General features: G+C 37.8%; 2 protein-coding genes across 3 annotated transcripts; one reads left to right on the plus strand and one right to left on the minus strand.

Moving 5' to 3' along the window:
* Nucleotides 1-26,228: 26,228 nt before the first annotated feature.
* On the minus strand, nucleotides 26,229-41,635 carry DCUN1D5 (defective in cullin neddylation 1 domain containing 5). 2 transcript variants are annotated; one of them, XM_082277545.1, is made up of 9 exons: nucleotides 41,260-41,635; nucleotides 40,762-40,803; nucleotides 38,568-38,650; nucleotides 35,966-36,036; nucleotides 35,447-35,538; nucleotides 30,491-30,599; nucleotides 30,292-30,396; nucleotides 29,346-29,448; nucleotides 26,229-28,598 (listed from the first exon to the last, which is right to left on the minus strand). In XM_082277545.1, exons 1-9 carry the CDS (start codon nucleotides 41,337-41,339, stop codon nucleotides 28,543-28,545), a joined length of 741 nt encoding a protein of 246 aa, XP_082133671.1. In that variant the 5' UTR covers nucleotides 41,340-41,635; the 3' UTR covers nucleotides 26,229-28,542. The 2 variants fall into 2 exon arrangements, with proteins under 2 accessions (XP_082133671.1, XP_082133672.1); XM_082277546.1 differs by lacking the exon at nucleotides 40,762-40,803.
* A 1,095-nt stretch (nucleotides 41,636-42,730) lies between these two features.
* On the plus strand, nucleotides 42,731-197,809 carry DYNC2H1 (dynein cytoplasmic 2 heavy chain 1; the record flags this gene model as incomplete). Its single annotated transcript, XM_082277385.1, has 89 exons — nucleotides 42,731-42,931; nucleotides 45,255-45,425; nucleotides 45,935-46,070; nucleotides 46,387-46,505; nucleotides 47,064-47,208; nucleotides 47,979-48,211; nucleotides 48,451-48,585; nucleotides 48,679-48,792; nucleotides 48,974-49,085; nucleotides 49,237-49,361; nucleotides 50,463-50,638; nucleotides 52,003-52,198; nucleotides 52,744-52,839; nucleotides 53,304-53,456; nucleotides 53,567-53,665; nucleotides 55,838-55,977; nucleotides 56,078-56,306; nucleotides 56,747-56,874; nucleotides 58,122-58,237; nucleotides 59,522-59,649; nucleotides 63,203-63,352; nucleotides 64,147-64,352; nucleotides 65,184-65,339; nucleotides 65,429-65,543; nucleotides 66,053-66,223; nucleotides 66,405-66,787; nucleotides 67,507-67,639; nucleotides 67,730-67,847; nucleotides 68,009-68,121; nucleotides 68,210-68,329; nucleotides 68,890-69,040; nucleotides 70,553-70,755; nucleotides 71,222-71,404; nucleotides 71,707-71,889; nucleotides 72,028-72,251; nucleotides 72,827-72,942; nucleotides 73,801-74,000; nucleotides 74,655-74,919; nucleotides 75,247-75,454; nucleotides 75,817-75,946; nucleotides 77,424-77,579; nucleotides 78,499-78,758; nucleotides 79,399-79,645; nucleotides 80,340-80,491; nucleotides 81,009-81,153; nucleotides 82,421-82,523; nucleotides 84,408-84,575; nucleotides 84,696-84,820; nucleotides 85,981-86,229; nucleotides 87,017-87,125; nucleotides 88,119-88,232; nucleotides 89,053-89,195; nucleotides 90,476-90,557; nucleotides 91,811-91,965; nucleotides 93,626-93,763; nucleotides 96,066-96,179; nucleotides 97,341-97,501; nucleotides 97,665-97,788; nucleotides 98,388-98,509; nucleotides 99,386-99,472; nucleotides 100,835-100,961; nucleotides 102,670-102,811; nucleotides 103,357-103,466; nucleotides 105,908-106,006; nucleotides 107,113-107,236; nucleotides 110,076-110,239; nucleotides 110,960-111,079; nucleotides 113,779-113,913; nucleotides 114,661-114,804; nucleotides 116,441-116,530; nucleotides 118,456-118,521; nucleotides 120,603-120,653; nucleotides 122,723-122,800; nucleotides 123,967-124,098; nucleotides 125,450-125,522; nucleotides 128,790-128,950; nucleotides 130,871-130,996; nucleotides 134,482-134,592; nucleotides 136,388-136,543; nucleotides 137,778-137,853; nucleotides 139,359-139,570; nucleotides 141,308-141,412; nucleotides 159,892-160,008; nucleotides 166,613-166,822; nucleotides 169,704-169,793; nucleotides 186,675-186,784; nucleotides 187,115-187,196; nucleotides 193,656-193,772; nucleotides 197,651-197,809. 89 exons carry the CDS (start codon nucleotides 42,731-42,733, stop codon nucleotides 197,807-197,809), a joined length of 12,921 nt encoding a protein of 4,306 aa, XP_082133511.1.
* Between the last annotated feature and the right edge of the window lie 90,549 nt (nucleotides 197,810-288,358).

Consider the following 288,358-nt stretch of genomic DNA (forward strand, 5'->3'; position numbering starts at 1 on the left):
CAGATATGTAGATACTCAGTTATTTAGATATTTATTCAGAACTATTTTCTGAAAAACTTAGATCTCTCTCCATATCATTGGACTTGTCTATGCAGACACTGAAAATGTGTCATGTGAAAAATCCTGTTCAGTTTGCCCCAAATGCCTTCTGTCAGGGAACATTCTGTTTAGACCAGTCATTTTCTGTTTCTCCAACAGATTCTGATGATTCAGCCAAGACATTATTGATAACAGGAGCTGCAAAATACTTTAATCCAGACATTCTTTGCTGATAGCAATGAAGCTACACAAACGTTTATTTCTTGAGGAGCTGCTAAGTACCAGGGGATTTTTGTTAGATGTTTGAGTATTGTCTGACTCAGACTGAAACCAAACCAAACCATCAAAGGGGTAACTTTACTGTCAGTCATCTTTATAGGGTAAGTGGTTAAATTCTGATGCAATGACCCCTGTCTTGATCAACAAGGGGCAGACTTCCAGTGCTAAATTGTTGAGCCTGTACAGCTCAAGGCTAAACCCCCAAACTTGAGATGGTAGAAGTGATACACATACTGTTAGAATGGGCATGGCACAGAGGAGAATGAATAACATTCACTGTAATTATTTACTCCTACTCAACCTCAGTTAATGAAATTTTTGACAGCAGTATTGGAAAGAGAGGTCAGTCATGCATTCCTCTGAATAAAAGCCAATAACACATCAGTTATGAATAAAACAGTGATTACAGTCTTTATACTGTAACATCTGATTAAATGGTTAGTTGAGGGGACTTTCCTAAAATGTATTCATCTGCCTACCACACTATATTTATAAACATATGAAATTCTCTAATGCAAAATGAAAGTTCTCAAGATTATCTAATTTTACAGAAACTTGTATCTTAAACAGGCCTGGGGGCTGAAAAATATACAGAGATGCAGTAAGAAAGACCATGTTTGCAAACTAGACACCCACCCTATGATTTAGGCATTAAGAACACAGCACATCCAGATGAAGCAGTGAAAAAATGGAGATAACTGTGTACACTGTTCAAAAAGGGGCATAGAGTCCAAAATTAATTAGTCTAATTAATGTGGGTGATTGATTTGGATGATTGTCATGGCACCAAGGGAGAAAGATTTGATGGGATTACTTCATCTTCCTCCTGTGAAATATTCTGCATGTTGTCCCAAGAACAGTCCCAGACTTAGGAAGAGTTAATCAAGCTGCAGTCTTTCTAGTCAATGAATTTCTTTTTACCCACAAAAAGAGGACACAGAAGAAAAGCTGATTTCTGAGTTTAAACACTTTCCTCACATATTCTTGTTTTGCCCATTTCTCTTGAAGGACTAGCTCTTTTGATATGAAATTATGTAAAGCCAGTTACAACTCACCACAGAGGAACCAGTTAAAAATCAGACTTTTTGAGAAATATGCCAATCAAGAAATTTTGCTTAGTTAGATATCTGGAGGTAACTTTATAATTAACCATTTCTTGGTAGATACCCCTTCTTAAATAAACATAAATATAACAATAATAGCAAAAGATAGTGTAATTGTGTTCCCTATTCCCTCTATCAAGAACAAATAATAAGCTTATTAGTGTGAAATTATTAAAATTAAAGTGGGAACAAAGTGACAGTGGAAGGAAACTATGGCCCAAACTTTGGCTTAATATCTGTAATCCTAGGTGTCCTGGAGCTGATGGTCTATATTATATCAGGAAATGAAATGACATGAAATAAAAGGTCCAGTAAACATAACACATGATTCACATCTTGGTACTGAACTCAAACCAGCTAGATATAAATAGAATAAGCACAAAATATTTAATGAAGCAGCAGATCCTGATTTCCGATGTATCTCAAACTTGCTTTGTTTTGTCCTCACTTGGAATGACTTTTTGCATTCCAGTGAAGAAATATTTATTGCCTACTACAAACCAAGATATTTAAAAACACTGGATATGAAACACTCTGTGTCTTACACACAACACTAGTCATCACAAATTAATGATAAAGAAAGGAAGTATAACAGTCACATTTATATCAGCACAGCAGCTGTTAAACACTACTTGGCAGTTCCTACATTGTAAAACCAGAGATGTACTTACTGGAGAAGGAATTATGAGGGGCTCTTAGTGTATGAGGTACTCTCTCTCTCTCTCCAGGTCTATAGCTCATGAAGAAGCTTGAAAGCTTCTGAAATGTGGATTCAAGTTTATCTTGTAGGGTCCATAGTTAAAATCCAAGTGCATGAAATCGGATGCCCATTGAAAAACACTACTTTACAGGGATCTGAGCAGTGTAAATACTGACATCAAGGATGAGTTTTCATGGCCAAAGGGAGTATAAAACTACTGAGGTGGTATGCTGTGCTCAGCCCGTGGTATCTGGGACACAAGTACAGGTTAATTATCCCATAGGTCTTTGGTTAATAGAATTTGACATTTTAGATAAGTCTGAAGTTCTTGTCAGTGGCTGCATATGTTCCAGGTCACATCCTCATGGACATTTTACCAAATCAAGAGAATCATGTCTCGAACATCTGCTTTGTAATACAGAAGCTGAAATGTGAGGGAGTTGAAAAAAATGCATTAAATATTAATAACACTGTCAATGCTTTAGAACTAGTGTTACTAGGAATAATAGAGATTTCAAATATTTTTATTTTATATTCAATTACCTGATGATTTAAAAAATATAGGTTATATTTGGAGTTTATGGGCTTTATTAATGATGAGTGTGGAGGACATGTAATTGTTGCAGATGAAACTTGCACATACAATTACCAATACTTATGTTGTTCTACATCAGTCATGAACAGAAGCCCACAAAGAGTTCAAGACGCCTGGCCTTAACACTGGTGCCCCTATTCATGTGAGTTACAGCACAAGGTCTTGAATGACTTCATTGGGTATCATACTAAACCTTGGAAGTGAAAAAAGGTAATAGTCTGAAGTAGGAGAGAGATTCTTCAGAGTGAAAAAATTCTACAGAGAATTAGTCTCAACAGCTGCACAAGAGAAAATTTATTGATTATTAAATAATTTCTCTTTAGATCAGTACTTTGCCTGTTGGACATCAGTAAAAACGTATTTTGTAAACATATGATCCTACGTTTCAGTAATATCACAGCTCTCTGCTTTAAGGAACCAATAAAGAATTATAAGATATATGTAATTTTTCCTGGCTAACATTGTCTTTTTTCTTTAGTCTCCCATTTATAATTATTGTGTTTGAAGTCAGATTGAGAACTAAGTTTTCATATCTGTACCTTGGAAAAAGATATTAGAAAAAGAACAGATGATTTACAAACTCTTTTTTGTCTGCTAAAATAAAAGACAATTATTCCATCAATTTTTTTTTTTTAATTCCAAAAAATTTATTTGTTGTAACTTCCTTGGAGTCTTATTAGGATAATATCTTCCCAATCACATACTGGGGACTTATTTTTCTGGAACAAAAGGAAAGACAGTGAGAGTACAGTCTGAAAAAAAGAGATTTTAAGATTTTTAGGGCAAGCTACCTCCCAGTGTCATTCAACAGCTGCTGGAGAACAGCACCACCGCTGGTTTCCTCCTGCCTGCAGATGATTTTGTTATGTGCAGTTGTGTGACAGGAGAGAGAAGCTATTTGTGGCTTTCCCATTAATTCAGTCCTCATTTTGGGAAGTAAGGAATCAGCAAACTTTTTCTTGTTTTTCATCGGGACCTAAGAAGCAAGGAAATGTGATTAGGCACTTTGGTAAATTCTTCCTTTATTCTAGCTCTGTTTTTTCCCCCTCAATTGTTACACTGATATTAGAAAAACTATGCAGGGTGAATTGAAATGATTGAGAAAGCATCATCACTGAGCATCCTTGCCATTCCCCTGTGCTGCCCTTGGGAAGTGGAAATTACAAAAATATTACCATGTCAGTTGCAAATAAAATATTTGCCTCAAAATAATTCAGCCAGTTAAATAAAATAATTCCTCTTGTGACAGTAGGGAAACAATTTGGCAGCTATATAATCTTAGCAGAAAATAAGGCTAAAGTTATGGCCAGTTGTAGTAAACTCAGCCCCAGAAGAAGAGGTTCAGAGCAGCTCAGCCCCCTTTGAGCCCAGCACAAGCTGGCAGAATCTTCCAGAAGGTGCTGCTTTTGCTGGGCATGTTGCAGGGAGCCTGCAGCCTGAGCCAAACCACAGCTATGGGAATGGCTCAAACGGCTTCCAGACAGCCTGTGTGGAAGTCTGTGACCTACTTTTTTGCAACACTGCAGTGCACAAACATACCTCCCTACCTGAGCTCTAGAGTAATTTCCAAGAATCATTTCTTGATAGTTTTATCTTGTTTTTCTCTTTTCTTTCCTCTCTCCGGCTGCCTGGCCTGAGGGTACCAGCCTATGGTGGCCTCTCCCCAGCCCTGTTTCTCAGTTTTCTCACAATTAAAGATGAGAGGAATATATTCCTATCACTCATTCAAAGGCACTAAGATACTCATACACTTCTCTCCAAGGTACTTTCCCCATGACAGCAAAAGCCTTTTTAAATTGCTTCCTGCAGCAGGGTCTGGAAGGCTTTCTTTGTGGAAAGCCTCAGTATTCTTCTTGTGATACCCAGAGGCGTGAGAGACAGTTCTTTTCCTGGAGAGCCTGAGACGAAGAGAGAGAAACCTGGAAAGAGGGGAACAGTGCCAGAGGGTACAGCAAGTACCTGTGTTTGACAGGCATCTCCATCATGGTCACAGGGCAGAATGCTCCTTAGGGATAGCTCGACAAGGGGAGCAGAAAAGAAGCTCACTCTCATTTCATTATTAAGATGTACTAGAAGGAAATCAGGAAATGCAGGTTTCTGTACACCAAGCTTGTGGGTTTGATCTCTGGCTGGGCCATTCACTTAAGAATTGGAGCTGAAGATCCTTATGGGTGCCTTCCAACTCAGAATATTCTATGATTCTGAGTGCAGGGAAAGACATGCATAATAAAAATGTAAACCCAAGAACATCAATTTTTCTTGTAAAGAACCATGGAACATGTACTAAAGAAGGAAAATTAATTTCCCATGGAGTCTTTGTATATTCTCTTTTATTTTATCTCTAGGGTGTTGTTTTTCTTAGTTATAATCTACTGTTGAACATAGGTTGCTTTCTCTAATCTCCTCTGAGGGTTCTCCAACCTCCTATGAGGGTTTCTTCAACTTCCTCAGAGAGTATCATATTTTTGCTGAGACGTCTACTTGTGTTTATGGCTTCAGAGCATGGTTTGTTTCTCATTAGGAGTAGCTGGACTTCCAACTGGACTTCTGATTATGAATCTTACCAGGAAATTAACTTGAATAAATTAGTCATAAAAATTGCCTTGAAGTGGCCTCACAGCCCCAAAATCATAACTACAGTTCAGCCCTGCAGAATGTGGAGTAACCCTTGGCAAAGGCTTAAACATCACTATGTAGAGATGAAGTGGGGCTGGTGAAGCAGTGTGGCTGTGTGGGCACATCTGTGCTGCGTGCTGCTCAGGGCAGAGCACCAGACATGCCATTCCCAGGTGATTAATGGAGCAGTGTGGCTCTCCTGCACTTTCTGTGCCCTTTGGGAACAGTCTGGTATCTGAGACTGCACAGCCAATGTGTAACAGGTATGGAATGGAGTCATGTTTTCTGGGCACACCTATGGGTATGATATATAGCAGAGCTGTGGATCCTGTTGTAACTTGGCAACTCTGAGGCTGTGTTGTACCTCTCCAACAAATAAACTACAAGAGTCCCTTCACGTGTTCTTCCCTGTCTCACCCCTACCTGACATCTCAGAATCTTGTCCCATTGTCTTGCTGCAAGATCAATGCCTGATCCGTATAGGGGAGCTAAAAATCAGTTTGCATGCTGAGCTGGCAGAGGGGTCTGGAGCAGACCTGACATTAGGTCCTGTAAATCTTATTCTTAAGCATTGTGTAACTCAGCAGATTTTATGGGTAACAGCATTGGTTTCTTGTCCATTTAGTATGGTTGTTGTAATACAGACTTCTGAGTGGCCCTCACTGCTTTTTCCTGTTTTCGAAGCAAAGGGGTTTTTATTACTAGAAGCATGACTTTTGCCAAGAATGGTAACCACAAAAATTGCTGTTTACGTCAGGAATTCAGAGGCACAGACAGCAAGTCTCCCTCTTGTCAGGATAGAGAAGAAAAGTTTGAGGCTCTGAGTTACCTTAGTGGGGAGGTTTGGGTTAGTGTGGGAAGAGTGCACCACAAGGAACACAACACTAACAGTGGTTTTGCTGCTGCCAGGAAGGACCAGAGAGTGCCACAGAACAGAGCATTTCTTGGCCTGCTTTTGTTGTTATACACTAAGGTTTAAATGAAAAATACACCTTCGTCCTCTATAATAAACTTTGCCCAGTTTGAGAATCATAGTGACTATAAACAGCAGAAGTGACAGTAGCTTCTGACAGTAACCTGAACTAATAACAAAGAAATTAACTTTGTGGGAAAGAGGAAAAACATGGCAACACACAAAGCATTAAAGGGCAGGAGGAAACAAAGCATGCTTCTAAATAGTTCATCTGATTTGTGTTAGCTGCTGTCCTGCTTAAGTTCCACAATACTGCTGTGGAAAAAGCAGGTTTGTACAAATACAAACAAATACATTGTGGGCTCAATCCTGCCAGGGTGCCCAGCAGCAGAGCTTGCAGGATGGCAGCAGACCTCCTGCAGATGCTGGGAGCAGGAACACAGTGTTCTTCACTTCAGAGCTGAGCCCTGTGCTAGGAACAACTCTCTGACTGTTCTAGAGAGCTAATTTCAAGTCAATCATAATTCTTTATCCATTGTATTAAAGCCAAAGGATCCAGCACCTTTCTATTCTATATATGCGACACCTTAATATCCCTTAATCCACAAAGCACATTCTAGCCCTTCAGCTTCTCATGACATGTAAGTTGCAACCTTTGCAGTTTCTTCTTTGTTTAGTTGAGATCTTCATAACTGAAACTGCCTCTGATCTTTAAAAGTCCTGTGAAAACCTTCATGAGAGCACAGTTTACTTCTGAATTTCTTACCTAAGGTATTTCCTTCCTTTCTTTTAATGTGCATCACTCAGATAATGAATCTGACTGCTAAATTCTAATAAGTTCTGCTTAGACTGCTAAGTTTCAGTAAATTCCAATAGTGTTTAGATTTCATTCCCTTCATACTCTTATTCTGCTAATTAATGCTATAGAAGCATTACCATTCTATTAATGGCAGTCAGTTATTTAATATAAATCGTAAGTTGTTTTTCAAATGAGGTAGAAATTATCCCTCTGTGGGGTTTTTTTATACAGATTTAAATAAATAATTAGTTATCTATATCTCAAATGTATTCTTTTTATAGAACTCCCATGGTTTCTTTCCTAATAAATTTTACAAGGTTCTTCAGTATACCTTTAAATATTTTAGAGATCTTTGGAAGTGAGAATAAATGATTATAACTGTCATGAGAAATTAATGGTGATATAATGTTTCATCCACTCATGCATATGTGAAAATGAATATGAAACAAATTCTTTAGATTAAAATAAAGCTAAAAAATTACCTTATCAACCATCTAGGTCATTACCTAGAAACTGCAGCTGCTCTATATTGTTTGTTACAGCTTTCTTTCCTGTGCTGTATAGATTATAAATTTGGTTTTGGAAAGAAAGAAGGAGGGAATAAGAATAATTGGTTTCAGGAAAGGAAACCACAACAAAATTGGGGAAGTGGTAGATGCAATCTTTCGAGAAAGTAGTGTAAGAAAATAATCTAAGAGTGTAGGACAGAGTAACCTTTAAAAGAAGCAAGTAAAAATTATATAAATTGTGCCAAGGCAAACTCTTCTGAACTAAGAGAAAAGTCAAAAGTGGTACCATTATACTTGAAGATACCTGAGAATAAGAACGAACGGAATAAAAGCAGAAACACTATTAAGTATGAATGTAGAACAGCAGTAGTAGCATGGGGGCATAAAATGGAAAAGATTAAAAGATTAGGGCATTAAATATTTTTGTGGGTCACATAAAGCAGCAAGTGCAGATCATACAGTTCAATTAAAGACAAAAGAAACTTGGTTCCGTTTCTTAGCAGGTGAATGAGCCATGTGGGGAAGTGAATCATCAATGCATGAACATCACCACGTGGGAGCACAAGGAGCTGCCAGTGACACCAGGAATTCCATGTATTTTTATCAACATTTGCACCAACAGATGGATGGCGGAATGGGGATTATGACAGAATGTGTTACCACATGTACTTACATGTCCTGGGTGGCTTTCTCTGTCAAGGAACTGAACCCTCTTTTTCTTTCTTTTTTTTTTTTTTCATTTTGTTTTGGGGTTTTGTTTGTTTGTGGCTTTTTATTTGTTTTGGTTTTGGTTTTTTATTTATTTGTTTTGATTTGTCTCTTTGCTGTTGAAGGTTCAGGGGCAATGTATAGTAAATACTTGAGGTGCTGCAGTATTAGGCAAAATCATGAGCACCTTTGTGTCTAAGCTTCCACATAACCATGCACAGATGAGCAGGCCATAGCAGCAGCAATGTTGTTCCAGCTACTCCTAGAAAATGCTTAGTTTTAATGTGACAGAACCTAAAACATTAACAAAGCAGCATATGATCTCTGGGAAATTATAGAATCATTGAGGTTGGAAAAGACCTCCAAAGCCATCAAGTCCAACCTTTCACTGAAAAACACCGTCAACTAAACCAGCTTCCTCAGCTGCTCCTCATAGGACTTAATCTCTAAACCCTTCTCCAGCTATATCAATAAATGACATTATATAACTAATGAAAAAAACAATCATCATACAAGTTCTAATTTTACCTGTGACTGTATGCTTCAAATACCAGTTATTCTCAGTCAGGTTCATAAAATATGTGCATTCAGATGTGACTGAATGATGTCGATTTAGACTATAGAGCTGTTGAACTGAAAGCAGGCCTGTTTTAGCTGACCCAAGCTAGTGGCAATACTGGAAGGGTGATTACAAGCTGCTGGACCACAGATCTGAAGGCAAAGTTGGAGTCAGAGGCAAAGGACTGTTTCTGCATCTTCTTACTAGGACTTTGGTTCAACTTATGAGCAAATGCTGCTTCCTGTCCTTCTGTCAATTAGAGATGCTGAAAATTCCCTTATTTTGCAATTTATGAATATTCCCAAAGGCATTTTGAAGGATGTCTTATGAAATAATGTACAGATGGACTTTGATTTATTTGATTTCTTAGATCTTTACCAGCCTAGATTGCTGTACACCATCTCTAAGATGATAAGCTGTCACTTCACTCAGGAACATTTGGTTACTTGTGCCAGAATAAACTACTGACTACATGAAATGATTCCTCTCAGAACCTCCCAGTCATAGTGAAACGAAGCCCTTTTGGATCCAGGACCTTTGTATTTATAAAAACAGTTGCTGGCTTCTGTTTTCTGGCATGCTGAGTAGGACTTGCAAGTCAGTTCTATTTAACGATGACTTCAGCAGTCTCTCAGTGTACTATGGAAGCTGCTGGTGCGTAGTTTTTTATTTATATAGATCCTACAGTATAGCTGATACACCATCAGGAAGTAGTAACACTTCATTTATGGATAAATATCTTAGCTGAGGTGGCAGAGAAAATCCAAATATTTATACGAATCAAAATAGTACCACTAACAATCTGATTTTGTCAGTGGTTTTGAGTAAAAAATATGCCAGTATTGAAAACAATAAATCTCTGGTCTTCCTACGATTTCAGATTTCAGGATTTTATTTGCCCATCACAATACATAGATGCTGGTTCAGAATTGTTAGATAATGAATCTGGCAGCCACGCCACTGAGAGGAAAGATTGCAAAGGCACACAGTTTTGGGTAATAGCTTTGTCTTTTATCCTTATGGTGGATTTTATGATGAATACTGCATATTGGATATAACACGGGTCCTATGGTCAATCCTTAATTAATCTTCCTTAATGCACTAGAATTCAAAGTAATTAATAAAAAGAGCAGAAGTACAAGAGAGAATGTTTTCTCCTCAGTTATAAATCTATAAAATTACTCAATAAATGAGAGTCATGCTGAACACTTAATTGCTCAGCAGTGGGTATTGGAAACAGATTTTACCTTAACTTTAGCTTACCTGGGCTAAAAACTTTGTTGTTCTGTTCTTTCCCTGGAACTCATTCTCATCACATACTTTTGAAGCAAGTTCAGGAGCTGTCTTAATAAACAACATTCACTAAATTTTGATCTAAGAATAACTGCAAAAAATTACTAGAATATGTGTATATTGAAGTCTTTAGAGCTTCCCCATGTTTGTGCTATTACTTAAATCTTTTCTGCTTTGGGAAACCATCAGTGGGAGCCCAGAAGGATCTAATGTGTTGTTCTATTTGCAGGATCCACTTCTTTGGCTGTAAGTACTTCTAGAAGGAGACAAAGTATACAATTTTGTTCTCAGCTGTTCCTGGAATTAGCTTGTTAGGGGTAAGGTTTGAAGGGCTTGACATATCTGAAAAAAAAAAATATTTTGAATGTGTTTCTAGGAGCAATTTGAGTGTCATCACAGCTTTATAGTCATGCAAGAGAGAAGGATCCCCCTCTCTGAGCTTCACAAATTCAGTCTAATCCTGTCCTTCACAGTATTTGGTGTACTGTGATATCATTGATATAATTTGTAGTCCCAGGTCTTAGAAGGACAAAGAAATGAAGGATGAGGAGACTGGGTATCATACAAACTATTAAAATGGCAACAGAAGTAGATAATTTATTTATTTCATTCAAGTAATAAGAAAAATGATGATACATCTCACCAAAAAAAAAAAAAAAAAAAAGGGAACGAGTAGTAAGTAAAATGAGCAGTAAATCTTGATTTCTGGCTGTTTATACCTGAACAGCTGTGACTTTGCAACTCTCTGAAATTCAGAAGAAAACAATTTTTCCAATCAGAGATGGACAACCAAACCAGTCATTACACACTGCTATGAACACTCTGCAATGGGCTGCCAAGCAGCGACTCACACTGAAACAGAGGGGCTGTAACAAGGCTTTGTATTGAGTTGGAAGCTATAAAGCAATCAAAGGAGCATTGATTACTGCCCATTACCTAACACATAAATTTAACAGTAAAATATAACTGTAGTCCTTTCACAATATAGAACTAATTTTGTCTGTTCATTGCTCTGGTTTGTGCTCCAGAATACTCCTGGCTCTAAATGCAAAAAGGAAAATGAACTGCGGTAGTTGCAGTTTAGGAGAGCTCATGGTTGAGTGACTGAGCAGTAAAAACAGGGCTAGACAGAAACTCCATGGCTGCAAGTCAGTGCCCAGCCCAGCTGCTCGCCAAGAGGGAGCAGGTGGCTTTACTTCACTTTGCTTTTGCCAATGTCTTCTGTTCATAAAGAGTACCTGCAGATACAGAAACCTGGAGCTGATATTCCACAGTTGAGGCAATGTGCTTCTCGGCCAACTCAAGGTAGCTCGAATCATAACGTAAATCATAAAAATAAGAGATGGGGATGAATTCTGTCATGAGTCATCTGATCATCCTCCTTGCCAACACAGGATTATTACCTCCTGTGCCCAGATTAGAGTTTTGTGCCAAGTAATTTTTAGGGAACCTGAGCTTTGTAGAATTTCCTCTGGAAAGAACACCATATTTATTTTCCTTTTGAGCTTAAATTTTCAACTGTGTTGTGTCACTGTCAATTACGACTATGCCAATCACTTAAAAAATGTCCATGGATCTTCATTCTTCTCAATGGAATAAGGATGATTATCCAGCTTTGACCAAAAGTTGTGCTTGTGGTTATATGTTCCATGTCCCAAGATAGAGAGATGACAAAAATAACTGGGCAGTGACCTATGAGCTAAGCACTTTGGGGGTTTTTTTGAATTATAAGACTTCATGGACACAGACCTATTTCCTACTGATACTCTTTTTTCTAGTACAGGATAATGAGCCACCTGGTAAAAGGTATCTAAAAATTCATGCTCACACCGAACCGGATTTTTTAGAATGTGGAGGCAGCAATGGGAGCTAGGTACTAAGGTTCTCTATGCATTTAACACCCAGCTGCAAGGAAAACACTGCCATGTGTTCAAGACCAGTCCTGCCCACCAATTACCAAGTCAAATACTGAATAGAAACGCCCAGGAAACATTGGTGTCTGTAGCTGGAATGCCTATATGGAATTACAATAGCTTTGAAAGTCTGTAGTAATATTTTTTACATCTTAGTAAAAAAGAATATCCTAATTGCTAATGACTTCAGTAGGAAACAGCTCTACATTATGCCCAACTCGCTGCCTCAGTGCCCTGTTAGTTTCAGAGAGTCCTTGTATACTAACTTTTAATTTCTCATAGTCTTTATAGTTGTCCATTTTTGGAAGAATAAGTCTCCCAGACAATATTGTTATGACAATAACAGAGAAAATATTACTAAAATGAACATGGATTCTTTTAGACATTTGTCCTTAATAAAATAAATGTTATAGTGGTAGGAGCACAAATCAGTAAGTAGGCATGACAGTTGTCTGACTTAGTAGCTAGCTACTTATGAACATAGAATATAGCAAGAACTGTAATCATAGAAATTAGACTTAAAACCACATTATTAAATTTCTGGTGCCTTTTATTATCAGGTCATTAAGATTTCTCAGTGTGATTTTTTTTTTAATTGTAATTTATTTAGTCTACTTTTAAATGTTGCAAATTTGCTTCTATGACTTCTTGGGAGACTGTTTCTCAGCAATGTTTTGGCTAATATGTCTTAATTCAATTCTAATTCATGGTTCTTAATAATAATCTAGAGTGCTTCATTATAGCTATTTTTGTACATCACGTTTATTTCTGCAATATTTATTCTTTATACTAAGGTTTCCAATCACCTTAACTCTTGTAAATGCGCTCTTTTTTTTTCTCAAGCCTGGAGTCTGCAAACACTTTATATCTGTATAGAAAAGCTATATGCATATAAAGGTATTCCCATGCTAAAATCTTTAGTGCACCAAATCTAGTTATTCTATTATACTCTCTATATGTATGATATCCAAACTCTTTATAAACATATGCGTACATACAAAGTGTTTATATTCAAAAGCAAGGGAAAGGGAATTATGGTCAAGAAAGACAACATCAGGGTTAATTATTAGGAGGGTCTGCTCCCATGCTCCTGGACCCTGCTCTGGGTAGCCAAGTGTGAGCTCACTGTCCATGCACAGAGACAGCAGACCTCTAGCTGTCACAGATGAGATTAAAATAAACATGCAGTGCATTTTCCCCAGGTCCAGTGTCCTGTGTGCCAGTATCATACATCTCCATTGGATACTGGGCTGTGAGACAGCCCAGGTGGCACCAGGTCGTTGTGTGAAACACCTCATAGCTCCCTGGAGCTGAGGCACCGCATTTACTTGTCTGCACCCTAGTTCTGAGCTCCACCTCACGCTGCCATCCAGATGTAAGTCAGTAGTTCTGCCTATTGTTTGGAAACTTCCCTGAATCACAAAAACTATGCAGTTTTCCTATCTGTTTCTCATTTCCATTAGGAATCGCTCTCATACTCATCACAAGATGCATAGCTCAGCACTTGAATCAGCAGGGGAAAGAACTGTATTCCATTTCCTTTGAAATTCTGTCTACTGCAGCATGGTTTGACCACTTAAATCAGTTCACAAGTCAGTATATTATGGAATGTTTTCTAAAACAATAAAATCCTTAGATGTCATCCCTACTCTGCTAGGGAGTTTGCAGAAGCATTAGAATTTTAAGGAAGCCAGATGATTGTTGACTATATTTTGATTATATTCTTGCAACAGCTATGCCATTTTAAAAAGTGCAAGATGAAAGTCAACAGGAAAATGTGGCTGTATGGGCAGGAACAGAATAGTGGTTTAACTGGCTGGGCAAACTGGTTTTATGGTTTATTTCAGTCCCTATAGTGGCAGTGGCACAGTTAACCTACGATATGTAAATATATAGTGAATATGAGAAGTGTTCAAATTTTCAGATTGTTTAAAATTCTTATTTTATTGTAACAGCTGGGACAGAGTTTCACTAGAATCCTAGGGACTTAACATTATATATTTGAGATCATTGAGTAAGAGAATTTTTTAAATAAAATCTAGTGCACATTGGTATTCCATATTAAAAAAAAAGAAAAAGTTGAAAAGTAAGGAAGTTGTTTCGTTTTTTTTTTTTTTAATTTTCAGCATTTCCAGGTTTTGGTATGAAGCAAACCCCAGTTCAGTGGGACAAGATGCTGCGCTTTGTGTTCAAATAAGAGAGTATAATTTTTGTTCCTTCTTACCATGGTCACCATTCAATTATAGGTTAAAAAGGGATATTGGCTTCCATTCTAAATTCTGTTTTCAACTTTTGGGGTTTCTATATTTGTGTGGGTTTGTTTCTTTGTTTTTTGAATGTTAGGGACGGATTTGTAAGTGGTTAAGGAGTTAGGTACCAAGGTGCTTCGAGAAACCCCCACTCCTGTGCCCTGCCGTACTAAATTTTTTGGGGCACGGGAGACTTTCTGCGGGCTTTCATGCAAGGCTTTACACTCGGAACAGCAAAAACGATCCAGAGATTCCCCTTGTCCATATCTTTGAGTAGCTCGAAGAAACCCCAGAGCTGGCTTACTGAGGAGCCTTATCAGCATGAGATGCTTTCACAAGCCGCTGAGTTCCGCGTGCCGAAACGAGACAAGGCAGTGTCCCCTCTGGGTGTGGCAGCGGCGCCTGCCCCGCACGGAGGATGCCGCCAAGGCCGGTTCCGCTCCCGCTGTCCCGTGTCCTGTGCTGGAGCCCCGACGGCAGCAGGCACCGCCATCGCTGGGGACACGGCCCCCCCTCGCGGCGCTCCGCTGTCATCGTGCGGCTTTTGCACCAAAACACGCTGTGCTGGGAACCTCCGCAGCACTTCGGGGCTGCTCCGACGCACAGCATCTGTTCAGCGACAGATCCTGCTCACGGGGAACCAGCTAAGAGAGCATCTTCCTCCAGAGCTGGAAGTAGGAGGCAAAGATCTGTCGCAGTGTTACCCAGAGGTTAAAACCAGGTAAGTTAACTGTGGTTGCTCCTGTCCTTAAAATGTATTTATCCCACTCACGGAAGCAAATGACATGCACAAATGAGGAAATCATGAAAAAAAAAAGAAAGGCATGAAGTTCATGTGTTTCCAGCAGCAAAGATTTAGCAAAGGCCCATACAGTTTCAGTGTTCCTCAGTAGCATAAATGAGGTATGGCGATATTTATGACTCAATAAAGTTCTGGAATTGTACAGGTTTACTAACTCATCACTGCCATCTGGATTCTCTGGGCTCAGTCAAAGAGTTCCAGTTTGGACAATGCTCTCAGGCACACAGTGTGATTCTTGGGGAGGCCTGCTCAAGGTCAGGTATTGGACTTAACAATCCTGAGGGTCCCTTCCAATTCAGCATATTCCACGACTCTATGATTCATACAAAGTTTTAACACAGAAAATGGGCACATACCATGGATAGATGAAGTTACCTGGCTCTCAGCTCTCTTGATTAAAAGAGATGGAATAGCAGAAAAAAGCTGGGACAGAAAAGAGGCACAGACACTTAGTGGAAAACAATAGGCGAGAGCAGAATTGCTAAGGCCAAAACTTAGGTGGTACAGAGTGTTATGAATCAACTTTGTACTTTGGATTAAACCAACAAACGGATATAAAATATTTCTATATTTGTTTAGACTTGCAACTATAGTAATTCTTAAAACAACAAGAACCCCCTGACTGATTTATAAACCAGGAGGGGTTAATACTGAATAACAAAGCACAGCGTGGTAGATAGCAAATCAATACGTGTAACTCAGCTTTCTTAAAGTAACACTATTGTAACCAAGTCATATACAGACAACGCCCACTTTTTCACTCAAGTGAAAAAAATCGGCAGCTACCCCAAGAATATTTAATAAAATTGTACAGCACCAAAGCAGGTCAAACCCACAGTACAACTGCATTCATACACACAGGGTTTTCTAAGGGTGGGACTAATGTGGTTCCAGTTTATTTCTAAATTGCTTGGGCCACATAATATTATTCAGTGACTTCTGAATCAGTGGTCATTTTACAGAACAGGTAATAGAAAAGTGTCATTCTTACAGAAGATGCGCATATGAAGTAATGAAGAATACAGATTAGAAAATCAGTAGAGCACACATACATATTACAGCACTTGTACAGATATACATTTTACAGCACTTGTTGCAGGAGTTTTCCTCCAAAATTTCCCAGTTTTGGAGAATCGCAGCCTTCTGAGTTTTTTGCACTTGCCTATCACAAGGCTGATACATTATAAACAACACTTCCCATTACGTAACACTTAGTTAAAACAAAGACTGATGAGGTACATCAGTGACATGTCAAGGCTGAGAAGAACATGAAACACTTAAGTTGTTAGCAAGCATCTCTGTATGAGATAAAAGTTTTAAAAGGGACTGCATTGCTTACTTAAAATCTAATAGACAACTGATAACTTTTATGATGTGTCATCAAGTCCACTTCAGATGAGGTTATGAATATGATTTCCACAGGAACAAAAAGATGTAGAAACAGAGGGAGAAAAATTCCTTGAGAACATGTCAGAGACCTCAAGAACTAACACTTTCATAGCCTCTCTTTATCCTATAGCTGGAACAAAAATGCTGGCCCAAACAGTCTCTGCAGGAATGCTGAGCAACGTGGTCTGTGTTCAGTGTGGTCCCTTCAACAATAACTCACCTCCTGAACAGAAAAGTAAGGAGCTTCCTGATAATGTTACTTTAGAAAGAGAAATCTGCATGAGATACAGGAACTACCATTATTTTTCAGGAGAAACTATTTGACATTTCTATTTATTTGGAAACTTCACAAGTGAACTGGTCCTTAGATTTTTCAAAACATATATGGAGAAGCAAAGCAAAGTTAGGATTTTCTTTGAAATCAGCTCTTTTTATAGATATCAGATCAAGCCATATGAGCATTTAACAATTTGTCCTACATAGGTAGCAAGTAAAATTCACACTTCAGCAACATTCATTGTGCAGCAGTGTTAAGAAACACAACAAACACAACCTAGCCAGAATAGGCTAATCTGAATAGCAGAAGTAGGCTGAGTAGATGTGACTCTTCACATGAAGTAATTGCACCTACTTTTGTTCTGTTCTAATTTTCTACAAACCATAGAGAAAAAAAAAAAAAAAAAGGTAGAAGTTCTTAAAAGTTTTTCTAGGTCTGTATGTCTCTTAAAATAGGGCAAAAATGCAAGAGACAATACAAAAACGATGAACAGAAATGTGTTTGAGCACACGCTTTTTATGGCTGTTAAAACCATCGTGTCTCTCTCCCTGGTGGCCTAGCCTCCCAGTTCATTCTTGTACCTGTGACAGTTCCTTTAATCTGTTAATTCCATTTTAATTACACCTTCTGAATTTCTGCAGGCCTTGGGCATTTGTTTAATGAAGATCATTAAACTGAGATGGACTGGATGAGATCTACAAGGAAATTCTAAGTACTGAACAAAGAAATTTTAGAAGCTCACTCTTCTGTACAGAGCTGATCCACATTCCCTGCTCTGTTTTAGTTGCAGGACAGCTAGTGATGCCATCTCCCACAGGACCTGGCTTGTGACCCATCTGCTCTAGCTTCCAATAGACTGATGAACTAACCTGTTCAATCAACTGACAGATTATGCTGAATATGTTCAGTTGTAAACCTTATTTCTTCCATTGAATAGGACTTACAAGTCAGAGCAAAAAGTGATATTAAGACAAGTTGGAGAGAAAACTTAGAGTGTGCCTAAACTCCCCTTGGCAGAGAGTGCACTCATCAGAAATCCAAGCCCTACTAAAATGAATATTAAAGTTTGTAACATTTACCTGAATTTTCCTGAAAGCCTTGAAAGCTTACTGGGCTACTGGACAAAAGGAAGACTGTTACCTCTGTGACTGTTGTTTCTGAGTGGCTCAAACAATTAGGTATATTCTGGGATGCCTCGCCTGTTCTGCCAGAAACAAAATAGCTGCCAACCCCCTGAACTACCACTGGGATTAGATGTGACCTAGGCATCTACTGACTCCAATATGTCAAATGCAGCAGTTCTGGGGATACCCATCAGCAGGTATTTGGACACCTGTGGAAGCAGTAGAAAGAAGCCTGGGGCCATTAGAGCTATAGTCACCTCTATGGTTAGATATTGCCTGTAGGTGCCCAAGGTCTGCCTGAAGCCTTAGCAGGATCTAGATGCCCTCTGTGAATCTCACCCCTGATGGAAGTGGCCACTGAGAGACTGGTGTTCTCACGACCTCCCCAACACACCTTGCAGACCAATGACTATTGGAAGAAACAAGAAGCTTCATTTACAGATGCACAGAGAGTTTCAGGGTCCAATTCAGGGATATGGAGAAACTATATTGCTTTTCCATTACCACAGCACTCTGCAAACCCACCTCCATCCACTACCTGAAGTTCTATAGGACATGATAATAACATCAATGAATATATTTAAAAAGCTAGAAACAGGTGTTAAAATCACAAACCAGAATTTCTTCCCTTTTTTTAAGGATTCTGTGTGTGTACAGGCTAACACTTATGTGCAAAGCTTCCTTTTCTCCACAGTAACCTCACTCCGCAGAGCCTCTCTCAGCCTCTCCATTTTCTCACATTAGTTGCACAGCTGGTTGCACTAATGTATTGCATTAACACATTTACAAGTGGACTTTAATAATATTGCCCCAAGCGTATTCCTTTATCTGTGCTCACTGGTGTATCTCTATGATAGCCTAATGATAGCCTTTCCAGGTCTCATTTGAAAACAGTATTTTAAAGTCTTTAGTCCTACTGGTAAGTCTCTGATAGTAGCTTCTTGGATTGTGTAGCAGGACTCTCATTATTCTTTGCTCATTTTCTAGCATATATTTTGCAAGGAGACAGCCCTGAAGACTGATAGGCTCTGGTACCATTAAAAGATTCTGAGGACCAAAATTTAGGTGTGGATTTAATTGTTAATGAAATCAATCTCAACTAAAAAAAAAAAAAAACAAACCAAAACAAAACAAAACGGCCTTTAAGAAAAGCAAATTGTGCTGTTGCACTGCAGCATATGCAAGATGTTTGTTAAATGCCCATGCTTGTATCAACAGATGAGCGTTCACTGATTCTTCCCTAATTATATTTACCTAAAAGTCAACTTGCTAAGCTGCACTGTTAAAAGCTCCAAATCCTCTCTCTGTGTTAAAACTGAAAACAACCCGTTTTATTTCAGTATTCCAAAAAATGGCCCATTTTCCTTGAAGCCAAAGATAGATGGTAAGGAGGTGTTTATTTCCATTTTGGTCACAACACTGGGCTGCACTGATGGCACCAATAATAAAGACCCATTGGATAAGGCAACATAGTTCTATTAAATCTAATTAATTTCATTAAAAAAAAAAAAAATTTGAGATGACTGTTCGAAGTCAGTGCCACAGCAGAAAGCCTGAAATATTGCAATACATTTATAACACAGAGTCTGAGTTCAAATTTTTTGGTGGGATTTTTTTTTAACTTGCTCTAGCCAGAAACCAACAGTTTCAATACTCTTTCAAGTACAGAATTATTCCTACTCCCTCTGGTCTCAATCTCTTGCATCTGAGAACTTTGCTTGACTGTATCAAGCAGATTTTCACAATTAGGTTTAGTCACGTTACCTAAGCGAGAAACCACTACTCCTTGCTTTGTACTACTTTTTTTCCCATTGGATTCTTTATGCAGAGAAAGACCAAAAAAAGTTAGATAGAAGGTGTAATTTTGATGAAACAGAAACATTTAACTTTGATAGTCGATAGTAACAGTCAAATTTAAATATTTCCTTGAATGACCATGGATCCTCTATTGTCTTTTACTGAAACTAGGAAGAAAACAACAATTATAACTATACAAGCATGACTTCTCCAAGATGTTCACAAAACTTATTGATTCTATACCCTGCAATATTGTATCCTTAATTCACTGCACTTCATGAAGCTTAGCTTCCAACTCCATTATTTTCCAATCAAATTATTCAGTAAAATGATAACTAAAATAAAACTCTTACCTCTAAGCCTAAGTTTCTTATCATTTAACTATTGTGAAATTTTTCTTCAGGATTTTTCCATTCATATACTGCAAAGATACACATTACAGAGAAAGGAAGCAGGTTAGGGAGGGACAGATTTCTTGGTTGTGGGTGTAATTTCTACTTTGTCTCCAAACTTGTGCTGTGTTTGTATAAAATCGTAAATTTACTTTTTTAGCATACTGCTAATTCACTAGAGTTTGGCCCTAAACATCAAACACCGGCAATGTTTGCATCAATAAACAATGCATAGTAACAGTAAGCACATACCATTCGGGGGCAAGATGTACTTGCCAGCATGTAAGATGGAAAGCTCTGCTTGTTGAAAAGGTAAGCCAATAAATATAAATTCCTAGCCAAAATTACCCCTCCATGCTTAGATAAAATAAAGTTGAATGGTGAGGAGGGCCACAGAACAGTAGATACACGTGCAGCACCAATTCCAGCCATACAACTGAATCAGAGTCCTTTAATTTCATGCTGAAGGCATGAAACTCATGGAAGTTTCAACAGGAGTTCACTGGTCTTGTCTCCTGCGGACTCTGTTAATGGAAACATCCAGGTATTAAATGGATTCCTCTTCCTAGCAGCTACTAGAACAATATAAGGAGTTACACTGTTGCAAAAGAAAAGTGACATTTTTGGATATTCAAATCTTAAAAGCAGGCCCTCTGTGTAGCATGTTAAGCATCTGAGTAACAAACATCCAAAACCTGAAAATTCAGACCAGATAACTTTGTTTGCATAAAGCAGTATCCCTGCCTAAAGCTATCTCAGAAACTGCCGGAAACTTCCCTTGATTTCCCTGTGCCCTACTGTGCCCTATTTCTAACTCTGTGCAGATGTGGCACAATGTAGTGTGGCAATCTTTATTTCTTACTCCCACAGAACAAAAAGAAATACCACCAACCTCACACATGTTTCAAACTGCAGCCCAAGTGATGGACACAGACCTGACCTGCAATCCAACCTAAAAGTCAGCTCTTCCTGTCTTCCAACTGGTGCTGCTCAGCAGCAAAAGCTTAGCAATTAGTGTGCACTAATGACTGCACTATTTCAGAGACAGCAGAAAATTCATCTTAAAATACATATGAAAATCTAAGAGAGAAGGGCAGAAAATAAATGTCTTCTCAATCAACAGGAATCTAACTTCTGTAAAGATGAAATCTTAAAATGTTTGGAGAACTGCGTCTCTTTTATTTACTTCCTTTATTTACTTAACCAAAATAATTGTACAACTTGATTGGAATAACCATTGGTGAAGTCAAACTATGCTAATACACATAAAATCTGTTGAGTTAAAAAAAGCAAAAACATTCAATAAACAAACTAAGCAAGAAATGGGAATGAGGTGATTTTTCTCTCTGGCGTTTGTTACCATCAATACCAGAACACAAGTTCTTTGTTTAATGATGTTTTTAAGGAATACTGAGCAACTATAGATGATGTACTTAAATGGAAAAAATATGTAATATTTTGATTGCAGAGACAGTCTAGTTAAAAGACAAGCACTATGCAAAGCAGAAGCACAGTGTCAGTAGGACAGTAGTACCATTAGTTCGGAACAAAAGTTTTATTAACACAGTACCCAGAACAACGAAATTGAAGCCTCACGTGTTAGTACACTAGCTGTCCCACAAACTCCCAAACTGATAGAAAAATAATAGTCTGTTATTAAACAAGGACTATGAACGTGTTCCCTGATAACCAGCTGCCCTTTAGGAAAATAAAATGAGATTCAAAAAATAAAACCTCAAATTAAACTCTGTTCTGAAGCTTATTCACTGCTTCAAACAGCTCCTAACACTGCAGATGCTTCCCCATGACTTCAGAAATCAGTGTTTTTCCATTGAGCAAAGCAGCATACTCACTACATTGCAAAATTATGTGAAGACCCACAAACTGTATTACACTACATCATTAAAGCCATAAGCTTTGCATTTAAGAATTACACATTGTAATGAACTTCATTACAGCATAGACTCAGTTGTACAGCACAGGCACAGCAACATCCTCATGTGATTTAATACACGACCTAAAATCACAGCCCCATGAACAGATTAGAAATAAAGAAAAGTCAGAAACATTGGCAAAGGGTAGGCCTTGGCACGTAAATATCCTGGTAATTCACTCAAGTGTCAGTAATAATTACTGTCTTCCCATGAACACTGGCATCTTCAATTCTACAAAGACATTTTTCCACATTAGAATATTCTTTCTCTAAGCCAGTAATCACCATACCAACCCAACAAACCCCCAACAAACCAACCCCAAACCATAAAAAGTCAGTCACTGGGTCTGGAATCAGCTTACTGAAAATTCAAGAAGGGAACAGCATTTCACTGTCAGACCTTTAAACTGGGTCCTAGGACAAAACCACTCAAACGCAGAAAAAACACCATCAAGGGTAGATTTACATAGGACAGAAAGGTGCCAGCCACTTCCACAGCCCCAGAGAAGTACATATGATTTAGGAAAGCTGAGCAGAACAGAACCTCCTTTCTAATTCTCCTTTCAGCTTCAAAATCCTTCTTGGTAGTTTACACCACACAGAACACTAGATGGGAAACATCTATATATTTTTATATATAAAATGTGTGTGCACGTATAGAGGCTACAAGTCTGAAACAAGGAGAGAGCATACCCCTGGTTAAACCAAGAACCACAGAAATACAGGGGAAAATGGTAGGATATGACTGTATTTTATTTTGAGATATATTTCCTATTCTTTCCTGCATGTGCCATCAGTATTTCCATTTTCCATCTTGGCAGAAGCACTGTGTCATGACCCATGCCCAGTCCCTGGAGCTCCAGCACTGGCCTTTGCTTTGTATTGCTACTCAGTCTCGATGCAAAACCACCCTAATATGCAGGAGGGAATAAACCACTTTCTTTGTTTCATAGATAGAACCAATATAACTACTACACAAAGCATCATTTCAATGCAATTGTCAGGTATGCAGAGAGCCTATTTTTTATATAACTGTTGTAATCTGAAAAAAATTAAAGCCATTACATTTCTTATGGATTAATAATGATTTATTTCAGATGTGTCTTGACTAACATTTTGTCTATGTTCAAATTGACGTATGTTGAGCAGTTAGATGAGGATGAAATATATTACTGTTAATCATATTTCTTTGTAAGTTTTAATTATTGAGAGACATTACATAGATACTATTTCCTTTTTCATTAGAAAAACTAATTTATAGTTAATTGATTTTGAATCCTAAAATAATTTCACATTAAGCCTATGGTAGTTAGGAAGCTAGATGCCACATCTACCATTTCACTTTATGATAATTACTATAATAGGCACAATAAACCTTTCTGAAATATCCTAGTATTTAAAAGAATAAAAAAGACTCCCCTCAGTGCTATTATCAGAAAAAAAATTAGGTAGCTAGCATTTCTATGTTCTATCCCTTTAATTTACTACCATAAAATGAATAGTGAAAGTAAACAAAGTAATTCTGGAAACAGTAAGGAACAAATTAAGCTGCATATTAGCTAGAATTGCAATCAACCAAAAATACCTTTATTTTATAATCAAGACTAATTCACTACTCAGCTGACAAAAATACATACATGGACAAACCCCTGAAATAGAGTGATTTTGTTTTTAATGGTCATAATTAGGGAAGAAGTTTAATTTATGAAGCTAAAGAATTTTATGTGTTTAAAGCATCTTTATCAATATGCAGTTTCTAGAGAAACAAGACACAACCATTGCATTTTCATAACTTACTACTTTATGAGTCATTCAGCAGAAATCCACTGGAACCAACTTGGATTAAAGAAATAGTATTTGGCTTGTTAAGACAAAGATTTGTCCACTCTAAGGCCTATAAAACAAATTCAGTAACTTACATCTTCTGTCACTGTTAATATGGTCACTATTCAGGGGAAAAAGCTAAGGAGATGCAAATATGCAGAGTGTGTCATACTCTGATTAACTAGAACAAAAACAGGAACAAGATTAAAGTTTAGAATCCAGATGATGCTGAGAATCGGGTGGTGACTCACCTGGCAGTGGCTTAAAACTAAAATGAAAATTAAGGTAACACTGGCTACATAATCTTGCAGTGCATGTTCAGGCTTTAATGCACCTACCTATCAATTCAGTGCTCTTTCCCACAGAGACAGAAAGAAATACAGGAAGAATGACAATACAGAAGAGTAATAAAGTAACAAAACTCTGGCCACCTCTTGTAAATATGAAATGCCTGCTGTGCATATACCACTAAACTCCTACTGGCTTAGGAGGGCATCAGGAACTTCATTATCAAAAACAAGATAAAAGCAGAACCATGGAGACAACAAACAGGCATTGCCTTAGGTCTGAGAGACACTGAGGGAAGACTGTCCTGAGGTAGGTTTGGCATCAAACCCCAACTAGGAAGTCTCAAGAGTGGAACAAGAGGCATCTGCAAGGAAAACAGTATCACTAACTCAAACATATGACAGGATGCTGTCTTTGACCCTTTCTGTTATGGGCTCTGAAAGACCCTATGGAAGAGTGCATTAGGAAATACCAAGCCCTTTCCTAAAAACAGACACGCTGGGGGAGAGTGAGGGAGGAGGCTGGGGAAGAGAAGAAAAGCTCATTCTCTCTTCATTCACATGCATTGCAATGGGTTGTTGGAACAGTGTTCATTCAGTGAATAATTAATGATGGTTAATTTCCAAGATTATGATGTCCTATCAGCACCTAGTAACATGGGATATAATCAAGAATAGTGTTTGCTATTACTCCCAGTTGAGATAAAGTTCTACACACAGAAGCAAAGAAATTCTTCAATAAGGTTAACTTAACAATTAGACTGATCCATCTTGCCGGAATTAAGTTCTCAGCGATTTTAAGAACAATTACACATACACAGAAACACAAAAGGAAAAACTAAGAGGCAGCATGACAAAAAAGTTTTCTGCCCTATTACATACCATTTTATTTGTCATACTTAACAAAGCTAAACCTGTACAAGTTTGTACATAGTGCATTGAAAGAACTGTTCACTAGCTCAAAAAATGAACAAAACATCAGAAGCATTACACTTACGGTCCCTTTTGGAATTTTTGTGCAGTCAGCATCAATGTATCAGCTCAAAGCTTTTGATAGATACAAAAAAAAAAACCCCAAAAACAACTGAACAAAGGCCACAGAGACCACAGGGCCCTCATTAGGGCTACTCAAGACAGTATCAGGCTGATGTCCGTGGTAATCTCATAAGCTGAATTCGAAGTCTGATATATAGAAATGTGAAATTACATCCGTTAGTAAAGAATCTAAGAGGAATTTAAGAAGCTAATTTAAACAGTAAAGATAAATTGGATCAAAACTACATATACAGTTAAAGACACAGGTAAACTCACACAACCATTTAATTCAGGATCACATTTCTACACAGGAGAAATACAACATTCTTATCAACCAGTATGGCTTTTTCCATGAATAGGTGGATGTTTTCAGATTTTAAACTGAAAACTGTTATTTGTCTAAGAAAACGAGAAATAATTAACTATGTTAGGAAGAATTAATGCCAAGACATGAAAGTGAGATTAATGTGAAATTTATAGCATTAAGATAGACACCCCTATGATTTAATTTTGGAAGACATTTCACCTTCAATTGTCATTCTGGAAGCATATTTCACCTGTGAACTTTCATCTTAGAACACTGAAAGATAAGGTATAACTTTAAAAAAAAAAATTAACAGACTGAAATGCACCTGAGCAAAACAAAAACTAAAGTTTAAAGACTAAAGCAAGCATTTAGCAGAACTCAAGTTTTCACATGCGGACACGCACAAAATTAAAAAACTGAAACAAAACTAAGTTAACAGCTATTGGCACCTATCCACAATAAGCTGTAAGATGATGTGATAAAACATAGCTAATAAATATGATCAGTTCACAATGAAACTGCACAAGCCATTAATTCACATTGAAACAATACACCTGGATTGCAGTTTTGAGCAAAAAACCCATAACTTAAAATTCTATTTTATTCAAATTTGAAAAACTATTTTAACCAGTTTAAATACATTCATCCCCAGTCAAAGTTTTACAGTAACTGATAATTTTCAATCACACACACAGCCACATTGTAAATCCCTGAAACATGGATTTATTATAGGAATACTGATAAAACCTTAACAGAGATACAAATGATACATCACATAGTGTCTTACACCTTAATGGCAAGTACTTGACCACCTCATGATTAGTAGGTGCATCACTCCTACTCTTACACTCTAATACCATCCTCTAGGACCAAATGGTTTGAATTCACAACAGTTTGCAGTTACCTAAAACCAAGGATTTTTTAAAATCAAGCTATAAAAGATTCTCTTCTGACCAGTATTTCAAAACTTTTGGAAAGAGAACACCTCAGTGAGGACTAAATACAGTATGCAAGGAGAGTCATTGTAGTGAATTTTAAAGTCATTTCAGAATCAGCATCCCTGAAGAGTTACAGTATACAGCAGTACATCCCTTGACATCAGTTACGTGGTGCATGGTTATCTGTGCATCTTAGGACCTTACTGTACCAGTAGGTCTTAGGACTCTTGAAATTAATCTCATTCTGGCACAAACTTTTCTGTGGGGTAGGGCAATTTCCAAATGAAAGGCACTCTGTTATGAGTGAAATCAGAATTATCAGCAATGCAAATGGACAACTTGTAATGTATTGAAGAGAAATGCCACAGCTTACATAAGGTCTAAAATTAGGTACTTCCTGTAAAACGGGTGAAAAAATATCTAGAGCAGCTGTAGTGCATCTGTTTACGTGCACACAGACACTAGTCATTGTACAAGCAGTGATCTTCCAAGTATCTCAATGATTGGTTTTTTTTTCTCCAGTGCTTTTTTAACTTGAGTGAAATCAAGGTGACTTGCGGAACAGCCCATGGCCCACCACTGCACTGCTTCCAGCAGCCCACAGCAAGCAGATCTGGAAGTAAGCTGCAAGTGTGGTCCTCAGTAGAAGGACAAGAGCACAGGCACACACCACTAGTTGGTACCACTTATTTATCCTCACACCTTTTCTTTTCTTTTCCTGCCCTTCTTAAAAAAAAAAAAAAAAAAATTATCATCTTGGGAATACAGCTTTCCTTAATACAGACAGGAAAAATGCTTGTTAGCCTGGCTAAGGGATGTGCAAAACAGAAGTAATTTCCCTGAGGCAAAGATCTTCAAGTCATGCCTAGTTTATGTTGTCTATTCTTATTTCACCTGTTGAAATATTTGGCACTCTGAGGCCTTCATCACTGACTGAGACTCCTGGCATTATCACAGCCTGTATTATACACTTTATATAATAAAGTAGAAGTTGCAAATGCTTCATTCTCTCATTCTGGCTTGGTTTTTCACATTTACTGATTAAAATCCCTTTCCTTCTCAAGGGTGGCATTGGGTCTCCTGGGCAGGAAAGTAGAGTGAGAAACTTCTACTGTATTTAAAGGTTGCCATGAATACTGAATGCCTAAAAGGGCAGTAGTTATTAGACTCAAAACACAGAGTAACAGGGTGTTAATTAATATCCTGTTAGAAAAAGCCTGTTACTTGGTCAAAGGTAGGTGATTAAATAGCTGCTTCTTGACTTACATTATGAAAACCATCCAGGGAGGAAAAAAAGTCATGTCATGAGTGCCTCCAGTATAAAACACATAAGAAGCAAAGCTCGAAACAAGTCTTCCCAGCTTTCCCTTTTAAAATATAAATCGCACTTTTATACAAAGCAATCCAAAAAGTCTAAATAGCAGTAAAAATCTGAAGCTGCCTTGCTGTACCAAAGAGTATCTGTGTTCAGCATCTGAAGTACAGGCAACAAGCTTTCAGCCATCCTGCACATAGAGCCATTTGCTCTACACCCTCCTGCTTTGAAAGGGGCTGCCATTAAATGCCATGCCACTGGGTGGGGAATAAACAAAGAAATAAAAAAACAATAGTAGGAGTTTAAGGCCTTTATCTCCACAAGGAGCTGAAAACTGCGGCACAACCCATGACCAATACTTACTACCCAAATGAGCACACTCCCACCCAGGGCTTCCAAAATCAGTCACTCTAACATTTGCCACACAAGACAATCATACCAACAGCAAGCAACAGCGCCAATTAAGCATTTTTAAGGTCTTCAAAAATTCAAGCAAAGGGCACTTCTGAGAAAGATAATCTTACAGATTTGGTTTTAAAAATAGACACCACACTCACATTCAAGGGACATCCTTCACTTTTAGGCCTTTGTCACAAATCTGAATCTTTATTGTTCTGAAATAAATGCTATAAACATAAGACTCAAAACAAGAACTCCAACTTTCAGTCTCAGAAGAGGTGTGGTTCAATGCCCATATCACATGTAACAAGAAAGTCTCCTTAAAAAAGGAAAAAAAAATTATTGTAAAGTCTTTCTTATGAATGAAAATGCAATCCTTTCTTTTTCTCATTACTTTGTGTACAGGCGGGCACCAAAAAAAATTTTTGCATTTTCTTTTGAATTCTTGCTATGATGCTTGACGAACTTTCTGCCATTCAACAAACTCATCCAGAAGTACAGGCCCTGCAAATGGACAAAACTTGGATTTACATTTGTCAATGTCTTTCAAACATCACTCAAAGTACGAGGTTAAAACTACTGGTCTAGGAAACATCCATGTCAATCCTATGGTAAAATACTCATAGATTAGTATGATCATTCCAATCCAAGGATGACAAAAAGTGCACAAAAAACACTACATGGAATTATGGAAAAAAGTGTTCCTGATATCTGACAGGTGGAGCAAACTGAATGGAAAGCATAAAAATAATCTTATATTGTAAATCAGCACAACTAATTCCTTGTTCCTGAAGTTTTCAAAATTGTGATTAATTAGAACATGGACAAAAACGGGACTTAGGTAATTCAGTCATAGCATGACTGGTGGAGAGTTCAGCCCCAAATACCAGCAGGTAGGTAAAAATAGTTAAGCTACAGCCTGTTATATACTAGAACAAAATTAGAGTTTGCTGTTTATAATTCTACTTGCAAGTTTACAATTTCATGCAGCAAGCACCTTCACTAGATCCTCACTGAATACAAGCTGGCTCAAGAACACCATCATACTACTGACATACTATACCCCTAACATACAATTAACAACAATTAGTATCTACAGTTTGAAGATGAATGGTTATCAGGGCTGTTTTCTATATATTTTTGGAGAAGAACTATTTTACACCTTACAGTATTGTTTCTGTTACAGAAATTTGTTTTATGCTTAAAATTCTCTGCTAATATTTGAATAAGCAAAACATTAAGAATACTTACATGCACCATCTTCATCATAGTTGCTAAGATCTGCATGGACAGTCCTGCTGAACTCTAGTACATTGTACCACTGATCCTTGTTCATAACTCTATACTTCGATTGCTAGGAAAAGTAATTTCAAAATATTAAAATGTCAAGTTGCATTTGGTACTGCTGCACTTCATTTTATCTTCAATTAGCTCCTAACAAACAATTTAATAGGTAACAATGGCTATTATTTACTTGATTTTCCATTTTTAAAAATACTACACACAAACATATTTCATAGTTATGAAACTACATAAAATGATTTCTTCAAAGGTCAGAGCAGAATCAAAATACCTGGAAATCAGTAAGTCACCACGCTAAGCTCTGGAAACTGGCATGTCTTTGCCTTGCCCTGAAGCGGGGCATATCTAACTCAGATATATTTCCAGAATGAACTATTAAAAAAAAAAAAAAATCTTCTTTTCTCCAGGGTACAAAACATTATGATCATAAGGACATCTACTTTGCAGTGTTAGTACTGTTTTGAAGCCAGGGAATAGTCCCAAGCCTAATGTGTTCCGCAACCTACACACATTCACTTTAATCAGTCACTTGTAGCTGAGCTGACCAAAGTCTTCCAGAGAGAGCCAGAGATCAAGGTACCTACACACTGTATCTGCAAAAAGCGAACGTGAAATGCAGTACAGACACAGCTGAAGACACTGGTGGGGCTCTACTACTTACTTTTAAATTTATTTTTACAGTATAATTAAAATGGAAGTTTAGTTGCCTTTGATACAAGAAGGGGGTGGGGCACATGGAGGAAGGGTGTGTGATGCATGCAAGAACATCACTGTTTCATAAGCACATTGAGCAAGCGGAGTAATACAGATACATTCTTGAGTAAAACAAACACAATATTCTCACAGAACAGTCCAACCACTATGTCATCATCCACAAAGTCAAGGAAACTTGTACCTCCAGGTATTGATAAAATACTGAAAACAGTGGCCAAGTTCTTCCAAGCAGAAGAGCTAACATGGACTTTGCAGTATCAATATCAAGACTTCGCTGGTCTTTTTCCTAAGGTTGAATAAAGAAAGCACAGAAACCAATCAACCACAAGCTTTTTGAATAAATAGAAGTGAGAACTTTCCTAACATTTCAGCAGTCTTACCCTTGCAAAATCAAAGGCGTATCTGTAGATATTCTTAAAGGATGAAATGTCATTCAACTGTGACCGTAAGAAGTCAAATTTACTCTGTAATTTTTCTGTACAGTCACACCTTAAAATAAAAAAAAACCCAAACATTAGAAGTTCAAACCACAACATTTAGGCAATGAAAAAAATGCCAGCAAACATAAAAAACTAAAATCACCAAAATGCAATCATCAGATACACAGGAGTAATACTACAAAACTGATTTAATATTGAACATGCTCAACACATTTGCAGTTTACTGAAATGATGAATGCTGGCTTCTGTAAGCAAGTTTTTTGTTTTAAATATATCAGCAACAATAATACAAAGTGTGTGCTTCACATCTCAAATAATAGCCTTTTTATTCCATACTCTACAATCTGTATTCATACCCAGCAGTATCTTATCTTTCAATCACTATGAACATTTGAAGAAAACATTTTCTAAAGGGGTGCATTAAGGGGTGAAATCCAGCTGGAAATAACGGGAAAACACAAACCCTAAACATGTAGCTTTTAAGTGAGAGTTTACAAATGGCAGGACTGAGCAGGCACTCTGCAAAACATACTAGTCTGCTCATGTTTTATGACTGATAAATGCAAGCTCTGAAAAAACCTTAATCACCTGAATTAGTCACTAGCTATTCAACTGAAAAATCAAAGGCTGTATGAGAATGTACAGGTCTGCTAGTCAACAGGATAAAGCTTCAGCAAAAATAATCCTTTGGCAGAAAGATCTCCTTGTACTTTATTCAGCAAGGAATTTTGTTTCCAAATAGAAAATGGGTTAGATTCACCAACAATGGAAAGGAGAATGCAATTTAACCTTGCTAATCCTCCAGAAAATACTCACTCAATAGAACAATTATAACATGACATTATTCTTATAAAAAAGCTGCCAAGATTAAAACCAAATAAATTAAATAATCTACCTTGCCTTCTATCCTTTGTGAAGAAGCACACTTTCAGAAATGCAGATGTACATAAATATTTCCTTTGGTCACGTGTCCCCCTTTTGGCAGCCTGCCTCTCAGAGAATACAAGTGCACCTCTAACAGCTCCACATGGACTTGTCACAGAGGCCCCAGCAAGGGCCCTTCGGGGGTACTGCAGCAGGTTGCTGAGATGCTGTGCTTTGATGCTGTACCTTGCCACAGCTGATACTTCCTGCTCCTCAGATCTCCCAGCCTGTGTGCACAGCTGTCTGTCAGTCTGTCCCTCCCAGACTGCGACAAGAGAAATGTAGCAATCCCAACTGAATCAGCCTTTTATTACTTCTTGTCTCTGGCAGCATCTACCTAAAGCAGCACTGACTCCTAGCCAACATTGGTGCTAAATAAATAAAACTATTAGCAAATTAGGCTACATATTCAGATGACAGAACTAATATATTCTGCAATAAATCATACAATAAATTGAAAAGAACTCTTGTCAAAAGAGCTTTGGTAAATTTAACTAAAGATAAAATTACTTTTTTTGTCTTCAGCCATCTAACTGGTCTGTATTTAACTGTTTAACTGTTAAAACAGCATTATGCTATGCTTGAAAGGCATCTCATTTTATATTCATATCTCTCCTATGTTCCAACCTTCATACTTCCAACAGAATGTTCTACACATTTGAGGACAAATCTACCTATTTAACATCTACCTAAATGCTCAAGTTTTTAGTGTACTAGTGACATATATAAGCTATTTATAGTGAGTTTACCACATATTTTGTTAAAAATAATTTGATAGAGATTATTCACCATACCATGGGTAAACACAAGTTTCAGTATGCTTAAATTTCTTACAAGCTACTTCATTAAAATCAGTCAAATAATCATAAATTTAAGTGCAAAGTAAAATGCCAGTTATTGTCTACTATACTACTGGCTGTGTGTATTTTAATGCACAATTAAATATTTTGAAAAAGTTGATATGAACATGTGCAGTTATTAAGCGTCAAGACTCCCGAGCAATTCATTGTCAGTGCATTTATAACCAAACAGCAAAACGGATCATGCTCAGACAAGCACCACTCTCTGGATCCTGACAAAGGGACACGTCTCTGTTAAAGTCATTTAAGGCATTTCTCTACCTAGCCACTGACCTTCTTCCCAAAAGGAGGCATGGAGTTGTCAAACTCCTCTTTTACAGAGATACGGCTGCTTGTGTGGCTGCACCATAAAATAGATGACTGAGGTCACCCATACTCAGAATAATCTTCCTAACAACCAGAACAACCTTCTAATTAGCACAAGTGAATTAACACTAAACTCCTGTACAGACACTAGAAAAAGATGGGATTTCTCAAACTGTCTTTACTGAAAGATAGCATTAAATAATGTTACCTAAGATCAACAAAATTAGACATTAGCTTACTACACTCTCTTCTCATCCCTACGTCACGTTTTTAACAAAATTTAAATTAGCACCACAAAGCAGATGTATTTTAATTTCTACTGAGGTAGAGAGATTATTTGAGGCATAGCTAACGTGGACAGAGAGATGATTCATTAACTCCTACTCAGACATTCCAATGTTTTATATTCCATAGTTATTCACATATGCTTGTCTTTTACCAGAAAGAAAAATCAGTAAGATGTATACAAACATTAAACCAAAAGTATTTAATGTTAGTATATATATTTCATCCTAAGAAGGTATTTAAAGCAGCTGAAATAAACTGCCTAGCAGAGGTACTTGATTCTCTCTGCTATGAGGAGAGCTTGCATACATATGTATATGCACACACACATATATATGTGGCAGAATACACCCTACCTACACAACATACTGGAAACCTCACAGCCCAAGTTGCTTAGGTCTCATAAGATGCTAGTCAGGGCTCAATTCACCTTAATTTTGACAGCATCTACCTTACCATGCACTTATTTTTCTCACCTCTAAACAACAAACTTCGCCAGTGTATTACAAAACAACATGCAGAGAGAATGTCACTTCAAGATTCAGGCACCCAAATGCTGCCATCTAACTGTAGATTACATACAGATGTCCTAAGATTCAGGTGTTACCATTCATAAAAGACTAGCCAAGCAACATCTAACAGCAATTCAGGTGACCAGTCATTAGGTCTTAGGGCAAAGTGGATATCTTCCTAGGCTCCATTTTGCTGACTAGATCACCAAAGATTGCAGTGAAGAGTTTAAGAAATCCAGCTCTTGCATATAAACCAAACATTTAGGTATCTTACCATGGAGCTGAATTCCACCCAACCCTGCTCATGCCATTACCTTGTGTGACATTTTGTGTATTTTGAAATATGGATTCTATAATGTAACTCTGACTAGAATACACTCTGGGCTTTTAATGCATTTCAATCTCATTTCTTCATGCGAAACTTAAAAGGGAAAAAAGAAAAAAGCTGTGCAAGCATGTAGTAATATTTTATCATTTGAAGTGTAAAATCCTTTTCTTTCAAACTTCTGTCAAACCTTTCAAGAGAAACTAGATTACCCCATTCCAGATGGGATCCCATAATATGATCCTCTGTTCCTAGTAAGCAACAGCAGCACAAGTCTACAGGTTTATATTCTCTTTCATCATGGTTTAACAGCAGCTGGCAACTAAATGCCACAGAGCTGTTCACTCACACCCAGCCAAAACCCACATGTATCTTTTAGCCAATGGATCTTGAGTTGTGTTATGTGAGTGTCTTTGCTTCATCCAGCTGCTTAGCCTATAGCCAGCTTATTAGAGAACAACAGGGGAAGCAAAACATACAGGTTTACTGCTTTAGGGTTAGGCAAGCACTCTCATCACAAGTCTGTTTCTGTAAAAACACACAGCAGCACTCCATTTTCAGTCTTAAACACAATTAGACTACAGCATGACCAGCTCTGTTCTGAAAAGAACCACAAGACTTCCAGTCACAGCAAATTATTAGAAAAAAAATCTAAAACATAGGCTCTGAACAGGTGCCTGATTTCATACATCTTTGTGCTTGCATTCTGTGAGATTGGCTAACTCTTGAAAGCTTCTATTTGGGCATAAAAATAAGTACTTCAGATAAGCAACCAATACCCATTCACCGCATCTGAAAAATCATGCACCCAGAATTTAATCTCTGTCATCCTGAATTTCAGTCAATTTAATCATTCCAGCTCTTAATTTAATTTCTGGTGATAGTCACAAAATAATCAAGGCATCTATCAGAAGCCTCATCAATTAAGAGTTAAGAGAGTCAGTCCAGAGTCACTTACTCCATAGTTTAGAGTAACTGGAGGGTATCTGCCTGATACAATTTCCCAAACCAATCTACAACTGACAGGACAAAAATCAACCCCACTTTCCTACTGTGCTCTAGCTGCAATAGTAGCTCCCTATTTTTAATATCGAATTCAGTGTTATAACAAGACACCCTTAAAACACTAAGGTACCATACCTAAGTAGTTACACAAAGAACAAACAAAAAGTAACAACTGAACTAAGCCTCACAAAAAGCTGATTACTTTAATGTAAGACTCAATCTCTTTAGGAAGGGTATTAACACACCAAAAATTCAAATACAAACAGAAAGAGCAAGAATGCATCTAATAAATAATACTAATAGCCAAAACTATTATCCATGCAGTTCTCATCTATAAAGCTCAGAAATCAGTAAAATCTTTCCAGAATATCAGTGCTGAAATATGCTTATGTGCATCTCCACATCTACTTATTTATGTCTGCTAACTACAATGATATTTTAACATATTTTTGCAAGAAAAGGAAGCCACCAAAACCTGACTTAACTAGGTTTAGGCAATAACTTAATCCTTTGAGTGAACTCATCGGATTAATTTTGCAGTTGTGGACCAAGACCAGACCTAAAAGCAAGCTTTTTTGTGTCTTACTTCCAACATACAAGAAATAAAGCAGGAGTAGTTAAGCTATAGGTGCAACCAAAAAATTAGAACATTCTATTAGATACGTAAAAACACTCTTACTGTAACGAGGTCATTCCTTTTAACCATTCTTCCTTGGTAAAAAATCCCATGCTTTCAGCCTCTAGTTTCCAGGCTAAAACTAACATAATAATCTAGGGGAAGGAAAAAAAAAAAAAAAAAAAAAAAAAAAGCGAAAAACAAGGGGAGGAAAAGGAGTCAGTATGTAAGAAAAGGCTGATTTACTAATGTCCAAGAAAAAAACTCTTAAGCATACAAACATTCTAGCAATTGTGGTACATGCTTGCACTTCACATTTGTTACCATTAAATAATTCAGCGACACGCAATATTCCCCTTAATTTCAATTTCTGAAAATGAAGTATTACTATAATAAAACCCACCCAAAAAACCTCACACACCAGCCAAATATAATTGATGTATTCAGCTGAAGTATCTTAGAGCAGCTCCTACATGCAGGAAGATGACAGACTCTTTGCTTAGTGGAGTTAAGAGTGTTACACAGAACTTAACCTTACCTAATTTCCTCTTAGGTGTTATTAACACTAGGAAAGAAACTTACATTTTCAGGTTCAACACCGATGTCTTCACAGAATTTTTCCATTCCTTCAGGGCCTACAACTTCATCAGGACCTTCAACGCAAAAACCACACCAGATTGAAATCTAAGTAACATTTACTGCTCACAACGGTGATGCACAATAATTAGGCTATACTGCACCCAAGGTATTTCTAAAAACACTGAATTACACAATTAAATAGCTTTTAAGCTAGAACTATTCTATCAAGTACAATTGTGTAGACACTTATGTGCTACACCAGAATGTTTGTGCTGTGCACTGCCTTCCTATGATAGCAGACAAGCCATTTTAGTTTTGTACCCAAATTTTCAAAAGACTCCGGTGAGCTTCCTATTGACGCAGCTCAACTCCAATAACTGTGGCAGTCAATTGTTTCAAGAAAATTTGGGTACCATTACTCTCTGCTGAAGTTACTTTATGAATAATGTTCTTCAAAAAACTTTTATCAACAATAAAAAAAAATCTAATTCTGTCTGAGCTACTATTACAGATATTATTCTTCTGATGGTGCTAACATTATGGGTTTACACTAACACAGAAGAGGGTGAATCTGCAAATAACGTAAAATTAGTTTTATGAGCTGAGTAATATAAACAAAGTGGTAACAATAAATTGAAGAAATGCTGAGCATGTTAGCCATATACAAACCAGAAAAAGCTTTAGGACTGCAATGAAAACAGCTTAATTAGGACCACAACAGCTAGTGTTAAGCTGTAATTTCTGCACTTTAACACAAAAAAGTCTCTAAAATGCAGCAAAATAGTGCATTTAAAGAGTGCATATGGACACACGCTACGGCGTTTTGTTCCTCTAATCCCTCGCCGGTTTCAGTTATTTTGACTAAGCCTGTTCCAAAAATTACTCCTACTGGGCAGCCAAATATTATTAAAAAGGCTTGTAAACACAGTATTTTGATGCGTCTTGGATCATTACATTAACATTCAGTGAGGATGAACTCATGTAAAAGGCAAAGGTTTTGTCTTCCAAAACAACATGCCATTTTACAACTTTTTGGCAAATTTTGCTACTTATAATTGGCAGAGTCCTTGATGATACCTATCTCCACTGTATCTGCTGCTAGTGTAAGCAGAAGCCTCTTAAAGAGTTTGGATAATGTGCTTTGAGTAACTACTCACTGTGAGATAAGAACATTGTCAATAAAAACTATTGAGAATGGCTACTTTTACTGGAAAATAAAATGCAACTGACATTTAAGATCATGAACCCCTACCTCTTGAAAAATATTGCAAAGGACAATTTGGCTAGGTAAGCAAGGTCAAACAGTGTCAGATAGAAACTTTAAAAAAAAACCAACAAGTTATGAAGATAAACACATGCAAGGGTTCACCGGCAATGACAAGTAAAAGCTTGAATCAGTGTTTCTGGTCCAGAAATCATACACACATATATATATATATGTGTGTGTATAGTTTTATCTTCCAATGGAAATATTCTATCTCCTGTTGTCTATAATTTAACTGGAATTCTATCTCATGCTGGAAATGTGGCATTTTTTGATTACTGGTTAACCAATGAAGTATAACCCCCTACATTCAATTCTTGACTCAACAACAAAGACAAAATTTACAGACATTAAGTCTGAAGTATGTGCAAACGTATTTATCACAAGAAAATTAACTTTGAATTATTATTTCCCTAGAAAAGACTCTACTCCAAAAGAGTACGCCTCAAACCTGAAGTAAAAAGCAGATTACTATAAACAAGAGGAGTTTATTGCTGTGAAAAGACTGCAAGGAAAATATCAGTCCTGATAAATATACTCAAACCAATGGCTGGCAGATAAATCAGCAGCTCACTCCACACTAAGAACTGGCCACTAATGAGTTTTAATCACCAACCAGTTATGATAGACTATTAAGTAGTGAGCAGACAAGAAATCAATAACAATTTAGAAATCCTGAGTTTGGAAGCCATATACTTGGTAAATACATAGCAGTAATAGTGTAATAAATTCTGCAAAATACACTGCATATTCACTGAAAGCAGCTATTCAATGGCAATCCTGAGTTATTTGAAAGAGGCTACTTCAAATATTTTTGGAATGAGACATTTGTTATTTAGAATATCAAAAATGTTAGTACAAATTCTCAAATGGAAAAACAGTATAAACCTCTATTATTTTGTTTTGTAAAAGAGAAACCCAAGAAGCTTAAATCATGGCCTATGTCATTAGCCTTCCATTATGATTACAAAAAAAGATGCAGTTAGATACATAAGCATCAATCTGAATTCACTCTCAACGTCCTGATTTCTACTTGACAATTTCAAAGCAAGAAGTAGAATCACTCACTATATCCTGGTTCAACTGTACTGCTCAACATCTGTTCTTTCACTTTAAAGTTATAAAGCATAGAGTAAGGAAAAATAAGTCAAAAAGAATAAATACCAAGAAAATAACAGTAAAAGCTATACTAATTCAAGTGCATGTTATAAGGAAGGAAATATGGACATATTTTTATGTCTACATCAACATCAAAAAAAGAAAAATGCAAGTAGTATTTGATGTATTGCTTTATTTAAAGCAAAACCATACAGTTTTAAACACTAATCCATTGCATATTACCTGCATATTCATAAAACCAAGCCAGGCACTTTTTGCTTGAAAAATGTTCCTCTCCACTTATTACTTTACCAGATGGTTGTGATCTGCAATAGCAAATAGAAACACGGGGACAAACAGTGTTATTTTGATGGCACATGTGAAAACCAGGAAAAATTAAAACATATTTATTAATCATCTATTTAAATTGTTTCACGAGGTCAATATACATCTACAGTTATGCTGCATTTCATAAAGGGCAACTGTCTGTCATCCCCAACTCTTGTTGGAACATAAAACTACCTTTAGATTACAACTATCTCATAGCTCAATTTATTGCAACTATTACTTTTTCTGAAATGCAGAAGTACTGTTATCTTGTAGATATTAATCAAAAAAAAAAAACAAACCCCACACAGATGGCCAAATTATCACTCCTCAGTAATTCAAATGCCTTATTATCTACTTATATTTATATATTCAGGCATTTAAAGCTAGGTCTCTAATAAGCAGCATGATCTTCAAGACTGCTGAGTATGCACAGATCCCATTAAGGTCAACAGGAGCTGCAGAGTTTGACATATTTAAAAGTCAGGCTATTTATAGTTCATTTGGGAAAAAAAAACTTGGTCAATTTGTTTACATTATATGTATAACTAAGAATCTGCAACTTCTATAAATATTTGGTATATATACCAGAACAGTAATGTGCGATCTGTGGTAAGACTGAAGCTGCTCAGCACACACAGCTTCCCCAGATCATTGTCTTCATTATGTAACACACAACCCAGTTTGCCTAGGAAGTGAATTTCCTAATTCATCATTCATTAAAAGAATGCATAGAATTTCTTCCAGTAAAAACACCAACCACACAAAGGCATCTTTAGTCAGTAAGGCATTGCAGCACCTTTCCAATGCATCCTCCTTTCAAACACAAATTACAGACTTTTAGAACAAGCTAAGATTATTTCTAACAATGAGGTGAGAGCTAATCATATAATAGGATTTAAAATTATGCAGCTCCCACATTGCAATTTTAAAATTAAAATGTCAAGCAGAAGAAGAAGAGTTCTGAGAGGGGTGAACAACTTTATCTCCCATGCATCATTTTTAGCTTCACTGGAAAAGAATGCAACACTCCAAGATGAAGCCTTTTGTACTGAAAGCTAGAATTAAAGGTGTCCTACAAACATTCATCCATCCATCCAACCGGCATTAGGAACACAAGTCACCAGAAAGAGGCAGTCATACGGTATGCTACTGCTTATTGGTTTCACCCTAGATTGACATAGATCTACTTGTAATCACTAATTTTACTAAAGAATATTACCAATAAATTGCTGTATAAGAACATAATGCCAAAAATGCTTGTGTATCTAACATTTTCTGATCACCTAGCACAAACTCTCACTTACATCATAGTTTTTGCCCAGCAACTAGCTCCCTGTAGAATCTGGGTTTTTTTCTTTTTTTTTTTTTTTTCCTTGAGCTACTTTTTTTAAAACACTTTTTTTGAGTAAAAGAAATTAAGATCATAAAATTTCGGTTAACAATGTCCCAGAAAGACAAACTGAAACTGAACACATGCAAACAAGAGCTAAGATGAGCAAGGAAACTGAAAGTTGGTATTACAAACTAGAACAATATAGCTTTTTTAAGTATACAAAATAAAGTATGAGAAAACAGAAGTGTTCCCTCCAAATATTCTTTGAGGGAGAACCACGAAGGAGTAGAGTTGTATAGAGGATAATGCTGGCACAAGAACAGTTATTTGTAGGCAATGAATAAACTGACTGAAACTAAAAGGTCATCAATGACCACAGAAAGTGAGCTCTGGAATAGTTACCCAGAATGAACAGTCATAACAAAATAAGAACCTGGGTACTTCTAAACGCAAGCTTGGCCAGCCTATGAGAAAGGCCATACACCACAATTTCTTGCAATAGCCATTCCCGTAGTGTTGATTTTGCAAGTCCTTTGTGCCCTCATGTCCTCAGGACGTTAGTTGCAACTACTGCTTTACTGGCATACTTAACAAGGTCTAATAGATGAAGCAGGCAGTTACTTCAGGGAAGCCACACTATAAGCTCCTGCTGCACCGCACTAACGGCTCATCATTCTAACAGCAACTTTTGGGTATCACGGCATAAAGTGGTCTTTTTACAGTAGTTAATGAACAACATGCTTCAGACTCCTGTATTTATTAGAGAAACCTTTCCTGCTCTTGTTTTCCAGTGTGCTGACCAATCCTTCCAATTCACTGCAAAAAAAAAAGGAAAAAAAAAAAAAAGAGGAAAGGACGATTTAGCACCGACACTCTGAGTACTCGCAACCTTAAAGTGACGAGAGCCGCCTACCCCAAGGAGATAGAACGAATATGGGAACAAATGCCAGAATTGGCCCTAGAAGTACAGCTAAAGGCAAAGCCAGTCGGGAATGGGAGCCGTTCCGTGGCGTTTCTCCCCGAGGCGTGAGCACGCCGCACGCCGCCGCTGCGGCCGGCGCGGCGAGCCCCGCGTCTGCACCGGGACGTGCCCCCCGGCACGGCCGAGGCCCTACCGGGAACCGCCGGGCCGCGCACGGCCTCACCCCGCCCGCCGCCCCGGGAAGCCCCACGGCTGCCGCAGCCCGGGGCCCGCGGAGGAGCGGCCCGGCCCCGCGGCCGCTCGCCCGGGACGTGACCGCCGGCACCGGCCGCCGCCCCGCAAGACGGTACCTGCCGAGTTTACATTTCTTGAGGCCGGTGTCGTCCGCCGCCGCCGCCCCCGAGGACTTCCTCTTCTTCTTCACCGGCATCGTCCTGCCTCGGGGCGGGGCCGCCCCGATGTCGGGGCCCGCAGCCGAGGCCCCCCCGGGCTCGCTTCCCCTGGCCGCCGCCGCCTCCGGAGACCAGCGTTGAGGAGACGAGAGGAGACCCCGTTCCGCCCTGCTCCTGCTGCTCCTCCCCAGCCCCACCGGGCGCTGCCGCCCCCCGCTCGCCGCGGGCAGACGCCGCCGCCGCCACCCCGTTCCCAGAAGCGGGCGTCGCGTCGGGGGCGGGAGCGAGCGCGGGCGGTATCGGCTGCGGAGGGAACGGCGAGAACGACCCGGACACAGACGGAGCCGGGCAGGAAGTGGTAGCGCCGCCGGGGCGGGGCCGCGCCGGGCCCGCCCCCGGGAGGGCGGGGCTGCCGCGCGCGTTTCCCGGCCGGAGGGGGAGCTGCGCGGGGCCGCGTGCTCTGGCGGGGGTCGGGGTGCTGGTTAGAGCTCGGCGTTCGCAGCGAAATAAACGGGGAAACGCCAGCCCTTCCAGTCCCTTCGAACCCGCGAGGTCGCAGCCCGCACCGGGGGGGCGGGGGGGGAGCTGCCGGTCGTTTCCTGTCAGCGCTGGAAGCGGGCGTGGGGCTGGAGCAGCCGCCTGCCGAGAGGCGCGAGCGGTGGCCGAGTTCAGCGGCAACTGCTGGGCGGGACGGGATGCGCTGTGTCCCTTTACAAACGCTCTGGAGAAGCGGCCGGGAGCGCTGAGCGGGGCACGCGTCGCTACGCCCGCACTGGCCCGCGAAACCACGGGCAGCCACGAGCCCGTGCTCCCGGTGGGCGGTCTGAGCACTCGCCCAGCGCTCCCCGGGGCCGGGCCCGCAGTCCTTCTGCGCCTTGCTATACTGGGCACCACGGCCTCCTTAGCGGAAACGATCCCTAGCGGGGCAGGGGTAAGGGAAACACCCCAAGTAGTGCGGCGGCCGTGACACCGTGACGCAGCTAGTGGCAGGAGCGATGCTTCGGTGAACCCAGGGGAAGCCTGGCAAAGGCTCGGACCAGCTAAGCCGCGTGTGACTGCCGGGCGCTGCTGCCGCGCCGGGAAGAGCGCACCGCCTTCTCCGCCCGGCCCCGCCCATCGGGCCCACCCCGTTCCGCCCCGTCCCGCTGATAGCCTAGCGCGTCAATCGCCGCCTCCTTCCCCGTCTTGCCCGGCGCCGCCCGGACTTAGCCCGCCTGCGCGCCAGGGCCGCCATCTCCGGTCACCATAGTGACGGGTCCCGGCGACGCTGCGACGGCTCCGGGCCTCTCCCCGTGTGCCTCGGAGCAAGCCGCCGTCCTTCCCGCCGTGAGCCCCTTGGGTCTTCTCCTGCCAGCGCCTGCATGTGCTCCCGTGGGGTTCTGGATCCGCCCCCGCCTTGATCCTGCCTGGCGGGGTGCGTGCCGCCACCATGGCCGGGGAGGGAGACAGGAGGAAGCGCTTTATTTCAGCCACGGCTGCCAACTACTTCGGGCTGGACCCGACGGGCGGTGCCGCTGCCCTGGCCGCGGAGCTGCATTCCCGTCTGGAGCTGAGCCGCTTCCTCGACGACGGCAATGAGTTCCTGCTCGTGGTGCAGCGCTCGGGCGCGCAGCTCAGCGCCTCGAACAAGGTACCGTAGTGTCCGGCGCCTGCGGGTGCCGCGCGTCTGCCGCGTCCCGGCGTGCGAGCGGGGGTGCAGAGCCTGGAGTCAGCCCGGGCTTAGTGGTCGTAAAGACTGGTGTCAGATTTGGGAGACATCTCCCTCCTGCGAGTATTTGTGCCGGTCTCTGTGTCTGCTGCAAGATACTGGCAGATAAGTTTAACCCCAACCGGCAGATAAGTACACTCACCGTCCCCTGCCGTGGGGAGAAGAATTAGAAAGAAAAGAACGCCGTTGGTTGAGATAAGAACAGCTTAATAACTGAAACGAAATAAAATATAATAATAGTTAACTATTAATATACTAATAATAGTGTTAATAATTGCAATGAAAAGGGGCGAGAGAGATGAACAGAACCCAGGAGGAGCAAGTGATGCACAATGCAGTTGTTCACCACCCACTGACTGATGCCCAGCCTGCCCCCAGCAGCGATCGCTGCCTCCCGGCCAACTCCCTCCAGTTTATACACTGAGCATGATGCTCTGTGGTATGGAATATCCCTCTGGCCAGTTCAGGTCAGCTGTCCTGGCCATGCTCCCTCCCAGCTTCTTGTGCCCCTCCTCACTGGCAGATCACGAAGCATGGCAAAGTCCTTGACTTTGGGTAATTACTGCTCAGCGACAACCAGCACATCAGTGTGATGTTAACATTATTCTCATACTAAACTGCAAATATGGCACTGTACCTGCTATTAAGAAGAAAATTAGCTCTATCCTTGCTGTAACAAGAACACTGTCCCCAGAGTCTGTGAAGGCCATATCATCAGCTGCCGATACATTTGTTGGTGGATTATGCCCATGTTGGTGCAGTTTTAGCTGTATATTGTCTCTTTGTGAACATAAGGCGGCCTGGGGCTTGGAGTTGGATGTATGATTTCTTCCTGGGCATGGCTGCATGCAAGTGATGGGAAGGATTGCATGGGCAATGTCCGTGCAGGGAATGGGACCCAATGTGTGGCACATTGGCTGATATTTGACAAATCCTAGGTGGGTGTTTGTCCAAAGCATGCATTTTCCAAACTGATGTGTCCAGCTGCGAGCAAATCTAAGGATCTTTGTGTGAAATGTCCTGCCTTGAGTCTTGTGTTTAGCAATTGACTCATGGGATTGATACCATGGGGTGTGAAGTGTCACCATGTAAGGAGGGCATGGTGTGGTGCCAGCCACACAGGCTGTACAGGCAAGGTGTGGGTCTTGACATGGGACATGTCATTCTGCAGTGAGATCGGGGACATGGTGTCTCTTATGTCAGTGGCTTTGCACACAAAGATGTATCTAAGGAGTCCTCGATGTGAAATTCGGACCAGTAACTTGCATAACACCTTCAGGCAAGAGGGAACATTTATGTACCAGTTTTTGGGGGTGCTGTTGAGCCACTGTCTAAATTACAAAGCAGCTTTCAGCAGCTGTGGAAGATCAGATGCATATTGGTGCTGTACTGTGTACTTGTAGTTTCAGTGAAGCTATGTCTGTAGGTGTTGGGCTAAAGAGTTGATAAGAAAGTAAAACTGATACTGTCCAATACAACTGAAAGCTCTTCTTACTACCCTTTGTTTCTTTTAACAGAAAAATAGTACGCAGGTGTTTACAATTGCACAGAATCTGGGATTTCACTTAGCATATCTTTTTGCTATTAATTTATCAAATGTTTAATATATTTCCGTGTTCTGTGAATTCTCCTGAGCCACAAGTAGTTTCAGTAATTACTTTATGGCAATTTTTGGAACTTTACCCATAAGTTGGGTTGTGAATGGAACATTAGTCATATTACAGTTTATGGTTTTACTGATGAAGGAGCATGCCTTTCTCTGTCCTTGAGAAATTTATGAATAGAGTTATGTATTTAGAAACTCAGGAGAACAATACAGAATATTTAGACTATAGAAAATTTTTCCCAAAGGTATGTAGTATAAAAAGACAAAAAAAATAGGTTTCATGCTTAGTTTTCTCTAGGTACAAGAGAGAGTTTCTGTTTTGTCCAGAGAAAGCGATAAGTAGAGTTTTCAAAATATAGTAAGAAATTACAGTATTTACAGACATTATATGCTGTAGAAGTCTTTATGTATATGATGTTGGAAGTCAGGTTCCTATGGACTCAGAAATGAGTATAATAATTTTAATTTTCTCTGCAAATCAGATACTGCCAGAATTTTATCAGAACCCAGAGGGAGTAATATGGTATTTTATATCTTTTTCTTGATGCCAATTGTTTGTGTAAATGGTGTATTTAATTTAGTATAATATGTAGTCAGTAACAGCTTTCTAAACAAATCCTGTCTTCTTGATTATTACAGATTGAAGCTACCGATTCAAAGAATAACGTGTTGGTGTTCTTTAAGCTGAGACCTGATGTAATTACTGAGGATAATCTTCACAGTAATATTCTTGTGTCATCTATGCTAGATTCACCAATCAACACCCTTTATCAAGCGGTACGACAGGTTTTTGCACCAGTATTACTGAAGGTGAGCAATATGCCAGTTTAAATGCTCTGTAGCTTTATATTGAGACACTGGAATTCGATTGGATGTTACGTAATTCTGAGCTAAATATTTTATGTTATGAAACCAAAGTATTTGGGGAGATTAAACAATGGGTGATAGTTATGATTTCTAAGTTAAAGAAAGTACTTAAGCTCCTATGAGTAAGGATTAGAGGAAGATTCTGGTCATACATATGCCCTGACTGTAAATGTGGAATACACTGGCCAGCGATGGTTAATTTGGAAAACAGCTCACACATTTTCAGAGTGCCTTTATAAACCCAGCAACTGACTTGTGATTTTGTGATAAAAATGTTTTTTATAGTATTATTTTGAATTGTTAAATGAGAAGGCTCTTCTTTCACTTTATAGACAAAAAATGCTACATTGTCCTACCATGTGGTTTCTACTTAATCTGAATTTTATGTATTTTTTAAGAAAATAATAATTGCTCTGTCATGTGAGTCACAATTTTTGAAATTTTCATTACAGGATGAGAAGTGGAGTAAAGCATTTGATCCCAAACTCCAGAAACTTCTAAGTGAGCTTGAAGCTGGCTTGAGTACTGCTCTCAGAAGGCCAGATCCCAGTTACACAGGAGCAAAATTCAGTGAAGATGATGTGCGAGGTTTGTTTTGCAGTTATGTCTTTTATAGTTAATTTTGAATTCAGAGTAAATAATTTATTTACTAGTTGAATGTTTAGGCTTCTCAGTGATTGCACAGTGTAAAATATAACTGGTTGTTGTTAGTAGATTGGAATTACTGACGGTCATGCCAGGAGACCAGAGCTGACTTTTATACTGCATCTAGTCAGGATCAGAAGTTAAAGGATATGTACATAATCATATAGTAAAAATTTGCTTTAGAAAGTATGTTCTGGCTGAACATATTTTATAAACATTCATTTATTTTATATATAAATATTTTCTGTTTTATTTGCAGCTATACTTACACCAACAGATGAATTTCAGTTCTGGAGAGAATGTTCTCGTCATGGAAGTAAAGGGTGTAGTAAAGAGAGAGCTTCATATTTTAGAGACCTATTTGAGGACATTGCAAAAGTATGTTTTATTTTGTGTGATCAGTGATACATTTCTGGACTTAGTAAAAAACACGCTTCTATGAAATATATGTTAGTATGTCAGTATATGTACACGCTTTCCAGATATATGAATATATAAGGATTTAGTTATTTTTTTCTTAGGCAAAATTTTACTTTAAGTTATATTCATGTGATTTGTAGTGACGGTGGTGCATGGGAATGCCGACATTTAATTGGGAGCGGGTTTGATCATTGAATACTAGGAGTTGCTGTAGAAATACAATTATATTCTACAGTTTGTGAACTGGGGATTGATTCACGAGATGAAAAGGACACTATTAATGCTCTCATGCAAAATTTTCGGCACCCACAAAGTGCTTTCTTGAGTAGTACTTCAGATATCAATGAATACTTCACGTGAATAAACTTACAGAAATGCTTGTTTTTTTGAGAGCATTATGACATACTCTGTTGTGCAGTAAACCTCAGGAAACTATACCACTTGCCAGCTTCGGAAAAGTGAATGTTTCTACAATACTATCTGCAAAGTAAACATATTAAGGATTTTTTTTTCTAGGATTATTACAACTTGGATACTCTCTCGTTATTTGAAGTTGTAGATTTGGTGGAGACTACCAAGGATACCGTTGATGGTGTGTGGAGACAAACAGAACATGATCCTTATCCACAGTCTCGCATGCATAATCTCTTGGATGTAATAGGTAAACTGTTATGCAGTCTTTATTAAATGAATATTTGAGAAAAGTAAAATGATTTCTTGAGCAGAGACCTTCTTCCTTGTAAAGGCACCAATAACAGCCCACAGCATGAAGGTGCTTGCTTCTTGTAATTATGATCCGTGAATATTATTTGCCTTCCAGTATGCAATAATTCAGCCAGTTCTGGTAGATGCCTTCACACATGATTGGAAAGGTGATAGATAGTTAGAAGATGGAGTTGGTTACCTTTCAGCCTGTGGGCTGGATTTGTCATACTTGCTTTGACTCCCTGTCTTTCTTTCAGAGGAGAAAATTTATTTGCATGAACCCCTATTAAAGGTCAGTTCAGTCTGTATGGAGGTGAGAGCAGGATGTGCAGAGAGGTTCTTCTCTCATTCTCGACAGCAGCCCCACATTTGGGGACGGGCATAGGACAGTGAGTTTGTGTGCTGCTGCCAGATGTGTGTATGCACGAGAGGAAGAGTTGTGGGGAGCAGCCAGATACTGCCATTGCTGCTGATAAAGACAGGTGCTTGTGTGTGGAATCCAGAATCCAAATCCATCAGCTTCACATGTTGGACCAACGTCTGTTTACCTTGGAGATATTCAAGAGATTTATTGAATCTGAAACAAAATAATCGGTTACTGCTGCATTTGTGTGGTTTGAAATCAAGACACTACACTGTTTTTTAAAAAAATGTGATTGGAATGTGATGTAGCCTTTAAAGGAATTACTTTAAACAAACATAACATCTTGGTTTTTTGTCTTCTAGGTGGCTCACTAGGTAGATTTGTTCAGAGAAAATTAGCAGCTTTGAATTTGTGGGAGGATACTTTTCACAGTGTTAAAGAAAATATACAAGCTGGCATCTTGATTTGTGAGCAGTGGGTGTCAGCTTGTGAATACCTAACTGGACAACTGTGGCAACCTTATACTGTACATCCATGGAAAAATGAGAAATATTTCCCTGAATCGATAGCCAAACTTGGCAAACGTCTTGATGAGGTAGAGATTTGAATTACACACATTAGTTTCATTAGACGCAGAATTAAACAGCATTGCTTTAAGTTAAAAAGGGGAATTGAAATACTTTCATAGTCTTTTCAGAGTCAGATAGTGTTCCATAATCTGTTTGTCTGAGCCTTTCAAAAGTTTCTTGTAAAAAGGAGAGAGATGGGTACTTGCAAATGTAAGTTTTATGTAAAAATGCATTTGATATAGCAAATACTTTTTTTCCCTTATAGGTGCTAGCTGTTAGAACACTGCATGAAAAGCTTACGTTCTTTTTGCCAGCTGGAGAACAAAATTCTTTACATCTTTCTCATGTGTTTGAACCCTTTGCTGGCCTAAGTCCTGTCCACTATAATCCTTACACAGAGGTATAATGCTTATTTTTGATTTATTCACATTCTTTCTGTGTCTTTTTGCAATGTATATAGTCCTAAACTAACACGCGAACTCATTATCTCTAGCCATTATGGAAAGCAGCAGTCTCTCAGTATGAAAGAATTATTGCACCGGCGCAACAAAAAATAGCAAGCAGATTGAAGAAATTTATTTCAGAAATTCAGGACAGTCCACAGCAGGTATGAGTAATTCTGTAGTCTGAAAACTTTCCTGAAGATCAAGTTATTTAATGCCTAAGTAGTCAGTTTAGGGGACAAGAGTAAGTACTTAGGGCCAAAGACAGCGCTACTGGGTGGTGTCAGCTTATGTTTAATTTTTTTAATGAGAAAGTGATAACATTTTTAAATCTTCATATTCCAGCTTCTTCAAATATTTCAGAAGCATAAGGAACTGATAAAGCACCCAAATATAAGCAAAGAATTGCTTTTTGAAAGGGAAACATTGCTAGCAGCACTTCAAGATTATGTCAAAGGTATTTAATTGCATTCGTTTTTTGTGAATGCTAGGATCTTTTTTTACTTCTAGAAGTATGTCAGTTTTCCTGGTATATTTTTATAACTACAGTAATGATCTAAGGTTGTTCTGTTAAATATCTGGTCTAATGCATCTTTTGCATGTGTTAGACTATGAGTCAGACTTTGAAACTCGATGCCGTGGTGTTCCTGGTGATGTTACTGGACCATTGTCAGGCAAGAACCTTTCTGAAGTTGTCAATAATATTGTATGGGTACAGCAGCTGGAACTGAAGGTACGAGATTCTGTTACTGTTTACACACAATTTATCACACAAGAATATAAAACATGGTATTTGACATTTCTGTGGGGAATTCCACACAGAAAACTTGTGGGCTTCCCAAGAGTTATGTAATCAAGGTTCCTTATCAGTGGTGCTGCTTGCTAAGTTTATTATTTTAGCAGACCCAGAATGCAGTCTTTTTGTAGTAAACTGAACTTTTTTCATTAAAAAAAAAAAAAAAAAAAAGACCAAAGTTTGGACAGGAAGTGTTTTTGTTAAATTTTGCCCTCCAATTTGCATTTTAAAATTTTATTTAAGATTCACAGACAGCCAGATTCTGAATTCTCACCTGTTATTACTAACCTTTGTAGTGTCCTCTTGTAGTCAAAGAGATTTCTTGGTAGTACACTTCAAGCTTGTGCCTGACACGGAATTTACAGTAGTAAAAGCAAATGTACAACAATTCTGTTTTAATTTATCTTGTTTTTGTAAGTTTGTGTTCACACTTTAGTAGGAAAATTTGGACATTTTTTGGAAAACATTGACCAGTGAAAACCAAAATGTTTTTTGTGAACTTAAGTACCCTCTGCAATAACTGTAGATTTGAATGAGAATAGAAGTTACTTATCCCAGAATAATGATTAGCCCCGTTCTGCTGATGGGTGTCAGTTGTATGTCTGCTTTAGGCTGTACTAAATTTTTTAACTGCTCTCAAATCTCCACTGATTGTATTGACTAGGGTTTTAATTTGTCCACATGTAGATGTGAAATTCCATTTCAAATACATTTGAGTGTTGTTATGGACCTTACAGATACAATAGAAGACTCATGGGAGATCTGTACCTTTACAGAGAGTTAATTAAAGACCAAGTGGGATATCCTGGGGTATATTAGTAGTGGTGGATGCCATTGGTGGACAGCTTATTCAGACACAATTTACTGTACAGAGAATTCAAATGTCTGGGACACAGTTCAGAATTCACTTTTTTTTTTCCTAATCAGCTTTTGAATCCCACTTGGATGTTTAGTAATATTGATTTTTATTGCTGTGATTTTTCTTTTCTGATTGAATACTGAGAAGTTAATCTTCTTTTCTTTGTTATTGTGTTTAAGGTGGATGATTCTATCAAGCTGGCAAAGGCCCTTCTGTCTGACTTACCTGGATTTCAAACTTTTCATCAAAACGCAGATTGTTTTCTGGAACAGTTAAAAATATATGAGCAAGAACAATTTGATGATTGGTCTAGGAATATCCAGTCAGAATTATCAAATCCCAAGTCAGGACTTTGGTAAATACACTCTTTTTAAAATAATGTTTATTAAATAATGAAATCTGTAGTGGGATGTAATTCATTAAAACTTGACAAAGGAAATAAAAAAAAATTACAGGATTAAGAATGAGTGGAGAGACAAATTAGAACAATTTATTATACTTTCATCATCCTACCAGTCTTGCTTGGTAAGTTGAAGTATACAGAACTGTATTATTAATAACTAATTAATAGCTAATACTGCAGATTAATAACTAATCTTGCAGTTTCTGTTAGCACCTGGAATTAAGGTGGATTTTCTTGTTGTTTTTACTTGTTACCCATTGTAATCCTTAGAGTGATAATGTATAGAAACCAGATGATATGGGAGTATAGCTTTGATATATAGATGACACATGCAGAGTAAAAAATTGTTATTCACAAGAAATTCTGCAGTCTACATAAGGCAGATGAAAGAAGGGTAAGCATATCAATTTAAATTTTATTAATTTTGTTTCCCAAAATAATAAAATTTCTTTGTGGGATATTAAAATATATTTTAACGATTTTTTGGTTTAGTTGATTGGCTACATAGCTTCTGTCTTCAACTCTGAGGGTTGCAGAATTCCTCTGAAAAGAATTTGTCTGCAGTTACAGAGGCTACAGGAGTTGATACTTAAGTGAAAACCTTTAATGAAAATGCTCAAATATATAACAGCCATCTAATTTATTAGCACCATATTGTTATTGTGAGATCTTAAAAGATGTGATGTCGTTAATTAAAGGAACAAGAAAAGAAGTAGCTCCATACAAAGGGGAATGCAATGGATATGGGAAGTAGAAAAGAGATGAGAAATAAAAAAGAAAAAAATGAGTAAGGCTGAAGTGTTTTTGAAAGGATGGTGGTAGAAGCATTGCTAAAGTAGAAAAAAAAAAATTGGAGTACAGTCTGAAGATAGGCTGATGTTCTTATTAGCATCTGGTTGAATATACCAAAATGCTCCATTGATGCAAGCTCTGGTTCTTAGATTGGTTCCCTCATTATTTTCTTCCCCTTTGCAGCGCTGAAGACTGGGGCTGGTAAAGTGCCTGCTTGAGAGAATATGATGGATACAGTGTAATTTAGAAATACTGTCTAGGTGTGAGTTACATGCTAGCTATTGTCAGAAACCAGAAAAAACTGTTAGCAAAAATGATAGGCGTTGTTAATTCTGTCTTATCTTCATTGGCTTTGAATAAAAGCAAAGGTTACTAGAATAATTTATTAGTAAATTAAAATGTTAACAACCATAGAAAAAATAGAATGACATCAAGCTGTTTAGAATAGTTTGTTGTATTATGGTAAAATGCACCTAAGGATAAATATCAAATTATAGTCAGTAATATGATTGATTTTGGTTCAGTATCCAAGCTAATAGCCCTGTGATGGAGTTGGATCCCATTTCTGGAACATTAAATATACTTTACTCAGATCGTTTGGTGACTCTGCTAAGAGAAGTACGTCAGCTATCAGCACTTGGGTTTGCTATACCAGCAAAAATACAGCATGTTGCAAACACTGCACAAAAGTTCTGCAAGCAGGCAGTCATCCTCAAGCAGGTATATGCCATAATAACTTCCTGTTCTGACTTCCCATCTTTAGTTTGTAGAACTTCTCTACAGTGCTGTCTTTTCTGTCTGTGTGGTTAAGCTTTTCACTGTGCTTGTCTGCATGAAAGTGACTTCTTTCTTGAACAAGTTAGCTAAGTCCATAAAAGAAAAAAAGTAAAGATATGCTTTATGGTTTCAGAATGTGTCTTCTTTTAAAATACAGTATTAAAGCCATATGAAGTTACTGTAAAAAATAAGACAAGTAATTGATCACCAAGTTTTAGTCCCAGTTTTTTGTAATTATGACTAAAGGGAGTTGTCATAAAATGGAGCAACTTGTCCTCGCCATTGCTAATTTTCAACTGAAAATATATTAGTAAGAATTTTAATGGGGTTTTTGGGAGTGGGTGGTATATTTTTTTGGTTTCACTCAATGCCACTCAATTCAATTTCACATGAGGTGTCATTGATATTTGAGATACCCCTACAGCTAAGGCAAAGATGACGTAAGACTTTTATTTGTTCTAGCCAATTTAAGCTCTCCTTTTTTACAGGTGGCACACTTCTATAATTCTATTGATCAACAAATGATTGGGAGTCAGAAGCCAATGATGTTACAATCTGCTCTAGCATTTGAACAGATAATTAAGGTGAAGGAATTCCCCTCTCTTTGTCTTTTTAATTTCAGTGGTGTCTGTGCATATTCTGGGTCACTTTTTCTACGTTTATTGCATTGTAATTGAAAAAATTATTTCTTGATAAACAGGTGAAGTTGATTAGCAGTTACTAATGTCACATTTTTGGTGTTGATCTGTGCAGAACAAAGGTGTCCTCTAATCTTCAGATGTCTGCTTATGTTTGTGGAGCAGAAGTCTCAACATCAGTTGATCTATTTCAAACTCTGTTAGGAGTCTGTCATTATTCCTTCTCCACTGCACTGATGGAGCTATAATGCTATGCCCCTCTACGTCTGTGATTTACCAGATTATTTTGTCTCTAGTGCAGCTAGGGAAAGGGAGGAATAAAACCATCTTTCTCATAGTATCACTTCCTCTATGCTAGCTGGTAGACTGTTTTTGTCATTAAATCTTACAAAGTTTGTGTGTTTTTAAAGCATTCAAAATCTGGTCCTGGAGGAAAAGCTCAAATAACATGGGATAATCCCAGAGAACTAGAGGCTTATATCCAAAAACTCCAAGCTGCTGCTGAACGGCTTTCCACTGAAAATAGAAAACTAAGGAAGTGGCACACAAACTTCATTCAAAAGGTATATTTTCCAGATGAAATTGAAATCATGTTTATTATGGCATACCTTAACCTTTTTTTGATTTACGTGATAATGAGTATGTTTATTATCCCTTAAAATTCTTTTAACAGGTCATATCGCTTATGAATATTGATCTACTTCGGCAGCAGCAGCGTTGGAAAGAGGGACTTCAGGAGCTCAGAACTGGTTTTGCCAGCCTTGAGTCACAGGCAGGGTTTGATTTTTGTGCTGCAAACTGTGAACATTTGACTTTTCAACAGTAATCAAGAATTAAGACTCAAACATAGCATGATTTAATTAATTTTGATTAAGGAGTTACTGGCTGTCTTAGGAAAACATCTGTGTCCTAGTTAATGCCAGATGTGAGGTAAAATCTCAGATGAGGAGGATGGAGGTAATTTTTTTGTCATACTAGTAATGGGGGAAGAACTTTTGGTCAATAACAGGTGTTAGATGAGGAAATGGGAAAACCTTGGGTGATGTAGATCAGTTGTGTCTGAGCCATTAATGCAAGGTAAAATGAAGAAATTGGTAAAGATAGTGAGTGATCCCCACACAGAATAGAACAAATGTATAAAATTTAGAATTAAAATGCATTTCTGCCTGAAATAATGAGAAAAATATATTTTTGTTGGTTCACTTATCAACTGACAACATTTAGGGTGGAATCATAGAATCATTAAGGTTGGAAAAGACCCTTAATATCATTGAGTAAAATGTCAAAGATTTTGATTAAGAATATCGTATTATCAAAGTGAGCTATTTTGAGTTATCATTCAAGTCAGTTTAATTTTTCCTATCACCTTCAGTAATCAAAGGACTCTATTCTTAGATGGACATGTTGTTCTTATCCTTTGTAATGCAAATGCAGATTACTTCTGTTGGTATTTGCCAGTCAAATAAATACAGTAACTTTACAGTATTTTACTTCTAATTTTGTTTCCAGTCTCTCAAGATAATATGAAAAATAAGTATATTGATTCTGGCTTTTAATTTCTTTTGAACTTTAATTTGCAGATTTTTATCTTAAAGTCAGTATAGTTTATGAAAATAATCTAGATTTGCTTTAGGATCTGTTTGAAAATTATTTTGGTATTGCACAATATTTTTAGATGGAAAATTACCTGAACTGTATTAAGTCACTCTTTAAAAATCTTTGAGTAGAAGTGATAAAACTTAACCAAATGTATATTTTTTTCACATTCCAAAAATTACAAGATGGTGTAGTCTTACTGCTGTCATCATCAAGATTTTATGTATTTCTTTAAAAACTCCATTTATAATTGTCTTAAGGCTTAATTAAGACAATTTCAGGTTTTCTTAATCTCTAGAATCTTTCTCTTGGAAGAGCTCCTGTGGGCAGCTTTGAATTGTAGGGCAGACCTTAAGTGTGTAGCTTCTTGCAGCAACCCTGGACTGCCTCCAAAGCCCTGTCTGAAAATCTCCAATTAAACAATAGAACCTTTTAGGCTGGAAGAAATTTCTGATTTATTTTCTAGCTTCTGTTGTACTTTTGCAAATTTCTGCATGACTTGCAAATGACCGTTTAGCTCAGTTAGAGCATGGTGTAATAATGCCAGGGTAATGGGTTTGATCCCTGTAGGGACAATTCACTTAAGAGTTGGACTTGCTGATCCTTGAGTCCCTTCCAACCCCAAATCTGTGATTTGCAGAACTTGAGTGTATGATAAGGCTTTACGTGTTTTTATAGTGCAGTGTAGCAGATTCCAATGAAAATTGGAATTCATTGAGGTAAAATCTTAGGTTAATTTATTAGTTAGCATTTATCTGTGGAAACACACAAGAATTTTTATAAATACTATTTAAAAGGCAGCTTACATGTTACAAGAAAATAGAAGGTGTGATACAGGTTTAAATCTCTCATTTGGCCAGCTCTTTATGTTATTTCCAGCAGAGTCTTACTCATTTTAGAGTAACCTTGAAGAACGTTCTGATAAACCAATGGGTGATGAGCCTCAGTGAAGTGCTGATGCTGATCTGCCATAGAGACTGTTTGATTTGGATATTTTTTTTATTCCTATATTAATTTGAAATAAATGCAATAAATCCAATAAATACAATAACTGGTCACATAATCAAAAGCTCATATCTTGTGTTAGAAGGGACCCACAAGCACCATCAAATCCAAGTCACTGCTCATCACAGGACTACCTAAAACTAAACAATGTGACTTAGGTATGTTGTCCAGATGGACCTTAACCTCTGACTGGCTTGGTGCTGTGACGAAGTCTATTCCAGCTTTGTGATCACTGAATTTTACTAAGATCCTGGTCTCCAGATTTTATACCGTGTGCAGTTTTGTCTTAAAATTATGGTTTGGGGAATAAAATAAAAGAAAAATAAACATTGTTAAATTTTAGGGTTTCAAATCGAGTGATATGAAAGCTTGGAGACAACACTGGAATCATCAACTTTACAAAGCTCTGGAGCATCAGTATCAAATGGGCTTAGAAGCGCTCAATGAGAATTTACCAGAGATAATTATTGATCTAACATTCAAGTAAGATTTTTTTTTTTTTTTTTTTTGGCCTTAAAAGAAAATATTCAGGTGCAGATTACATTAAAGTATTAGTTTTTCTATTATTTGTTTCACTTTTTAGGCAAGGCCGGTTGCAATTCAGGCCTCCTTTTGAAGAAGTACGAGCTAGATATTACAGAGAAATGAAGAGATTCATCTCCATTCCAAATCAGTTTAGGGGAGTAAGTGAAGCAGAAGATGAGTCTATATTCACTGTTATGACCGAAAGAAATGCAAATGGGTTTCTGACTGCTTTCAGTAAAGCAGAGGATTTGTTCAGAAGGCTGACAGATGTTTCTAATCAATTCAAGGTATTTTCAATATTGGACTGACTCATGCCTTTTTTCCCTTAGATTTGTATAATTTTATGCTTTGGACATTCTAGAAGTAGCTGAGCAGTGACATTTGTGTATTGTCTGTTTCTTCAAGGCAGATAAGCAAAAGCTTAGCAAGTCCATCCATGTTAAGCCAACCGCTTAAGCACATGCCTGACTTGAGCTATGCTTTTGAAAGCTCTGTATAATAGCTGACTTTTCAGTCTTCATGTTTTGATTCTCCTTAAATGTGTGAATCTGTCAAACCATTTTTACCTCCTGATTTTTCCACTAAGAAAATCTACAGATAATTGAAGGAGAACAAAGGTTAAAGAGTAACTTGAAAATATTATGAAAATATTTTAATGTTATTGAGAAATGGTTTTTTAATCTGGAAACTATTTCTTTCCCATGAAATAAAAAATAATGTTGGAAAGGAATGGATCGTAATTGGCCAAGTAGATATGGAACCTTTGGTGAAGACACATCTTTCTAGCAAACAGGATTGGGAAAAAAACTTCAAGGCATTAAAAGTGAGAGGGAAAGAAGCAGAACGTCTTCCAAGGTATAGTGTAATTCTGTTCTCTTGTTTGAATAATGTATTCTATCAGGTATTTTAAAGGTAATAGTAAAATAGAGATTTTCTTTTTATATGAAGATATAGATGGAATTTCAAGTGTTTTTAAAATGTTGACTTCTTAAATGTTTAGATATTAATTTTTCATTTTTATTTTTAGATACTTGCTCTCTTTTATCTGTGCCACCTTCTCTGAAAACTTTTAATTACTTCCTGTGATCTAATGGGAAACTTCTTCAAAATTCAGGGCTAATTTTGAAATACTACAAAACATAATATTTTAACAAATCTTTTAGCTAAGTCCTGTACATGTGAAGTATATATGGCAGTTAAGAACAGACGTTGTAAATATTTGTCATGAAATAATTCCTGTATTGAAACATTTGATTACCTCTTATAACTTATAATGTAGGCTTTTATTCTTACATATATTCACATGAATTTATTGTACTATGTGGTTAGAGCTTTCAAGTAAAACTGGTAGGAATCACGTTCAGAACAAGGAAAAAGACGTGGGATTTCATGCTGGAGAATGGACTGGTAGAACTTGCCGGCTAGTGATACTCTTGAGTAGTAAAGATTTCCATGAGTTCATGGACAGACTGAAATGAATAGAAGAGAAACTGGCTGATGTGCCTTACAGCCAGAAACAACATGTTGCTAAAAAATCCATGAGTTGAAAATATTGGTGTTGAGGGAGAATACTCAGGAAGATCTCAAATAAGGTAGACCGTTTTCTTAGTGTTCTTTAGGCAACTACTTATGGTCACTGATATGTTAGGTATGGGGCCTTGAAATGACTCTCTTTGGCTTTTCTTCTCTTCTTATTACTATTGAAGGTTCAGTTAGTAAACTCTTAGGGAAATTAGAGAATTAAAGACATGAGTATACAAACAATGAAAGTATTTTTCTTTTGAGTTTGGTAATAGCCTTTCAGAATTTTATGGCACTGGTTATATAAAATCTAGCCATTTTCCAGCTATTTGGAGAAGCAGAGCATTGGACCTCAGTCCTCATAAAACTGAAAGTATATATGCATAATTGTTATAAATATTTCAATACTATGTGTAATTTTCCCAATAAGCTATGACTTTTATTTGTAGAATTATAAAGGAAATTTTTCCTTAAGCTACAAAGGGTAAACTACAGATGTTCGTAGATCTTAGAGATACTGACATATAAGTATGGTACTGAATGACTGAATGTTTGCTGTCTTTTAATCTCTTTTTTTGAAGCACGATCAGAATAGATTGTTTAACTGTTAATTGCAACCCTGTGAAAACTGTAATTGATGATTTCATCCAGAAGTTGTACGACATTCTGGTTGTTTCTTTGAGAAGATCTATTCAAGGTAAATAACTTCAATGAATGGTATTTTGTTTGTTTCTGTTGTACTTGGGCACATTTGTGTTAATGTAAATACTCTTTTAAAGAAATACTGTGCTTTCGGGCACAGTGAACTGCAGAAATCACAATGCAGAGAAAGTAATCTGTTACAGCTGTGTATTCCACAATATTACTTTTTCACTACAGATGTAACCTAGGACCCTTTGATGTCCATTGTGTATCTTTCCTGTTCTCTTGTTTTTGCCACTTCTGTTCCAGGTGTAAAAGAATACATATGAACATTATTTTGCATGTTTCCTTTATCTGGAAGAAAATTCTGTTGCTTCCAGGAGGAAAATTTATTTGATGTTTGAGGGAGGAAAACTTCCTAGGTGTTTGAGAAGGCATCATAAAATGTTGTAATAAAAAATTCTATTAGATTTTCCTTTTACAAATTGAAATACTTCATGCAGAGTCTAAAATAATCTAGACTTACTCCATAGAATTTCTTGTTGCTTAGATTGTCAAAACTGTTAAAACTGTGTTGAAGAATGCAAAACATTTCCTTATTTTGGGTGGTCGATCTATATCTGGAACAGTAGGACAAAGTGGAATAAAGTGTACATGATGAGAAATAACAGTGCTTTGTGCTTTAAATCTAATGATTTAGAAACAGGAAACATAGAACAGGGATTGTGCAGAAAATGAATTATTTCCATAGCCTGAAAGGTGAATCTTTCCTGGAAGATTTCCTGGAGCTATACAGCTCCTTTCCCGGTGTCAGAAAAGATTTACCTTGGTAGGTAAAAACAACATTATAGCTTATTCAGGCATTTGTTTCTGAGACTTTTCAATATGTAAAGCAAGGTGGCTTTAGTTGTTAGCTTCTTTAAAAGAGCCAAACCAAAACAAACAGAAAAAAACCCCAAAGAACCCAAAACCTATTTTAACATCTGTTTTTCTGTTTACCTAAAAAAAAGAGCTATATAGCTTTTGAAAGTATATAAATAAACACTTATATGTATATAATACATAAATAAATGTATTTATATTTAATGTTCAGAAGGGACTGTGATACTTATGGTTTAAATCATACACTGAATGCAGGGGAGCACATTTGAAAAGCTGTGTGTAAACACAAATCTGCAGTTTTTGTTCAGGTAGTAGACAAGATTGGCGTCTGCAATTTGTTAAGCAAGTACTTTGCATGCTTACGAATAATGTTGTATCATTGTGCATTTGTCTGATTTGGATGTTTAAAACTACAAATATTTTCTCCATGGTGACTTTGTTTTCCATCTTTATGTAGCTCATCTGTGTGATGTTTCTACATTTCTCACCGATGCCATGGAAACACTAGTGATTAGGCCCCAGACTGTAGAGGAAATGGCAGAAGACAATTTAAAATATTTAAGCCTAAATGAACGAAAAGAAGGGGTAAGATACTATTTTATTCTGTCCAGAAAAACAGCTATAAAACTCATTACTCTCTAGTATGGAAACTTACATTTAATAATAACTAATAAAGATCATCCAGAGGTCATACAGGGTCAGGGCAGTAGTCCATGTAGCACAGTAACTTGTGTCCAGCAGTGGAGTGATTTACCTAGGTGAAAATATAAAATCAGGGTACCGTATTTGATACTTTTTACTTCTAATCTTCAACCAGAACCTTGTTGAGTTTTATGTGGGTCTTGACCATATAGTAACACTTCATGGATTTCTTTTCCACAGCCTTCCCTCGTCTTCTCTTGAGAGCAAATACATGTTTGATATCCAGAATACACTCTAGTAAAGTGTAGATCGATTAACCTTTACATGAAGGACCCCTCTTTCCATTTTTTTCCCAACTGCCTCCTGTTACCATTTATGTCTTAAACTGGGAGAGATATGGACCAAACAGTTCCTGTTCTCCTTTTCATGGCACGTGACTGTAGTCTTCTTTGTTGTGTCTAGTATCAGCCATCTCTGTTCTAGACTGAAGAGTGTTAGTTAATATAATCTTTTCTTATGCATAAACTCACTCAACTTTGATCATCCTTGTTGCCTTTTGATAAGTCTGTTTCATTTTTCTGTGTGACCAACAGATTTTTCTCAATTCTTAATATCTGAATAAACCATGGATTTACATGATGGGATAGTAATATTACTTCTTATTATCTTTTTGGTCTCTGTGACTCAGAACATTTGATTTGCTTCCTGCTTCTTAGATTAAGCTCACATTTTGGTAAAATCAGTTGTCATAAGCCCAAGATACCAAGTCTGAGGTGCAGTTTTTATCTTAGGACTCAGCTTGTACATGTGAAATTTATTTTTTCACATTTATGTCACTTCATGGTTATCTACTTGAATTTTACTTGTCACCAGTATCATTAGTCATTATTTCTTCTGCATTCATTCTGTAGTTTTTTACAGGTGATGTGTTTTAATGCCTGAAATAACATAGTATCATCAGTAAACTTTATCATCTCACAGGCTGGTCTCCTTTTCCAGTTCTTTTATAAGCACTTAGAGCAGTCCAGAACAGATATCTACAGAACTCCATGGGTGATATTTTTTGATTGCAGGAACTAGCCATTTCCTCCTAATACTGTTTCCTGTCTTTTACCCAGTTAATTATCTGTGCAAAGACCTTTGTTCTTATGTCAAGGTTACCAGTTTTCCTTAAATGCCTTGGATGAGAGTTTGTGTTAAAAGCCTTTTGGAAGCTCAACTGGAATATATGGTTTAACTTTCCTTCATCTGTACCCGTACCAATGCCTTTAAAGAGCTCTGGTTCTACAAGATTGTGGAGTTCTACAAAACCCATATTAGCTCTTCACCACTGGACAAGATTTATCCTTTGAAGGATTCAGTTCTAAATGAGTGCTTCTGAGTTTAGGTGTTTATCTGCAGGTGTCTGCAGTGCATGTGCTGTTAATAGACTCGGCAGAAGTCTGGTCCAGTTGCCCGAAAGTGCAGTTCTAGAGTTAATTGAGATGCATTTCCAACATCCTCACAAGGCTGGCAGATGTAACAGATAAGTTCTGGAGGCCTTTACCTTCCTGTAGTTGCAGCTGCAGGCCATGCAAGTGCCACAGGACATCTTGGATGGCCTGATACATGTATTTGGGAGGAACTGAATTAAATCCCAGTGGTATAATCAGCTGCAGCCTGGAGCAATCCTTGTTACCCTGGTGTAGGCACCTTGTGGCTCATCCTCCTGAGTTGATTTTTTAGCTCCACTGAGAGCTCAGTGCAGTTATTGATGCATAGGTGTCTACTGTTTGAGGGATGTCCTGCATATCAGAGAGCTCTATACAAGGCTCAAGGTAGGTAAGACACAGGATGTATCGGAAGCCCCATAACTTTCGGGGCTGTAGATGTAAGGCAGATGGGATAGATTAGAGGATCTCAAGTAGTGCTGGAAACCTCTGTCATTAAATAATTGAGACCTTGATTTCAGTGGAGTTTTAGATGTCTGCTTAACAAGTCCACATACAGACAGCTAATTTTAGCTTTGTCTTGCATACAGGTTATCTGCTTGGCCCTTTACTCAGTACATTTTGTAGGAACTCTGGGAGAATTATTGGATATTGAAGAGAATTACTTTGTAGTACTGTTGCCTGTTACCTCTTTTTAATTTTTAAAGGAAAGCACACATAACAGGAATTTTTGGTAAATGTATAGAACTGTATGTGTTTATCTCAGATGATTCTTCTGACTTACATAGTTTAAAAGGGTTGGTTTGGTTTTTCTTTTGAATTCTGTTGTCTCTTAGTATGTGGGAAAAAAAGATGGGTTTTTTTGCCCTGCATAAACAGGTGACAAAAACTGGTGCTCTTTCAGATAATTTCTAATTATTTGGATTGCCTCTGTTCCTTCTTCTTTTTTTAATATACCATATTTTTTGTGGATTACCCTGATATGCAGCTAAGCACTACACACCTGCTGCGTCACTTTCTCATTCACTCAGAGCCTCCCCCACCCCTAATGAGACAGGAGAAAAGGAAAGGAAGAGGAGAAATGAGACATCTCATGGATAGAAATCAAAATAGTTCAACAAATGAAGAAAGAGAGAAAGAAGTAAAAGAAAGACATAAATAAAGCAAGGCAAGGAAAGGAAAGGAAATGAACAGAAAGGAGGCAATATTACATGGCATGGAATATGTCTGCCTGGCTGTATCTCATGGGTTGAGATAAAGACAGTTTAAGAAATAAAGCAAAAGCCACACAAAATCAAAGCAAACAAGGAATTATTTCACTGCTTGCCATGGGCAGGCAGGTGTTCAGCCATTCATCTCCAGGAGAGCAGGGCTCCGTCATGCGTAACAGTGACCTGGGGAGACAAACATCACTCTGAACGCTTCCTTCCTCCTTCTTCCCCCGCTTTCTATGTTGAGCATGATGCCATATGGTGTGAAATGTCCCTGTGATCAGCGGGGGTCAGCTGTCCTGGCTGTGTCCCCTCCCAACCCCTTGTGCACCCTCAGTCTCCTCATTGGTGGAGTGGGGTATGGAGCAGCAAAGGCCTTGGCTCTGTGTAAGCTCTGCTCAGCAGTGACTAAAACATCCCTGTGCTATCCATGTCATTTTCATGACAAGTCCAAATCACAGCCCCGTACCAGCTACTAAGAAAAAAATTAACTGCATCCTGGTCAAAGCCAGGAAACATACACACAGATTTATTGAGTTGTGTTGCTCTGCTGCTGTTCTCCAATTTGATTGAGTTGATCTCGGCAATATGTAAGGTGTCACTTACCTCTTTCATAGTTAACATTCACTTCTGTATATCTTATGTTAGGATCAAGATTTAGAATTTCTCTAAATACCTCAGATACTATTTTTTCAAAAGTTTAGATGTTATTCTATAAGCAGTATTAAAAAAGCAGCTGTATATCAGCTGATTATCGGTGCATACACAATTGGTGATTCATATGTATTTGCTTTAGATAAACACGATTTAGTGAGTTTTTGCATGCACACTTATTTTTGATCTTCCTGATTTTAGATGTTTCTCCTGTTTCAAGAAGCTGAAGATAAAAACAAACTTCTGCGAACTGTGGCTGGTGCAGGTTTGGACAGTATCGGTAACCTAAGAGCTACGTGGGATAAATTTGAATTAATGATGGAAAGCCACCAGCTTATGATTGCTGAGCAGGTAGCAATGAAAGCTTAAAATTTTGCCTGAGAATGTTGAAATTATTTTGAATATGTCTGGAACAATACTTTTTTCTTAGATTACATCTATAAATGTTGTCAGTTCAGTGTTAACACAGGCATTATTGAGTTGAGGATGAGCCATCTGAGGAAAAATACTTAGACTTTTAAGCAGTAACTTAACTCTGAAGCAGTAACTAGGGGAAACTTTGTTGAACTGATGCTGAAATGAATGTTGTATTGTTGTACTTCTGTCTCAAAACAACTTTCTGGTGACAAATGGCTTAATAAATGGTTAACAGAGGAAAAGAGGATAACAGTTCAAAGACTGCATTTTTATTACTTTATCATGTTTTTAGTATTGAAGCTTTTTATTTTCTTTTCACTTAGCTTTGCTAACCTATGCACAGTCCTGTAATTCCAGTCCATAGGCAAATTACTGAACTTGTTTGAAGTTCTACTGAAGATAGCAGTTTGCCATACAAATTCAGCAATCTTTCTATGTGCTATAAGAGGCAATCTAGGTAGGTAGCATAGGCTGAATAAATAGGTCTCAAGTACTACTCAAGTGCTAGCATAATAAAAAAAAGTAGTGCCCCTTTAAAAGAAAAACAAAACAAGGAGAATAAAGTTGAACTATTTTGAACTATTTCTTTGGGCGTTACACAAGAAGTTTTTTGAGTTTGATTTTTGATCAAATTGTAGTAATCAAGTTTTGAAGATGATGTTTTGATTTTGATCACAGTTGTAGATACAAACCATTGAAAGAATGTAATTTTGCCTATTGCTTTGCAGATGGAAATGATGAGAGGAAACGTGCTTTCACGTATCAGCATATATCTTCAAGACCTGGAAAAATTTAAAGCTCGCTGGGATCAGCTAAAGCCAAGTGATGATGTCATTGAAACAGGTGATCAGGATGTACTCGAGAAAAGTGCTCAGATGATAAAGGAAAAAAAAAAAGAATTTGATGAACTTAAAACAGTGAAAGAAAAACTCATGTATGTATGTTTATTTCCCTGTATATCTTATTCATTAATATATTGATCTTTTGTAGCAATAGTATCTCAGAAAATGTTCACCAATTTTTATCACAACAGATAATATAAGTAATATAATTTGTGTTACATGTTTTTCATTAGCTTTTCTGGGTCCTTTTTGTTGATTTTTACCTAACATGAATTTCTTAAGCTAAGGTTTTCTAGATGTTTTTTTGGATAAATAATTTGAGAAGTCTCTTAAGGTCTTGCAAAAGGAAGTTTGTAAAGGCTTGATTCTGACTTTTGAAATTCTCACTAAGAGGAGGTTTGGGATATTGGTCCAAAAAGAACCTCAGTCCTCTTGTAACTTAAGTGGGCAGGAGCTCACCTCTCCCACCAGTAAGTGTCCTTGCTCATTATTGCAGATTTCGAGAGGATGAAGTTTTCTATTTAACTTCTTACCTTGGCATGTAAATGATGGTAAATAAAATCAGCATATTCTTTTAACCTAGCAGGAAGAAACAATAAATTCAAAATTATTCTCTTTTCGGTTTTGATTTTGAGGGTACAAATTAATTCACTTTTCTCATAAATAGGAAATAAATGAAAGTTTATGGGAAATAAATGTGAATATGGGAGAAGATTCTTGTTTAGAGGAGTTATCTCTCATATTTCTTTATTATTTCTATTCAAAAAGGAGATTTTAAGGAAATTGCAGTTGGCAGCAATATTCTTCAATAAAGACAATGACTTTTTTAAAAAAAATACGATGATTTCTTTATGGTACCATTTCTTAAACTGTAAAAATACATGGAATAATGTAATGCATAATGCAATGATCTTTTTATGCAGTGAAGAATGCCATCATTTTAAATTGGAAGAGCCTGACTTATCACTGTCAGAAGCTGTAAGCCAAGATATTCGGAGTTGTGCAGAAGTATGGGCATTGTATGAAGAGTTTTATCAAGGTGTTCAGGAAAAAGCCAAGGAAGACTGGATTACTTTTAGGTAACATTTTGTTACTTTATTTTTAGTGGACATACAGTTGTGGTAGTAGTACTGTGTTGTTATGACCTTCTCGTTTGATTTTCATGCAGAAGTAAAATATACCTATTTGAAGAATTTTTGTTTAACTGGCATGACAAACTGAGGAAGATGGAAGAACATACTGTAATGACAGTAAAGCTGCAAAAAGAAGTGGACAAATACAAAGTAAGATGCCAATTACCATAGAAGTGTTCAAGGCCAGGTTGGGTGGGGTTTTGAGCAACCTGGTCTAGGGGAAGGTGTCCCCAGCAGGGAGATTAGAACCAGGTGATCTTTAAGGTCATTTTCTACCCAAATAACTGTGATTCTATGAATTTCAGCAAGGCCTGTGAAACAAAAAATGTTCTATACCTCATTGTTCATTTCTTACAATAAAATCAATTAAAATTCAACAAAATGTTTTCTGGTACTGTTTTGAACATTTCACTTACTTTTGAGAACCTTTAGTTCTCTACAGTAAACAGAATGGTCATTACAGCTTACATAGACACAGATTTATAAATGAGTTGTCTTCAGAATCATACTCCTAAACTTTAAAATCAGGAACTGGAAAAATTGTACCTCAGTTTAAGAACTTCAATTTTATTTTTGTTTGAGTAGCATGTCACTCCAAAATCAAAGAGATGAAATTTTCATAATGACTATATGGATTTACATGTGCCTTTTTTCTGCAGATGATAATTCCACTCCTAAAATACGTAAGAGGAGAACAGCTTTCTCCAGATCATTGGTTGGATCTCTTCCGTCTTCTGGGTCTTCCCCGAGGCACTACTCTTGAGGGTTTGCTATTTGGAGATCTATTGAAAGTGACAGATGCCATTATAGAAAAAGCAGTGGAACTTAAGGTATGAGTAATTTTAAACACAGGATCTATAGTTTTTTTATGGTTTATTTTATGTGGTATATGTAGTTCCATATGCATATTTTTTTAATACTATAGAAGTAGAATTTGCATTATATATTTGAATGGAGAGTTTATTGCAAGCTCTGTAGTTTCATATGAGATCTATTCTTGCCTTTAAATAGGATTTGAATTGTCGAGCTCAAGGTGAAATCACAATCAGAGAAGCACTGCGTGAGCTTGAACTCTGGGGAGTTGGAGCTGTCTTTGTGTTAACAGATTATGAAGACAGCCAAGGCAAGACTCTCAGGCTTATTAAAGACTGGAAGGACACAGTCAACCAAGTTGGAGATCATCGCTGTCTTCTACAGTCTCTTAAGGACTCTCCATATTACAAAGGTTTTGAAGATAAAGTGTCCGTCTGGGAAAAAAAGCTAGCTAACTTGGATGAATACCTGCAGAATTTAAACCAAATTCAAAGGAAATGGGTCTATTTGGAACCAATATTTGGTCGTGGAGCTCTACCCAAAGAACAAGCTCGTTTTAACAGAGTTGATGAAAGCTTCAGGTTAGTGTTTTGGAATGCGACTTACCTTTTGTAGTGTCTTTGGCATGTAGTCTAGAACATTCTTCGTGGTGAAAATATATGGAACAATTGGAATATGTATGGAGAAGAAGGTCAGCGACAGGAATTCAGAAGATACGCATGTATGATGGTGACATGTATCTGAATAGAGGTGGTAGTGTTTTCATTTAATGGGGTACATGTGAAGAAGGGAATCATGTGAAACATCAAAGATTGTGAGCAAGGCAGGCAAACACAAGATTAGTCTTAGCAGAAGTAGAGGTGATGTAATTATTTTTTCAAGAATCATGCTGGAGACCATCAGAAAGTACACACAGACTTCTGGGAGAAACAGATGGTTTATTTTTTCCAAACAAGTCATAAGATAAAAAGGGAGTAGGTTTTAGAAATATGGAAAGATACGTACCATTATCTGTCTTGGCATGAGTTGAAATGACTTAAAAGGAAATAAAAGTCAAGAACTGAATTTTCTTGATTCTGGGTAGAGAAATTTTAGCAAGAAACCATTGCTCTTAAATTATATTGGAGAGACAGTGAGGTAAATTCTGAAATGTTTCATCATTAGTACTGAAACCTGAAAGTAATATATCAGCTGTTTATATTACTTGCCTGTGTGTTAATTTCTATTTACTTAATTTTATAGGTGTCATATTTAAATTAAAATTATAATGGATTTATGAATTCTTTTATTTTCTGTCAAGATCCATTATGTCAGATATTAAGAGTGACAATAGGATAACATCACTGAATGCCCGGGCTGGAATAAAAAATACCTTAACTACCATACTTGACCAGCTTCAGAGATGTCAGAAATCTTTGAATGAGTTTTTGGAGGTACAGTAAACATCAATACAATTTTTTATAAAGAAAGTCAGTAAGCTTGAGTTTAAATCAACAAAATTGATTTATTCTGTTTTTATATAGGAAAAACGCTCAGCATTTCCACGATTCTATTTTATTGGAGATGATGACTTATTAGAGATTTTAGGACAGTCCATGAATCCTCTGGTTATCCAGTCTCATCTTAAGAAACTTTTTGCTGGTAATGCATTAATCTTTATTTGTGAAATATACTTATTTAGAAATAAGCTTCTTCAAAGCTAAATAATATGTTTCAGTTCCTCTCTTTCCATGACTAGAAACTTAATAATTAATGTTTAACTTTGAGAATATATAACTTTATCTATGTTTTCTGATTAATAGGCATTAATAGTGTGAGCTTTGATGAAGAATTTAAGTACATAGTTGCCATGAAGTCTGTAGAAGGAGAAACCGTGCCACTTAGAAATAAAGTTCTTCTGTCAAATGATGTGGAGGTAAGAAAATCACATCCTAGTCTAGATCAAACATCTTAGAGAAGTTAATTTGTAATGTAATTTTTGAGTTTTTTCATCTCTTTGTCAGGTGTGGCTAAACAGTTTGGCTTCAGAGATGAAGGAAACCCTGAAAAAAATGTTAATTGATTGTGTTGATGCTGGAAAAAAATCGCAAGGTTCAATTGATCCATCGCTCTTTCCTTCCCAGGTAGTAGTTGATCCAGTAATGCCTCTGTGTAGTCTTAGAATTACCAAATGAGTTATTTTTTTTTAGTTCTGTAAAGAACTACACATTTAGATTATGAAGAAAATAGGCCCAGTCAAATCCATTTTACTCATTTATCATATAGAGAAATTCTTAAAAATATCTGCTATTATAAATTTCTTTGTAAACATTTGAAATATTCAAGTCTTTTACATGGCAATCTGACATATTTAATGAAAAAGACTTGCTGTATTAGATTACATGACAAGTTTGGGCAAAATTTTGTCAGATTTTAAGACGGCTTTATTTGTTATTAATTTTTAAGAGCATAGCAAATACTTTTTGTTTAAAAATTTTACAATAAATAAAAATATACAATTTATAGAAACTATAATTATAGAATGCATAAATTATACAAATAATAAAAATGATACAATAAAATTATACCATAAAATACTTAAAATATCAGACATAATAAGCAATTGCAAATTAATTGGTAAACTGCTTAGTTTTTATATGTGTTCTGTATTTATGAAGTATAATTTGAACTTTCTCTTCCAAAGATCCTTTCCTTGGCAGAACAAATTCTGTTCACTGAAGATGTTGAAAGTGCTATCAAAAACCATAATCTGCAACAATTAGAATTAGAACTCATGGCTAAACTGGACCATTATACTAACATTGGTAGTGGCATAGAAGATCCGGGGAGTACAGGTATAAAAATTACAATTAATATACAATTCTTTATTATGACTGCAGTTATGTAGTATTTTACATTGTTTATTTAAACAGGAAATTATATAAATCTGTCTGTTTGATTTCATAAAGCTGAGTTACATAAAAACACTCACCTACTACAGCCAAGATTAAAATCTTTAATATTTCAGAGTAAGCAAAAGGATTTTTATTTAGATTAGAAATTATCTTGGAGAATTTATGTATTTGGAGGCCTCTTTTCTTAATTTTCTCGTAAGTTTCTATCTTTTAGCTTATGTATCTGCTGTTTCACAGGAAGTGGCCAAACAGCAGTTGAGGTACATTATGTCAAGCCAGTATATTCCATACAACTGTGCAGGTGATTCTCTTTTTCTGTGTTCGAGGTTCACATCTGCCTTTGAACTAATAATTCCTGAGTACCTTTGAGGCAAAATAAGCTTGTTATTCTCAAGGCATGATTGTTCTGAATCTTACATAGTCCGAATGGGTTAGAATAATTATGCCTCTGAGTGCTTTTTCCTCTCTTTTGACCAGAGGCTTTGAGTGACTACTTCAGTTGTAAAATTCTACACTGTAGGTTAGGTGAGATGGCTTTTACCTTAGGTGTAAAAAGACTCAATTTGACATATGGTTTATAGTCTTCCACCACATTTGTATAGCTGCTTACTACATTAGATTCTAGTTTACAATTTGTGAACTGTAAACATCTGATACGTTAATTAGAAATAGCGTTCATGTCACCTACCTCAAGAAGTCTGTAAGTGTGGTTCTTTATCTGAGCTCCCTTTCTGTGCTCTTTCTATAGCTGTTTGAAAAATTTCATCAGTTACAGAGGAGTCTTCCTTTCATCTGTTGTATAATACATTTTGTTAACTTTTTAGTTTGGATAGTAAGTGTGATTTTGAAGTGAATTGCCTGATTATTCCCACTTACTGTGCTTTAATTACCATCATGGAATGGCATAGAAGCACACAAACTGGATTTCTTTCAAATGAAACTAAATTAAACAATATGCTCTAAGAGTACACTTAAAGCACCCAATCTGTTAATGAGCATTCATTCCACATCAACATAATTATTCTGAGTAAAATCTCCAGAGTGCATGTAGTGTGGTTTTCAGATGCTCAACAGATCCCTCAGCAGGTTGGGCCACACTGATTGCTGAAGTGGACATGGCTTTTAACACTCTCAGCGTAAATTGCTTTGCAGAAAAGTCTCTCCCTCTCCTTTTTCCTCTCCCTCTCCTTTTTCCTCTCCCTCTCTCGCCCCCTTCCCCCCCCCCACCCATGTAGAGGCAGACAAAATCACTTCAAAATGACTGAAGTTACATGATTTACACTGTCTGTCAGGATCTTATTTTATGCTGCTTGCTTTAGAAAATAAGAGTCTTCATATAATTCAAACAAGGTCTAAATAATAGAAAGCAACACAATGAACTTGTGAATGGGTAATGTGTGTCTTCCTTACTACACTGGTGTGATTTTTTTCTTTTGGTGTGATTTTTTGCAGAATCTGGAATCCTCGAGCTCAAGCTTAAAGCTCTGATTCTTGATATCATTCATAACATTGATGTGGTGAAGCAGCTGAATCAAGCTGAGGTTCACAGTGTTGAAGACTGGGCTTGGAAGAAGCAGCTGAGATTTTATATGAACAACCAAAAATGTTATGTTCAGATGGTAGATGCTGAACTCCAATATACTTACGAATATCAGGTGTGGTATTTTTACCTAGTGGCTTTTATATATGAGTCAAACACTTTCTCATTTCATACATGCTGCTGATTGTCTCCCAACTGTTGCCATAATTCTAAACTTTGCTATGTCCTTAACATGCTATTTCATAGATAATATTTAAAGATAGGGTAATAATTTTCATTCCTGATGCTGATGGGGTAAATATAAGTTGTATCAAAGTAGCTGTATTATCGTATAAGTATTTTCTAATATGCTTGCTTTTATATTTCCAAGTGCAGTTTCATCTGTAGTTGTGAAAAAATTTGAACAGTACATTGGCATTTGGTATAAAACCAGGAAAGCTTTATAAACAAATTCATATACTTTATGAGATAGAAATTTTGGCTGTTGCTTTATATTGTTAAATTAGTAACTTATGAATAAAATAAATGAAATTACATTGCCAGTATTTTCTGTCTACCAATAATTTGTTTTGTTTCTGCAGGGGATTTCCCCAAAACTTGTTTATACACCTTTGACAGATAAGTGTTACCTAACTCTTACTCAGGCCATGAAGATGGGCCTTGGAGGAAATCCCTATGGTCCAGCTGGAACTGGGAAGACAGAATCAGTAAAGGCCTTGGGTGGACTTCTTGGAAGACAAGTATTAGTCTTTAATTGTGATGAGGTGAATATGGTTTTGTTTAATTTAGGAAATGGATATCTATGCCCATACTTCATAAAGCAGTATTATATTCCAGAAGTAATACTAAAATTATAATACTAACTAATATTATATAAATTGTTATTATGAGTAGTATTAGTATTATCAATATTATTTAAATTATTATGGAAATTATTCTGATAATTTGTCAGTTGCCATTTGAAATTTGTGGATATTTCCAAGGACCTATTTTTTAGTGGATGGGAAGACATTCTTTTATGTTTCCTTGTTACTTGAATTTTGACAACATTCTTTTTAATTTCAAGGGTATTGATGTGAAGTCAATGGGACGCATATTTGTGGGCTTAGTGAAGTGTGGTGCCTGGGGCTGTTTTGATGAATTCAATAGACTTGAGGAAGCTGTATTGTCTGCAGTATCCATGCAGGTTCAGACAATTCAACATGCACTGAAGAAACACAGTCCTGTGTGTGAGATGCTTGGCAAAAAGGTACAGCAAAACTTAATTATTTTGTTCACATAGGCCAAACTTATAAAACTGTCTACTGTAACTAAACATAATCCACCCATCATTTCTCAATACTGTTTCATCTGACAATATATCCTTACAATGCACTTCTAATGCTAGGTTGAAATGGATCCTAATTCTGGAATTTTTATCACTCTGAATCCTGCCGGAAAAGGATATGGAGGAAGACAGAAACTGCCTGATAATCTCAAACAACTTTTCAGACCAGTTGCTATGACTCATCCAGACAATGAACTCATTGCAGAAGTTATTTTGTATTCAGAAGGCTTTAAGGATGCTAAAATACTGGGTAGAAAATTAGTGGCTATTTTTAATCTAGCAAGGTAAGCTTTCCCCACCCCACCTCCCTGCTCCTTAGTAAACTTCCCTTTCTAATTCGCTTCCCTTGTAGCTCTTAAATCTAAATGGTATGCCATACAAATCTCTGTACAGATACTTTTAACTTTTAAAAATACTGCAATGTGTTGGGAGGTTGAGGTATGAAAACATCTTGAATTCAGTTATAATGTCAAGGGATCAAGGTGCTGCTCCCCTGGTATCTCACTAAATATAAATATGAGCATATGAATGTTTGCAAGCATTGTGTTGTATCTAGACTCTTGAAATTGTTGGAATGCAAGTGACTGTTTGGTTAAAAGTATGTGCCCTAGAGAGTACAAAGATCAGAGGTTATAGTGAATGCTCTTAGGGTCAATAATAAATACATGTTGAATATAACCCCTCTGAAAATTCCAGAGCGTCATTGCTGTATTTCTGAAATGCATTTCAGATGACACTACAAATACGTGCCAGTTTCTCTTTTGACCAAACCTGTATTATAAGAGCATTCATTCACCAACCCAAAATTTCAGATGCTGTCACCTAGAGCTTATTACCATGTTGTTGTTTATAAATTCAGGGAGCTTCTGACACCACAGCAGCACTATGACTGGGGCTTACGAGCACTGAAGACTGTTTTGAGAGGCTGTGGCAGTCTTCTTCATCAGCTGAAGAAAAGCGATGCAAAGCAAGAAGGTAAGATTGACCACACCAAACTTTTGATTCTTTAAGATCGTGTACAAATATAATTCACTCCAGCTTTCTTGTTCACTGGAGTTTTAAAAAGCCACGGCTTGTATCTGTAGGCAATTTAGAAAAGAGGAAAATATCCATGAGCCCACCTTCGCTAGGAGACTACAAAAGATTCTTCGTATTCTAGATTTAGCTTTTATATGATGATAACACACGGATTACAGAACTTCATTTGGAAATCATTTAAAATGTTTCTCAAAGACTTGTTTTCACTTGGCTTAGGACAGGAAAGTTGATCCTCTGATGGCTGTCATTCATTAAGTTATCAGACCATTTTGATTTTGTTTGAGTTTTGCAAAAATTGTCACATGGTACTAGATTCAGATTGGTAGACAAATATAAGGATAGGTAGGAAGGATAGAAATGTATTGGACTAGACTGAGTCAATGTATTTTTTAAAGATTTTTTTAATTATTGTTGTTTAGGTGTTTAATGAGAGGGAATTAAAGAGTGTGGAATGGATGAGCATTTCACATCTTTAGGAGACAACTACTGCTTCCTGTTTGCTTAAACAGCATATATCTGAAAGTTTACAAATTTTGACATAATAAATGGTTTGCATCTGACCAGCACCATAACCACCTCGTATCTGTGTAGAGTGCGTTTGTGGGCATATATCATACTTACAGTAAGTATGCCTAACTGTGCCTAGCTTCCAAGTAGAATGGTACATGAACTGGAATTCTGGAATCTATGCTCTGATTCTACTTTCAACATCTAAGCAGTGTTGGCTCAGGTTCTGATATATTCAAAGGAAAAAAAACCCAACAAACAGCTTAAACTGATCTGTTTTCTTTCCAGTTAATGAAAGTCACATAGTGGTTCAAGCTTTGCAGCTGAACACCACATCAAAGCTCACATTTGCAGACTGCACACGTTTTGATGAGCTGGTTAAAGATGTATTTCCTGGCACTGATTCTAAAGATGTGGAATATGCTGAGTTAACTGCAGCTTTACAACAAGTCTTTGAAGAAGCAAACTTGGAAGTTATAAGCACACAGGTAAACATTAACTACAGCAACAAAACGGTATTATTCTGAATTAGAACTGATTAATATTACATTCATTTGACTCATTTCTGTTTTCTTTTGAAAAATCTTTTATAAAAAAGTGAGAATAACTGGTAGTGAGATTCTAATTACATATATACAAGAAATTAGATGTGTTTTCAAAGCATGGTAGATCAGTTATATAATTGAAAGAAAAATAGTGCAAGGAAAATTAAGATGTGAACATGACACACAGTTTCATTCAAGGCAGGTAGAAATGCCAGTGAATATTTTGGACAGTGAAAGAATGAAATAAGTGAATATTTGGTTTTCGCAAGCAGTTCTCTGTCTTGTTTTTATTTATTTATTGTAGAACTGGACGAAGTTTTGTGACTGAAAATTTGTTAAATTCTCATTAAAAATATGCCCAAAGATGGCTATTATTTTTGTATTAGTAATTTAGTGAAATGCTTCCAACATGTAAAATAAATGTCTTCATAAATTTTAGTGTCATAATTTTTAATTATTCCTGCAAATATCCATTGTCTAAAAAATCAAAATTATAGAAAGTGTCTGCATGCAAAGTAAATTGCAGAAATACTCTAAAAGAACATGTTTGATTTAGCTTTACAATTGCACATAGCCATTATCCCTTTCATTGTCTAGATCAAGAAGGCTTTGGAGTTGTATGAACAACTGCGTCAAAGAATGGGTGTGGTTATCGTAGGTCCAAGTGGTGGAGGTAAATCCACGCTCTGGCGGATGTTAAAGACAGCCCTTGGTAAAACTGGCCAAGTAGTGAAGCAGTACACAATGAATCCCAAAGCCATGCCCCGGCATCAGCTGCTGGGCCGCATTGACATGGACACCAGGGAATGGTCTGATGGAGTGCTTACCAACAGCGCTCGGCACGTGGTGCGAGAGCCCCGAGGTACGTCTGAGAGGGACTCGCGGATTATTACACTGAAATTACTGAAATGGTTTCTGGGTACATCTTTATGTTGTGTTGCTATTTGTGGATAGCATAAGGCAAGAAAAACTGGTAACAATTGTAGCCAAAAGCCTCGGTACATTCTTTACAAATTTTGTGATCAGAAAGCAAAAATAGGCAGCAGAAGATAAAGCATATGAGGAGTGCCTTCATAAAACTTCAAGTCGTAATGGAGAAAGGATAATAAATAGTGTTAAGATAGCAAGGGGCGATATTTTTAAACTGTTTTTCTTGGGTTTGATATTTTATTTTTGTGTCTGGAAATAGATATTACTTCATGGATAATTTGTGATGGTGATATTGATCCTGAATGGATTGAATCTTTGAATTCTGTTTTGGATGATAACAAATTGTTAACTATGCCCAGTGGAGAAAGAATTCAGTTTGGTTCAAATGTCAACTTTATATTTGAAACTCATGACCTTAGCTGTGCTTCTCCTGCTACAATATCTCGAATGGGAATGATCTTTCTGAGGTAAGTCACGGGAGTATTACATACTTTTAAAGTAAGCAAATATATACTTACTTTTCTTGAAAGGTATTCTCAAGTGAAGGGAACAGTTGATTAGTTGCTTACACTTAGGAAGCCAATCACTGGGGAAGTTTCTTTAGGTTGCACATCCCTTCTGTGCTGTTTATTATAATCTTTTGACTTAAATACCTCAGATTTTTTCCAAAAGACATGGTGAATTCTTTATTGGAGAGCCCAAATACTGGTTAGAAATTGTTAAAGTATTTTACCAGACTTTTTCTGGAATTTTGTTGTTTTTTTAAAGCAGTCTATTTAAAGATATGGGTGCCTTATATTTATCTGAATCTTGTTTTGTTTTGACTTAGTGATGAAGATACAGATCTTAATGCTCTAATAAAGTCTTGGTTAAGAAGTCAGCCTGAAGAATCCAGATACAACCTTGAAAACTGGATTGGGGACTATTTTGAAAAGGCTTTAAACTGGGTTGTAAAGAAGGTTAGTAAATGAATACTTAATCAAATTTCAGCTTCTGTTAAGTGTGATCCTTTTTTCTAGTTTAGCACTGAATAGATCATTCAGATTAATGTTTGAATTGTAAGTAAAAAACCCGACTCAGTGCTTTTTTGATAGAATTATAGAACTGTAGAATATCCTGAGTTGAAAGGGACCCACAGGGATCATTGAAGTCCAGTTCCTGGTCCTGCACAGGACCACCCCAAGAATCAGACCGTGCAGCTGAGAGAGTTGTCCAAACTTCTTGTACTCTGGCACGCTTGGTGCTGTGACCACATTAATGATGCTGTTTCCTTAGTATGAGTAATTCTGGAGCTATTGTAATAAGATCCCAACAACTGATCACTGTGCTTAAAAGTTTTGGAACATTTAATACCATTTTAACTAGTAAAGACAGATACTAAGTTCCACAGATTTAACATGCATTTCATTGTTCCATACCAGACATTTTTCTTTATGTTTTCAGAGATCTGAAAGACTTGAATATGTAAAAGAGAAGAAAAAGTGAAGAAATTCTTTTCTAGATTGATGTTATTGTCTATCACAAAAAAAGATGGCTAAAATTTGTCAAGTTGCACAGTGTACACTGAAGATTGTAATAGGTTGAGGAAAAATGTAATGTCATATCTGGGGAAATATTTTGACTGTTCAGAATGTTAAATTCAAACAGGTTCCACTAATCTGTCCTGAATTTAAGTATGTAACTTTAGCTCTCTAGGATTCTACTCAAAACCTTGACTGAAAAATGTTTTAATAGGTGAAAAGTGGTACGTAATTACAATATTTGAAAAAAGGTTAGTCCAAAATTTTGTGAATTATCTGGATTCTGGGACTCTGGGATGTACATCATAGTAATTGTTCTGTATATGCTAGATTTGCTGAGGGATTCTAGATGCTTCCCAGACTCGCCTTCTGGAGGAGTTGGATTCGCCTTGATCTCAAGTAGCTTATGTGCACAAAACATTTTTTAGGAGACTTCCCCACTGCTGTGGCCAGTGTGCTCGTGTTTGAGAGACCTGCATTGTCTCCTCCTGGGGTACATATATGGTCCTGTTGTGTTCTTCTAATTATTTTTCCTCCTAGTTCTTTCATTCATGGCATTGTTCCTGAGGCTGCAAATCCTCTTTGGTGCTAAAGAGCAGAATCTCTAAAGATTCTGTTCGAAAGAAAGGTTTCCAGTATACAGTTAAGTTTATTCCTTATAGAGTCTCAAGATCTGTGAGGAAAGTTTTGATTGCTTATCCTAAATTACATGAACTCAGAGTCTGGAGTTAAAACCTCCAAATCAATGCTTAGACGTAATTTAATGCCAAGTGAATTTTCTAGAACAATAGCAATGTTGAGATCTTCCATCATTTGTGAAAATGTCAAGAAGAAATGAGTAATAATTGCGTGCTAGCAACACATCACATTTATATTGAGGAATATATTTAAATCTACTACAACTTTCAATTTACAGAATGACTTTGTGGTAGAAACAAGTTTAGTTGGAACTGTGATGAATGGACTGTCTCATCTTCATGGGAGTACTGATCGTGGACAGTTTATTATTAACTTGTTACGTGGTCTTGGTGGCAATCTCAACATGAAGTCACGACACGAATTTGCAAAAGAGGTAATCTCTGTGCTCTAATTTGATTTTAATTTGTGTTATCTGTAGAGAAGTAGCTGAGAAGTAAAGGAATATTTTATGTGTCACTGATGCATTGCATCTGTCCCAGATAGCAATCCTTTGGTTCTGCACCAAGAGATTGTGAAATACCTTTGTCCATGCTGCTTAGTGCAAGGACTCACTGTAGCAGGCTGTGTTTGTATATATGCATTGTATATGTAATTCAGATTTATTTTTGTGGTTTTTTTTTCTGTTCAGAATACTTGAAATAATAATAGGACTTTGCACCTCATTAGGAAGGGATTGTTGGGCATTACACTGAGGTTATATATTGTATGCACTGGAGTGAGGTTCTGTCTCTGTGAAGATATTTGAGAGCACAAGGGCCAGGCTAAAGTTTTGGAAAACTGTGTGGGTGTACTGGTTCATAGTGGTTTGAGAATGCTGACCTTGGAGATAGTTTTTTCCACAATCACACTTGGGTTTTGTGTTGGAGAGAGGGAAGTAGTTCCTTCCAAAAGACAGCGATGAGCTATAATATATATACTGGGCAATTGGTAAAGGTTTAGACTCAGCTCTAGGAATTAGTTATTCATGCATGTGAATGAGTTATATCATGATTCTTCTTATTAGGTTGCCTAATAAAAAAAAATGTAAAGCTTTCCTAAATACAATTTAATTTAATTTCTTTATATTATGAAAGCTGGAGGAGTAGTATACTACTTAGTTAAGGACTTGATCATAAAACATATGCATGATATGACTGAATTTTCAAAGGCAGCCTCAAACTATCAAGTCGAAGAATTATATGTTTGATTTTACATAAGTATTCTTTAAACTTTCTTTAGACTAGCTTGAAATGGTAGATCTTGTTGTTAGGAGTATGGATTTAACTGAAGTTTTATTTTTATTTTCTTTAAAGATCTTCAGTTGGGCACAAGAGTCTCCTCCTGATCCGAGGAAGCCCCTGGACACATACTATGACACTGACACTGGAGAGCTGATGCTGTATCAGCTGAAAAAACCTGAAAATCTGACAGCTGATGACTTCAATAATCTCCAAACACTTCCTGTCATCCAAACCCCTGACATGCAGAGAGGTTTAGATTACTTTAGACCATGGCTAGATATTAATAATAAGCAGCCATTTCTTCTCGTGGGTCCTGAAGGATGCGGAAAGGGGTAAAAAATAGTTCCTATTTTAAGTAAAATATACTTCTAGTTGTTTGACAGAATTTTTAATATTTTTTCTATAATGCTTTTAACATATGAATTTCTGATAGAATATGACTGGTTTAGGTCATTAATTAAACAAACCTTTTGTAGTGGCAAATAAGTAAATTCTTATGAAGTTGTACAGGGACAGTTCAGACTGTCATTATGCATCTAAGACATCTAAATATGGCTTTTAGATATGAAACAAGATTTTTGGAAAACCAACTGTCATGGAGCAACAGCTTAGAGGCACGTGAGATCCAGTCTCATTTCAAGAGGCTCTAGATGCCTTGTGTGGGCAACTGAATTTAGCACATCCTGTTGCCTTTATTAGATTCCTTATTTAGATGGCTTGGGTCACTACAATCAAGGTATTAAATTAACTGTTTTGTGCAGCTGTATACACTACATTTTCATTGAATTTTGTGAATGGAAAATGTTACAGTTTTAAAGGCAAGGATGTTGAATTCAGCAAACCTCAGCTCCACCTATTCCATTAATACAGGATGTAGTATGTGCATTTTAATTCAAAATCTATAAAATATCTTTGGATACACAGCATTTTAATTTGTTTATGCCTATATGTATGTACTGTTTGCTTTTCTAGGATGCTGCTTCACTATGCATTTTCTCAGCTCCGTTCCACTCAGATTGCTACCATTCACTGCAGCGCGCAGACTACTTCTCAACATCTTCTGCAAAAATTAAGTCAAACTTGCATTGTAATCAGTACCAACACTGGGCGAGTGTACAGACCAAAGGACTGTGAAAGGCTTGTTTTGTACTTAAAGGACATCAATCTACCCAAACCTGATAAATGGGGAACAAGCACTCTTGTGGCTTTTCTGCAGCAGGTGAACACTTACGTCTGTTATTTATAAAGGGACTCAAGTATACTGGATATAATTTAGTGTATGTAGTAAGTACTTACATCAAGTAATTTCAGAGTTAAAATCCTGCATCTGAGTTTTGTTTGTGCTTTACTAGACTACGTAGGTGTCAGCCAGAAATAAGATACCACTTTCATTTGGCTTATATTTATAAATAAAGAAAGACAATGATCATCTTAATGAGTTACAATGCAGTAGACATATGAATGACAAGAAAATTGCCAGGAGTAGTCAGCATGGATTCACCAGGGGCAAGTCATGCTTGATGAGGGGAGGAGAGTGAGTATAGTCTACCTGGGCTTCATTAAGACCACTGATGCTGTCTCCCAAAAGATCCTCACAAGAAAAGCTGTTGATCCAAGCTGTGTAAGCAGATAGTGAGGTGGGTTGAAAGCTGGCTGAAGAGCCAGGCCCAGAGGGTGATCATCAATGGTGATGATGATCAAGAGTCTACTTGAGGCCAATATCTGTTTAACATCTTCATTCATGACCTGGACAGTGGAGTCCTGCAGGTCTGCAGCTGACAGAACTGTGAGGAGTAAGACACCTCAGGCAATTAAGAAAGCAGAAATAATGGTATACTTCTCGCTATTTTATTTTATTTTGTATGATACTCTGTTGACTTTCTTTTAATGAAGTATTTATTTAATTATTAAAGGTTCTTACATATCAAGGATTTTACGATGAAAATCTGGAGTGGGTTGGTTTAGAAAACATCCAAATTGTGGCTTCCATGTCAGCTGGAGGAACATTAGGAAGACATAAACTTACCTCCAGATTCACTTCTATTGTTCGTCTGTGTGCAATTGAGTAAGTATATGTAAATTAGTCTAACTCTGAGAACTCAGAGTCAGCCTCTCTTTATAAGGATGTCTTGTCAATTTAGTCTTTATGCAGATGTAGCTGTTCTAGTCGTTTCATCTTTTCTCACAGTTTGTGATTGTCAGATTTGGTGCTATTTGGTGCCTCTTGGCACCAGAGTCCAACTAAGAGGAATCTACAGCTGCCTGTTGATAATGAAGTGTTTGAAATGTTTCCTGTTGGATAATTTTGCTTCCAGTGAACTGCTTTCTGCAGCTTTATGTTAAGGTGCTGTTTGTTTAAAAAGTTAGAGAAATTGAAGTTTATTTGTTTAAGTTTGACCATATCAACATATGTATTTAGAAAATTTCTGAGAGAGGCCTATTGCAATAAAATGATAATTTTACTTGGCTTCTGGATGGAAATGCTAGTCAATGAAATTTCTCAGTAATTGTGTATATAAGTTTAACTCAGTTTTAATTAAATAGAAAAAGTCCATAATGATTAATTTTCTTCCCTTTTTTAGCTATCCAGAAAGAGAGCAACTGCAAACTATTTATAGTGCCTACCTGGAACCCGTACTACAGAAGAACCTGAAGAATCACCCTGTTTGGGGTTCTTTACCAAAAATACATCAACTAGCAGGATCTATGGTTCAAATCTATGAACAGGTATGGAACTATTTTTCTTTCTTCAAGGAGATGGAGAATTCAGATATTTTATTACAAATAATTAGCTTTTGATATTAACAAGCAAGTAAAAAGGTTTATCAGTATTAAAATCTAAGTTTATATATTTTTAATAAAGTTGATACCAATTTTGGAGCTTCTTACTTTCAGAGAATCCTAGGTGTTAGAAGCAAGCCAAGTAAGCAGTAAGTGCTCCTGCTTTTCCACAGATTTATTTTAGGATTTTGGCATGCATCTTAACACTTCTATACTTTCAGTTCCTGATTTACAAAATGTGGACAGTAGTGTTTTCCTACTTAATGGATGAGGAAACAGTGCAACAGATTGTTGTGTGCCCGGTTGTTTATGGATGATGTTATGAACAGAGAAGGAGATAAGAGAGTGGAGTCCTTTACAAACATCAAGGACTACCTACTAAAATTGTATACTGTTAAAAGCGGGTGTTTAGAACTGGACACAAGTTCATTTTAGCCTCCCACTTGGAATTTTATGGACTTCTATCTAGCAAAACGCTTAACTCCTTGCTTTTCTTAATGAGTACATAGCCCTACTGGGGAAGGTACTGTGTGGTGCTTGCTGTAGAATATATGTAGGAGCTTGCTGTAGAATGTGTGAATATCCCCATCCAGGCAGAAGCATGATATAAACCCGATCTTTATGACTGGAATGTGAGTTTAGTTGCTGGCCAGCATGCACCTGTTAGCAGGAGTTTCATATGACGTTATCCATGTATTCTGAGAAATATGAGTTTAAATCTCATTACACTGCAATCAAATAACTGATGAAAGCAGCTATTCTTTAAATTAAAGATGTAGTTGTAAATTCAAATATCCACTCTGGGAGAAGAGTCAGTATGAAGTATTTTGTTGTGAGAAAGCGTTACTAATTTAGGTAGGTTTTAGTGAGAAAATGTTAATAATTTAGGTAGGTTTTTATTAAATTTCAGTATTGCCTTTGCGTATCATATTTGGTATTGTTTTAAAAAGATATGTATTTTGTCTAATAATACTGCACTAAAAGTCCTAGGTGAGATCTGCAGTAGTTTCCATCAAAGATGAAAACAGAAAAAACCAGAAAAAATGTTCCGAGGAAATCTTTTGTGGTCAGAATACAAGACTTAAACAAGGAGTGCATTCATAAAATATCTAAATATACACCAACTAGAAAACTAATTTATCTGGTACCTTAGAAAAAGTGCTTTACATTTTACAATATCACTTTTTTTCCTTCCCTTAACTCCTGTTTTTAGGTACGAGCAAAATTCACAGTGGATGATCACAGTCATTACCTTTTTACACCATGTATTCTTACTCAGTGGGTTCTTGGTTTATTCAGATACGATTTAGAAGGTGGTAAGTCACTTGCTTGGCTTTCATTAATAAAGCAGTTCTAAAACGGCCTAGGTTATTACTGATGTCAGTCTTACTGTTGGCTCCACATGTAACTCATTGATCTTTTTAAACTGTGGACTGTCTGTAACTCAGTAGAGGGAATAAATGCTTGACAGTTCATTCCATAACATAAAAGTAAACAAGTTTTAAAAAATCTAATGATGTTTTAAAATATGTGTGGGAGCTGCTACTTACGGTTTTAAGGGAAGTTAGTAGGTTGGGACTGCATTCTTACTATGGGAACTTGAACTATGCCCCCTACTCCCCACTGTTTTGTTCTGTGTTTTTTTGATTTGTGTTGGGGTTTTCTTGAGCATATATGTTGTTTTCTGGATTCCCAGAGCCTTGCTCCTCATGCTTGTCCTGCTATACCTGGTTGTATAAACCTGGTTTATACACATCATTCATAGGCTGCTTTCTAATCTTTTCTTTTTTTTTTTTCTAATCTTTTTGTCTCTGAAATTGGTATTATTACTAGATCATGAGCAATACTTGTATTTTAGCTCTTACATTGATTAAAAGGCTGCATAGAGGGTTGCTTAAAGAGGGTAAAAGTCATAAGAATGTTGTGCTTCATTTCCACTTATTTTCTGGGACTGACAATCAGTGAATGGGTGATCTCAGCCCATTTAAGGACTTCTTAGTTGTATCTAGTGTTGTCATATGCATGTGTGTAGGAACCCAGAGTGCCGAGAATATTTCTCTGCCTGTTTTTAAGGGTTCTTACCCCCCTGAACAGCAGTGTTTTAACCTCCAACCTTGGAAAAAATTACCAACAATCAGACAAGAACTAGAAAATACAGTGGTGTGAATTAGGTGATAGACTACTCTGTAAGATTGTCACAGGGTGAAAAATATAGAGGTTTTGGGCTTTTCTTTGTAGTAAATAGATAAGAGTAAAAAGTATCAAAATGGAGGATTGTTGTTGTTCTCTAGACCTTCTTCTCCTTCTTCTACTACTCCATATTCTGCAGTAAAAGTAGTTTGGAATGATTGGATAGAGAATTCTGCAGTTCCTGGCTGTGTTACTGAATAATTGGTAGGAAAGTGAAAATAATACATGTTTTTAGTAACTATTGGTTAAATTATCTTTAAAAGGCTGTGTAAATCTTGATAATTAGACTTCACTCCTGCTTTCTGTGCTCTGTGCTGTACCTGGGTCACGCTAGTGGCTCTGTTCCTCTGATTAGACTTAATAAACAACTATCCAGCAGCATTGAAACTCCAGGAAAAGTCTCAGTTTTTCTTTGAAACTCCTTGCAAGGACTTTTAGAAAATTCTTTCCCATCAGGAGGGATTTGATTCATGGCATGGTTCAGTGTCACATGTGCTTTTCCAGTGATGAACAACACAGCTTGTTAGTTACTTACCTTCCTTTTTTACTTTTGTGAGGAATATTTAAGATTTGGAGTCTCTAGTGGCATTTTCTAATACATACTTTGCTATACATGTTTTGGGTATCTATTCTTATTTTAGTATTTGTCATCAGTCTTTCTCTTTCCATTTAAAAATGTCTTCTGGATTTTCTTGGTTTTATTGCCTGGAAAATTGACTTTTAATTTTAACTTTGTGTGCAGCACCTTGTTCAATTTTGTTAGAAGCTGACACTTGTAATAGAGAGAACTTGTTTTAATAGAATATATTTCATTTCATCTTGTCATGATCCATAAAGATATTATTAAAAAGCACTTAATAATGTTTGCTTTTTCTCTTATTTCTTCCTTACCGATGCTCTCCTGCTGGTATGTAATTTCTCTTGCTCATTTTCAATTTCATATTTTGAAATAGAAATTTGAAAATTTATTATAAATATATAAAATTAATTCTCTCCTTAAATTTTTGTAGGTTCATCTATACAAACTGCAGACTTTGTATTGGAAGTTCTTGCTTATGAAGCACGTCGCTTGTTCCGTGACAGAATTGTTGGCATGAAAGAACTTCATGTATTTGATAACATTTTGATCAAAGTGTTTCAAGGTGATTGGGGCTCAGATGTTCTGGACAATATGGCAGGTGAGCCCTTTGAAGCGTACCGCACAAACTTGAAATAATTGTTTAGGAACTGCGTAATCAAGCAAGATAGCATATGAGTTGAACATAGAAAGTTTTGAATGTTTCCTTTTATTTTCACAGATACCTTTTATGTAACTTGGGGAGCTTGTCGAGAGGCATACATCACACCAGGACAGGCACTGCCACCACATGGGAGGCCACTTGGCAGACTAAACTCAACAGACCTGAAGGATATTATTCAAAAAGTGAGACATGATTAAAGAATATACACTGCAGGGGTTCACAGCAATGATTCTAGACAGTTTTGGTGAAGAGTAGTAACATGCAAGCAGCAGGTTTATGGTGGGGGCTGCTTCTTGTTCAAAGAATCATCATTTGCATTTGGTGAAGTGAGGGAAGACTTGTGCAGGCAGTAGGAAGTATCATGTAGCGAGGTTGTTTAAATGAAAGGGCATCAGTTGCATTTGCTGCTGATTTTCAACAGTTGGTTGAACCAACATTTTGACAAACATTTATGTCCATATATATTTGTATATTGTTTGAGTATCTAAGTGTTTTATTAAATGATACTTTTCAAATTTGTAATTTGGTAACATAGTTTTTATTTCAAGAGATGCAAATGGACTTTTTGGAGATCTGGCTCGCTTTTAAGCAGTAAAGTACAAAAAATGAGCTTGATGAGGAAACGCAAACATTTTAACTCTTCTAGGCTATGTGATTTTTAGGATGAGAGCTTTGAGATCATCACCCTTAGTCATAGTGTTTGATGGACTGCTCTTGCAGATGGGACTCCACTCCCTCTACCTAAGTGCCAACTTGTTACCAATACACTGTATGGGAAATGGTGAAATTCAATAGTCCCAGTAAGCAGGGAGTTTGTTGGTTTTGGTTTTTTTTTTGACTACACAGTTATGTTAGGCTTCAAAGATGAGGTTTTAATAAGTATAAAAAGGTCAGAATTTAATTGTAGGATCTGTTATTGTGTGTTTCACTAGCAACTTCCATAATCTGCAATTATGCAGCAATTAGGTGCCTAAAACACTCTCCTGAGTTATTAATGAATTAATCTGTAGTCAGAGACACAGTTCAGACTTTGTTCTGGTCCATTATTCAATTTTAATTAGTTCAGTGGTAGATTCCTATTTCAATATATCAAAGACTTTCAGGGTGTTATGGTGCTGGGCGTAGAATATGTTCATTACTGATACATTCATTACTCAAAAAGGGTATGTGAGGTGTATCTAAATTCTGTCACAAAAATAATTTGTTTGGAATGAAGACCAATGTGGTCTCTAAAGCTTTTAAGCCCTTCTTTTCTAAATGTTTAAATGCTGGATGTTTTCAAATCTCACTGCTTTTATTTATTACTAGTGATCAGATTTTTTTTTCTCTTTTTTTAAAATAGGGCATCATTCATTATGGACGGGACAAAAAAGAGATGGATATTTTACTGTTCCACGAAGTCCTCAGTTATATGTCCAAAGTGGACAGAGTGCTAAGTTTCCCTGGAGGTTCACTTCTTCTGGCAGGACGGAGTGGTGTAGGTCGTCGGACAGTTACCTCTTTAGTTAGTCATATGCATGGAGCTGTGCTGATTACTCCCAAAATTTCCAGAGGTTATGAGCTGAAGCACTTCAAAAGTGATCTTAAATATGTAAGTCACTCAGTTTCTTCTATTTTGTAATGCTGTAGTTGTATGTTAAAGAAAAGAAATTTTGAATGACGCAAAGGGTTGTGTGAAGAGAGATTTTAAGAGAAGAAAAATGACAGTCTAAATGAAAGAAGTAAGTTTTTAGAAGTTCTCACTCCAGATGTGTATACTGTTCTTTATAGTAACGAACTGAAACTCCACTTTCTGGAACATCTTGAGCTCTTTTTGAGTGTTATAGAACTTAAGAGGTTTATGTGAATATTGGAAAGTCTTTTTCATGTATATATTTCCATATTGATATATACTTTTATTTTCTGTCTCTACCATGATCCACCAGTTAATAGTAGTTGAATCAAATAAAATCTTAGTGATTGATGAAAGTGTACTTATTATTTAAAACCAGATGCAAACCTTGAATCAAGTGTTTCTCATTGCCTTCAGCAATGCTAGGGTATTCTAGATCTATGACTACACAAAAGAGTGATACCATTGAGTCATATACATAAATGTACTCTATGAAAGAGTCTGTTTTAATTATTTTTCATTACTAAGATGCGTATCTAGGCAAAGTGTTCTTTATAATTGATATATAACTGCATCACCTAGAAATCTTTTGTAAATATATAATAGTGTAGATGCTGTGGAGAAAATATGTATGTAATACGTAGTCAGAGAAAGGTTATGATCCTTGTCAGTCCCTTCCAACTCAGGATATTGTATGATTATCATTCTCTTATGATCAATACATATATTCTATACACTGAGATTTAAATGTCCTCCCTGCTTCTAGGTGATGGAGCTTGCAGGCATTGAAGCACAGCAGGTGGTATTGCTGCTCGAAGACTATCAGTTCGTTCATTCCACATTCCTGGAGATGGTCAACAGTTTACTGTCCTCAGGTGAGTCAAGTCCAAAGAGATTATGGTACTACTTATACCACACAGAATTAGCTCAATGAGGCAGAATTAGATGATGTTTTCTAACTTTATGTCTCTATCAGAAGGTTTAGGTAGCTTTCTATGCTGTTTTAGCTAGAGTCCTTCCACATGAGAGCCTGACTCAAAGTTCACTTAGCTGTCTTTTAACCTACCCTGTAGTACAGGTGCTTTCAGTTCCTCTAACGTGTTTCAAAGGACTTCTTTATAACAGGGTAACCACAAAATGAGAATGCATTCTACTCTACAGCTTCCCTTCTATAATAAAATTAAAAATTGAGAGGTTTCCAATGCTTTACTAGGTTGTATAGACCGAGGCCTTTACTTAAATGAACACCAGCAGAGCTCACTTTCCTGAAAGCAGTGAGATGATAAATAACAATAACAAAAGTGACTTTATTTTACTGTCCAGTTCTGTTCCTGAATCAGAGAGAGGTTCACTGAAGGACTGAGTCTAACTTACTACATGTTTTTTTTGGAACTGCAGTAGTTTAAGAGCTGATTGATAAGAGCCCCAGATTTTCCTGTCTCTCAGGTGCAACCTCAAATCTACTTACAGTAGCAGATTTCCATTATCCAGTATCAAATCTTTGTCTGAGGATCTAGGTGACTACTCATTTTCATGTTCCTGTGTCCTGGTGTATTCACGGTTTGGTTTGATTTGTTTTGTATGCAGTATTGGGTCACTGCCTTTGGGTAGGTCTGAAAGAGCTTTTTTCAAACACATTTCAGCAATATGAACAAAGTAGACTGTTAAATAGAATCACTGTAATTTGTTTTTTTGTTTTCATGATCTCATGAAAAAAATGATTAAGTACATGGGATAATACTCATGAAAGTATACAGGTGAATACTACCGTATTTGAATTCTCTATACAGAGAATTCAAGGGAACCCTTCAGAGGAATTTAAAGAATTATAGTGTATTTTATCTGACTTAAATTCATTCTTGAAATAGGAGAAGTTCCTGGGCTGTATAAAATAGAAGAATTAGAACCATTGCTATCTCCTCTGAAGGATCAAGCTTCGCAAGATGGATTTACAGGACCAATTTTCAACTATTTCACATACCGTATGTCAATAGAGTTATAATTTATAATTTATTATGAAGTTACAAAAGTGGTATAATAATGGACAAATAATTTCTAACATGGTCCTTCTATTGTGTGCAGTTTTTGCTTTTAGTTAGTTATTAAATACCAGGCAGGAGTAATGATATCTGTGATATTTGAGGGCATAGAATCTCAAAATTTATTTTTCTGTCTGAAATTTTGTATTGATGAATGTTCAACAAATGTTATTAAATCTACTGTTTAAAGTAATTAGAAGGAAGAAAGCTTTTGTTCCCTTTATGTTCTGGTTTGTATAGCTTTTATATCTATCTAGTAACAGAGATTTTTTCTATTTGTCAATTATACCAAGAAATCACTTTGGCTTCTGACTAATCATAAGCAAGTTTACAGATAGGTTTCTTAATTATTTATGTTTCTTCCTTGGCTCAACAAGAAGATTAAATGGTTTACAAATAAATCAAGGAATATGGCTGAAAGAATACAGTCTTAGTAGCAGGCCATGGAACTACTTCTAATTGGTTTTATTGTTCTACCTCAATTGGAATGAAAAATAGTGGTACCTATTTAAATACTGTCAGCTCTTCAGAATTAAAAAATACACTGTAGTATATGTAACGAGAATTCATGATACTAAATAAGGTTCTACTTATAAACATTCCTCTCCTACTGTGATTTGATGTTTTAGGCTCTTTTTTTTTTCTGAAATCACCTTGTGGTAAGTATTTGAAAGAAAGTAAATTATGTTGTATTTGTTATAAATCTACCATCGTGTAGTCAGATTGTTATGTACTAAAAATTTAAAATGTTACATTTTCTTAGGGATCCAACAAAATCTGCATGTTGTCTTGATCATGGATTCTACCAATTTAAATTTCACATTAAACTGCGAAAGTAATCCAGCACTATATAAGAAATGTCAGGTTTTGTGGATGGAAGCCTGGTCAGACGACAGTATGAAAAAGGTAAATTTTATTAATTGTGACTTATTTAAATTAGTATCTCTAAATATAACTAACTGAGCTCTGGTGAGTAAGGTCAAGATATTTAAAGTTGTGAAGGAATAATTATCACTGTACTTAGTTAATCCATTTTTACGCTCTTACAAAGAAGATTCTGCAGAACAGTTGAGTATTATTAGCATTGTTATTTTAGCAGTAACATTATGTTTTGTTCTCTCTGTGGGCTGACTTGAACAACATGCTGACTGCTATGACTCTGATCAAACACAGCATTTACCAAGAAAATACAGACTACAAGCAAAATGTTAAAGGCAATTGTATTGGGTTTGTGCAGCGAGGTTTTGGTGTGGGGGTTGGCCTTCAGGGGTGACTTCTGTGAGAGGCTACCAGAAGCTTCCCCCATGTCAGCTGGCTCCAGGAAGATGTGCTGCTGGCCAAGACTAAGCCCAGTGCTGGCAGTGCCTCTAGGATAACATTTAAAAAGTGGAAAGAATTTACTGTACAGGAGCAAATGCAGCTAGATAAAGGAGTGAGAAAACATGAGAGAAACAGCCCTGCAGACCCCAGGGTCAGTGCAGAAGGAGGGGCAGGAGGTGCTTCAGGTGCTGGAGCTGAGATTCCCCTGCAGCTTGTGGTGTAGACCATGGAAGGTCTGCCCCTGCAGCCCATGGAAGTCCGCAGTGGAGCACAGACTCAACCTGCAGCCCATGGAGAGCCCCGTGCTGAGGCAGGTAGAAGCACCTGAAGGAATCTATGACCGCGTGGGAAGCCCGTGCACATATATGCATGTGCTTGTCACACAGAGCTTGTTGCTCAGAACAGCACAAACAGAACCCCTAAGCACTAACATAAACAGTATCAATGCAGCATTGCCATCATCCTGTTCCTTTTTCTGAGTGATCTCAGTGAAGGCCAATTAGTGGGTAATATGTACATGGGCAGGATGTGGATTAAGACTCTCTTATTTCCTCTGTAATTGTATATACTTTTAAAACTTCAACATTTGTGCTGTTGTTGGAATCTTCTGAGAATTAGTTGCTCCTTCTTACAGCCAGGAAAATCTCTTCTACTTGAGAGAATAGGAAGTTATCAGTGACATGGAAGGGCAGAATTTATCTTTCTAATGCTAAAAATATTCATAGGTTCCTTTTTCTGACTAAATGCATCATTTTCAGTCTTTTCAAAAGAGAAAGTAGATAGAAAGTTTGTGGGTTTTTAAAAAATTGTAACTCGAATTGTCGTTGTTCGTAATTTTCATGCAAAAAATCATGTGTTTTTTTTAGATACCTGAAATGCTTCTGTATGATTCAGATGAACAAGAAAAGACTGGAAAAACACATAAAGAAGTTAAGAAGAAACATTCAGGTAATATTTAGGTAGACCTACTAGTTATTATTCTTGTTATTAAACACTTGATCCCGTGTTGGGCATAGATAATAACATAGATACTTTGAGTATGTCTTTAGTAGCATATTCATAGACTTTGGTGTCGTTTCCATGGCAGGCATTTTGCACAAGGCAGTATTAGTCTGGAACATACATCCTGGCTGATCAAATGTGGTCTCTTCTGTTACATGCAGTCACTGTGTCTATTCAATTTTATAAACTGATTTAGCTGTATCTTGTTTTGGTCTGTGTCTTCCTTCAATGTGGATGTTATTTTGCAACCTGAAAATTTGATGTTTTGGGATTTTTTTGGTTTATATATTTCATTATTCTTTTTGTAGATTTGCTGGGTTTATTTTAATAATTTCAAAAACTAGTTTCCTGTAAGTAATGCCCCTTTTTCAGAATAATTTGTTTTTATAATAAGACTCCCAAGTTTGATCATGTTAAAAATAGGGTCTCGAACATAATCTAAGAGACCAGTGCCAGCACTCACTTGCAGAATACTACTTTTAGCCACTTTCTATAAAAATAGCACTTAGAGGTCATGGAACCAACAGCATATAAGGTGGTAAGTGGTTCAGTTGGAGTTTCTTGTTTTATATTGCTTTTTAATACGCATTCCTGCCAATCAGAATAATGGCCAAAAATAATATTTAGTGTTCACATGATCATCCCTCTTTATCCTAGATCATCGTACTTAATGCAGGCTGCAGTACTTATTAGAAGCATTCATTTATATGTAGATATGCTTTAGCAATTATTTTCTTTTGTAGGGTAATGCAGTTTATTTTACAGTATCTTTGGGCTTCTTTTGAGAAACTGTTCAACAAACTGAATGGCAGGAAAACTTTTTAGTTTGCCTGTCATCAGAGATAAGGGAGAAGACAAAAACACATGGGCTTTATTTCTAAAGAAGGCCAAGTATTTTAAAATTCAATTTTTGTGGAAGTAGTTTCTTGTATGATTAGCCCTCAGTAATCTGCAGTTAATTTTCCTGGCTTTTCCAAACATCAAACAATTTCAGTATCTTTCTTTCTGAGAAATAGGCATTTCAAATGTAGTTACATGTTTCCCTGATAGTACTTTAAAAAAACATAGTCTTTGTGCTTTTTGAATACCCTTAATTCATATCTCAAAGAGCAAGCATATTCTGTTGCTATTTCTTAGTTATTTTAATGTGAGATGAAATTCAGTATAATTTTATCTGTGTAACAAATGATGTTGTCCAGGTGATTCTGATTTTCTGAAGTCGTTTTTGGCAATCCATGAATCATGTAAAATATACGGAGCAACACCTAGCAGGTATATGACATTCCTTCATGTGTACAGTACCATCAATAACAGTAAAAGAAGAGAGCTAATAAAAAGGCAGAACCACTTGCAGGTATGTGTTTAAAACACTTAAAATATTGCTTTTCAAAATATTCTTGCATTAGGAAATGTCTTGTGTATAAATGGGCTGTAGCTGCTAACATTGTTATGTCATGTGTCCTCTATTGGCATATGCTCGTGCTGTGGTTTCAGGAGACAAATAGTATCAATCTTAATGCCCTTCTCTGTTGAAGTGCCTGAAAGAGTGAAAAGTGGTTTTCTTATTTTCGTTAATGTTTTTTGTCAAGAATGTATCAGACTGGGCATGTTTTCTTGGAAGAGTAAAACATACTTGAAAGCAATTTACATTTTTTCACCCATGTGTATTGGAATTGTGTTGCTAAAAACCCATCATCTTTCCATCAATATAAGTCCTGCCTGTGCTTTTATAAATGTTCCCTTTGTAGCTCCATACTCCATCCCTTTATATCTTGACAGCAACTTCTTGCTTCGTGTGATTTTCATGTCCTACTAGTTCAACAAACTGTTATATTCAGTGTTAACCTCATGGTGCTCTTACGTAGCTTTGACCAAGGTTCCCTGTGTTGTGATTTTCTTTTCTTTTCTTCTGTTTTGGAATGGATTTTGAATTCCTTTGGCACACATCAGTCCTTTGGACGGTTGTAGCCCAAATGCAGTTCTTCTTGCAGATGTTGTTTTACGCCTGTACTGTACGTATAACATCCTTATTTTTGAAACCCATTTGGTATCTTTCCAGTCACACCTACTTCCCTCCCACCAGTATATTTTGGAAAGATCTGTATGGTCCTTTAGGGCAACTTTTATCTTTACCTTTCTCCCACCCCTTTCAGCTCCTCTTCTCAGTGACCCTTGCTGCTATTCAGAACCACACTGGCAGTCTGTATTTTTTTCTTAAAATGCTTGTCCAAACAAAATTACTTCCTTGCCTTGTATTCTGCCTGCCAATATTTTTCCATCACTGTAGTATGCAGTTTAACAAGATTTCAATTTGTAATAATAGAAATTGGATTTTCAGTTTGTTTAGAAAATAACTGGGGTTTGTTTGTGGCAAACGCTCATTTGCTTGTTAAATGCTCTGGTTAAATAAAGGTAATAACTTACATGAAAATTAGAAATGTGTATCCTAAATCAAAACATCTTCCAGGTAATTTTTTTTCAAATGTATCTTGAAATATTGGTAATATATAATTAGAATAAAGTAAACAATGTGGAAAGTGTGGGTAAAGAAAATGCTAATATTAAGCTTTATTTTATACATATCTATGATTTTTAGAGAGTGTACAATTATGTAGAAATCAGATAATCTATTTTGTTTAATTCTGTTTAATTTTTATAGATTTGCTTTTATGGGAGATATTGTTACATTGAGTTAATATCAATTAAGTGAAATGCTATTGAATTATTGGCAAAATTGTTATGTGCTAGTTGTTGTTTCATTAAAAGTTTATTATTTTGAGAATTTTTTTTATTTTCTTGATGTAGTAATAGATTTTAGAATGACACATCTAAAATTGCCAGATCTCATTTTTAGGTTAAATAATATCAAGAAAATGTGGAAATAATTAATAATAATAAAAAAAATAAAATTAGTCTACATTATTCTTAGTTTGTCCATACTATTTGTAGCAAACTTTCATTTAGATTCACTTAAAATTTGTTGCTAAATATCTGCTTCCTGTAAACTTTTATAGGCAGGTGTTTCAAAGCTGAATGAAGCTAAAGCCCTTGTAGATGAACTGAACAGGAAAGCTGGAGAACAAAGCATTTTACTTAAAACAAAGCAGGATGAAGCTGATGCTGCTCTTCAAGAAATTACAGTATCTATGCAGGTGCTGTATACAATCACATCAAAAGTGGGGGGAAAAAAAGAAAAAAAAGCTGTTTTTCTATCTTTTGTCTCTGTAACTGCCTAAGTTTTGTATTCTTTTCAACTGTTACAAAATCTGATGCATTTACAAGAATTTGCCTAAAGGAAGGCATGAGCCCGGAGGCTTGAATAAAGCTGCAACAGGACAGAGGATTATGTAATTTAAATCAGGTTAGAACTGGTTGAGTAGGAAGAGATCAGTGCAACTTTTGTACCTGAGTAGTGTTCACTGTTGTAGTTTAGTCTGTCTGAAAGTTTTCCTAGAACTTTGTAAATCCAAACCGATCGATTTTATGTTTATCCCAGATAGGAACTTTCAGCCAAATACTTAGTAGCACTATTTTAAGTAACAAATACCAGGAATTAAATCTGTGGACTATTAAAAAGTATGTATTTCATGAGGTCTGATTCTCAGAAGTCAACCTCAGAGAAGGTTAGATAATACCTCTATATTCATCACTCTTTGAATTTTTATTCTTCAGCTCAGAAGTATACTTTTTTTTTCAAAATTCTATAATTTTCTTTAGGAGTGTTTCTCCGTCAAATAAAATAATTGTGTAGAAAATAGGTTTCTACATTGATGCTTCCTGGAATTATAAATGTAGGATAAGCTGTAATGAGTCTGCTGTGACTGCACTGGGGTTTTTTTTGTTACTGGTTTAATCTGGTCAGTCTGAAGCCCGATGTCAAAGACATTCTGTGTATGCAGTAAAGTAAATGCCTGATCTACCACAGCATATTTTTCACAGGCTGTAAAAGTGCATTACTTCCCATCTTTGTAAGTCTCTTCCTGTTGGCAGTTTTTAGTACTTTTGGGCTCTATCTGCCTGCTGTACACTGAATTTGAATAATGATGATTGGCTTGGTGTATAAATCTGTGTCTGCTTTTTTCCAGTAGAGTTACAGGTATGTGGGTAGCACATACTACACTGTAGGACAAAATAGGCCAAAAGCAATAAAACATGATGGCCCCACTGACATCAGAAAAATTTCAGTGGAAGGCTGATTATTTAGATTAGCATAAAGTATAGGTGCCCTCTAACATTTTAATGTCACTTCAAATGATCTAGGTTACATAGCAGAGAGAGCTCTAATACAGACAGACTCTTTTAATCTCCTTTCAGAGAAAGGCTTTTGACCTACAACTAAATTTTAAGGTTTTCTTATTCAGAGTGATCATTCAGTACAGGTTCATTTGCATGATGTCTAATCTATTTTTATGTAGCTAATGTTTTATGGATTTGAATGTAATCTTCAGTAACATGCTGCTCTGAAGCTTGGGTTAAGTGCCCAGAGGATTATTATTATTTTAAGATTTTCTCTGCTTTTATGCATCTGTTACCTTCTGTTACATCTTCACTCAGCTCGGCAGTTGCTGCTGATGATAATGTGTTATATACTGGAAAAACCTACACAATGAGCTTCATTGTCTTGTGTCTTCTAGGTGAACTGAGCCTAGAATATTAGTATTTTATTTTGTGTGTTTTATACATTTATCCTCAATGGATAAAACACATGTAAGGTCCTTTCTATTGTAGTTTTATAGACTAAGTATTAATTGTTGTACTGAAGTGTTTAGCATTCCTGAAGATGGCTAATAGCTGTTCTCTGCTGGTAGACACTGGTATGCACAGTACAAATCCAGAAACAAAACCCCCAAAACCCCAACAACTTACAATATAAAGGTAGGACATAAGACAAGTATCTGTATGGACAGATTGGTACAAAATTACAAGTAAAGAAACCATTCCATGATTAGTAATTCTGGGCTAATAAGCTGTAGTTCCAATACAACTGCTGCTTTTATGAACAAGATAGAAAAAGAGTGTTTTAGTGATATTCTGAAAGAAATTGAAATAGAGATGGGAGCAGGACAAGGACAATGACAGGAAAATAGTACTTTCAAATGTAGTAAGAATGTTACAGAGGCTGTCACTCCTATGCTTTTAAAGGAAGGCTGACATCTTGATAAAGAAAGGAAAATCAGAAGCAAAGGGAAAACAGTCATAATGAGCCTCAAAGATACACGTACAGATCTGTCTGTGGTAAAGAAAGGGAAGGAAACACAGTAAAAGCAAATTATGCTTATTCCATATACTTTATTTACCTAGGCAGCCTGCCTAATATCAAATAGACTCAGATATTTTATTGTAATTGGTGTTGTGCAAAATATTATAATGAAGACTAAAAGAAATAAGAGACCTAAAGGAATAAAATCTGTGTAAATTTGCAAACTAAAGGTATTCTTTTTTTTTTTTTAACAGAGTGCTAGTGAGCAAAAAGCAGAAATGGAAAAAATAAAACATCGAATAGCAGAAGAGGCTGCAGAAATAGAACAAAGAAAAAGAAAAATTGAAGATGAACTAAAAGAGGTTCAGGTAAGAGCTGATAAGGAAAAGTAATATTTTGCAGTCTGATTTTATCTGACTTATGTCCTGCTGTGCAAAATAGTTTTGCAGAATTTATCCCTGCAATTCTTAAATTTTACTCCAAATTATTTTGATATTAAAACTTCTATGCATTAGAAAACAGTATTCCGTTTGCCAAATAGAGATTGTCATTTTGGCATTTGTGTTCTATTAGATAGTAGTTACAGAGAGAGTTTTCAAGCCAAATATTGCTAACACCTGCAATTTCTATGCTGCCATGCTCTACAGCTGAGTTCTGATTTTATGGAATATTTTTCAATTATTGATATCTTATATAGACCAACAACATTACGTTGCCTTGATCAAGCTGGTAATACAGTACTTGGTACTCTCAGCTGAATGGAAATAGTTTAGTGAGAGATAATTTACAGTTATTACTAAATCCTGAAAAGTATATATCCTAATGACACTATTAGCAAACTGCTTGTTCAAGAGATTTTACAGCTGTTAAGCATCAGGTTTTTTGGGAGGTATGTGTGTTCAGTCATTGCTTTTAGTCTGTATTTTTCATCCTATCCATTTAAAATTTATATTAAAGAATAAGGGAACAGTATAGCAACTTAATTTTTTTCCTTTTAAATATCATAGGTATCAAGGAATTATATCCTTGTATTGAAAGTGACATGGAACTACAGGATTAGACCCATTCTGTGGTCTTTGATAAATATGAAGGATGTGCAAGGTGTGCACAGTCTTTAATGATAATCTGTAACTTTCTTTTGTTTCCTGACCATTTTGTTGCTTTGTTGATAGGGGTGAAGGATTTGTTTAGCTACTGGAAATGAAAAGCTTTTGTGGCCTGTATTTCTGTGGATGTTTACAAAGAGATCCTCAGTCATGCCTATAAATAGTAATTAGCATCATTATTAAAAGATACCTATATCACAATGTTAGATTATATGATGCTGTTTTATATGGAAGTATACTTGTTATCACTTATTGAATACGTGGCAATTTTTTAGTAACTTGTAAACATGAATCTGCATCTGTGGTAGTTTCTTAGGTAATAAAATATTTATAAAGAACAAGAAATTGTATGAAAACTGGAATGGGAAATGTTCACTTTCTCGTATCCTCATCTCTTTTTTTAATGTGTCTTCATGTTTTAAGCCACTGGTTAGTGAAGCTAAATTAGCTGTTGGAAATATAAAGCCAGAGGCTTTGTTAGAAATCCGATCACTACGGATGCCCCCTGACATAATCAGAGACATTCTAGAGGGAGTTCTGCGGCTGATGGGGATTTTTGATACATCATGGGTGAGCATGAAGAGGTGAGAATTTTACTTAACCTTTAAAATTAAACACTAATTTACAATATGAACTACTTCCTATTGTATTCTGGAATACGGTGTGCTCAGAATCCTTGGTTTCATATGGAAATAACCTTTTTAACATTTGTTTCTTCTTTACTTAGTTATTTAATTATTTCTACAGTTTCTTGGCCAAAAGAAGTGTAAGGGAGGACATAGGATCATTTGATGCCCGTAATATTCCAAAAGAAATACGAGAGAGTGTTGAAGAACTTCTTTATAAAAACAGAGCATCTTTTGATCCAAAGGTAATTCCCGATGGCATTATGTAAAATGAAAACAAGCCCAAAAAAAGACCAAAAGAAAGGACATAATTGCCTGGTTTGCCAATATAATTTTTAGGATGAACTTAAGTAAGACAAAAAGCTTAAGAATTTTGCTTACAGAATTTTTCAGTATAAAGAGATAAAGGTGTATCCAACAGTGAGAATGTGGTTGGTGAGTGAGAAGGGGTGGGGTGAGAAGTCATTATGGAGTCAAGTACTCAAAGATTTTTCTACTGCTGTAAATTAGAACTCAGACCAAGGAATTGTAACTGGCTCCTCTGGCCTCCTTGTAACAGTAAGAGTCTAATAAATCATTCATTAATTTAAAACTTGTTAATTTCAGTATAGCTTCATAGTTGTAAAGATACCCATTGTGGTTTTTTACATGGATTGATGGCCTGCAATATATTCTTAGTAACAATTTAAAAGGTTGGTTCAGTAGAAGAGTTGGCTTATTAACATATTTAAGTTGGTAACTAGAAAATCTGTTGCATACATAAATACTTATCCTGTATTTATCTCTTCTACATTATACTTCAAGGACTTTCTTGTAACAACTTTTCTTGTACTGAATTTTTTAGAATGCTAAACGAGCTAGTGCTGCAGCTGCTCCATTAGCAGCTTGGGTGAATGCCAACATCCAGTATTCCCATGTCTTAGAACGAATTCAGCCTTTGGAAAAAGAAAAGGCTGGCTTGGAAGCGTAAGTTAGACTCTATTACAAAATAAGTGTTTTTCATTCCAGTGGTGGTGGGTGGAACTAAAGCTGCCAAGGAGGAGTCTGAGTATGAGGAAAGGCTTCTTTAGTTGAGGGTGGCAGAGTACTGGAACAAGCTGCCAGAGAGGTTGTAGAGTCTCCTCTGATGATGATACTAAAATCGTGCCTGGACTCAATCCTGCTTTAGCAGGGGGGTTGGGCTAGATGATCTCCAGAGGCACTTTCCAGCCCCGACCATTCTGTGATCCTGTGTGAATTGAAGTTTATTAAAAACAAAAGAAAAAAGATAACCTCATCCAGAGGTAATAAAAGGTACATACTGACACAGAGAAAGTAAGTTTGCAATAGTTTCTTTTTCCTGGAAGCTACGCCTTGGATGTCTTTTGTACAATCATGAGTTACCTATCTCAGCTGAATACTGTCAGGGAGAAATGAGTGTCACAGATATGCTTAAAATGTATTCTCTCAGTGAAACTCATGCTGTTTATGAGATATATAGTTCCTCTTTTTTCAGCAACGTACCAAGCATTACCAGTTTGTCCTTAGGATCAGAAAGATAAGGCATTGTCTTATGACCATCCATAACCTGAGGAATCTGTACTGATTGTTTTTCCAGGTATTAAAATTCTGTATTGGAAGAATTTGTTCTGATCTTTAAGGATGGAGTGTTTGGTTTCCATTTTTAAAACTATGTGATGAGAAGTACTCAAAGCTTTGACATGTGAAAACATGTATTTTAATATAAAACACAAGGAAGAACTATTTCCGAGCTATCTCTATGTAAATTACTTTCCTGTTATATTTGCTCTTTTTTTTTCCCTTTGGGTCCATAGTCTTAAAATAAATGTTACATTTTTGTAGTAATCTCAAGAAAACTGAAGACAGAAAACAGAAGTTAGAGGATCTTCTGAACTCTGTTGGTCAGAAAGTATTGGAACTGAAAGACAAGTAAGTTGGATTCATTTATTTCAAGGTATAAATAAAAGCATTGATGATTTTACAGTATGAATAATGAATTTAATCTAAGGAAATGTAAATTCCTGTACTGCAAGGTATTTACATCAGAATTAGTGATGCTTAGGCTATCTATACTCTCAGTGGAGATAAATGCTATTAGAATACAGTTCTTGTCTTTGATCAGATGAAATAAATGCTCCTTAAAAGTACCTCCTTCTCACTACTGACTGTGTTGGTAGCCTTCATTGTAGCCATTGTAGATGTCAAAGGTAGACAGTATGTTTCTCACCTTCTGAATCGCAGAGGACTTCAGTGACTCCTTAGGACTTTGGAAACATTCCTACACAAAACTTCTACTGATCACAGCTTGAAGAGAGGCAGTTCTACTTCTTTTAGGGTGGCCTATTTTGCTGACAGTTAGTTAGATAGCTATCTCCTCTTTCCTTAGCCTCTCATCAAATCCATGATTCACAGTGGCATGAAAATAGACCTGGTAAATGTTTATACTTTCTCCAAATTCTGTTTAATCCAAGTTTTTTAGTTTGATGTTTTTATTATGTACTTAGTATAGGACATACTTTACAACCTGACATATGTTGTACATATTACTGAAAGTCATGTTTTGTAGTCTGCAGAAACAAAAAAAGGATAATTCTTGTAATTCAGCTATAATTCATTATATACTATATATTAGAGTTAAAGATATTACTTTGCGTACTATATATCATATATTTCTAAAGTAATATATAAATATATTACTTTAAAGAGATGGATTAAATGTATTAAGTATTTTAAATATGAATCAAAATAATTAGATAGTGAACATTACAAAATAATACCTAAAGCATGCCTGGTTTTTAGGGCATGTTCTTACTTCATATTAGTTTACAAAATAGACTACTGTGCATTGAACTGGAGTCATCCATGTGAATTAGTAATATTCTTTTTTAAACATTTAATAGATTAAATTGACCAAATGGTTACAAAGGTATGGTATGGTATTGAGCATGCTATTGTCCTCACTAGGTGCAGATCAGAACTTTATACAATCACTAAAATTGTCAGGCTGTTTAAATAGAAGAAGGAATGATTTTCAAACATTATAGTCTGTATTTCAAATCTATTTTTAAATGTCACCTATGCATCTATCTAAATTTTGTTAGCTAGAAGTCAACAAGCCCATCTGCCAGTTAGAAGCAGAAGGTACAAAAAAAGGAACTGCTGCAATTGTGTTCTTCATTAACAATAAGCGAGGCATTGATTACAAATTCAGTCAATTAAACTGCCTTGAAAATAACTGTCCATAAGTTTAGTAGTTCATGGTAGCAATTACGAAGGGTATTTGTTTTACAGGTTCCAGAATAGAACAACAGAAGCAGCAAAACTTGAAGCAGAACTAAGTAAAGCTCAGAAAACGTTGAAAGCTGCAGAGGTACTGATAAGTCAACTCGATAGGGAGCATAAAAGATGGAGCACTCAGGTTAGTAAAAATTTTCATAAGTACATCTTACAGCTGATAATTTGAGAATACAATTTTTGCACTGTTTGGAGAATGTGAATTACTGCCATTCTGCATTTTTTGATTTTTCATTAGAAGATAAAGCTTTCCTTCTTTCTGAAACTTCTTTTTACTTCACCATACTTGCCACCTCTCTACCAGAAGTGTAAAAATCCCCAGTATTTAATACAAAACATATACAAAATTCTGTGCTGGTTTTCAGTCACAAGAATATAATTATTATGATGGCTGAACGTGTCAGCAGTTGGACTCTCCAACCTGAGATAAAGCCAAAAGGGACAGATTTTAAATGATCACAGTCTTAAAATGTATCTCCTTTATGCCATCAATGTTGGAAATGCAGGTGTAGGTCTATCCAAAATGATGGGTTGCTTTTGAAGTCTTCACTTAGATGCTTGGAATTTTTCTGCTGTTAAAGTAGGGAAGGTAAGCATACATTGTTTGCTGAAGTGATGTATTTGAGAGAAACTGTCAAGTCTTTGGAGACACAGGCCCTTTCACAGCCTGAAACAAAAAGGAAAATCTGAAGATATATATGAGGTGAAAATAGCTGTCACCTCCAGAGACCCGTAAGTACCTTTCATGGGTATGTTAAAGCAGAAGAAATCTTCATGCAGAGATACATGGTCCTGTCTCTCCAATGATACAGGAAAAAGCCTAAACAATTGACTAAATGCCTGCATTTTGAAGAATCAAAGTTAAGGTTAGATGAATCCTTCTTGTAGGTTGACCACCATACTGGAAAAAAATGGAAGATTATCCTCTGAAAGTCGCTTTACAGCTTTTCCATCTGCTATAGTAAGGATTGGATATATTTGAACCCCAGAGTTTAAATGCTTCTAAAAGTGATTCCTCACAGTTTATCACCCTGGTACATTAAAAAATTCAGACTATCTATTAATGGTATTCTGTAGACTAAACTGACAGCTAAATTAATCAGAAACTCATCCCATAATGAAGACAGTAAAAAGGCAGTATTTTTCTCCCTTTAGGGTAAGGAAGAAACAGTAAAAATTTGCCTTTAATTTGTGTATCAGCATTTGTTTTTAATGTCAGTTTGGTTAAAGTAAAAAAAAAGTGTCAGTAATTTGAAACCAATTATGGCAGTCAAATTTGAAACCAATTATGGCAGTCACATATGCTGTTGATACACTGTATTTTTCTCCAAAACACTGGAACATTTCAAAACTGAGTTGATTTAGTGCAGATAAATTATTTGACGATATATGATGAATATATTTTATCATGTAAGTGTGCAGTGAATAACAGTAAGTATAATAGTTGTATGTAGTTGTCTGTATACATATTGTGAGTTATACTTACAGCCTGACTGTGACTAGGATCACAGATTTCTTATTTTTCTTACTATAATACTATTTATCCATTTGCTTATAAATTGAACTGTTCATCACATTAATGGATTTTTAGCAGTTATATTCTCAGAAATACCTGTCCATGCCCTAGCCCAGAGCTAAAAGGAATTTTCCCCATATCTCCATGTGTGTCTTAGCTAGGTAGAGATAGCTGAAATGCAAGAAGAGAAACTGTCTCATCTGTATTACCAATGGCAGGCAAACTTAATTCTGACATTTTAGTAACTGATGAGATGTATTAATGCAGTTTTTGTTTGCAAAACACCTATACATTCTGTACTTTTTTTTTTTTGAAGGTGTCAGAGATAACAGATGACCTGGCTACATTGCCTAAAAGAGCTCAGTTAGCAGCTGCATTTATTACATATCTTTCTGCTGCTCCCGAGGATCAGAGGAAAAACAGCTTGGATGAATGGACCAAATCAGCAGGCCTTGAAAGTAATTTCGTGTGTGTGTTTGTCAGTGTCTGCATGCAAGTGATTAAGCTTGATTGAGGAAGTGAGAAATGCCAGTGAGTTCTTATGAACAGTCTCAGTTGTCTTTGTGATCCCGAATGAGAAGAGACATTTTCTTAATAAATATTTCTACATGCTGACAGATTATTTCTTAGAATCATTCAATGAAATTATTAGGATTATAAATATTTATAAATTATTGTATCCTTATAGTCCTTGCTTAAAAAGAAAAGTTTACGTAAATGAATGTGTTCATATTAACGGTTGTAAATTTGCCAGTGCATTCTGAATGTTGCTGCTTTTTCAGCAATCATTTTGATCTGTGTGTTAGCAAAACTATTTAATATTTCTATGACATCAGCTACTTATTAATAATAAGTTTAAGAAAAGCAATAAAATAATAGATTAAAGGGAAATCTACAGACCTGCACTCTGTTAGACAAAGTCTCTGTTCTGTATAGACTGGTAAATGCTTTAAAATTATGCAGACTGTAAATGCTGACAGAAACTTACACTTTCATTTGTCAGAGTTTGATTTACGGCGGTTCCTGTGTACAGAAAGTGAGGAGTTAGTCTGGAAAAGTGAAGGTTTGCCTTCAGATGACCTTTCAATAGAAAATGCTCTTGTCATCTTGCAGGTAAATTTGCTTTTTTGGGATTTAAATATTTACAAATTTCAGTAACATGGCAACTTGAACTATTTCATTTGTGTTATTTATTGGCATCATAGAGCACACACACACATAGAAATAAATACTTATGTAGCAATGGATATTTTGTAGCAAAAGGAAAAAAAACTGTTAAAGGAAATACATGTTTTAATTTTTGCTTTTACTGTTTTATTCCATATCAGTCTGTTCAGGCTTAAAGTGTAAATAGTCATTAACACCAGTACAATCAGTGGAGGATTATGTCCTGTATATGCTCACTTTGACATATAATTTCTATTTCTTTTTTTCCTCAGAAAAAGGAAAAGGATATATGCAGATACCATTCAAGATCTATATATATATACAGCTAATAATACTTGAGAATGGGAAAAGATTCAGTTTTATATATATTTATATATATATATATATATATATAATACATAATATACAATTATGTATGTAATATTCTAATAATTTATTAGATCTGCTAACAAGTAAATATTTAATGGCTTGAGGGGAAACTGCATTTACCACAGGTGATTTGCTTGGATAATTTATGATTCAAATCAGTTACTGATTTTTCTCCAATTTGAATTTATCTTGCTTTATCATCCTCTTTTAGTAGATCTGTATATTCTTTTCTCAGTTTGATTAAAAAGCTTTTCAATAAATACTATCTTGTACCATTAAAGCTACTTACATGCTGTAATAAAATCTTATTTTCATTTTTTTCATTAGTTGAGTAGATTGAGCTCTTAAAAATTTCACAGTGTATAAAGAGCTTTTTGAAGCACTCCCTCAGCTCAAATAATTTTCTTTGTGTACAGTTTTTTTCAGCATCCTTATAAAGCTGAAATTGGACATGGTATTTTATCAATGTGATCTGCAGTAGAGTTCTCAGCCTCTTGTGTTCATCATGTTTTGGTGCTTGAATACTGATTATGTTCCCCTGTCTTTCAGTTTGAGATCTCTGTAGTTACTCAGTTTGGAATACTGGAACTCAATCTAAAAAAAAGCCCCAAACTTGGAAATGCTTTTCTATCAGACTGAACCAGAGAATTGTTGAAAATACATGGTTAAACCTTCAGCAAGTTTGCTGACACAAAACTGGGAGACGTGGTTGATACACCCAAGATGATCCGAGGGCTGGAGCACATCTGCTCTGAGGATAGGCTGAGAGAGCTGGGGTTGTGCAGCCTGGTGAAGAGAAGGCTGCAGTGACACCTCACTGCAGCCTTTCAGTACTTAAAGAGGACTTACAAAAAAGAGAAAGAACAAGTCTTTACATGGGCAGATAATAAGAGGACAAGGGAGAATGGTTATAAACTAAACAAGGAGAGATTTAGATAAGATGTTAAGTAAAAATTCTTTACTTAGAGTGTACTGAGGCACTGGCACAGGTTGCCCGGAGAAGCTGTGGATGCCCCTTCCCTGGAAGTGCTCAAGATCAGGTTGGATGGGACCGTGGGCAACCTGATCTAGTGAGTAGCATCTCTGCCCATGGCAGGGGGGTTGGAACTTCATCATGTTTAAGGGACTTTCCAATCCAAGCCATTCTATGACTGAGTCTCTGATACACAAGAGGTTAAAGTTGAAACTCAGAGAGTCCTTGACAGACTGGAGAAATGGGCTGACAGGAACCTCCTGAAGTTCAGGAAGAGGAATTACACAGTCCTGCACCTGGATAGTAACAACCCCATGTACCAACATGTGCTGAGGACCAACCAGTTGCAAAGCAGATTTGCAGAAAAGGACCTGGTGGTCCTGGTGGACACCAGGTTGTTCATGAGCCAGTAATGGGCTCTTGACTTCTCCTTGGTGTCCTGGTGGTATCCTGGACAGCTTTAGGCAAAGTATTGGCAGCAGGTCAAGGGAGGTGATCCCTCACCTTCACTCGGCGCTGATGAGGCTGCACCTAGACTCTTGGGTCCAATAGTGTGATCCTCAGCACAAGAGAGACATGGATGTACTGGACAGAGTTGAGTGTAGCTTTGTGCCTGCAAAATACTTGTATTCATGATTGTTTCTAAAAAGCATTGAGGTCCAAACCCAGAAGTGGTGTAACTTTGCCCACCAGAGGAAGAAAAAGGAAAACTAACAATTCTAAGTTTAAAAGCAGTTGTGAATAACAGGAGCTGTAGATTATATTTGTTGAATAGACTCCTGTTTTTAAAAGAAGGTGAAGAATTGCCTAACTTCAGCAGGACAAACATCTAAGTTTGGATTTGGGTGCTCTCCTTTTTTTTTAATGGAGAGATAAAATGAAAGACATAAATTTCCTCGTCTGTTATTGTTTCTCTAAACAGTGTGTTAATTAAAAAAGTTTTTTAAATATATATTCCATTAGTTTGGGGAAATAAAAAAAAAGGATTCCAATTTTATTCTTAAAATAGATTTTAGTAAATATACTTGTATTTCTTTTTCCCTAGAGTAAAGTTTGCCCATTTTTGATAGACCCTTCTTTCCGGGCTACTGAATGGTTGAAGACACATTTGAAGGAATCACGTTTGGAAGTTATTAACCAACAGGTGCGGTATTTACTCTAGGTCTTTTTTGTTTGAGCTTTCTCTATTCCAAATTTTACAGAGTAGTTTTAAAGGTGTGTGATAGCAATCACCAAAAATGAGTTTATATTCTATGAAGCATATAATTTCTCAAAGAGTTCGAGGTTATTTAAAATTGGAAGGTCAACATCTGGTATTCCTTCTACATGTTTGCTTCTTTGTGCTGCTGTCTCCAAGAACGTCATATTCCCTGCTGAGAGGAAGATAGTAAAAGATTGTCAAATAGAGAAGTCTTTTGTATACTTGGTTGCAATTCACTGGATTTCAGGAGTATATATACACTTAATTCCCTATGATTGTTGTGTTGTATTATCTACATTGGAAAGAGTAAGTTTGATTTCAGTTTGAGATTAAGGTACCTGAAATTCATTGTGTACCTGTAACTGTTTACCTGAGTAGTGAGGCACAGCTCAGTTGTGCGCACGTAGGCAGGCATCTGCTATTAAGAAGTTCCTTACTGAACCCCACCTGGCCTCCAAATATTGCTTCAACAGCTCTGTGTAACCCTTGTAGATGCTCTCTGATGGTAGTAGATAATATATCTTTGGGTAATTGATTGTTTCTCCTGCTAGCTGGTTTGCTTGATTACCTTTTAGCCTCTGTTGTCTATATTGTCCAGGATCTGTATTGACTAATGAGATCTTAAGCACCACATGCATGTTTAAACACCTGTTTGCAACAAAAGACTGCATGTGGACCTCTTAATAATGTGAATCCTGTGCTTGGTTCAGTTTTGAGACATAGCTACATATTAAAATTTGAGATATGACCAGGACTTCAGGTGCACCTGGCAGACATGATGGTGAACCTGCTCTCTTCTGATGGGGCACTTGAAGATCTAGGCATGTTAGATAGGTTTTCTGCATGTCAGTAGCTGAGTAGATCAAATTTATTTCAACTAAACATTTATGGCTAAACCCAGAAGTATCATATGCCTTTAGTAGGATTTTTCATCTGTACTACTGATTTTTAGATTTGGACTATATGGTGTAGTGCCTTCCTACTCATTCTGAAGTGTTTACATTTTTCAAAGAAGCATGAATCAAAGGAATATATTTTTATTTACCTAGGACACCAACTTCCTAACTGCTCTTGAGCTGGCAGTGAGATTTGGGAAAACACTTATTATACAGGAAATGGATGGAGTGGAGCCTGTACTTTACCCATTGCTAAGAAAAGATCTTGTTGCTCAAGGTAAATCACCAAGATCTTCGCAAATGCTTGTTCAAAACTTCTGTAGTTTAGATCTATTTATATAAAACTTGATTTTTCTGAAAACATGAATATTGTGTAGTTGTTTTCCTCTGTAGTATTAACCTGCTGCTAATGCTGCAGTGCATGAAATATGTTGGAGATACATTCTTATTTAGTAAGTGGAAAAATACTGAAAAGTATTTAAAACTTTTTTTAATTGAAATTAAAATAATGTGTTTTTATCGACTCTTAAACATGTAAATTTTAAGTTAATTTCTAGTGATGATTTCAGACACATAGTTTTAATTGGAAACTTGGGCCTTAAATAAACCAGAAGTTACACAGCTGTTTGTGCAATTAGAAATCAAAGGTTTAGGATGTTGGTGTTCCTGCTTCTCTTGCATTTCTCTGAAACTAAAGAAGACGCGCAAGTCTGTTCCTGATGTGCCCTTGGAATGGGGAGGGTCATAGAGATCAGCAAAATGGTGGAATTTGGTGAAAGGAGTCCCTTAACCAATGCAAGAAAAAGGAAAAAACACAACATTTAAGTTTTGCAATATAATATCTCTGGTTTGGACAGATAATGTGTTCTATCTGTCTATATAACTGCTTTGGACTCAGTTGCTTTAAAAAATTTTTTTTAGTATGAAAAATTGTGATGAAAGTTTAGCAAAAATAAATAGTAATTATACAAGTATCTCAGCATGAATTTTGTTGTATTATGTTACATATTTTGAAATTATATCACGAGAACTGGATGAATTAAAAAATACAGCAACGTGTGTTTTAAATACTTTCCAAATTACAGTAATTAAAATAGATTTGTATTACCCTTTGTAATCATATTTCTGCCTCAAGTGATAATTTCTCAGCATATACCACAGCATATGCATGTAATTTACTGTATGAACTTTGGGTACTGAAAATAACTCAAGACTTTTTTTGCTGTCATTTCATCTACTATTGAGATCTAATGATGTGTGAGGTAGCAGTAATTTTTTAAATGTAGGTACATACTAAAAATAAATGCAAAAACCATAGGATTCTTACTTACATTTATCTCTAATATCAGAAAGATCTGTTCAGGGAGAAGAAAGTCAGCCTAGATCAGCCTGCTATTACAGATGTGCTTGCTTGTTTATTCTCATTGAAAGAACACCACCAGAGCAGTGATTTCAGGGGTCTGGGGGGGGTTAGATAGAGCACTGTAACAATTTTTTTTTTGCCCCTCTAGCTTCTGCTGAATTTTCGAAAGCTGATGAGTTACAGTATGAGAGATGACTATGTCTGCAGAACTGTGGAGAAAGCAGATTAAATTCAAATACACCAGTTTGTTCAGGAAAATTGCTCATAACACTCAGACATCCTCTTTTGCTTGTTAATGTGCTATGTTAATTCCAGGTCTGTGCAGGTCCAAACTAGAGAGCTGCTATTGGAAAAGGAAGAATGGGTCACTATTTGGACCTTTTCCATCACTTTACAAGCAAGCATGCACTTCTTTTTGTCAAAATGTGGCTGTGGGGGCCTGTCTGCATTATTTGGCTTGTGATGACTGTACATCTCTTCATTACTTGGAATGACATGTTAAGAAAAATGTGAATGTATATACTGCAGTAAATTCGTCTTTGTACAGCTTCCATTTTCTGTTTAACATTTTTACAGCATAGTCCTAAAATTTATTCTGATCTTTGGCATAGAGGCAAAATTGGTATGTGATTTTCATCTCTACCAGTGTTTTAGCCAGAGATTTATATTTGTGATCTGCACTCAGTGCTAAAAATAGAGAAGCACCTAAGTATGCCATCTTGGAAAGTTTTCTGTAATGGAAATTTTCACTTTTCATCTTATAATTCTGTTCTTATTTCTTTTTCAGTATCAGGAGGCAAAATCTCACTCTAATCATGTGATTGTCTGAGTCTATTATTTTCTAACCCTGATAGAATGGAAACCTGTTATGGAAGGGGGAGGGGGGGGGCATACATGTAGTTTTATTCTGTAACAGGCATGTTGAGAAAGATTAGGAGTATAAACAGACTGAAACCATGACATTAGTTATTTAATAAATCACTTGTTTCTTTCATAATATGATTAAATTAAATGTATTTATAGTAATACAAATTTATGGGATATTTCTTGATGGAGTATTTTTCTTTCATTCTACTGTCCAGATATTCCATCATTTTTAGTTTCATAGACTTGCTCTATAACAGTTATCATAGAAAATAGTATCTTAATAGAATTATGATTATACAACAACATCAACCTTCTACAAATAAATATAACAGATACAGAGATGAAATCTCATGGGTTTGGATGACATTTCAGGAAATATTGAACCATCTTAGTTAGCCATTGTATAATAATGGCTAGTATAGAGTGGTAGACCAATGTTTAAAGGTAAAGGAATGTGTGTAAATTATGACAAGACTCATACATAAGGGAGATTCTCGAGGTCATCTTCTGTGGTATTTTGTCTCCTATTCATGGTCTGAAGATTTCAAGAAGTCCTTAGTGTTACTTTTATGTCAAGTGCATTTTTTGTCTTTTATGCTTTGTGTTCTGGGTAAGAATAATTAAATTACTCAGGTGTATTAAATATTCTTACTATGTAATTTCATGTAGTAGTGTTACGTTACTACTTTTCTGTCTGTAAAAATCAGGTTAGGATGTGTTCTTTAAATTTTTTGAATTTGTATTTTTTTCCAATCAATTTATAAATACATACGGTAAAATATATTTAGATCCATTGGTCATAAAGTATTACACAAATGCCATTGTTTTCAGATAATTTTAGAATGTTGCAATCAGAGTGAGTATAACATCTATTTATTATTTACAGGACCCCGTTATGCTGTACAAATAGGTGAAAAAATGATTGATTATAATGAAGAGTTCCGTCTTTTTCTGTCTACAAGGAACCCAAATCCCTTCATTCCACCTGATGCTTCTTCAGTTGTTACAGAAGTAAACTTTACCACAACAGCAAGTGGCTTAAGAGGACAGGTGGGCATTTAGAATAAAACCAGTGTATGTATAGTGAACATGCATAGCTGCATCCAGCGTCTGGAATAAACCAGTGCAGTTTGTGTTAATGGTTATGGAGGTACTTTCTAGCTCACAAATATAAATAGTAAAATTTTTATGCACTTTGGAACCAAGGAGTGAGTCCAGTAGAGAAAATGAAAATGTTCTCATTAACTTCAGCTGCAGCAGATTAATTGCTAAGCCTTTGCTTTCTGTTCAAGATGCATTTATGGTACCATGGAAACATTTCTGTTATAGCTCTCCAGTGTCCTACTTAGAGGGTAATGCTGGTACCATCAAGACACTTTGTGTACAGAAAAAATGTAGTGAAACCAAAATACTGTGTATTTTATTTCCTTTAAAATGCTAGTAGCTTTTGGGATTTTCTCTTGTAAAGTCAAGAAATCAAAATGTAACATACAAATGGAAGAAAAAGGAGATAAATTAAGGGAAGAAAATCCCCTCTTTATTTGGTAGGAAACAAGCTTTCTATACTAACAAGATGCTTAGAATGGGGTAGATAGGATGTTCATAAGTAAGATACAATTGAAAATGTGAAGCATAGATAACCACATGGATTTGCTCCTTCCTCTGGCGATAGAGAATTGGCATCATACAATGTATCCATGACAACTGGCCCCTCTTTACGTGGAAATGCAGAAAAACCCCCAACTTTGTTTTTGTTTTCTTTGTTTTTAGCTTTTGGCTTTAACGATTCAGCATGAAAAGCCTGATTTGGAAGAGCAGAAGACAAAACTGTTACAACAGGAAGAAGATAAGAAGATACAGCTAGCTAAGCTTGAGGATTCTCTTTTGGAGGTAAAACAAATTTACCTCTTGTATATCTGTTAGACCAGTAAGATAATGATCACATTGGCATGTGTTTGAATGAAGATGCTGGAAGTGTTGGAATAATGAGCCCTCAGGATTTTTGATTACAGAAAATAAAGGCATTATTTGCCTGCACCTGTTGGAAGAGTAGAGTAGATAAAAATGTACGTCTGTTATGAAACTGTAGTATTTCAATACATCAAGCATTTTCATAGTTAAAATTATGAATTTGTTGAACTAGATTTAGGCTGATTTAGATTGATTAGAAATTTAATTAATTTTAACACACCAAGAAGAGAAACTTTATTAAAAATGATACTATTTCATTCTGAAATTATGAGTTGAAAAAAATACCAGATTTTTAAACTTGTAAATCATGTCAAAGGATTCTTTCTCAACTTAAGAAATGATCCTGTGTTGTGAAAACAATAAAAAATTCCCACTACAAAATTGAAAGATTGCTGAGAGAGACATTTAAAATTTTAAACCTCTACAATTGTTTCTTATTAGCAATGAGCTGTAATATTCTTTCCAGTTAAACATTCCCTGTCTTGCATTTAAAATTAATATTCTCAATTTTCAGTTCATCTTTTTATTTTATTGGAAGTATTTATACTCAGAAACAGCTGTTCACCTTATAAGGAAGGATTGTTTCATTTTTTGCCTGTGTCTTGTCATGGATTTCACATAAATTGTACTTCATGCTTGTAGGAATGGATCCTCAAATCCTCTGTCTTTCTGAAAGGTCAGAGATGCAGGGAGATTGACCTGGTGCCTTAAAACCCTCAGTCTGAAGCTAAGTCACAGAACTTTGCAGTATTGAGTGCAGTGGATTAACATAAGATAACTGTTTTTACAGATTAGCCTGGCCATCCATTACACTGGCCCACAAGAGAGCTGGAGAGGGACTTATTACTAGGACATGCAGTGACAAGACAAGGGAATGGCTTTTAGCCTGCAAGAGGGTAGGTTTAGATTAGACACTATGAAGAAATTCTCTGCTGTGAGGGTGGTAAGGCACCAGCTCCTCTGGGAACCTCTGGGAACAGGTTCCCCAGAGAACTTGTGGATGCATCATCCCTGGAAGTGTTCAAGGCCAGTTTGGATGGAGCTTTGAGAAACCTGATGTAGTGAGTGGCATCCCTACCCATGGCAGGGGAGTTGGCACTAGATGGTCTCTTCCAACCCAAACCATTTTATGATTCTATGATTAGTAGCTCAGTTTTAGAATTTTGCATATAATTATCTGATGTGATTTGAATTTCCACATTTACAGTCCCTATTGAACTCCCTATTAATTCTCAAATACTAAGCTCAGCCCTTTTTTAAAACTCTGGTGGGGCAGATTTCTCTTACAGGAAGAGGGAAACTTGCTCTCCAATAAAACTCCGTATCCAGATTTGACCATTTTAACATCTTGTTGTCTACCAGAAGCTGAGGGTTCAGAGATGCAACAAAACCAATTTCACTTTTTAGGACACACTTTTTCTGCGATCTTGGAACTCAAAAAACTTTTTCATTTGTCCGATCTGAATTACCAAGTACAAACCTGAAGTAGTTGATGCCGCAGCTGTCTGCAACAAAAAGCGTCCGAGTACTAACAGCAAGGTTGTTCTTCTTAGCGCTGCAATCAGGATGCTCTCTGACCCTGAAGAAAGACACCTAAAGCTCAGTGAAAACTGGCAGGTGCTACATGGACTCTGTCAACAAAGAAGTCAATGTTGGATGAGGTCTAGCTAAATTTAAGTTAGTCTTAAAGCAACGTTGCCGTTCCGTCTGAAGTACTGTACTGGTTTTTTACTGGTGCTCTTGCTGTCTCATAGCTCACAGTATGATTCCTCATAGATTAATTGGACTCTTCGAAAAAGTAGGTTATCTTGTCCTAAACTTGTTTCAGGTAGAGAAGTAAGTGCATTCTACTACTCTAACTGGTGAATCTCTGCCTCCAGATATGCTAAAATGCTGTCCTACAGGTGGTTGCTCAGAACTGGTTTGACTGACAGGCAGCCAATTTTCTGTCTGACTAAAATAAATGTATTGATGCGTATTTACTGAAGGTTAGTAAAAAACCTTTAAATATAAGTGAACTATTCAAGCTTTTCCTACTAATTAGAAGTGAAATTAATCGCTTAATTGTTTAATTTTATGAGGAGAACTCAGGAAAACTGTGGGGTAATCTCAAGGATTTTGAAGTGATCTCTGATTATGAAATTGAAATTGTTGTAATGTGAATATTCACTGTTGGAAATGAGAACTAGATTGTATAGGAGATATTGGAATGCTTTTGAAGGAAAACGAATTTATGAATGACTGTGTACAGGAAGTTGTTACAAGTAGCCAACTTCAGGATAAATGGGAAGATAAACACAAGAGAAAAATACCCTAATGTGTATTTACCATGGGGATTTTAGTGCCTAAGGCTGTGATCATAGAAATCATTCTCAAAAGCCTGCTGATGACCTATGTTTCAGAATCTGGATTTTTGGAGTATGTTCTTGAGCTTTATTTTCCGTACTTCTTTAAAAAACATCTCAATTTTTGGCATAACCACCCGTTTTCTAGTACTGTTGAGATGCATTCAGTGATTCAGACATATGTACAGGTCAGAAAGATGGACAGCTTTCAAAATGGTTACTTTACCGGATTTTTTATTTTTAATGTAACATAGATTACTTTCTTTTTTCCAGACGCTTGCCACATCACAAGGCAATATACTAGAAAATAAGGATCTGATTGAATCTTTGAATCAAACTAAAGCAAGCAGTGCACTCATCCAAGAATCACTGGCTGAATCTTTCAGACTTCAGAGTTTCCTTGATAAGGTAGGAGAATATTTTAATCTTTAAGTGCTGTTTTTCTCCTGCTAAAAATAGTCATCTTTTATCTAGAGAAGATGCATATATCCACAGGGCTATAAGATGAGTAACATATTAAATTAGGTTTTTTTTGAGTAAATGATATTTGGTATATGCAAATACATGCAGTATTTTCAGTAATTAAAATGCTTTGTTTTGTATATGCTGAATAGTTACACAATTTAAAGTCTGCCAGTTTGAATTAAAGGAATTTTGGCAAATCCTGGGTTTTGACTTTATTTTTGCCATCCACTATTGCAACCATTATAGTTCATAAGGATGTTTTTGCTTAGTATGCCCCTTGCTATTGGAACAGTTTAGATCATGGGTGATGTTATTCATCTGACATCCTCCTCTTTTTGTGACAGATTTCAGAGTTTTCTTCTGTGTTCTATTTGTTTACCTTAAAATTTCCCATTGAATTTTGGGATGGGAGAAGACCTTAGTGCCCTAGGGATTAATTTCCAACATGTTCTTCGTCATTTAAAGAATTTTTTGCTAAAAATATTTACTTCCAACTTTGAAATCTAAGGACAGTGTTGAAGTCTGGAATGCTGGTCCCTTGATGTGAAGGCTTGGAAAGGATTCAGTTTTCTAAAGCAGCGGGAGGTATAGGATTGTTTTCTCAGCAGGAGGAGTAAATGTTTATGCAAAAATCAGTAGGTGGCAGTAATGCACCTCCTTTTTTCATATGTGTGTTGTTTTTCTCCACAGGAGAGGGACGCCTATCTCCCTTTGGCTGAGAGTGCCAGCAAAATGTATTTCATTATCTCTGACTTGTCCAAAATTAATAATATGTACCGCTTTAGTTTGGCGGCGTTCCTGCGGCTTTTCCAAAGAGCTCTGCGAAGCGAGCAGGTATTTTCTATTCTCCTGAAGCTGCTAATGCTGCAGAAGAATCCATCTGCTTTGATCCTTAGAATGTATTAGTTACTCTGGACATTTTTTAAAAAAAACTTAGAATAACTGATGATTAAGTGTATAATAAGTAGTGATGTTGACCTGTGGTGCTTAGATGTTCAGAATACAGGCACATGGACTTTTAAATTATCTTATGTTGTATATAAATCAGAATTTCTGTATCATCTGAAAGCAAAGCAACTCTTTGTGATTGCAGGCTTGCTCTTTGTTTATGGTGAATTAGGAAAACAAAGGCTGATGATAACTTTACTGAAGGCTTTATTTAAATAAATTAATGATCTAAAATACTAATAAAGGTAGCTTTATCAACAAGGGGTAGAATAAGAAAAGACCTATTTTTCTACATGGTATATTTACCCAGAGGAAGGTTAAAACTTTATCTACTTTTATACCGTTTGTAAGCGTGTCTGTAGCCTCTCCTGTTTAAAATGTAATTTTTATTCTTCTATATTCTTAGGCCAGTATATTCTTATTGAAGCAAAGAATGGTTTTATCCCTTGTCGCCTCACTCTTTAGATCTAAATACCCACACTGAGTAATAATGCATTTTCTTCTTATTCAGCATCTCCAAAATCCTTCGTATTTTTCTGTGTTTCTACTTAGAAAGTCATTCACCAGCCTTTCATCATGTTTCCTTTGGATTTACCTTTAGTCTGGCATCTGTGATTACAATTCTCCTTCAGCTCCAGTCATTACTAGGAACACAGTTCTGACTGTGAACTTGCCCTCTTTGAAGTTCCTGTTACTTCTTTTCGACAACATGAGGTTTTAACTTCTTGTTCTTACTCTCACACTCCTTCATAATTTTTCTTCTTCCTGCCTATAATCTTAACAAGCTCACCTTCTGGTTTTGCCTTCATTGCTTGCTTTCTTTTTTCCTTGTCCTCTATCCAATTCTTCATTTTTGCCAAGTGATTTATTAGACATGGGAAAGGTATTAGGCAAATCAGTTGCCCAAGTGCCTGCCTTAAACTCATCATTCAAATTCCAGCATGGTAGAAAGGAACTCATACTACCTGTAACACACCCAGTCCCTTTCTTCTTTTGTCCTATCTTTTAAATTTTTTCCTGTTAGAATTAGTCTTTCAGTCTATGAGCTTTGAGGGACAGTGTACACTTAATATTTTTTACAATGTTCATTTCAGTTGGGCCAAATTTGACCAGAAGTTTCATAGCTACACTTAAGATCAACATACTTGTTTAGTAGTATCAAGTGTAGTAAAGAAATGCATGAGCAATTTTTTATCACATGAAAATTATGAGATTTCAGTGATATTGATGTTAGGAGAAGAAAATATTTTCTCATTCCCGATGTATTTCATCTTATACACAAAGTTGTATCATGTTCATAGTCAAAATATTGTGCCGAAATATTTGTTTCTTAATACTTCAGCATGAACTTTGCATTTAATCACCTGTGCATTAATAGCTGCAGATGAATTTTTTAGTATGTTTTTAGAACTAGTGTCGTGTAGAGTCCAGATTATTTGTGTCATTTTGCTGAAATTAACAAAGCACATGAAAAGATTTTTACTTCCACATGAATTTTTGAAATCTGAAATTTCTTTTTTAGGATTCAAGTAGTACTGAGGAAAGAATCAAGTTGCTTATTGGCTCACTGAAGCATACAGTGTATGAATATGTTTGTCGTTGTTTGTTTAAGGTAAGATTGTGTTTTTTCTGGCTTTTATACAGTGCACTGGGTTTGGAAGTATTCTTTCAGCAGTCAACACTTGATCTACTTTAAATAAGCAGTATTGTGTAATAGATACAAAAAATTACACTATCAATATTTAACATTCTAAATGAGGAGGACTAAAAATCGGGATATGACCAAATTAATATTGCTGATGCTCATTTCTCCGCAGAGCTCTACCTCTCTGCCTCATTCTGGCTTCAGAGTCAGTCCTGGGCTTCTCAGTCTTCTGAGCACTCTTTTTGCATTTGCTCTTATCTCTTGCACTCCTGAATATAGGGTTTGGTGTGATTATTTAGGGTTTTTTTTTGTATTTTGGTTTGGGTTTTTTTTAAAGGAAACAAAAGTGGATTTGTTAGGTTGATGGGTGGACTTGATTATCTTAAAGGTCTCTTCCAACCTAGATGATTCTATGTTTCTAAAAGTCCTCCACTGTGATATTCTCCATTTTCTTTTCACAGCCTGTCCCAAATATCTACCTGCTGTCTTGTTTGTTTCTATCTATTCCTTGTTCTTCCTCCATATAATGTTCTTAGTGTATTTCTTCTTTATTTCAATCTGGTGTCTTTTCACTTCTTGCTTTCTTACTGAAGACTTAGGGAAGATATGCCTTTCATTTTCAGTTCTAATTTTTACTTTCGCATGGAACTGTCATAACGAGAGGTGTTTGTCTCATAGTACCAGGCTGAAGAATGCACAGTAGATCTGCATATATGATTTGAGCAGTACAAATCATGCAAGTCTGTAGCTTGATCTGTGAGAACAGAGAGATCTTGAAAATTTTACACCACCTCCTCCCCCTGTCCCCCAATCTAGCAATGCTATATTGTGGATATAGGGGTAGCAGTTATTTCTAAGGGGTTTTGTTTATCAAAGTCCACGTGGATTCTCATGAAATAGTCTTGTAATACTTGATGTCTGTCTTGGAAGTCATGAGTATGTGAAGCCTTCCACTAAGTCATTATATCTTGTGAATATGGAAGGCAGCTATTTTTATATGTGAGAAAAGAGTAGAGAGTTCAAATGCAAGGCAGAGAAGAGAGTTCTAGTAGGAAAGATTTTAACTGTGATCAGATTGGAGTTTAGAAAATACTGAAAGGGTGTTGCTGTACTGCTTCAAACTAATGGTCCATGCAGCTTACTCTTGTGTTCAGTAATGGAGAGAACAAATAAACTCTTCACACCATCAACAATTCACTGCTAATTCTTCCTTTTATCCGTGAAATTTTTTAAAGACTTCTGTGACACTGAGGCTTTACTAGTGTCTTCGTAAAAGGTATAGCTGATATGAGTTTATACCTTTTGAAGCATGTTAGAATTGGGAAGAATGATTTTGTCTGTCTGTGGTTATTATTTATGTGTACAAAGGCTTCACGTATACTACTAAATGAAGTGGTGCCAAGAAATTTACCTGAGCATTGTAATTGGCCCACCTTTCCTGTTAGTTTGTCAAAACAGGCTTAGTCTGGGCCAGTTAGCGTTCTTCCAAACAATTCTTGTTCAAATTTTAGATACTAGATCATCCAGGGAGCATCCTAATACACAGTTTTGTTGCGGATTTGCTGACAGACCTTGTCTGAGAAGATGAAAGAGTTAAATAGTATGGTTTGTTCTCAGTGCTGTATGATGTTCATGTTTATCAATAGAATGAGAACTTCAGTGCCTTGCACAGATTGATGCTAATTCCTCTTTGCCCTCCACTCCACGGCCCACTTTGACTTAGTTTTTGTCTCTAAGTTGCAAAGGTAGGTAGCAATTTTACATTAGGATATGTCATTAAGTCATTACTATGGAATTAGAGGTGGTTTTTTAACAAAATGTTACTTATAAAAAAGAACCAGAATGTGACTTTTGCTGAGTATATAGATACATTTTTACTGCTTTTATTTCAGGCTGATCAGCTAATGTTTGCTCTACATTTTGTACGAGGAATGCACCCTGAACTTTTTCAAGAGAATGTAAGTGCTAGAGAAGAAAATCGCCAAGTATTTTACTCAAACTTAATATGAAAAGTAAATAAGTAGATATAAAGTTTTTGTCAATAAATGTAGGACTTAGTTGTAGTTATCTGTAGTGTAGTCTGATTAGTGCTATAAAGTCTGCCTGCAGTGAAAGAGTATGCATAATTGACTTCATGCAAGTGCTTAAACGTGGCTGATTATCCTGAGTCAAGACACAGTTAATTATCTAAAGTACCTACATGGAACGGAGAGACAAAACTATGGCTTTCTGTACTAGAAGCTGGAGACCAGAAGGGACATCAAATGATAGTAGATGTCAGTTTGATAGAGGAGAGTCCATTATGGAGGTAAAGGTAAAAAGCAGATTATACATTTGAAGGAAGTAATGGAACTTGATTATATGAAAGATGTGAGCTTAAGGTACAAAGTTAAAGTTGGTTGGAGCCTTCTGATGTTATGAATGCAGAGTAGTTTCATTGTAGACATATAGATTGACAAAGTGACATCCCAGTCTTCCAGCAATGATGTGGCCTCATAAAAATAACTCATCTTTATAGTAGGAGTATATCCTGGCTGCTCTTCCTTATCCAAAGTTCCCTATTTCATATTTATTATTTTGTTTGAGCTTCTGAAAATACCTTGCTTTATTTTTCTTGAGTTTCTAAAGTCATGAAGGCTGCAACCTGCAAACAGTTTTCTGACTAAATTAAATTCTGGCTTCTTAAGTGTTTGTAAGTACAACCCTATGTGCGCTGGTTTCCATTGTTTAGCATTCATTTCCGTCAGCTATTAGAGCTCTTAGCTTAATATAGGTTATATATAATGCATATTTCTGCTGTATCTGAATACTCGAGAGAAAACAGGCAAATAATATCAATATTTCTTTTACTTCTCTGAAAGGTAGAAGTTATTTTAATTAAATTGTTAAGAGAAGAGTGCTTGTGCAAAATAGTGAGGAAAATGAAGCTGAAGTGGTTATTCTTTTAAAATTATTTCTTTTAAAGCTTTTAATGTGATGAAACTAGGAGTTGCTTAATCTGCTGCTAGAGAATTTATTATTCTAAGTCCCTGTCTCAAAAGAATTCAACCTTCTGCACTTAAGTATTTTTTTGCATAGCAATATGAAATTTATAGTACAACTTTGGCAATATACTACAGAATGCCTTGGTTCTTAGTAGGGACATTCTCTTTCTGAATCAATATGTATAGATTTTTCTGAGGTAGTTTTATATGTCTCTATATATTATACTTCTGCTTTTCTTCATAACAATATTGCACAAACAAAAAAATATTCCATGCATTTTTGTGTGCACAAGCATTTTCTTTGTAATTGGGAGACGAGCATCAGTTTGTAACTGAAAGAGGGGGTTGTTTCGAGACTCAGTGAGACTGATGGGTGCAAAAAACTGTGCTGGGGTTTGTATCAGCAGTACTGCTCTTAGTCAATTGCTTTTAAATTTCTAATGTTACTGTTGTCTTTAATATAAAATCTTTATCATGGAATATAGATATTAATTATGCAAATTTCCAGTACTTATGAGAATTTTTAGTCTGTTTCTTGTCACCTCCAAATACAGGATTCTGTAATTTCTAATGGTTTGAAGTACTTGTCTGATCTGATGTAAAACAATTAAAAACTGTCTTCTTGGGTACATATACCAAGCCTAAAAGCTTTAATCATACATAAATTCAGTCATGCTTTTAGTTACCTGTTCTGTGTGGGCTGCTGATGCCCCACCAGGCAGGATGTGTGTCCTTGCCAGTCACATTTGTTTCTTCCTGATAGTCTATAGATGGGCAGTCTGGGTCAGAGCTGTGAGTGCTGAGGAATTATAGAACTTCCCCTTTGCTTATTTTTCTTATAAAGCACTCCAGTCACTTAGCTTGGATTCTGCAAAAGAAATTACATTCTGGTAGTATCACCTATTACCTACCATTTAAAAATTGTCTTGGAACTCTTTCAGAATCTGGGATTTAATTTGTTTATTTTCCTGCTCTGCCTACATGCTACTACATATTAATCTTCATTCTTAAAGATGTCTTGGGACTTATATGAGTTATTCACTTATTCCCCCCAGGAATGGGAGACTTTTACAGGTGTGATCATTGGAGACACCATCAGAAAATCAGTAAGCTACATTTATTTTCATATTTTGAAATAAGGAACATTTACTTTTATCCTGAAAACTTAAAATATTCTTACTTTGTTGCTTAATTAGTTGTATTCATACATTAAAGAAATGAGTAACTTTTCACGTAGTAATATAAAAATACAAATTTATATAAAACTTTCTGAACTTGGCAACTAATTTTCTAATTTGAATAACTTTTTGCCTTTGTTGCATATTTTCTTGTATTTTTCTTTTACCAGGATGACAATTTGTAATGCTTGCATGTTTGAGAAGGTTTTCAGCCCTCTGCTGTAACTAAAATCAGTGTTTCTGAATTCCCCTTTCACCCAGAGTCGTGTCTGAGCTGTACTTCTTGTATGAATTAATGAAATTGTACACACACTTTGCTAGCTTTGACTTCCTTTTTTTCTCAGTGTCAAGGGTTCTACATCTGGAGATGGATTTATATGTTTTCTTGGGTAACTGAGCAAGCTTGTGAAGCTTTCTTTGCATGTCTGATGAAGCATGCTGTCGTTTACTAAGTGTCTTTCAGTTCTATTGAATCTGTATACTATTAACATAAAATTCCATTAGGAAAGGGTAGAGAAAAACGCTAAGCTTTCCGTATCTTGCCCATTATAGCCCTTCTTTGAGCCAAATATTTTCGCAAAGGTTTCGAAAGGTTTTTTTAGGAAGCATGAGCACAATCAGGAATTATGAACTCAGTCTTTGCCTCCTGTTTTGCATTTCTGCTCTTTTCCTCTTTCAGGCTCAGCTTCATTTTTCATCATTCATGACTACTTTTAACCTACAGCCTTGTTTAAATATCTGTCAGGGTATCTTGTACATTGAGTGGTACTAAATGATGACCAGTGCAAGTACCTTGATTTTAGAATATTCATGAGAGCAGCTGTGTTCCCATGCATGCTGGTAGAAGTGGCAAGTCATTTAAAATATAATGTTTTACTCAGGTTTTCTCAGGCAGCTGGTTGCTAAAATGATCCTTAAAATCCAGTTTCTCTAGCTGTTAGATGGCTCTACTACAGGCTTTGCATTTCAGTGTGACTGCAGAAGTCCCTCTTCATCTCTCTGGAGTCGTTGTAATTCAATTAAATGTCTGTGAACTGAGTGATTGTCAAGTATGTTCTTGCTGTAGGCCATTTTCAAGGAATGTGAGATCTGATTGTATAATGGAATTTAATACCAGTCTTACTTCCACCTGCCTAACACACAACCTATAGATTTTGGAAAGATTGTGCATTTGTGTCCTTCAGCCCAATTCTAAATGGAATGTATATTGCAGACCCATGTCAAATTTATTCCTACAATTGCTTCCAAGTTTCCTAGTTCTGTTCTTTCTCAGACTTTGTAGCTTATGGCTGAGATACCCTTTCACAAGAAAGTTTCTGCTTTTTTCTGCTGAGCATTTAAGATTACTCTTGAAGTTGCTCACTGGTTGAAAGATCCAAATACATTTCCATGCAGATACTCGTCAGACTGGTTAATGTGTACTGTACTATCTTTTAATAACAAATGATGTAGGGAATACAGAAATTCCACTGGAGCTTAAGCAGTGTTGTTCATCCTTATAATACCCTCCATGCCAAACATCTAAAGAGCAGAAAAATAGAGCTGTGGCCAGATTTTACCAGTGCAGAGATGTTCAGAGGTGGTGTTTTGCCCGTTGTGCGAGGGACCATCTTCTTCATGATTTCAAATATGTGCAATGGAGTTGTTTTTTGAAGTCAGTTACTCAGAGTGCATATTCAGGTAGCCAATCATTTGTGTCACTTGTTTTTAATGAAAAACTACTTAGAATTGAGTGTGTCAAAAGGATACTCTAAATGGTAAAGTATTTTCATGCTTGAGTAGCTAAGCAAATGTTAATGTGAACAGTATATCTCATATTTAAATCTTTTTGTAGCTTTTTTGTTATGCCATTTATGTACTTAGCCAGAGACCATAGAAAGATTCCTGTTATGAATGCTATTTTTAGTAAAACATGGGTTTCAAAATCTTATTACTCCATATAGTTTTTCACAAAAAATTGTGTAACCTCCATGTGTAATGTAACTTGCTTCCATAAGGATTCCCAAAGAAGCGCTCGTGACCAGATTCCCTCTTGGATAGAACAGGACCGAGTCTGGGCAGTAGCATCTTTAAAGGTATACATCATGTGGTCTGTTGAATTTAAATTTAAAGAACTTTGTTTTTGGCAGATAGCAATTTGGACTTGAATACTCAGATATGTATTTTTCAGATCAAAAGATTTTTTTACTTTAGGTGTTTATTCCATCTTCCAGAAACCATAGCTTCATATACGCAGGTTTTAATATACAAAGGTTTTTTGGTTTTTTTTTTAATTTTAATATCACTTTTTGGAGCCTTTTTCATGTACATTTCTACCCCATCTAACAATGCATTTCAATGCATGTGAATGAACCTATCATCTCACTGAGATTAGAAAATACTTTAAGTCTACGCAAGGTACTACAATTTTTATAGATAGGAAGGTAGAGGGAAAATTGCAAATAATATTTAGTTGTAGATTTCACTTATGTAATGACTTTCACAAATCACTTCATATTGTATTAAAAGCCATAAACTGTTAATTTAGAAATTAGTATTCTCCTAATCAGATTTCTCTGTACATTTTTATAGGTGTTTCAGACTTTGTGATTGCTCAGATTGAGCTAAAACAAAAACAATTTTTTGCATTGGTTCCTCCTATCACAGTCAGTGTTGAAATCCTCTGATCCTGAAGGGAACGTAAGGAAAATACTAGTCCTGAAATTCTGTCTCAGGCTCTTCTCCTCATGCATGTAGCTCATCAGCAAGAAGAAAAACCTTGACTGGTCTTTGGCAAGGACTTTTTTTGCTAAACCCAGAGTTCACTATTTAATTTCTCTTCAACCAGGTATCAGGAACAATCACAATAAAGGTGTGGCAAGCATAATAGTTAGAGGTTTAAACAAACAGAAATTGAGTAACTGAGTGAATCAGTAGCATGCACTGATAGCAAACCATTACTGATAGCAGATCATCATTAGAGGAAAGGACTTAAAGGTAGAGCCCAAAGTTTAAAATCAAAGAACCTTAAAGTTTAAAACTAAAATTACAGCGCAATATAGATTTAGCCTTTCCAGGGAATAGGTAAACAAGTGATTAATTTTAAAATGTACTCTTTTCTTCTTTAACTCCAAGAATAAAATTGAATTTTGTGATTTGCACAGGTAGTGGTCATAGTGATATTTGGAAATAAATTAAAATATACAATGCCCAAATGTCTATTCTTCTTTACAGTTAAAACTACACCATTTTTTTTTTGTAGGTATCTCTCCCAGGTCTCTATCAGACACTTTGCTTTGAAGATGAAAGTCTATGGCACACTTTTTCTCGGAGCTCTATATGTGAACAAGACTTTCCATCTTCTGTTGTAAAAAGAATTTCCTTGTTTCAGCAGGTAATCTTTTCATTCATAATATTAATTATGAGTTCAGCATTGAAAGTAAATTTTACATCCAGGCCTTGTTGAATTATAATCAGTGACAGTATCTACACTTTCTTACAGTTTAACTGTTTTTTTTAGTCTAAGGATTATATATTTTTTTTACTATCGTGTATTACTTCTCTGTTATCTGAGTCTTTTTAGTGTTGGTATATTAGCTACAACTGGGTATATCCTGTAAGGTAACAAGTTATTTAGAAATATACACAGAATTAATTTTATGAATAGGTATTAAAATTCTTTCATGGTTGCTTTGTTACTGCTGGATGTGTCAGCTTGTTGAGCATCTTTAATTTACTTCATCACTGAATGTGCAAATTCACACAAAATGCAGTAGCAGCCTCTGCTTTTTTAGAATAGAAGTCATGAAAAATGACTTCTGAAAACCTGGTGATCGAGAACTCATGGTGAATATGGGAAAGGCAAGTTCCTTCCTCAACCTGAGAGTCCTTTTCCACTGGAAAATCACTTTTGTGCTTGTGAATGAAAAGGTGTTGTTACTTAATTTCAAGTGATGCTGTGATTTTTCATTTGAAGTTACTTCACGTAAAAAAATCCAGAAAAAGGATGAGGCATTAGACAATGTAGTTTTGTGTTGATTGGCTCTTAGCAGCTGTCTATTAGAGCTTTTTGTGGAGGAGGAATATTTCTGAAATAGCATGCATGGAATTTAGGAATAAACCATTTTGGAAAGGAATTTGTCTGAGTAATATTTGATTCAATGAAATGCTGAAGAGTACTTCTTACGTGTGCAGTGTGTTGTCAGAAAACGTCTGCGTTTATAGGAAAGTAAATCTGGAATGATTGGTGTACCTTGTATCTTGTACAGAAAGTATTAAGAATGTTTCTGTTGATGAAGTATACTGAAACTATGTAGTAAGATTGATGTGCCACCCATGAATTAGTTTGAACTGAAACCAGAAATATTACTATTCCGAGTAGGACATTGCTGCCTATATACGTGCATAGAATTTAGATTACTAGTATAAAGCTAAGTGTGCTTTCTGTCATTCTAGCTACCCACATAGCTACTGTTTTTCTAAAACATTGTAGAAAAGTTTGTATAAATAGGCATTAAGTATAGATCTATTTTCTGATTCTGTTGATAGAACAAGCTACTTACAAAAGAACAATTACAGTAGATTGTCTGGAAAGGAATGATCAGATAGCTCTATATATTCAGAGACAATAAATTTGTTCTTAAGATAAATTCAAAGAATTCATCCTTCTTAGAAGAGTCTTGCATTTTAAATTGTCATTACACACTTTTAGAGACTCATCTCTCCTGAATATATTTTATTTTAAGGTCCTTGTGGTCCAGGCTGTCAGACCAGACAGGCTACAGAGTGCCATGGCTCTTTTTGCATGTAAAACCCTAGGTAAGTTAATTTTTCACCAGGGTCTTTCTGCACAACAATTAAGTATCTTCTTTGGTCCTATGTTTCTCTTTTATTTTATAGTTCTTATGGAATCCCTAAATTTTAGCATATGAAAATATGCTGTAAAGGTTTGCTGATTTTGTTCTTGTAAAATTTTCTTAAAAGTGCTTTTAAAATGGTTTGGTTTATGCTGCACAGTGATTGAAAATATAATAAAAAAATCTGTCAGATTCTTTTGATTAGTTCTTGACCACTAGATAATTAAGAAAGGAAGATAATGTTTTCTGTAAGTTTTACACTGCAACACTCTCATTAAGACTCAGATTTTACATAAATATTACTTTATTTAATGTCATTTACCATTTAAAGACCATTAGGTTTGAGATTTTGTAAATGGACTCTCAAAAGATTATTTAATTAATATCATTTTTGTCTTAATTCTTGGTCTGTAATACTTTTTACTGTCTTTTTAAAAGTACACATGATTTAGAGTGATTCAGTGCTATGGTTGTCTATTTGTTCTAGTCAATCAGTTTCCTCTCTCAAGTCTATTATATCCAGAGTTTGAAACCTATATGCCAAATAATCTTAATATTGAAGTACAGCACACAAAAACCTTCCTTAAGTTTTTAGCAGTTACGAGTGTGGACACTGTTAAGTTTTAAAAGTCACTTTATCTTACTCCCTTACGCTGTCTGTGGACATTATTTGTTGCTCAAAATTGCCTCCATATCTGCCACCCAGACTGGGATTTTCAACATTAAGGTATAGCTTCTGTGTCAAACATTATTAGTAGGTAGAGAGAGTACTTTGATCATGGTGACAATGTCCCTGCCTGTTGGAATCAATGACAAGCGTGATCTGCAGTGTGTGTGGCTCAAAAACCAGCAGAGACCTGAATGCAGAGTAAGTTTATTTGCTTGCTTACCGTCTTCCAAATCTTAAAAGTATTACATAAATCGCTTGTTCTGGGACCAGTTCCTTGGAGGAGTGCTGCACAAGGGAATAGTTTTGGTGAATGAAGCTGCAGACTCACCAAGAAAGGCAAAATACCATTGACTCCATTTGGATTTTCAAAATGATTAAAACATCCACAAATCATCCATGGATTTTTCATGTATATCAGTGAGATCGGTGTAAAATCATGACTAGCACATTCTAACCAATGAAAGATGTCATGCTTGTATGAATATTTTTTCATATTTTTTCTACCATGTTTTTTTCAGTGTCCTTGCCCTGAAACAACTTAAAACAGACTGGTTTACATAGTTCTAAAGGGAGCCATTAAGTTTCCAATCTCGTTTGGCTGCTTTTCCTGTGAGAAAAATAAATTCCTGAAGACCTATAATATCCCACAAGAAAGCCTTTCACTTCTGTTTTATCCAGATATTCCTTTTTTTCCTTTTGTCACCTTTCACCTGTATTTTTAAATTTATGGATGAAGAGGGATTAAAATAATTTCTTTTGAAGTTAAGGTTCATAAAAATTTGCTAAGAATGTGTTTTGTAACACACAAAGCATGCTTATTTCTTTATTTTACATGCTATATAGAAATGCACCATGTAAACAGCCTTTCAGTACCTAAAGGGGCCCACAAGCAAACTGGAGATGGACTTTCTACATGGGCATGTGGTAACAGGCCAAGCGGGAACAACTTCAAACTGAAAGAGAGCAGATTCAAGTTAGGTATTAGGGTGAAATTCTTCCCTGTGAGGGTAGTGAGGCACTGGAACAGATTTCCCAGAGAAATTGTGGATGTCCCATCCCTTAAAGTGTTCAAGGCCAGGCTAGATAGGGCTCTGAGCAACTTGGTCTAGTGGAAAGTGTCCCCGCCCATGACAGGGGGGCTGGAAGGAGATGGTCTTTGAGGTCCCAGTACAAACCATTCTGTGATTCCATGGTACAAATTATGTAGTACTGTTCTGTGTGGAACGTACAATAGCTCAATTCTGAAAACAGACTGTGCCCTCAAGGAAGTGTGCGTTGCATCTTTTAGTAGTTGTGGCATAGATGTCACAGATTTGGGCTCTTCTGTCTTGCTGCATGTTGTGATTTCCCATTGCACCCAATGCTTCACTAGTTAAGTCCCAGTCTAAAGATGCATGAAAATATGTGGTTAACACTATTTCATTTATGATACACTTACACATGTATCTTTGGGCTCATGATAAATCCCTTGCCTATACTAAGTCAACATTCTAGATATTTAAGGTGTATATTAAAACAAATAATAGACATAAGTTATGGTGGCCAGTGGGCCTGTGATACAAGGGACAAAGAGAGTCTACTGGTGAGATAGTCCCTAGTATCAGAGATCCTCCCCAGGTTAGGGTGAACAGAAGAGGCTTTCCCCAGGATGCTTTGCCCTGCTAGGTTAATGTACCCCAGTTCCGCTCTCCTGGTTGGCCCATGGCCTCCCTGCTCCTTTGTTACCTTATTTGTCCCATGTCCTAGAAGGTTCTCCACTCCAGGTTCCCCCCATTGGTCCCTGCCCCATCATCACTCCCTCAGAGTTCCCCATTGGCTCCCATTCCCTACTCCTGCCTGTGTACTGCCCCACTGCCCTCAGATCATTGGTCCCATACTTAAACCTGGACCCTCCATTGTTCCTTGTCTTCATCCCTGGAACCCTTCATGAGCATCGCTGCAATAGACCTCTCCCGTGGAACTCTGTACCTGCCTCTTTTGAACTTTGTACCCTTCCTGCCTCGTTGCCATCACTGTATTTTCTGGAGCTCTCCGTGTGTGTGTGCGTGTACACGTGTGTGAGTGTGCTGGTCCTGCCAAGCGGCTCCGCTGTGGAGACGCTTTTAGGAAGGTCGCGGCCCCTCACTATGCGGCACAGCCAAGCCGCTGGGCTTCGCGACAGTCAGTAATCACAGTACGAAAAACCGCGTGTGTCTAATAATTCAGGCTCCCAGGGCAGTAAGGAGAGAAATTCTGCATGTGGACATATAAACTGCAATTAGTTTCAGCAAATAGCATATTCTCTCTTTGTATGTTTTCCTCAAGGCTTCACTCTAAATAAAGACTGCAGTTTATATTTGTCAAGCTGGAAATCCAGGTACCATGTTTGTATATTTTTCTTATCAATATAGGGTACCTTATACCTGCATGTTGTAAGGATTTTTTCTTCATTTTAAAGCCCATTTTATGGTGTCTGCTAAACAGAACTCTTGACAGCCAGATGAGCTCTAAAATGGATAGTGAAGTACTCCATCATGTGTGGTCACTTTATTTCCATAATAATTGTAATTCTAATTGTAGGAATAAAAGAATTATCTCCATCTCCTTTGAATATGAAACGTCTGTATAAAGAGACACTGGAAATTGAGCCCATCTTGATAATAATTTCTCCTGGTGCTGACCCTTCTCAAGAGCTGCAGGAACTTGCCGGTGTTGAAAGAAAAACTGAGTGCTACCATCAGGTCAGTCTTATCTAAGTGTAATGATTAAAAACCACAACGTGTAAAATTTTACTGTAGTAATATCTCTTTTACTTTGTTTTTTAAAGAAGTTAGTATGTAAAATCATCATTTGGTGTCGTGTTGTTTTGTTGTTCCCACCTGTCTTGAACTAACTTCTCATTCCATTGGCAAAATGGGCTGGAGAAGAGAGACACAATTAGTCATGCTCACAGAAGCAGTATCCAAACAAGAGACATTCCTCCAGTGTGGAGAAGGAAAAAATGAGAAGATGGATGGAAAGGAACAAAAGAGGCTGAGAATTATACATGCTGCATCATTATCTTTTTTAGTGTGGAGTAATTGAAACAAACAAAACCCACTGAAAACTAGGCTTCATCATTTCCTCTGCTTGTAGGATTTGCACATTTCTTTCTTCAACAGAAAACATAAATCAGGTGCTCAGTGTTTGTGAATGCTAGGTATTTTGTGAAATTCTGTAAAATATTTTGAGAAGTTTTGCATCCTTGAAGGTTCCCAAGAATCCACTGGACAAAGCCCTTAGCTCCTGGTCTGATCTTTCATACCTGGCCCTACTGAGAGCAGGAGATTGGACTAGACACCTTCCAGGATTTATTCCAATTCAAATTATTCTATGAATCAAATGGTTTCCTAATATTCCCAATAAACAGTACCAATATGCTTTATAACTTTCTGTAAAATATTATTTCCTTCTGTCATTTGATATATTAAGGGGGGGGAAGTTGTTATCTAGCTGATCACTAGTTAGCAAAGAAATGGAAAATGTCAAGTTTAATATTGCTTTTAAATAGTCCTTGAAATTGTTCCTTTCCTGGAATATAAACTGATACAATGTATTTTTCCCATCAAACTGTAAATATTTATATCCTACTGCCATCTTATCTATCTGTGAACATTGCAGAATACCTATTTCTCACTGTGCCACATGGATTTTCATGTTTATCTGTAAATATCCTTTACATGTTGGACTTCCAAAATGTAGCATGGTATGGTATTCAGTCAAGGATCAGGACTCAAAGCTAAATCACCTGAAAATTGTCTTACTAATGAGAATATTTTGTTACTATGTTTTCCTACACTTTCTCATGTAATTTGAGTTGAACATGAAAGACAGGATTTTGTTCTCTGTTGATTTACTTCTTCTATAGGATAAAGAACAGAGTGCTAAATTTATGCCATCTGTAACCATATTGCTGGACTTCCAGTTGTCTTCTCTTGGCTATTTTCAATTATTTCAAGATATTATGCTCAGTTTTCCTTAGTCAGAGAATCGTAATGCTAAGACAGGATTTTTCAATTGGCTAAGACCTCGTTATTTTCCATTTGTTTGGTTCAGGGGTTTTTTTTATATATATAGCTTCCAAATAGATTCTACAGTAGAACTAATATGGTACTATAAAAATGAAGAAAGGAGTATATGTTAAACTATTCATATATCCCAGCTGGAAAGAGAGCAGCCTTAGTTTTTAACTCATCTTAATACAAAATTGAGTATTTCTCTTCAAAGGAAGTATTCCTAACTTCCAGTCAAAAGAAACTTTGTTCTCATTTATCTCTTACTTTTGTGGTTCTGCAGTATGCAGTTTAGTCATTGATATTTAAATTACTTTTCGACTTCCCAGGGAATACCATCACTGTCACCAAGTGATGTATGGTTTTTTTCCATTCAAAGACTAGGTAATGTTGTTTGTTTAGAAACTCTGGCTAGATAAGTTGCAAAGAAAAACTTGTTTCTCTTAATCTTTTCTCTACTTTAGTAACCTATCACATTAGAGAAAATTCTGGTTATCTTTAGCACTCTTTTTTTTTTACGTATTTATCCTAACCTGCAAACGCAATTTTGTATTTAACTATTAAATGAGGTCTGAGAGATTCTTGATACAACTGTGTCTGCCATTTCAGATTGCCATGGGCCAGGGCCAAGCTGACCTGGCTATTCAAACTTTAAGAGAATGTGCACAGAACGGAGAATGGCTGTGTTTGAAGAACCTGCATCTTGTTACATCTTGGCTTCCTGTATTGGAAAAGGTGGGAGCAAATAGAGAAGATACTGGAAACCAGACAAAATTAGTATGCAACATTTCTGCGGCATTTCAGGCATTTCCACAGTGATCTTTAAAATTGCAGTTTAAAAATATGCTTTCACGGTTTTCTGTCATGCATAAGGTGAACTGCTTCAGATCTAAGGAGCTTCTTTCTTTGCGTGAATGCTTTAATTTTCATACAAGGTGGAGTATTTCTACCACAATGAGTGGTCAAATGCTCCAATTAGGACTTCTGGTATTTTATGGGATACTGCCCATGTTTTTTATGAACTATCAATCTATGTATGCTTGAATTTAATTTTTTTCCCCCTTAGTTCTAGGACTTTCTTTTTAGTAGTTCTTTTTTTTGTGAAGTGCAGCCTGAGTCTGAGTCATTAGGAGGTTTTTGCTAATTTGAAATTAAAATGTCTCATATTTTATAGAAACACACACTTGTGGCATATGAAATCATTAACTTTCTAACTAAAATTGCATTTATATGATATACTTTTTATGTATATCACTGTGAAATCCTCAGAACAAATTAAGTCAGAAGAAAATCATGGAATTCCTTTAACAGTTACTGCAGTTTTAATTTTCTAGTTTTCAATGATTTTGTAAAACACAGTCCATGGACGTGAGCTTGGAGTCTGTCATCTGTCTAGCAGTAACCATGTGGCATGTACCTTTAGCATTCCTAGAATCCATTCCGAAAAAACGGAAAGGCAAAGCAAGATAACACTGATGTGTGTCATGTAGTCTGAACAAGACAGTCAGCAGTAAGGAAATGTTTGTAAGCTCCTTACTGAATACAAAATTTCAGATAATGTAAGTATTAAAATATGGATATGTGTCAGGAGGTTCTTACTCTTTCCACATGAGCATAATACTGAATGCGTTAAACTTCCTGCTGAGCGTAATATAGACTGAGATTTGCTGATGTTTGACTCTGCACATCCCCTTGCATGTTTTGTGTACCATTGGCAAGTGCGAAGCTATGTCATTCTTAGTTTGAACATCGTTTTAAGAGACTGCTGCAGATTTATAATTCCGTTCCATCCAGGGGCAGAAATTCAGTTCTCACAGTCTCTGGATATGGACCCGAGTGTACCTTAGTGAGGTAGATTGAAAACTGGCCTAATTGCATTACTCCAAGGGGCACTTTCAGCATCAAAAAATCCAGTTGGAGGCCAGTCGTTAGTGTTGTGCTCTAGGCATTGATACTGTGGCCAACACTGTTTAACATCTTAATTAATGAGGTGAATAATGGGACAAAGTGCATCCTCAGCAAGTAGAGATGATAAAAAACTGAGGGAAAAGATTGATGTAATAGATGAGTGTACTTTTGTTCAAAAGGCCCTTGGTAGAGAAGAACCTTGTGAAGTTCAGCAAAGGGAAATAGCAAGTGCTTCCCATGAGAAAGAGTAACTCCAACCACCCAGACAGTCTGGGGATGATCTGGCTGAAAAGCAGCTTGGCAGAAAAGACCTGGGAGTCCTGGTGGGTAAGAAGGGGACCATGAGCCAGCAAAGTGACCTTGCAGCAAAGACCACTGGCATCCTGGGTTGTTTTAGGCAGTGTTGCCAGCTGGTGGAGGGAGGTTGTCCTTCCCCTCTATTCAGCTCTGGTGAGACACACCTGGAGTTCTGAGTCCAGTGCTTGGCTACCCAGGACAAGAGAGACATGGACATACTGAAACCAGTTCAGTGAAGGGCTGCAAAGGTGATGAAGGAACTGGAGCATGTATCGTACAAAGAGAAACTGTGAGAACTGGGACTGTTCAGCCTGGGAAAGAGAAGCCTCAGGGGAATCTTAGTATTTTGTGTATTGTCTGATGGGAATGAGTAAAGGAGACTGAGTCAGACCCTTTTCAGTGGTGTCCCATGACAGGACAAGAGGCCATGTGATGCCTTTTCCTGGTCTTAAAATCAAGAGTCATACACGGTTAGAAGGGGAAAAGGGATTTTACCTTGGTATTTATTTTTAAGGATCCTTAGGTGTACACGTCCAGGTCATATGCATCGAGATGTATCCCACCGAGTCTTTCCCTGTGTCTCTGTGTCTCTACTCCTCCTCCCCCCCCAACATTGGGTATAACATTATAGGCTTTACTAATTAGCATATCTATCAAAGATTCCCCAAGGAGAGGCTCAAGTGAGCGCCCCCCCCCCATCCCCGAGGAACCTTCCCCTGGATGGTTCTATCTTACGTTCTGGAGAGGACCTTGGGGTCTGAGGCACACTAATCCCTAATTATAAAGCTTCTAAAATGTTTAGTCTCTTAGCTTGACAAACAAGTCCAAGAATGTAGGCAAAAAGCACTAAGAATACAGAAGTTGTAAAAGGTATAACAGGGGTATAAAAGAAAAGGCAAAAATCTTCATGGCATCACATGGCCACAATCTAAAATACAGGAAATGCTATTTAAATTTATGGTAAAACTTATTTTAATGTGACGGTGGTCAAACAGTTGAACAGGTTGCCCAGAAAGCCTGCAGAGTCTCCATCCTTGGAGATACTGGAAACCTGACTGGCTACAGGTCTGGGCAACTTGTATCTGGCTCTGCTTTGAGCACAGAGTTGGACTGGGCAGTCTCTGGTGGTTCCTTCCAAGCTCCACAATTCTGTAATTCTATGTTAGAGTTATCATTTTGCTTAAATAGCTGAATGAACTGATACTGTTTTTTCAGATTTTTTCTTTACTAAAAACACTGAAAACAAAATGATAATTATGCTCTAGAGATGAATGGATTGTGAGAAAATCTTTTAAGAGTTTTTTGAGCTATGTTTCTTCTAACAGATACATAAAACTCTTGACATTGTTCTGGAACCACTTGTCAGGCAACTTTGCTGTCTTCAATCGTAGTTGAAGAATATGGGTTTCAGCTGAGCGTAAAGTACCAGCAGTGTGTTTCCATATATTCAATTAGTATATATTTTTGTGAAGCCTTCATGTGTGAAATAACTTTTGGCAGTATTTCTCTTAGAACTCAATTTTCCAATCTTCAATTTTCTGTGAATCATGATATATGAAGGGGCCATACAGCAAACACTTGAAGAAAAAGAAATTAATATAGCTGTACTGGTATGGAAAGTCATTGAGATCTGTTGTTGATATGCAGTCCACATTGCAAGCCTTCATCATTTTTGATGTAGCCTTCTGGTGTTTTTGTACTTAAAAGAAGTAAAGAACTGCTCTATATTTTTATGTCCTGAATTAAGTATCTAAGGGAAAGGGGCAAATACTCTGGCACAGCTAGGATGAATTTCAAATTTGAGCACAGCAATGATACAGAATGTGCAGAGGCAACACATCTTGAACTATAACCTTATGTTTATAAACAACTACAGATTTTTTAGATAAACCTTTCTAATAAAAAGTTTTAGATAAAACTTTCAATCCAGGATGTAATTTTGTAAATAATGTTCTATATATAAAAAACTCCAATCACTTCAAAGCCTATTTCAGTATATAACATCTCTTTCATAGGAACTGAATACGTTACGTCCTCAACCAAACTTCCGTCTTTGGCTTACTACTGAAGTTCATCCAAAATTTACTCCAATTTTGCTTCAATCAAGTCTGAAAATAACCTATGAAGTAAGATCTGTTTGGAAAGCTTTTATTAGGTTCTTACAGTGAATGAACCTTGATGTATAGCAAACTATATGTTTAGATAGAAAAACTGGTTGTATCTTACATTTCAATTACATGTAGTACAAAAAATAAAATGAGTTTACCATGAAAGATGATTTTTTTCCTATATGCTTTTCCCAGTTGAAAGTATGAACTGAAAATAAGTTTACATAGGAGAAGTAATTGATCTGTTTTGTGCTCCAAATACTTCTGTGCATTTAATCAGTTTTTCTTAAAACCAGAAATCTACACAGGTGTTGTTACATGGATGCAAAACAAGGAATTTCTCCTTCTTGATGAATATCCTCATCTGAAGATCACGGAATCCCACTTTCTCTTCCTTGTTTTTGTTTTTGGCCATGTAGCTTTATATTCACTGGATCCTTTCAACAAAAATGGCTCTCCTCCTATACATCAGAACATACAGTTAAAAGCCTTTACTCAAATTTGAGAGCTTTGCATTCGAAATGGCTCAGCTTAAGGAATAACTGGGACCATGTTCCTCCAGCTGACTGGAAAGTAGTCTAATCATGAATGCACTTAAGCAGTAATGTCCAGTATGAAAATCATTAACTGGAGTGCTCCTAACTCTTCCATTCATGATGGAGTGTGGAGATTTTGCCTTCAGCTAATCCAAGAAACTCTCACCTTTTATAGTCCAATGTTGCTGACTTTCAAGAAGCCAAAATTGTTATACTTTTATATTGGCTACAGGTATTTTATATTTGAGTACACTCTTGCTTATATTGAGGTCTTCAATGGTACAGAAATTGCAGGACTGTCTTACTCATCCCACTATTTTCGGAATAATTGGAACTTTGCACAAATGCAATATTCTAAGTAATTTTGTTTCCTTTCCAGTTGTAGTAAATATTTTGTTATCATGAAAGAACGATGATAGGCAATGACTTGGAAAATGATATTTGATTATTTTATGGTTATAGTATGTACCAGTGTATGTAGCATGTTTCCAATGAAGATACAGACATTATAAAAAAAAAGTGAAATTACTACAGTGTTTTGCAGGTATTTGTCAGAACCAACTATGGTAATCTTATGGAACCACTAACAGCCATTTTTAAAAAGAAAGAACAAAGAACATTCTTAGAAAGACAGAATTGTAATTTAAATATCTTAATATTTATATTTGTCTTCAGATTTGCAAATAATTTGAGAATGGCTGAGTATCCAGTTGTTTTTACTTTTAAGCACTGTAATTTCAATTACTATATACACCTTAAATGCAGTTATTTCTAGTGGTTGTGATCATTACCTACCACTAAATCAGAGAACTGGCATTTTGTCATTCTTATATACCATAGCTATATGCTAACTAACAGAGTGTGGCGATGGCATAAGGCGATTTGACATTCACCACAACACAGAAGTCGTTGGTAGTTGAGCTTGTAAAATCAGAAAAAAAGTTCTTTTGTTTGAAAACAGCTGAATTTACTTTATGCTGATATATTTTGGTAGAGTACTATTCTTTCACTAGGTTCTTTTAGTGTAGTACAGTCCTGTCAGTTGGTCCTGGTAACCTGGTTACCATTTCCTTCAGTATGTTGAAGTTATTTTCAGTATAGAATCATTCTGTTGTTAGGCCATTTATTACAAACATTTTCTTTTCTTGTTAAATTCTATTCTATTAAGTACTGTTTGTCATTTCATTAAGTTACAAATTCTAGGTTATAATTTAAGAAACTAGCACATAAAAATGTCAGGTTTTCTGTCTAGAACAGTGTTTTTCCTTCCAATACAGGCACCCCCAGGCCTCAAAAAAAATCTTTTGCGAACTTATGAATCTTGGACACCAGAGCAAATCAACAAAAAGGGAAATCTGTCTAGAGCACATTCTCTCTTTTGTTTAGCATGGTTTCATGCTGTATGCCAAGAAAGAAGAAATTACATCCCTCAGGTAATATTTTATTTGCTATCTTTTAAAAAATTTACCCCATTTATTAGCTCTTGTACTTGGAAGCATTTTTCATCACGTATATGTTGGGTCATATTCAGAAATGAGAAAAACTTGGATATTTCTGGTGCCTGTCTTTATTGTCTCTGAATTCATTGCAAAATAAGATCTTGGTAACCTCAGTTCCTGTCCCTCTGAAAATTGCTCCTGCCTGCATGGGGTTATTTTGTGATTCATGTACTAAGTGATACTGATGCAGAAGTGGGGTCCCATGGAAAAGATTCTGTGAATCCTGTTTACTTGGGAGAGCAAATGGAAGATGTGTGAAAAGAGACACTGGGGGAAGGAGATGACACTGTCTACTCTTTTTTCATACAAACTCCTTCAAGGAGAAGGAAGAGCAAGGGAAATCGTTAATTTCTTGTGCGGATTATAATGATTTTCAGAGATGTGTTTCTTCTTTAGCTAAATTTTTAATTAAACTGAACATTTTTTTCTGGCTGCGGGTGCTTAAATTAAACAGACCAAAAAACCCACCAAACAGCAAACTGCTCTATGTCTGGTTTATTTTATTCTATTTAGACTCGATATGAAGTTACACTGTCATCTGAAGGATTTGATCTGGCCGAGCCTGGAATGTTGGAGAGTTTTTTTGCTAGTTTTGACTCTGTGATATTTTTAAGGTTGTTTACCTTTTGCAGTAACGGGCTTTTGAATATTGTGTTCAAGTAGTACAATGGGTGAAGATATTTGAAGTATTAAACTGGCACGTGAATTCTCCTTTGTTCTTGTTCAAATTCACGTTCTTTGGCACCGGAGTATATTAAAGACTATGTTTGAAGAGTCAGTCCTATTTATGAAAATACTGTCTGTATACTGAAATACAAAGAGGCCCTCAGAAACAAAATGGTAATTCAGTTCATGATCTAGTCACAGATGTTAGCGAGTTTTAGTTGAAGTAAATACTGATAGAAAATAAAATAACCTTAAGTTTACATTTTTATACTCAGTGGATTCTGGTTTATGTGAGTATATAAAATTAAATGCACTGTTACAACTGAATTTTTTTTATACTACTACTACTGACTATTTCAAAAAATGCACTTAATGGACACAGGTTGTTTCTTTTTTCATTAAGTATATTATACAGCATTCAGTAACCACATGGTGCTTGTATTTTACTTCATGATCATCACTGTGTGACTAATTAAATTGTTTGGATTTCTTTTCATGGTAGGGTTGGACCAAGTTCTATGAATTTTCTTTGTCTGATCTCCGTGCTGGTTTTGACATTATTGATAGACTCTTTGAGGGTAAGTCACTTCTTAAGGAAAGTCCCATTAGTTGGGATGTTGCATGTAGGAGCTTTATCTTTCTACAACATTCATATAAGAGAGGAGATGCTGTAGAGCTCATTACCAGTAAGCAAAACTAGAAAAACAGGGTGAATCATAAATCCATTTTTGGGTGGTTGGGTAAATCAAAAATTCTTGGTGCCCAAGGAGTATTCTGCTCAGCTTCTTGAGTCCAGAGGAACAAATTGGAGATACAGGCAGCCTGTAAGATGAAATCTTGTGTCTCCATTCCTTCCCAGTGTGAGTTCCCCAAAATATTGTATAAATGAATTGAATATGAATTATTAAAGAATTCTTCATATTGACACTCAGTATCAGACAGACTCCACTTCATTATTCTGTTATCCAGCATAGGAATTTCTAATATTATTTAATATGTTGAAGGTAATTTGCTTCAACTCTTTGCATTTTGTACAATTTCAAAGTAAAGTTAGGAACTGATGCGTAGAGATAAGTTACAGTCGTTGACTCAAATGGGATTTGTGGATGATTAATACTTCTGGAATTAGACCTTAGTTGTGCAGACTTGAACCACACAGTGATGTAAAGAGATTGAATCATTAACTGTCAATGATAATCATTAATTATTACTGTGAAAATATCTTTTCTTACAAAGGAATGATTGAAGCATTAGGAAACAACAGTCACCACCAGTAAACCCCCTCTTAAAGTAATTGCCACTTCCGTCTTCCAAAGAACTTTAAGGATTACCTTTCTGGCCAAGCTTTTACCTGCACATGAAAGCTATAGGATATAATTGTCCCATGTAGTTATTTTGGGCAACTGTGATAGAATGGAAGAAAAATAAGACATTTTGAACTTGTGGGGTATAGTTAGGTCAGAGTAATCTAATGCAACATCAGGAAACTATTAGTAGCACGCTTAAATTTATGTGCTGTGTTGTGTGATTTATAATGATTTGCAGAGTATCTATCCTGGACCTCTTTGTGTTTGAAAGGATGACATTTCCACCAGTCTTACTTATTTGGAGCATGATCTGCTTTTGGTTTCATCAGTCAGTTTATTTTATGAGATCAGATAGTACCATGGTAGAAAATAGTGTATACAATTTTATTTATGACAAAGGAGCACAAAATTGAAGTTTTAATAACATAATTTCTAATAAATAAATAAAAATAATTTCTAATCAATAAATAAATTATTTTTAATAAATAAATAATAAAACCAATTGGTTCAAAAAGCACTTGACGGCTAAAGTAAAATTTCTAATAATTCATTTGCAACACAGTAAGTGTTCATATTATCAATGACATATATTTACAAACTCTTTCCAAGTTTCTGCAGCTTTTGCTATTTGGTCATATAGAAGAACAATTAAAAATTAATTATTTGATGTATTAATTTCTTTTTATTTCCCTGAAGAACTGCAGTGACAAGAAGAAATGCTTATAATGCAGTGCTGTCCCGTGTTACAAAACTAATGTTAATGAATTAATTCATAGGTTCCAAAGATTTTCAGTGGGAATTTGTTCATGGCTTGTTTGAAAATGCAATTTATGGAGGCCGTGTAGATAATTCCTTCGATATGAGGGTTCTTCGGTCCTACTTGGAGCAGCTTTTCAATTCACGAATCATTGGCAGTTTAAATGCCAGAGGCAAGAAGATGAGTAGTTTCCCATGTTCCATCTCTTTACCAAATTCCTGCAGTATTTTGGTAGGTATACATCTTCTACCACCTAATAAATAATTTATTTTCAAGAACTGTTTTTGAAATATTTCCACAAAGAAAACTGAAGTTGCAATCCAAAGGATACCTCTGTTTCTTCAGAAAATTAGCTCTTTTTTGTGGAGCATTAATTCTTGTCAGTTCATTCACTCTTTTTTTTTTTTATTATATCTGATTGGACTGTGGTGCAGAGCAGCCTACATATGAAGAAATCAGTAAAAGAAATTGAGTTAATTTATGCCAAGGATATAATTATATTTTTAGTTATATTGTTTTATATAGTTAGTATATTAATGTAGCAGTAGTTTTTTAAAGACTGCTAAATATTCCTGCAACTTCTGAATGAAATAGGAAAATCTAAATATACCTCCCTGTTTCCAAAATATATCAACATTCTGACAATCTGCTGACAGGCCATGGAGGGTATATGACATTTTATTTGGTGATAAATATGGATTCTGATTCTCCTTCAGTAGAAGTGTAAATGAGAGGGAATTCCAACAGTCTAAACAACTGATCTCTCCCTGTCCTTTCACAATGTAATTCTTGGTTTTACTGTGATTAAGATTCACTTGCATTTTAACGGAAGACTCCATAGTAGACCTCTAATATGAAATTATGTAAATAGTATTATCTCAGTTAAAGTAAATTGCTGTCATTTGGCATTCTTTACCTGGATTCTGAGTGCTTAGGCTTGATTTGATTTGGGGTTTTTTTATTACTTTAATATGAAAGTTATTTTTTATTTGCTATAGATGTTCTGAGTTAGCATCATAAAGAGAGAAGGAATGAACAAACCAGGCTGGTCTCTCTTCTTGTAGATAATATGTTCAAGTAGATGAACCTTTTTTTCTAGCCTGCCCAGCATTTAATATCTCTCGCTATATTGTGTGATTATTTATGTAAGAATTTATAGTTTCATGTCTTCAGTTAGTGTTTCCTCAGTGTTTGGTGTAGAGTTCTGCTGCTGTTGTTGCCTCTGAAGTGAGATTCCACATTAAAGTGAGTTGTGCCTATCCAGCACATGCTCCTGCTAGCAAAGACAAAATGCATGTGACACATACACAACAGAGTGCAGCCAGACTTCCAGACAGTAAATATTTTTGCCTTTAAATCACAATAAAAAAGATGTCCAACACCATTAGCCTACCTTAGTCTGCAAGGCCTCTTTCTGTTTTGTGCAAGAGAGCATCACTAGTGACTATTACACTGCAACCGCTATTGCTGCTATTCCACATCTCCAGTGATTATGCAAACCTATTTTTACCTAAACTATTTCCCTTTCTTTGAGTGATAATATCTTCCTAGATTTAAATAGAAGTGAGTGCTCTTAATTTTATTAACATGTATTATACTTGTTTTAGAATTCCAAAGTATTTTTGGTTTTTTATTTTGTCATTACTCTTGCCTTTAAGTTTTCAGAAGAAGTATTGTACCTACTTTCTAGGGATAGTCTTGGCATATTTTTGTTTTCCTTTGATAGCATTACTGTAACCAGAATTGCTTTATGCTTTTTTAGAGTTATATGAAAGAAGATAGTTTCTGATAAATAAAATGAAGAGGTCTATAAATAAGATTACCATAATATGCCACGTCTTGTATACTTATTTTAGTCTTTGTGTTGTGCTCTGCACCTAATGAAATTCTTTTCAGCATATGCTGTTAATTTTCATGAGCAGAATAAAAAGTTCCCTCTGCTATGTCTATTTTTTTCTTCTTATGCAGGATTATCGTAATATTATTGAAAGCCTTCCAGAAGATGATAAACCTGACTTTTTTGGCCTCCCAGCTAATATTGCTCGTTCATCACAGCGTATGATCAGTTCCCAGGTAACTTTAGCATTTTTCATTGACTTCTAGTCTTTTCTGGGGCCATTATAAGCTGAAGAACCCAACCACCTGTTCATAAATGCAGTTTCCGTAAGAAAGAGTAAATGGTTGTGGTTTTTTAATGTGTTGACTTTTATCTGTAGAGTATTTTTATATAGTAACATTTAATCTTTAGTTACAAGAGCATTCATTTAGAACTTATATAAACAAATACTTATTGAGAAGGTTTCCAACAGTATAATTCGCTTTACAATGAAGAGTGGTACGATAGTTTTACACATAGAATATGGGTAAGATTTTTTGATTTTGCTGGAAGAGAAATTCTGAAGAATTCTTCCACAAATTCCAGAATTCTTCCAATTAGTCAAAAAATTCCATCATTCCAATTAGAAATGTGTTTTTTTTAAAAAAATGTTATTCTCAGAAGAATAGCTTATAACTACTTAGGCATGTCATAATGAAATTCCCGTTGTAATGAAAAGGAAGTTCGAGGGTGCTGTAGGTCTTAATTTAAAAATTCACTGATTTGATAGATTTCCTTTATTGATTTAACTGTAAGATTTGGCATGGCTTTATAATAGTCAAGAGTTCTCCACTATAATTTAATTGCAGTCTAGTCCAGATTTGAATATGTATTTAGTGTGTGAGAGTGCATTGATCTTAGTGTTGGAATAACAGGCAATGATTAAACATTTTTTACCTCTTTAAGAGTTGTGTGTAGAAATTGCAGCTTGTGTGAGTGACATGGGTCACTCATTATCCTGAGTACTGCTAAGGACCCAGCTAGGGCAGCTTTCCTTCTTACCTTTGGGGGAGCCCAGAAATTCTGAATGTCCCTTGTTCTCCTCATTACTTCTTTTTTGTCAGTCTGTGAAGGGAAAAGATGGAGTGATTTGAATTCCATATGTCTTCATTACCAATATGTTTGGTTCTTTGGACAAAGCTTTTCATTGCTAGTATTGTGTCAGTTCTCTTAGGTGTCAATTCAGTTGCTTAAAAATTGGTATCTTGTATAAATCTGGAGATGTCCTGGTGCATTTAAGACATCTACTAGGAAGTGTCAAATACAATGCAGGACCTGAGTGAATATACATGCTCTACTGGGCCAGCAACTGGAATTCAGGGCAAAATGGCACTAGAAGCCATTGTTTAAGCAACTGATTCCCACTTCTTGAACACCCTGATCCAGTAGGGTATTGGTCTGGGGGTCCTATGTCCTATTTGTCTATCTGTAACATTTTCATGTCACTATGTGTAACAACTGAATTGAGCTCCTAGAGCCTAGAGTCAAGGGAGTAGTTTGACTAAGAAGTGGCTGTACCTCAGCCTGAGTTGAAATTCAGTAATACTCATAGGCAGGTGAAAGTTCACCTTTTGTTTATTCAGGTCTGCTGGTCATTCTAATACCTTTTAGATCAAATATGGAGAAAGTTCAGGACTTCGAAGCAAAACTTAAATTCTTTGTTCTGTATTTTTCTTTCATTGCTTTTCAGTGAAGTCTGGATGAGAGCACACAGTTACTGTATAAGTGCAGTTAAACAGTACAAATCTTTTAAATACTTACTAACATAGTTTATTTGACTGGTAAATTAGTAGTGTCAGATAACGTGAAAGTTGATGGATTCGAGAATCTTGCATCAAGATCTGTATATCAAGGCTCTCTTTAATTTTCTGCACAGCCTTAGCATGCTGTTTTATGTATGGACAAGTTATAGAGGGAAAAAATTAAATCATAGAATCATAGGTTGGAAGAAACTTCAGTGATAATCTCGCCCAACCTTTCTTGGCAAAATCTGTTGGAAGTTCCCTATAACTGGAATTTCCAATAAGTTCAAGACTAAGAATTACAGTTTTTTAAAAAAGTATCTAATTGTTTGCTTACAGTCACTTAAAAAGACCTCCAAGCAGAAATTTTCTATTGATATAAGACCTCTGATCTGCTGAAAAAAAAAGGCATTTGCATATTGCATTTGTTGCCTATCAAATATAGTACTGTAAACTTTTTAAAATACATCTATTCACTTAAATCCATAGCTGTATTGTCAATCTATTTGTGGTTTCTCTAGAACATGAAAATATAAAGATATGTAAAACAAATCAGTAGGATGAAGGTGCCTGAGGTAATAGGATGAACTCAAGAACTTGTCTCTTACAAAGCTAATACATGCTCCGAGATTCAATGTAGCTGTCTTTGGTTTTGTCTTAAAATCATTTATATAAACAGCCATATAGATGCTTTTGTTTCTCTCAGATTCACTGTAGACTGCTGCTTATTTTTTTTATTTCAGCTGTACTTGCACAACCTATTAAAAGCTGCAGTTGTTAAAAATCCTAATATTTGAGAATCAGAATATACTCAGAGTTTCTGTGTGAAGGGAAATAGATAATGAGTGCATTTGCATGTAAACTCACTCTGCTGAACTGGTCTGCCATAGCATTGATTCTAAGCTATAAACTGTGGATTATAGTCTTGAATATGTGAGACTGCTGTAGTTAAAATTCTGTGAGATGTTTTTTTTGTCATAGGAAATATTTTCTCACCCTTCCAATAGTATTTTGCGATATTTCTTTAAGTCTTAGGCAGTTTAAGTAACAGAAACATGAGATTTTCCTTAAACTGTGCTTCTCCCTCCCTGTGAATCCTACTCCTTTTCCATTTCTGACAGTTTGGCAGCTGTTTCAGATCCATAGGTGATCCCATGGTTCACAGCTGGAAATTGAATGATTGTTTTCCTACAGGAGTGTTTCTCAGAAATCCATTACCAAGCTAAAGCAAAGCAAAGGTGGATGAACAAGGGTAGTCAGAAATCAGTTGCTACCAGCTCAGCCACCATGTCTCTAGGACCAGAAAGGCAAAAGGCAATACCACATCCACTACTTCACTGATTCTGTAGACTTTCTATGAATATGATTAATTTTTCATGCCTAGAAGTGATAGTTTGTGTTGCTGCAGCAACACACTGTACTGTAGTAGAAATAGGCTGCAGCACAGTGTGGCGTTTTGCAGTCATGCAGATATCTCTTTTGTAATCTACGCATTGCTTGTGTTTGGGTCAACCTAAAACAGCAATAAGAAGAAAGGGACTTTTTTCAGAAATTTTACAAGTGATGACTGTATTCGCAGCTTTCCTAATTTAAAAGCTGAATATTGCTACCAGTATTATTTTTACATTGGCAATTACTAATTGAAATTTTAGAAATTATGTCTTCCAATGTTCTGTGGTGTGATTCAGAGAATATTAATATTAAATCCATACTGGGAAAAGCCTTTTTTTTTTTTTTTTAAAGAAAACATTTTACTTAAAAACACATGATATTTTTAGAAACATGAATTAGATTTTTTTTCTGAATTTTGTGCTTAGTTGCTCTACATAGGTAAGGATAAGTAAATTTTTAGAGGCTGGATTTCTAGAGTTCACTGTGTCTCTTTGGTTCTGCCTCACCTGATGTTTGAGCAAGCCTTTGACACATCTCCTATGTTGAATATGGTCATAACAATCTCACGTCTCTTGCTGTTTCTCTTTGCACAATAGTGCATTAAAATAAAAAAACCTCCACTTGCAGTGCAGCTGCAGGAGTCAGTATACCTTATCCTACCTGTTTTACACCAATAGAGATTTTCTGTACATCTGCAACTCCAGTTTCCTCATACTCCACAAGAGTCCTCACCACTTAGTTACAGTCATGCTTCTTTCTCCTGAGCTGATAAGCACTGTATTTTGCCTGCATATTGGCCTGTATTCAGGTGGTCCAGTCTCCCAGTGTGTTAAACCAATGATTGTAGCAATCAGAATGTGTGGACGTTGGCTTTAGGCATCCTGTGCAATGAGAAGAGTCTGTAATTTAGATATTTCTCCAGTAACCTTCTTGCAAAGTGGGCTTTTGGTGCCAGTGTACTCATCTCTTATTCTTAGTTTTGTGCTTTTATGAATTCTTATGAACAAATTTCATTCCTTCATTATAATTTTAACAGAACTATACATAAGTGTCATCATCAAAATAAAATGTATCATATGTGATAAATGGAATTTTTACATTGAAACAGACAAGCCTGCACGTATTTTTACACCTTTAAAAAGCAGTAAGGACTATCCTTTTCTGTGCAGGATTTACCATACATGTAACTAATATGACTTATGCCAGTAACCCCCCTAGGAAGATGAAATGAAAATGCAGAGGCATTATTGTTTTGTCTCCCTTCTCTGCACAGCAGACATAGTCATTGCAGGCACTCCAGAGAGTGTAGCACATAAAGCTGCCTGTGTTGAGTGATCCCAACAAACCTTGCCGAATACAAATGACTACAGCCTGTTTGTAGTAGCTATATATGATCAGTCGACTGGGTAATCTAAACATTCTTCAATAATACAGTAAATTACTTTGAGAAGAAAGCCAATCAGTAACTGGCAAGTTGTGCAAGACTTCAAATATGACTGCCAATGATAATGAATATGTCTAGCATGTGGTTTGCTCATTGCTAACTTCTGTATACAATACTATGTTTAATAATTCTAAAAATATCTTGCCTCAGGAATTCAGCATTCTTTTACACATTTTAATGCTTCACAGGGAGTATCATGGGAGACAGGTTAAGTCTTAGTAAGGTTGAAGAATAGGTCGTTTTTGATATTTTCGTAAATGAATGAGTACAGTCTCTCACATTATCATGCAAAGATGAAGGATAGTTACAGTCTCTCTGTACTAGGACAGCATCTTGATTCTTTTGTGTCCACCATCCCAGTGATGGCACAAGTGGAAGGCCAGTCTGTGGATTTGCAGTAACTTTTTAGGACCTCCTAAGGTTGATTGTGCATGCATAATTGAAACTTGCTTTTTAAAGTTCATGGAGTAAGGTCTTAAGTGAGTGGGACCCCATGCTGGAGCAGGGAAAGAGAGTGAGGAGAAAGAGACAATGTGTGATGAACTGACCACAGCCCCCATTCTCTGTCGCTCTGCACTATTTGGGTTGGATAGGGTAGAGAATTCAGGAATTAAGTTGATCCCAGGAAGAAATAAGATATGACAAAAAGGGATTTGAAGATTTATTTCTCATTATCCTACTCTGATTGGATTAGCAATAAATTAAATCCGTTTCTGCAATTCAAGCCTGTTTTGCTCGTGATGCTGACTGGTGAGTGATCTCTCCCTGTCCTTAGCTCGACCCATGAACCTTTCTTTACATTTTTTTTTCCCTGCCCAGCTGGGAAGTGGAGTGATAGAACAGCTTTAGAGGGCACCTGGTGGCCAGCCACGGTCAATCCAATACATCTTCAAAAAGCTTAAGGACATCAGAAATGTAATATAATACTTTATTTTACAAAACAAAATAATTGCTGAAGAGTCCAAAGATTGTAGCTTCTTACCAAATTTTCAAAGAAACACTATAAAATTATGTAATTGTAGAATTTATATAGAAATTAAAAATTTTGACCTCTGAATACTTATAACCTACATATTAACTGTTCAGCTGAACTTGATGAAAGTATTTATCCTCCTATATTTTGTCCTTTGTAATTTTATTTGCTTTTCAACCAGGCCAGTGATATTCTGCAGTTTGGGTGGTTCAGATTTTGCAACCAAGTTACTTGCTTTAAGAACCTTTTACATACTAATTTTATAGACTCAAATAGAATCCAAATCCATCTAGCATTTTCTGTGACAGGGCAGAGGATATAAGGTAATATTTTCCCAGATACATCTCTCTCAAGCTGCGTGCTTGTCTTTGCCTGTTTTGTCTCAGAGTGAGTGACCAGAATGACTCTCACTTCTCCTAGTTAGCAACACTATTATTTTTATTAACTGAAAGCAGTTGCAGATAAGTGGTTTGAGATGCTCCTTTTTCTTTTAACCATAGATATTTATCTCAGCTCTTTTGATAATAGTTGATTCTGCTTTTCTGCCCCATCTAACTAATTTCTTTGTGCATTCCACCTGGTATTCATGAAAGCACTGTAAGGAGTCAAACAATTCCTGTGACTTTAATGTGCTGCTTTGTATTATTGCCAAGAGGACTGACTTGCTGTTTGACCTATTTGCAGGAATACCTTTCCCATCAGGTTATACTGTAGGTGCTTTTACCTGACTGTCTGCCCAGCACCTTTTCTTTGGATTGTGGTCATCACTGCCTCATAAGCCTGGTTTAAAGCTCTGCTTGCTAGAACTGGTCCTGCTGGCAGATATTTGTCACAGTTTGTCACAGAGGTGACACACACTTTGCAGCCAAGTTAACATTCCCCTGTTCTGTCCCATTCCATTCACAAGCAGAACTGCTGAGAGCACCACCTGGGCCCCCACATCAGTGGTCACCTGCCACTTTCTCTTGAAGGCACTGGTTCTGATCCGTGTGTTGGGCCCCAGTAGCCCACATGCTGATAGAACTTTTCCCTCCTCACCTGTTTCTACTTATTCTGCAATTGCACATCTGCAGGTGGAGAAGGAGCCTTTTCATTCTTGCTGGAAGTCACAAACTTCCCCTTTTATTTACCAGTACAGGCATAATTTTTTGGATAGTCACTACATGTTGGCAGCTAAACTAATATAACAGAAAAAATATTTTCTAAGAGTGATAGTCATCTAACAAAGCTTGATTTTTCTCAGAGTAAGGTGCCTAATCTTATGGTTATCTGGGCTCCCTGTGTATTACAGTCCAACTCCAAAATACCGTATTCATACCTGCCATGGAGTGAATTATGTAGATGTGTGAAATCCTGTTTCCTTCACTGATTTTATCTTCAGTTAGTGTTTCAATATTTCTTAAAATACCTCCTGTTTTAATACCAAATATTTTACTTAGTGTTATTCTAACATTTCCCACAAGTCAATGGTATTTTAAAAACAGATGCCGTGGAATTAGAGTTTATCTTTGAAATACACAGAGAGGTTCCGTCAGATTTTTAGTTCAGCTCTTAGAGAATATTTGGTTTAAATCCTACTAGAAAAGACTTCTGATGTATTTATTGATTCAAGCCACTTGAAATTCCCCTGACTGATATTGGAATAATTTCTTATGAGTTTATTTTTCTTTTAAATGTTTAGGTACTGTGATAGAAAAATACGATAAGCCCAATTCAAAGCCCAGCTGAAACTAAAAAAAGAAACGCAGTGTAATACTTCTCAACTAGCTTCAATCATATGAATATTATCCACCTCTTCTTACCTAGTCATCCTTTTTTTTTTTTGTTATTAAGGAAAGACAAGCATTTACAGGGAATAATTTGTGCCAGTCTTAGATAGGCATCTAAAATAAAGGAGTGAATCTCCTTTTGGAATTACCTATTTCTTTCCATTGAACTTTGGATCAAACTTTGTAATAATGTCAGCAGCATTTCTAAAACTTGTATAGTGAGCATTTTAATGAGCATTTAGGAGATTAAAGATAACAGCTGTAACTAGGAGGTTGTTGCCTATGCAGAATACAGGAAGGTTTCTTTTCTACTGAAAACTGGACTATTTGAAAAATTAGATTTTTATTATATCAGGATTTGGAAAATAGTTGCGTTTTCCATTTCTGCATTGAATATTGTAACAGTGTAAGTATAGTTGTCACACTTGCATTTCATATCTAAGTATTGAATTTAAAATTGAAAAGTTCAGGGGGAGGAAGTGAAATTTAAAGCATCTTAAAGTATGCAAGTTATAGTGCTTGTCTGAAAGACAAAAAGGGAATTTTATTAGTTAGTGGATGTATTTTTTTGCATGTTTTATTTTCCAGGGCAGTAAAGACCAACACATTTCAAGTTTCATTTGTTTGTTACCAGCTTTATTTTATTCAAGTGCTAAAGCAAGTGAATGGTTCCCACCACTGTGCATCCTTAGGCAAGGCTATCGTTCCCATTAATGGAAGAGAGTTTGCTTGTGAGACTGACCTTTTACTTGCCCACTGTCTGCCAGCATGCTGAGAGTGCACTCGATCTCCTCATCAAGATCATTGGTAAAGATACTAAACAGAATTTGCCCCACTACTGAGCCTCAGGAAAACCACTGGTGACTGGCCAACAGCTGGTAGTGTATGAGTGTGTTCATGTTCTTTGTGTGGACTGTTTCTCTCCCATTATTATCTGCTCCTTTGCTTCCTACACCATGCACAGAGGCCTTAGAATACTTCAGGTTCTATGTACCATGCCTCACTTACATTCTCTTACATTCAGCCAATGCCCCATGTTTTTTTGAACTTCTTCATATGTGTTGAAACCTGTCTTAATTGTTTCCTGCTGGTCTTATGTCCAGCTGGGCTTTGGCTTTTCTAATTTCATCTTGAATTTCCCAAGCAGTTCTTTCACTGTCCTTGATATTTTTTATGTGTTGCTTTTTTTTTTGCCTTTCAATCCACAGAGATATTCCATGCTTACTCAGTCATTTTGCTAAAAATCCTGGCATTTCTGCACAATGAGAGGACTTGCTCTGAAGCTCATTCAAAAATATTCTTTTATTCCCCTTTTTAATCAACTGAAATTAATGTGCTGACCACTCTACTGCCTCAAATTTTCTCTCTCCTTACTATACTGTGTCATATTTTCCCTCTCCCTTATGCGTATTAAACCAGTGTCTTATTTCCTTAAGTCAAAAATATTTACTCTGCAGTTTACTTCACGGGTATCCTCAACATATATATAAATTTAAATAATAATTTCTGCCTGCATTTGCAATGTTGTCTGTTAACCACCACTTTAGAAATTTCCTGCAGTGAAGTCATCATCAATTATACAGCTTTTTCACATATATTTTGAAATACAAAGATGCGCAGTTGCAAATAATGGTATTTAGAGGGCTTCTGTGACTAAAAGGTAACACTTAATTTAAGATTTTGTAAGCTGTAATTCCCATGAAAAAATTGTTGATGCACTTCTTTGATACAGTATAAAGCTTGTGTGTTTTTTTTCTCATACTCAGTAAAAATCTCATCTTGCAGATCACTGCTATAAATATCAATTTGATTTTTACAGAACTACAGTGCAGAGTGTTACAGAGAGTATTAAAAATGCCTAGGAATGATCTGTGCCTGTATTCATACTTATTTTCATGTGGGAGGAGTGACTGATACCCCAGAGGGCTGTGCTGGTGTTCAACAAGACCTGGACAGGCCGGGAAGTTGGGCAGAGGGAAACCTAATGCAGTTCAACAGAGGCAAATGCAGAGTTCTGCACCTGGGAAGGAGTAACCCCAGGCACCAGCACAGACTGAGGTCTGACCTGCCAGAAAGCAGCTCTGCAGAGAAGGACCTGGGGGTCCTCATGGACAACAAGCTGTCCCTGAGCCAGCAGTAGCCAAGAAGGCCAGAGGGATCCTGGGGTGCATTAGGAAGAGCTTTGTCAGCAGGTTGAGGGAGGTGATCCTGCCCCTCTACTCAGCCCTGGTGAGGCACATCTGGAGTGCTGTGTCCAGTGCTGGATTCCCCAGTTCAAGAAAGATGAGGAGCTGCTGCAGAGGGCTCAGGGGAGAACTGTGATGATTGGGGGACTGGAGCATCTCTCTTATGAGAGAGTTGCATCTGTTTCACCTGGAGAAGGGACGACTGAGGATTTTTATCAATGTTTACAGATATCTTAAGGGTGGGTGTCAAGAAGCTGGGGCCAGACTATCTTCACTGATGCCCAGTGACAGGACAAGGGGCAGTGGGCACAAACTGAATCATAGGATATTCCATCTGAATATGAGGGAGAACTTCCTAAATGTGTGGGTGACAGAACACTGGAACAGGCTGCCAGAGAGGATGTGGTTGAATACCTCCTCTTCTGGAGATACTGAAAACCTGTCTGGAGGTGATGCTGTGTGGCCTGCTCTGGGTGAACCTACTTTGGTGGGGAGGTTGCACTAGATGATCTCTAGAGGCCCCTTCCAACCCCAACCACTCTGTCATTCTGTGATTCATACCATGACATTTCATACTCATCATGAATGGCAGCTGAATCATTTGAAAACTTGAGAGGTTGTTCTAGCAGAAACTTGACATAGAAAATTAATATTCACATAGTGTTATTTAATATTAACATTCATATTCACATATTTAACATTACATCAGGATGACTTAAGAAAATTATGGTATCTGAACAATGTCAAGTTCAAAAAATCAGGCAAAAAGCATGTTGCCCAACTGAATACTCCACAGGAATTAATACTAGCACAGAAATCTCACACTGAATGTGTTCTTTTTATAGATGGGATTGCTTAAAGAAAAACAATAATTTGTTTAATGAGATCCATCAGAAGTCAAAAGGAATAGGTAATAGGGCCTTAGTGTAGCTACTAAATACAGTATTTATTTAAAATAAATACTCTTGCTCTTCTGTCTGTACTTGAAAATGAGAAATTTTGTAGGAAAAAAGTTACCTTTTTGTAACTATTTTTTATTATGTGATGAGTATTTCTCAAGTTAAAATTAATGTTAAACTAATAATGAAGAATGTGTAGAGCAATCTAGTAGAGTAGACAAGGTATGAACCAGGGTCAGGAAACATGAAGCAAATTTTGCCTCATTAAATCTAATTGCTGTGATCTCACTGACTTCAGTAAAACAGCATTTTATCATTAGGTTCTTTTTTTTTTTTTTTCCTTTCTGATGTGCTCTTATTTTCAGCAAGTCACTGGCTGATTCTGTACCTCTTCCTACTATTCCTTGCATATCCTTTTACTTAGATTAAAACTGCTCTCTGTCTTACTAGAACTGTGATCAGGTATATGGTTCCAGTGCTGCTTTTTGCCTTGTTTCTGAGAGCAACAGAGACAGAAGGTGTAGGGGAGGGTGTATGAGGACATTGGCAACTCTTAAATTGCTGGATCATGCTTGAGTTTGTACACCAAATCTCCTCGGCTGTTATTACCCAAGTCAGATAAAGAAAAGTTGGGGTATGTCCTCCCAATATTGCAGTCATACATCTGACTCTGCAGTACTTCTACTGTGTATAGAATAGGTAGGCTGTGGTGTGGGGTTATTTTTCAAGCTGCAGCTTCTTGAGTGTTTGTCAACAGACACAATTTTCTCTTTCACAATCTAGCTCAGCAGAACTCAGAGCATGAATTTTATATTTACTGCTCCTCCGTTATTCTAATTGTGCCACATAGAGTAATGAGTTTAATTATTGAAAAGTATTTTAATTATTGAAAAGCAATTTATATTATTCTTGAACTTCTTATGTTATTACTATAGATTCCAGATGAACGTAAATTTATTTTCTTAAAATAATTTAGCAATTATATAACCCTTCAATTGTTCAGAGTGTTTAATTACTGACATTTATTAGATCCCACATCACAAATATATGACTAACAGTCTCTAGTAGAAATTGTTGAGTAATGTCAATCTGTTTTTATTACCCTGCAGTAAGAGAGATCTGAGTACTTAAAAAGGATTTTTAAAATATGGGGAATATTTTGAATACACGTGTGGTGATGCATGAAAGAAATGTGCTGTGCCATTAATGGAGTAGAAGCCACAGTACTGTGCTCTAGCAAAAAGAGCTAGAAAACATCTCTTTACCAATTTAGTGATTCAATGTAATGCTTCAAATAACCTTACTAATTCCTTACTAATTGGTGCTGTGTATATGAGAATATATTGGTGGTGCTCTGCATATGAGAAGTTTGTTCTCTTCTAAAAACAGGCTGCCATTTTCCAGTCTCTTTGAATTTTGTTAGGATATGTAATTAGTTAAGGTCAACCACCTCTTCTGGCATGCCTTTTAGCATCATGATCTCCAGGTAATGTGTATCCTGTGGACCTGTATGAAGTAAAACTCAGTTATTCTTCAGGAGAAGGTTCAGCTAGAGTACTGTCTGTGTCAGTACTGGGCTTGTGCTGTCCATATACAGCACAGTGCTGACTTCCTTCCTTCCTTCCTTCCCTGAACCCCTGCTCTGCAGAGAGTCTTCCTGTTGTCAAAGGTACATGATAAATGATGTGCTTCTATATAAAGGAAGATGCAGGTGTGGTCAATGTCTTTGCCACATTTGCTTTGTATTTGACTGAGAAGGTATGTATCTCTGTATAGAGTCCAGCCCTACTTCACATCCTTAGTGAGAGTGCAGCTTTGAGGTGGTCTTGATGGAACAACAAAAGAGCAAGCTCACACCTACACTGTCTCTTACTGATCCACATGCTGTAGGAATGATTCGCTTACAAGTGCCATTAAAGTACCCTCATCCTAGCAGCATCCATGGATCCTTTTCTTGCAGAGAGGGTAAGGGACACAGTCAGGGACTGGAGAGAGGTTCCAGTGGCACCTCAGTCTTAGTCCACTTTCACAGCAATGAGAGAACTGGAACCAAGCTGTGAGAAACAGTTTGGAAGCATGTAGTTGTGACAGAAGGGATGTCACACAGAAACCTCCTCCCTCTCATGATGCAGTAAAGACATAGTTGCGTTGCATTTGGTTAGTACTTTCACAATATTTACCAAAGTAATTAAGCTAAAGCTTCATACTTCAGTTTGAGCTGTAAAGTCTTATAAAAACAGAGATATTTCCTCAAACAGCTGTGTAAAGGGATATGTTGTTTCATTCAGAGAAATGAAGCATAGAAGTGGTTTCTGTGCTACGACTATGTCCTTTTAAAACTGGTAGATGGCAGTAGAGTATCTGCTTTGACATCTGTAGATTTACTGAGAGGACTTTGCTAGATTTTTGTACAAAAATGAAGATCCTTTTTGTATGTTCCATAGTTGTGAGAAAAAATACCTGTTATCTGACTAGCAAATCTTTACAGTTTTGCGTTCTTAAAACAGTAATCATATTGAGTTCAGAAATGATTGATCTGAGATTTTTTTTTTAGTTCACTGACATGGAATTTCACAAGATGTTTTTTACTCTATTACTTTCCTCCTTTTCAAGTCGTAATACTATGTGTAAAATTTGATCTTGTTGCATGATTTGTAGTGTATATTGCTTCTGAAATGAGTACAAGACTTAGATGTAAGTCTGTGTTTATTATATGTTGTATTTGTGAAGTGGCAGTTTTTGCAGTAGTGGTGAATGACTGAAGGCAAGACTTTTTCCTCATCTTGTGCATTAGTAATGAACAGAAAGAGATTTTGTGTTCCTAGAAATCTGTCTTGTCTGAGTTCCAGAAAATGAAAAGTTCAAATCTTCTCATTTCCTCGTTTTTATTTTTTCCATGAATTTTAATTTTCAGGTAAAACATGTCTTTCTAGTAGTTCTGTATGAAGTCACATGGGAACATCTGTTGTCTTTGTAGCTTTCCATTCTGTTCATTATCTCTCATAATTTCTCTAGATTCATCTGTTTTTTACTCTGATGTGCTGGTCAATATCATAGCAGCATATGTCCACAGATGCACCCAAAAATAGGCAATAGATTAAAAAGCTGAGATGCATAAGTAATTTAATAACTAGAGAAATAAATATTGACATTCTTAGTTTGACCAGCCCACCTTTCTTAATATATGCAATTTGTATTTTTCTGCACTGATAATTCAGAAAAAAACATGCAGTTCATGAATTTTCCACTTAGAATAGAGAAGATACTTGGTAGCAGTTTCTGTAGGCTGTTCATCAGTATTAGATGCATTTTTCACAAATAAATTGCTCTATTGAATTTTTTGTATAAATACTGTTATGATTAGGTGACCTTACTTAAAACAGACAGATTCTACAAAGAATTGTGAGTCTGAATAATCTTCTTGCTCCTCTTTAAACAGACCATTATTGGTGATTGCTTTTATATTTTTATTTCCTCTTTTTCTATCCCTCTCATATTTTTAATCAAGGTACTGTTTTCCTGCTTAATGGTAGATTTTTTCACTCTTCTCATTATTCAGAATATTCAGATGTGTGTTTGGTCTGGACTAGCACAACATACAAGAGCTTTTAGTGTATAATATATAAAAAGAATACATTGCAATAACAAAGGAGAGCATTCAAAGGTTAGGTATTGTAAAAGTACTCTTATTTTGAGTACCCGGTATTATACACCTATAATTAAATTTTCAGTTTCATTGGTACTGTAAATAAATACCTGGGTTAGAGTGCAAAGGATATGATTCCACAGACCTGGATATATGCATCTGTGCTGGTCATTTCTGATCTCATTTTGTGGCCATAGAAACACTGTGTTTAAGGCAAGCTTAATCTAGAGTAGGTATTTGAAGTTGATTATAGGTTGGCCTGATGGTATTGTATATATAGTACATTGAGAGAAATTTAATTCTTCTCAAGCTTTGTAGTTAGATTTTCAGGAAATGAAATTAAAACCTTCATTCTAATTTCCACAGCACAGACCCATCCATCTCGGGTACCTACATAAGGAACTTTGCTTTCCTACGTACTCAATAAGAGAGCCTTTCAAGTTCAAGCTAGCCCACTTAAGATCTGTCTGTTGGGAGCCCTCCTCTTAGGGAGGCTAAGGTGATAATATTTTTGAGTTAGTTTTAAGTAAGCTTTAAGTAAGTGCCTGAGGATAGGTAAGGATGTATTTGTGCTTGCCTAATGTGACCGCATGCAGAGCCTTCTTTCAACCCAAGAGTTGTTTCATCTTCTTAAATCAGATTCCTAATTGTATTCTCTTTGTCATCTGAACCAAGGTCTCCTTCCTTCTAGGTACTTATCCAGTCTGTGTGTTCATTCCTGTCTTGTTGCTTTGGTTTTCATATGACCCCCAGAAATGTATTCTTGATAATCCGTTTTCTTTTAAATCCAGTGTCCCTTCCAACTCAAAACTTATTTCACTTGCATGGAGGTGAAAACAGTTACGTGGAGCAACTGCAAACATACTACAATCCCTTGGACACTTTTGATGCACCTGAGAATTCTACCAGTGTAATATATCCCACTTGTGGTTTTATTCAGGCCCTTCCCAATCTTAACACATTCTTTGTCCCAATCCGTGCATTCAACTCTTACAGGATATAAACTGAAACAAGAAAGGTCCAAATTTGATATTAAGGGAAACATTTTAATCATTAGGGCGGTAAAGCAGTGGAAGAGGTTGTTCTGTCTCTCTGCTTGAGATTTTTCAAAACCAGATAAAGCCCTGAGCAACCTGGTGTGATCTTAAAGCTCGTCATGATTCCAGCAGGAGGTTAGACTAGAGACCTCCTTAGGTTCTTTCCAACATTAATTGTTCTATGATCCTATTAAAAAAAAAAAAATTCCCTTTTCATTTTCATAACATCCAGAAAGAGACTGATTTGAGAGTACTGAGTAAACATTTTCTCAAGATTCAGCTGATTCAAAGTAGCACAGACTGGTCAATAATGTAAGGAACTTGAGTGAGATCTGTGAGAATGAAATACTTGTGCCATTCAAGTTCTAAAATCAAACTTGTAATCATACTTAAATAGTAATATGTGTTACTCTAAATCTTTCCTAAATTTGGACAGATGTCATGCCATCGAATTAGCAGTTCATTAGCAAAAGTTTGGGGTGTTGAAGCAGTTCAGAGGTGAAGTTAACCTGAGTATTTTGACGTGAATCAAATGTATTTTCATCTGTTTCTTGAAGGTGAATGACTATTCTAGGTTAAAATTTTCAAAAAATACTCAGGCTGAAAGAGCCACCAGTACACAAAGTTTCAGCCCAACCCATTAATTAAAAAAAAAATTACAGTGAATTGAAATCTTTGTTGTCATGGAAACTTCAGGAGTAAATTATATGACCATCATACATGTTTATACCTGAGAGAAATGGGATGAACTGTTAAGAGCTAAAGGTTTTCCATGAATATTTGATGAAGATCATTGTCTGTTACAGTACTCTAGAACACTGAGAGCTAAAACTTGATTTCTTTTGATTCAGTTAATTTAAGTGTTTAACTTTTGATAATGATAACCCAGTATTTTTGAACTACTTTGATGAAATTTACAAACCAGGAACACATACAGGCACACTGAAGAAAAAAAAATTGAAATTAAGGTTAGGTAGTGTATTTCCTATTTAAACTATATTGACAAATTTTATAATTAGGTAACTAGAAACAGACAGCTAACCCCATATTGTAGAGCTAGAAAAATACTTTAGTTACATGCTCTTGCAGTCACTACTTCTCAAAATCATTTCAGCTATATGGAGATACATGTTTATACCTCTAAAGGCGCTTTAAAAATGAATATCAGAGTTAGTATTTTCAATCCCCTATATTCACAAAGCAATAGTATAAACATTTTTCAGCTTTATAGTATGCACTACATGCAAGTTTATATGAACTATTACATAGTGAATTACCAGTTAAAGTGCATTTGATATAAATGTTTTATTGCTTAGCAGATTATGGCAGGCAACTATCCAAAAACAAATTAAAAGATACAAAACTATAGCTAAAAGAATGATATCTGGAAGGCACAAATGTGTGTTTATTATCTGTATTGCTTGTCAGAACATTTGCATATGTGCAGAGTGAAAATGAGGAAGAATAGCAGGAATGATAAAGATACTATGATCAAAACATCCATCAGAGAAATTAATTTTTTGCTAAATTAAACAAGAATCTTTTTTGGTATACACAATAGCTGGGGCACACAAAGGATTATGAAAGTTTAAAATTAAGTTACGAGAATGAGAGAATGAAATGTTATTTTACATAACAGAAGCTATAAAGAGCAGTGGCTTATATTTTCTTTTCTTTCAGCTACCAGAATACTCCACAAGTCCTTTTAGGCCTTTGCATACACTGCTGTTTTCAAAGCCAGATGAGATTCGGCTTTCCTCACTCCATCCTAACACAATTGAGCTGTCTTTATGCCCGTGCTGGGTAGTCCATCCTTGTGCCCATTTTCTGTGGGAGATTTCACTGCAGTCTCCAGCTTCCTCATGAGGGGAAACAGAGGGGCAGGCACTGATCTTTTCTGTGTGGTGCCCAGTGACAGGACCCGAGGGAATGGCCTGAAGCTGTGTCAGGGGAGGTTTAGGTTGGATATCAGGAACAGGTTCTTCACCCAGAGGGTGGCTGGACACTGGAACAGGCTCCCCAGGGAAGTGGTCATGGCACCAGCCTGACAGAGTTCAGGAAATGATTGCACAATGCTCTGAGGCACATGGTGTGACCCTTGGGGATGGTGCTGTGCAGGGCCAGGAGCTGGACTTCAATGGTGCTTGTGGATCCTTTCTGACTCAGTTCGTTCTGTGACTGGAGGTCAGTAGCTTCCTTTACATCCATTATGATCTTCTGCCGTGATTGTTCTTTGACTTGCTTATCATGCTTGTTTCCTCTGCATCAGAAAGAACTGGTTTTGTGCTTTGAGAATTTTTTTCTTGACGATTAACCAGCTCTCTTGGCCCCTCTTTGCCCTCCAAAACAGTTGCCAACTGTCTCCTGCCAAAAAGATCCCTGGCTAAGCTGAAATCTTCTTTCCTTAATTCTGATGCTGTGATTCTACTACTGGCCTTATAATCTTCTCTCAGGATTTTAAAACACAGTCTCATGATCAGTGCTTGTTTTAGAAGTGAAAATGATGGTTTACTATGATGGTGTGTTATCATCTTATAGTGCTTCATAGTCCCTATCAAAGCTGATAAATAAGAAGGTGCCGTTTGCTTCAGTGATAGAAAATGAAAAACAACAGAAAACACTTCATCACTGCACATCTTTCAAGACTAAGAAAATAAGCCAAATCCCAGCAGAAACAACTTTACTTTCTCCCTCAGTCTGTTACAGTTAAAGAGTCCAGTCCTTCTGAATGATTAATACATTTTTTACTATCAAGCTTAATTCTTTATTGTCAAGTGCAAGAGGAGAGAATTAATAAGTTGTTCTCCAGCATGCCTTGCAAAATATACACTGTGAAAAACAGCTAGAATGTCGCTAAAATGCCTCAAAAATACCAGGGGTGTTTATGTACAATTTAAGGAACAGACTCAACATCACTGAAGAATTTTAATTTCAGTGTCCTTTCTTCCAAATGTATGTATATATTTTATCAGTTGATTTTTGAACTTACCAGGGTTGCTAACAATAAAAGGCAGTTGGACCTAATGAATTAAAATCTCCCCTTCTTTCTGGAAGGTTTGTAGTTATTCTTTTAATTTCTTGCTTTCTTTATTTAATAAGTATGCATTTAAATAGTTTGAGGTAGCATGAATGTGTAAATAAGAGATCTTGGTCAGATCAGAATGAATTTCCTATAGTTGTCTTGAGTTTTGATGCCTGATAATTACTGTATGTATTTAGTAACATATTTTGGGGCTTTGTTTCCAAAAGCAGATCTCGAGTTTTGTATCTAAATTTTGTGGAAAATAGGCTTTTTAATTAATTATGCACCTCATTAGTTTTTAAATTATAATTGAACAAAGACAATTACTGGGATAAGAAAAATATGTAGGGGGTTTTTTGTAGCTTAATATGAATGAGGTTCCAGTATGTTTGGACTTGAATATGGATATTGTTTGTGTTTTGATCAGATCATGATCAGTACTTAAGTATGCAGGAAAGGATAGTTTATAGATAAATTGAAGAGTATTTGCTAGTGTATCACGTTTTTGTACTAAAAGAAGTTTGTTTATCCTTCTTCAAGAGTGCATTTGTATTCTCATCACTCAGGTGATTTCACAGCTTCGGATCCTGAGTAGGTCAGTAACTGCTGGCTGCAAATTTGACAGAGAAATATGGTCTACAGAACTTTCTCCTGTTCTCAACCTATGGAAGAAACTTAATCAGGTAGGAATGTACCTAATTTGAAAAGACAACTTTTTTTCCTGGTAACTACATTAAAAATATAGTTTAAGGAATTATCTTGAGTATTGAAACATAAGAAGAGAAAAAGTAAATGAAATGTATTTGAGGTGGGAAGTATAATGTTAGGTGCATAATTAGCTATGAAGTCTGTATGTGGTATAACAGGCTGTACTTTTTGTCTCTCCATATGGGTGAGACCACACTCAAAACATGAAACTAACATCCTTTATGTGTTTCCAAGAAAAATACTAATGTACTTTAGATTTTAATTTAGTCTCTGCATTTATCTAATACTCACAAGGCAGTGTTTAATGATTTTAAATAAAATGAGGTTTTTTCTTTATACTGTTGAAATATGGTATTAGCTTTAAACTGAGGTTCATTAAAATCCCTTCTTCACTATCCAGTATCACTCCCTTTATATTCCTTTGTTGGTCTAGCTTGGTTCAGTTTGGTGGTGTTTTTTAATATATATTGTAAAGCTTGGTTTCCAACCATTGAATTCTTATTGCAGGCACCCATTAAGTGTGATGTGTGTGAATGAAGACACTACACATACTTAGGAAGGATCTCTCCCACCTCATGCTAGGTGCTCACCTAGACATTTGGCTGTTACTTTGTCTCCTCAATGATTAAGTAATAGATCAGAGACATTGTGACCTAAAACTATGTCTTGTACACAGCAACACTGTACTGGGAAGAACCTTTCCCTTACTCAAATAACCACATACAAGGAAGTGACATGAGGTACACACTTGAATTTGCCATTACATTTTGGAATATCTCATTAAATTCTCATCTAATCCATCCTAAGTGTATGATACATCATGTTTGTGTGTCAAAATAGTCTTCCAGTACTAAATAGCTTCATGTTGAAATCTGTGGCCTCTGAACATGGACCTCTGTTAACCAGGTCTGTGATCCTGTAAGAAAAAGTATATTTCAGTGTGACACCTTCCATTATCTCTTACTGACTAGAGTTAAACATACCTCTAGGCCTGTAAATCTTCTTTGAAAGAGCTCAGATGAAACTATTACATATACATACACAAATAACCAGAAAAATAGAGATTTTGATTGTAGTGTTTGGAAGATGGGTAAATTAGGCCAGTTTTAAACAGTAAAACAAATCTGCACTACATTAGTATTCATTAACAGCACACGTTGCTAATGGCTAGTTCTTTGTAATTGTTAGTTATTAGCAGTGCAAATTTAAAGTACATATTCTTTAAAACTTGGGTTGTAAATTAGCTGTGAGCATGCAGTACCATCAAGCTGAAGCCACATAGCTGGTACTGGTGGCTGAGGTTCTTGATAGTCTTAGTTACCTACATGGAGGTAATCAAGATTACCTGAGAGCTCTTTGACAAGGGAAGCTGGACCTGATGCAGGCCTCTTCTTTCACCCCTACCATTGCCCTCAAATGTGAGATCTCCTTTCATATGATTTTTTAGCACTTTACCTCAGTTCCTGATCTACAGGCTGGGTGACACTTAGGTGGGGTTATTTTTCAGGCTGTATCAGGTACCTTTATTGTGTCACTTAGAATCTTTTCTTTGCTGCGTAATTGCATTGCCTCTTGTCTAAGAGCACAAGTAGCCTTGCCAGTTCTTAATTGTGCCCTTTCTAAATGGCCATTACATGACCATCAGGTTGTTGTTCATAGTTCTGAGGCCTCTCTTTTCAAACTATGCTCATACTTTCAAGAAGTTTCTTTGATTTTCTAAAGTCTTTATGCTATAAGAAGATAATGAAATTAATCTTTTGAATAGATCCTTTAGAATCGGATGGCTTCTGATATTTTATAGGGTTTTTTTGTGGGGGGACACTTTCTTGAGTGTTTCAGAAAATTTAAATAATAATATTCTTTATCAGAATTAGTTTTCATAGTCTGTTCAACCAGTAATTGCTTTAAGCTTTGAAAAAGCCTAGGGATCTTTAATATTTCACAGACATTGCATACAGTTCTACATTCTCATTCTAGATTGATAGCTCAATGAAGGCATCGTCTTTGTTTGCAGAATTTATAAAGACCTGGAAATTGGAATGAAGAAGATTGTTGAATTGCTGCTTAAGTTAACAATCATAAATTATTTTATTTATGCATGAATGGGCAGAGAATATGAAACTAAAACTGTTTCCCAGATATGAAGAAGTAAAATTAAAAAAAGCATTCCTGAAGTCTGTAAAAAAAAAAAATGATTCCAGAGGCAGAAAGACACTCAGAAGTTTGTTAATATGTAGACAAAGATTAAGTATGTTTTAAACATTTTTATTTCCGTGTTGAGTATGTTAGTCAAGGATTAATTAAAAAAGGATTATCTTATAAATACCTTGAAAATAGTTGTTGTATATCTATGTACTGATAATGCCAAAATTCACCAAAATTTACCACTTGACATAGGTATGTCGTGTAGAATTTACGCCTCTATGATTGATCACAATCTCTTAGTGTGGCTGTATTTTTGTCTCTGCACTCTTAATGAAACTCCCAAGCCAACTAAGTCTGATCCACACAGAAGCACCAGGAGGAAGTGGTGAGGAAAAATAATGAGCAATTCCCTGCAGGTGGGAGAAGGATGCACCCATTTTCTGACCTCATCTGTTGTTTGGGGAGTTTTGCTGCCTTGCAGGGGTTCAGCTGTGGGACGTTGTGGAAAGACTGCCGAGGCTTGTCTGGCCCTCAGACTATGACTCCTTGGAGCTTTTCTACGTAGACTCCAGTCAACTGCCAGGTGTAGTGTGGAGCATATGAAGCTCCAAGGGATCTTGGCTGGAGACTGGATGCAGTCTCCAGGTCTGGGCAACCTGCTGTAGCTTTGAGCACCTGAAAATTTCCAGAGGTTCCTTCCAACCTCAGCTGTTTTGTGGTTATGTGAATAGGAGTAATTTTTGTTCAGTTTTCAGAGCTTATCACATTCTCTGTGGCCAAACAGCAAAAATGGCAGATATACTTTGGAAAGTTTAGCTTTTTTCATTTTAGACATTTTGAAATGGGAAATAATTCTTATACATTAATATGGTAGTGAGGACTTACTTGTTGTTACTTTTACAGAAATGTTTCTGAAAATTTTTCAGAAAAAGAAAAAAATTTTCTCTCAGACCACACATGTTGCAAAACCCTGTTAAATGTTACTACAAGATATCCTGAAATTGTTGAGCTGGGAAGTTTATTATTCTTTATCTGTAACAATAGAATCATGGCAGCTGCCTCTCCTTCATCCACTATTTATTAGTCCAGCCAGAATTCAGACTGAAATTTTAAGTTGAATTTTACTCTAAATGAAATAGATACTCAAAACGTGCTTCATATCAATGTGCACCTGTTTCGAAACTACACAAGCAAACTTCTCCTTTTATTGAGCTGTTCTGAACTAATACAGAATGTCTTGACATTTTCGGCTACATTAGCCTCATTTGAAAACATACATTTTAATTCTTGCCATTTAAAAACACCCTTGTAATGAATACTGTCCTAAAACTGCTTTTACAGTGTTTTGTGGCATGATTTGATAACAGCTTAACACTCATCAAATTAATTAAACTCTCATGAACCTGCCATTTAGTTAGAAAAAATCACATACTCATACGCTCAGTATTAGTTTGCATGAAAGACTTGTTGCGCTATAAAATAAAGTCTTCACTGAATAAGCTGTCAAATGTCACCCAAATTTAAAAAACCCTTCCTTAATGTGGAAGGGTGTTTGCAAAGGCTGGGCCCTTGAGTTAATCAGAGTTAATTCAACCAGTCTCTGTCCTGGTGTCCATTCTCTTCCCACACAGCCTTCTGCCCTGACAGAGCGTGGCTGAGCACCTGTGTAAGCATTCATTGTCACATAACTGGATCAGCTGGAAGTCACTGTCCTGTGGAACTCAAGCATCACCCCTCATGCAATAGTTGTCAGAGAAGCACAAAAGTATAAGGACGCAGTGAGAGTGCATAAGTGTTTCATCATGTCCAAATGGCGCTCTCTCATGAGGGGGGAGAGAGAGAGAGAGGGATCGGTGCTATATTTTCATTGTAAGGTGGTTGCATTTTCTGCCTTGTTTCAGAAAATCCCCTTACCAGCTCCATGAAAGTTAGAAGGCCCACCCATAATTTCAGCAGCAACTCCTTCAAAATTGTTAGCTGAATGTATGATCATGAATTATTGTGTGTTCTGTGTCTTATGTTTGTAAATTGTAACTCATTGTTTTCATAAAGTTGCATAATGATGCAAGAAAATTGTCATTGTAGAATCATAGAATCAGAGAATATTCTGAATTTGTATGGAACCACAAGGATCTTTGAAGTCCTACTCTTGGCACTGTACAGAACAGCCCCAAGAATCACACCACGTGCCTGGTACCTCATTGTCTACCTCAGCTTTAAAAAAACCCCAGGGTTTTTTCCATGAAGGAAAATCAGTGAAACAGAAATATAGGGTCATTTTTCATTGTATTTTCAACAATGAAAAGCCTGTAAAACACAGTGAGAGGCTAATATCTGAAAGAATAGGCAGAGAGACTCAAAGGAGGAGGCAAAATAGGTACATCAGAAGGGCAGTAGAGATTTCTAAAACCCATCACCACAACCAAAATAGAGTTTTAAATAAAATGAAGAACTAATAGAGGTATATGAGTTTATTTTCATTTGTTACATTTCTGAGGAGGCAGTTTTCAAAACACACTGGAGTTTGCAGAAGCTTGAGTTTAAGAAGGTAACAAAGTCAAGCTCTGGGGCAGTTTAGGTAAGACTGTATGAGGTGTTATATTGTACTAAGATAGCAACACATACAGAAATGAAAGAGGGAAAGTCATCAAAGTCTCAAAATACACCTGATTAATATTGGTAGCATAATACAGTATTGAATATTAAAGATTAGAATCTATCTTCAGTTTCTTATGATTAGGAAAAGCACTCAGTACTTTAGCAGTTCTTCATCTTAATTCCCAAGCAGGTCATGAGCATACACATATTTTAAAAGCTGATGTGAGTTATATACATAATGGATTTTAAGGGAATGTAATAGGACATTAAATGTATAAGCTGATATTGGTATTCATGTTTAATTTTCCTATGGAAATGACAGATGGGTTGTTTCAACAAATTCTCTGGGGAAAGCATTAGAAAGAGTGATGAAATGAATATGCAATTCACAGGAGACTGTTATGTAAAGAACAATATTGAGGAACTTAGATGACTTCTCTTTCAATAAGCTTTTGTGAATTTGAAAGTGTCAAAGATTGAGCAAAGCCTCCAAAGTGCAGTGTCTTGGGTTTTTCTTTATTTTGTGCAATTAAATACCTCAATAAGAAATTATCAACTAGTTTATGGTAGTTTTATATTACAGTTTACATATACTCAGCAGATTATGGTCTCAGAAAAACTGATGTGGAACTAGTACTGTGATTTTTGAAAGCATGCAAACAAAAAATACAAAGCATAACAATTGTAAATACTATATGCTTCTTACACTTTGATCAGTAACTTTGTTGTATACCTTTTTAACAATGTTTGAAGACTTTATTCTTCATTTTTCTGTTGGTCAGTCATAAGCCAAAGTATTGCTCATTCATTTAGATTCTCTCATATTTTAGCTTTGTAGCTGAGTGCAGTATGAGCCTGAAATTAAAAATGTAAAAGTTCTGACAAACATGTAGTGCCTGGGAAAGATTATAGAGGTAAATATCCTCTGTGTTCTGGAAAGCGAGATGCCATGTGACAATTCAGAAATGCATTTAACCTGAAAAACAATCAAAACTACTTGTTATTTTAAGACTACATACTTCAGAGAAAGTAAAATCTGATTTTATCTTTACTAAATTACTAGAAATTGAAATAGCAAAACATTTTTCCCTATAGGCTAGGATTTACTTTTTATATTTATGCCTTATAGAATTTTCCAATAAAGTTTTTAATTCTGTAACTGGAATTCATTGCAGCATCTTGTCACATGTCAGGTTGACAGTTTCCAAACACATGCTAAACTGTATTTATGTAATAAGCTGCATATGAATTAAGATTTGCAAAATTACACCATCTCTTGAAATTATTGAATAAATTTGAATTTTCAGTGGCTTTAATGGAAGGGAAGTAAGTATTAAAAATGGCAATGTGAGAGCAGCAGTATCTCTCAGAGCCTGAGTTACTCAAGATTTATGCATAAAATTATATATATTTTGTATTTATTCTGTTTAATTTAATTCCATGTTGAAGCAGTCTCACAAAGCAAGTACTGGCAGCATAGTTTACAGTACCCAGAAAATCTTGTGCTGAGTACACCACTGCTTTTTACATTGGCACATTGACACAAATACTAAAAGCAGTGATTCAGCTAAGTGAAGATTTTTCAGCAATTCAAGTACTTTTGAAGTAACTGGGCAGACAGGCTTGTCTCAGAAGAGTGGTGCTTTTATTGAAGATGTCACAGACAGTACTGAAAGTATCACTATACTTCTAATCCATGTCAGAAAAGGGATGATACCGCCACTACTTCAAAGCTAACGAGGTCATATGAGGTATTATGAATTAAACCAACAATATGTTGTACAACATCAGAGTTTCCCTGAGTTTATTAACTGAGTATCACATGTTCTTTCTTAGAATTCTAACCTGATCCATCAGAAGGTGTCTCCTCCTGCAGAACAGCAAGGATCTCCAGTCTTATCATTCATTACTCTGGAGCAATTCAATGCCATTCGCCTTGTGCAGAGTGTCCATCAGTCACTTGCTTCTTTAAGTAAGGTCATCAGAGGTACCTCACTACTGAGCTCTGAAGTACAAAGACTAGCAAGTGCTCTGTTAAACCAGAAGGTAAGTCATTTTGTAATAAATATACATTGTAATAAGCATTGAAAAACCCAAGGAAACTAAACTAATTCTGACAAATATTTTCATGTTACTATTTGTTCTAAGTTTTTTTATTGATAAAGACTCTAAAATGGAGTTCTTTAAAGATAGAAACCTAAAGCAAAATCTTTTTTTTTCCAGAATTTTTTTCAGAATTTTTTTTTTGTTTGCAGAAGCTTCTGAATGTATTACTCTCTTACCAAGTTTTCTCTTACAGACAAATACAGTAAGGTTAGAAGCTGTGGAATACTATTTGAATTTTAAATAGCAAGTCATGCTAGATAAGTCAAATATATTAGCCAGTAGAACATGTAAATCTGTCCCTTTACTTAGTTTTTACATTTTCTTAAAATTTAAGTTGTAATAACAATTCTCTTTGCATTTATTCAGTATGGAGTATTGCCATACCACACCAGGCAAGCTCTGCCTATCATGCCAGCCTATCATCTCACCGTGTATTCTTGATGTAGAAGAAAAGCAGTCAGAATTTGTACATGTACTTTCTCCATGTTTTTTGGCATTAAACTGGACACGTTTATAATCTGGTATAATTAGTGACAGCAAGTTTACATGCTCTGTCATTAATAGCTAGATAATTGGATTACAAAGATAGTCAAGCATTGATGTGACATGAAACTCTGGTTTTGTTTCACCTCCAGCAACTCATAAATTCTGTCGATGCTAATGCATAGATATTGAGATTGCTTCTTCAATGAATGATAATTCCTGTTAGCATCCTGTTTATGTTCATGTGAAGAACAAGTACTGTTAAAAAGATTGTGATGCATTTATTGATATATCAAATTCTAATCAAAATAATAAATAAATTTGTTGTCTTTTTAGATTCACAAGACAGCATTTGTTAGCAAAATTGCTGTACAATTAGAATAAATCCATGTTTTCATGTTAGCAAACTCATTGCCTTTTAAAGCGTTTTGACTGTGTGGTAGAAACTGGTACTAAGTCCAAGTCATAGTGAATGGAAGTGATACATGTAATGGCCATTCTTTAGTTCTTACAGTTATATTTCTTGTTACTGAGCAAGAGAGCATGGCTCGCTTGTGTGCTTAAGCTGCACGCTTCAATTGGAACCGGCAGCAGTGGTGAAGCTGATGGCTACCACAGAAAGTTTCTTAAAAATTCTATGCATTTTAACCTCTCGCAAGTATCAGTTCAGTGCTTCCTGATGTATTGACCAGTGCTTCTGTCATTTCATCTGCTTACTTACCCACTTTACTTGACACGGACCACTGCACTGGATTGTGACCATATAGCATTTTTTTCAGCAGCCTTCCAGAGAGCCTAGTGCCACATTCGTGGCATGGCAGCTAAGCCTCACTATATTTATCATCAAAAAAGTGATTTGCTTCATGTATTTTCTATACACTCTTCTTAAGTGTTTTCATGTGTTATGTAGCAAAGGACTATTTTTCAAAACCTGTATTTTAAACCCACTAAGATTGTAGTTCTTTTAAGATTATAGCACCTGAAGAAACTGCTGGATTACTAACAGAAATGTGAAATTCAATAAATGTATGACTTACAAAGGTTTCAGCAATGTGCTGTTATTTGTGTAAAATTGGTATGTTAGCCCCATACTAGCCACTGTGAAGAAAATTAACTCCATCCCAGCCAAAATGAGCATAAGTACATCTGAGATACACTAACATAATAACAATTAGCTAAGCTATTTCTTTAAAGTAATTTAGAGTGATATATTAGCAACATTAGGCAAATGCCTTTTAAGTGATATATTGATGAATTGATGAGCTGTCTTTAAATGCATATCAAGTAGAAGAGGCTGCAAAAATGCCAGGTTTCAAATAAAAAATAAGTTTCAGAAAATCCTAATTAGGACTACTCCCCCCAGTGCAGTTAACTATGCTTTGTTAATTGTCTCATTTGTGCTCTAGTTTATTCAATCCATTTGTAGTTACTATCCTCAAATCTAGTTATGTTCTGGTTTTTATCTATAAAGGTAAACATAGAGTATTTACTTTGAAAGATACCTTTTTTTACAAACTTCTATGATCAGATTTTGAATACGTGTTTAATACATATGCTATTAGAATGGAAACTTCCTGGAAAATGCAGCTGTAAATATTAAACAGTATAAACTGTTTTTTCTGCTCAGCATCTTCAGTAGTGTGCAATATTCCACAGGTACTGTTTCACATCAATTCTCTTTCTCATAAGTAGGAGAATCTTGCAGTCACTTTCACTGTGGTTTAGATTCCTGTGGACTAGGTAAAGTTAATGTTCCTATCCTTATTTTTAAGGAGGAAATTTAACAGATGCTCTTTTAAGCCTTTCTTTTTTAAGTCAGTGAAAAAACTTGTACAGGGAAGTCTTGCAGGATGTTTTTTCTCGGGTGTTGCTCTGCAAAAACTGTAAGGTGATGAGAAAATAATCATTCAGAGGAATTGTATCAGATTGTCTTCACCACACAGCCACACAACTGCGTGTTCCAAGTCTGAGGAGGCTGCAGCAAAGGAGTGGGAAATTGTGGTTGCAGTTGAAAGGTGGCATTGTGATTTTCCAATAAATAGTTCTCTTAGGCCTTTTGGAAGTCTTTGTGGAACCAACTTATGTTTCCTCATTGAGTAGCAGAGGTTCTTGCAAGTTCTCCATCAGCACTGTGTCTGGGCCATACGAAGAATTAGCGGGAATATGACCTTTCTGTTTCTGGTTGTATGTTCTTGATCATTATGTTACTAGTATTGCCCTTTTTCTTTATAGATGTATTTGATCTCCAGATTATTAATTTCATTCAAGTTTCTGGCTTAAAATGTAATGATGATGGATTTGACATGTATACTTCCAGTAAATGCAGATTTTATTTCAGTGTCCTGTCACATGGCAAAACAAGTGGGAAGGTCCAGAAGATCCTTTGCAATATCTCAGAAGTCTTGTAGCTCGAGCACTTGCCATACAGGTAATTTCAGAGTCATTTACCTCAGCATGCTGGTGTTCAGTGACACAGTATATTATGTAAATTCCACTGCAGTAGACCTCTACAAACACAGGTCCCAAAGAGTTTTAGATATGTGAAAATGCATGTAAAAATATGAAGATCAAGGAGTAACGTGATATATTGTTAGTTACTTCACAATTGGTTTATATCTTAGGTTTTAGTCATTAATCTTTATTGTGAACTGTGGGGAAAAAAGACTTTTTTTACCCAGATGAAATTTTGCATCTAAGTCAAGACATACCTTTAATCTGGTAGAGAGATGCCTATCAAGATGTAAGTGAAGCATTTCTAATAAAGGTAATGTAGAAATTCATAGATGACTAGTCTTTGAAGAAAAAAATGAAAACATCTGCATTCTCCAGGTTTAGAAGGGGCTATAAGAGAGTGTGCAGAGTCTGACAATAGCCCTGTCTGTCCATAGTCTGACAGTGAAGAGGGTAAATTTTAGTTTAGGTAAATCTATTTATATTTTGATTGTCAGAAGTGTTGTATGTAAGATAATACGCAGAAAAAATAAAAGTAATTTATCTAAATTAATTAATATTTAAGGAAACAGATTCCTTATCTATGTTGGATACATAGAGAGAAAACTGTGAGAACCTTCAAGAAAGGAAGACTACTTTAGGAAGGACAGATCTTTGTTATGTCCCGGCAATGAATAGAAAGCTGTTGGTTTTGATCTTGATTAACACATCTTGTCAAATGGGGTAGCAAGATTCCCGTCATTATTAGTGTTGACTGTCAGATTCAGAAGAAACATCTGAAGGGCATGTGACTTCTAAGCATTACTTTTCTAAAGAAACTGTCAAACAGATGTTTCCAAAGTATTGATAAGATTCTTGTTAGGCAAACAATTTCTTTTGGCTAATGCTTATTTTTTCTTTATCCTTTTCTTCAAAAAAGGCGTAAAGTATAAACAAGAAAAAAATATAAATATGTATAGCAACAAGTGATAATGCGTGTTCAAATGTTATTTCATCATACAGCTGGAGTTGAACTTAGTCTCATCTGTCTTTTTGCTGACTACTAAAGCCTTTAGTGTTAAAAAAGCATCATTTGTGGTGAGTCAGCATGTTCGTAAGCTTCAAGAGTACTTTACTGTTTACAACTTCTCCTTTCATTTGGTTGTGACCAAACTGCATGGAATTTTCCTTACTTACATGATTTATTTTTAATGGAAGTCTGAGATTAGAGTTCAAGCTTCTGTGTGTAGTGCACCTCCCATACAAAGTGATAATGCAGAGGTAACAGGATGAAATTAGTGTTAATAGTATTAGATGATTTTCAACCACACATATGCCAAAAGTTTTTATTTCCATATATTACTCCACTCAGCTATTGACAAATGTGCTGCATTATATTTGCTGCATTACCATGATAGTAATCTTCCTTTCTCATTGCTCAAACTGCTGACAAAATGGTACATTTGGATTAGTCATTTTTATGAAAGTTATTATGAAGGAATCAGTTATTTATTGTAAGAGAGAGAAAGATTATTAAGGTATAGCTTTACTGTAGATACTTAACTGTGTCCTTAAGCAGTAAATTATGTTAAATTTTTTATTAGTGATAACAGTCACTGGTTGTCTCATTTTATTTCTTTAATGGCAAATATGTAATATAGTGGTGTTTGGAGCAATTCTTAATAATACAGTATCAGTCTGCTTTGCCTCTCAAGCTTCTAGTCAAATCACATCTGAAATACAATTTCTATATTTTTTGGTGTATATTATTAGAAAAATGTTGATTATTTCTAGTTATGCATTTCAGTTGAATCATCTTTGTCCATAAATGTGATTCCAAATCATGATTGTGCCCATTACACCTTTCTGATTAGTCTTGATCATTTTTAATTAACTTTTCTTTTTTGTGACTTTTCATTATTGATTTTATAAATGTAATTAATCATTAGTTAATTCTAGGTTTAGTGTTCAAAAATTCAATAAAGGCTTCAATAAAGATATTTCATAACTCTGAAAATTATCTTCAGATTTATTTTTCAATAAATGCCATATTTTGGATTAGTTTAGTTTTATATGACCAACTTTATAAGCTTTTTTTTTATAGTTACTCTTATCTCCCTCTGTTTCATTGACTATAAGATGTTGACTTACTGTTTGAGACAGGTTTGATTTAGGCATTTTTTAAGAGGAAATAGGAGATATTGAAAGATCAAAGTTGTATTGAAGGATTACATTTCCTAAGGATGCAGTAAGTCTCTACCTAGGTTATTAGTTAAAGGCTGCCTTGTCAAGAGGTTTGCTGCCAGTGCAGAAAACAGTAAAAGTAACTGCAACAAGCATTTAATGGGGATGGGGAGGAACACAAAATACAGGCCAGATGGTAAAATATTTATAGCAGAATTTCTAGAAGTGTAAAGATGTTCTGAGAGCATTATACAACAACAGGCAGAAAAACAACAGGTGTTGCATTTTTCAGGTCTGAATTGACTCAGTAAAAAGGAAAATAAAAAAAAAACCAAACCTGCCTATTGAAAGTGTGAAGAAATTTGTATTTGTATATGCAAAATGCAGTGGAGGCATGCATTGCTGTGTACTATTAGTTATGGCGATAGACCTGATGTAAATAGGTGACTTCTTCCCATGTGGAAGTTCTGATATTTGGATGGTAGCTTTTGCTTTAAATTGAAACAAAAGATATGTATTGAACATTCTTCTAAGATGGAGTTCTGAATACTTTCAGTAAGCAGTGCTGACATTGAACTTTGTAATTTTGTGTTTCAGCTTGTCTGTCTACAGTGACGTATTTGCTACTGACATTAAGATATGAAATGTATGAATTATCATGGATCATTGTATAAGTTTTAATGCTTGGTCCTTACACTGTCAGTTTCCTCATGATGGCACCCTAAATGTTTTCTGTGGTTTCCTTCTCTCATGGGTCACGATCATAGCTCAGCAATAATGCACATCAGTATAAGGGTATTAAGTGCATCCCAGTCTCTAGATAAGTGTCTTCTCGTGGCTGTGGATACCAGCAGGAGAGAAGGAGAAAGAGGAGACTCACAACTGCAGCTGTTAAGAGGTGAAACAGCAGCCCAGGCAAATGTCAGCTGAACAGCAACCTTGAAAAAATATTTCAGGTCAACAGATTGGAAATTAATTTCTGTTTCCACAAGAACTAAATAAAGAGCTTAATTTCACCTCTTCAAAAAAGAACCCCAAACCCTTCTTATTCCAAAAAGATCTTTTATTTCATTCTTTTGGACTCTGCTGGTTTTATGTCATTTACAAAACCAGTTCTTCCTTAGGATGATTGTTTGGTCAGAGAGCTGCTAAAAGTCTTGCAGCATACATTCTGTCCTCAGAATCATAAGCACCAATTTCAGAGTTCTAATCAAGGAAATGTTATAAACACTGAAAGTCTTTAGTTGCATAATTTATGAAAGGTTTTGTTGAAAATGTGCATTTATCTATAAAGTACTCCTAGTATATAAAGAAGTTAAATTTCATATTTTTTCAAGAGACTTATATTTATTTTCTGAGATGCTGGTCTCTTGTCCCTTTCCATCCTGAGTAAAATCTAAGGTAGTAATAGTTAACTTCAATACCAATTTGAGCACCTAGTATAAGATTTTTGCTGTTCTAATGGTCTTTTAGTATTTGAGAAAGAATGACTTTGTTCCTGTTTTGGAACCCTAGTCCTCTATTTCAACAGTTAGGCCCCCAGAAAGGTGGATTGGACACCCAAGTTATATGAGGTTTGAACTCTTGGAAATTGCCTGCTGAATATACTGGAAAACCTTCTGGGAATAGGAAACACAGGATTTCTCCGTCATATCCTAGGCATCTAGGCAGAGATAGTAAATTTTCATTCACTGGTAACAGGCAGAAAGTCTGCTCTTAGAAAACCAAGGGAATTGAGTCCTCTCAATTTTCACCAGGCTAAAGAACTCATACAATTCTTGTAAAAATCCAGAATTGTCATGCTCAGTCCCCCTATTCATCCACTGGGGTACTCCATAATAAGGCCTATCCCAATTCAAGTAATCACACTTAGTTTCCAGAGTGTTGTCTAATACATTGCCTTAGCAGAGTCTGCAGCAGGGACAATAGCTTAATGGTTTGTCTTTTACAGTTTTAGGAGAGGCTGATTCAGATGGATTAGTTTTGCTTGTTCCCCGCTGTAGTGGTTTGGCCCAAAATACTCATTACTGTTTATCTGCTGTGAGATAAGAATTAGGAGAAATGCAAAGCAGGCACCAAACTTGAAAGAATATAAAGAAGTTTATTAACAGACCTAAAAGAAGGGAAAAAAAATTATACCACCTTCAGAACTCTCCTCCTCCCCCCACCTTCCTCCCTTCTCCCACTGACAATGTAAAAAGACAGCCCTTGAGATGTTCAGTCTGTTACCACTTCCATAATAACCTTGTTCAGTCCATGTAGAAAGAGAAGTCTCTTCTTGCTCATGCTATGAAAACATTATCACAACGAGACAGCCGCCCACTTCCAAATATTGTTCAGTCCATTTAGGAAGAGGAGTCTCTCTGCCTGCGTGTGAGTCCCTTCCCCCGACTTGCAGCTTTTCCCGCAACTGCTTTCGAGGGTCCACTCTTGAAGGTTTTTGGGGTACAATTTTAAGGTTGAGCCGTTCAGAAACAAAAACAGAGGCCCTTCTCCTTCCCTGGGAGCAAAGGTTCTTCATCATCGTTAGGACTATCTCTGGGAGCATCTCTAGGAACTGAGGTTTCTCCTTTCCTGTTTGGAGCAAAAGTCCTCATCTGGTCCATCTCTCCCTGTCCAAACTTCTCATGAAATTACAGCTGCATCAGAATCTGCCTATCTCAGTGCAGGTGCTTTTGCTCACGAGTTGAACACTCCACCCCCCATATCTTCATGGAATTACAACGGGATACTCTGATATATCATAGCTTCCCAACAGAATTTCAGCTTTAAGCATCTCCTCTCTCTCTTCCCTCGGGTTTTCAGCTCTTCACAGCAGTAAAAGGGTTAATCTCACCTCGGCCTTGCAGCCTTGCAGCTGGAATGTTGAATTTTTCTTATTGCAGTGGAGAGGGGGGAGAGCCGAGCCGCTCCGGCTGCCCACGGCAAGGCAGTGGGGGGGGTTCCACGGCTGGAACAGGTCCATGGCTCCAGGATGGCCGTGGCCCGGCCCGGCCTGGCCCAAGCAGGGCCTGGCTGTGCCCGCTGGCCCCCACACGGGGCCCGCAGCCACCTGTGCCAGCGCCGGAAACGAGAGAGAGCTTGGAGGGGAGTTTGCCTATTCTTAAATGTGGATCACAGAGGTGTTCACAACTTTAAGTGGCTTAGAGAATTGTCCATATTCACACTGGCCAGCTGATAGGTTCTATCAGGTCCCAGAGGAAGCTGTAAGCACCCCTTAGCAAGGACGTCCCTTCCGGGACTATGCTTGCTAACCTATGACACCCACCTTGTCATTGTTCCTCTCATGGCTCTCTATTGGAACAGCTGTTACCTAGGTATCTGTACAGTGCAGAATGCTCCAGATTTAGTATTCTAATATTAAAGCACAAAAATTCATAAAAGTAATGTGGTTTAAATCCACCCATTCCATTATCTTAGTTCAAATTTCCACTGTATTCTGAAGAATTAGCATTTTTCTGCTGCTTTTCTTGGCTTCTTCTCTTTAGCTGTCATGAATATCAAAACAAAAATACAACTAAAGCCTAACATTATCTGCTAAGGAACTGATCCTTAATTGTCTCCCTCAGTTCTCATCATGTTGCAGCATGATTTCATTTCGTTCAGAGTTTATCAGCCAGGATATGTCTTTCAAGACCTTATATCTAAGTGATAACTGCTTGGTAAAATTTGGAAATTTGCAGGTACTACTAAAAAAAAATGTTTTGTTTGTCTCTAGTATGCAAATTTGAAGCTCTTAGCAGCTGTTTTATCATGTCACTCTTAATCACTGTCTCAGTGAGATTGCACTGATGAAGTCATGGCTGATACGGAGTGGTAGTGCTTTGTAAAGATGCACCATCTGAACAAGGGACCGCACAGAATGTGAGATCTAAGTTTTGGACATGGATGGGTAATAGGAGTTGTCCACTGAAATAAGATCTCATTTCTAAGGAAGTTAAAGCAGAAGCTGAAGCAATTTTTGTGCTTAAAGAGATTGTGTACTCTTGTCACTTACAGAAAGCTGTGTTCATGCATTGGTACAGTTTCCCCTCCAGGCTCTTCACCATCTTCTCAGCCCTCCTTGGGACACTCTAATAACTTAATATCTGTCGTAAATTGTGATGCCCAAAACTGAACATCACTTTTTTATCATAGTGAAATGTTTATTTTCCTCCAAAATACAGTGGGTTTTAACACTAAATCTGCAAACTATGCTATTTCAAATGTAAATAATTTTGGTTGCCAATGAGCAAGACTTACGTCAAGTTTTGGAAAAACGTTGTGCCTTTTGCACAAAAAACCTGGAAAAATTGTTTTTAAAAAGCAGCATTGGAAAATGGAAAATATTGCTACCTGCATTTCTTTTGGTTTTCATTGTGAGCTTTTGAAGCTTATTCCCAGTGAGGTTTAGGTGCTCTGTTAAACTGAGGCATCTGCAAATTATGGGCTTTTCAATAAATATCAGGCTTAACTGTTGTGAAATGTAATCTGTTTCAACAGAATTCAGCTGCTGTTCATTAAACTCTTGAAATTTTAAGCATGTTTTGTGAGAATGACTGTTCTGTTCAAATTGTAAAATACTACCTTGTAAGCAGAAGTTTGAGCAGCACCCCTTATCACACCACTAATCAGGTGTTTAGCTCTTTGATTATAAAATATTTATTGCAGGAGGTAATTACTCATAAAAAGATTTTTGTAAATGTTGAATAAAAGAAGAAGAACCCAGGTCATTGTCTCTACAGACATTGTGTCTGAGAAATTACCATATTTTAAAGAAAATGATCTTCTTTCCTAACCTAGGTTTAAATTTAAAAAAATTAGATTTAGTATTTTGTATTTTTTCTATGGATGAAAGATAGTATTTATATACTTAGTAAATTACAAAAAGCTGTACTATATATTTTATAAGATTTAAAACTGTAGTTGATATACTTTATTTAAACGAATAAAATAATCATAATTCATTGATTTTTCTCTTTAAGCTATGAAATACATTTTCACAATACAGAAGGAAATCTGAAAAGATGCAATGATAAAATAGTAATAAATTTTATGCATTCAATCTGTCAAAATTAAAAGTGTAGATTGCTCTGTTTCTAATAGCTTGTTTTTCACTGTAGCTCTATCATGGACAGAGCTGTCTGCAAAAGAGAAAGCAGAGTAAAATGGATAGTCTTGTCTGACAAAAGCTCAAGCAGAAAAGGTTAATTTTAGTATAAGGGGTAGAAAATGATGTTATTATCATTCACATGTGAACATGAGTCCTTATGTTACTCTGTCAAAGACTGGTAATTTTAAATTCCATCTATTAATGAATGAGAAGGCTGCAGCACATGCTAATGCACCAATTTTTAGGTTCATCCCGTCAATCTGCTTTGCTTTTTGTAGACAACTTAGAATCAGAGAGAGGTTTGGGTTAGAAGGGACCTTAAAGACCATCTTGTTCCAACCCCCTGGCATAGGCAGGGATGCCTTCCACTAGATCAGGTTGCTCAGAACCCCATCCAACCTGGCCTTGAACACTTCCAGGTATGGGGCATCCACAACTTCTGTGAGCAACCTGTTCCAATACCTTATCCACCCTCACAGGAAAGAATTTATTCCCTAATATCTAATATAAATGTACCCTCTTTCAGTCTGAAGCCATTCGCCCTGATCCTGTCACTACATGCCCTTGTAAATAGTCTCTTTCCATCTTTCTTGTAGGGCTCCCATGAGGTGCTAGAAGGTTGCAGTTAGGTCATCCTGAAGCCTTCTCTTTTCCAGGCTGAAAAATCCCAACTCTTGCAGCCTTTCCTCATAGGAGAGATACTCCAGCCCTCTGATCATCCTGGTGTCCCTCCTCTGGACTCTCTTCAACAGGCCTGTGTCCTTCCTCTGCAGGGGACCGCAGAGCTGGACTCATGTCTTGGTTTGAGACAAATTGGAGGAGTTCATCCGAAATGAACGTTCTCTGATCGAGGGCAGATTTCAGCAGCCCCTACCCCTCCAGGTTCGGGAAAGAAATTCTTCGGAGGAAAGTAAAAAATAAACCTATTTATTAACAAGAAAAGTGCACACAGGCATGGAAAAAGAATAATGTTAGATAATAAAACCTCTCACTGTGGAGAAAACCAGGTAAATGCAGAGTCCTTTGTAGGTGTGGCTCTGCCCTCTCCAGAGCTGGGGTTCGGCATGGGCCCCATGGTGTAGGGCCTCCTGGGAATGATGTTCCAGACTGGAGCAGAACAGTCCCAAGAAAAATTCTTGCCGAAGGAGGCAAGAAGCTCAGCTAGCAGGCTAGCTAAAAAGCAAAGTTTTAACTCTCGGTCTCTCTCCTGAGAAGAGGAGCTGAGAGCTGGCTAAAAGCAGGAAGGTGCTTCCTCCGCTCTGCCGCAGGAACGCAGGGGAGTGTGTGCGTCCTTGAGCACAAACCTGCTCTGAAAAATTCGCCTGGCTTCTCTCCTCCCTCTCCTGAGAAACAGCTTAAAGACACAGGAAGGCACAGGATTCATGTCTGGCATAGGGCAGATGATAGGGAATACAGTAGCATGCAGTCACCCCAGGACATTGCAGCACTGCAGGTGGGGTCTCACCAGAGCAGAGCAGAGGGGCAGAATCCCCTCCCTGGCCCTGCTGCCCACGCTGCTTTGGATGCAGCCCAGGACACCTCTGGCTCTCTGGGCTGTCAGTGCACAATGACAGCTCATGTCCAGCCTCTCATCTACCAGCACCCCCAAGTCCTTTTCAGCAGGGCTGCTTTCCATCTGCTCATCCTCAGCCTGTCTTGATACTGGGGGATGCCCCACACAGGTGCAGCAGCTTGTAGTTGGCTATGTTAAACCTCAAGAGATTCCAATGTCCCCAGTTCTCAAGCCCAGGTTCCTCTGGATGGCATCCCATCCCTCAGGTGTGTCAACAGCACCACTCAGCTTGGTGTCATCAGCAAATTCGTTGAGGGTGCACTTGATCCCTTCATCTGTGTCATTAACGAAGATACTAATTAACACTGGTCCCAGTACGGACCCCTGGGGGACACTACTTGTCAGTGACGTCCATTGGGACTCTGAGTCATTGATCACCACCCTCTGGATGTGACCATCCAACCAATTTTTTATCCATCTCACAATCTACCCATCAAATCCATCTCTCTCCAGTTTAGAGAGAAGTATGTTGTGAGGGACCATGTCAAAGGCTTTACAGAAATCCAGATAGATGGCCCATACATCCAGATCTGTAGGTCTTCCCTTGTCCACTGCTGTAGTCACGCCATCATAAAAGGCCACTAGATTGGTCAGGCAGATTGCCCTTGTTTAGAGTAACTTGCTCTTCTGATCACTACTATATTGACAGAAATATTCTGTCTACTAATAATAAACAATCTATTCAAAATCTTTTATTGTTTTATTTATAAATCTGATGTCATAGTTAGCAGTGCATACATAGAAATAAATTACTTAGAGTAATAAGACAGCTTTGTAACTAAAACGTAGGTGTGATTGTGGCTCTTTTTTAACTTCTAGATGGTTTGCTGGGAGCTGGGTTGGTGTAACAGTTTGCAAAATGTTTCATCTCCTGTTTTGAGATTTTAACTGGTCAAAATCAATTGTAAGATGCTGTAACTATTTCTCAAATATCATTAGCAGATATGTATTTTAAAAAAAAAGCCCATTTTTAAATAGAAACACTTTTCCATTCCACAAGCAAGCACCATCCCTAATTAGCAATCTTTTTGGCCTTTCTTTGGGGGAAGGCAGAAATGTAGCTGCATATTGACCTATCTTTCTCTGAAGGAGATGCCATATTACCGAATTGGAAATTGTAGCATAGTTTCATATTGTATTCCTTTGCAAATATATTAAAAAATATTTAAAATTTCAGAGTCTTTTAAGTTCGAAGGCTGACATCTCAAATTTAGTTTGTGAAGGAAAAGAGTCATACAAATAATTCTTGACTAAACCATTCTTTATCTATTGTGTGTGTAGTTGTTCTACTCTTGAGATTTTACAGTCAAATAAAGCAATCAGTTCAGGATGCAAGTGCACTCAACAGTTCTGTAAACAGACATAACTGCGTTTTAAAACTGAAGTCAACAGAAAGGCATTCAGATTTGGGGTTTTGTTTGTTTTGTTGTTTGATTTTTTCCTTAGTAGAGTTATTTTTGGTGTGGTCTTTATCTCTAAATGTTCAGCAAGGTACATAATTGAAGAAAAAAGAAACCAAACCATGAGTCAAAATAGAAGAGTTGTTAAGAGTGATGGGAAGCTTAGATCCTTATTTAAGGTGTGTAAGTGATGCTTAAAGACGGTAAGGATAAATACCCTCCTGCTCTATAATGTTTCCCAGTGTGTTCAACTGAGTGCTATAAATAGCAACTAAATTAAAATGTGTGCTCCTACGTGGAGGAGAATATGCAAAAGCATATTGATGTATTTGTATTGGTAATTCCACACAGTCACTCTGAACTAAGAGAGTTATGATCCAATGAGAAATCTGTTCTCTACATCTGAACTTGAGTTTCAAAATTCATGTCATGTTTGTACTGTTGCACAGTGTTGTATGTGCTTTTCCTTATACATACAGTGTGTCTTCCTATAGGATTTCTATCACTAACATTTTCACTATTATTTCTAACATTTCATTATCCCATGCAATAAATTAAGCAAGTGAAAATACCTATACATCAGTCAAAATGCAGTAAATAATTTAGGACTAAACCAAATACTGTTCATTCTTCAGATACGTAGGTTACGAAGCTATGAAAAGGATTTATTCTGTCATGTGTATTCGTGTAATACATTATCACACTGAGAAAGTACAAAGTAATGATTTGAATATATCAACAGAAGAATCTATCAAATAAAAAACCAGTAAGATATTACTAGAATAATAAAAGTGAAACCAATATGTATATCCAAACATACCATGGAAATGCAGAATTCCTAATGACCTTACTAAAGGTCAAAGAGAGTTGTTATTTCTTCTACACTTTTGAGGCCACATCTGAAACCCTTGTCCAGTTTTTGGCTGTGAATTTAAAAAACATTACCCAGATGGTCCAGAGAGGTTTGTGGAGATATATGGTTTGTAGATATTTCTTTGGAGATACACAGAGCTAGAGTAGACAATGCTCTGAGCAACCTAAATTGATATTGAATTTGGCATGACTCTGAATTGCAATTGGATTGGATGCCAAAATGTTTAATTTTATGAATAAATATTTTCTATAATGGAAGTATGGAAGTAATTTAAAAACTAAAGTCATTATATCTGAAAAAAATAAAACAAAAACTAATTTAAAAATACAACAAAAAAATAGTGTGCTGTTTAACAAAAGTGTTTAACAAAAATTCGCTTTCAGGTTTAATAAAAGGTTTTATGAACTTCAGGGTGCTGATATGCTGCACTTGAGGTACCTTTATGCTAACTGGCTTGGCTTTACAGTGTAGGAGCAAACAACAATACATAGCAGCTTACTGCACCAATTAAAAAAAAACTTAATTATAGTCTGTGTCTACACAAAATTCTCCTTTGCTGAACAAACTATTTGATAGTCTGAGCATTAATCCCATGTTGGAGTGTTCTCTTTAATGGAATGTAAGCAGCTTTAGCATGAGCCAGCATGGTGTGCCAAGATGCCATGTCACAGACATGGCCATGACATCGTGTAGTTCCTTGGTTTACATGGGGTTGCATCAGCCACTGTTGCCATTTTGTGATCTCTTTTTTTCATGTTGAAAAAAACAGATTTCCTTCTTTACCTTTCAATTGTGGTATCTTCTGGGTATTTTGGGATATGGACCCCCCACAGAGTTAAACAATTTCTGATTAGACTGCTTTAGTATGTTTGATTAACATTCCATACTTACCTGAGAGTTAGGTTAAACCTTAATAGTTACTAAGATGGTAGGGTTCTGTGACACAGGCATGGGTGACAGATTTTCTTTCTGTTTCGGCAGCCTTAAAAGAGGATGTTAACAAGAAATAAATGACTAGTAAACAAGGGGAAAAAAATGGAGAGAGACTGCTGACTGCTGTTCAAGGGCTCATTGTTTCAGAAGAGGAACAAGGACTGTGAGGGAGATGCTTAGTGGAAAATATGTATCTTATGGGGTGTTACCAAGGAAGACGAGCCATAGCAAAGTAAGCAGTTCTCTGTTGGCTCTCTTTATTGTAACACAGCCTTCAGGCTGGTACTGTAAAACAAATTACTGCACTGCATCCCGTCATTACTAGTGGCTTATATATTGAGTATTCTTTACCCCTGTTTAGTCACACCAGCACCATCACAGTATAGATTTCAGTATCCCTGGGGCCCATGAGGAGAGGAGAGAGGAGAGAGAGGAGAGGAGGAGATGGGAGGAGATGGGAGGAGATGGGAGGAGATGGGAGCGGAGGGAAAGGGAAAAGGAAAGGGAAAGGGAAAGGGAAAAGGAAAGAGACTTGTTTTTGTAAGGGGAAAAGAAAATAAAATATTTTTGTTACAGTAAACAGAACCGCACATTAATGGAAGTTTTGAAATATCCTGCAAGGAATTGCTTTCCAAGCAGTTTGAGTATCGCTGATAAGTTTTGATATTATATTTATAATCATAATTTCCTAAATTGATCTATCACAGTTTAATTTCTAGTGTAATTCTAATAAGAAAGATTCAGGAAATATTGAAATAATGAAATTTTGAAAGAAACGGTTGCAAAGAAGAGTGAATGATAGATTTTTATTTTTTTTTTTTAATTTTGTAGTAAAAATATTTTCCAGGTTAGGATATTTGGACTTCTAGACCACATTGTTCATATAATAGTTATATAAGAGTTGGTGATGGAAGAAAGCCCTTGAGACTGAAATGCTGCATGGCCATCCAAGATGAATACCAAGTCAAACAACTTTTCATCACTTTGACAAATGCAGTCAATATATGTTTCTGTCAGAGTTGGGATGGGGGGAGGGCTGTTATCTTCTACAGGATTTCTCCCTTTCAAGAAACATCATTTCAGTCTTTCTACAGCTAATCTTAAACTTCCTTCCCATCAACACCTGATCTCTTCCAGCCTTATGCCAGTGGGACTACCAGTGCCAAATGGTCTGTCAATAGAGGGGTGTTGTCTTTTGAGACTGAAACACTTCCCTAATAGGCTGTCATGTGGTGTTATAGGACTAAAATAAGCATAAGGACATTTTTTACAACTGCGTTGTAAAATACATTTGATTCTATCTAAAATTATTTATTAAATGGATATAAATGAGCTACATATTCAGCTTTATATAGAGCTGTAGTGGTTTTGGTTCAAAATATTCATTACTTACTTATTTTCCTTCTGTGAGATAAGAATTAGGAGAAAAGCAAAGCAGGCACAAACCTTAAACAGTTGCAGTACAATGAAAGAGTTTTATTACTAATAGAATTAAAAGTAAAGAGACAATAACAAAACAAAATTAAAGCAAATCCCCCCCCCCCTCCAGCCAGCACTTCTCTCCTTTTACCTAGCTCACACAAGGGATAACAGAACATGGGATGTTAGTCAGTGTTCCAGTTCTTGAAAAGTCTCTCTCTTATGCTTAAGGGAAAAAAGGGTTTTTCCTTCAGTTGCACGTGGTTCCCAAACTGCCACTAACAGCAGATCCGCCCAGAAACAAACAATCTGCTGTGTGTAGAACATCTCTCCCATGAAAAATCTCACAGTTCCTTCACACTGCAAAACATGGGCCATCACATGGGGTTATTCATCTTTTTAAGGATAAGTTCTTTTGGCCTGCACACAAAAGCTTTTTCTTCGCCACAAGTCTCTAGCAGCCTCTTACTACTTCTATATAGCTTGGCATAGGCACTCTTCACAATCTTCACAGGCACACGAAGATACTCCATCCCCCCATGTTCTTCAAATGGATTAAAGAGACAAACAGTTTGTGGTATTACACTTTCTTACCACGGCATGCAAGAAGGTTTCTTTTAAGCTGCCCGCCAGAATCGCGGCACCGCCCTCTTTTCTCCCAGTCGCCATTTCCAGCTCCGTCCCATGTGACTCACTTCTCTTTCTCTCTGACTCTGACGCCGCCATGTTGAAGGGTGTTCTGGTTCAGGCTTTACGGTGGGGAAAGCCTCGCTCCCTTTGTGCTGCTGGCTGCGTGGTGTCTTCTTCAGTTCAGCACGAAGTGTGCTGGCTGCAGACAGGAGGCTCTGCCGGCTCCCGTTGACTCCGCCGGCTCCGCATGGAGAGGAGAGGGACCCGCCGGTCCCCAGAAGCCGCGCTGGATGGGTTTAGCTGTGAGCAGTCCATGGCTGGTTTGAGCTGTGAGCAGTCCATGGCTGGGTTTAGCTGTGAGCAGTCCATGGCTGGGTTTAGCTGCCTGTGGCTCTGGGACAGTCCCCCTGCAGCCACCCAGGGTCCGTGCCACAGCGTGGGGAAAGGGGGAAAGGGGCAGTGGCCCCGGCCCAGCCCGGCGGGGCCGGGAGGCCCCGAGCTGCCCCCACCTCCCAGCAGGCGAGCTCCGACCAAAAGGGGAAGTCCCGCCTTTCTGTGCAGTTTAAATATGTAAATTGTGAGAAGCGTAATTGGTCTTAAAGACTGTCCATCAACTCAGGGTCAACCCAATACAAGAGCAGTACAAGCCAATACAATTTTGGTTTTGTGATCTAATGAAAGTTTTCGTTATTGAGTACATCCTAGCGCTACTTAATTATATGAGTTCAGAATTAATGTCACCCATACTGGTCTTTTAATTGGGTGGAATATAAACATCTGTGTTCCTGACAGTGTTTCTCTTTAGCAGTTACATTAAAAGTTTATTTGATGACAGCAGTAGAATGATTGTATTAATTACAAGTTGAAATGATGTCTACTTTTATTACACAAAGCAGTTTACTAAGCCTCTCTTAACCAGAATACAGAGTTACTGCTATATGATAAAAGAAATTGTTATATGTAGTCATTTAAAGACTCATGCAGACAAGAGTCATTAACCGTGTACATTTACCTAATGGAAATGGAAAGCAAAAATCTCCGAACTGATTCATAATCATTTGGGTTGAGGGCTCATAATCAGGGACATGGCAGATTTAAAAAAAACTGATTAAAGGCTTGAACATGGTGGAAACATTATGGAGATGTATGTGACACACTGCCAAAATAAAATAAAACTCCATGAGTGATATGATTTTGTCACTTCCAAAATGGTTCTATGGAATTATTCATCAGTTAGCAGTCCAAACAATACACTAAAGTACTTTTTAAACAAGATATAGGTGCTTGGCAGGTGCATTGTGTGATGAGAGTGTAACTCCCAAGATTTTTTATTCAGTGACTATGGCAATTTTATAATTTCCTGGGAGCTGGTATTTTGAAAGGAATGGGACTTGTCTTTCTCTATTTAGTGATAGCATGTAGAATCTTATTCTCTGATTAGTTTCTAGCTTAGTATTAGTAGAATCACAGAATGGTTGGAGTTGGAAGGTACCTTAAATATCATCTGGTTCCAAACCCCCTGCCATGGGCAGGGACACCTTCTACTAGACCAGGTTGCTCAGAGCCCCATCCAACCTGGCCTTGAAGACTTAATCTTTCTGTGAAGAGCTTACTTATAGTGTGGATTATACAGTGACTTCAGGTTCATACTACAGTGCCATAGTCAGGACTGTGGCTATATCATATAAAGAAACTGTACCAAAAGAGATTCATTGTAAAAGTTTCAGAAGAGGATTTTGAGCATGGACTGTTGTGTAACCACCCAGGTATCTAAATAACTTGTTTGATGATAGCAGATTCTTTAGTCCAAGATTGTTAATGTTTTGAGGATCAAACTCAGACTGCATTTCTTGGGATGCATGGTTGATAAAGATTGTGAGGTGCGATGTGTGTCTCTTTTCTCACATTGGCACATAAGGTGTTGCATTGATGGGAAATTCCGAGCTTGCTGCTCCTAACAGGCTTCATAGCTGCCTGGCAGAAAGAGTGGAAGAGGTTTGAGGCATGTGCTCTGTAAGGATAATTGAGGACAGTTACTCCCCCCAGCTTTATTAGACTCATTTACTACCACGTATAACAGGGGCCAATTTTTATCTTATAATAAATTCTGTGAATTCACGTCTCAAACTAATATACTAAAAATGACAGCGTCAACGTAGTAGTAGGAGGTATTTTAAAAAGCCTGTTGGCAAGTACTTCTAAAAACTATAACTGCAGACTGAAAATCAAGTGTTTCTTCAGTATAATTTGTCATTTATACAAAAGAATGGTCTAAAGCCTACCTATAGGAATGCAGTTATTTTCCTGAACTTATTAAAGCAGAGACAGTAATGGCAGCCCTTTTGATGAAAAACATAAACTCCCCTGTAAGTAAAGGTGAAAGGGTTTCAACAATGATAAAATTGTTGAAATGATAATTTTCACTGTACAATGATGAATTTTCACTGTGCAAAGTAAGCTGCACTGAAAAAAGAATGAAACATGAGTTTATTTAGAATGGATGAGTCATGTTACACATAAACTGTTGCTTTTCTTTATATTTTAAAAAGGTGTTCATTTCCTTTTCATCAGTTTGAAATAATTGAAATTAATATTAAGCTTTGAGGTTACAATATGTTCACAGAAACATTTTTATTAATCATAATAATTGACATACCCACATCAACTCAAAATGTTGAAAAATCAAATAATAATTTCAGAATTTTTTGTTTTCCCATGTTTTTCTTTCTTTTTTTTTTTTGTTTTTTGTTTTTTGAAAATATTCTGTCTTTTAGAATTGGGTAGAAAAAGCAGAGAAACAGAAACTGTTGTTGGACACCCTTGACCTTTCCGAGCTGTTTCATCCAGACGCTTTTCTCAATGCCTTACGCCAGGAGACTGCAAGGTGAGGGGAAAATAATGTGCCTATTTGTGTTAATGTGCCAGTGTTCCTTATGTGTGAGGATGGTTATTTCATTTTCAGGACACAGATCCAAAAAGTTTTGTCAATTGCTGTCATCAGTCATCTTACTTCTATTTCTTGCCTTGAAGTAAAATAGCTGTTACTTGTTTAAATGCTGATTGTTATTTTTTTTTCAGTTAGAGATGTATTTTTCTTCAAAGTAAGACCTAATATGATATGGTACATATTGAAAATACATGGGGTTTGGTTTTGTGTTTGATATCCTGTTGTTACATGTCTGTAAGATTTACTGTATATGTGTTTCCATTGCAGAGTAATGAGCTGTTCAGTGGACAGCCTTAAATTTACAGCTTCATGGAAAGGGCGAATACAGGAAGGCAAACTCCAAGTTAAGGTATTTTACTAGAATATTTTACTAGGATTTTATGAGGATGTTTTATCAGTTCAGTCCAAATCATCTGTCCATAAACTTTCTGGAAAACTGAGCTGTAAATACATTAGAGTGCCTGAGATAAAAAGGCTGGTTAATGGTATACAGCTACAAAAACGGCAGTGCAAAAATTCCACAGAAGTTAGAAAAGGAAAGCAGTTATCCTTTTTTCTCCTCCCTCATCACTGTTCTCATTTAAAAATTAAGCCTATTCTTGCTCCATTGTCTTCAACCACCTCTTAGGTGAAAATTGAAGCTGCAATTTCTTGCAGTTAAAATCTCACTCTTGTCCAGAAAGACAAGTGGCTTGTAGCAAGAGGAAATACACATGTAAATCTGTAAGTCTAAGGTCAGGTGTTAGCATTTCTTTAGTCACTGAAAGGAGACAACTACGGGAGTAAACCAAAGTAAGATGACTAGTTTTTGATATGATAAAGACACAACAATTTTTTCATGACCAGTTAAGCCTATAGCCAGCAGCCATAAAGTCACTACTGATTGCTTAGACAGCAAAATAGAGATGAATCCTCAAATGGTTTAATTCAGCTGCTTAACATTCCAGATAAAACTACCTCTTCGGTCAGCACAGGTCTCTGTGCACCTTTTTTATACTTAATTTTGTAGGGAATTGACAAAATAAATTTTCTGTGCTATGTCTTCCTACAGGTATGTTGATCTCAAAATAATCCTGCAATAACTGTAATCATCCAGTCTGACCTTAATACAGTACAGTCTTTTGAACTTCGTTGAATTAATTCCTGCTGGAACTAGAAAATGTAATTTTGAGGAGTTTTCAGTCTTGATACTTAATTAAGAGAAATGGTTGCCTGCTTCGTTTCATGAGAAGCATGAGAAGCATGAGAAGATAGGGGTGTAGAACTTTGAGATTAATAAACCAAGGGACTTTTAGGGCTAGAAATAAACCTGGTATAGGACCAGCCTTGGAGCCTGCAAGTCTCATGGTCTAATGTTACAGATTCAGACAAGACTTCTAAGTCCATAACAGTAAGCAAAACTGAGTTTCACATCTCAGGCCAGTTATTCCAGTAGGCTGGCTATCATCTGCAGATTACAGAAGCTTAAAGTTCTCCAAAACCATCTTAACATTTTTGAAAAATGTCTGAAGTCAATGTCAAGTATCTCAACACCCTGAATCTCAGTATATTCATCTATTAAAAAATACCACAATATTTTACAATTGCTAGGTTGAAATAGCTGCTTATCAAATAAAGAATGAGAGGAAAGAGTTTTGTAACAGTACTTCAGTTTTTATTAAACTTCTAACTGAGGTTTAAAATGTTTTAATGTGTGAGAATTTATGTGGTAAACTTTTGGCAGTACTAGTTAAAGTACACTGTTAACAGTCTATATCATATGTAAGCAAAAAGGTTAATGTATATAATCTAATGCTTTACAAGAATGTGTCATGTTCTACAAGGGATTGAAAATCAAAAGAGAATTTTGTTTAAGAGCAAATTCTCTGCCCCGGGAATGATACAAGCAGTTAGGTGAGTGGTTATTTTTAGCAAAACATAAGAATCTTGTCATGTTTCTTCACTTGATTTGAGTATTATCTTCTCCTCTGTAAGAGAAATATTCATTGATTCTCTGTTAGTAGGTATTCACTAGTATTTTCACTGCTTCTTTTAATCTTTGATGAACAGAAACGCTTTGGAACGCTTTGCAATGCTGAATATTTAGATTTCCCTACCATGAGTCTTTCCTCATGCTCGTGGAGAGCTGAGGAGAAACTTTCCCATTAGTAAAGCTAAATACCACATGGACTGTAGCTAGGGCCTAAAAATGTCGTCGATTCAGAAAAATAATTCTCTAAAATGTGTCTTGTTTGATAAGGATCCTCTAGCTTGCACATTAAGCTTGGTTTGCCTGAGCCATATGAATTTTAATACTGGTAAGCTTTATATCTGCAGTTTCAAAAATTCAGGCTAACCTTGTAGAATGAGAAACTATTCGGAGTGGGAACTCAAAAAAAAAAATCAATCAGCAGAATAGCTAAGTCCTTAAACATTATACTGTGATGAGATAGCTGGGACCTTGTTTTACTTCACCTAAATCAGAAATTTGGAGTTTACCAAACTCCCCTACAGGAACCAGACCAGGTGTAGCCTATTCTGAGGTTTGTCAGTGTCAATTGATGCTAATGGTGTTATTCCACTTTATGTAACTAACTCCACTGAGAGACTTGATTCTGTACTCACAGGGTTGGGGGACTCTGTTTCAGGGTTTGGGGAGTCATGCTCGAGTCCCTGAATCAACAAATATTTAAAAGCCTAATAGAATGTCTCTGTTGAAGGATTGGCACAAGTAGGAATGCAGATGAATTTAAACCTGATAGTTACACATACTTTGTATAACTTAGTAGCACTGTCAGGTTTTGAAGACGTATTCTTCAAGATTTTTTCTTACCTTTAATTTTAAAAGGTTTTGATGGCTTAGAATTTGTTCTGTGATAAGGAAAAGAAGATCTCTTTATGATCTGTGTGATGAAAATGCTTTCTCAGTTTTCCTGTGATTTTAAAAAATGGCATCAAGCTTCAGCAATTGTAGATATTTGATCTTTCTATGCCTAAAAATACAAATAATTTACCCAGTGATCATCTGTAAGTTAGAAGCATGCAGTGCTAATTCCGTCAGTGAAACTACAAAGTAGGCAGAGGAACACTCAGGGCAAGAACACACCTAAGTCTGTATGAATTATCAAATCAGGTGTTAAATTATCAGTGTCAATTCAGGTGATGGTTTAGATGTATGATGTGGAGTGGATCTCTTCTAGTAGGAGGTGATGAATATTTGATTTAGAATCAATCTGTATAAAATTACACATTCTTTAATAGCACTCTGAATTGCTTTAACAAAAGGTACTGAAAATGTATGGCTATTGCACTATAATCACAGATTGATATGCAAATACATCTCTTGGTTTGCTTTGTGCACTGATTGTGCTGTTGTACAAAAGCAGGTAGTCATTCCTTTTGGCCTTCCATTTTCTGTATTGTAGAAAAGAGTGAAAGAAAGGAAGAAACATGGCAAGAGACTTACTGGGTAGTAAGTAATATGACCTTGGTTAGAACTTAATATAAATAGTGAAAAATAAAAAATTATTGAAAGTCTCAAATTCACAATATGAGTATTGATATCAAAACTATTAACAACTGAGAGATATATTATTATAAGGCATCCTGAGAGGTCTTTTTTACAGTATACCTCCATCCTGAAATATCAATAAATTAATGATGGAGGCCTGCAGAGGTAATGAAGTGAAAATATGACTCCTGAATTCCACTGCAGTTTGCATTGTTTCATGGGAAATTTTGGCGTTAATTAGTAAGGGAAAATCTGTTGCAGAGAATTTGAAATTTGGAAACAGACATGCTTTGGACCATGGTATAAGCACACTTTCTAAAAAGGTATTTTAAAGAAACATAGTCTGGAATGTGTGAAAATAACTTTTTTGAACCTAAACTAGTACCAATAGCTGTGAACTGCCAAATTCTTTCTAAAAATTAAAAATTATGGTCAACTCCGACCATTACTCTCTGCTGAGTTTCACAGATATTATGATTATATTAAAGATGCTGTGAAATTCATGTTTTTCATAGTACTTGTATTTTCTCTATACTGTTTATTATAGAAATGAAAACGTGGCTATGGGAGTACTCAGACAAATGGTGTCTTGAAAGTACATTGTTCTGGTATTCTTGATTTTTTTCTTAATATCTTTTAATATTGAATCAAAGCAAAAATTTGGTCTTAATCTTCAAACAGTTTCTACCATTGGTTGAAGTTTTCCAGGAGATCAAATGGTATTATTTTACATAACTATAATGTCAAAAGGACTACTGATATCAAAAGAAGAAACGTGCAGTAAAAAGTTTTTTCAATAGGTGACCCACTTCTATAGAAATTTCTTTCAGAGATGTTCAGGATGGCCAGACCTTTGAACACCCTAGCAATAAACTTTAAAACCTCTTCATCAGACCAGTCTTTCTGCAATAATTTTGCCAAACTTATTTATTAAACTAAACTCCCTAAAAATACTCCCTGCAGAAAGCAAGAAGGACAGAAAAAATAACATAGGAGATGAATCTTCCTAATATTTGTGTGATAGGGGTAAGGAAGAACTTTGAAAGCTTTCAATCAGAGTTGTAGTGAGATAAAGTATAATCTAGGACATGTGCATATTATAAAGTGAGGCCTTAACAACAGAGAGCAGTAGGAAGGAGTCTGTGTTAAAGATTCAGTATATTCATTAGTACGACTTTCTTCATTTTATGCCATTTAGGATACTTTTATTTGTAATCTTTGTTGTTTCAAGACAGAAGTGGCACTGGAATGTATATAGGGTATCATTAAAGATTATTGACACCCAAACTTTTCTGCATAAAGCCAGCTTTTTCCAAAGTCTCTCTGCATAGAGAGTTTTTGAGTTGGAAAAGAAGTGGTGCAAAATATCAAAGGTTAACACCGTACCTTAAAAGCAACATACCTGAAGAGATCACAGACTTGGCAGCAGAAGTGAGAATAGTGTCGCACCTTCATAACAAAGAGCAGACCTTAAGCTTCTGACAAGAGGTTGAAGGACAAAAAGAGTTTTTGCAGTTCCAGATAAAAACTTGAAAAATATCATTCATTTCACTGAGGACTTGTTATAATAATTTGTGAAAGTTAAAGAAAAGGTCTACTCTGAACTTTCCATTTGGGCTCGTTTTGGTTCATGTTACCCACAGTTTTGGTGGTTTCACTCTAAGTCCTATTCTGTATGAAGCACAGATTGCTCTAAAGAATATTGTCACTTCTCTGGTCACTGTCTGTCTGAAACCAGACAGAAACACAGCTTTGTTCTATGTCTTTTTTAAATGCCATGTTTTATAACAATTATTTTTCATGTTAGAGTGTGTACATCTGCATCTTACACATTGTAAAGAAGAGTCCCCAGCTAAGTGTTAAAAGAGAAATGTGAGTTTAAAGAAGCAAATTCTTGAAGAGCGTAATGCCTGTCTACAATAAAAAGAATAGTTAGATATTAAAAATGCAAAATGTAATCTTAGCTAGTTTACAGTTACTACATTATTAATTAAAAACCCCTAACACTTGGGAGGAAAGCATTGCTTTTCAAGCATGACAGTAACCCCCATTGTGTTACTGTTTAATTCCATCTTTTTGTGTCAAATAAATAGTTTTAGAATACTAAAATTACCTAAGCAAATGATATGCATTATATCTTCTATGGTATTGATCTTCATTGTAACATCATACTTTAACCCCTTTTTGCAGTCTGGTGGATGTTTTAAAATTTCTTGCAAGGGAAAATATATTAGAAAATGACGTTCTTCTCCATTTTGGTTATGTGGTCACTCATTCAGTTTCCAGCAGCACTGTATTTCCTAATTCCAGCACTGCTTTATGAACCTTGCATTTGGTGAAAGCCATCCTCAGCCATGATAAATTTAATTCAGTGCTTTAGTATGATAGTATAACAGACAGATGATTTTCAGATTGTAGCTTCTGTTAGAGAGCTGCAGCTGGAGAGTTAGCCTTTCAAAAAGCTGCATGAAAGTTGTTATTAAGTTTTACTGCGGTTAAAACTGAAGTTCTCTCTTCAGCAGGCCAAAATAACAAGTAGTAGTAGTAGTATAACTAGTGTTATTTGTAATGGAGAAAATAATATGATCAACAAATACTGGAGATTTTTTTAAAGAAATCCAGAATAAGTATAATTGTCACTAACTTCTGGAAGACTCCAGAGAAGAAAAGAGAGAACCTGTAATTCAGAGGCTGAAATGACTTCATTAAAAGAAAACACTTGAAACATGTTGCATATAAAGCATTGCATACTTACTTAAAGAAGCAGCTGTAATTCTTCTTTAATGTTTTTGCAAAACAACAGTTTATCTAAGAAATCCTGGGTTTGCTAAATAAAATTTTCTCTCATATTATTTCGATATATTTTGTTTGCCTCTGCTGAAGCTCTGTAGCTGTACATTCCATTCTTTGAAAGCTGTGCTCAGATTTCCAAGCAGGAAATCATGCTTATTGCAGTGATTATTCTTCTCTTCTTCTAGACATTATAATGATTGTGAATTTGGCTGTTGCTATCATAATTCCATTGATCTAATGCCAGGCAACTGCAGTTTCATAAGTGATGACATTTACAGGTATTTTTCTCCAACATATCAAAGAATGTGAATCCAAATCAGAGGAAGTTCACACTGAAGTGTGGTCCAGATCTTGCTTTTAAATCATGTTTCCTATTCTCACAAAGGACATAACAATAATTAATTTCCTGTTATTTAAAAATTTGGTCACAGTAAAAAGGTTCATCATTTATTAAAGCACAATGTAATCATTATTGGCATATTAAGTCTATTATTTATGTTTGAATATTTTGTATTTCCATGGCAGATCAGTGGCTTACAACTGGAAGGTTGTCATTTCGATGGAAATCGACTTTTAGAAAATCTGCATGATTCTCCCAGTGTGTCATCTGTTCTCCCTTGTTACATGGCCTGGATTCCACAGGTACTAAATTATTAAAAGCCCTAAACTTTCAAGACCCATAATTTGATTTTTTCTGTGTAGTAGCTTTTCAGTATGATGTTGCTGACCTGTTTTCCTTCCATTTCAAAATAAAAATCCCAGTCTTTACTAGGAAAAACAGTTACTTTATTTAAGACAGAAATTTATTATAATTTTGTTAATATTCTTTCCTTATATTGCTTAGATGAAGGCAAGGGCTTTATTTCAGTCATACCTTTTTTTATTTGTCTTTTAAAAACATTAGCATATTTCCAAACCTGTATTTAGTAAATGTGTACATGTGTTTGGGAGTTCATTCCTAGAATATATTTTCTTTGCATTTTAAATATTAAAGTAAATGCAACAGCAATAGAAAAATAGAGAATATGATGTGAGCTGTAAGCAAAGAAAGCCTTTCCCCTAGTTAAACTAATTTAAAAAATGCCAGTGCTTGCAGATTTTAAGACAAGAGCAAAGTAATCCAAACAGTAAAAACTGTTGCTGCTTCTGCCCTCCAATTATCCTAGCAGTCACTGATAAATAACTCAAGAAGTCATGTAGAATATATTCAAGGATGTGTCTTTTAACTAAAAAATGGCTTATTTTAGAATTCATCCCACCTACATTTAGGAAGCCCATCCCATCAGAAGGTAGCTGGGATAAATCTGTCTAGGCGTGACTCTAGAGACAACCTAGACCGCTAACTCGGGGAGAGACAAGCCCATGTACACCCATGCACATGGACATAAAAAACCACAACAAAAATCAAGTGGAAATGTACAAAGTGAGAAATAGGAGCAAATGCATCTTTCTCCCTGCATCTTTATTACAATAAATAAAATTAGCAGTGTATTTTATATATATATATATATATATGGAGAAAAATGTCAACTTTTATCCTGTCCTGTAGAAATTAACTCGCCAGGCATATAAATTCATTAACTGTAGGAGATTATTATTTGGCAAGCCACATAACTCAGCAGAGTTATCACTAAAGAAAGCCATGATTAGTTAGAAAACTGTTAGAGAGAAAAGTTCACTGGACCAAAAAAAGTTGAAATTTCAGTTAGAATTGAGTTTATTAATTATGATAAATTATGGCAATGATGACCTTTGTTGTATATTGTGATAGATATTGCGCAAGGAGCTCCATTGCTAACACACTGCTGTATGCCAGCTTTTTTTTTCTCTCATTGTTATTTCCAGCAGTGGAAATATAGCATTATATTATAGTACAGCATTAGAAGTGTAAAGGTCAACAGATTTAGACGTTGAACACAGAAGTAAATGCTAGACACCATCTGCACCATTGCTCCCAGCTTGGTTAGAAAAGAAAATAGTGACAATTTTCAAAAAAGGACAGAAAATGAAAACATCACGAAACCTCTTACAAAGCTGACCAGTGAAAGATTTTCCAGTTCCTCAGTATTTACAGGGTTTGCTTTTTCAGATAAATAAACAGATTTCTAATTTACTTGAGAGGTGGTGCATGGGATAAATACAGAATTGCCAGACATTCTAATATATTGGCTCAGTGGTGGATGGTGGAGGATGGCAATATATGTGATTTTCCATGGTAACACCAAGAGGAAACACATTGAAAATGAGAATTGTAAGTAGTCCTCCCATTGTTCTGAAAAACATTCATCTTGTGTTAGAACAGATTTTTTAGTACTTTTCTGAATAAGACTGTATTTTTTAAACTCCAAAGGTAGGATCCAGAAGTTATACGTGAAATCGGCAGAGATCTTTATCTATAAAATTAAAAAATTAGATTCTTCAATAATCCATGAATTAAACTTTCTCAAATGTACTTATATTTGAAATGAGTAGCAACTGACATCTTTGTGTTGGAAAAAAATACAATTCTCATAAAACACAGGCCATAACTTGTCAACTGCCCAGATTTTAAATACAAAGTCTCTCTAAGGAGAGTTTTTCTGAATTGGTCTACCCTTGAGTTCTTTTGCTGTGACCATCACTGTAAAAATTGACTATAATCAAATACTGTGCTCAGAAACCAAAGCAAAATGGGATACCATGCATTTCCCTTAATTTCATTACCTCTCCTTGGGAGAAGTGTGCATAAAATTGAACATATTTTCTTAGGATTCTTAGGTTTTGAATTTGTTTTCATTTCTCCATAAATACATCTTCTAAAATCTAGTGAGCAAAAATCTGTTTATAATGTAATGCTTTGAAATAATTTTCAACCAAACTTAAAGTAGCCTACAGGATTTCCCCTCAAAATGCTGCAGTGCTCAAAACAGAGTATTTTGAGCTGCTGACATGATGCTTATTCTCATTAAACTGTGAAGGTCCTTGCCAGTTTTAATCCACTGATAGATCCCATGCTGTGAAGCGCGTCACTAAAGGGGATGGAACTGTGTGTGATGTGGTCTGACAAAGAGAATTTTTGGACTGTACTTAAGCCAAGGACATAAGGATTTGTGATTCAAAAAGACTTCCACAGAATGGCTTCAACCCTCCAATAATGTAATTCCTTAAAACATCAGTGGGATTGAGAAAGGCACAAGAATATTTTGTCCCTACGAAGTGTAAAAAAAGGTCTTTAAAGGCAAACTGGCCAGCTTCTGGCTCCCAGCTTTGGCAAAACTTAAATTCTCTGATTAACATTTTACTCTCAGACTGGCTAGCATTTTGTCTTCTTCAGTAGTGTTAACCAAGGGATAAACGGGATAAGTACAATCCTTCTGAGAACAGCTGAGTTCCTGATTATTAAGTTACTCTGTACAAATATTGCTGCACATCGATCTTCTGCAAGGATTTTAACACTGATGTCCAAAAGACAGGGGAAGTTGATTTTCAAAAGGGACAAAAAAAATTCTTCAGTAAGGGTTTTACACTTGACATGCAAGGCAAAGTGCTGGAGACAGTTACTGTTTGCATGTTTCCTTTTTCCCGTTTTTAGTTGTTTTCTAATACTGGAGCATCACTAAGTCACATTTGATGTGATCTGAGTTAAAATGACACTCATTTTTATTTTAAAATCTTTTCTGACGAGTGTGCTGCTTTGTTATTTGGTTTGTGACAATCTTCTGACATTTTCCTGTTGACAGGAAGGGACATTTTGAGTGTGATGCTTAATATATATAAGTTGAATCAAACCCTGAATTATTTGCAGTAACTAAATACATTATGGGTTGAAATTAAATGCTGTAGGAAGTCTAGACTGAGTCTTTGAGCTCAGTTCTGGGGTCACACATACAAACAATGCCCCATGCAAAGCCCTAAAAGCAAACTGCAACCAAGGCAGTTTGTGTAGAGACAGCAGAGAGGAGCAGTTCCATAAAATAGCCTGAAATGTGTGGGGTAAGATTTTTCAGATTGTAGTTCCTGCAGTATGATCCTTGCAGGTTATCTTGGATCACACCAGGGGCTGTGCCCCGGGAGGAGGACAGGGTTTGCTGCAGGGGTGGAAGCAGCAGTAGGGTCTGCCAAGAGCACGGCCGCCGCAGGACTCCGGCCTGCCAGGACAGCTGCTCACTGCACTTCAGCACAGGGGCTCCTGAGCAGCTTTCTCCCTGCAGGAAACTGTTCAGCACTTCCCTTGCCCTGGTTTGCAGACACTTCTGGCATGTTTTTGGGAGGGTTTTAGCTGAAGGAAGGTTTTTATACCTAGTTCATAGGATCACCCTGTTATGTACTTCCTGGTGTTTGAGTTATGGAGCAAGCAATTTTTCTGAAGTCTCTGCTTCCTTGGTAATCCTTCTCCTTAGTGGCCTGAATGCAGACTTTCTTGCCTAAGGCTGCAGTGTCCAAACTGTATCTTAGCTTTAAATACCATGCCAGTGAAGATTATTGCTTTCTCATGTTTTGTTGCCTTTTTAGGTGATAACTAAGTGCTTGTTTGTTGACAGGATGCATGTGGCCCATATTCTCCAGAGGAATGTATATCTTTACCAGTCTACAGTAGTGTGGAGAGAGACCGTGTGGTTACAAATATTGATGTACCCTGTGGAGGAAACCAGGACCAGTGGATTCAATGTGGTGCTGCTTTATTTTTAAAAAATCAGTAATCCGAAACTGTGCTAATTCATGAAGTTAAGAGACATTTAAACATGTAATTTCTTACTTACTAAAAGAGAACTTTAGATTAATTCTTTTATATTTTTAAAGCAATGGTTTATTATTTCCTGCTTATTTTTTTAAGATATATTCAAATAATTCTACTTGATAGAACTTCAGTGTATCTTTGTGGCATATGGTAAAAATTAACATGGCACTATTCAGCCGACTGCTAATTTGGGGCATTTCTTAAGATTGTAATGTGCTGTATTTCTTGTTGAACTTGTTGAAATCTCTTCTGGTTTGCCCAGAAATACTGAATATAAATTCAAAGTCAGCATTTTTTTCTTTGATTGTTTTTTTTCATTATTCTTTTGGAACTGTTATTCATGTTCCTCTGATATTTGATAAAATATAACTATAAAACTTACCTTTTGTAACTGAACTTTAATGTTTTACTTGAGGATAAGAGTCAGGATAAATGTTTCAGTCTCTTTTAATGATGTTTTACTTGTAATTATATTTCTTTGTATAAGTAGTAAATAATAGGACTTCCACTAACTTCATGCAGAGTTACAAATTCATGTGGCGTTACAAAGTTAGGCTACTATCATGGTGATTATCTAAAAGTTACTGAAAAAACAATTATGAAACTGTACTAAATTCCAGTAAAAATGTGCACATAAAGGCTCACAATAGCCAAACACTTACTTAGACAAAAAAAAAGAGATTTCCATCCAGTTGTTAAATGAATAACAGAGGGGTATAATAGTGCTTTTGGTGACGTGAGGAACACCTGGAATCTTGTTCTTAGTGCAGGATACCCAAGTTTGATTTCACTTTCATGATGGATCATGGGGTGCTGTCACAGCATTGGAGTGCAATTAGAAAAAATCCCAAAATCCAGCAGGAAGCAGCATTACTGATGTCTCAACGTAACAGTTGAAAGTGTCTAATTTTTAACTGGAACTACACACCTCATGAAGATATTTTTAAAAGCCAAAGGCAAAATAGCACTTTCTTGGATTGTTTGGAAAACAAATAGATGGTTTGGCTCTGAGATACTGATAGATTTTATCTTCATTTTGAAGTAGTATTTAAATTAAGACTATATTTCACTTCCCTGATATTTTTCATTGATGGTTTGAGGGAGAGAGAAAGAAAGCAGAGAAAAGATTGGCCTTTTCTTCAGGTCAGCTTCCTGAAGAAAGTGTTTTTCTCTCTTCTTCTCATCTTTGTCTCTGTGGAAAGTTTTCCATTTTAGTTGTTCTTCTAATTAAAAACTGTCCTAAAATAATTTGATACATTGAACATACATTTTTAAAACTGAATCCTGTCAAAAAGCAGAATATACTTACTTAATACTTTTCAGATAATTGCCTCATCTTCCCGTATGTATTTCACTCTGATTCACTGAGGAGTAAAAAGGTAGCAAATTTGGAAATAAATTGTCTCTGAAGAAAATTTTGGGAAAAAAATGACAATCTCCATCAGAACAAAAGCACTTGTGTAAATCTATGTACAAGCTCAGTGTGGTTTTAGAGGGTGACTTGTCCAGAGAAAATATTCTGCCATACTAGACTTTCTTGGAGATGAAAAGTTTTGCAGAGGGCATGCTTTTAATTCCCATAGGCACATGTAAAGAACATGCTGCAACTTTCCCTTTTGGATCCAACATTTTCATAACCTAGACTGGATTTCAGCTTTCCTATCTCTCAAAACTGAGGGATCTACTGGCTCTTACGAATTCCGGCTTCTCTTTTGTAGGCAGGTAGAGAAATACAGAGATACTCAGCTGTTCAGGCTGTTTTGCCTGTTAGGGCAAATATGTCTGGAAAATAATACATCTTATTTCACCTACCTTGTACAGAAAGTAAAGACCAGAGATGTAGTAGGTGGCTTTGATGACCAATCTTGCTTGTAATGGGAAGTAAAAATCTACTGTAGTGAGTGGTAGAGACCCTGAAATGAATCATTAGTAGAATATTGTGGGGATTTTCATGTTTTGTTTTTTAAATTTTTTTCTCTCCTCATTGTAAGCTTCAAAATGCCTTCCATATTGCCAAGAGAAGTACAATTATTATTTAAAGTCTCTCTTTTCAAGTCTCCTCTTGCTATATATTTAGTTTTATTCATCCTACTAATAAACAGATACTGATGCTATCACAAAGAATAGATACAAAAGAGACTCCTCCAGACCTATCACACCGTATTTCTGTTTCAGGGTCAGGAACTGATTCAGTTTCTTACTGATGACTTGTCTGTATCCTAACCCCTCAGAACTGGCCTATCTCTGGAGGTTTGTTACCTCTTCTATCATCCACTGCTGGCATGGATTTACAACTGTGGAATATTTCTCACCTCACAGCATCAGGAGTTTAGTTCCCAGGACATGCATTCATGCATTTCTGTCAGAGCCTTCTCTTAGCCAGCTTGATTAAATCTCATTTTGTTTGGTTGTCCTCTCAGTTTGGAGCCCTTTCACATTACTAGAACTGTCTGTTTGCTTCTGCTCTTTCTAAGACCGTCCCTGAATGATATGAAAAAACCCAGCCTTCTTAATGTTTAGCTATAACTGGAGCATTGAGTTATATTTTTATTTGGACAGAGGTCCTGTTGAGCCCACTGAGACTGATCTTGGTTACAGATGTGAAAGGCTCTCTCTTCCTACGTGTCTTTGATGTCTTTATTTTTTTCAGCACAGGACAATAAACTGATTTAAATGTCAAGCTAATTTTTCAGCTTGAAATCTAGTAGATTTTTAATTATGTAATACTACCATCACAAAAAGACCCCCAAACCTTGGGAGCTGTATATTACACTCACAGTATATTAAGTAGTATGTTTGATACTTATTTTGTTTAAGTGATTCACTAATCTTTGCTTCTCATAACTGGAGTTATAACCCTCATGTTTTAGATGGCTCCCAGATGACCTAAAGAGGAAAAAGAAATGACTTATCATGTGTTCCTTGATACGTATTGTCTGCTTGCAATGTACAATGTGCTTTCTTTCTACCCAATGTTGTAATCTCAACGAAAGATACTATAGGTAACTGCTACTCTAGATCATAGGAATTATATTTTTGGCAGTAAAAACAGAACTGTAGAGTTTTTATTACCACCAAAGTGCAGCTGTATCACATGCATAGGCCATTGAGAAGTATGAATCAGGAAACACAAGAAATAAAAACGTCAGAAATGCCTTAATGGTCGGACCAGAGTTTGAAAGAGTCTGTTCTGCTATTCAGTTTCAAGGGTATAGGAACTTGTAAGACTAAAAAGAGATATATAAAGAGATCTTAGAAAACACACATTGCTACTCTCTAAACACTCTCTTCTGAAGACTTGAGAAAGGCATATCTTCAGTTAGTGCAAATTGTTATCAACAGAAATCAAAGTGACAAAATGCAAAGTGAAAAAACCTTAAAGAACAAAACCTTTGAAAATAATGAAGATTATGCAGTAATATCTGAATGTTTCTAAAATACAAATTTTTTTTTGTAAATGCATTCATTTTAAATTTAAAAAGCAACAGTTTCTTTTACACCTTATAGCAGTCAGTTTTCTGTGAGAGATTGGTGCTGTCATTCACTGGAAGATAAGCTGTTTGGTGCATTTAGCAAATTCACTGCAAGTCTACTGTCACAGAGTGTGCTGTGTGCCCAAACAGAAGAATATACTTTTGTTGAAGAGTCAGACTCACTTTTTGCTATTTGGGGTAAACAGTCTTTCAGAAACAAGACCTATGATGTTGATAGAATACTTCACATGTTTTAGTGCTAAGTCAAGTTGACTTAGGATTTTTTCCCAGAAAATTTTTAGCATTTCATAAAAATCCAAATGCAGCAGTGAAAGGCAAGTTATGCAAGTTGTGCTGAGTATAAATAGAACTGGTGATGTAAATTGTCTTTCCCCTCTGTTTCTTTATTTCAGCTTTCAGAGACCAATACTCAGACGAGCAGTAATTTGTCCCCAAACAGCTATATTGTTGTTAGAGCTGAAGGGGTAATAACCTGAACTCCATGCTCAAAAACATCACATATGAATTATATGACTTACTAATCTGATAGATTGTCTTTCATCGAAAAAAATGGGTTTGCATAAATTATACTTCATATTGGTTACCATAATAAAAATGTGCAGCCTTTACCAGGGCTAGAAATTTCCATATGAAGTTTTACATAGTAAAATAGTAAATAATAGTTTTACATAGTAAAAATAGGTATTTTTAATTCCCTTTCATTTTTGCATTTTTAACCCTTTGAAAATGAAAGGTGTGAATAAGAAACTGTATGTGGGAGAGTCTCAAGACCAATAAAGACCAGGTCACATTTGAGAAACCAAGCTCAGCCTCTGTGAGTTCTTACGCTGTGTTCTCCTCTGAAGGTGTGCAGCTTCATCAGTGCACTGGAGTTCTTCACAGATCAGAAGCTTTCCGTATGCCTGAGAGGCCATTCTCCTTCACCTCAGCTCATGGCCTCCAGCCAGTGAGGCTGCATAACTCAGCCCCATCTCCTGGATCTGCTTTTCATTTCAGATACTGAAGCTCCTTACAGCAGAGCTCACCAAATGAATGTGTTTTAAGAAATGCCAGTCTTTAAGATCTAAATTTCTTACTTCTAATTCTCATGACCTTTATGTAAGATACCTAGAAAGCAACAGAAGAGGGTTTTTTCACTTTCTGTATGTTTGCTGCAAACAGAAAGACTTTTCACTGGCCTGTTTTAGAAAATCAAGGAGCAAAATTGGTGTTACTTCTTTGAACAGCTTTATAATATTACTCTTAATATGGGCTGCAGTTGGCCTCAGGAATAGTTCTTAGGATATGATCTTTGTGGAAATTGAGGTGGTTATTTCCTTCTATTTTAAACTTGAATTAATTTGGCTTGATCATAGCACATAAACAATCACGATAGAATATCCAGAAATCTTTGCATACGCCAGTTCTAGAATGGCTGTGTAGGTATGACAGGCTAGTCAATGCAAGCTTTTGGGTATTCACCCTTGTCATAGGTTAGCAAGCATAGTCCCGGAAGGGACGTCCTTGCTAAGGGGTGCTTACAGTTTCCTCTGGGAACTGATAGAACCTATCAGCTGGCCAGTTTGAATATGGACAATTCTCTAAGCCACTTAAAGTTGTGAACACCTCTGTGATCCACATTTAAGAATAGGCAAACTCCCCCTCCAAGCTCTCTCTCGTTTCCGGCGCTGGCACAGGTGGCTGCGGGCCCCGTGTGGGGGCCAGCGGGCCCGGCCAGGCCCTGCTTGGGCCAGGCCGGGCCGGGCCACGGCCATCCTGGAGCCATGGACCTGTTCCAGCCGTGGAACCCCCCCCCACTGCCTTGCCGTGGGCAGCTGGAGCGGCTCGGCTCTCCCCCCTCTCCACTGCGATAAGAAAATTCAACATTCCAGCTGCAAAGCTGCAAGGCCGAGGTGAGATTAACCCTTTTACTGCTGTGAAGAGCTGAAAACCTGAGGGAAGAGAGAGAGGAGATGCTTAAAGCTGAAATTCTGTTGTGAAGCTATGATATATCAGAGTATCCTGTTGTAATTTCATGAAGATATGGGGGGTGGAGTGTTCAACTCGTAAGCAAAAGCACCTGCGCTGAGATAGGCAGATGCTGACGCAGCTGTAATTTCATGAGAAGTTTGGACAGGGAGAGATGAACCAGATGAGGACTTTTGCTCCAAACGGGAAAGGAGAAAACCTCAGTACCTAGAGATGTTTCCAGAGATAGTCTTAACGATGAAGATGATGAAGACCCTTTGCTCCCAGGGAAGGAGAAGGGCCTCTGTTTTTGTTTCTGAACAGCTCAACCTTAAAATTGTACCCCAAGAAACTTCAAGAGTGGACCCTCGAAAGCAGTTGCGGGAAAAAGCTGCAAGTCGGGGGAAAGGACTCACACGCAGGCAGAGAGACTCCTCTTCCTAAATGGACTGAACAATATTTGGAAGTGGGCGGCTGTCTCGTTGTGATAATGTTTTCATAGCATGAGCAAGGAGAAACTTCTCTTTCTAAATGGACTAAACAAGGTTATTATGGCAGTGGTAAACAGACTGAACATCTTAAGGGTTGTTTTTCACATTGTCAGTGGGAGAAGGGAGGAAGGTGGGGGGAGGAGGAGAGTTCTGAAGGTGGTATAATTTTTTTTTTTCTTCCCTCTTTTAGGTCTGTTAATAAACTTTATATTCTTTCAAGTTTGGTGCCTGCTTTGCATTTCTCCTAATTCTTATCTCACAGCAGATAAACAGTAATGAGTATTTTGGACCAAACCACTACACTAAATTGGTGTTTCTGCCCGGTTACAAATGGAACCCGCGACAAAATGGTGGAGAATGCGGGCAACTGATGAGAGCTGTGAGATAAAGATTGATTAGGAGGAATACTGGGCAAAGCAAGTATTAAGTCATAAGTTAAGTAGCATGATAGTGAGAAACTTATATTGTAATTGTATTGAACTATCTAGGGGTGGAATATAGTAGAGGTTGAATGTAGTTTTGACAATAATTCTTAAATGTGTCTTCACAGAGGTGAGGGGTGGAGAATGTCATAGGTTAGCAAGCATAGTCCCGGAAGGGACGTCCTTGCTAAGGGGTGCTTACAGTTTCCTCTGGGAACTGATAGAACCTATCAGCTGGCCAGTTTGAATATGGACAATTCTCTAAGCCACTTAAAGTTGTGAACACCTCTGTGATCCACATTTAAGAATAGGCAAACTCCCCCTCCAAGCTCTCTCTCGTTTCCGGCGCTGGCACAGGTGGCTGCGGGCCCCGTGTGGGGGCCAGCGGGCCCGGCCAGGCCCTGCTTGGGCCAGGCCGGGCCGGGCCACGGCCATCCTGGAGCCATGGACCTGTTCCAGCCGTGGAACCCCCCCCACTGCCTTGCCGTGGGCAGCTGGAGCGGCTCGGCTCTCCCCCCTCTCCACTGCGATAAGAAAATTCAACATTCCAGCTGCAAAGCTGCAAGGCCGAGGTGAGATTAACCCTTTTACTGCTGTGAAGAGCTGAAAACCTGAGGGAAGAGAGAGAGGAGATGCTTAAAGCTGAAATTCTGTTGTGAAGCTATGATATATCAGAGTATCCTGTTGTAATTTCATGAAGATATGGGGGGTGGAGTGTTCAACTCGTAAGCAAAAGCACCTGCGCTGAGATAGGCAGATGCTGACGCAGCTGTAATTTCATGAGAAGTTTGGACAGGGAGAGATGAACCAGATGAGGACTTTTGCTCCAAACGGGAAAGGAGAAAACCTCAGTACCTAGAGATGTTTCCAGAGATAGTCTTAACGATGAAGATGATGAAGACCCTTTGCTCCCAGGGAAGGAGAAGGGCCTCTGTTTTTGTTTCTGAACAGCTCAACCTTAAAATTGTACCCCAAGAAACTTCAAGAGTGGACCCTCGAAAGCAGTTGCGGGAAAAAGCTGCAAGTCGGGGGAAAGGACTCACACGCAGGCAGAGAGACTCCTCTTCCTAAATGGACTGAACAATATTTGGAAGTGGGCGGCTGTCTCGTTGTGATAATGTTTTCATAGCATGAGCAAGGAGAAACTTCTCTTTCTAAATGGACTAAACAAGGTTATTATGGCAGTGGTAAACAGACTGAACATCTTAAGGGTTGTTTTTCACATTGTCAGTGGGAGAAGGGAGGAAGGTGGGGGGAGGAGGAGAGTTCTGAAGGTGGTATAATTTTTTTTTTTCTTCCCTCTTTTAGGTCTGTTAATAAACTTTATATTCTTTCAAGTTTGGTGCCTGCTTTGCATTTCTCCTAATTCTTATCTCACAGCAGATAAACAGTAATGAGTATTTTGGACCAAACCACTACAACCCTGTGTTAGAATATGCTGCTATTTTACTTTTTTCTCATCAAAGCCATCTGCATTGCAGTGTCTCGTTCCAACACAGAAATTGAGAGCACATGTCATTTGAGGACATGTAAGTACCCTGTGTAAGTACCCTGTAAGTAAGTACCCTGTGTGGTGTTCATTCCTGCTTGGTAATCCTGTAAAGGAAGTTGCCTGAACTGCAGCAAGCAGATGCCCTAGGTGGATGTCAGATCTGTGTACTCTAAGTGGGAGCAGTTTCTACAGAAGTGTCAGAGTTGCTACTGACTTTGCATCTCAGGAGGCAGCAAGCTGTCCCAGCTCTCTTTAGAAGAAGTCTTAGATGTATTCTTCATCATTTTCCCCCAGTGTTAGATCCACTTAATTTTTCAGAGTGGCAGATATGGATCTTCTCAACGGATCAGCCTTGGAAAAAGTAACTAGTAATCCTGCTTATGAAGTGTTTCAGATAGGCAAATTCATCGTCAGAGCTGACTCGTCTCAGCCCCTGGCAAGGTGAATTCTCCTCATGCAATCCCACATGGTACTATTGCCACACCTAAGAGGATTTTCATACACTTTTCTCTCCCTGCTGAGATCGGGAAGAAATGACAGTGTCTTCAGAGCGATTTTGGGATGGGCACGGTCATATCAGCGTCTCCCACTAGGTGGTACTGTGGGCTAGACCCTGGTGAAAGACTGGCACATGGGGCTTAGGGGGGTTTGGGAGGTAGGACAATTTATACAACATTGCATCAACAGTCCGTTCCAAAGGAAATTTCTTACAGCAACGCTGAATAAGCAGCTACAACTTAAAAAAAATGCTTCTAGTTAGTTATGATGTAGTTCTTTATAGAAGTAAGTGATTCAGAAAGTGGATTTCTCGTTCCTTTGAGATGCCTGGTTTGTGCAAGTGGAAAAGGCACTGACTGACCACTCTGGCCTGTTTGCAGCTGTTTCTGTGCATCTTCAGTATCTGCATAGGAAGAAGGAACAGTGAGGAGAAGGGTGCCCTTGCAGCACGGAAGGCCAGCAGCCTCCTGCTCTGCATCAGGCCAGCAGGCCAGCAGGCTGAGGAAGGTGATCCTTCCCTGCACAGTATGGGCGACACACATCTGGCATTCTGGGCCCGGTGCTGGGCTCTGCAGTGGAGAGACACGGACATACTGGAGAAAGTCCAAGCAAGACATTGGAGAACTTGAGATAGTTACCCAAGATGGTCAAGGTGCTGGAGCACATGCCTTATGGGAAGGGGCTTAAGGAACTGGCCTTGTTCAGCCTGAATAAGAGGCAGCTTTTACTGGGAGGGACTTACTGGCAGCTTGCCATTGCCTACACGGAAGTTATCAGATATTGTGGCAGGAGGACAGGGGACAGAAGATAACTGTATACAGGGAAAAATATTTTCCCCATGAAGACAGTCAAGCACAGGTTTCCCAGAGAGGTTGTTCAGTCACCGTGCTTGGAAGTATTGAAAATTGGACTGGATAAAACCCTGACCAGTCCTTTCTGACCTCAGAGCTGACCCTGCTATTGGGGACCTCACAGTGTCCCCTCCAGTCTGAAATGCACTTTGCCTCTGTCTGGTGGATTATTTACATGTTCATCATTTCAAGCACAGTGTATAAATTACAGTAAGAAAATAATGTATTTTTGCTCTTTCTACTTTGTGCTCCATATAGAAATGACCTGCAAGTCCTTCAGTTTTACTGCTGCCTCATAAGCTATCAGCAAGTTCAGGGGTTAGTCAATGGAAAATGAAGCAGTTCACGGAATAAATGGATGAATGAAATGTTAAACCATAATGCAGCAAGCCAAAAACAATTTAGAGGAACCTCACTTAAGGCATAAAACCAAAAATAAATGTTCTGAATACTTCAGAAGCAAGGTGCCTGCCAAGGGGAGTATTTGGTTATTAGATGAAGTGCAAAAAGAATACTCAGGGAAGGCAAGACCACAACACAAACCTAAATTCTTTACATCAAAATTCATTTCAGAGAAGCTGAGTGTGGTTCCCATACTGACATCTTGCTCTGTGTTTTTTAAATAAGGGATGAGCCTTAGGGATCATTTTAAACTGACCTGTCAAAATAAAATGTTTTAGAAGAAACTAGAAAATACTTGTAAGAAATAAGTTATTAGGTCCTCATCCAAGAGTCCTAAAGAAACTCAAAGAACTCCAGCACAATGTTGCCTTACTGGTCAATGTAGGTGTCTAACCTATCATGTAAGTGGCTGTGGTTCTAGGGGAAGGAAAAGTTGGTTTTTTAACAATCCTCCATAAAGACTTTGTTCTATGTAAAGCCTACTGAAATTGTAAACCAAAAAAATCTGATACTCAACTATCTCAAAAACAAGGAAGGTCAGCATGGATTTTTTGAGGTCAGATTTTAGAGAAACAATTTGTTAACCTTTAAAAAAGCTTGAATTTATTGATGGAGTCAGGAAAATAATTTGATACAGTATACAGGGATTTTCACAACGTGGGAAAAGTTGGGAGAAAGAAACTAAACTGTACAACAAGAAAAAATGAGAGCGAGAGAGATGGAGGGAGAGAGTGAGTAGTGTTGTGCCATTTTACAGCAGCTGAGGATCTCAGTTTCATACTTGAGCTTTACCAGGGCAGGAATCCCAGGCAAGAATATTTGCTGTGGCTCTTCAGTACAACAGCATACTTCTTTAAGGAGAAGTCTGCATTAATTTTACTGCTTTTTCTACATTCAGACATGCTGTGCCCAAGGGTCACTTCTCTCTTAACCTGCGTACCCTTTATGCCTCTCTCTTAGGTGCTGTATGATTGATCATCTTGAAAGGTAGCAAAGAGGTAATCAGTCAATTTTTAGTTTGCCCTTCCTTCCTTCCTCCCTCTAACTCATCTGATACGTGATTGGCCATTAAGGTAGATAAAATGAGGAAAACTTCACTGAAATAGTGTTAAGGGGGAATGAAGAATTTTTTTCATATCTTGGCAGTTATGATCCAGTTCATATCAAAGAATAGACTGTATCCCACCTGCTTCTAGGGATTGCCTGGAGCAGCAACAGCAGAATCACAGGAATTAATACAAATAAAAGTATCCTGACTGCATTTCCCGGTCAACTCCAGAAGTTATAAGAAACAAACCTGAAGGTTTCAAGCTGATCACTTCCTAGCACAAAGCTGCTTCTAGGAGTGAGCTGATGAGATGTGAAATTTGTGTTGCCACAGGCAAGTCAAAATTACCCTGTCTTGTGTCTGTGATGCCAATGTAACTAATCCCTGTAAATCTCATTTTTCAACAGCTTCAGCTAGATGTTTGAAATATGTTTTATTCTACTATTATTGAATTTGTTATCTTTCATTGGATGGAAACAAAAAGGTCCAAGTAGTGAAACTAGAAACCAGCCTAAACTGAAGTAAAAGAAAGCTGATGCAGATTTTAAAAAAGCAAGTGAAACACAGCAATTTCCTAACCAATAAAAAGTTGAACAGAACAAAATTAAATAAAGGGAAAGCTAAAAACAAAGTGGTAAAAAAATTAAAAATTACTGAAGAATCCTAAATAATGGATTTGCCATGCTTGTTGAGGAATGGTGGAGTGCTTCAATACTAGAATGTGAAGCAACTGCAGTCGGAAGAGCCTGTCACCCACTGGCATCATGCCAGCTACCCTGAAGAGTAGAATTTAGTCCACACTGAAAATATATTGACTTGATGAAGAATTGTATGCTTTGTAATCCAGAAAATACTTCTGCAGTGGAATAATGCAAAGATGAGTAAAATTTAGCATCTGACCGGGTGCTGCCGTCATGAATGGAAGGTGAAAATTGCTGGTTTAGATCAGAACCACATACCAACTGATCCAGCATGCTGCCACTACAAATACTGGGGAAAAATATAAAAGCTAACGCACCCAGCAACAGGCAAAAGCAGTAAGGTAAAGCCGTGTACATTTCCTTCTCTTTCCTAAAAATGAAAGGTTTTCTTATTTCAAAGGGCAGATTTCATTCCCTTTCCAGGAAAACATGTGTTACCCAGTATATCCCTGAATGCTCCTGTGATGCATGTATGTATGTACAAACCTTCTTTGAAATTTTGAGCCTGAAACATACTTGTGACTGGACTTTTCTGTCTAGATTGTTTACTTTATACATATTGATGATATCCCCTCTTAATAATTTCCTCCTGAACAAAACAATCACAGCCTTGCGGAGTCTATTGATAGCAAAAAAAAGTTATCTCCCATCTAGCCATCTTCAGCTGGTTTTGCTAAGTTTTTCTGAATTCTGAACTTTTTCCTTCTTTTTTAATGATCAGGTAGTCACAAAGTTTCAGGTAAAACCATGTAAAATTGTTTATTTGATTTGATATCCAGATACTATGTAAATTGCTTCCTACAAGGTTCATATCCTGTTGAACAGCACTCTCCTAGTGCTTTTTCATGAACAAGACAAGCCAAATATTGTAATGTGAGGGGTTGCCCATCTTCTTTCATTAAATGAGGGGAGTTGAGCCAAGATCCATTAAGCAAATACTTACTTTTTCTTGCCATTTTACTTTAAAGCAACATGGAATTTAAATACATCTTTAAAATTTTGAATTTATCTTTTAATTTTAAAGTTATTTATAAATAGATCACCTTTCTTTCCTACCTACAGATGGAACTACTTCAGAGGTAGGTGTTTGGCAGAGAAATTTTTATTTTTCTGAGAAAATACTCAAGATAAAAGAAATATTAATTCTTACTTATTTTGTGACAGTACTTATTTTGTGGTGTAGCATGATCCCTGCCCTCTGTGGTTTTGGGTGTTTTACCTCTGTCCTATTCTCCAGAAGGTCCCTTCAGCAAGAAAGGTCTCGTTGGTTCCCAGGTGGAAGGTCCCCTCTGTTCCCCAGAGGTTTCAGCTGTCCAGAGCAGGCACACACCTCTTCCCACTACTGCCAGGCTCCAAACTTCCAACAGAACAGAAATGCACTAACGGAGAATAAGAACAGGCAGGAACTATATTTTCTTTCAAAATTGCAAAACCACTCTTATCTTAGCCTATTATGAACTGTTTTTAACATTATGGAGGACATTTGCAAAGCATAGAAGGAGCGTTGTGGTGATTTTCTTGGAGAGCCAAGAAAGAAGTGACACATCTGTTGAAGGACCATCTTTGCACTCAGCACAAAGCATCTGCTACTGAGTGCTGCTGGAGACAGGGGTGGTTTGATCCATCGTGTGGGTCGTTTAATCCAAGTGAGATTTTACAGAAGATTTCATATGATCAGCTCAGTTGGTTGAGGCATGGTGCTAATAATGCCAAGGTTGTGGGTTTGACATTCAGTTCAGAGTTGGACATGATGGTCCTTTGTGGGTCCCTTCCAACTCAGACTATTCTGTGATATGACAGAATTTGTTCACTATAGTCCATTATGACCACCTTGAAGACCTGTCTAGGGCAGTGTCATTAACATAAATCATCAGAAGGGTTAAGTGCTGTGGAAAACTTGGAAAATTTACATGGACAGTCTGAGCAGCTGTAAGTCAACACGTCTCTGTTGTCTTCAGGGAAATTGTGCTGGTTCACATCAGCTGATGAAACGTCTCGTTGAGTTAATTTGACCTTAACTCTGTGCAGTGGGGGCCATGGCTGTGGTGAACAGCAGAAGTTATTGGTTGGGTTTTTTTTCATGGGCCTGATTAAGAAATTTATGCTGATTTCTTTTTCCTTTGGAAAATGATGATTCACTAGAACATGACTTCTGAGAAGGAAAGTACATTGAAACCAGTCCTAAACAAGAGATTAAAAAAGGGTTTTAACACTTTAGAGTGTCCCTCTAGGATTGCTGAAATACAGAGGTTTTTATCCCTCAATTCATAGGAATTTTCTGTTTTGAAATCTGAACATATTCCTCTGTATCTAAAAGAATACCAGTATAAAAGATATGACAAAACCACCAAAGGACACCAAAATAAATTGATGCATCTAAGATGTATCTAATTCTGTTTCTCTAACAATTTATCCAATCACAAAATAAAATATCTTGAAACAGTTAACACTAAAATTATATGTCAAGAGAATTAATTCGCTTTGTAAACAAGGATTTGATTTAATCCAAGATACGTGAGTGCATTTTTTGAGAACTACAGGGACCCATTCCTGCCATTATAAAATTTAGTTTACAGAGTCTGGCCGCTTTCAATGTACATACTGTAGCTTTTACTCCAAAAAATGAAACTACAATTTTAGATTCCTTCTGGATAAATTGTCTACCAGCTTATGACTCCAAAACATGTGGCACTGGATTTTCATGCTGTTTGGTTCCTACAGATTGCTGCAATATTTGGGGTTTGTTCTGGATGCTGGAACAGAGGTATAAAAAAGGTGTATTATCAGACAAGCAAGAAGGCTACCAAAAATTTAAATTCAGTTACTAAAATAGCTGTTGTGCACAGTACAAAGTACAGAAAACAATCTGAAACCACAGACACCAACATTTCCTTTCAGAATATACGGGAGGTGATACTTTGATGATTATGAACAGGACTTTGGAAGTGCCTCAGGCTCATTTATCCTTTGGAGTTATGAACCTTATGAAAAATCCTGTCTTGTGCTTCTAAGGATTTCATGAGGATTTGGTAGTCAGCAAACCCCAGCTCTCAGGTTTTTGCTGAAGTGTTGACACAGGCTTTTACTTGGGAATAATACCAGGGTATTTTTCTCTACACAAAATTACTCTCATCAGTATTTGAGTGTTTTCCAGCCAAGTTATCTGGTCCAAACTGGGACCAGATATGGCTTTCACTTGGCCTGGCAAGTCATCCTCAGCTGTCAAGATGTGACCTAAAATCCTGGTGTAACTGTAGGTCCTAAGAGCCTTGCCCCAGTTCCCCACACCACCTAGGAGGGGTGGCAGGGCATCTGGCTTTGGCACCAGCTGTCATGGAACACTGGGCTTTGATCGCCATTATTTTGCAGCCTCTCTTTAAGTGAAAGCATAGCAGTCCTTTCATCCTATGCTGAAATTAATTTGTAAAATAGGTGGAAGAAACCATCTGAAGGGAGTTAGGCTGTACCATCAGATGACCCAGGGAACTAGAACTCCTGTCAGCCTAACCTCAGTGCTGAGGGAAGTTGTGGAACAGATTACCTTGGGTGCAATCATACAGCACGTGCAGGATAACAGGGGATAAGGCCCAGCCACAGGTCTGTGAAAGGCAGGTCCTGCTTGACCAACCAGATCTCCTTCTGTGACCAGGTAACCCTCGCAGTGGATGAGAGAAAAGCTGTGGATTTTTTCTGCTTGGACTTTAGTAAAGCCTTTAACACCATTTCCCACAACAGTCTCCTGGAGAAGCTGGCTGCTCATGGCTTGGACAGGTGCACTGCTTGCTGGGTGAAAAATGGGAGGCTGCGCTCTGAAGTGCACTGGGTCACTTTGAATGATAACTTAAAAGTCACTGAAGACTGGTGTATGGAAATGTTGCATTGTGTTCAAAAGCAGTGAACAAGTAGAGCCTTTGTTAACTCAAAATGTGTGGGATTTTTCCTCTTTTTCCTTTTCTCACTGGCTTTTCTGTACCATTCAAGGGTTTACACACCTTTCAGTAGAGATGGGATGACTTGTTAAGAGCAAATGGGTCATGCATACTGAGCTTTGGTAGGAGACAGACCTTTTGTCATCCCAACACAGATGAAATGAACTGGCTTTGGAATTTTTTTCCTTTAATTCCTCATGTCTAACTCAAAACTTGTGAGGTCCCTAAAGTAATAAAAGAAACACTTCAGCCACACACTTCACTGGTTTCTCCTGGTTCTGTTGGGCACAGAGGGGCACTCTGCCAGAAATAGTTGTAAATGGCACCATTCCTATAAAGGACAGTGAAAATTGTGTTTTCAAAACCTGTCAGTTGTGACCAATTCTTCCTAAAGACCTCTTGGGCTTTTCTGCAGGAAGAACAGCTGACAGGATATACAGAGGTAATAAAAACATTTAAACATTGTCAACACATCAGGCTGCAGGGCCATGAAAGTAGCAAAGACCCGGTAGCACATCCTGACCATGGATTTTGACTGGATGAATTCTGCATGGCTTAGAAACACTAAAGGGCACAAGAAAGGGTGGAGGCAGTAAGTGCTACCATTGCCCAACATAATGAAAATTGGTTAAAAGAGGCTGAGAGGCTTCTCTGAAACTCATGCACTGAGGAGTGCAAAACATGGCAGGAAAACCCAGTGCCTGCGATTCCTCCTTTGTCCCTTCCTTTTCAGGAGTTTCATACAGTGGAGATGACTTACCTCAATAAATTGTTCTATTGGGAACTTTTATGTTGCATTGAGTTAGTTTTTGTAGCCTGTTTAACAGAGATAAAGTAATAAATTAGAGGATTCCTGTTCAAAAATAATAATTAAAAGAGATGTTTTCCTACAAATATAGCTGACACTGGCAGAAAGGTTTCAAGATAGAGCAGTGAGGCAATGCATTAAAATTATTCAATAACTGTAATATACAATAATTATTAAATAATACATACTCTGGCTTAATTCTCCATAGTGATTTCCTTGGACAAAATGGATAGTAGCAAGGGACAGTACAGAATAATACAGCAGATGAAGCCATATAACTCTTCATCAGGCAAATGCTTTACTGCCATCATAGTGACAAGGTGAGATCAAGTATGAAGAGGTATAAGCTCATGGGTCAGAGACAGGGTATGGCCTTACCTGCATTGTTGAAAACTGGATTAACTCCTAGAGTCAACACAGATATGCTGCAAAAATTAGATCTGATGTTAGCTATGAGAAGTTTCATCCCCATATATTGAAATGCACTCCAGCTAATTTGAAGCAGGAAAACAGTTAAGCCAGGATGATTTGCACCAGACAGTCCAATATACTGACTGAATAGAAACTTGATGAAAACCAAGGGCCATAAGAACATGTTCAATATCTAGGATAAGAAAATGACAAACCACAAAATGAAAACATAAAACACATCAAGGCACCTTGGGGCCATATTTGCACCTTACAGTGTTGACTATTTCTGTATGATCATAGAATCATAGACTCTTAAAATATCCTGAGTTGGAAAGGACTCACAATGGTTATCAAATTCCAGCTCCTGGCCCTGCTCAAGACAACCACACGAATCACACCATGTGCCTGAGAACATGTTCCCAATTCTTCTTGACCTCAGGCAGGCTTGGTGCCATGACCACTTCCCTGGGGAGCCTGTTCCAGTGCCCAACCACCCTCTGGGTGAAGAACCTTTTTCTAATACCCAGCCTAAACCTCCCCTGACACAGCTTCAGGCCATTCCCTCGAGTCCTGTCACTGGGCACCACAGACGAGATCAGTGCCTGCCCCTCCTCTTCCCCTCATGAGGAAGCTGCGGACTTCAATGAGGTCTCCCTGCAGTCTCCTCAGGCTGAACAGACCACGTGACCTCAGCTGCTGCTTGTATGACTTCCCCTCCAGACCCTTCACCATCTTCATAGACCTTCTTTGGATGCTTTCTAATAGCTTGATACCCTTCTTACATTGTGTGTCTGTTCTTGTTCCTACAGGCTCACTTTGCTTTTAGTCCACAAGCAAAACAGGACAGAAATTGTTTTACCTGTAATGTTTGTCCACGATGACAATAGTGGTTCCCCACCTTGGTGGCTGTCTAGGCACTGCTTTTTTTTTACAAGAAAAGCAGAATGCACTATTTCTCTTCTCTTACAGGTTTGAAAATACATAATTTTCTGTATTTTTGTTTGCCTTGCTCAGGATGCATGTTGTGATTTAAATTTGGATCTTCCAAGTTATTGTTAAGGTTTCTTCTGTGTCTGAATGATTCAGTTAGATTCAAGTTTCCCTTTAAAAAGCAGAAGTTAACTTCTTTTTTTTTTGCAAAAATTGAGGAACTTGATACCTGGGAAAAAAATATTCATGAGCACAATTCTAGATGGATGTGCTTGGTGGAGAAATATTTTTATCTTGTTAAGGAACATGCATTAATGCAAATGTGAATACGAGAAGTTATAAACATTAAAGGCAATCCCATCTCAAAGCTACTTACAGAGACAGAAATTATTACCCAGTCTTTATAATGCTGTAAATTGTGTCTGATTTGAACTTCATTTTAGACTCCATAGTGAAAGAGAAATCAAAATTTTCTGTTAAATACAAAAGCTTAAATGAGAATTCAGCACACAGAAGACAGCAGACTGACAATATACAATCTCACTGAAGCTTGAGTGTGCATAGACTAGCACAGTTAATCAAAAACCCCACTCATCTGCCAACTCTTTATGCATTCATCAAAGCTCAGCAGAGAGTTATCAGCACATGAGATTCATACATCAAGGCTTCAGCTCTGGCTTCCTTGACATCCCAAGCAGATTAGCCTCTGACAGATTTCTGTAGCCCAGCAAGCATCCTGAAGTGGAGCTACAATGGAGATGACAAGCAAATCCTTGGCATCTGATGTCATGTCCACTTGTTCCATCAAAGCCAACTAGGTTTCACTAAAGTTATTGAAGTTGTGCAGGTTTAGGAGCTGTGTTTTTATTCGGACAACATGACAGGACAAGTCCTCAGCAGCTTGATGCAGGCAATAACCTTTCAGAGACCACATGAATAAATAAATCTCTTTCAGACTCCTTTCAAAACAGCCATGTGTCTCCCATGCAAACAGACCAAAGGAGGGCTGGATCACAAGTAACTGTTCAAAAATGCTCTTTCTGTCCTCACAAGGTATCCCAAAGGAGATCATGATGTACTTCTCAGTGCCTCAAGAAAGCAATAGTAGAGCAATTATCTCCCCACGTGTTTGTGTGCCTCGTGCAGCTGATGCTGAGCATGTACTGGCTGATTGCAGATGTTTTGATCTGGGTTTGAAGCCAGCCATTAAAGGGCATGCTGCCTGAGAAAATCCCACAGTGTGCTTACATAGGAGGTCAGGCAGTCTTTTCTAGCATAGGACTAGGGCTGACTAGGACTAGAAGAAAAGACCATCCCTATCTAGGGATCTCAGGACTAGGCTCTGGGCAGGAGCAAGTGTGCCTGTCTTCCTCAGCATGTGAAATCCTCCAGTTTGTTCATTTTGCTTTTCTCTGTGAGACTGCAATGTCTCTGTCTACAAAGATACCATCGTGCCCCATTTCTCTGCAACATGGGTGCAAAGCCACCATCTCAGGGGTTGTTCAGCCTGGAGAAGAGAAGGCTCTGGATAGACCTTATTGTGGCCTTTCAATATGTAAAAGAGAGTTATAAGTAAGATGGAAAGAGATCTTTTACCAGGGCCTAACAGGTCAAGGGGCAACAGCTGTAACCTGAAAGAAGGTAGATTTAGATTGGAAATAAGAACATTTTTGTGATGAAGGTGGTGTTGCACTGGAACAGGTAGCACAGAGAAGGTGCAACATCATTGGAATTGCTCAAGGCCAGATTGAATGGGGCCCAGAGCAACCTGATGTAGTGGAAAATGTTCCTGTCCTTGCCAGGGGGTTGGATTAGACAAAAGGTTCTTTCTGCCCCAAACCATTATATGATTTTTATGGTCATTCCACTGAGAATTTGCAAATGGATCCAAGACAGTAAATTTACTAAAAAACCTCATAGGTTGAGGTAAAGACAAGTATTAGCTAAGGCAAAAGCCATGCACACAAGAAAAGCAAAACAAAGAATTAATTCCCCACTGCCCATGAGCAGGCAGGTGTTCACCCATCCGTGGGAAAGCAGGGATCCATCACACATAGCAGTGACTTGGGAAGAGAAGCTCCATCACTCCAAATGTGCCTCACTTTTGTTCTTCTCCCTCCAGCTTTCTATGCTGAGCATGACACGATGTGGTCGGGAATGTCCCTTGGATCAGTTCGGGTCAACTGTCCCAGCTGTGTTCCCTCCCAAATCCTTGTGCACCCCCAGCCTTCTCACTGGCAGAACAGGCCTTGGCTCTGTGTAAGCCCTGTTCAGCAATAACAAAAACATACCTCATTTATCAATACTGTTTCCAGCACAAATCCAAAACATAGCCTCATAACAGCTACTATAAATAAAATAACTTCTACCCCAGCCCAAACCAGCACACTCCCTTTTACCCTTCCAATTATCTCCTCCATCCCACAGGTAAAGACTGAGAAAGCATCTGCTTGGGGCTTAGCTGCCTGGCGAAGTTAAACCACAGTGGTTCACAGTGGTGTGAAGCTGCTTGAAGGACGAGGCAACAGCCAGACTCATTTCAGTATTGCCTTGTAAGGCTCGTTAAGTGTAAACTGTCAGCCAGGTATTACAAAAGGATGATGGATCAAGGCATTACAAGAATCTATAGAACGATAACTTTCCTGTGCAGATGACTGACCAAGCATCTCCACATACTCAAAGGGAGAGAATTCTATGCCCTGTTACTTCCTGCAACACACCAAGAAGTCGGGATTACATGAGTTGCATCAGTCATGCCACTCACTCACTCACTCACTCAACAGAAAGTAAATTCTCTGGAACTGATATACGACTTGCACTAAAGTCACACCACACAAAGGAATATTTTAGGTACAGGGAGTTCTCCGCTTTCCTTGGTTGGAGTTAAATCATCAATACCTAAACAAGGAATTTAGCAATGCTATTGTACATAGGCTTAGATTTACTGTAAATGCTGGAATTATAAAGAGATGCTGCTCCCTTTTAGAAAGCAGCTGATGCCTTAAGGTTGCCATGGAATGTTCTTTTACAGACAGCTTTAGGAAATGTCAGTTCCAAAAAGACATAAATAGCCTGTAAAAATTCTTGAAAGAACAGGCATAAACCTTCAAGACACTCAGCAGATTTTCTTCCATATCGATACTCCACAATGGTCTGAATAGATTTTAAAGGTGTTTCTCCTCAGAGGTAGCTGCACTTCAAAGGTCTCAGACTGGTGAAGCCCATTCAAAAGGGAATTTAAATGCATATATAAGTAATGTAGAGAAAATGGTTTTCTGATAGTGATGAGGATAGATACATTAAAAAAGGATTCCTTCTGGAATCGTATCTATTTGCAAAGAAAAGTCTAATTTTTGCACATTTTAATAGGGTCACTAATTCAGTTAAAAATGGAAATGTAACAGGGTCTAGGATTACTTCAATCCCCTTTAGGAATGTAAAGTGCTTTAAGAACATATTTTACTTCCCCAGTTCACAGCAACCTGATCATAAGGAGAGTAGCAAATGTTTAAACTAGCGATAAATTATGGAAGCCAAGAATCTGAGTCAACTGGGCCAATAATCCATTTACCAGAAACTGGCTTTTAATGGTCATGTAAATGTGTAAACACTGTAAACTCATGTAAATTTTCTTTTCATATTTTATTTCATGCACATACAGACATGCACATTTCACTTGTTTTAACGTATTTCTTTCATCTACCTGAAGGCTGTAAACCTCTTTGCATGCTTGACCTGCAGTTCTGTTTGGGACCAGAGACCATTTAGGGTTATTACAGATGTCCCTGTGAGTAGTGTGAACCCCAACAGCCACTCTACAAAATGGGGTATATGGCTGGCATTGATGCCCAGGCCTGTCTGAGACCAGGAGCAGGGAGCTCAGGGATATCTGGGTAAAGAAAAGTAAGACCTTCTACATTAGGAAGTTACTGACTAGCATCACATCCACATTAACAAGTGGTTCATGAGGACTTGGCACACATCTCTCCCAAGGCAAGTTAACTCCCAGGTGTAGCTCTGTCACAGAGGGAGTCAAGCTCTTCACCTGTGAGAGGGAAGCTACAATATACTTTATTGATCTAAACGAGTGAGTTAAAGTTAAAAGAGTTCAATGGTAAATGCAACAGTGGTTTAACAAGACTTGATGGCAAGATAAACTTGATTATTAACTGCATACAGGGTCAGAACTATCAGGAAGACCCTCCTGTTGAGTAGGGCTCAGAAAGGACCCCCTACCGAACTAAACTATTCTAAACTCCTTTTCAGAGAGGAACCTAGGTGTAGCTGTGTTCAGTCCTAGTCCCAGCTTGGTCAACAGTTTATGTCTGAAGGATTATATCTGCACAATCTTTTATATCACTCAGCTAAGGTTTCAAAGTTTAGTGTATTAAAGTTGCCAAAGATTTCAAAGTTTAGTATCTGACGCTATAAGGACTCTCTAAACACTGAGGAATAACCTTGACATTCCTACTCAAGGGGAGATGCTGGCATGCAGTGTTGCTCAGTGGGGCCTGGTCTGTCCACTACCTATGGAGTAAGATGACTGACTTAGAGTTGCAAACCAGCAAAATGTTGGGGTCACCATGCCAGACCACCCTCAGCCACCCTGCTGACATCTGCTCCCCAGACTCCAGAGTGAACTGGATGCAGCCATAACAGCCCCCCCTGAGGGTTATGGCTTAACCCTGGGGTTGTGGGAGGACACTACCACAAGGTGCTGATGTCATTTGGCTCCAAAACCAAAAGCAAAAGGAAAGGCAGCCAGACTGAGCTGAGGAGAGCAGCTACACTGCAGACACAAAAGGGAGGCCCAAGTGCCTTTGGCAAGCTCAGGTAAACCAAATGGCAGGTTCTGGTAGCACCCACTGTGCCTGCTTTGCCTTGGCTGCTCATAAGGGAGAGGTTGGATGCAGCTGGGGTGTGGAAACCCCCTGCAGAGCTGTATCCCACCTCTGGGCAGCAGCTTACATTTCAGGGAAAGACCAAGCACTCCAGCAACATGTCAGCATCTGCTCTGGGCTCTTCAGGCAGCTGTCGGAGCTTTGCCTCGCACCCCATATTTGATCAGCTGGTGCCCTCAAGCAAGGAATTTCATTACTGATATCTTGCCTTCACCTGCCTGCTTGCAAATGCTTAAGTGATAAGATTTTCCAGCCTTTCTAAAAATCCAGACACAGGTTTTGCTGCCGTGAGTTCCTATGGACAGACAAAGCATTTTCCTCCCTCCTTTTCTCCCTGTGATTCATGTAGTTCATACCTGGCCTGCCCTTTCAGCTGGGATGAGAGGGTCATGCTGCATGGCCAGGGTTTGCTTTAAGGACAGCTCTCTGAAAATGGAGTGATATATTTTTTATAATCATAAGATACTTCATCACTGAACAATTCTGTCATTGGGAATATTAAAATATGATTAGAGATATTTTATGCAGCTGTTATTAAATAGTCATTAAACATTTTTGGAAATAATACTCCTCAGGGATTTGACATTGAAGAATAGACTGTTGAGGCCCAGTCTGAGCCATGACTTAGAAAAAGATAAACCTACCAAATGCACTAAACTTGTCTTCATCAGCAACTATCTCTGAGTTCAGCAGTTTTCTACATACCATGCAGAGTTGGATCTGGGGTATCTGTTTCTATGCACACCTCACCCAGGACCATGGTGTCTTATAGCCACGTGTGGCACATGGCTTTGCAGTGCATCAGAGGAGGCTGCAAAAAACACCACAAAAAGGCCATTTTTCTGAGGATCTCAAGGGCCATTTTTTAAATTAAGGATAAAGTGGCAATTGTCTCAAGCAATTTTATATCTGCAAAACAGGTCACCATGCCAGTGCTGGGAGACAGTGTTTGGGATCTAGGGGCAGTAGAGTGACACAAACTGATTTGGGGCACAGCTCCCAATATGTACCTGCCAGATGTACTTCATGGTGTTTTGACCTGTGCTTTGATGATGACTGTTCCTCGGCCAATTATGAAGGTAACTATCTCAGGTGATTGTTTCAGATGCTCAGACTTTGTGTCTACCAGGCTCTCTCATTTAGAGATCCACGTGCTGCTTCTCCTACCCCTCAAAACAATCGCAAACTCCCAGCAGCAGCTTAAAGTTTCTTCCCTGAATGTCACTGTTCTCACCTGGAGATTGATAAAGACAATAGGAGGTTTTGCGCCTCTTCCAAATTTATTCTCTCCAGATGCACAGGTAACAGTCTCTTATGTCGCAGTGAGGGGAACACACAGCAGATTTTTCTATTTTTACCTGATTTTTTTACGGCTTCAGGAGAAAATGTAGTGCTTCCTGCTGTCCGTTTGAACTCTGCAGGGATTTTGTCTGCAGGGAAAATCTCCTCTTATTTACAGACTAGTCCAGGTTCCCAGGGTATTCAAACTCTCATTCCCACTCCCAGAGATGTGGCTCAGTTGTAACCAGGCAGTTTGCCTGACTCCATTGGAAGTTATGGTCCTGTGCTCTCATACAGATTGCTCTGCTAAGGGAGAACAATTCTCCTTCTTAATGAATATGCAAAAAACCAATTTCCACACTCATAAGTCTCTCAGCTGGTTAGTTAAAAGCCTCCACTGGTGGTATACAACAGCAAGAATAACAGCTTGATTAATCCCCATCTACTGGTCTGAACTAAAACCTGTGCCATTTTGTCACATTGCAGTGACAGAGTCATCATAAAACAATGCAGCTCAAAATGGCTCTCACAGATTCAGAAGGTTGTAATCGTATCCCCACTGACCCCAAATATCTGGGGGTATGGTAATTTTCCTTTGCTGAAATGAATAGGGGACTGATTTTGAGATTTCATTGTAATGGAAATATATTCTGCTCAGGACAATTACATTTGACTTCCCCTCACTCCCCCCTGAAGCATCAAGAATATTTAATATGCTACACTGATTAACAGTGCTAGTCTCCTGTTTCTGGGATGATTTGTCTAGGTAATGTATGCATAGAGAATATGGCAGAGGAGAAATTGTGGTGTTTCACTATTGATCCCATCATCAGATTCGTCTGAGAAAGACCTACTTTTCCACAGGGAGGATCTCAAAGCATGAGTGAGGGTAGCCTTATCACTCCTTTTTGGGCTCTGCTTAATGACACTGATGTTTCTTAGTTACCCCAGCCTGTGGAGACACCCATGTGAAGAGCGTACCTTGAACTACTTGGCAGGATATAGGCCTGGACACAAGTTATCCGTGGAAAACATCAGGTATCTCCTCCCAGCCCGTGCATGTTCTTGGCTCTTTGTATTCATCAGGATGCTGCTATGTGAAAGAGATCTGGATTGCTATAAAAACCATTATGCCCGAGACTGAATAAAGAACAGAGCAGTTACTTCACCAGTGGCATATTTATAATTTTTACATGGTTTGGAGGGAGGTTGTGAAAAAAAACCAAACATCAGTGACTGCTTAGTCAGATCTATCTATCTGAAGACACCAACAACTCTTTTTGTTTATATTGGGCCATCTGCTCCAGCAGTGCAGCTGGATTCTGCCAAATATGCTGCAGCCACTGCTGTATCCTGGCTTCAGGTACATGCTCTGCCTTTCCTATTGATTTTAACAAGGCAGAGATATCAGGACATACACAAATATGTGTAATATCTGTTTTAATTTTTACCATTTATTGTTTTGGGTAATGTTTACTATCTTAGGAATAAGCATACAACTACAAAATGTGAATTAGTTTGCCTTTTGTGTGGTTTTGCCAGTTCCATGTTGAGGCTGCATTCCAATTCTCTTTAGAAAGAAATGACAGCATTTCAAATCTCCTCTGTTTCTAAACAGTTTACCTAATTGTGTCTCTAGAAATGTTGATTATAGAGTGCATATATATGTAAGCATATATATATTTTATTCATACTTGAACCTAAGGTGCAGTTCAATGTATGCCTCAAACTGCATTTCCCACCCTGAAACTGTGTATCCCATTGTGTTAATCTCTCTTCCTCCTACACCATTTTGCTTTCAAATATCTTCCCTGAAAATAAAAACCCACAGCATTTCCATTTAAGAAAAAGGGAAAGCATAGCCTAAACATCCATACCCCATCAATTACACATGAATAACATACAAAATAAAAACCAAAAAACCCAATCCAGTTCTGAATGAGAAAAAGACTGAACACATGGAGGTGAGAATGAGATAACATAAAATGAAACTTGCAGTAACAGATCATGTCACAGTAAGTTTTTTTCAGAAAACAACCTTAGGACTAATATTTCTTAGTAGTAGGGAAGGATAAACAAGAGCAGAGAAGATTTGCATGAACAAACAGAAACCTACATGGCTGTGAGTAAGACCAGACAGAATAATGGGTGTGTTTCTGACTGCAAGAGCAAGAGGACACTAAGGTATATTTTCTTTCCAACAGGAGCACCCTTCAGCATTTCATGATGGATTGTGCTTGAGTAAGGATTGAGTTTATATGAGGGAGCCTGCAAAGACTATTGCCAACTACAGTCAGTGACCCAAGAGTTCACTCCAAGTCTTGGAGTGCACTCCAAGCTACCATATACTTCACCCTTCCTTTGCTGATCCTCTGACACCTACTATCCTTCTGCATCCTGTGGCTCAGATATCGTGCTATGTTGTCTCAAACTCTGATTGTCTAGAGAAAATGACAGAGAAAAGGAAATTTTCCACAGTCCTCCATCCCATTCACTTCTGTATAGCACGAACCTCCTGTTCATTTATCTTGGCCAGACCAGTGAGGCTTGATGGGATGATGGGAAAACAAGCCAGCCTAGATCTGGCCTGGTTCATCAGTTGAGGAATTTAAAAATTCTCTGTGCCTGGTAGAACATGATATATCCAACCATCCTCCCCAGGTCTTCTTGTGTTATGACAATATGAGAAACCTGCCTCAAACTAGGAAGACCAAGAAGCTTAGTGTTACCAGACACTCAGGAGCTGTGCAAACATTTCCTGCACTCTTTCAAAGGCACTCTCCCTTCCCAGACCTTTTCATTACCATTTTAATCACAGTGTAATAGTTCTTGTTTTTTCCTCCCTGTGACAATGCAGATGTAGAGTCAATAGATTGAATGACAAATACATAATTGATGGTTTCCTGTGTAGCTTGAAGTTTTTTGAAACAAGTGAACCTGGTAGTCTGCTGGTTTTTACTCAAAAGCTGGAGATATCTATACTATCTAAAATACCTTCACAGTGAAAGACTAAAGATTATGTCCTTTCAGATCCACACATGTATTACTGCAGTGATATTAATTCAGAAAAATACATTTAATTTTCACTTTTAAAAAGAACAGAGCCATTTGATTTCCTCGTGAACACAACTCCATACCTACATTTCATGATACTTTTTTGGCTGCTTTGACTTCACACAGTGTCTTCTGGGTAACGTGAAAGCTGGTAAGGGTTAAAAGCACCATTGATGCTATTCCCCTTAGAGTAAAGGTGAAGTTGCTGCTGCTTCTTCCTGTGTAGGGACAGGTGGCCTGTGACATCCTGATGGGTTTATTCTGTTTGATGCTGAAACTCAAATACAGAACTTTGGCCCTTTTTTCACTGCTCTATTCTTCTCCTTCAACTTCCTGTCCTCAGTTCTAACAAATTTTAAGCGTGATGAATAAAGGAAACATGCTGGTGCATAAGGGGATAGATAGATTAGCTGTTTACCTACAGCACTTGCGAGATACCAGCCAGCTCCCTGTGGATGTATGTTGGGTTACCCTGTAGTTGTAGCACTAGCTACAATGGGCTAGCTGTTTTCTTAATCCTGGGAAAGGGGTGCTTTCTTCTTTGAAAGCTCACAGCCTTACGGACAGACAAAGGAGGAGAAGGAGGAGGCAGCAACTCCCAGAAGTTTATAAATTAATTTCTCCTCCTTTTTCTGAGGGAACGGTGATGGCTTTGAAGCCAGCTCTGGTCTCAGCCATAGCTCTGGCCTGCTGTGCTCCCCTCCTCTGCCCTTTTTTCTCCTCATTGTTCTATTTAGATCACAGGAGTCTGTGGCTCTGCAGCTGCACAGCCAAGTGGGACACTGGCCACTTTCCTCTGGGCATTTTTGCAGGATGAACAATAACTTGTGCAAAATGAAACTCCCTCAGAGTGGCCTGTCCAAAAGGGGCAGGGAGCTTCAGGAAGGGTTTTCATGTGGCACAGGGTGTGCCAGGCAGCAGGAGGTGCTCCTGTGAAGTGTGGGGAGAGCATGGTGGTGGCTGTGTGAGGGGCTGCTGCCCAGGTGTGCAGCACATGGAGCAGGGCTCTGAGTACGGATGGCTCAAGAAGGAAGGGTGCACACAGAGCTGTGAGTCCAGGACAGACACGTCCTGCAAGGCCACCCCTTGCTGCCTTGATGGATGGCAATCCCTGTCAACCCGTGCATGGGGATTATTCTCTGCAGGACTCAAAGAGCCCAATTCATTATAGCAAAGCCTATTTTTTTTTCATTTTTCCACTCCAGTGGAGCATAAATGACCCGAATAAATCCTACTCCTTTGGCACATGTAATGCATGGAATGTGTTGCCAGTGCTGTAACAAGATTTATCTCTTGGTGCATGTTGTGAACACACATTTCTTTCCAGTCAGTAGAATTGTTATAGCTATAGAGCTTGATTATTGAAAGGGGAGCTGGTTGGTGGAAGGAAGATATATAAACGTGATATACAAGGTACACGTCAGCCACACCAGCTGGAAAAATCCATTTATTTCCACTGACTGAATAACTCACTTTTGATTCCAGTTTATACAGGTAGGAACATGATTACTCAGTGCCTGTCTCCAATAACTCAGCTAGTGTTGAGCTTTGTTTAGTCTTTTTGGCCAGAGCCAGCTCCTCTCTAGAGCTCCATACCAGCAATTCCACAGGTGTTCAGAGGTGAGAACTGGTACAGACCTGCCCTGCTCCAGCTTTGACACACATCTCAGGGCAGGTGGCAGGATCTTGTGTCCACCAGGGGCAAAGAACATATATGTAAAGGTAGAAGAAAATGGACAGGGACACAAATGGATTTGTTTTGTACTTTAAACCGTAAAAAAAATTAGATGTTTGTTGGGATGGTGGTTATGCCACATCAGGAGGGAAGAAATTCCCTTTAAGGTGTTGGAAATGCCAGTCAGTTTTGCAAAAGTCCATCATGAGGTCTCTTGCTTGAACAGGGGCTGTGAACAGAAATATCTGTGAATTACAAAGAAATAAAAAACCTCCACCACAATGCTTCAGTGACCCCAGCCTTCTTGGAGGAAAAATTCCAGTGTTTGCATGTCGATTTGAGGGAATATGGCTCAAGTGCTGATGCCCCAAGCAGAGGTGGGCCACCCAAATGGCTGCAGGATTCTCATCTCCAAGCAAGGATGGTAACTGAGGTCTTGTGAACTCACTCACTGCTGCTGTGCCTCTATCCATACTGTCTGTGACATGTTTGAAGTAATTTCCACTCCTTCCCATCCTTTTCCCACTCTACCTTGCTGAAAAGTGACCTCCATCTGACCTTCTTAGCCCAGGTAGAGATGCCTCCTGAATGCTGATAGCTCCAATCACAGTGATTTCCAGATAGCCTGTCTGCTGTTGATCCCAGAGAAGCAGTCAGGGTAGACCATCTATGTTTTACCAATGAAGAAGCTGGCACACAGCAGGTGAACATCCCCATAAGGATTTTCTGCCCAGCAGCCACCAAGCCAGGTGTCTCATTACTGTGTATAATGAAATAGCATCCCAAGAAGGGGGGGGAAGATAAACACATGTCATTCAAAAATCTCCTGATTATGGGAAGTGTACACTAACAGGGCACCCAATTAGTCTGTGCAGCTTTATATTTTGCCCATCTGTTATTACTAATCTGGCCTCAAGTGTGCAGTTTAGTGCTGCAAACCTTTGGTTGGGACTGTTTTAATAAACTCTGTGGCCTGCAGCATCTGCCTCCAGCTAGGAGAACCATTTTGGAAACTTTCCAAATCACGCCACCTGTAGTTATATCTTCTGTGTTTCAAACACACTTCTGGCCTGGTTGGTGCTCAGTTTCAGGGAAATATATCCATATATCTGTGTGATATCTTGGAAAGAGGAAGTCTTCTCTACAGTTTTTGTGCACTAGACTCTCCACCTGGCTGTGTCCCCCCCACCTGGCTCTGCTGTCCATGCCAGTGAGGATCTGGGAGACCAGAGCCATAGCTCCTCATGCTACACATGGTCTGCTCCAAGCACCACCACTCACCCTCCTGTGCATGCTTTGGCTGCAGACAGAAGATCTCCCTGACAGCACATCTTGGTGCTTCCTCTTCTTCAGTGACCTCCCTGTTGTAACCATGCCCAGAGCGGCCTCTGCTCCCAAGCTAATGGCTAATCCTGGTCTCTCTGTGAATACTCAGTTGAGAGTCTTCTCTCACTTCTTCCCCTTCCACTTCTGCTAAGTGGATGCAAATAATTTCTCAGTTCCCCCTTTTCCTTTAATATCTAAGTCTGTAGGCTGGACATCAAGATAAAGAGTCATCTGTCCAGCAGCGTGGAAAGATGACTGGAAGCTAAGCCAAGGACCAGGAAACCAAAATGGCAATGAAGAATGAGAGAAAAAAGAAGCATACCAAGATGCTAAGCCAGCACAAGGAAGAGGGTCCACAATACCCTCAAGAGCACCATGTCATGAAACCCTGACCTTTATATGTCTGTCAAGCAGTGCTGGAGGAGCTGGACATCAGCTGCCTCTTTGTGTCTCCAACAGCCACCCAGGCTGCAGCACCCTGCCGCTGAATCCTCGTCTGGCCAGACTTTGCAAGTGAATTTGCCATTTTGCTTAATTAGTGCTGTGCACAAACCCAGAAGGCAACGAGGATCTGCAGGTACAATCAAAGTGTAAGGTGCAATAGTGTTGTATGCAGATAAGGAGCATAATGAAGTTGTAAAAGAATATTGATTGTAATGAATACTGCATAGGTATGTCCAATATGTTCGTTTTCTGTAGTCATTCATCTCTGGGGAGCTTTTGGGAAGTTAATGCTGTAAGTGTTTGAGACTGGTTAAAGGGACATTTTCATTATTTGGAGAATGCTTGAAGGTGATTGTTAGAAGATCTAAAATTTGAGAAACAGTGGCTGTTAGCTGGGGCTGTCAGATGCAGAAACCAATGTCATGATATGAAGGATGTTTTCTTATGTTTTTCTTTTCTTACTGAGCTTGTGTCCTGCAGTACTAGTAATTATTTGCTGTCAAAGTATCTAAGACAGAAACTACCACAGGCTTGTTATTTTGGCCAGCTTGGAAGAAAACACTGCATTGCTTTAGATAAACAAGGGTTCCTTGCTTTGTCGTGGAAAACTCATCTAGCTCTCAGTTGCTGCTTTGAGACATCTTGCTTTCAGATGCAATGGGGATATCAGCTTTGACATGTTCATCGCAGTTAGCTGTATTGCAGAGATGCAGTTGAAATCAATGTCCACTGCAGAAGCCTTCCTTAGTCAGAATAACTCTTCTTGGGGAGATGGAAAGCATTTGCCTAAGTGAAAATTCTGATGCAGAGTCAGATTTGTACAAGCTCTCAGTAAGCTTTGAAGCATTTTCATGTCTCTTCTCCCCCTCTTCCGTAATTTAAATTTTTATGATCTACTTGGTGAAACATACTGTCACATAAAAGATTTAAAATGGAATGTATCTTTCCTATCAGTGAGCATATTAGAAGATATTTTCACATCTCTTTTTAAGGCATTGGGAAAAAGTTGGACACAAATGCTGAAACCTATCTGGTGGTTTACGGGATAGATGCTCCATTCATGATTTGCTTCAGAAAGTAGCCCAGAGTAACAATTTGTCCTTCCTGGACTATAACTTTGCACCACTAAGGGACATCAACCTTTGCCTGTTCCACTTGTCAGCCCTAACTCAGTGCCAGGGCCCAGCAGCAGCGACTGCGACAGCTGGCACGAAGGCAGCACGTGTTAGTGAACTGTCTTTATATGGATCCTATTGTGGATAGACAGCAGGAATAGAATAACCCCTAAATGGACGTTTGTGAAAAGTATTCTGAAATATTTGCATGTTTTCAGCCTGGACACAGATGTTAAGGACATAATATTCCATGCTGAAATACTTCCCAGCACTCACAATAATCGGGGCAATAGCAAATATTTCTGCACAGAGCAAAGAGGATTATGCTTTATGGCATATATATGCATAACACATGTTCATATGCTTTTATTAGCTGTCACCCATGCTTAAGGCCAAATGAGGCATGCCATTTTGCTAATGGACACCTGTCTTGGGAGGGAATTGTTCATTCACTGCTCACGGATGTGAACAAACATCTTAGACCAGCATCTAGGAATTTAAGGAACGAGTTGTGATAGTGCGCCCAGACAGATGTCAACTTGGATTATTCAGCTGTACTTGTCTCAGAAACTACTACAGTCCTGCTGTATTATCCACACCAGAGAATCTCAATCAGATAACCTTTGTGATCCGTATTTAGTGGAGAATTGATATAATGTACATTATCTCTGCTGACAGTTCACAGTTATTAAATTATTTTTGCTGTCCCAAACTCCTGATTATATGTTAAGAAAGGTTTATTTTTCTTCAATCAATACTTTTCATGATATTTTATGATAATGACTCACATATTGGATAATAAATCTTCAAATTCTCTGTCAGTGTTGTCCTGGAGGGAAGAAAGGCATTCACAATAAGAGAGAGGACTCTAACAAACACACCAGCCATTTAACTAGAAAGGCAGCCTTTCTGCAAGTTGATCATGTTGCCATAATAAAAGTTCACCATCCATGGTATGTTTACAGGAATAGCTGTTTGGCAGGATATGCAAATCCACAGAATCTGACAGCAACCACAATTGCATGATGTGGGATGGCATCCCTTCTGCCCAGGGCACTGACATCTTGAACACAGAACTGAGGACTTAATTTAAAATACCCTGAAGGACTAACTCTGCAGGGAGCAAAGAGGGCTAAAACCATCATACTTCCCACCACAGGTTACGTGACCAGTTTCCAATGAGTGTTGTTGAGACATGTTACCAGTTGTGGAAACTCAACTATTACAGCAAGAGACAAATACAGAATCACAGAATTCTCCGTTGGAAGAGACTCACAAGGATCACTGAGTCCAGCTCTTAAGTGAATGGCCCATATGGGGATCAAATCCATGACCTTGGCATTATTAGAACCATGCTTGTGCAAAAACACAGATTATGAAACCTGCTGATTTTTGCCAGCTTGGGAGAAAGGTATCAGTAGGGACCTAGCCAAGGCTGTGAGTTTTTGTATGCCATGGGCCCAGCTGTGTGAAAATAAAGCGTTGTGGAAGAAAGATGAGCCAAAAAGCAGTGATCACTTTGACCTTACTACTGACAAGAAGCACAGTCTACCTCTCTGGGGAGTCTCTCTAACCTTCTGATAGGCAACCAGTCTGCCTCTGAAAGGTTGCCTGTGCTTATGATTGTGTTGAGCAAGTCCTGCAGTGAAAAATAACTTTAATGGCTGACACTACATTCTTCTGTAACAACTGCAAATTGAGTGGTCGTTTAGCAAAATCTGAATGAACTGTTCAGATCTTTTTGCTTTTTTTGCTACTGTGGTACTGTTTTCTGTTCGAGAAGGAGAGATGCAGATTGTGATTATACAAATGTACTCTCCTACTGCTGATTTTAGTAAAAACTATGCTTTGGTATAAAACAATAGTCTAACTGTCCCTCTCTGGGATATTACAGAAGAAGAACAAGATGTTAAAATGGCCAGTTCTTTCCCATGACACAGAATGCCTCACTAAAAGGAGAGCCAGAAATGAACATGCAAAACTGGGATTTTTCCCAATGATAAATCTAGCTTTGAACTCCCTGTAAGATACTCTCTTCCCTTGTTAGGACTCCTGAGACTGATTGGGAGGAAGATCTCAGATGTTCCATGGCATGATTGTCGTGCTCTACAATTAGAAACCAAAAGGCAGTGTGAAGGTGCCTTTAAGGCAAGGAACAAAGTATACACTTAAAAACTCCAACATTCCCATACATGCCAGGAACATACATGAATATTGCTAAACTCAGGATGAGGTGAAATAAACTGAATTTTTTATGTATTTTAGGTTTCTGACTGATACCTACATACTGATGAGATGTACTCATTAAATGTTCATAGCTAGATAATTTACCTGGATTTTTTTGGAGGAGGTACTTATTCAAAGCAGAAAGGATATTTTATTCAGAAAGGTTTGAAGGTAAAATATTTTCTCCCAGCCAAATAAGATATGACTGAGAATTTTTTTTTAATTAATACAAGTAAAACTAGTGAACAGGGAAATTAAATTCCTCCAGAAGTAATTTTGCAGATTTGTTTAGCCTGAGGTTAAAGCTTCATTTGAGGGAAAGGGAGGAGTAGAGGATCTATTACTGTCCATGTTCTACTAGGATGCTAGTGGAATTACTATTTTGTAATAGAAGATCTATGTTTAGCTAGCCATGAGCTGGGGCTTGAGTCAGAATATTTCATGTGAGGACTGATCTGAGCAGCAAGACAGAAACCAGAAAGTCTTCAGCCCATGCTTGAAGCACTCATACGTGGATCATCAGCAATCCTTCAGAAAGTTATTCCAGAATTTCAAAGTGAATTATTTCATTTAATGCAGAATTTGTGTTGCAATCATTGTCTCATTTTACACTGTTGGTTTGGAGTGCTTCTTGGTTCCCTCCAGGACCCTGTTCTCCTGATTGACCATAGCCTGCTGTATTAGCCAAAAAATTTTTTTGAAAGTGGAAGAAATAGGTATGCAAAAACTGTGGGTGGTTTTGTAGTTAGATGGTCCAGAGATTATTCCCCCTGGCAGTATGGATGGGACTGCATGATGTCCTGGTTCCTTGGGTTGGAATGGCCTTTGGAGACTCTTCCAAAAAGCCTGTGCTTTCCACATGCTTTCGTGCTCTGTTGTTTCACCCATGTGTTACATTATAGGGGTAACAGACATGGCAGGTTCCCACAGTCAGTCCTCTCACTGTTTCACAATTCAATATGAACTCCAAAAGCATTTTAAATGATAAACTCTCTGTGACTCAAAGGGACACAGAAGGGAGGAAATGTGCCCTCAGTTATTGCTGAAGAGGAGCTCATGGTGGCTGGGGGTCTACGGGCCCCTCAGAACCCATGCAGGCAGCCTCACACTGGGAATTTCAGGCACAGTCCCAAGCTTTGCTGCTTTCCCTGTGGGAAACTACCCTGACCATGTAAAATGGGTGTCAACAGTATTCTCACAGTGCCACAGGCATGTGAGGCAGTGTTGTGGGTGCCATGTGTTGAGCATCTCTTAGATGCATGGCAGGAGGGTACAGTCAGTCACCTCTGCCTTTGATGCCACTATGGACACTGCCTCTGCCTCTTTGGCTCAAATCATGGACCACCCTGGAAGCAAATCACAGGGATAGTACATGAGGAGCCATCAGGATTCCTGTCCATCCTTATGCTGTCATTTAAATGTGGCTCTGAATCTCTTCATAAGCCTGGACTATCTGCACTGCTTTCCTGTGTCCCAGGGCAGGGTTAGGAGACTTCCACAGCTTTTGCTTGGAGGAGCTCAAGCCCAGTGCATAAGGACATCGGACCTGCACCAAGCAAGCCACAGTGAAGCCTTCCTGAGCTCTTCCTAAATGACGATCCTTCTGGGTCCCTTCCAACTCAGCATACTGTATGATTCTCTGATCCTGTAAACACCGTGTGGATGAGCTCAAAGCCTGATCTGCACAATACAAAACTGAGCAAATGAACAGAGCATGTATGGACTCAGCAGGTGTAAAGTTGAATTCAGCACAAGGATAATATAGTGATATTTGCCATGACATGGGAAAAAGAGGCTGCCCAGGAGCCACCAGGGGCAAGAATTCATTTTGCACAGCCACAAATAAAGACCTCTCACTAGTGGATGGGTTTGCCTCTTGTAGATTAGCCGAGCACACATGCAGTGTCTGAGAGAGAGATGGTGGTATGAATATGCACTTCATAGCTGGCTTGTGCTCGCAGTGGTCACTCAGCTCAGGCTTTTGGTCATCAAATGTAGCAAGGATGCATCAGAATACTGCTAAACCAAAATGAACTCCTAAGAAAAGCAGTTGAACAATAAGGTGTGACAATGGTGAGCTGCCAGACACTCCCCACCTGTGTGGGAAGGTCATACCCTCTATGTGCCACCACTTAGGGCATCTTGGCCAATGCATCCATCATCTTAGTCTATAGATTAATCTATGGCAATATTCAATCCCTGTCTCTTTTTTCCTGTAGTTATAGAACCACGGATTGAAAGGTAACTCAAACAATCTGTAGTCCTACGTCCTGCTTGCTCTTAAACTGAGAGGGTGATCTTTGCTGATTTCTTCTCTACTACATTTGGAGTATATGTGTTTGGGGGTATGGTTTTTGTTGTTGTTTTTGTCTAATTTTATTTTTTTGGTTTTGTTTGGTTTTGTTTTTGTGGTTGTTTTGTTTTGTTTTGTTTTGTTTTTTTCTTAAAATGCTTATGTTGTATTCAAATGCCTAATTATCTTAGAGGCAACCAGAATTCAAGTCTGATGTTGACATTGTTCTTTCAGAATTGGTCTGATGTTGCGGTGGCTAAGTCCACTTTACACCCCTCAAGTTACCCTAAAAGTGATCTCTCCTTACAACACTGTGCTAGAAAGTTCTCCCTTTGTCCAGATTCTGCTGGTCACTGGCCCTCTCCCCCTCCCATCCCTTTTCCCATTGGCCCCTGTTATGCCACTCATCCTTGCCTCTGCCCCCTAGCCCTCAGACTATTGGTTTTGGATGCTCTGCCCGCCTTTGGGTGCTTTCGGGATAAAACCGGTGCAGGCGTTCATTTCAGGCTTCTTCTTGCCTCTGTTCCCTTCGGCTGTGTTGCCATTGAACACCTCGGAATTGCAGGCAGAGAACCCCTCTCGCCTCTTCATCTCTGGCTCATGCACAGACTGTGTGTGTGAGCGGCTGTTTGCGACTGCCTGCGAAGGTGAGATCGTGTGCACACGTGGGTGCTGGCAGAGTGCTGCCTAAGCGTCTCCACGAGGGACCCTCTGGAATAAACACGGCATCGATCCACCAAAGCCCTCATTCAATAGCCTATATTTAGGAAAAAATAGGACAGTGACTTAATTATAATGTGCAAAAAGATATGTATACTGTAAAAGCTCTCCATTGCACCAAGGGTTTAAAAAACCTTGGAGAATCACGTATGTAGCCTCTATTTTGTATAAAGGTACCATTTGTGTTTTTAAAAGCCTTTGTGATGAAAATGAACTTTTTTCTCCAGGGAAGAGACCAGTCAGAGGAAATGTATAGAATACAAGTTAAAATTAAAGGAAATTAATAGGGAACAGAGCTCAGTTACTTTTCTTCAAGGATCACATTCCTGAGGATATTGTTCCTCAAAATACGATTTTGTGCAAGTGAGGATAGCTGCTGTGTGAGTGTTTCCTAGGGCAAGTACTCCACTGCTCCTCACTGCCTTTTCCTCCCTGGAAAAGCCTGGCAGCACTGCCTCTAGCTGAGCTGCTGACCCCTACAAGCCCCAGCCTCAGGCCTGCCTGTGGGGATCTGCCCTGTCCAGCCCTTGGTGCCACCCACCTCCTCTTTTGGGAAATAGTCCATCTTTGTGCTTATTGTCCTATGCTGTCCCAAGCCAAAGTTCACACACTCCCCAGTCAAAGTCAGGCACCCCTTGTCAGGTCCTAAATTTTATTTGGTCAGGTACTTCCCACATTGTCAGGCGCAGCCTTCTATTTGCCCAGCCCTCAAAGCATCTGCTACATCACCATCTGAGCCTGCTCAGTGACCACATGTGAATCAGTGAGTTGCATTATTAAGCTGTGAGTGTTGATCCAGAAGGAGACTTCACCAGACTGAACCCATTCCTTGGGAGGAAATACTAAAATGATACTCTGTTACAGAGTAAATGTTTTACCTTTTCTGATTCACCCTGTCTGATGAGATTGACTGATGCTGATACATTAGTTGAAGGTTAATTGCCAGTGAAATTTTATATTAACACTTTTTTTTTAACCAAAATTTTGAGATTTAGGGTCATTTACTAATGAAGAAGACAGAACATGTATTTCATCATTTAATCTGTGTTTCATCATTTAGTCATGTATTTCATCATTACACATAAGTCATGTAATACTTTAAATAAAGAGTTTTTTCTTAAAAATTCCTTGCTATCAACCGTTAGAAAATTTGACTAAGACCTTCATCTTTCATTCAAGGAAGATCATGTGGTACACCTCTCCATTTATTTCCAAAGGGTGTGTACCTGAGAATACTTCTTTTTACAGAGCTCGTAAGAACCTTTCCAAGGACTGGAGCTTTCTTACATACAGTAAGCAAAACTTTGGAGGCCTCAGCAGATGTAAAATAATGAGGCACTGCATGCAAAAGAGCCTTAGATGTGCGGTGTAGCATTGTTCTCTCTGAGTTTTAAAAAAAAAGCATGTGACAGCAGTTGCTTAAGTTTTTAAAGTAAAGCATCCTTCTATGACAGCAGATTGCATGAACTGCTGGAAAAGTCAGGTAATGTTTTCCTGCAAGCCCAGCAGTCTTACAGATGACTTACTCGTTTTCATGAAGATCTCGCCAAGATAAAATACCTGTGCTTTGAAATTTTTCTGCTGAAAAGATGCTTTCAATATAAATGATATGTATTAGTCTGCTCACACTCCCATGTGCATTCATCTTGCTTACTCAAAACTGTAAACATAGAAAATGACAGACTTCAAAATCCAATTGATTTCACTTTGTTACCATTATTCAGTTATCACTGAAACCAAGACTAGGATCCCTGGTTCACTTGGAAGTCTGCAGGGGAGCTTGAAGTTTCTACATATCTGGAGGTTTGAAATGGGCCTGATGGTTGTAATGTGCTACGCAGCAAATTGCACTTCCTCATCAGATCTCTCTTCCGACTTCTAAACTATGCAAAAGTGATGACAATTCATTTATAGTTTGTTAAAATAATGGATTTAAGGCTGTTGGTTCTTACAATATTTGTTCTTCCCATAAATCTGTGTCCTCTGTAGGAAATGGGCACGCATAAAGAGCTTCAGAATTTTAACAGACCTTACACAGGTCATGTTTAAATTGCCAGGGACAAGCAAATCATGTCTTGCAGGCAGTCAGACCTTACCTTCAGAAGTACAGCATGTAGAAACAAGGCCTCTACATTCTGCAGGGTTTCTCTTGTATCATAAAATCTGCATATTCCTACCATCCAAATATTTTGCTTTCCAATATTTTGAACTGTTTTTCTTGGGGTGACTTCATGATGTGTATCCCCTATCACTGCTTTATGCCCAGAAATTAATTTTGTGCCTTTCTGTGCCTTTAAACTGAGCCTGAGAGGGGGGAGAGAAAAAAAACCCAAGCAAACTTTCAAAGCAGTTTGTTCAAGGACACAGAGATATAAAGACTTCTCTGCTTCTGCAGAGGAGGGAGCAGGAGGAAGCACCCTGCTTGCTCTTCAGCCAGCTTTCGGCTACTTTTTCTCTGGAGGGAGACGGAGAGTTGAACTTTGTTTTCCTGGGACTTTGGGGTTTTTTTCTTCTTTTTTGGACTGTTTCAACATCAGAACACATCGGGAGAGTTCTCCACTGAGGCCTTGGAGGTGGGCCCACCACGACCCACCTCTGAGAAGGAGGAGAGAGACTCAATCTACAGAAGGAATTTTTGAATTTTCCCAGGTTTCTCTCCACAGCGAGAGGTTTCATTATTTAGCATTATTATCCTTTTCCTGTGTGTTTGCTAAATAAATAGTTTTTATCTCTTTCACTTTCCTCCAAGGAAAATTTATTTTTTCCCGAACCTGGTGGGGGAGGGCTGGTTGTAACCTGCCTTCTATCAGAGGATATTTTCCTCCAAATTTGTCCAAACTGGCACACTGTTGTACATAAAAATACTATGGAAAATAAAGACATGCTATTTCACTTTGACTGCATTTTTCCAAAGGAAAGTAATTATATTAGCATTTTTCCTGCATTAACTCTCAATGGAAATCAGTCTCTGATAGTCATAGATTAAACCAGCTTTGTGTCCCTGTTCCATGGCTTTCCTGGTTTTATTGAATCACAAATGCACTATGGTTATACTGAAAAATGTTCATTCTTTTCCCCTTTGTACAAATATTCTGTCGGTGCAAAATCAGGTATTGTTAACCTTCGTGCTCTTCGATAGTTCTAATGGCTACCCCCCACTTTGCAAATGTACTGTAAGTAAAAATTACTTTCTTCTTCTATCATCATGATTGTTCAATTCATTTGGAAAAATATACTGATTGTCACCTAAAAGCTACCACTTCTAATGCTGAGTGGATGATAGTAATTTGTCAGGAAAGTGAATTTTATCAGTTGTACCTTAGGAAAAAAGGAGGAATGCGAGAGAAAAATTAGTATTCACAGAGTACAGCTCTCCTGGGTGCTCAGTAGCTCTCTCACATTACAGTGTGCATCAGAATCTTAGAACAGACCTACTGAGAACCACCACTAGGCAGCAAGGTGGGGATACAAGGCACATACACAGGTGCAGGGTGCTCCCTGTCCCAGCCAAACTGATGCTCAGGAGACCAGGAAATGACCCAGGCAAAGCCAATGATCAGCACTTTAGTGCTGTTTCAGCACATATTCCCAGTCATTACCAGTGGTAGCAATGGAAGGTCTTCAGAGATCTTCAGGTGATGGTGTCAGATTTGAAGTATCATGCACATGGGGTGATTTTTGGATGTAACCCATTCCATACAGAGACTTTCCTTCCAGGAATGTGTTTACAAGTAATACACAATCATGGGAGGTCTGTAGTGGGTTTTTTTGGTTGGTTGGTTGGTTGGTTGGTTTGGTTTTTTTCTTTGGTTTAGTTTTTCCTCAGGATCTGTTTTCAGACTGGGAGTTTTTCTGGAAATGAGCACAGATATATGGTTTGCCTGACTGGCAGAAGCTGTTGATGAGCTGCAGGGCAGGTCTGCCATTTAGAGGGAACTGTAGAGGCTGGAGGAATGGGCTGGCAGGAGCCTTATGAAGCTCAGCAATGGCAATGTCAAAGTCCTGAGCCCACAGAGGAACAACCCCAGGCACAAGACAGGCTGGGTATGACCATCTGGGAAATAGCTCTGCAGAGAGAGGCCTGAAGAACCACAAATGGAGCAGGAGGTGAAAATATGCTCTGGCAGGTTCCAGGTACTGAGAGAAGGGACAGCAGGTTGAGGAAGGTGATTCCTCCTCTCTGCCCAGTATTGGTGAAATACAACTGGAGTTTCAGGTCCCGTGCTGGGCTGCCCAGTACAAGAGACACGTGGGCATTCTGGAGCAGGTCCAGGAAGGTGTCAGAGATTGAAATATTATAGTTTATGACTTAAACATTTTCTTAAAGGACTTTTAAACTGTATTACAAAAGCTGCAGAGAAGACTACTGCACCCTGAATGGGGCTCTGACTGAGGCCTGACACCGCTCGCTGATGAAGATAAGATAAAGTAACAACTCAGGGCTGGGGACATTCACTGAGCACAGGCTTAACACCTCCAAGGTGGAAACCACAGCCCCAGGGATATCAGCTGCCAGGCTCAAACAGATCCTCGAACCAAAGGGTGGAGGGAAGAGAGGCTCTGGGTATCTTGGAAAAGCCTCTGGTCAGAGGTGCAGTGACTGCCCATCCTCCAACTGTGCAGAGCAGCCCAGTTGAAGGGTCCTCACCAAGGGAGGGGGAAGCTTATCCACAGCAGAAGGGGTGACATGGCCCATCACAGGGGCCCCCTCAAAGGGGTCCCCAGACCCTGCACCAGAGCACCAGAGATGTTGCAGCAGACCCTCAGTGTTGCAAGGGACAGTGTGCCAAGCTGGCCCCTGCAAGGGAGACACGTGGGGGTTCCCACCTGGCCCAAAGCGTATATTAATCCACGGGATTCTGCACTCTTTGGCGTGTGGTGTGGTGGCGTGTGGCGGCCTGGAGCAGCGTGTGGTGGCACGGCCATGATGGCAACAGGGGACCCTCACCACCAGCAGAGCAGATGGAGGGGAGCAATGAGACATCGTCGGGACCCTCGGATGGGTGATTTGCTTCCACCTAACCCCTGTCACCTCTCCCTGTTCCCCCAACCCCCACGCACACTTTTTCTTTTCTTTTCTTTTCTTTTCTTTTCTTTTCTTTTCTTTTCTTTTCTTTTCTTTTCTTTTCTTTTCTTTTCTTTTCTTTTCTTTTCTTTTCTTTTCTTTTCTTTTCTTTTCTTTTCTTTTCTTTTCTTTTCTTTTCTTTTCTTTTCTTTTCTTCTCTTCTCTTCTCTTCTCTTCTCTTCTCTTCTCTTCTCTTCTCTTCTCTTCTCTTCTCTTCTCTTCTCTTCTCTTCTCTTTCTCTTTCTTTCTTTCTTTCTTTCTTTCTTTCTTTCTTTCTTTCTTTCTTTCTTTTTTGCATCTCTCCTATTAAATAAAATACATCCATCTTTTGGCATCAACATCTGACCTCGTTTGGTTTTAATCTTGTTTCTGGGAATATTTTGAACCTTCTAAATTCTTTCCAGTTTATGCAGAGACTTAGCTTTCTTTGTTTTTCTGGGTTTAAACCAGATTGTAACAGGAGGGACCATGAAAATAATGAAGGGACAGTAGCATCTTATGTAAGGAGAGGCTGCAAGAGCCAAAACTTTGTAGCCTGGAGAAGAGAAGACTCAAGGAAGTCTTATTCAGTGTCTAAACACCCAACCAGTGAATGCATAGAAACCAGACTGTCTGTGGAGGGGTTCTATGAGAGACTGCGGGGAACAGACATGAGTTGCATTAAGGAGAAGAGAAAATCTGTACAGCAATAGTGGTAAAGCACTGTCACAGACTGCCCAGAGAGGTTGTGAATCCTCATCCTTGGAGGAACTCAGAACTCAGCTGCCCAAGACCCCAGACAACCTGATCTGCATAGGAGCTAGCCCTGGTTTGCACAGGAGGTTTGGATGGATGACTCCCAGTGTTACTATCCAGCGTAGGTGATTCTGTGATTTTAAGATCCTGCAAGGTCAGTTGTCAAATGTGTGGTTTCAGCTGTGCAGGAATTTATAAACTGAATGTTTTGCTTCTCATGAAAAGATTTTTCAAACCAATGAACAGCACTCATTTATCATGTGAGGCATTTGAGTAAGAAAACTTGAATTAATCTGTATGATTTTAAGTATATTCCTTAGAAAGGCGGCTTTGGTCTGAAAAAAAGAAAAAGCAGTATAAAGCAGAAATGAATAGTCTTTACCAGTCATTCTTAGGTCCCCAGCACTGACAAGGGACATCCTTCATGGATCTGTGAACCTCTGCATTTATCTTGTATAGAGATAAGCCTCATCTGTAACCTTTGGCGTATTCTGTCTTGCTGATGTGACCTAAAAAAGTCCTTTTTTTAGCACAGCCTGTGTTAGTTTTGTTTTGTTAATAACACTTTACTTTTTTTCTCAGACTGTGGCTCTGAGATGGTGCTGTTATTTTTTTCTTTCTTCCAGCCTCACAAAATGGTGTCTCTTCAGTGGGGAGCAGCATGTTACGTGCTTGCAAAAGTGTTGACAATAATCCATATGACCTCCTCTACAGTGTTCTGCCTTCTCATGACTCTGACAAATCTCTATCACTTCCTGCTTAAGTGCCACAACTGTGAAAAGCAATGTGTTCCTGTGTCACCCCATGGATGTACATTTGAAACAAGCTCTATCTTGGAGCTCTCACAACCTGAGACCACAGCTGGTCAGGCTGAAGGAGGGAGGCAGGTATGTACTAAACATTTTTACCGTCTTGCTGTAGAACTCCAGGCTATTATCACCTGCTTCCTAATTCACTAATCCATTCACTCAGTTTAAGCCTTTGATGTATTATAAACTATTGCACCTAAACACTGTGAGCAGTGATGATAAACAGCAGTACGAAAATAACCATTAGCTCTGCTGTCTGTGGTCAGCATGCTTTCATGCTTCCAGAGCCTGAAGGTTAAATATAGCACTCTGCAGTGCCAGCCTATCTCTCATGCAGCTGATGCAATTCTCCATAGCCTATTAATTTCAGTCTTTCATTTTGTTTTCACATTATGAGATAGTGTAAAAACTGTTGCCCATATCAGATTTTTAAGATGGAACCTAATCAAAACACTCTGTGTTCTGCATCCAGCACCACAGTCAAGATGTTTTGGGAGTGTGGTGACTCAGGGTAAAGGCTGACATTTGAAAAATATTCCCATCATGCTAATGGTGAGTGGGTAGCTTGAGAAAACAGGAGAAAGTTAACTATGGAGAGGCATGAAGAGAATTTAAATTGACAAAATCTTCTTTGAAAAAGCCAAGGGCAAATCTGAATACAAAGTGCTTCCTGTAGCTTTTGGGTTTAGAGGAAAGAGGGGTTCTTTCTTTTATTTTTTTCTTCTGAGGCAGGAGAGAGGTTGTATCTTGTGAAGCCTGTGCTTGCTCTCTTTGTGCAAAGAAGAGTGAAGAAGTTAAAAAAATGATTATCTGGATTGCAATAACCCTCCACCTGGAGACAAAGAGAAAGAAATGTTTCTCCTTTGCTTATTATTTCACAGTTGAACTTTTCAGTTACTTTGATTTGATTTTGCTTATGGTCTTAGCCTTACACAAACAAGAAGCCAAATAAAACAAATCCCAAAGCATATAACATTGCATCTCCCAGGCAGATGTAATTTGCAGAAACAGTAGGCACACTTCAGGAGTTCACTGTGCTTTCAGAAGCATTTCCAATTCCAGCTATATTTCCCATGCTTAAATTGGGGCTCCGGTAGTCTCTCAGTAGTCAGAATTAACTGTGCAAGTGCATACATACTGCAGAGCAACAAAGCTTAACACAAGCAGTAAATCAGCTGCAGTGAGGTGGAGAGACACTGCTGGGAGCCTCACGCAACGGAAGTTAAAGCCTGTTTTTCTAAGAATTGGAGATTTTATTCGGGTCTCAAGGAAAAGATGGGGTGTATCTGCGTGGAGATGTGCATGGACACACCACACGTGCCACATGCTGTGGTCAATGCTTCTTAAAGCTACTGATGCAGGACAATTCCCTTCAGAAAATATGATTTTTTTTAACACAGGTAAATAACTTCTCAGACCAAATCTTACTTTTTATTATTTAACTAACAAATCTGATGATGAAAACAGAAAGGTGAAAATTGGAGCCTACATTTCATAAGTGAGTAAGTCACAAGAACACAGCATCTATTTGTCAGGTTAAAATTGATTTTCTTTCAGCAAATGGAATACTTTCATTTCTATTGAAAATGCCAACAGTTTTAGTGGCATTTCCCATTTTTAGCAGAGGCATTCTTCTTCCCATAGATTTTAGTATTCATAAACAATCTAATTCAGTGCAGAAATTAATTTCAAAATGCTGCCATTTCTCACACAATGAAAATCATATTTGTCTGAGCTAGCCCAGCACTAAATATTCTTCCTGGGTTCTGAAGGATGAGAAATACTTTGCTGTAGTAGCACACCAGAGGTGCCTTGTCTGGTACAAGGCTTGAGTGTCCTTACTAAGAAGAGCCCCCAGAACCAGTTAGCACTACTCTTCTGTAGAAATTTCTGTTGCCTTTCTGAAGATAACAGGAACCTGACTTTATTACAAGGCTCAAACAGAGATTGCATTCCATAATCTCTGCCCTGTTGTTTGCATTAACCAGTCTCCCATGGTCCATTTTCACTTTTCAGACATCAAGGAGAAATATCAGCCAGTTACCCTGTGTCAGCTTGGAGGATGTCCCAGGTCAAAAAAGAAGAGGAATAGTGGCCTAGATTGGACAAATCAGCTTTGGGCAACTCAAAATACAGGAACACCAGGTGGGAATATAGAGGCTATGAGGATGTGTTTAATGGTGTGCACCTTCCAGTAAGCATATGAGTAGCTGGCAAACCAAACAGAAATGCTTGGCAACCAATGCCTGCACTACCTTCAGCTGTTTTCAAAACAGCTCAACAGGATCCCATGTAGCAGGCTTGTGCTCCCCAAGTGCCTCTGCACCTGAGAGCCTCGGGGCTTGATCATGGGCCTATGTGTTGCCTCTCAGAGCATGGTTCTGCATGTTGGCATCATGCAAAGATGCAGATGTTGGCAGCACAGTTCTACTCTAGTGCTTTGCCCATGGGTAAGGCTGGACAATATTTTGATAATCAGAGATTGACAGGAATCTTGTCTTCTGAAAACATTAATTGTATTATTTTTACATGCATTTCTATTTAATATGTTCATTGTTGATAAATGGCCTCTCTTCATTGCTAAGGAAGCTACCTTGTTCTGACTGCTCATCAGATCAAAGGCCCAGCAGATGCTTAGGGTGTCACTGACAGTCAGTGGATGGAAGTAAACGGGTCTTCTGTGTTTAGATGATGGCTCTTCACTGAATATTAGGGAGAGCTTGAAGATAAAGTGTTTTCCACCATACAGAGAGAAGTGGTTGAAAATTGTGGTTTACCTGGCAAAAGGTTGGATAGTCCTAGACTGGAACTTGATGGCGAATCTGAAACATTATATCCCAAAGTTGCATGTCCATACTCACTTTCCCTGTAAAGTTTATGTCCTTTCAACAACTTTTGTGGTGGAACATTGGTTTCTCCTCCTAAGTCGTGCGTGGAGGGAAGGAAAGAGAAAGGGAAGGAAGAGCTTTGACTGTGTACAATGCGGTCTCATAAACATGCTATGTGCTTTACAACCACTTTTGCTTGAGTGAACAAGAGTTAATTTATTCAGAGAATTTAAGTAGAAGGTGGAATGAAACAAGGAATTTAGATTCATGGAAATTTATTTATTAAGTATGTGCTATATAATCCAGTTCCCAACAGAAAAGATCACTGGCATGCTGCAAAATGTAAAAGTGCAACACATTAGCAATTTAGCTTTATACTGTGAAACTGATTGTCTTCTTTATTCTGTTAATTTTGAAATGAAAATCCACATTTTCATGAAGAACAAAATAATAGCAGAACGGAATATTTATTTCCTGGAGTAAAATCAAGTTGTGAAATAATTCTAGACTTATTATTGCCCCCAGGCCCAGTTCTCTTAATTGAGAGTATGTGATGGTGATAGGTGGTGTTTCATAACTGTGTTTCTGTCTGTCAAGAGAAATTGCACCTGATACAGCAGCCAACCTTCCAAGAGTGATGAAATGATAAACTGATACCAAAACAAGAACTGCATAGCAGCTTTGTCTGTGCTGGGGGGGTACACAGTGTGACAGTACAACAACTTTGCATTCCAGCTCTCAGCTTTGGGGAATGCTTGCCTTCATGCTCCTAGAGAAAGAGTGTCATAGGAATACCAACCTTGGTGCCCTGCAGAGGCTAGGTCTTTTTTTGTACATATGATGTATTTAAACCTTCTGCAGAAGTTCACAGATTACCCACCCTAGGCACCCATTCTTGCTGCTCATCTGTGATTCATGCAGTTTGTAGTGGGGAGAGCCTGCCAACGGATGAGCAGGCTGGGGGGACTCCAAAGCCTCAGTCCTTTCTCTTTGGCTGCAGGGAATGCTATTGAGCTGGCTGAAGTGTTACTCTCTCACAGTGGTTACCAAACCTATGGACAGCATTAGGTCTTCAGCTGTATCACAAAACACCTCTATTGTGTCTACCGGGAAAGTGCAAGATTCTGCCAGCTGTATTTATGACATCATTAAAATTTCCTCCTTGCTGCTCAAGTCCATTCAACATTATTGGAATAACATCAGAAGTGCTAAGTGAAGCAAAATGTTATATGCTTTGAAGCAGTAAGTGGGAAAATCTATGTGGGGGGTTTGTTGGATGCAGGAATACTCAGGCTGTCCGTGCAAGTGCAATGCCCTGATGATCCATACTACATGTTAGTTACTTCTGGGCTGGACAAGGTAACTTCTGTTCCTCAGAGCATTGTTTACTAACTAGACTTTCAAGCCATCTGAAGTAAATGAAGGGCATGGAGTACAAAAAGCAAAGCAGGATTTGCTTTAACTAAGATTTAGCAGTTTAACTCCAGTGTAAAATGAAAGGCTGCTCAGTGATTATAATAGTTATTTGCCACTCTCTAGTCAGGGTTCAGGTCCTGGTTTCATCATGAACATTTAGTAGTCTAAAAGATAATATTGATTTATTTTGTATGATCATGGTCAAATCACTCAGCAACTAAAAACAAAGGAAGATATTGTCCCTTGTGATATCAAGGTCAGTGTCTTCTCTCTGAAAACCAGGGTCTTCTTAAGGTTTCTGAAACTAGGCATCTCCAAAATGAAGGAAACAATAATACTTTGCCATGTGTCATGGGTTAGCAAAGCAGAATCCCAGAAGTGATTTTCTTGCAAAGAGGTGCTTACAGCTCTTCTATGACCTGACAGAACCTATCAGCTGGCCAGCTTGAATATGGACAATTTCTTAAGCCACTTAAAATTTTGACTGCCTCTGTGATGCACACTTAAGAATAGACAAACCCCAGGCAGGTCTCTGTCTCATTTCTGGCGCTGGGACAGGTGGCTGCGGGGCCACGGCCATCCTGGAGCCAACAGGCCCTGTTCCACCTGCGGCCCCCCCCCCCCAGTCCTGCCCCATGCAGACAGAGCAGCCCAGCTCCCCCTCGCCAGTGCGGCCAAGATTCAGCTGAAGCTGCCCTGCTGTCTGGCAGAGTTCATGTGACCACCAGCGATAAGCGAAATTCCAGCTGCAAGGCTGAGGTGAGATTAACCCTTTTGGTGCTGTGAAGAGCTGAAAACCTGAGGGAGAAGAAAAAGGAGATGCTTAAAGCTGAAATTCTGTTGTGAAGCTATATGTCAGAGTACTCATTGTAATTTCATGAAGGCATGGGGGGTGGAGCATTGAACTTGTACTTGTGAGCAAAAGCACCTGCACTGAGATAGGCAGATTCTGAAGCAGCTGTAATTTGATGAGAAGTTTGAACAGGGAGAGATGGAAGCGATGAGGACTTTTGCTCCAAATGGAAAGGAGAAGACCTCAGTTCCTAGAGATGCTCCCAGAGATAGTTCTAGAGATGAAGATGAGGAGGACCCTTTGCTCCCAGGGAAGGAGGAGGGCCTCTGTTCTTAGAGATGAAATGCCTCCAGAGATGGGTGAAGAGAACTTTTGTTTCTGAACAGCTCAACCTTAAAATGGCACCCCATTGGCTCAAGATTGGACCCTCGAAAGCAGTTGTGGGAAAAGCTGCAAGTCGTGGGAGGGGGACTCTCACATGATGCAAGCAGAGAACCAACCCAGGCGGCTGTCTCGTTGTGATAAATCCTCCATAGCATGAGCAAGAGAGACTCCTCTTCCTAAATGGACTGAACAAGGCTATTACGGAAGTGGTAAACAGATTGAACATTTGAAGGGTTGTCTTTTTACATTGTCTGTGGGAGAAGGGAGGAAGGTGGGGGGAGGAGAAGTGTTCTGAAGGTGTGGTATGGTTTTTTTTCTCTTTTCTTTTTCCTTATTTTAGGTCTATTAATAAACTTCTTTATATTCTTTCAAGTTTGGTGCCTGCTTTGCTTTTCTCCTAATTCTTATCTCACAGAAGGTAAGCAGTAATGAGTATTTTGGACCAAACCACTACACTAAATTGGTGTTTCTGCCAGATTTCAAACCAAACCCGCTACACCATGCTTGAAAGTGTTTTGTAGCATTTTCATAGAGATTGTAGTTAGAGACTTAAGAGTATGATATTGTTTTAAAGTTCTTTTATACTGAGGGTATAGCTTTGAACATATCCCAGTACTAAGAGGAAGCAGGACTGAGTAGTTCTAAAGCAGGTGAACATAGACAGTTTTAAGAAAATCATATGTTATGAAACAGCTAGTTTAATACAACAGTTTCTGCAGCTCCCACATTATCAACACACAGGCACAGACATTTTTCTTTCAACTGAGAAGGCAACACAAATTGGTCTTAAAGCTTTCAGGAAGAAAAATGGTAAAAATAGCTAATTTACCTGATTTATGTGAGCCATTAACCATGTACTGCTATGTTCTGGTTCAACTTGGGTTGTAAATTTCACATGACAAAGAAGACAAGGAAAAAACAGGTAAGAAAAAGAACAAATCATTATTTTACTAATTTCTGCTTAGCAAAGATTTTACCACCACCTTTTCTTCCAAGGCATCTCAAATTGTTACCTGGATGTGTACATCTACGTATCTCTTTCTTCAGCTGACAGAATCAAGATTGCCGGGCACTCAAGGGATTTTAAGTTTCCTTCTTATGAGGCAAAATACCCTTCCCTGGTTTATCTACCTATTTTTGTACCAGATCAGCCTGACTTCCATAAAGTCAAGCTAGTTTCTTTTTATAATTTAAAATAAAATGCTCTGTTTTCTTCCCGTTTCTTGATTGCTGGTCCTTCAATAATCAGATGCTATTATGCTGTGTCTTTGGGAAGGCAACATGTATCTTTTGTAGTGCTCTCTAAGAAAGAGTAAGCAAGGCTGGGGGAAAAAAATACCTGTCATATATTCAGCTTGTGCAATTAAACAGAACAGGCATTTCAGCTCCACGATGTGAGTGGGGTCCTCCAATGACAAGGGGGTTTAGGGTACTCAACTGATGCAATTATGCTGTGCTGCTGCCTTCTGAGACCTCATGAGAAGTGCCAACACCTGCAAGAAGAGCAGATAGACAAGGCCTGCAGCAATTTGTTTATTCTAGATGGGTGAAATGACATCTAGCTGGATGAAACAGTGGTGAATTCAACAAACATTCACCACAACAACATTTGGTCTTTCTCTGCCCAATCAACAGGAATGTTTACAAGACTCCAGTTCCAGATGTAGCAGCTCATCCCTGTGGTATGGAAAGCTTTTCTGACTCTTTCCAGACCCCACAAGCACCACGCGTGGAGAGGGAACACCAAGCAGGCCTAGTCTGTGTCTACTGTCTGTTCTGTCTCCCTTCTGTCTCCCTCCTTTCCTCCTCCTCCATTTTTTTTTCTGAAAAAGCCAAAACTGGGAGTTTATAAATGCCTGCACTTTGTAAGCATGCCTGGGTCTCAAGTGAGGTTTGACACTTGCCTAAACCCAAAGTTCTATAGCAGAGAACGCTCTCACCTTGCTCCTTTTCTTTCCGTCAAAACCAAGTTCATACTTGCATTTGTCAGTGTGGCTTGCTTGGATCTCTAAATTAGAGTTGTGGTCCAGAAATTTAAATGAGGCAGTAGTGTACCAACTTAATTTTTGGGCAGAAGTATCATTGCTAGTCCTCATTCACTTCTTAGGCAGATAATCCTTAATACCTCACAAGGAGACCTGATTAAGAGCATATTTTTCTTGCTCATTATTCTTACAAACTTTTTATTATGTATTTTATTCTATGAACATTCAGTGAGAGAGCAAATGAGAGATGGTAGCAAACTTTCCAGCAACCCTGATGAGAGAAAGACTTTCACTGTAATAACATGCCTGCAATGGTTACTGAACCCTTCAAGTCAGGCCCAGGAGGAGAGTATACAGAATAGAACCTGGGACAAGAGAATAAAATTACTTCTGAACAAGGTGGACCATCAAGATATATGTTTCTTTTTATATGCTATTTACTTACAATTTTTCCCTTTGTCTTATTCTTCCAGAATTCTGAAAGAAATTTCTCTGCAGGCACCACGCCTTTTCTCCACAAACCTTCCCTTCAGCTGTGAATTCTTATTGAATCATGGTACATGTGAAGTGATAAGAGAGAACAGAAGGTATGACATTCTTTTCCAAGAGAAGCTTTAAAGGATGATAAATATTTGCCTAAGCAGAGTATTCAAGCCATATGCAAATTTGCATAATGGCACTCCAGGTGATGTGACGCATGGTAATTACTTGCAACGTGATAAAACAGAAATTCAGGAGCATGCTGCTGAATGCAAACATTCATTTGTGAAAAACAACACTACCTTGTCACTCCTTAATAAGAGTATCATGAAGAAAAGACATGTCTTTATGGAAATGCACAGAGGACATGTCTAGCTGGACATGAAGGACATCTCCTTGCCTCCCTCCAGGAGTGTGATCACCGTATGCTCACTTCCTGAATATAGCCATACCTTTCAGCTTTTCAACTTGCATCGATTCCTTAAAAGCTGAAAGGTTCTCATCATCTCCCAGAACTACACATATTGGCCTGACTTTTCCAGCTCCCCCAGTAACATGGTTTGTGCTGTAATCACTCTCAATTAACAGCACTCGCATCATCAAGGCGAAGAAGAACACATCGGACTTACTTGCCTGTGGGCAATTAAATCAAACAAACAGCCCCTTGATGCTTGAGGCATGACAGAAGAAGGTCAATAGTTCAGAGCAGATAAATAGTGGATTGTAGCAGTGCATAAAGGTATAATTAAATTTCCATTTACCATGTATATAAAGTCCAGAATAGAACCGTGTGTCAGATTGAATGTGATGAGATTTTGCCAATGGCTTTGCCTGGGCCAGAATTTCACTCTGGGACAAATTTTTATCTACTGGGATACTTTTTTTCTTAGTCCATCTGAGTGAAGCAGGGAAGTATTCAAAATGGGTAACACAATTTTCTTCACTTTGAAGTTTCCTTACCTGGGAGAAATACATCAGGATAGCAGTAAAAGGAGTCCTGCAAGTAGTTTTCATGTCCTCGACATGGTGGCTCCATGGTCGTCCACAACGGGCTGTGCCTGAAGGAACAGCTGCATGAGATAGAGTCTGCTGAGCACTGAAGGAAAACTCCTGGCCTGGACAAGCAACCACACTGTGTGCTTCAAAGTGAGCAGGTCCAAGAAGGTCAAGCAAGGCCTGGTCCCTTTTTTTTCCCCTTTTCATCACTTAAAAGCATAAAATACTGCACAAGTTCTCTGTGCTTAAACACTACAGGGCATTGTCTAATGCACTGATGCAGCTACTGGAATTTGGATAAGGGAAGCTATACTATAACTGCATAGGGAAGGTATAGGTAACAGTGTGTTGCTGTCAGAGCCTTAAGTCCCTTTCTCCACAGTGTGCTCTGTGCATCCTCTTTGTAATATGGCTTTTAAGTGGGATTAATGGATTCCTCAGACCTACCACACAATACGAATTTCTGAGCATTCATTTCATATCCGTGAAGGAGGAACACAGCTAGAGCAATATTAACATTGCTAATATGAAAATACTATGTAAAAGCACAGATGATGTTACCTGGCCTTAACTGTGGAAAATGAACTAAGGTTTTTGCTGATGTGGACAGCCAGAAGCTGATGGACTGCACAGCCTTTAAAGCTTCAGTGAAAACAGAGAAGGAACCATCAGAAAAGGAAGTAGCAAAGTGAGTAACTTGGGGGAAATTATCATGCTAGAGAAAATAGCCTGAAATTCAAATAGTTGCTAGGAATGATTATATTGGGTAAAATATGTATGTAAATGATGAGTAATATAAATATTTTTATTACTATCATATAAGGAGGTCTGACAGTCATAACTTGCATGTACCTAACAATTTCTATTTTAAAAATATCTATAAAAAATTTCATAAGAAGCTTTCATGACCAATTTTTTTTTAAATGAACAGCAGACATAAGGCAGAGAATGTGATGGGGGCCAAGGAGGTGCTTTTGTCATTTACTATTTGAATTTTGGTTGTACAGATCCATTTCCTTTCTTTTTCTCTGTATTATTTTTTTGTCCCAGGGTTAGGAGAATTCCTTCTTGCATTGTTCTAAACACAGTAAGCACAGAACTCCCTTTGTAACTCCCTTAAAAATTAAGTCAAAATTAAATTCATCAAGTCAGAGTTGTAGTTATGTGGGGTTTGGCAGAAGACAACATGTTCTGGGAAATAGGATCTTGTAGCCATTCTTTGACTTCTTTGAAAATAATAGCATTTTTGGCACACTTAAAGTTTGCCTAGGAGACAGCAGGACATTTGATGTCCAGGTATGATACCAGTTTCTCTAGGTATTAGGTTGTGCAACCTGAGTAGCCAGAACCTATCACATCTTCCTTTCCTAGCTGCAACAGCCATCATTTTATTGAAAAGGAAATTGATACTTCTCTCTTAGTGTTGCTTTCTCAAATTTATATTGGTACTCTCTCTGTCTTAGATTTTTCTTCCTTGTTTTGCCTTTATATTGGATGGGAAGAACATATCTGTTCAATAAAGGGCTTCCTAGTATGATGCCCACTGGGAGTTTTATCCATCTAACCACATCAGCTAGTGGATGTCACTAAATCCACTACAGAATTGCACTGTCTTTTGTGTAAGACCAGCAAAGAATTAATCTCAGGCTGTGGTTGAAATACATATTTATTCTTTTCATTCGATAGGAACCTAAACAAATATTTAAGATGGTTAAATTGATTAAAAAATGTCCAAAAGTGTCAGGATAAAACTTAATATCAGCCAGAGGTAGCTGCAAAAGGCAAATAATGGGAAATACCATCACTTTGCTATCAGTGACTCACTGTTGTGCTTCGAGAAAAGGTCTACAGATAAGAGCCTGATATTGGAACTGACAGAACAGATCCAGCTGATCTTTCTTCTTCCTGTTTTCATGCAGCTATGTGCTACATAAATTCTGACTGAGAAGCAGAAATAATTTTTTAAAATTTTTAATAACCTGGTTCTCACTAAAATCAGAGATTTTCAAACACAAATTGTTTGATCTCCTTTAAATTTTAACCATCTGACTTGCCTACTCCTTTAACTACCTGCCATGCAATTACCCAGGTGGCTCCTCCTGAGTATGCTATTTCCTGCTGATGCAGTAATTGATGGATAACAGGAAGTGTCTGAAAGTGGATGTTAAATTTTATTCACTGTAGGAATAGATTCCATTGCCACCACTGTTGCTATATTTACTTAAACCAGTAATCATTGTTGCCATTTTATGTGCCCTCAGGAACTGGATGCTGCTGTGCTTTCCCAGCATGTCTCTTTTTCCAAAGACATAACACATGGAAAGGACAATGGATCGAGGCAATTGCACAAAGAGAGGACTTCAAGGTTTGCCCACTGTTCACATCACGTGAGCCATGACTAGACTGGTCAAGCACAAACATGTACACTTTGAAAAGGAAGAAAAGACCAGCAAGCCTTTGAAATGGAATGAATTAGTACTGACCTCTGCTTTCAAACTGAGAGTGCCTCTGGCTGGCAGGATGGCACACTGGTTGCCAAACCTGCCACTGTCTTTTGCTCTCGATGTGGGTTTTACGAGTTTCTTTCTCAAGTCTTACAGTTTTGGCAATTCTGACCAATAGAAACAAAAATTTCTATATCTGGACATTTTGGGTGGGGAGGGGTCAAGGACCTGACCATGGATCTTGGATAAGTCTTTTTGGAAGGGAATGACTGAGCAAGGGAGAAATTAAGGACTATTTTTCCTATCATTCTTACTCAAGTCTCTGTAAATCTCTGCCTTGGAAACCACGTGGGAACTGGGATATGTGTGTGGGGTTGATTTCTCAGTTATGGACAACCTTATCAGTGTGTTAACCACAAGGCTATCAAAAGCATAATTTGCTTCTGCATATGCCAGTGTAAGCTAATCAGAGAAGGATGGCAAGTATAATCAGGGCTTTAAAATAGCATGGCTATAAAAAGAGATAGAATTGACAAGTAGCTTTTAGTTTGGAATAGAGATGACTATTGTAGATATATAAAAATATAAATGGCATAAAAAAGAACAAGAAGTGATTGGGATTTGAGTGAAAACATACTCAGGAATGAAAGAAGACTTCCCTCTCCACTGCCTTAAAGCATAAAGGAACAGCAGAAACCTCTTGCTCTGAAAAGTCTCCAAACTGAAGTGGGAGGACACACCAGGGGAAGGATAACTTGTTATTTGTCGTGATTTTATATTCCTGTTGTGCCTACTTACTGGCCTTTCACAGGCATGGTGTCAGGCTGGGTAGCCCTCTTGGTATGGCCCTGGCTATGATTTAAGAGGCAGTACCTTTTTATAGCATTCTTGCAAGTACAAGTAATGTTAGATATAACTAGGCCAATCTTTCCCGTATTCTTTCAAGTACTGTTGGGATTTCAAACACAGATGCACACCCACACACAGACACACACACAGATGCACACACTTTTAGAGCTTATTGTGTAGTACTCCTGCCTCATACACTTCATAGGTATCACACTGTACAGCTGCCACAATATTCATGTTTCTGCTCAAACTGATGCCTTAGGTTGTAACTTTTGTATTTTTCAAATTCTGTACTGCCTAGTGTGTAACTCTGAAGTTTCTTGTAGCCTGTTAGCTTCTGCTCTCTCGTGCTAGGTAGACATAACAAAGCCTCTCTGGGCCTGCTCTTCAAGGACACCCAGACCGTCCTAGGCCCAAAAAGTATAAACCAAAAGCCTTTTTGGGGGGGGGGGGGGGGAGGGGAATTACATCATTAAACTGAAGCTTTAATTGGAGAATTAACCCTGATATGCAAATGAACCAAACCTATAAAAGTGTGAAGAACTCGTGACCTGTCATCCATCTTGAGGTCCATCTTGGCAATAGCCTCTGGCTGCCCAGGGTGTACCTTTGAAGGCCTTTCAAATAAATAACTACTTTATTCCCTTACTCTTGTCTAGTCTCTGTTTCTGGGAGGCCTCTCAAGGCATGAAAACTCTAATAGGAGTCTGCATTTCAAGGTGAGTGTAACCACAGTGATACTACTTAAAAGATTTCAGAGCAGAAAATGACATAATTAAAAGCTATTATCCCAGATGTAGGAACAGAATAGAAATATCCTGTATTATTAAATGCTTCTGTTTCGTGAGAATGAATTGTGTTAGGAGTGTTTGTTTGTAAACTGATTAGAGAACTAATGATATAAAAAATATGCATAAAACATAAACAGAGTGTCTCACAGGAGTTTCCCACATGCATAAAGGGTCCATAATCTGTTTCTCTCTGGCCTTGGTACTACATGAAAGGCTTGGAATATAATATTAACCCTGAAATGATCTTTAATTGGGACAGGACTGGATTTCCTCTTTAATAGTGGCACATCATGTGGGTGATTAGTAGTTGTCATGGGAAAAGATTCCATATATATTTCTAAGGACGTTTGTTTTCCAAGGCAACACTTTGACTAAAGGTATCATTGCAGACAGGTCAGTCTGAGTAGGAAAACAGGCTCTTGCATTCCTGCTAAAATTCTCAGGTGAGACAAGGAAGACTGTATTTTGCTAAGAGTCCAACTCCAAACTATGGAATTTTCAGATCTTTTCATAATTAATAAAGTCAGTTGTCCGCAGTTACTGAACTTGATGGTCTTTAGTTGCTGTATTAATTCACTTCATTATTGTGTAGATTTATTTTAATATTTCTTTATAAAACTTCCACAATGACTTTTTGTTTATACTATCACAGGTTAAAATGTGTTATTTGCTTCTTTTCCATGCTTAATTAAAGCAAAAATAAAGGTAAAGGTAAAAATAAATGTAAAATTAAAAATGAAATTAAGAACAGGTTGTTGCCCCACTGTAATCTCATGAGCAAGCTCTGATGACAATGTCAACCCCCGTTTGAGAGAACAAAATCTCAATTCATGATACGCCTATTTGCTCTGAGTCCTGTTTTATTTTTTCCAGAGAAATAAAAGCTTTGAGGCTCTAAGTGGACAGATAATGTCATGTTGGCCTATTCTCCTTGAGATTCAGTTTCTGAAAGCTGCCCCTGCTGCTGTTTGCACCTTTTGCAGTACATCACTAAGCTGCTTTGTCAGCTTGAGGGTTGGCTATTTAATTTTTCAGAAACATGCAGCTACTCTTCTAACACAGCTATTAGTTCGCTGCTCTTTGCTGACAGGGGAAAAATAATTTCACAACAGCATTTTAGAATTATGTCACTGAGAAGATGGACTTGTCCCCAGATGCCTTGCCCCAAATTCCTCCATGGCAAATGATGGCTATAGCCTGTATTTGCACTAGATATTAACTGGCTATATGGTTAAATTAATGAGTGAAAACAAAAGAACATTTACTGAAACTGGCTTTAAGCTTGCAGTGATGAATATCTCCCACTAGCTCTATTATTTTTGGCATGCACCTTTAGTCAGTGTTACATTTGTTCAGACTCCTCAGCTCGGCGAGAGAGCTCAGATGTGTAACTTGTACAATTGTGGACATAGCAACCAAAGTCACTCTCATGGCTCACTGCTGACCTGTCTCTTTATTGGAATTAATTTTATTGGCTTGAGAAATCTATGATGTGTATACTTACCTGATGACTTTGAGGTGCCATGGGGTATTTACAAGGTACACAGATGCCCATATCCTTTAAGGCTGGCAGTTGCAGGCCAGGTAGAATGCATTAAGTCACCCCAATGTCACAAGATACCCAGATGCGGGCAACTGGATTAAGCTTCTGAAATCTGGCGAAATGATCTGTGCCTGTGGTGTCTGTGCTGTGGGGATGCAGCTTGGAGGTACAGCTGTTTCTGGGCTGATGGACTCAAAATGTTCACACACAATAAAAGTGTTCAGTGGGAAGAGGGCTTGTTTGCAGTTAAAACAAAGATGAACTGAATACATGAATCTCTGTTTATCTCTTGAAGGCTCTTACATTAACTCTTCTTGCTCCCAGAAGTCTTCTCATGTTAAAATCCTTTCCTGCCCCACCAGCTGTATGTGTAAATTGCCAGTTTAATGGGAATGGCTGACATGGAGCTAATTTTCCCCATGGCAGCCCCCATAGTGCTGTGCTTTGCATAGGTAGCTAGAAAGTTGTGGATAACACAGCAGTGTTGTGGCTGTTGCTGAGCAGTGCTGGCACAGCATCAGTGCTGTCTCTCTAACATTCCCATCAAGGGGCTGGGAATGGGCAAGATCCTGGCAGGGGACACAGCTAGTCCCAAATTAACCAAAGGGGTATTCCATAACATATCATATCAGCTCAGATAGAAAAGCTAAGGAGAGGAGGAGGAAAATGGGATACTTATTATTTTCAGTGTTTGCATTCAGAGCAGTTGAGACGTGTGCTGAAGCCCTGCATCCCAGGAAATGGTCTGACATTGGTCACCAGTGGGAAGTAGAAAATAATTTTTTTTTTTGTCTTTGCTTGTGCAGTATCCAGTAACACAGCTACTTAGGGTTCTATTCAGTCACAGAGTCAGAAACTATTAGTATAATTCTTTTGCTAAAAGGCCTGGAAGGTGAGGGGAATTGTATTAAAGCATGTCCCTAGTTTCAGCACACCTCTGTATGAATTTAACATATTCTGTCTACATACTAGACCTCCCTTTTAATTTCTAAGGTAGCAAAAATCTAGGTGATCATTAATACATACCATAGTCATGGCTAGTGATGGTTATACTCCAAGAGACTTGCCTGTTTGTATGAAATTGGAGCCAGGCAAAAAATGATTCTGCTCCATTCTTATTGGAATATCTCCTAGACTTTCCTTATCTTTTTTGCACTTCATTAAATCAGCTACATCCTTGCATTAAATCAACCATACCCCAGTTGTTGTCAGCAAGCGGAACTCTACCTTTTGCTGTTAAAGCATATGGACCACAATCTGTTAGTATTATTATATCTGACAAATACAAATCTGTTAAATCAGAGGGCATGAGTTTTTGTCTTTCTAAATAATCTTATAGTCTCTCTCTTGCTCTTGCTACTTTCCATTTCTTCCAACAGCAGTCAAATTATCTTTGCCTTGCAGTAAAGTATGGCATTTGTTTGTCTAAAATAATAATCTATTCTCCAAATTACTTTTTATCTGAAGATCATGAAGTGCTTTACTTCATGAAGTTTGCATAATCTCACTGTCAGAGAGAGAGAAAAAAGGAGAACTGGAAAGGACCTTGAGAAGAGAGTATTTGACTTGCCCAAAACCTCCTCTGTTTTGACACAGTACTAAGGAAATGTAGTGAAAACACATCAGTCAATTTTTCTCTGCTTTTATTTTCCTCCTAGTAATATTTTGAAATGCAATAATTAGGCATATATAGTTACATCAGCTTAGACTGAAGTTATTCTTAATCAGCTGATTTGGGTAATAAGATTTCAGCTACATATTTGCCCCTAGGTAGCTGGGGTAGAAAGAATAACAGAAATGCAATTGCAGCTTGATTTTCATTTTGCCTTTTGGAAGAAATCTTTATCCCTTTGACTAAAATTTGCTGTCATTAACACCCCAAGCTTGTTTGCTATAGCCAGTGGGGTCATCTGGAATATTGCTAAAAGCAGAATTTGGTTTGTTACATTCTCAGCAGCTTTTCAAAATATTCGATATGACAAAATGCATGGCTGTTCGTGGTCTTATCTATGGCAATGGCAGAAGACCCTTCAGACAAAGATTTGCTTCAGACTTCCTCTGAAATCCTTCTGCCTGAAATGTGCAGAGCTCTGTCTGTTGCATTTAAGAAGTCAGGACTGAAAAAAAATGTATCTTGGAACTTTTTACTGCTTATTTGGTTCTGTGCTACAACTGTAAACTCTGTTCTTATTTTATTTGCTGATCTGTTTTATTAAGTGCCTTCTGATGAACAACAAGAAGCCTGTAATAAAAACCATCTGCAGTATGGTGGCAGGTTCCTTCTCTCAGCCACAGACCTTAAACTAGTCCCTGGTGTGCTGCTATACACAACTCTGACTTGTTTCTAATACTTGTTACTGAAATGTTCATCTGGACCTGGCTGGTGTTTTTGGCTGAATTTGGATTGTGCTGCTATTAGAGGACACCCTTCCCTGAGAACATTTTTCTAGTTCATTTGTAATCTCTTTGAAAGCATGCTCCACTGCATAGATCCTCACTGGAGTAAATATCATAGTCAGATAAATGTGTGGAAGAATGAGACAGTTTGCATTTGGTAAGAATCTTCCCCTTATCTAATCACAGCAGATGCTGAAGTTCTGATTTTTCTTGCTCAGCACCTGTGTACCACATGCAGTGTTTTATTACACAGTCATGACCCATTTAGTCATAGCCCTCCCCCTTGCTGCAAAATTATCTGCTAATAGTGTACTATGCAGTCAAATTTTAAATTACTTCTGTGAAAACTCCTACCAGGTCTAATCTGAGAGAACCCACTGTGCTGGCTGAGGTGGAACACCAGAAGTTCCTGTTCATCCTTTAGGCAGTGTTGTGCAGATGTCCAGGTGTTAGGGAGTGCCTTCAGCCAGGCTTCCCAAAGACCTGCTGTTCCATGGGATTTGTTCTGCTGGGAAAGGAGTTGTATTTTCATGATACACCATGGGTGAGGTGAAATGTTGTACAGTACTCAGCCACAGCTGTGTTCGGGTTTCTTGACGATTGCTTTGTCTCTTTAACTATTGACAGCAGAGCAGGAAATGCCTTCCCTGACACTCCCAGAAAATTCACACTTCTTGCCAGTGCTGAATGTGTCTGCAAAGACACCATTAACATTGATGGACACAATCTCCTGCTTGGGGAAGAGAACTGAAGATGCAGGAACCAGTTGTAGGAACCTTCACCTGTAGGTGTTAAAGACAGGCAGTGTAATTTAAAAGCCAGACTGTAAGGACTCAGAATTTACAGGGGTTTAAAATTTTGATGAAAACTGATGTAAATTATCCTGGCTGCTGTAAACTATCCATTTCCATTACAGCACCTTCACAAGATTGACCTTGCTTTCTGGTTCAAATTCTATTTCAACTAAGTATCAGGATAATGAATGAGATTGTGCTCTATTACAGTTCAAAATAATCTTAATTCATATTGCTGGGATATGCAGTTAGCTCTTAGCCTGTATTTTTTGCTTCTTTTTTAGAAACTTTGAGAAGCCCCCAGTGGCTCCAGCAATCTAAATATCAAACGATGACATTTAAAGTTTGGAAGAAAAAGAAATATACTGCTACTTGCCATAAATGCCCATTAATTACCTTCCTCTTTCACATTTAATAGCACTTTATTCACTGTAAGCCACTCCCAGAGGCTGGATCCAGTCTTACCATTATTTAAGTGTGGAATTTGAACCATTATCACATCTTAACATTATCACATTCATAACAAGAAACTATTCCCTGTTTATTTGATTCTAAAAATTTTCCTTTGCATAGTAGTGAAACATAATATTCTGGTTTTGAGCCTCATGTCCTTTTAGTATATTACAGAGCTCTAGTCTATGTTTTGCTGGAAACAACTCCAGAAAGTTAGTGAAAAGTCATCTTGCTTATGTAGCAACTACTGGCAGGAGCAGCCACCTCCTCTTTACTGTGACCCCAAAGCATCCAAAATTATGTAATACAATTACGACTGTTTAGAACTGACTCCTTTTCTCTTAATTTAATGACAGCACTAAATCAAATCAATCTTTTGAACATTTAAGTTTTGCAACATCTGGTTCAGTTTTTATTTCCATATTTGCAGCACTTGTAATTATATTACCTAATTTGCTGTCCTGAAGAGTGAAAAGAGATATGTATGAGAAACTTTCTGTCATTAATAAATATGTTTAACCATAACAGATTCTTTCAACATAAGTCTACTTCAGAATTAGTGGTTTAGGTCTGAGTCAGGTTCTGCTTCTTCTCTTCTGTGAAGAAAAAGAATTTGAGTCTAATGACTTTTACCAGTGTATTCTTGTCCATATATTTCCAAAAAATATCAGCTAGTAAGGATGATTTTGTTAGTTCTTGAAAATGCTGGGCATATCTAGACATGCAGACAAAAAATTTTGAGGTCAGGATAGTTGCATTGATCCCTGAAGTGATGGCACGCCAAGCAGGGAGAATCAGCAGTGTGGGAGACAGCCCAAGTGCAGGAGTGTGCCTTAACAAGGCTGTAGCAGAGCTAACATGGCTGGGCTTCTTCCAGGCTCAAGCCTCAATCAGCAGTGACTCTCACACCTCTACTGGTTTGAGCATCCACACGTTGGAGTTTTGAAATCAGAGATCTCCACAGTTTCTTCTCATCTGTGGCCACTAACCAGAGAGGTTGTAGATACTCTTTCACATTCTTTGAGTTCTTAATTCTCTTAGGAACTGTGCAATTTTTTTCCATCTTTCTCACAAATGGAAATGAATGTTCAGAGTTGACTTTATTTTTCTTCTTGCCTTTGTGTATGACTTAAGCCTTCAAAGCTGATAAAAAGAAAGTTCTTTTGCTTGTTGCTGTCATCTCAGTGAATGTTAGTATGTTTTTACAGAACTGCTGTTTACCAATTCCTCCTTTTCTTTCTCCAAAGTAAAAGAAAATCCACCTACTCTTGTTTTTGAGTATCAACTGTAATTCTGTAATTGTTTCAAAACATCATGAGAACTGTTGCTGCAAGAAAATCAGAGCTGTAAGAAATACCTGTTTATATCTTACATCCAGACCCATGTCTTTTACAAGTTAGGTGCTTAGCAGGCTCCAATGCCCTCTGCTTCCCAGCAAACAGCTCTTAGGAACTCTCTGGTGTGGATTGTCCTCAGCATTATGGTCACTGCAACCACACATTGCGCATGTCTTCGGGTCCCCTATGCTTCTTTTCAGCTCTACCTGTTTAACCAGGGAATGGAAAGAATTTTGAACATATGATGGTTAATACAAGTCATAAGATGAAAGATATTTCTATATTTTAGAAACTTATTTCACACCACTGGAGTCCTTAAATTCTGCTTATAACTACTGGTATGAACCTGAGGGGTTGTTTTTACAAGCTATGTTCTGAGGTTCATATGGAAACAGAAAACCTTTCTGGTGTTGATTGGAAGGGACTTCAGTGGCATATTATCCCTCCTCCCAGTGAAACTGTCACCATCAATAGACCAGTAAAACCTGTAATGAGGATCCCCCACCACTCTGGATAATCTGCTTCATTGCTCAGCTACCCACCAGCGAAGAAGTTGACCTTAAAGCAGAAGTTGAACACCTCAATTCACAATGTGTGACTGTTACTCCTTGCATATGTATAATAACTATCATGACCAAGAATAATTTGGCTGTGTTCCTTTATGATTCCCACAGGCACATTTGCAGACTGCATGTAGACCAGCTCTTTACCAGACTAAACAAGCCAATGCCTCTTAGCATTTTCTCACAGGCCCTGTGCTGGCTTTCCTCGTTATTCCTACAATAGACCTGGAAGCCAGAATCCTGAACTCCTGACTCAAAACTGCTGTGCCTGTGGTTCTATATTAAGAAAGTTTCTAAGTCAGGCATTGAAATGTTGTACGTGTGGGTTCATGGCCTGCCAGTGGGATGCAAGGCACTTGGGTATGTCCCAGACACCCTACACAGTCAGCACAGAGATACAGGCACCCCTGCACATCTCTCGATAATGATCAAAAGTGGAGTATTTACTTGTCTCTGCTGACTGTGCTGGGAGCCTTCATACTTCAGTGGAGCCATTCAGCACTCTCAGATGGAGCAGGGAGCCAGCTAACCTAACCCAGCAGCGAGGTCACGCACAGGACTGCGCCAGAAAAGGCATCTGGCTCAGAAGTGCACAGCAGCCTCCTGGGTCCCCTGGGAGCTGGGATACAAGGCCAGCCCCAGAGAGCACGTGTCTGACTGGAGAGGATGTGTGTGGCTCAGAACTGTTCAGTACAGGGGTCTCAGATATAGCTGAATAAAAAAACCCCCACAATTCTAATTTGGGTTGGTTTGGTTTCCTTTTTTAGTAAAGCTGATAGAATTTCTTAGTAACTCTATGAAGTATAAGCGGCTGAGACTTTGAGGCTACCCCCTTATCTCATGGACTCACAAAGCCATATTCTTGCCCTGAGCATTTCTGAGCTAATAGAATAATGAAGATAGCCTCCAAGTTTATGCACTTCTGCTTTGTTCAGTGTTTTGGGGCATGTTTCACAGAGTCATAGAAAGTACTGATAATGTTCAAGCAGTCACATTTCCCTCCTTTTCACCAGGTCAATAATGCACTGTTTAGCAAGTATTGGACACTGGAACCAGTAATCTGAAATTCTCCTGAATGGGTTCAATCTAGACAAAAATGAAATTGCAGCCATCCAAAGATAAATTTATTCAAATAAATCTGTTCTTCTCCAGCTGTACTTAAGCTAGATGATCCTTCAGCTTCTTAAGTGGTAGTGTACCCCTTAGGACAAACTGCTACTTCATGCATCTTTAAAAAAAAAAAGATATTTTATTTATTTTTGATAAGCTGCTATAAGCTAAAAAATATTATCTTAATACTTTTGGAGTAACAAATTAAAATATTTTTAAGGTGAAAGTCCATTCCCTTTACTCATGCTGAATAGTGAATTGCAATGCAAATAAAAGATTACAGGTATATTACACAAACAGAGAAAAAAGATGTGGGCTGAAAAGATTGCAGGAAAGGTTGGAATTGAAACTAATTTAATACATATGCTTCATAAACCACATAATTTTTATTATGAATTTGTAATGTGGACAAAGGATATGAAAGGAGTAAGAAAGTAAGAAACATTTTCAGAAATATATTTGAAGCTTACATTGTTTCATTTCTCATTGACTAAATTAAACCTTGTAATGGAATTTTTCTTTCCAGAATTGGATATATATTTTTTCATCTATCTTTGGCCCATGACAGATCTGCTCTTCTTGGTGACTTCTGTATTTCTGTAGGTCCCTTAAAGCTAAGAGAAGGATTGTACAGGATAATATAGCCTATATCTACTATAAATAATCTGATAAAAATTGAAAGCTCAAAGTAATAACAACTGAAGAGAGGTATTTCAGCATCAAAACTGCAGTGGTAGATTATAATTTACCTGTCTTACCAATATTCACATCTGCACTATATTTCTTTCTAGATGTTTAAAACATATTCTGTTGCTTCAAACAAAATTCACATATTTTAATCTTTAGTCAAAATATTGTGGAACCACATGTGATCTTATCTAGACCAGATAAAGTGAAGCAATTAGCGGTGTCTGATTAGAGAAACCTCCAATGTCATCTGAAGCCTGATGTCTCCCTGTTCCTGGGCCATATGGAGATATGGCTGTAGCTACACTGTCATGTACATGGCTTCAGAAGAGCCTCTCTGAAGGTACCTCTTTTTTTCCAATCTTTAACAAGTTCCATATTACTTTGAATGTTTTTTAAACATATCTGTCTCAACCTTAAGAGTAGGCTGATTTTAGTCCTGCACTGCTCCCATAAAAAGTTCTTTTTTAGATCCTTGCTGCTGTAATGCTTATCTTTTTTTTCCTTCCTAATTTCAAGCCTAAATTTATTCATAGCCAATTTATACCCATTTGTTCTTGTGTCAGCATGGCCTTTAGCTTAAACAGTTGTTTTCCCTGCCTGATATTTACATCCCTGAAATGCTTACAAAGAATGGGAGAGAAGACAGATGGCTATCGCTTAACCTGTAATTTGTATTAATTATAATAATTAATCAGTGTTTTTTGAGTTCAATATGGTGTGATTCAGCAGAATTTGGTATACTGCTAAAATTTATCAGAAGAGCGGATGGAAGATTTTGAGTTTGTAGAGAAATCATATATTCTAGTAGTAAATGTTTGTTAACAATACTTATTACTGAGCTGAACCACAACAATTCTACCAAGCCAAAAAAGTGATAAAGCCGCTTTCTGTAGCGCTTTACAGCCTGTTGTAGGGAAACCCCAGCGGGACACAGAGGCTGCTGGCAAACAGTTACCACTAGGGGTCATTCAGGAAGTCCTTTAAGGCTATACCTGTGTCACCACATTGGCTTGGATTCTGAAGTAAAAATCTCCGGATTGTCCCTGTTATCGGTGTTCTGGCTCCAGGACGGAGCAGTTCCAGAGGAGTGAATTACAATCCTTGGAGAAAGGAGGGGTGCATGCCTGAGCCACAGCTGGGCAATCGTGTTTTCCATCCACAGCGCCAGATAACAGCCAGTCTAAAGCAAAACCTCCCACCTAGGCCTGTATGGTGGATGTATGGACCTCAGGACAACACACATTGCTCCACTTCTGTTTTAAATAGGTGGTAACTTAACCACTGCTCTGATTTTTGCATCTGCTGAGTTAGATTTTCATTTTCCTTATTTAACCTTGCACTCTGTCTAACTCCTTGGCTACTACCTTTCACTGCTAGAGACCCAGCTGGTGTTACAAACACCTGTGTTCCCATGAATGAGGGGCCTTAAACTGCTCCACGCAGAGATAGCCCAGCTCCAGCATGGGCACAGGTCCAGCTTTCACAGGCCATGCCAACCCCTTGCTGTGCCACCTCCATGGTATTGAGTTCCTCCTTCTATATCTATGTGGATCTTATTCAAATTCCAAGGGTCTCTACTGTCTCTATTTTATTCTGTATGGATCCAAGTGCAATTTTTTAAGCACGGGAAAAGTATTTTGCACATATTTATACAGCACCAATAACAAGAAAATAAGAGCTACTAAGTCCTTGTCATTCCCAGTACTACAGATGTTCTCCAGAGAGCTGACCCAAGCACTTCTCCTAGTCTTCAGCCACCTGGATAAAAAAGCCAAGGCTGATTGTGTGTTGATTGTCCTTAAAACGTTTATAGCCATTTAGAGTAAATATCTTTACGTCCTAGCTGTGTTGATTTATTCATTACATTACTTCTGCTTTATGTCATCCTTGTTTCAGAGACACTGCAAAATGTTTTTAACTTCTGCTCATAAAATGTGCAGAAAGGAGATGGAAGACCATGGGATTATCTGTGCTCCCATCTTCTGCTGTCAGAGGGACATGGAATTTCTCTGTATGCCTTTTACTGTGGTGATATTCTGCTATCTGTCTGGGTAAAATCAAAAAGCTTCAGTGGTTTGGGAGTTTAATATTAATTTCTACTCTTGTAATGACCTGGGAAATGTTTGATATTGAGAGATTAATCTCAATGTGACCTTTGAAATTTGTAAAATTTTACTTTTGAGGGAAGGTATGTACCTACAAATTGTTCTCTCTGTCGCTGAATGAAAAGCACTACTTCCCTCACCCCATTTCTGTTCTCTTGTTTTGCTAAGCTTTAATCTTATATGCAATTTTCTGTGCAAAGATGCACATAGTGCTGCTGTTTGAGATACTGTAGTAATAGCCTCCCTGTAGATATATTTTTGAGTAGTTGCACAGAAAAGAATTCAGTGCACCACTTCCTCAGGAAGCTTGTGATAAATTATGAATAGCTGCTATTCAGGCAGCACTGTTCATTCCAGGCACTGAGTCAGTTAGGGATGGTGGAGTGGGAACTATAACAATTATGAAATCTGCAGCTCTCTTCTGTTTGAATGCTTGCATGAGGACTGAACTTGGAATTTACATTTGAATGGCTCCCTTTGCCATACTTTCCTGTTTTGTTTTGGGTTTTTAAATGCAATTACCTTTTGAAAAAATGCAAAACAAATCAAACCAAACCAAACCCAAATCAAACCAAACCCAAACCAAACCAAACCAACCAACCAACCAACTGACCAATCAACCTAAAAAACCTCAAACAACAAAAAACACCGCAAACCAAAAAAACCCAACCAACTAACCAACCAACCAAGGAAAAAAAAAAAGAAATTTGCACATGGGACAATGCTGACCCTAAATGAGGTATCAGAAAGCTAAAGGTTATTTTCATTGACTTTGGCAGGTGAAAATAACTTTCTGGGATTTCCTGGTATTTTGGATGTCCACCACGGTGGCACATTAAGCTGTGAAACTGCTGACCATCTTCCAGCACAGAAGGGAGTGTGGAGATTTGAAAATGAGAAGTTTAATTGCAAGTTTTGCAGTAGTTAAATACTTCTACCATGTTAAGTGGGAGGAAACTGAGTTGCAGAACAAGTTCAGTTCTACACCAAGTAGACACTAGGACACTCCTATCAGGAAAATATAGTCCCTTCTTTTCTACTCTGTCATTCAGTCCTCCTTTTCTGTGCATCCATTTTCTTCCCTGGATGGTTGTCTCCAAAATTTCTGGACCTTTTTCTGTACAATCTCCTGCCCTTGCAATAACTGTCCTGTTCCTCACTGTCTCTGTCTGCTCTGTGTATTTTTTGCTTAGAATAGAGTTTCTCTACGCTTCCACTTCTAATAAAGATTTTACTAATTTTCTGATTCTTTGTGCTCATTTACTTCTGTATTCTTAAGGCCTGGAGCTGTCTCAGCAGAGTGCATTCCCGTCACCCAGAGGCCAGCTGGCTTTGGGAGGATGAGGAGTACTCTGCTACTCTACAGCAGTAATGGGTATCCCATAGGTCTTTACAAATATCATGGACTTGGGGTGAAGCTCTTAACCTAGAGTCACTTCGGTGTTCACTAAAATGTTTGCCCTGAGATGCAGGAATTTCCCTTGACTCCAGCTTGAGTGAGAGGAAGAGCAAGAGCACAGCATGTAGCAGGGCAGGATACACTCTGACTCAGCTTAGTTGGCTCAAGTCCTCATCCTTCCTGTCATTAGCAAGGGAACTAATCTGACACAGATCTTTTGGAAACTTCTTTCCTTTACACTGGTCTACTGTGTGAGGTAATGTTATGGGAGCAAACGTTCAGCCAGGAGGCTGGGACTTCTTCCCTCCGCACAGGGCTTTGCTGGGCCAGGTAAATCATGTGGATCCTTGTGCCTCTTACACGGTTATGCAATTGATAACGTTATTCATGTAGATAAGTTTGGATTTTTCCATTTGAATGATGTAAGGCCTTAGCCCATTAAGGTTGTGTTGACATGCTTTACTCATAAACGAACAGCCTCATTTTTGGTTGATTGATACAACAAAGCCTGAGGCAAATGGTCAGCGTGGTACTCTTGGCAGAATATGGCTTTGCAAACAGAGGGCAAGTAAGGCAATGACTGCTGTATCACATAGGGTTCTTGCAGAAATTGGTCTCTGCACAATTGGTTTCATGGTCCTTCCAAAAGAGTTGCTTGTTTAAGAGTGGTCTTAGTCCAAAAAAAGTGGCAATACTGAGAGCACAAACTGGATAATTGCTTAGAGTAAGATCTTGTTCCTACCTTACTCCCAGCAGTATAAAACCACCAACTTTACTAACTTTTCCAGCAACAAATGACGAACTTTTGGGGGCTTTGTTACTGCTGGATTTTTTTATTTGTTTTGTCTTTTTTATTTCTGCATATAACAGAGACATCTCAAGAAGTCACATCCTATGTCAATCAAGTTGCCCACTGCTCAAGGTCTGGCTACATGGGACCTTTGCCACCCAGACTGCTAACCTGCGTAGTCTGTAGTCCGTTGAAGAATTTGTCTTCATTTACCAATGCCATATTTTCAGTTTGTACAGAACCTGTGTCAAAGAAAGTTTTCAATTTCTTTTTTTTTTTCCCAGTAACTCCAACCGCACAGAAGAATGTGACTATGTAGAGAAATGAATTCTCTAATATTTTCTTATGGAGATAAGTTTCTTGAAATAATGGTGTGGTGGGTTGACTCTGGCTAATTGTCAGGTGCCCACCAAAATGCTCTCTCAGACCCCCTCCTCAAAGGGTCAGGGGGCAAAAATCAGACAAAAAACTCTTGAGTCAGGATAAAGGCAGCTTAATAAGGAAAACCAAAGGCTGTGTTCAGAGGCAAAAGATAACAAAAATAGTTATTCTCTACTTCCCAACAGCAGGCAGCGTCCAGACACTTCCTGGGAAGCAGGGCCTCGTTATGTATAGTGATTTCTATGGGAGACAAACATCTTCATAATAAATGTACCCCCTCCTCCTCTTTTGTCTTAGCTTTTTTTGCTGAGTGCAACATCATGAGGTGCAGAATATCCTTTTGGTCAGTTCAAGTCAGCTGTTCCAGCCATGTCCATTCCCAATGTCCTGACCTATTCCATCCTACTGACTTTTTGTAGGGTTGGAGAGACAGCCTCGATGCTGTGGGAGTACTGCTCAGCAGGAGCCAAAACACTGGTGCGTTATCAACAGCTTCCAGCTACAAAACACAGTGCTATGAAAGACACTGTGGGGAATGCTAACTCCATCCCAGCCAGACCCAATAAAGGTGGATAACAAATAATTATTTTCCCCAAAATAATGACAGTTTTTCATGGAGACGTCATGAAGTGTAGTGAACATGATGAACACAGCATTTTAATTCTCATGATAAACTGGAGTGATACCTTATGCTTCAGAGAGATTTTATACACCTGAAAATCACAGTACAGAGGAGAGATGTTTGCCTGTTGTTTTCTCTCAGTGCAGAGACCTCTCTTTGCTAAGATGATGGGGTTAGCAGACAATGGAGCAGGATGCCGTTCTCAAGCATGGAAACCCATCTCATGCCATTCAAGAGACTCTAGGGTTTCTGATGCCCCTTTGCAGGCCCGGCAGGTATTCCGTGGCAATAAGGTAGGGCATACAGGCAGTGTTTGGAAGCCACAATGCATTAGGGTGACTCAGATGATGATCAGGCCAATGCTTAGCATTTGAAGCACTCCCCTAGTGGCTTCAGATCCATTTTAAATAAGGGAAATGACTTGTATTTTCCATAAGTGTGGTGAAAATCTTTGAGTCAAATTAAGCTTTTATCTATTTACAATCACTAATTGACGTACAAAGTTACACCTCATTGCGCAGAATGTGTCTTTTTATTATTTTTTGCTATCAATGCCTTGGAAATGCTACAGCTTCCTGTCCCAGTGCATGTGCAGTCTAATACAAACAAGAATGTCTATTGAGCATGACTCCTAAGGAAATCTGTGTTTGTAGTTTTGGGGAAAAAAAGGCACTATGCAAGCCGAAAGGAGTCGATATCCTGAGCAAGGAAACACACTGCACCGTGAGACTTTGGATTCAGTTCTGGACTGTGCCTCTGGGGACAATGGTAAGGCTTTTTGGAGGAGTGCAGAGCCACCTGCAACCTCCCTTTTCAATGTCTGGTTTCTGGTTTATCTGGTCCCAAGGCTGGCTCTTAACACAGGTGTGTACAGCCTGACTTCACTCCCTCCTCCCTCACCATTACCAGCAGCCACAGTGACACGAGTGCTTTCTGACAGAGGGACAGAGGGTTGCCCTGGCCTTGACTTTCTGTCTCATATTAACAGCCAGAGCACAGTGTGGGAGAGGCTGGGTTGGCCTTGAGCCACACAAGTCCCTCTGCTCTTGGCTGTCCACCAGCAGAGAGTTGTTGTGTTCTCTTGGCACGGTGAGACAGCCCCCATGGCAGTGTACTCTCCCACAGGATGAGTGGAGATATTTTACTGAATTCCTTCTTCTGAATTCATAGATTTCAATGGAACAAAATGTCAGGCATTCCAGTGAGTTAATGTCCTTCCTCATGAAAGTAAAGTACTTGCTTGTTGGTAAACAGAGCCATGTCGTACCAGATGTTATAAAATGATGAGCTGATCAAATTATAATGTTGGTAACTTCTTTTTGTCATGTAACTCACTGTGTAACTTCTTGGGGAACAGTCAAGTCAGTACACTTATTTTCCCCAAAAACATTTCAAGAAATTAAAGGTTTCCACTTGTTGAGGAATTCAGGGATGTTATTTTTTAAAAACAAATATTAAAAACTGTATCCACAGCACTTTTCAATATTGTATAACTTGCAACCGTTGCAAAATATCTACAAGAATTAAGGAAATATTCTGCAAAGTGTCTGATTTTCTTCCTGCTTCAGTTTCATGCATTTCAAAAGAAAAGGATAGAAAAGAGAAGAAGAGGATGAATCTGAATTACAGATGAAAAGGCAATTGTCCCAAATGAATGCCGTTACATCAAAAATCTTGATGAGAACTAAGCTTCCTAGGGGGAACCAAGAATCCATCATTCTAAAATAATGATAACTAAATAACTAAAATCTTTTATGTCTAACTAAAACTTTTCTTGGTTCATTTACAATATTGCTAACATTGTTAACAACACATTTAGGACTGATATATGCAAACGTTCTGGTACCTATCACTTTTCCCTGCTGTTCTGCTTACCCATCCTCTTCCCTCATCTTGCCACAGCCCTCTCAAGAGAACAGTGGAGGTTTTCAAGTGGTCAGTGTCTCAGGTCTTGTTTGCAGGGAGGAGTGTGACACTGACATTCCTTGCCTAGGATCTGCTTGAATTATATTTAAATACTATCTAAACTAAAATGTTGCTTCCTTTAACTCTAGTAATTCCCAATTTCATATTTTCTTGCTTTTCTTTTCTATGTTATTATCCTTTAAAAACATTTAACCAGACACACATGGCTGCACTCCTACAGTGCCAAGTAATTGGCAACTACCATTTGTGTTTGCAGTCCTGGGGTTTTGTTTATGTCTGTTGCTGTACTACATGGCGTCTTTATTCTAGGATCCTATTCTAGGCAGCTCACTCCACCCAGAATAACTAGTTGTTATCACTACCTCTTAGTTAGCAGTAGGCATTCATTGCACTGCACCATTGCACACAGCTAAACCAAAGCTAAAACAATTTAGGACATAGCTATGTGACCTCTAGACAATTGCTGTCACAGCTGTGACATGCTAAAATCAGCTCAGGACAACAGATTTGTGGACAAGTTCAGAGAACTTGTGTTACTGAGTTAATACGAAGTCTGTGGCTTCTTCCCAGTTATGGCAAACTCATTTTTTCTCAGCTACAGTGTGCAACTCTTGGTTAGGAGGTTTATGTTGAAGGTGCTCTGAAAGTCAAAGATTTTTCTGATGTGCTACTTATGGAAACATAAAATTAGTCAAATAAGTATACAATAGTTCATGAAAGAAGCCTATAAACCTTGAAATGGTGTAAAATATACAGTGCTTTAATAAATTTATTCCTATAAGGTTTAAATATTAAGAAACACTTATGGGTGGTCTGCTTAAGAAAGGCTTAATCTTGTCTAAGCCTCAGCTGTTAAGCCAGAAGAGAGTATCTCATTACAACTGCTGATTGGAATTTTTATGGTCTAATCGCTGACAGAAAACTTCATTATTACAAGCGTAATAAATGAACATATTAATTGTCTGTCTCTTGACAAACTAAATTTAACCTTTACCTAAATTTTAATTTCAGTGGTTGCCTAGACAATCTAATTCTGTGGTTTGTTCTAGATGTATGAGCACCGTTTGCCACATATAAACATTTCCTTTGATTCTGCTTCTTTCAGCATCCTTTTTTTCTCTTTTGAGGATGTGCTAGGACATAATTTTCATGGTTAAACTTAGACAGACTTATAAAAATTCTAAGTGTATTAGCATTTCCACATCATCTTTAGCATGCTTAATATGCATTTTATGCTTTTGGTACTGACAGCCGTCTTTGACTCTCTATCAGTAGAATTTGGATTTTTGAGATACTGAATTAGGATTGCAAAGTACTCAGTACTTGTACCCATGAGCATGGAAACCATAAAACAGTAAAAACTCTATGAGTCCTTGGATATCGAAAATAGTATGCCTTAGCATGAGGAAGTCTGGCCAGTCTGATGCTATTGAGGCCAAAATTAGTCCCCCCCCCGAGGACCACCTAGCCCAGGACATACAGTTATGAATGAAGTGCTCATTGAGCTACCCTGAGTAAATAGTTCAGCATACAGAGTCCACCTGGCATCTTCAAGATTCTGAAATGGTGGGTTTGCAGGTGGATTTGTTTCCAAATATGCACTTATAAAAATGTCAGTAGAGACAACACTCTTCTGAGGTCTCAGGAGCCCTCTAGGAAGGTTCTGCATGTAAAGGCAACTCTTTCTTGAAAGGATACTGGGAAATTACATTTTAATGGATCTGTATTGTTCCAGTTCTCTTGTTTCTATGAGACCTTTGGGAACACTCCTTCAGAGTGTAATTGTCCTCAAGCTTTTATGAATTGTTTTAAGAGACCATCAAGTATCCAGCTTCAACCGTTTTACACAACGGAGAAACTTTACTGAGGGAAGTTGCTTTTCCTGATAAATGTGACTCTTGCAAAAGCCCTGTTCTGAGACTGGCTGGTTGATCACTTCAGGAACAATTGCTTGACTTCTTTGATGGGGAGGAGGCATGGTTGAAAAGTGTTACTTGATGCCATAATTTTTTTTTTTTTTTCCATTTAATGGCTTAGAGCAGATTCTTGAAAGTTTTCAAAAGTGGAGATTTATGGTACAATAAAATCACTCATGGATGAGCTTGTACCAAGCACAGGCAAAATGATTTGTCTCTGATAATGTTTTAAAGTTTTTATGTCAATATCTCTTGTGTTGGTGGGGTGAATTTGAGTGAATAATTAGTATGTCTCCTATTTGATGACCTGCATTGCTATACATAGTTGGCTTGTACATGTTACTGTTCTGTTTAGGACTGTAATGGCTTGCTACAAAATAATGACTGGAAAATTATAAAGATAAAAATGTTTTGCTTTCGCCACCTATATTCACAGATGAAGTTCACAGCACTTTATGGATTTGGACAGTAGCCTGTGTGTCTCTCAATTTTCAGTATTAAGTTTCCTGCATAATTACACCTGCCTGTAGTGGTCTGGCCCAAATTAATCACCACTATTTACCTTCTGTGAGATAAGAAGTAGGAGAAAAGCAAAGCAGGCACCAAACTTAAAAGAATATAAAGAAGTTTATTAATAGACCTAAAATAAGAAGAAAAAAAAATCATCCCACACCTTCAGAACACTTCTCCTCCCCCCACCTTCCTCCCTTCTCCCACTGACAATGTGAAAAGACAACCCTTGAGATGTTCAGTCTGTTTACCACTTCCATAATAACCTTGTTCAGTTCATTTAGGGACAGGAGTCTCTCTTGCTCATGCTATGGAGACATCTCCACAAGAAGTTCTCTCATGGCTCAGTATCACAGCAAGACAGCTGCCCGGGTTGGTTCTCTGCTTGCATGTGAGAGTCCCTTCCTCCGACTTGCAGCTTTCCCCACAACTGCTTTCGAGGGTCCAATCTTGACCTACTGGGGTACCATTTTAAGGTTGAGCCGTTCAGAAACAAAGGTTCTCTTCACCCATCTCTGGGTTCCCTATCTATTCTGATCTTTGATTTTGACCTTTCCATTACAAGGGGTTTTATTTCTAAGGACATATTAGTTCATATATAAAAAACAGGTTGCATGAGCTGAACCTGAAAAACTGGAGTGCATTTGAAATGGGCTGTAGTCTTTGACTGAGGAGAGCCCTGGTATTGACCAGTCCATAGTAAAGGAACAGTCTTGATTTTCTTCTTAATACTAAAATCCCTCACAGTAGCACTAGTGAATAAGTTTTTTACCACTTTTAGCTAGCTAAATAAAAAGCTCCACTACATCTTATTCAATAATGATCCAGCATGAAGCCCTTGAGGGCATCTCTCAAGGGTGCTTGATCACCTTATACATACAATAGATGTAATCATAGAAATACAGAATCATAGAATGGTTTGGGTTGGAAGGGACCTTTAAAGGTCACATAGTTCCAAACTCCCTGCCTTGGGCAGAGACATCTCCAACTAGGTCACGTTGCTCAGAGGCCTGTCCAACGTGAACTTGAATGTTTCCAGAGATGGGGCACCCACAACCTCTATGGACAACCTGTTCCAGTGTTTCACCACCCTTATTGCAAAAAATTTCTTCCTTATATATAGTCCAAATCTACCCTCCTTTAGTTTAAAGTCATAACTGTCATGTCCCACTCCTAAGTGGAAGGGAGCACTCAAGATTTATTAATGCCCATGTTCGAAAAAGAAAGGCAAAAGCCAGATCCAAAAAAGTTCAGTTTTATTAGTAAACTACGTGCTCAGCATTGAAATTGATATATGTTTTGCTCCTATTTTCTAACAGTAAGAATAATAAAAGAATGAAAGAAAAGAGAGGAGAGAGAGAGGGAGGGAGAGAGACAGACATCAGATTTTGGCACAGTAGAGAATAATAGGAATAATAGGAAAGATTCTCCTATGAGAGGAGTGGGTGCTGGTATTGTGAATTCTTCTGCATGAACAGTCACACATCTTACTGTCTTTTTGATCAGAATAAAGGTGTATATAGGTTTGTCTTCTGATACAGAAATGCACAGGGATATCTTCCTCTTACATCAAACCAGCAGCAGCCTAATCACCAACCAAGCAAAATTACAAATGCTTTTTCGATGAGGAGAATATGAATAGACAATCACATGTAATGATACAAAAAATTGAAGACATTGAGGATCTGCGGTGATAAATGAGGAAGGAAACTGTTCAAAATGAAATGTAAATATATTGGCATCATAATAATTGAATGATAGCACTATGACAGAAATGTTCTCCCGAATTCTATTAATAAAAACTAACTCTAAAAAAATGAAATAACAGGGTTTCTTTGTTATTTTTTTTCTGCACCTGATTTCATCTCAACATGCTACCCTGCTTGCCTTCAAGAAAAAAAAAACAAACAAAAAACTGCCTTAGAAATTCAATTTTGCATTACCTGTAAGTGCTTCAACTTGCCTTATGCTTCAGAGGAAGTGCTAAATCCTTCATTTATATGGTAAAAACAATAAATGTCCTTATTTAACATAAGCTGCAGTATATTAGCTTTATCCTCTAGGTGGATAGTAAATCCAGCTAACATAACCAAAGAGTGTCAGTCCTACACAGGGCTCTGTAAGAGCCCTAGGAATAAAACATAGAAGAATGGCACTATTTTTCTCAGTTGCAGTTGGAGCATCATGTCAGACCAGGGGAATTCTGTGTTGAAACCTTCCTGCTAACAGATGAGTTAAACACTTCACATTGCTCAAGTATTAAACCACACAGCAGATGTTTGGCCAATTTGTCTGTGTTCTATCCCCCACTTGTTCCTACTTGCCCAACAGTACAATAAGCAATAGTTAGGCTCAGCTATATTTTGACATCAGGTTATCACTCCAGCTTGTAGTTACTCTGAAAAAATATGTTTTGGAATTCCGGAATTTGAGGAAAAACTGTGATTTTTAATGCTATTCTTATAAGGGAAAGTCAAATTCCTAGGAAAATATCAGCATTTTTCCCTTGAAGTTTTCATATGTGTCCTCATTTAATAGGAAAGCAAAACCATCTTCTTATTTAATACAGTTAGCAGGACTACAGCTCTCCAAAATGAAACTTGCAGCTAAAGTATATGAAGGCTTGCACCAAGCTGAGTATTTGTATGTGCTCTTTTTTAATGTAGTATCATAAAAATCTCACTCAATTCAAGAGTGTTCTATTTTTGTAAAGAACTGGGAAACACCTTAATATTCTAAAGATCTACTGACCCTTTTACAATTTTTTAGCATCATGCTGTTAGTATTATTTTTTTCCAAAAATCAGTGTGATGCTTGCACTATAAAGAGAACTTTGTTTATTTACATATTCTTCCAGTCTGTCTGCTGTAGTGAAAGTATTTAATTCATTTAGAGCTGATAATTTGAAGTAAAAAGACAAAATGATAAATGAAAGTTTATTATTTTTTTTTTCCACCTTGTGAAGGAAATAAGAAGTTAGAAAGGTTATGAAGTTCTCATTATAAAGATTTAAAGGCCATAGGGCCTTGTATTTTCAAAATTGTTTAGACAGCTGTCTGCTCAGTATAACTACGTAATTGTGTATATGCATATCTAAGCACCTAACTATCTTGAAATTTTGGTCAAGGATAGCTTTGGACAAAATTTATTAAATTCTCTTAAATCTGCTGTTGTTCAAGAACAGATACTCATGATAGTTTAAACCTATTTTCACATGCGATGGATATTCCAGGATAAAAAATACATTAATTTTTAGAAAAGCAACAATTCTGTCTTAGTTGCTTCCAGTTCAAATTCAGCTTTCTGACTAATGCAGTCTGAAACAACTCTCACAACTAGTTGTGAGCAAGGAATGTGCCATTCTTCAGTCTCTAAAATATTGATAGAAAAATAAAGTTTCTAACAATATATGCCAACATACACAGTCTCTAAAGTAAATATATGTGAAGAGAATATACCATGTTACTCAGAAAAAATATCAATTATGTCATATAAAGTTGCACTAGACTGCAAAGAATTATTTTTAGAGGCTATGCTGAAAAAGCAAAATTATTAAAATAATGGTTTAGTTCAATTGACCTGAATCAATCTTCCCTGGTGACAGAAAACAGCTTCTTATAATAACCTATAAATATTAAAAATGACCTAACATCTCATACTTCTGTGTCTGAGGAAAAAAGGAAAAAAAACCAACAAAAAACCCTCAAAACAACACAAGGCATTTAGTGACATGTAGGAAAGGGTTATACTGAGTACCTTGGTGCAATTCTCACTTGCACTGAAGATAAAGCTCTGATCACATCTAGGACATGACTAAATTTTAAATGGCATTTTATGATGGATATCTGGATTTTGGGGAGGCAGGGATTTTTTTCTGTGATTCTGCAGCAAATCAAGCATTGATAAAGGGGCCTTTTCTCAATGCAATTAGTGTCTCTCATTCTAATTCTAACTCTCATAACTTCAGTGCCTGTAAGAGGAAAGTATTTCTCTCGCCCTTATTTCTCCCTCTTCACCTGATGGAAAATGACAATGCCATATGCTCGTAAAATATGCTGAGACACATTTCAATATGTTGAAAAATACATGAGTCTTCAAGACTATTTCCAGATTCCATTAATACATTACAGTTTTATTGCATAGTAATAATGGGCTGAACATTACACATAGAGGCAAAAGTGGTTATTTCTTATAAAATATGAAAAGGTGTGTGGTTTGCTCAATACCTGTGTTCCTTTTTCTGGAGAAAAACTTTGGCTGAAGATCTCCAGCATGGAATTTAACCTGACCTTATTTTAACAACCCTAGAAACCCAACACAAAAGAAACCAATTAGGGTAATTAGTTATTAATTAGAACAAGATTCAACTTTTACTAAGGCAGACCTGTATATCAAGACCATACTTGTTTTTCTCCCTCTTCATGAAGTTTTGGATCCATAGGGGATGAAAATGTGCACATAAAATGCTTGTGCTGTTTTCTTTAAAAGTGCCCCTTAAAGGCTGATGTGCTTCATAAGTTTCCCCAAAGTATTGAATATTGATGTTCAGCTCAGACCGGGACTTATTATGCTGAACATGAACTTGCCAAATCCTATTATAGTGAAAACCTTGAGATAATGTTTAATGGCATGAACAGAGAATGCTGTAGTGAAGTTAAATGATATGTGCCTGGAGAACATAAGTTCTTTAGGAACTTCATTTAGGAAGAATCTTGAAATTTTTAATCTTACACACAGTTTCTTAGAAGTGTGTTTTTAGAGAATGCTTTGTCTCTTTCAGCAATGAGAGAAAAAAAAAGCAGTAGCAAAATGAAACTGATATTTTTAGCTTGAGACATTTATTTTCTCCAAAAGTGAAAATGTGCAATGAGTCATTCCTGCAGCTGGTGCTAAAGCTGGGTTAGTCATATGCCTGTGAACTTCTTAACTTGAGTACAAACACCAAAAGGTTTCTGAAGGACCTAGAACCAGAAGTTCAAAAAATATATGGCAGTCGTGAGTAGACATCATCTTTTCAAGTCACCTCCACCTTACCATCTTTTATAAGTGTCTATGCTTTTAACCAGTACTTCCTGCATCTGTATCACTAGCCGTGCATTTCATCAAGCTGAATTAAGATCGGCTTACAAACAATATCTTTAAGTAGTACTCATGTCTTATCCTGTAAACTCTCTGTATCTCTGATCCCAGCAAGCAAGGCAGTGTTCACCTTTTCTGCACATCTTCAATGTGCAGCAATTCTCTCTGGCATTATATCTCAAGGATATTTTTCTTTTCAAGTTTGGAAATTCAGTTGGTCTTCTAATGAGTTCAGGAAGCCGCAAACATTGTGGATTGCTCCTCAGAAGTGCTTCCAGACTACTCATAAAGCTAAGAGAAGAAGACTGATTGCAAAGAGCAAATAGTTGCTTACTGTGCACAGCTGGCTAAGAAGTCACCTGACAGTGAGTCAAATTGTCATAGAGACATAGACTCACAGGGTGGTTTGGGTTGGAAGGGACCTTAAAGGTCATCTAGTTCCAATCCCCTGCCATGGGCAGGGACACTTTACAGTAGACCATGTTGATAGAGCTCCATTCAGCCTGGCCTTGAACACTTCCAGGAATGGGGCATCCACAACTTGGCCAACTTGTTCCAGTGCCACATCACTCAGTAAATAATTTTTTCCTATTATCTGATCTAAATCTAACATCTTTCAGTTTAAAGACATTATCCTTTGTCTTGTCACTACCGGCCTTTGTAAAAAGTTCCTCTCCAACTCTCTTGTAAGATCCCATTGGATACTAAAAGGCCGCTGTAACATCTCTCCCCAAAACCTTCTCTTCTCCAGGCTAAACAGCTCCAGCTTTCTCAGCCCATCTTAATGGGACATATGCTCCAGCCCTGTGATCATTTTCGTGGCCTCCTCTGGACTTGCTGCAACAGATCCACACCCTACTTACATTGAGGGGAACCAATGCTGAAGGCAGCACTGCAGGTGGGGTCTCACAAGAGCAGAGTAGAGAGGGATAATCACCTCCCTTGACCTTCTGGGCACTCTGCTTTTGATGCAGCCCAGGATATATCCTTCTAGCCAAATGACTGTAATAAAATACAGTTGTTGGATACTAAGTAAGATTTTTTACCCCACTTCAATAGCTTTGCCAGCACTTCTTGCATGTAACCTATGCTCCATGGCTGGCCAGGAAAGATCATGATTAGTATCCCACTGCCTCAGGTTAAATGATGTGGAGCAGCCTGACCCACAGGAAATAGCCCTGAGTACTCTCACATGTGTTGTGAACTGGCAATGCCGGCATCTAAACACACTGATGGCCAGGTCTCAGTTACATATAATTGCAAGCACAAGAAACGGAACAGTTCGTAATGTTTATTTAAAATGTTGAAATTGTTGTAAATGATGATAAATTGCAGACAGGCAATGATGTGTGATGTCTAAGTGACCCCGTCTCACAGAAAAAAACACCATGAAATCATTGGGGAAACGACTCCAATTCTAGCAATAAGAGGAGTGATTGTTGAAAGGACTGAAAATGGTCAGTTCTGCAAGGGAAAAAATAATAGCCTAATATTCATTATTTGCAGTTGTTTCATCCCTTCAATTCAGTACATTTTGCTGTTTTTATTAGGAAGTGTCCAAAAGAACCTAGTTTGTTACAGCTGTGGAGGAGAATGAAGCAGTAAACCAAATGCATTCATATGTCAATATGAAAGAAAATTTCATCAGTATTTTACTCTGCTAGTCCTGCCTTGTCAATGCTTTATCCTAACCATGTGAAAGTTTTAACTTGAAAAGTGTGATTATACTTTTTAGTAAAAGCAGTGGAGAGACTTCGTGCATGTATTTATCTTATAACCTTAGTCTACTTGAATTCTGGCTATTGTCATAAATTTCTTCTGAGTGGGCGCAGGTTTCAGCTGACCCAGCTTTCCACAAGACCTTAATCTCTTTTTATTTTTTTCTTTTTTTGGTTTGGAAACTCACTTGCAAGTATCTAGATGCAGAAGAGTTTGTGAGATGATTACATTCCAATAACGAAGTAAGAATCACTGAAATAATCCTTTACATACATTTCAGACACTATTCATATATTCTCTTTTCTATACAAATTGAGAAAGTTCATTCTACCTCACTACTGGGACAGTGTGCACTTGTTCAGACTTTAGCAGGTATTGGTGAGTGATATGCCAGAGTCTGAAACCTTGACTGTCTCTTAGATTTGGCAGTGGCAAAAACGGTGGCTCTGTGTTGGCCAGAAACCTGTCAAGCTTAGGCAAATTGTTTTATTGCACTGCTTCAAAACTGTTCCCTTTCTCCCACCATATTTTCCCATTTCCTATACAAACACCACTCCAGTGAGGAAACTTCAATTTATATTATAATGTTGCATTTCTGCATCCCTGAAGGCTTCATTATTTTCAATAACACCTTCCAGGTTTATGTTAAACCACTTGAGTACTGGGAATGAAGTATTAAGAATGTGTTCATGATTGGCATTGGTTCTACTCTATTTTGGCAATATCATAGAATCATAGAACAGTTTGGGTTAGAAGGGACCTTTAAGACCATCTAGTTTCAACCCCCCTGCCCTGGGCAGGGACACATTCCACTAGATCAGATTGCTCAAAGTCCCATGCTAAGATTTCTTATAGTACTGGAAATGGGCAGATGTTTAGTTGTACAAAAGCATGCCTTCTTTTAATATATGTAACTTGGAAATACAATTCACCTTTGATCTGTGCTACAGACCATCTGTACAGATTAAGTGTAGAACAGATATATCAGTGTCCAGGTAATTGTTAGCCTTCGATGTGCAGTCCTGTTAGTTTATCATAACAGTTTTACATTAATACTATTCAGACAAAAGACCACTCCAGAATGTATGTGAAATCAAGGATGGTATAACATAGTGTGATCTGTTGAACAATTAATAGTTAATAACAGTTTTCATGCTGAATTCATCTTTTGTCTGCTCTTGATGTTTGTGCTAATATAAGTTCAAGCAGAATGGGTTCGTGACACTGTAAAGGCTTTGAAATGAGTGATTGCAAGATCAATGCATTCCAGCCAATCTGTAGTCATCAGTGATCAGCTATTGCTCTAACACAGCCTATCAATACAGACCCAGTTTTACCAGCATGCAGGACACCATATTGTGGTGCATTTATCTTGGCCACCAGCTAGGCCCCTACACTGCTGCTTGCTGACTGCCCACCTGCCATGCTGCCTCCATGGAATGGGGGAGACAGTAGGAAGAAAAAAAGTGAGAAAACTTTTGAGTCAAGGTAAAGACAGTTCAAAAGTGAAGGAAAGAGGAAACCGAAGCAACAAGCAATAACTAATGCGCACACAATCATTCACCACCTCCCACAAGAAGAACAATGCTCAGCCAGACTCTGAGCAAGAGTTACAGTGGAGGACAACCTCTACACATCTTTTCTTATATATTGCTGACCGTAACATCATCTGGTATGGAATATCCCTTTGGACAATTTGGGTCAGCTGTCCCAACTTTGTCCCCTCTCAAATTCTTGGCTATCCCCAACCTTATTGCCTATGGGGACAAAATGACAAACAGAGAAGGTCTTACTGCTGAGTAAGCATTGATCAGCAGCAGCCAAAACAGTGGTGTCTAATCAGCTCTGGTCTAGTCACAGATGCAAGCCATAGAACCATATGGGCCATTATAAAGACAATTAACTCCATCTCAGCAGATCTAGTACAGGTAAACAGTGTGCTCAGTGCCCAGCTTATAGGAAAATAGACTTAAGTCTATAGACTCAAATTCAGTTGAATGGACTGCAGAACTTTATCTTACAAAAGGAAGTGCAGGTCATTTCTTGGATTGACTCCAGTTTGCCACTTTCCTGCTAATTATGTAGACAACAGCTGATCAGAGTGCCCAGTACCTCCTGGCAGACTCCTCTCATGGAGAATAGCATACGTGTCTTGGGGAGTAGGAGAGAACCAGCAGGAGCTGGTTTGTGCTTAAGTCTCCACACGTGGTGAGGTTAGGAAACAGCTGGATTATGCAATTGATTCTGGGAATTAAAAAACTTTTCTGTTTTGCGGTAGAGATGTAGTCCAAAAAACCTCCTTATTTCATCTAGGACTGGCAGTGAGTCAGCACAGATCCTGTGTTGGACTCAGATCTGGAGGACAATCTCATCCACAAGCAGAACTTGAGTGGGATGCCTTCATTAACAAGGCATTTAACCACCCAAATACTTTCAGTGACCTAAATTCAGATATTAACACTAGCCTCTAGATGAAGCAAAATGTAGTTCTAAGTTTGTAAACAGGGAAAGGAAAAAGAGATCCACAATCTTGAAGAGTCAGTGTAGTATGCTTAGACCTTTTAAAATACCTTCTCTTATAGCTAGACACAGCCCTACCTTTCATTCGCAGTTCTGCAGGTCTGTATTCCCCTGCACTGACTTTCATTTCAAAGAAGGGTGAGTTGCTCCTGCAGCAGCTGTCATGAATGTGAGGCTGTGCATTCTGCTAACAGAAGAGGAGTTGTCCATTACTAGAAGTCTTGGAGGAACTCCCTTTCATCCCTGTGCACAATTTCTACGCAGCAGTGAACAGAAAACCATGCCTTGTGTTCATCAAGTCACTGTGTAGTTTCCTGAATTGTTTCTTACATGCACCATCTGAATGCAAATCACAGCTCTGTTCATTATAGGTACTATAAAATAGCAGAAAGTGTTGAAATTTATAACTGACTGAATCTTCTATAAATTATGTGTGCTTTATTGCCTTTTAATGCATGGTTGCTGCAGTAAAGTTTGCAGTCTTGATATTTTGTAGCATTTTACTGTGCATATTAGAACAGCATGCTCACAGTGGCCTAGTTAAAAGTTGCAGTTTCCATTACAAACCTGTTTTCAGTCATAAAGATGCGCTGCTCTAACAGTGCATAATTTCAGATCCACATTTTTTCCTTAGAAGCATCCAGATTGGCTAGTTCCAAATAATTTATGCATGAATGACAGGCACTTGGGCATTTTTTGGAACTTGGATTAATTTTTGATCTTGCATTTAAAAATGCAAGTGGCTTTAATCTAAGCGAGAAAAACACTTGTTTAGAGAAGCAGTTCCAGTTTAGTTAAGTGAACTCTTTTTCACTCTGTTTTCACAGAGAATAACAGAGGGCTTATATGACCTAAAGTCATAATGACCTGATGTAGGCCTGTATCAATGAGTCAGTCTGGAAGTTCAGTGATCTTCTGCCTTACTGAAAAGTACAGAACCAGTTTTATTATGACCTGAGGTCCATGTAGACAAATGTTTCCCAAAAATGAGGGGTTTATGAGCTTTTAATGGGGAAGAAATACAGATAATATTTTTTAATAGCCATGTTGCATTCATGTTACATTTTGCCTCTGGAGACTTCATTGCACTAAACAAAGAAGGTGAAGAAAGGATGCATATGGACTGCTGGTTAGTTAGTGGGCAATATTGGATTTCAGGGTAGCCTCTCTGCTTGTGTTGTTTGGTTTTGTTTTACTTTCCTACCGCAACCACTTTGAAAGTAGTTGTGAAAGTCAGAAATGTTGCTGTTGTAGCTCCAGAAGACTTCAGAGATGGGCATCTGTGGCTCATTATTAGTAAAAATCTGTGGAAAATGTGTTGCAAAAAGAAGAGGATGGGGCATGTGTGGATGTCCATGCTCCAAGACATGTTCAAATTCATGATCTCTCTTTGAAAGTTGAAGAGAAGCCCTTACTTTTTCTGGATGTGTAGTGTTTGAAGGTATGGAATATTTTTGGACTAGCTGGAATTCTCATAGAGTGATTTCTGTTGGCAATCTGCTGAAGTTAGAGGTTCACCAGAGGCAGCATCAAAAATGGGACATAATGTTCCACCAAGATGACTACTGAGGGTAAAAATGGAAAATAAGTAACTTAATGTACTTGTCCATAAAGTCACGTATTATTGACAAAGTAGAAATTAACATGCTCAGCTGCAACCTCTTCCCAAAATGCTACTGATTCTTAAGGAAGAAAAACCAGGGTCTGGTGCATGTGCCAAAACAATCCTCTGGGCATCTCTCTGTTCACACATATTTATAAATGGTGGAAGGGATATACCTAAAAAATATCTGCTATGTGAGAATATTTCAGGCAAAAATGAGGCACAAGTCACATTCCCTGTGCCTGCTGCTGAACTGCTGTGTCGCAGCAGACACTTCTACTTTCTTAGCAAAAACCTGGAAAGCAACACTGAGAGGCAACATTTCATTGCCCAAATGGCAGAGGGACACATGGACGCATAAGAATTGCAATAAAATCACATCAAAGTCATTGTTTTAATGTTTAATTGGCCAAATGTTTCCTGAGCTGAGAGAGGGGTGGCACACCCCTTGCAGATCTTCAGCCTTGTGCAGAGCCTGCATGCTGATCTGCGAGCTGACCCTTCATGTCCGTCCTCTCCCTGAACCCGTGAGTGCTCATTAGAGGACATATTTTGCTTTACAAGAAAATCCTTTGCGTTGCCTTCTGTGTAAGCCAGCTTCCCTTGGACTTTCCCTTGAGTTACAGCATTTCTGGGAGCTACTGACAGCCCCTGCGGCAGAGTTAAGCTGAGCTGAGAACAGCTGAAAAATCAGGCAGTTTCCATCTGCGCAGGCTTTTTATTGCATTTAAACTTTGCTCTAAATGCTTTTCCCTTTTGAAAGGATGAATTAAGCAATGTTTTGTAGTGACAGGGGCACCTTCAAAGTAAGCATTTGCTGACAACGACAAGTATTTCAGCACCCACGTCACAGGGTGACCCGCAGAAGGAGGTGTGGGTAGTATCAAATTGGGCTGCAACTCATGTCCTGACTTAACCTCTTTACCCAGCATTTCCTATCCACCACTGGAGGAGGTGGATCAAGCAAGCCTGCAGGAAACCCTGCACAGGCAGTACTGGGGGCAGCAGAGCTGAGCAGGAGCCACCAACCCTTCTCCATGCCGTTATCACTGCTCCCCCAGACCCAAACAGTACCAGAAAACCATGCACTCAGGGCACCAAGGGATGTGGCCATGTTCAATTAGGGATCTCACACTGTCAGGATGTGCAGAAAGAGCCATTGTATTTATCACTGGAAATGTTTTGTTCACCTACCCACTCACCTGATCTGTTTTTAATGGCATCTTCAGGAATCAAAGGTGGCACATGAGCCATGAGATTAGTACAATTTCTTGTCCTTTCCAGTTGTTCTGCATATAACATAATTAGGAGCAGTGATAGTCTTCATGGTGCTTGTGAGATCCATGTGGAACTTATTTTCCAGCTACTTCAGCTGTGACCTGACAATGCAATAACGCTGTTGATGTAGCACCAGTGCTATAGCCGTGAAGGTCTAAGGATGTAAACAGTTCAAGGTCTGAGGGGAGTGGTTACATCTTTTATCAGAGCTATTAGATTCAGCTAAAAGTACAGATAAGCTTCCAGGCATGCAAAGCTCAATATCACATACTGACATCTCTTTTCTTCATCTATGGGTAACTCTAATAAAAATAAAAATGAAGGCTCACTGTGCAACCTTTCTCTTTTCTGTCAGAGGTTAACAGTTCTTAAGGACACAGTAGTTTGGCTGAGACAGATGGTAAGCTAGAGAAAAAAATCTTGAGCATTAATGTGTTTTTCACTGTACACTGTGGGACAAATCCTCAGTGACTGTTCCTTCCTGTCTGCACGAAAATCATCTGGGCAGGGGATGCTGAACTTCTCTCAGCCCAGCTCAGGTGGAAAGATGTATCTGCTAATACAACCTGGAAACAGTGGTACTGCTTTTGATACTGATGCTTTGAGATCAGCTTTCCGGAGATGTTAATGTACAAATCATGGCTCTGGCTCTCCCACTGCCTACTTCAGGCTGCATCATGGACTGGGATTGCCCATCACAGAGTTCTGTATTCTGCAGCCCAACAGATTCCAGCTTCAAGATATTTCCACAGCTGTGATTTCTGCAGCATTTATTCAGTTGCCATCAGTTCTTCTATGGCTCTTCCACAAGACTCTGGTGTGGCCCCATGTGGAAACCCCATGCTTAAATCCTGCTTTTCATGAAAATAAATTAAAGCCAGTTAAAAACCATCATAAATACAAAGTCTTGTGTGCACTTAATGCACTAGAGTAGTATGATTTCATTGTTTACCTTATGATATCTGTTTTAAAAGAAGCAATGTAAAAATGATGCTGTTGTATAAAAGCACTGCTTGGAAGTAAATCCTTCAAAGGTAAAATATCTCTTCTTGAAAGCACGGATGAGTTAAACTTACCTCTGTACCCAAGATAAATTACTGCAATGATTTAAAACTGCTCAGAAGCCACTTTGCACACGGTGCTACTAAACTATCAATTACAGACAAGTCAGCATGGACTGAAATTTTTTCCAAATTTGGAAAAAGGATGAAAAAATACCAAGGGAGTATTATCACAGTGTCACAGGGAGAAAATTGAGTAAATTAAAAGTAATGAGGGCTATAGAATTTCCAGAGAGGAACGGCTCCATAACACCTGGGTTCTTACAGTATCTGAATTTTAGCCTACCTGAATGTAATCTTGCAATTCTAGTCTGACAGGACATGATCTTCTAAGAACATAAAACGAGAGTAAAAGCTTGAGGAAAAATGTGGTGCTCAATCTGGGAGTAAGCAAAACCTTTAATCAGGGTGGGCAGCAGCCCCTGCAGTTATGAGGGCTCTAGGGTACCATAAGACTCAGACATCTGGTTCTTTGGGGTTTTTCTTATTTCACTTTCCTAGGCATCAATGCTATTTTTGTTTGGCTTGGCTTTTCACATATATTTAAATGTGGAAAATATACACACACACACACACACACATATATATATATATATATACATGTATATATATGTAAGAATTCAGACATATTTTTGTATTATTTTTCCAGTACTGTTGGCTTAAAATGTGTTCTGTTGGACAATGTCCCACAATGAATTTTTCCAAAGAGGAAGGGGTTATTCCCATTTACTTCTGTGCTTGCCTACCACTTTTAGAATGCTAGGTTAGAAGTGACAAAGCAACTGTAGGTGAGAGTTTAATAAATACTGGGATTGACTTTCCTTGCTGAAAACACAGACAAAGTATAAAACTTTACTCTAGCTTTAGAGATAAATGCAAACTAAAATCCTAGATTCAAGCACCCTTCAATTTTGAGAAAATTCAGACCCCAAGCTATATAGTCACATCTAACTTAAGATTTTCTAGGGCAGGGAGAGACATTTTAGGCTGGAAGAGATATTGCTGCAAAGATTGTGGCTTCAGATTTGCACGGCAGCTGAGCCAGAACCTTTCAGGATTTCCATTTAGGATTTTCCTGAGTGCATTCTCCCTAACTGCTACTTTAGATGTCTGACAGGTTTTTTTGAGTTTCTGGCCATCAGATATATCTGAAAAACTTATGCAGCCCCTGTTCAGTCAGAAGAATTGCTTAAAAAAAGTTACTAGGAAGAGTAGATTCTTATTTTTTATATAGGTCAGTCATTGAAAAGAAAAATGTAATTTGTGGCAAGTTTGTGGCAGGAGGAAATATACTGTTTCTCAAGTTTGGAATGCTTTTCACATTAAGTAATAATATAATTTAGGTAACATTTTCAATTAGTTATGGGGGTATGTTATAAAGAGACATTTAAAAAAAACCAAGAAAATTTACAAGACTGATTGTCTGGAAAAATATTTCCTAAATGTAAAGTTTATTAAGCTGTGGTAAAATGTCCCATGAGTAGCAGCGGCCAGTTCTTTGGTGAAATAAAAGTAGTCTCAGCAAAGTATTGCAAAATGCACTTTAGGGAACAATTTTACAGTGGCCAGAAAAATGGAGTAGGTGAACTAATAGGTCTTTTTCATCTCCATGTTCTAAGAGTGTGGTTGGTTGAAGAAAATTTGTGTATTTAACCTCCATCTCATGAGTCTGAGATGGATGATGCTGTTACAAAATCTATGTAGTCATTAAAATGTATACCAAGGTATAATGGAATCTAAATTTAAATATGAAGGAACCCCCAAAAGACCTAGGTAAAAAATGTATTTGTGTGCAATGTTAAAAGCCCTGGTCATCATATGACTTATATGGTAATTTCAAGAACCTTCTGGCATTTTTGGGGGGAGCCATTTCCAGCAGCCATTTAGAAATCTTTATTAACTAATAGCAATTCTCACTGAAACTGGCCTAAACCAGCACCTTTTTAATGCTCTTCTGTCAGTTTTAATTGGCACCTTTAGAGCAATGGACTGAACAGCAGCAAATAGTTTAAATGTCACTCAGGTTTGCATCTTTGTCAGGGCACCTCAGGTTACAAATTGACTGGTGTCTGAGCAAATTAGATGATTTGTTAGTGTGGGCATGACTGTCTTAATTGTGGTAAGGATAAGAATGCCCTTTGTCCTGCTTTTGTCTGGGTTAAAGTTAATTTTCTTCGTTTTCTTCATTTCTTCATCTTTCACCAGGAAAGAGGCTGCGGGTGCATGAGGATTTGGGAGGGGACACAGCTAGGACGGCTGACCCCAACTGACCCAAGGGATATCCCACACCATAGATTGTCATGCTCAGCATAGAAAGCTGGGGGAAGCAGAAGGAAGCAGTGGGACAGTCACAGTGATAGAGTGAGTTTGTCTTCTGAAGTCACCATTTCATGGATGAAGCCCTGGTTTCTGGGAGATGGCTGAAGACCCTCGTGCTCATGGGGAGTGGTGAATTAATTCCTTGGCTTACTTTGCTTCTCTTACCTATTAAATGTCGTCATTTCAACCCACGAGTTTTCCTGCTTTTTTCTTTTGGTTCCCCTCCCCACTGGGTGGGAGGGTGTGAACGAGTGGCTGTGTGGGGCTGATTGCCAGCTGGGGTCAAGCCAGAATATCCTGAATCTCCATTAGCCCCTGTTCATAGCTGATGCCTTAAATTGGCTGTGCAAAGGACCCCTGTC

Source organism: Coloeus monedula (assembly GCF_965178545.1).
Source record: "Coloeus monedula genome assembly, chromosome: 3".
NCBI classification, from domain to species: domain Eukaryota; kingdom Metazoa; phylum Chordata; class Aves; order Passeriformes; family Corvidae; genus Coloeus; species Coloeus monedula.

Coding starts and splice junctions, on each gene's coding strand:
- DCUN1D5 (XM_082277545.1), bottom strand. CDS start 41,339: ATGCCGGTGAAGAAGAAGAGGAAGTCCTCGGGGGCGGCGGCGGCGGAC. Junction 36,037..38,567: donor TTGGTTTTATGAATATGCAG/GTAATATGCAAT, acceptor TTTGCGTTGAAG/GTCCTGATGAAGTTGTAGGC. Junction 30,397..30,490: donor ACGCCTTTGATTTTGCAAGG/GTAAGACTGCTG, acceptor ATTCAACCTTAG/GAAAAAGACCAGCGAAGTCT.